The sequence below is a fragment of the Miniopterus natalensis genome, chromosome 19 (genome assembly GCF_054644295.1).
Source record: "Miniopterus natalensis isolate mMinNat1 chromosome 19, mMinNat1.hap1, whole genome shotgun sequence".
NCBI classification, from domain to species: domain Eukaryota; kingdom Metazoa; phylum Chordata; class Mammalia; order Chiroptera; family Miniopteridae; genus Miniopterus; species Miniopterus natalensis.
In genome coordinates, this window is record NC_142099.1 from 32,944,884 (window position 1) to 33,233,241 (window position 288,358).

General features: G+C 43.6%; 5 protein-coding genes and 2 pseudogenes across 6 annotated transcripts; 4 read left to right on the plus strand and 3 right to left on the minus strand.

Moving 5' to 3' along the window:
• Nucleotides 1-6,319: 6,319 nt before the first annotated feature.
• Nucleotides 6,320-18,638, minus strand: SLAMF7 (SLAM family member 7). Its single transcript, XM_016215699.2, has 7 exons — nucleotides 18,581-18,638; nucleotides 11,240-11,572; nucleotides 9,787-10,059; nucleotides 9,457-9,570; nucleotides 8,697-8,797; nucleotides 7,190-7,252; nucleotides 6,320-6,388 (listed from the first exon to the last, which is right to left on the minus strand). Exons 1-7 carry the CDS (start codon nucleotides 18,633-18,635, stop codon nucleotides 6,320-6,322), a joined length of 1,008 nt encoding a protein of 335 aa, XP_016071185.2. The 5' UTR covers nucleotides 18,636-18,638.
• Nucleotides 18,639-27,765: 9,127 nt separating this feature from the next.
• CD48 (CD48 molecule) lies at nucleotides 27,766-53,869 on the plus strand. The gene is made up of 4 exons (XM_087828097.1): nucleotides 27,766-27,847; nucleotides 39,198-39,503; nucleotides 51,150-51,416; nucleotides 53,587-53,869. Exons 1-4 carry the CDS (start codon nucleotides 27,766-27,768, stop codon nucleotides 53,664-53,666), a joined length of 735 nt encoding a protein of 244 aa, XP_087684223.1. The 3' UTR covers nucleotides 53,667-53,869.
• Nucleotides 32,330-32,761, minus strand: LOC107539262 (coiled-coil domain-containing protein 117 pseudogene; annotated as a pseudogene).
• Nucleotides 53,870-79,068: 25,199 nt separating the features above from the next.
• Nucleotides 79,069-118,117, plus strand: SLAMF1 (signaling lymphocytic activation molecule family member 1). 2 transcript variants are annotated; one of them, XM_087827675.1, is made up of 7 exons: nucleotides 79,069-79,148; nucleotides 87,932-88,257; nucleotides 90,403-90,687; nucleotides 101,236-101,331; nucleotides 105,382-105,455; nucleotides 116,551-116,643; nucleotides 118,067-118,117. In XM_087827675.1, the coding sequence occupies exons 1-7, from the start codon at nucleotides 79,069-79,071 to the stop codon at nucleotides 118,115-118,117; spliced, it is 1,005 nt and encodes a 334-aa protein (XP_087683801.1). The 2 variants fall into 2 exon arrangements, with proteins under 2 accessions (XP_087683801.1, XP_016071167.2); XM_016215681.2 differs by having other exon boundaries at nucleotides 79,069-79,144; nucleotides 87,925-88,257.
• Nucleotides 118,118-137,161: 19,044 nt separating this feature from the next.
• LOC107539023 (T-lymphocyte surface antigen Ly-9) lies at nucleotides 137,162-212,876 on the plus strand. Its single transcript, XM_087828202.1, has 12 exons — nucleotides 137,162-137,381; nucleotides 140,353-140,485; nucleotides 155,285-155,639; nucleotides 163,002-163,249; nucleotides 163,600-163,885; nucleotides 192,190-192,323; nucleotides 204,534-204,857; nucleotides 208,397-208,648; nucleotides 209,109-209,216; nucleotides 210,638-210,705; nucleotides 212,181-212,253; nucleotides 212,833-212,876. Exons 2-12 carry the CDS (start codon nucleotides 140,440-140,442, stop codon nucleotides 212,874-212,876), a joined length of 1,938 nt encoding a protein of 645 aa, XP_087684328.1. The 5' UTR covers nucleotides 137,162-137,381; nucleotides 140,353-140,439.
• A 29,344-nt stretch (nucleotides 212,877-242,220) lies between these two features.
• Nucleotides 242,221-242,710, plus strand: LOC107539016 (gem-associated protein 6 pseudogene; annotated as a pseudogene).
• A 13,056-nt stretch (nucleotides 242,711-255,766) lies between these two features.
• VANGL2 (VANGL planar cell polarity protein 2) lies at nucleotides 255,767-267,297 on the minus strand. Its single transcript, XM_016214809.2, has 7 exons — nucleotides 267,052-267,297; nucleotides 266,793-266,913; nucleotides 264,328-264,935; nucleotides 263,421-263,557; nucleotides 262,785-262,920; nucleotides 260,387-260,618; nucleotides 255,767-259,310 (listed from the first exon to the last, which is right to left on the minus strand). The coding sequence occupies exons 1-7, from the start codon at nucleotides 267,120-267,122 to the stop codon at nucleotides 259,050-259,052; spliced, it is 1,566 nt and encodes a 521-aa protein (XP_016070295.1). The 5' UTR covers nucleotides 267,123-267,297; the 3' UTR covers nucleotides 255,767-259,049.
• Between the last annotated feature and the right edge of the window lie 21,061 nt (nucleotides 267,298-288,358).

Genomic DNA, 288,358 nt, shown 5'->3' on the forward strand with positions numbered 1-288,358 from the left:
GGAGAGGCATTGGGGGAAAGGGTGAAAATGGTGAAGGGATTTAGAAGTACAAGTTAATAGTTATAGTATCATCACAGGGGTGTAAAGTACAATATAGGGAATATAGTCAATAATATTCTAATAACTATTTATGATGTCAGTTGGGTGTGAGATTTTTCAGTATGATCACTTACTAAGTTTTATAATGTCTAATCACTGAGGTTTACACCTGCAACTAATATAATATTGTATGCCAACTGTAACTGAAAAATAAAAAATGATTTTAAAAAATCCTTAATATTCAAAATTTATAAAAGACTCATATAATTTAATACAAAAAACCCTCAAAACAATTCAACTGAAAAAATGGGCAGAGGACCTGAACAGATGCTTCTCCAAAGAGGACATACAAATGGCCAATAGACATAAGAAAATATGCTTGATGTCATTAATCATCATAAAAATGCAAATTAAAACCACAATGAGATATCACCTCATACCTCTCAGAATGGCTATCATCAATAAATCAACAAACAACAAGTTTTGGTAAGGATGTGGAGATAAAGAAACGCTTTTACACTGTTGGTGAGGGTGCAGGTTGGTACAACCACTAAGAAAACAGTATGGATGTTCTTCAAAAAATAAAAAATTGAACTGTTTTATGACTCAGAATCCTCTTTCTGGGTATATATTCAAGGAAACCCAAAACACTAATTCAAAAGAATATATGCACCCCTATGTTTATTGCAGCATTATTTACAATAGCCAAGATATGGAAGCAACCCAAGTGCCCATCAGTGGATGAGTGGGTAAAAAAGTAGTGGTATATATATAAAACAGAATATTATTCAGCCAGAAAAAAAAATTAAAATCTTAACATTTGCAACAGTGTGGATGAACCTAGAGGATTCTGTGCTAAGTGAAATAAGTCAGACAGAGAAAGTCAAATACCGTATGATTTCACTTGTATGTGGAATATAAAGAGCAAAGTAAACAAATAGAAACAGACTCATAGATATAGAGAACATACTGATGTTTGCCAGAAGTAAGAAGTTTTGGGGGCTGGATGAAAAAGGTGAAAAGATTAAGAACTACAAATTGGTAGTCACAAAATAGTCCCAGGGATGTAAAGTACAGCATCGAGAATATAGTTAATAATATTGTAATAACTATGTATGGTACCAAGTGGGTACTTGCAATTATGAGTGGTCCACTTTGTAAAGTATATGTTTGTCTAACCACTATGCTATACACCTGAAACTAATACAAAATAATATTAAATAGAAACTCTAATTTTAAAAAATTTAAATAGTAAAATAAATATTTATATACTCTTAAAAAATGTTATCTATGGAACAAAAATTTGCTTTACCTAAAAGCAACTGCCCCCTAGCAGGGACTTTGGGGCAGGATTGTGAGGGGAACTAAGAGGGTCTTGGAAGCCTCACCTGTCATTGGGAGGTTCAGGCAGGTGCAAAATGCTAGTGAAATATCAATGATACATTTCCTCCAATGGAGTCAAGCAAACGTCTGAGGTTGTTACAGGCAGCCCAAAAGACCCCAGAAGAAGCGTTATCAGACAGTCTCCTGAGTCAGAGGGAGAGAGCTGTCCCTGCCTGGATTTTTGTCTTCTTATGTAAATGAATTTAAATGAGAGACCCTAATTGCTTTGTGATAAAGCCAGTTTATTAAAGCAAGCAAATTGATTAAAGGAACAAAGCAAGCAAATCTATACATCTGGCTTATGAAACATAGATGGGCTCTCAGCTAATCTGAAGAGCAAGTGGGGTGGGTATGGGGTTCTGCCTTATATACCCTCCTGTCTATAAACTGTTGTTTTTTTAAACAATTATCTGCTAGATATCCTAGTACAAGTTAACTCTAAAGAGCTCCCTTTTTCTTTTTTATGGCTTTTCCACAATTTATGAGAAGCACCTAGCCATTAAATCCCCAAACTGTTGGCTTTTCTGTTGGCTTTTCTGTTTAAACAGTGGGATGAGATAAGACTCTACTCTTCTTTCCCCCTCCTCCCTGCTGTTTTTGTTTTTTGTTTTTAAATATATGCTTTTATTGATTTCAGAGAGAGGAAGGGAGAGGGAGAGAGAGATAGAAACATCAGTGGTGAGAGAGAATCATTAATCAGCTGCCTCCTGCACGCCCCCTACTGGCACTTGCCCCATTGGCCACGTGCACAAGCCAGGCATGTGCCTTGACTGGGAATTGAACTGTGACCTTCCTGCTGTTTTAACAGTTTGGGGATGATGTAAGGAGTCTCTGGTCAGTGAGAAGTTGAAGTAGGGTTCATCTTCCTCTTCTCTCCCCCTTTCCCTTCCACTCCTACATTCTTTTGTAAGAAGAGCTTTTAACCTTTTGTTCTCAAGACAGATCCTGTTACAAGCAGCCTGTGAAGCTTTTTGGCTTTAATTTTCCTGCCTTCGTTTTCCTATTCCACTTGTCCTAGAATTTTGCTAGCTTTTAATCGTCCTGTAACAAGGCTTCAACCAGAGAAGCTGTGATCTCGGCATAGGGAATGGTGCACATTAATGAGGTTTTCCAGGTAGAAATAATGAAGGACTCGCTCTTATCTAAGGACCTGCCTGGCTTTGGGCTAAAGGAAGGAGAACTGTGCTGCTTAGAGAACAAAATATTAAAATTTCAACTAAAGATGGAATCAGTATTACTAACTTTTCCTTTTCCTCAGTCTCTAATCTGGCTTTACCTGGCACTTTTTATTTAAAATTTTTATATTTTGCTATCATGGACTTTTTGTATTAGTTTTTTTTTAAATATTACACACAAATATTATTTGTATCTATGGCTGGGTTTTTTGGTGCCCCCTTGAATTTTGCGTCATGGTGAGTGACTGCTCACTTGCCTCACCCTAGCCCTTGAAGGTGTGGCATAGTGTCACAGTTGAGGTGACATCTGATATAGAAAGCAGTTAGACAGACAAGAGCGGAGTAGGAAAGAGAGGCCAGATACAGAAGGTCACTGGGGTGGAAAGCCCTGGGTGCCCAGCAACAGGCCAAACTGGGAAAACAAGTACAGTGGTCCCTCGGTTTTCGAATGTAATCCATTTGGGAGCCCGTTCGAGCTCTGAAATGTTCAAAAACCGGGGGATCACAGCCAACAGTGAGGCCTCAGGACCTTGCCTTCAATGGGAGCCCTGCGGCGTGTTCAACTTCCGAGGCGTGTTTGAAAACCGAAGTATTGCCTCCGGGTTTACGGCCTTTGTAAACCGAAATGTTCACCAATGGAGACGTTCAAAAACCGAGACACCACTGCATTGTAGAGTGGGACCTCGCCCCCACAGTGACCCTGCCCTCCCTAGCATATTATAGTGATTTACACCCCCCGACCTTTTTATATTGCTGGTCATGTGGTTTGGATCCTCCCCTGCCCTTTCCTCCTCTGGCATGTCAATAGTCAAGTGGTAGACCCCCTTAGAGGAGAACGAGGGGGCCAGAGCTTAACCTCATATTGTTGCAGGAGGAATTAATGGGCCAGATTTCCCAGACACCAGTAGGAATGAGGTTTTGGGGGTACCACTGAAATAAGCACTTTCAGAAAGCCTCTGTGGGAGGATGAGATGTGGAAAAAGGCTTTATTTGCATAAGTTATAGTTTTTTGGGTTGCAATGCCCCATTTCCCCCAAGCCAGTCCTATAAGAGGGGCAGCTGGGAGTTTAGCAAAACCGAAAGTAAGGCCCGAGCTTTTGCTCCATGTTGCAGCCTGGTGTAGTTGAGCATCTAAGCTAATGAAGTCCATTAATCTATGGTGTGGAGTCCAACAGGGCCATGTACCATATGGGCACAGGGGAGCGCATCCTTTGTCACAGGAGAGCCAGGAACCTATGTGCCAGAGAGAGAAAAGAGAGAGGGAACTTCCTTTGTTTGAAAGCTGAAATATTCAGGTTTTGTGCACTTGCAGTGGCCACACCTCCTCTGGCCCCTGACTCAATTCCAGGTATGACTGATGGGCAGACAGGTAGGCACCTTCCCACGTCACTCAGGCTTTACTGGGCAGGCATCTCAACTGCCTTGTCCAGTCCCTTCCCTCATTGATCAGCAGGAAGCAGACTTGGAAAGTGTTAAATGCAGCTTTTGGCAAAGTTATATAAATGGCATGTCTATATTTAGTCTTCCCTTTGTTAACGTAAGAAATCATTCAAACCTGTGAAGAATTTTTGTGAGTTTACTTGAGGCAAAATGTCGACAATTTCCGGGAAGCCAAAACCTCAACGGGTTGAGATAATGCTCCAGAGGATGGCAGTTTTGCACCTTGCTTTATAGATTACAGTCAAAGGGGGAGACATAAGTGGGTTACATGAAATCCATTGGTGATGGATTAGGGAGGAGGGGAAAGCAAAGCAGGGGTGAGGGGGAAACCTCTGGGATCGGATAAAAAGTAAAATGCTAGACACTCACTTCTTTTAGGTGGGTGCAGGATAGTTAACAGTCAATAATTAATATGATAACAATGACAATGAGGGGATTTGTGAGTGCCTGTCCAGCTCTGCTCTGTGGGTGCCTGTGCTTGAAGGGATCTAGAAAAAAGGGAAATTACTTTGTTTTTGCAAAGGCATGTTTATCAGGTATTTTATTCTAGATGCAAAAAGACAACAGACAGACTTAGTTAAGGTGAACATTGACCTTTGTCAGGGGAGATTCTAGCCTAGGACGTGACTACCTGACATAAACTGCTTTCAGTTAAGAAGTTTTCATTTCAGACCATCCCATGTGGTTACGTTAGGCCTCTGAGCTTGTAAGGCCACCATGCAGGCCTCCCCACAGCTTATCAGGTTTAGTATGTGGCCCCTTTTATTCCACAGTTCTTTCAAATTAGTGTTTCAGGTTTCTTCTAATATATTCCTGGAAGCAGGATCACTGGGTCAAAAGGCAGCTCCGTTTTTAATTTTTTGAGGACACTTCACACTGCTTTCCACAGCGGCTGCACCGGTCTGCGTTCCCACCAGCAGTGCGTGAGGGTTCCCTTCTCTCCACATCCTTCAGGCACACTTCTGAGTTTCCATCCAGCTACACCCAGTCTTCAACCTGGCTTTTCTGTCCTTGTGCACTTTGACCCCCAAGTCCTGTGGACCTATGCCCAACTCCCTGGGTGTTGGGGATCCGTGGTCAGGCCTACTGTGATTACCCTCAGAAATAGCTCATGAAGGACCAATTTCACGAGAGCATAAGGTATAACTGGCCAAAACCAGTATAAGCTCAGCACAGTGCGAGGCACGTCGTTAATGAGCTGGTTAATAAATCTGTTTCTGGCTGCTATGTCTGCTTCTGCTGAGGACATCTGCTGTTCCTACGTTTTTGCCCTCTTGACAACCAGACCCTTGGAATATTCCTGATCTCCAAGCCCTGGGATGAAGCCATCATTCGTGTGACACTGTACTTACATTTCAACAGAGATACTTCTAAGCGCCTTGCTTGGGTTTGGCTGATGAATTCACAATCACATATCTAGGGAGACATAATTACACATTCCGGGTTTGAGGATATTTCTCAGCAGTGGGAAGAATTAAGAACTCTTAAATCTGAAGGAGCATAAAGTGTTATAGAGGAAATTGAGGTGTCCTCTTCCCCACTGGGTGCTGGGGATGGGGTCCTTGTGATATCTCAAAAAATAGAATTTTCTGAGGCTCGCATGGGAGGATGAGTGATTTTTTATTTGTGTGGAATTACATCCCTTGGTTTGCAAGGTCCCACTCCAGTCATAGAAGAAACGTAGCTTGGGCTTCAGTTCCATGTTGGGGCTGGGTCCGGTTCAGCATCAAGCTAGTTACAGTCCATTGGTCTTTGTGTGCGGGGTCCACATGGCTGTGGGCCCTGGGGGCAAATACAGGAAGCAGGAGCGAGAGAGCCCTGCAAGCCAGAAGTCAAGCACGACATACCAAAAGCAACCAAGAGAGCGAAGTTCTTTGTTCAGGGAATTAAATATCCCAAGGTTCATGTCCTTGCAGTGGCCACACCTATTCTGGCCACTGACCTGTTCCCAGGTGTGACCGACAGCAAGAACCTTCCGCTTGTCGTGCCCATTTATTGGGCATCCATCTATTCTCCTCCCTGTCCAGTCCCTTCCCCCAGCGATCTGCAGGGACTAACGGGTGGCTCCCCTGGGGAGCACAAAACTTTAGCTTCCTGGTGAAGCTGCCCAGATAACATGCCTATAATATTTGGCCTCCCCTTTGCTCTTTATTACAACGGTATCAAATGGATAGTTTTCCTGGAAGGAAGTCAATGTTCTTCATTTTTCCTCAATATTTCTGGTCAAGTCAGTGAATTTTTTTGACTGTTTCCTTTGGGATGAGACAGGGAGTGCACTGCTGTTAGATGATATTCTCAAAGGTAAATGGCTTTGGTGTGTCTGGCGATGTGGGCGATGTGGGTTTCTCCATCTGCTAAGCAAACACAAGAATACAGCATGCTGAAGACAGGCAGGCCTCTGTTTCCCTTTCAGGCGGCCCCTCCATCTCAGACACTATCGCTAAGGTTAACCCAAGCCTCCCACTGTGCTTGCTCCCATTGTTTAATCACTCTGACATTAAAGAAGCTGTGCCTTAAGGTCAACACCCACTCATCTTGTTGAATGCTTAATGAACTGAACTTTCCTTCCACTAACCCCTCAGAGCCAACCTTCCCTTTTACTAAGTAAACTGCTGTAACCATTCTCAGCTTTTATGATCTGGTTGGGTTGGGGGAGCGGGACAGGAGGTATCCCTGTTTCTGCCAAGTGTGATCTGTGAAGGAATGTACTTTAAAGCTTACTACCTTAGTAGTTAGACTCGGGAGTGTGTGAACCAGATGTATCATAGGAAAAGAAAAGGAAATCTCTCCTGCTTCCAGTCTACTGGTGGCTCAGAAGCAAGCTGGAGTCTCCTTCACAGTCATCCCCCCCCTCCCAGGCACAGCCTAACCATGACCTCAGTCAGGATCCTGCTGACTTTCCTGTCACTCTTACCTAGAACCGCTCTCCTACCCTGTTCCGCATTGCTCCCATTTGACTCCCAAAACACAGTTCTCTTCTATTCTCTATGGTCTATGTAATCCTAATCAAAGAAAATGGGGACATCCTGGGGAACTTCTAAATCCAGGCCAGGAAACATGACATCCCTGGGGCCCCAACATTTTTAAACTAAGCTTGAACTAGAAAAAGCGATAAAACAACTAAGATGAAACTAACCTCCAATGCTTCTTACCTGTTTGGGTACTTGCACCGTGGAATAAAGCGTGTTTACGGAATTTTCCTCTGGAATAGTTTTCTTTAAAAAGCCAAAAAACAAACGAACAAACAAAAAGAAATCATCATCCACCCCCTGGGTCACATAAACAAGGCCAAAGAGATGCCTAGAATCCGAAGAAAGGAAAGTAGAGATGAGAGGGGAAAGCAAGAGGGACAGAGGGTTCTGGAACAGGAAAGGATAGTGGGAAATGCTCTTGATGATTGTTGTTATAATTATTAATAACTTGTTTAAAGAAATAATTAAATTATTTTAAAACTGTGTTGGGTTTAAGTGAACTTAAAAATATATAAAATATATAAGTCCCATGAGCTATGAGCCTCCAAGGTAATTAAAGGATAATTTGAAGTAATATTGCTAATGTTGCAAATAAACTTTTCCATAAGTCGAAAGGGCCTTTGGGACCAGTCAGCAAGGATGACTGATGGGACCGAACAAAGCAAAACAGCAATACTAGCAATAACAAAAGCTCCTTCCAGGCTGAGGAAAAATATCCTGGGTTGATGAAGTTGATTCCTGAACGTCCAGGACATTCAGTCCCATGGTCTCCTGGGAACGTGTTTGAGTGGGGGAAGGGGAGGGGGAATGAACCATAAAGTCCTCAATTTGACAGAAGTCAGGTTGAGCAGAGCACAGAGCAGTCTCCCTAAAGGAAGAAAGGGGTTCACAGGATACTAACTCCAAAGAGGAAACGTAATATCTCCCCTTGGAAAAGTTGTAGATAAGAGTAGGAGGCTGGAGTAAAATTTGGATTTTGAGGCTTTAAAATGTTTTTTTTTTAATTTTTTAATTTTATTAAATAAGCCTATGTGGGAAAGCGCTCTATGACCTTTAAGGAGCTAGTCTTGCCTGGACTACAATGATTGTTCCTGGGGGAACTTTTAAAGTTGTCTACATAGTTCATGTCTCCAGATTGCCTGTTTATTTAGCTTTTTAAAAATTTTATCTTTATACTCTTCTTTTCAAAGGGTTTCCTTTGGATTAACCTTGTGTTCATTTACTTCAGCTTGGTGACCCACCCTTGGGCCAAAGCCTTGAGTGTGGGCCCAGAGCCACAGTGCGCCCTCTGAGTCCTTTCCTGATGGCTTCTTGAGTTGCCTCAGAGAAAATGGCATCTCTAAGTCCAGTCTGCTGGCACCACAACTCAAACATCATGACAAAACCATACTGCTCTACCTGTTGTCCTATATGGGAAAGGAACCGTGCTGTTTTGCACTGTGGAGGGCAGGTGTGATTCCACAGATCACAGTGTGAGCATTGCTAGTTGGATTAGACCAGGTGACCAGAGGTCACCAACATCTGCATAAGAAAGAATCCACAAAGACTCAGGGGAGACACAGGAGCATGGGGTTTCAAGGGCTATGTACCCTCATCTCCCATGTTGTCCAAATCCATGGGAAAATCTCAAACAAGAAGGGCCTCAGAGAGAAGGGTAAGGTCCCAGGGAAGATGGGAATGGACTCACATTAACATTAGAGACGCTATCATACACTGTCTCTCCAGAAGGGGGGTAGCAGTTAAGGACTTCCTGACGAGCATCCACTCTCTTCTTCTCCTCAATGGACTCTACAACCAAGTTGGAAGGGAATCAGAGCTGGCCCCACCTTCCACTCACCACCCACATTGGCTCACCACCCCATCTGGCAACATACTTAGGGCGAACAACTGTACTGGTTTAGAGGGTTTTCCAGGGCATGGGACTTTTAAAAAAAAATTCTTACCTGAGGATATTTTTTCCATTGCTTTTCAGAGTGGAAGGGGGAGAGAGAGAGAGAAAGAAACATCAGGATGAGAGAGACACATCGATTGGTTGCCTCCCGCATGCGCCGTGACCAGGGCCGGGGATCGAGCCTGCAACCGAGGTATGTGTCCTTGGCCGGAATCAAATGTGGGACCCTTCAGTCCATGGGCCGATGCTCTAACCACTGAGAAAAACTGGCTAGGGTGCGGCACGGGACTTTTAGTGCTAACCCCAGGAAAATCCCAGGATTTTACTTCCCAAACTCTGAAAGGGGTGGGCACTAAAGAGAGATTGGAAGGACCCTGGCCTTAGGAGAGAAATGAAGGACTCAAGCACTCTCTCTACTCCAGAACTAAGGAATGCAGGCCAATAGTGGTCTCCTTCAGGCATCCTTATGCCTAACACCAGTTAGCCTATGTTTTGTAGAATTAATGAGGGAGAAAGTGCGTGAATGAGCGTGAAGACAAAAATGGTACATGCCTACCTTTTCCTCTTTGTCTCAACCTAATCAAAGCAATTGGCACCAGCACAAGGACACTGAACAGTAAGGATGTACACAGGAGGCTCAGGACCGTGACATCTAGGTTACCCACGGCACCTTTAAGGAGAGAATGGGTGGAGGCACAGGGAAGGAAGAAGAGTCAGCTAAGGAAAATGACCCAACTTTTAGAGCAACTGTTACTTTTCTCCCAGTCTGGTGACTTCCCAGGGGCCTCCAGTTTTTACACGGGGCCCATTCCCATGGGGACCAGGAGCTGAAGAAAGTATAGCTCCTGAGACTACAGGCTCCTAGAGAAAGGGGAGAGACAGTCACCTTCACAGAGCTTCCAGGCAAAGATGAGGTCTGAAGCGTTGCTGCTAATGGGGTTTCTCGCCATGCAGATGAAGGTCCTGTCTTTTTCCCCCAGCCTCCAGGATATGGGAAGGATGGGGCCATTATGGGACTCATTGGTTGTCTGCCCCATGGACTTCCAGCTGTAAGTCACATCCTCTCCTCCCTGTTCCATGGAGCATGTCAGGTTGGTCACACAGGTGCCATTTTTATTGTTCTGCAGACCCAAGGTGATTTTGGGCTTTGATAGGTGCTCTATAAAAGAGAAATGGAGAACCAAGGGTGGAAACTATGCCTATATCCCTCCTTTTTCTGAATTATTCTTATAAACCATGGACCTGAACCTCTTCAAGGTGCTGCAGAGTAGAGCAGAGCAGCAAGTTAGTGCAGAATTCTCATTCTTATCTGGAAAAGAGAACTATCTAGGTTTACTTGCCCACAGCTGTATAGCAACAACAACTGCAATAGTAATATAAATAATAACAATTCAACAAGGATGCAGTTGCCATTTACTAAGCACAACCATATGGCAAGCACTGTGTTAAATGTATTTTAGATGTTAGCTACTTTTATCTTTCTTAGAGGCTCCCCATTTCCATGTCCTTAGGCTTCTTTGAAGAGACTTCCACTTAACTCTTCCAGACAAATAACACTTCCGGTCCCCTCCTTACTTGCTACTCAGTCCTGTCCCTCAGAGAATGAGTAATTGGTTCGTTGCTGAGATGGGGAGAGTCTGACTTCTATCACCTACATTTCTCTACTTGTGGGTTTGAGCTGCTAAAATTGTTGCAAAATGTGGTTTGCCCTTTTCCTCTCCCCCTAGCTAGTTTGCCTGCAGAATGCACACCTTCTCTTCCCTTCAACTATGTATAGATGGTGGACACACCTGGATCAAGGTGAATGGCCTACCTCCTACAAGCAAACCCAGGGGGGGTCTCCTGGTGCCCGTGATATTGCATCTCAGTGAGTGAGGCAGCTATTCTTATAGCTGGTTGAATAATTGTTTTGTAAATTTATCTTTCTTGAATGACTTCAAGGTCTAGACTTGGGGAAAAATATTTCTCCTATCTTGCTTTAAAAGAAAAAATAAAGCTTTATTTTTATTTTTATAATCCTCACCAAACGATATGTTTTTATTGATTTTTAGAGAGAGAGAGAGAGAGAGAGAGAGAGAGAGAGAGAGAGAGAGAAACATCTAGTACATGCTCCAACTGGGGATCAAACCCACAATCTAGGTATGTGCCCTGGCTGGGAATCGAACCCACAACCTTTTGGTGTATGGGTGATGCTCCAGCCAACTGAGCCACCCAGGCAGGGCAAAATAAAGCTATTTTTTATCTTCCTTCCAATTCTTGTGTCTATTTCTCCATTGATTGGAATGTGTAGGGGAAGAGGGGTGATTGATGTTTATACCTTTGGAACTGACTGTACTCACCATAGACTCTCAGCCCATACTCCTGGGTGAAGGGATCCTTGTGGGAGGAGCTGTATATGAGCACACGATAGGCACCAGAGTCATCCTTTCTCAGTTTGCTGAGCTTCAGGGAGTAGCTTCCATGTGGGAACTCTACCCTGTTCTCATTATGATTTTGAATCACTATGATATTGTTTAGTTTGCTTGCCACTTTTGGCTGTATGGTGACAAGAATAGTTTGGTTAAAGAACCAGACAATGCTGTCAATCTGATTTACTGAGTGTGCCAGAGGGAAAATCACAGATCCACCAAGGGCACCAACCAGCTCCTTCAGGGATCCAGAGGCTGCTTGCCCTGTAGAAACAGAGAATCATAAAATAAGTGTGAGTCTCTGCCTTTTCCACCAATTACTCACCCCCTTGGGGTTCTAGGAAAGTCCCAAGAAACCCTCTCAGTTCAAACAAACCAGCTCCTGGGAAACCCTTTGGAACCTCACTCACATGAAGGCACTGAGGTCAGAATTCCTTCCTGCTGCGCTCCCAGAGACACATGGGAGGTTACTGTTCGAGTCCCTGCCCCATTGCTCTTGGGAGAGCTGATTTGGATGCAGGGGAGGACGGAGCAGCCTGCCTGACATGGGGCCGTGGTTTTCAAGCACAGATGAAAACATTGCGAGGTGAGCCGTAAGTTCCTAAGGACAGTGATAGCTTAGAAATCTCCCGGGACTTCTGAATAAGAGAATCTGATGCTACCAAATGTTGACCTGTCCCCTTGATTACAGGTCTGGGTTCTTGACCAACTTTTCTGCTAAATTTACTTTCAAATGTCCTGGTTTATCTATCTGGGTGAATGCCTTTTAGATTCCCCTATAACTGATGAGTCAGTGAATATATTCTTTGAGTCCCGCAGGCCTTTATCAAACCATTCTGTTAAGGAATCTGATTTTCAAAAAAAGCTTCTCTCCCAGCTTCCTTAAAACTAAGGTAGGATGGTTTTTCAGTTGCTTGCTGATCACCTCAAGGGGTATTAAAGTAGCCCCAGTAAATGTTACAGGTGAAATCAGCTGTATTTTGAGTTATTGATGGATCAGTTAATGCATTTATTCTTTCACTTCAACCACAGAGATGGAAGGAGTTAATATTTTGCAGTTAAATAAAGGTTGGGCACCACTTGCCCTCAAATAGGTATAACTCTTGAATTTAGGGAAACTTTGAGTAATTTTGTTTTCACATGAGGTTTTAGGGAGATGCTTAAGTCAGTGTGGGGACAAAACTGCAAGAATGTGGCTTTAGCGTTTTAGCATGTGTGCCCGCATTTAAGCTCTAAACAATTATTGTTTTCGCTTCACACATGTGGTGCTATATTCTCAGGGTAAATGTCAGAAATTGTGAATTATGTGGTGATGTAAGAAAATGCCTCCAAATTTATAATAACTAGTTAGAATGAAACTGGAGGATGACAGTGGATATTGCCAGTATGAGCCTAGATGGTGTACATGGTTCTATCTTAGTTGTATCTTCAGGGTGGGGAAGAGGCGTTATGAAAGAAGAAAGCAGCTCCGTGCCACTCCCTAAATGTGAGTTCAGAAGCTTCGGGAAGTGTTGGTGGGTGCCAACAACTTTTGTTTTCTCTTCCCAGTTGACTGAAAAGGGATGTAGGAACAAAAGACTTCTCCTCTCAGTTGCGGAGACTGACTTGCATTTCCCCTTCTTAAGATGGCTTCTTGGCCTGAAGGTGAGACCCCCTAGAGTTTTACCATGGCTAGGTAGGTCATGCTTTTCTCCTTCAGCCATTCCTTTCTTCAACAAGAATTTATTTGGTTCCATATTTGTGCCAGGCACTGTTTAGGAGCTGAGGATGTAACTGGGGGGCAAGTCAGTCACGATCCTTGCACTCATGGGGTTGGGAGATGAGATTGGCATCAAACAAGTCCATGTGTTATAAAAGGGGAGTAACGGGTACTTGGGGAGCATACAATGGGGGAGACTTAACATGATCTGTGGGATCAGCTGACTCTAGAGAATACGTCAGTACTAACGCCCATCTATAAGACCGGGAAGAGTTGGCCCCAGGAGACTCATCTACCCTCCCACCTAGATCAGTGCAGTGAATGGTGTAACTTGCCTCCTTTGCATCCATTTCACCCCTTCCTCATTCTGTTGCATCCAGGTGGTTTGGGTGAGAATGGCAGGCTCCCAGCTCATGTGGTAGCCTTCCTCAGGCATGGCAATTAATCCAGGGGTATCACATGACCTGGGCTGACTGTATCTAAGAGAAGCCCAGGACTTTTGCTCTAAGGCCAGGATGAGCATATGATGCTGTGAGAAGATAGGGAGCCCAGAACTGCCACCCGCTGACTACCACCAGACAAGCAGCCAGTCCTTTTTCCCCACCTGATCCCATTTACCTCCTACCTCACAAGCTCTTGTTTGTGCTCTACCATTCTCTCTGCTTACTTAACCTTATCCAAGGCCCATAAAGCCTAGCTGGAAGCCCTTCCCTGAGGAAGTCTCACACACCCAGTAAAAATCCACCAGTAATTTATTTTTTACTTTAAATTCTTCAGAAGGAGATATTCCCCAGGATGGTGATTGGACATAGCATCTTGCTGTGAATTAGCCAATGTGTATAGGCATTTGGTTCCAGATCGCCTGGTGATAGGGTTTGGGGTCCCACCCAGGGAGGGGGGAGATGACTTCTGCCAAGCAGCATGGAGGGATGGGAAAGATTTAGAGCTCTGGCCTAACTGGAAATCAGGAGAGCTGGGTTTCAATCTGGATCCTTCAGTAACTCCAGCAACAAACTCATGGTATCACTAGTTTAATGGGCATTATCTTTCTTGATCCTCAAAGCAATTCCATGAGATAGAGGTGAAGCTCCACTTTATAGATGAGGACACGGGGGCTCCAAGATGCTAAGCGACTTTCCCAAGTTCCCAAACTGGAAAATGACAGAAGTGGGATGGGAAGCTAGTTAGTTCCTCTGTCTCAGAGCCTGCGTTCTTTCCACTGCTGCTTCGGCGCTTACCACTTTGAGATTCGGTGTTCTCAGCTTTCCCCAGGGGGAACACAACTACCTTTATTTGTCAGGATTCAGGTGAGGGTGAAGTGCGAATACGGATCTGAGAGCATTTGGAGATGTACAGAGCAGTCTGCAGCGAGGTGGGAGGGAGGAAGAAGGGTGGGAGGTCGTGTTATAAGGAACAGGCCTTGAGAACACTTCCCATTTTTTGCCTCATTTTCATAAGGATGGCTAAAACTGAAAAACAGGTTTCCCCAAACTTCTTTGGGAAGGTAGGTTTAAAGTCCACCCCCCACTTGCCAGCCCAGTCCCCAAGCACCTCTGTCAGTACTCAGTGCCCCTTGTCATGGCACCTTCCTCCTTGGCAAGGCAAGCTTCTCAGAAGGTGGTCTGGAACCTAATACCTGTAGACCAGTCACTGCCTACTTCACACCATGCAGGGAATATCAGCGAATATTCTCTGCCAACCTGCCTTTGGAGATTAAGGGAGCTGGGCAGGAGATACTCTGCCTTCTGCTCTAGCCAAGACACAGATGTTTTTGGTATCAGAAGAGTCAGCTTTAAGATGTCCTCCACAACCGAAAGGAACAACACCTCCTCCCCTTTGTTACCTCCCTTTACTTTGGCTTATCACCTCCACCCCTTAACTTGTTCTCCCAAGGCTCAGGAATTGAGTGGAGGGAGGGAGCCCAATTAGAAAGGAGCCTCATCAGTACAGCCAGAATCAAGGGATGCTGACTCAGAAAGGCCTCAGGCTGGGGGACTGTGTGAAGCCCACCTCTCGCTTGCCAGCCCAGTCCCTGAGCACCTCTGTTAGTACTCAGTGCCCCCATCAGAACTCATCACCACGTCATGGCACCCTCCTCATGGAAACCAAGGACCAGAGTATCTTGGAGCTGGGAGGAATCTTAGGGATTACTTAGTCCAGTTCCATTTTATAAGTGAGGAGACTGACGTCCCGAGGGGTATATGACTTTTCAAGTCTCTGGAAGACCAAGATTAAGAACCAGGGCTCCTAAGGCATGGTTTCCCAAGCCATGACCCCGCCACCCTTGAAATACGCAGCAGTGCCTCAATGTATTTCTGAGGGGCTTAGAGGGTGGGGGGCAGAAAGGGGATGGCTGGGCAGAGATGGGAACTGCCCATCCATTAGAGGGGTTTCAGCTCTACACATTGGAGTTCATTTTCTTGTTTGTTTCTCTGCAAGGGTTCTCTTCATAAAAAGAAACCACTGCTTAAAACAAAAAGATTTTGGAAACTACCGCTCTTTACCCAACTTCTCCTTAACAAATATAACCTGGAAAGAGCGTTTTAAATCAGTGCCATGTACAGATGCTACTTGGCTTATAGTGGAGTTGGCCTAATAAAACCATCACAAGTTAAAAATATCGTAAAGTCAAAAATGCGTTTAATATACTCACCTATCGAACATCAGTCTAGCCTACCTTAAACATGCTCAGAATACTTATATCAGCCTACAGTTGAGCAATTTTATTGAGTTTCATCTCAAGATACTTCTTCTCAAGGCTAATTGCCTTCTTTTTCTCACCGGAAGCAGGAAACAAAGATGAGCATTTTGTAGACATTGTGAGGTGTGAAAACACAAAACCCAACATCTAAAAAACATTGGCAACACAGTACACTGTAAAGAACGGTCATGGTCACGCGACTGACTGGAAGCTACAGCTAGCTGCCATGGCCCAGCATCATGACAGAGCATCGTATTGCTTATCACTAGCTTGGGAAAAGATCAAAATTCAAAATCTGAAGTGTGATTTCTACTGGTGTACACCACCATAAAGTTGAAAAATAGCAAGTTGAACCATCATAAGTCAGGGACCATCGCTTGCAAACCTCCCAATTCATCTCACATGTTTGCTTCCCCTCCAACCCTAACCCTAACAGCGTTCACACCCAAGCTCTCTACTGCTCTGCCCCTCACTCATCTCATGCCTCCTTCTTCTTGTCTGTCCTGGTCCTATCCAACACCCTCCCAATTCCCCCTTACCCACTTTTTTCTATTTCCCTTTGTTGCTTGTCTCCTCAACCTTCCTCTTTCATTTAATCATCACAAAATCTTTGAGGGGGGAAACAGGTTATTGTGCCCATTTTCCAGATGAGAATACTGAGGCCACAGAGCTGCTCATTGGTCCCTCTTAACTTGGCCATGGGGGGTCCCTATTGGTGCGTATACATTCTAGAAACAGAGTTACTTGCTCTTCTTGGGCATTTCTAGACCCTACCTTGGCCTCATAAACCTGGAGGCGGAAGGAATCACAACTAGTTCTCCTGGGAAGAGTCAAGCTGAATATGCATTTACTGAGCACTTCTCTGGTGTCAGGTACTGTGTTAGGCAGGTTGGTGTGATGAAAAGAGCACCAGCCTTGGGAACTCAGTCTCTGCTCTCCCTGTTACTAGCTGGATAATTTTGTCCAAGACATCTTGACATCGCTGAGCCTAAGTTTTTTCATCCATAAATCAGGGGTCATGATAACTTATAGACTTGTGAGGAGGTTGTATGAAAAATGTCTTAGAAGTAGGAGAGGCTTAATAAATGATAATTATTATCATTGTTTTGCCCTTGATATCTCATTAAAAACACCACAATACTTCTTTACATTGGGTTTCATTTTTTTTGTTATGTACTCATGAAGACCAAGGTTCAGAGACTGAGCAGCTCACCCACAGACTATAGCTACTAAGTCAAGCCCAAGAGCCCTCATCCAGGGCTGGTGCTGCTCCCATTGTCCTGCCCACTGGAGGCTCTAGGACAGGCGTGGATCTGCTTCAGTCACGAGAAGTGTACCACACAGGCTGCCCACAGCCTCCTGGAGCACAGCACACACTTGTGCCCTGCTGCCCACAGTTCAGGTTTAGGGTGGGTTCCTGCCACCTCCTCCCCCACTTCACCGTCTCCAAGTTTCACACTAATCACCAAACAAGGTGAGAACTTATTTTAGGACCAACAGCTTAGAACAAGCACACACTGAAAATACAAGCTGAACAGTTGGTGAGGCCAGGTGGCGGGGAAGGAAGCACTGGAGCGCCGACCGGCTGTGTGGCCTTGGGCAGACCACTTCAGGCAGGCCTGGGGCACATGTGAGCAAATCAGTCATGCCAGATCCTCAGAGGAGAGCTCCATGGAGGTACCCCGGGAGTTTCATGACCGGAGATATATTCCTAACTTATGGAGCTCCTGTTCTGTTCTGAGATCCCTGAGGAGAGCCAAATGTTCAGACTAGAGTGCTGTGACAGGTGGAAGAGGTTTCCAGTCCTTCATGGCATTAAACATAAAGTACCTACAATATGAGTTCGTTTCCTACATAGAAACTGATGAAATTGCTTGGGTTAAGCCCTGGCCGATATGGCACAGTGGTTAGAGCATCAGCCTGGGCACTGAAGAGTCACGGATTTGATTCCGGGTTGACTGTACCTGGGTTACAGGTTTGAGCGTGTGCAAGACAACCAATCAATCTCACGTTGACCTCCTCTTTCTCTCCCCTCCCTTCCTTCCACTCTCTCTAAAATCCTCCGGTGAGGGTTAACAAAACCAACCGACAAAATTGCTTGGGTTAAGAGATAGAATTCAAATGTTTTCTTTTACCAATATAATTATTTTACATAATCATTTAAAAATCTACAACTAATGTATCTCATAAATGTATTCAAAGAAAATATTTTAAATAAATGAATAAATAAATAAATATTTTTTGTTAATTCTCACCTGAGGACATTTTCCCCACTGATTTTTAGAGAGCGAAAAGGAGGGAGGGAGAGAAAGAGAGAAACATCAATTTGAGAGAGGCATATAGATTGGTTTCCTCCCGCATGGGCCAGGGATTGAACCCGCAACCCAGGTATGTACTCTTGACTGGGAATGGAACCTTCGACCCCTCCGTGCCTGGGCTAACACTCTAACCACTGAGCAACACCAACCAGGGCTAAATACCTATTTCTGAAAAAAAATAAACATACACCTAAATGATATCATTTTGTTTTTAAAGGTATCCTCAAAGGGAGGGAGGGCTAAGGTCCAGGGAAGATGACATTCTTCATCTAATTTGTCACAGAAATTGTGATTAGAATACAGGTCTTCCCGATACCCAACACCTCTGCTTTCAGCCCTTCCTTCCCTAAGACACTCAGAGGGGAATCAGCCCCCAGAGTCACTCCTCTCCCTTCAGTCTCTTTCTGCCCCCTGTGATTCAGAGATCACAGGGTATAAAAAGCAATATTAGGTAAGGGAGCAGAGCCTCCTGGGGGGACCCGGGACCTGGAGCTACCCCTCCTAACGGGGTAACAGGGCAGGCAGGCAGGGGAGCAGGGTCTGGCTGGACTCACCTGCGAGCTGGGCGAGGAGCGCGATGAGGGTGCAGCTCACGAGGGAGCCGGGCATGCTGCTCTCCTGAGGCCAGCTGTGCGAATGCACCACTTCCCCTCCGAGCACCACGCTTTCCTCCCCAGGTGGCTTCCCCAAGTGACATTTAAGAAGTAGGAGAGTCACGAGGAGGGGTCTAACTTCTTTCTTTTCCACTGGTAACACACAGTCATTAGAAAGAACCCAAGGGTGACTGAACTCCATTTCACACATAAAAAACTTACAGGCTCAGAGAGGCTAGGAAGTGGTCAAAGTCATATGGCCAGGCTTTCCTATTTTATCATATGAACTCTCAGATTCAAAACAGAAAATGGAAAGGCTGATGGGGGGACAAAAGGGTGGCACTGGGAATAATAATAATACTTACTGAGTGCCACTAAGTGCCAGGAGTACATGCGTTCTCCTATTTAATTCTCATAACAACTCTGTGAGTGAGATACTATCATAATCTCTATTTTACAGATGAAAAAATGAAGGCTTAGAATATAGTACAGCAAAATTAAAACATTTTTTAAGTCAAAAGAAACCATATGAGAGTTAAAAAGGCAAGCCACATAGTGGGTGAAGGTATTTGTAATACACTTATTCCACGAGAGTCTTATATCCACCATATATAAAGTCATACACAGCCCAGCTGGGTGTGGCTCAGCGGTTGAGCGTCGACCTAGGATCCAGGCGATCGGGGTTCGATTCCTGGTCAGGGCACATGCCCGGGTTGCGGGCTCGATCAATGACTCTCTCATCATTGATGTTTCTGTCTCTTTCTCTCCCTCTCCTTTCCTCTCTTTGAAATCAATAAAGGTTAAAAAAAAAAAAAAGTCATACACATCAATAAGAATTAGGCAGACAACCCAATAGACAAGAGACTCAAATAGGTACTTCATAAAAAAGGATATTTAAGTTGCAAATCAAAAGAAACCACTAAGAAAATAAAGCAAATAAGAATAGCTAAAAAGTTAATAGAGACATTAAAGTGAATTTTTAAAAAAATCTATTAATAATAATTAAAAAAAAATCTTTATTGATTTCAGAGAGAGGAAAGGAGAGGGAGAGAGAGAGATAGAAACATCAATGATGAGAAAGTCATTGATCGAGCCCGCAACCCAGGCATGTGCCCTGACCAGGAATCGAACCCCGATCGCCTGGATCCCAGGTCGACACTCAACCACTGAGCCACTCCCGGTCGGGCTAATAATAATTTTTAAAAAGAAAGGAAAGGTGGTGAAACCAAAAAGAGAGTGAACAAATAGAAAACATAATAAATGGTAGACCTAAATTCAACTATAGTCATGCACTGCTTAACAATATGGATAGGGCCCGGCCAGGCGTGTCTCAGCAGTTGAGCATCGACCTAGGATCCAGGAGATCGCGGTTCGGTTCCCGGTCAGGGCACGTGCCGGAGTTGCAGGCTCGGTCCCCAGTTGGGGCCGTGCAGGAGGCAGCCGATCAATGACGACTCTCTCATCACTGATGTTTCTATTTCTCTCTCTCCCTCGCCCTTCCTCTCTCTGAAATCAATTAAGATATGTTTAAAAAACAAAACCAAAAAACAATAGGAATAGGTTCTGAGAAACATGCCATTAGACAATTTTGTCATTATTCTAAGATCACAGCGTGCACTTATACAAACCTAGATAGTATGGCTCACCACGCACCTAGGCTATATGGTGTAGCCTATTGTTCTTAGGCTACAAACCTATACATCATGTTACTATATTGAATATTGTAGACAATTGTAACAGAATGGCAAGTATTTGTATATCTAAGTATATCTTAGCATTGAAAAGGTAGAATAAAAATATGGTATAAAAGATAAAAAATGGAGCTTGTAGGACTGGGAGTTGCTCCTATAGGGTGAGTCGACGAGTTAGTGGTGAGTGAATGTAAAGACCTAGGACATTACTGTACACTTTAGACCTTATAAGCACTGTGCACTTTGGCTACTCTAAATTTATAAAATAAACATGAGATTAAATCAAGCACAAGAGAAACACTATACGATCAAGACATGTGGTAAAAATGATGTATGAGGCTGCTGGCTTAACCCAGAATACAGTTTTACAGCAAACTTTATTTTTGCAAAAGTAGAAAGAGTACACTCTATAATAACAGAGTATAATAGATATTAAAATAACAATAAAAGTATAGTAAATACATCAACCAGTAACACAGTTGTTATATTATTATCAAGTATTATGTACTGTATATAATTGTATGTGTTATACTTTTATAAAACTAAGATTGCAGTAGGTTTGTTTCTACCAGCATTCCCCAAACTCATGAGTCATATATGGCACGACAACTTTACGATGGCTACAATGTCACTAAGGGATAGAATTCTTCAGCTCCATTGTAATCTTATGGGACCACTGTAGAATATGCAGTTTATTGTTGACTAAAACATCATTAAGAGGTGCATGACTGTATATCAATAATTACACTAAGTATAAATGGACTATACACTCTAACTTAAAAGCAATTATTTAAATAGATTTTAAAAACAAAACTATATGCTGTCTATGAGAGGTGCCCTTTAAGTATAAAGATATAACTTAGCTGCAAGTCAAGAATGGATGAAGATACATCATTCAGCCACTAGGTATAAGAAGGTTGGATTAGCTCTGTTAATATCAGAAAAGTAGGTTTTAAGACAAAGTGATAATGAGGGACATTTCATAATCACAAAGGGACCAACTTACTAGGCAGGCACAACAACCATCAATGTATATCACTAGTAATAACAGATCTTCAGAATACAAAAAGCAAAAAATTTCTCTGAGATAAATCGCCAGGAGTGTGATTGCTGGGTCATATGGTAAATATGTTTAGTTTATTTTGTTGTTGTTGCTGTTGTTTTCATTATTTAGGAATTTCTTTATTTTTATTAGCAAATACCTACCATAGAAACACTGAATAATAACAACAACAAAAAACATTAGGGGGAAAGATCCCTGGAGAGTGAGCATAACACAGGGGTTAAAAACAAGGGCTCTGGAGCTGGACAAGCTCAGTGCCATTCCTTGCTAGCTGCGTCCTTAGGTCGGTTTCTCAGCATCTCTGCCTTGGTTTCTCCATTTGTAAAACTGGGATAATAATGGCACCTACCTCATAGAACTAAGGGGATTGAACAGGTTAATAATTGAAAAGCATGGAAGCTCCGAGGTTCATTTTTTGACTGTGGATGGCCAACTGTTTTAGGACCATTTGTTGCAAAAGACAATTCTTCCTACTGAATTGCTTTTGCACCTTTGTCAAAAATCAGTTGGCCACACCTGTGTGGGTATATTCTGGGGTTATCTATTCTGTTTCATTTATTTATATAATGGAATTATTGATGTATTAAGGCTTAAGTTTGGTTCTGGATTTTTAAAAAAAATATGTTTTTATTGATTTTTAGAGAGAGGAAGGGTGAGGGGATAGAGAGAGAGAAACATCCATGAGAAACATCATCATATCATCAATTGGCTGCCTCCTGCACATCCCCTCTTGGGGACTGAGCCTGCAATGAACTGTGACCTCTCAGTTTGTGGGCGCAACCCCCTGAGTCACACTGGCATCACCGGTTCTGGTTTCTTTGTACCTCTGTTTTACTTCCCTGGCCATTCCGTAGGTTACCTGAATATTTTTTATAATTCCATTTAGATCTATTTATAGTGTATCTTGAATGTATCTCTGAATAGATCTTCTCCAAATTAATTTCTATGAATGAGAAATGGTGCACGAAACCCAAATACATGAAGAGAAGAGAGTACACAGTGGTGCCTCGGTTTCCGAAGGTCTCCATTGACGAACATTTCGGGTTACAAACGCCGTAAACCCGGAGCGAAATGCCTCGGTTTTCCAACAGGCCTCGGAAGTCGAACAGGCCACGCGGCTTCCGCTGAGGGCAAGGTCCTGAGGCCTCGCTGTGGGCTCTGGAGCCCTCGGCTTTCTAACGTTGCAGAACTGAACGAGCTTCTATGACGGATTACATTAGAAAACCGAGGGACCGCTGTGTATGTATCTGAAACAAACCTTGATACCAAAATCATACAAACACAGGAAAAGAAAATTATAGACCAGTATTATTTATGAATATAGTTGCAAAGATCCTAAATGAAACATTAAGAAATCAAATCTACTCATGTATTAAAAACACGTCATGACAAAATATCAGTTATCTCAGGATTGTGAGAATGGGCCCACAATCAATGGGCCCACAAGGCAAAATAACATATGATCACGTCAGAAGATGTAATAAAAACTTCGATAAAATTCAATACTCATAATTTTAAAAATTTGTATGAAGCTACAGAAAACATCACACTTAAATGCTGACTCTTTGGAAGCAATACTATCAAAGTCAGGAATAAGACAGGAGTTTCTCCAGTCACTGCTATTATTCATTAATTAACTGGTGTCTTGGCCAAAGAAATGAGACTAACTAAGTAGCTAACTAAATAAGATGTATGTAGATTAGAAAAGGAGAGACTAATTATCATTATTTTTGGATTATATCAGTGTTTACATAGGAAAATTTAAAAATCTGCAGACAGACTAAGAAGACCAATAAAAGAGTGAGCAAGGACTCCAGAAAACAACTGTAATTTTACACATATATTTTTCTAACTTGGCTCACAGGTTGACATTTGTTATTAATCTTGACCTATTTCAATTAAGAGTCAGAGAGGCATTTTCTCTAAGGTTACACAGCATTTTATTAGCATAACCAGAATAGGAACCCAAATATTGTGACTTCAAATCCAGTGACTTTTCCATTACAAGGTACTATCCATTTGTAAATCAGTACAGATGTAGAAACTGTGGTTTTGAAATGTAATTTTGATTCTTGGCAAACAGTCCCCAGTGGTGGTTTGGAACACGTTTCATTGAAATTAACTTTCACTTTCTTTCTTCATGTAATGCTTCCCTTGTCCTAGAAATGATTAAGCCATGTCTTCTGGGAAGATGAGAGAAGCTGTCTAGAGATGGTAAGGGGCCTGAATGGGGTAGAATGAGGTCAGTAAAAAGCCCTGAGGGCCCTCCACCAAGACATCTAGAGAGAGAAACCAAAAAAATAAAAGCCTATGCTGAAACAGAATTTCATTTGAAAACCAAAATTTGGCAGCGTTTGTTAAATTGTTTCTTCTCCCCTGAGACATTTTGGTCACAGGACTCCATTTTCTCTTGGTTCTCTCCTACCAAAGTCTTCTCACTCTCCCTTGTTCATCGTTGGAAATCTCTCTCCCGTCTATAAACATTGCAAAGTCTCTGGGTTCAGTCCTTAAACTTACTCATTTTTTTAATCCCTATTTTTTAGTCAGTTTCATTCAGTCCCTTGATTTGAAAGACCCAATTTCATTTCCAACCCTGACCTCTTCCGTGAAGTCCAGTCTTCTATATCCAACCGCCTACTCGGCATCTCCATTTGAATATTTTAACAAGCATCTGGAACGGCACATGTGCCAAATCAAGCTCTTGCTTCCCTGCCCTCTACTTTCTCCCTCACCTGTCTTCTTCATCACAGTAAATTGTTGCTCTCGTCATTAAGTTTTTCATGCCAGAAAATTATGATTATCTTTGACTCCACTCTTTCATGTGCCATATCCGTTCATCAGCAAATTCTATTGTTCCTTCCTTGGAAAATGCCCAGAACCCCATCACTTTGTATCACCTGTAACCAACCTTCACCACTACCATCACTTGCCTGCGCTATTACAGCAGCTATCTAACTAGTCTCCTTGCTTCCACCTTGGTCCCCTATAATCTGTTCTCCACAGGCCACCAGAATGATACTTTTAACACATAAATCAGATCAAGTTATTTCTTTGCTTGCCAGTCATTTCCCATATCACTGAGGATAAAATGCAAAGTCCTTTCCAGGGTCTCCAAGACCCTCCATGATGGCTCTTGGCTACCTTATTGATGTCACCTCCTAGTTCTTTCCTCCCAGCCTGTTGGGTATCTGTCACATTAACCTCCCCACTGCCCTTGAACACGACAGGCGCACTCCCCACTCAAGGCCTCTGCACTAGAAAAAAGCTCTTCCCCAAGATATCCGCCCAGCTGTCTTTGCCTTAACATTTGCCCTGTGTTGCCTATTAGAGATGACTTCTTGTCCTCTTGATAAAACATTACTCCCTGAAATTTACTCTCTATCGCCTTACCCTGCGTATTCTTGTCTTTCCATAGGATCTACCACACTAAAATCTAAGTAGGATGAGAAGAGGGACTTAGTCTGCTTGCTCACTACTCTATTCTCAGCAACTATGTGCCTGGTACATAGCAGATCCTTAATACATGTGTTGAATAAAGGAATGAGTGTCCTGAGCAATAGAAGTTGAGTAATTACGAACGACACCCAGCCTTCCCTTCTTTTTATTTGGAAAGGAAAATTGGGAGCAGAAAAGGAGTGGGATTTCTTCGGACCTCAGGGCTCCATCTTCTGTGAGACTGGTACAGTGGCAGAGCAGAACATGAGGAAAGATTCAGCAATTCTACAGGCGTGAGAGAGAATTTGTAAAGAATTGAGTGCTTGTCTATTTCAAGGAGAAAACCTGTCATCTCGAAGTGAGAAATGGGAAGGAAGATTACCCCTTTCTTATGCCCAAAACAGTGCCTACTGTGACTCTACCCCAACACACTGACCCAAACACCCAAAGATCTACCTCAAATACTGTGGAGCAGGGCCCAGGATCAGAACCCTGGTGCTCCTCATTTGTCATAAATACAACTTGTATCACCCACTGTATTCATGTTACATATTGAAAATACTGTTAAAAGACATTTGTCTGCTTTCAAATGAACCATGTTCTTTTGGGGAAAATACACACATAAGGCAACAATTACAATGCAGAGGGCAGGACTGCAATGGGTAAAGTCTAAGGGGCCACTCCAAGCCATCTCTTTCCTGTGATTCATACTTTCTTCACTTATAAAATTAGAATGAACTGCCTTCTCACACTTACGTCATGGATTATTGTGGGAGCAAAACCATCAATGGGTATGAAAGCAGGTTATAACTCTAAAGGGCTATTCTATTTTTTTTAAATCCTCACCTGGGGATATTTTTTTCTGTTGCTTTTCAGAGAGAGTGGAAGGGGGAGAGGGGGGAGAGAGAGAGAGAAACATCAGTGTGAGAGAGACACATCAATTGCTTGCTTCCCGCTGGAGCACCAACTGGGCCAAGGATGGAGCCTGCAACCGAGCGTTTGTCTGGGCGTCGGTCTACCCAAGCTCAGCTTCATGGTGCTCTCCATATTCCTGTGCAGAAACCTGGACCGAGTCTGCCGCAGGCTCACCTGGTACCGGCAGGCCCCGCCCTCCCCGAAGTTCCATCCCCCTTCAAACGCCTGGGCACTTGCATTCCTGCCACCTCTAAGTAAGTATTTATTTAATCCCCAGTTCTCCCCAGCCATTGAGCCCTCTGCCGCCTCATTGCAGGCCCCCCGCCCCGGGACCCAGGTTTCTGCCTCTCTTTGCGAGTGGTAGGGCTTTCTGAGTCCAACTGATACTTCCTCTGGTGGACTCATTTGTCAACCTGCCAACTCTGCCGCAGCATTTTTTACCCAAACCTTAAATTAGTCCTGGGTTTTAGTAAAAAAGAAAGCAAGTAGTTTGCACAGTTCCTCCCCAACCAGAGGGTAAAAAGCTTAAATCGCCCAGCTAGTGCCACTTCACACCCAAGGACAGAGGGATTTAAGAGAATAAACCTCATTTTGGTGCATCAGCATAAAGCTGCTGCATATTCTATTGAGATCCTCTCCCAAGACCCTAAATGCCCAGCCTTTAAAAATCCCTCAAAACAAAGGTCCAGCTTACTCTCCTCCCAGGAGCAGGACTGGGATTTCCCCTTAATTCCCCCATAGGCCTGCATCTCCTAAACCCTAAGGGACCCCACAAGGCTTGCAACGAAGATAGCAATGGGCAGTAGCAGTTCCCCCTGGGCAAACCCCCTGAACCTCTCCCTAGGGTCCCCTTTTCTTTGACTTCTTAGCCAAAGCAGACCAGCCTAAGCTCATTTCCCCAGCCCTTATTTTACCGTCCCCAGCTTTAATAACATTCTCTAAAATTCACCCAGACTTGTGTTGTGAAAATTTTTTTGCATGAAGTCAAAAACCCACACACGACGGGCTGGCCCTAGGCAGGCCTGCTCAGGGCCAGATCCCCTTTCTGTTAACGAGAGGTGAGGTAAGGCTAATTTTTTCAGATCTTGAGGTCAGCTCTGAAGGTTTTTTTCTGGCACCTGGGCTCTGTGATCATTAGTCAGGCCCAGGCTACTGTCCTCTGCTGCCTTAGGGTTGCTAATTCTGTGGGGAAAAGGTTAGGTCACTGAGGGTGGGGAATCCATTCTTTGGGGCCAAGTAATCTTGGTTTTCTAATACTGTTTAGTGGATAGGTCAATGTAAAGTTTCAAGCCGTGAGTGACGCTAAGGGAAAAAGAGCCTGAGAGTGGGGCTTAAAGGGTGGGAGATGCAGCCCCAACTTTCTGTTCTAAAGATACCTACCCACGCAGACCTACTAGCTTGATTGAGAGTTGGCTTGGGTAGGTACCTGCTAATTTTAGCCTCTGGATTAATCAGGGTAATTCCTGCCTAGGAAACCAAAAGCAGGGATTCTTTTAGAGCCCTGTAAACTTTCCGAGCACTGACCCCTCTGAGAATACAAAGCTATGGATCCTCTGCTCAGAAAACAAAAACAGTGCACATTCAAACGACATTGCTTCACTTCCTTTTTTTGTGGTATCCTCAGATAAAAAAAAAACCAGCTGGGCGTGGCTCAGCGGTTGAGCGTTGACCTAGGATCCAGGAGATCCCGGTTCGATTCCCGGTCGGCGCACATACAGGTTGCGGGCTCGGTCCCCAGTTTGGGGCCTGCAGGAGGCAGCCGATCAATGACTTTCTCATCGTTGATGTTTCTCTCTCTCTCTCCCTCCGTCTCTCTGAAATCAATAAAGGTATATTTAAGAAAAACGAAACAAAAAAAGACACAAACCCTATAGGACTTCCTGTTTCTGGTTTCTGACCTTGTTCACAAACTGCCAGAGGGGGGAGGGAGGTTTCTCCTCGCGCCACCCTGAGCGGCGAGCTCCGAGCCCAGCGGCCTCCCGCCCCTTCGCAGCCTGGGTCTTGCCTGGCTGCCGTGCCCCTGGGGCGCTCTGGAAAGCAGCATGTGCTCCAAAGGGTTGAAGTGGTGTCTGGCTCTACATCTTTTACTGCTGCCTCATTGCTTCTTGGAGACCAACATTCAAGGTATTTTCCGTAGATTGTCTGCCTGTGGCTGCGCTGAAGGCACGGGTGGGTGGGAAAGAGAATATGGGACATGGCTCAAGCCTGGAAGCGGAGTTCGGGCACCAGGCCACAGGTACTCGCATTCTGGTAGCCTGGCAGCTGGGAGTGGGGGAGCTTTCCTCAGCCTTGGAGTATCTAGCTCCATCTCTTCCCAAGGTGACGAGGCAAAAATAGGACCGTGTGGACATGAAGTAGGCCCCTCTTGGTCCCATGGTTTATGATCTGTGAAGTATTTTTCACATTTTGAATCAGAGGAAATGTTGGGAGCAGTGGGAAGGAAGGGCTCTGGGTGTTAGTCTGGTGGGAGGGGGGTACTGACTTGACCTGGGGTTCAGCAATCTAGGTACTTGAGTTCTGGCTAGGAAAGAATTCAGAGCCAAGACTCATATTTATTTGGAAAATCACAGAGGTAGGAAAAGTAATTTATAGAAGAAATGGGCTGAAGATACAAGTTATAGAGGTAAAGGAAGGGCCTTTGGAGCTTGGGAGTGAGGAAGGTCATTGGTAACGTGCCTGGAGGGAGGGGGAGGAAGGGAAAATCGGAGGCTCGCTCTGGGTCCTCCATCTTGCGGGGTTTTAAGGGTGGAGACTTTAGGGGAGGGGCCTAGGGGAAGATCTCAATAGAATATTCAGCAGCTTCCCGGGTGTGGCCTTTCAAGGTCTAGGTCTCCATTGATTGATTGATTGGTTCCAGGGCAGGGGGTCTTTATCCAGTGCAGCTGGTCCTGAGGTCAGTGGTGGTGTCGCTTGTCTGGTTTGGCTGCGTTTCTGGGCCTGAAGCTGAAATACAACTGAGGCCTAGATGTTGTTTCTAGGGAGAATGGTCAGGGAGTCCAAACTGCATGACTAGTGATATGCTAGAGAAGAAAGGTCACCCTGGGGAAGAGGTCCCACCCTACAATAGAATATTCAGCAGCTTTCCACCAAATAGAGAGAGAGGGAGAGAGGGAGAGAGAAAAGCAGAAACTCTGTCAACCAAAAATAATTTTAGCCTGTAATGAAGAGTAAACAGCATTTATTTGAATAGAAGACTGCAACCCAAGAGATGCAGATTCAGGTAGCAACCCAAAACTGTGGTCCACCAAGACAATGGAGAGTCTGTATTATGCAGAAAGTTCCCTTCCAGGTTCCCATTCAGATTACTTCATTGGTGTTGACCAGAAAATTCCAGACTGTTTGATTAAGGTTATGTTTCTGAGAGAGGCTGAAACCACAATTAGGCCATGTATTAAATCTAGGTTTTGTGCCATTTGAGGTCTACGGTTTTCTCTTTAACATTACACTCACCTAGTCTTGCTCCAACCAACTGAGCTACTTGTGTTTCCTCAAATGACGTTGCTTTTTTTTTTTTCTCTCCAGACACTTCATTTTTTAATTTTTTTTTCCTCCTCTGGTTGGAACGCTCATTATTCCCAGTTTCCATCTTTCTCTAGTGAATTTCTACTTATAATGATCCCTATTCACACCTTCCATGGAAGCCATTCCTGACCCCCAAATTCACGTATGTGCTCCCTTTTATGTGCCCCCTTGGCATGCTGTAATTCCCTTTTCCTAACCCTTTCCACCACTAGTGAAATTATCTTATTAATTGCCTAACCACTGGAATGAAAGTTCCTTGAGGGAAGGAGCTACATCTACCATGTCTCCCGGTTCACTGGCCCCTTCCCTTTACCCATCATAGCTTAGGTTTTTCTCCTGTTTAAGTAAAACTGAAAACTGAGAACCCCAAACTCTCTTTATCTTTCACGCCCCTTTGCGTGGTGGCCCACCACTCTTGTTCTTATTCTCACTAACGCGTCTGGAAAGACTAGTTTACTTTTGGTCTCCTCTACTTTGTCTTCAGTTTAGGCCTTGACCCATTGTAATCTGACTTACTGAAGCCATTAGACTTCCCATCACAGGAAATGGCACTCTGTTCGCCTTGTCACTCATGACACAGATCTTCAGTCTTGATATCTACTGCCAAATAACTTTCTTAAAAAGTTTGTAGAGGTTTGTAAATAGCTGATCTCATCAGAGAGCTCCAGGTAACTTCATATCTATCTATCATCTATCTATCATCTATCTATCTATCTATCTATCTATCTATCTATCTATCTATCTATCTATCTATCTATCATCATCTATCATCATCTATAATTTTTCCCCAAAAAACACTTATGAAGTTTTACTGAAAACAATGAAGTACAGAAACACCAGATTCTCATTTTAAAGTAAAATTGACAGCACTTTCCAGAACTTTCCTAGTACTGCACCATTCTTATCACTATTCTAAAACAAAACCAAGTTCCAAATCCAAAATAATGAATGAACTTGCTGGGAAACATTCTTCTCATGGTTCTAGTTATTTTCCTAAATTTTACATTTGCACCTTTTCAAGAATGAGGTGTTTTTTTTATTTGACTGATTAATATTTGTGAGAACTGGACTTACTTTCTTCACATTAATTTTTTTTAAAAAAAAACAACCCCACACACCCTACTCAAACTCAGAGAAGATATACCTTTGTTCATTAAAGCTCACCTGCTTTAGATAATTTTTCCTCTCCACACGTTAGCATAGAAAGCCACATGCTGCAAAAGCTGTACTAAGTGAGAAGGCCTGCACTCCCCTAGGGAAACCTTGAGGCGAAGGCAGGTCTTGTGCTCTAAAAGAAAAACTGCGCAGAAGCACGGGGACTATGGAGATGGTTCAGATGAAGCACCACAAGGATGAAGGCAATTTTTGTACAAACATATGCAGGAAGTTTAAAAAGCAGCATTAAACATGCATTTCCCTGCAGAAATAATTGTCATGCCAGATAGCTTGACTTCTGAAATAAGCTCTTTAGATTTTAATGAACAGAATCTTTTTTTTTTAATATATCTTTATTGATTTCAGAGAGAGGAAAGGAGAGGGAGAGAGAGATAGAAGCATCAATGATGAGAGAGTCATTGATCGAGCCTGCAACCCCAGGCATGTGCCCTGACCGGGAATCGAACCCCGATCGCCTGGATCCTAGGTCGATGCTCAACCGCTGAGCCACGCCGGGCCGGGCAGAATCTTAATCTTCTCCTATATTTACCCTCTCCTGTGGTATCAGAGCCTTGTTGGGGACCCTTGCTCCTCTTCATCACACAGACCTTTGCTCAGAGGCCTGCCCAACAATTCCTATAGAAGACCACCTGTGCGTCTGGGTGCTTCTGGGAAAGCTATCACCTCTTCCACCCTAACACTGGCACTAACTCCAGATTCACGGCAGTTGCTTCATGTTTTGGGGTTGTAGTAGAACAGATTTTTTTAGCATGGAGATTTCTTTAAGGCTACAAACTTTGCAAGTTGGTCCCATTAAACAATGACCCATAGGCAGGAGGTTTTCAAATGGCATGAATCAAATGCTTGCCGATTTCAACAGAATACAGTTTACATTCATCTCTAAATCTGAGATTAAGAAACTATTAACTGGTTTCCAAGTGGTTTAAATACTGGCTTGAAGTTTGAATAATTTTATTGTGTAGACATTAAATATTTTGTTTAAATATTAAACATTAAATTTTTTCCTGACTATCCAGACAGAAATAGAGAAAGCAGAAACAAAAGGCAAGAGAACAGTCCAGTAAGCAGACTTGTGGCCTCTACGCCATCTGTAACAAGGGGAAGGATTTCGGCATGTGTTTCAAAAATGCCTGGGAGCTAGTTTCTAAAACGTGACGTCTATACTTGGCATAAATCCCATTTTCCTGCACAAGGTATCTGATTCCTACAAAGCAGGAAGAAACCCAGAAAACAAGAAGGACTGGGGTGGTCTCCTGGTGTGTGAGGAAAGGGCCAGTATTACACTATTGCACTCATTTAATAAGTTACAGTGAATATTCTGCAGCATTAAAGGAATTGTCACTTCATTTTGTACTACTGAGTCCTCGCCTCACAGAAGAGTTCTTCCTGAGAAATAAAAAACTTCAATCCGGGTTATCCCCAAAGGACACCTTGAGCTGGTGTATGTCCAAAAAATGAAGACGTCCTGCTAGCAGGAAGCTATTCTCTACTAACCGTTAGGTTGCTGCACAGTAGTTGAAGCACCGGGCAAATTGGCTATTTCAGTAAATCTCAACATTGCCAGCCCATATGTTCTCAGTTAATTATTCCGTCACCGTTTTCTAAATTAACATTTAAAACTCAACTTGCTCATACAGGTACAACCTTTTTTGAACTACTGAAGTTATCGATGCTGGGCTTAGCTCACACAGCACTTCCTTGGGACTGCCTAAGACATGCTTCTCCCACAGCCAATTTGCACAGGGGTTACCTAAAAGCCTTTTAAATTATCACTCAAAGTTAACCAAATTGTAAACATTACTGAATAGGTCACCTTATCAATTATGCATCTCTATACGATATAAGTAAGCTCACCAATGAACACGTGAACCTTCTAAAATTTCACAAGTTTGGTATAGAAAGAGGTTTCTAGAGTTCCATCTCTTCTTCTGTGCAAGCAGCTGTCTCCAAACTGCTGTAAACAGGCATCCCCGCCTGCCCAGGGTCCAAGAGCGGTTCATTCTCCCCGGGAAGGCTGCGTGCTTAGCCTGGCTCTCCCCGGGGTAGTTCTTAGCGTTCCATGGTGGCTTTGGCTTATGAGAAAGGAGTTCAGGGAGGGGTTTCCATCGCACAAGTTCCATGGAAGCATGGTTCCTGGGGCTCAATCGTTTTCTTTGTAAAGACTTCATCAAATTCCCTCTTCAAACCTCTTTTCATGGTATCAGACAGAATAAGACTGGGGCGATGGCGGATACTTCTGCCAGCTTCCACTTCTTCATCTTCATCAATTATTCTGTCCCCAGTTGCCCGAAGCCGCCTCCTGGCAACTTCACGCTGTGGTTCTCCAGCTGTCTGATCCATTTCTTCACAAATGCCGTCTAAACGCCGGGGGCACGAAGGCCACTCGTGCATGGATTTGCTCCGGGCCCTCTCCTGAAGCGCACGGGGAACCCAGGCGTTGGGAGCAGCACAGGCCCTGACACACCGCTGGGGGGGGGGGGGCGCTGAAGGGCAGCCTGCCCGCCGCCCTCCCCCGGGGCGTGCCCGCCTCTCCCTCTCAAAGTTTTTAAAAGGCACCTCTTTCATCTTAAAGTTTGACTAGAAGCCATGTGACTTGTTTGAAGAGTGATCAGCGCTCCCTCTTTAGAACTTTCTTCTTGATGAATAGACTCTTTGGTATAAAATTATTGCTTCCTTTGATCTGATCCCTGATCCCCCCCACCCCCAATTTAAATTTTGCTTTTTTGCAAACAAGAAACATGGGTCAGCACAGAAAATGTCTGCTTTATTTTCTATTGTAAACGACAGGTAAACAGGGTTACTTTATCCTAAACATCCAGGCACATACCCAATTACTTCTTCCTGTTAGAATTAAATCAAAATAGTAGCTCTCCTGAAAGTTGTTTCTCCTACCTTTTAAAACAAGAAATTGATAGGAAGGCAAATTAAAGTTTTGTCAATTTACTTTAAAAATTGAAAAATATATAAATATACTCTACATAAGTAAAATATCGACCTATCTGAATTTATTAGACAATCCTCTGTTAGCTGGCTAAACTACCACCTTGATACCCCAAATTGTATTACAATGTTTCTGCGTTAATCTTGCAACCTCTATTGGTAAAATTAATCCATCTTTCTTCTTCAATTTGTGAATGGGTTATAGAATTCTTTCAGAAAATTAGAATACCTTTCTTTCTTTCTTTTATGGTCAATCAACCATTCTCTCTAGTGTTTCTATCTTTAGGTTCATGTTGCTTTTCCAGGCCCCTCATTTATTAGATATTTTACAACAAAATTCACTCTTCCTTTGCTGTTTTTAAGCATGTGTCTTGATCCATCTGAGGCTGCTGGGTTTACATGTCAATGTTTCTCTAAGCTTATTTATAGATACCTGAAAACTTGAGAGTGTATGTGACCAACACTCTTATGTTATCTCTTTTGAGAATTCTTGGGCACCTCCTCCACTGATGTTCTGCTTTCTATGTCATAATAATGATCTATTTTTCATTCACTCAGGCCCCAGCCGTAAGATAGGGCTCCAGTTCTGGTCAGTGTGCTCAATGGTTAGAGCTTCCGTCCCCGCACTGAAGGGTCGCAGGTTGCTATAGCAACATTTCTACAACCCCCTTTCCTTCCCTCTCCAGTCTTCTCAAACCGTCCCATCCATCTGTCGCTCAGAGATTCTTACTCTTTTGAGCCTTCATGCTGTAGCACCCCTATTTCCTAAAGCAACCTGAGTGGCCTTTGTTTAACTCATCCCTTCCTCTCCGCCAATTCAATCCAAACTAATCTTAAGGAGGAGGCAAGAGGGCAACACTAAGTGGGAAGTAAAATATAAGTATTTTTGACTAGTAGGAGGTCATCAAGAGAAGACTGGGAACACTTATGTACACGTTGTGTCTCTCACTCATTCATCCATTCATTCATTCCTTCTATACTAAACGCCAAATGCTAACCAAGTATTGTGGGGATCTGAAGTTGGGTAAGACCTGGTCTTTGCCTTTGAGAGACTCGCCACCTTAGCGACTTTGAGTCTGGTATAGATTTCCCTCTCACACTTCAGTCTGAAGTTCTTTTGAGCATGTTGGGGACACCCTTGCCAAACAAGATCTCATTGTTTTTATAAAGTAGACTCCATTTTGGAGAAAGGATGCAAATTATAACTGGGCCTGGTAATGACTTGAGTCTATATGCTCTGCGGTCTTCAGTTCTCATTGGGATCATTCTCATTCCTCCTCAAGAGCCTTCAGGGAAGCTCTCTGGTCTTACAGTGGTGCTGGCACCTCTTTTTCTTAAAATCACACATCCTAGGCTGGTGACCTGGTTTGGTGTCTTCTCTTGTGCATACTGATATCTTTTTAAAAAATATATGTTTTTATTGATTTGAGAGAGAGAGAAATGTTGATGTGCACCCCCCTACTGTGGATCTAACCTGAAACCCGAGCATGTGCCCTGACTGGGAATTAAACCAGAGACCTTTTGGTGCGTGGGACAATGCTCAGCCAGCTGAGCCACACTGGCCAGGGCCATACTGATATCTCCTACCTTTAGACCATTAGACTACAAGTGAAAGCTTCTTCAGGAACTGCTATTATTTTTTGAGTTTTAGGCCCCTTCTATATCCCTTACTCTTTCATATTTACATATAGGCATTCATTTCTAAAAATTATGTCATAAATCTTGTCCTTATTTTACTGCTATTTTGATACAATAAAGTAAGTTAAACAAGTAATTGTTTAACATCTCAGTAACAAGCATAGTACTTGATGTTATGACTATAAAAATAATATAGGCAATTATAATAAAACATGACTTTTATTGAATTCTTACTAACCTTCCAAGTATTAGTCTAAGTACTTTTTTTGTATTAATTTATTACTTGTATTAATTAAATTATATTCTCAACATTTTATTTGTATAACTGTCAATTAAGATTCTTCAGAGAAACAGAACCAATAGGATATATACATCAAAATGTATTTATTATGCAGGATTGGCTCATGCAATTATGGCATAACCATATTATGGTATATAAGCAGAACCCATATTATGCACTTATCTATAAAGAGAAGTCTCATGATCAGCTATCTGTAAGATGGAGGTCCAGGAAAACTAGTGGTATAGTCTTAGTCAAAATCCACAGGACTGAGAACCATGGCAGCCAGTGATGTAAGTCCCAGTCCAAGTCTGAAGGCCCAAAAACTAGAAACGCTGATGCCCAAGGGTAGAAGAAGATGGATGTTCCAGCTCCAGCAGAGAGCTAATTCACCCTTCCACTTCCTTTCTGTCCTATTTGGGCCTTCAAAGGACTGGATGATGCTCAGGGTGAGGGTGATCTTTACTCAGTCTACCCATTCATATGCTAATCGCGCCCAGAGACACCCTCACAGACACATCCAGAAATAATGTTTTACCAACTCTCTGAGCATCCCTTAGACCAGTCAAGCTGACATGTAAAATTAACCATCACAACCTCCATAAGCACTAAAACAAAAGCAGAGAGCTTGGGTAACATGCTCAAGGTTACACAGCTAGCAGGTGGTAGAGACAGGATTTGAACCAATACTTTTAACCATCACTTCTATAATGGAAAATGAAGGAGACTCATAGGACTCATTTTTTGTCCTTAAGAAGCTACAGTCTGGTGACAGAGGCAGGGAGTATACATTAAACAGATTATTTCAATATAATGAATGCTAAGATATAGGCATACACAGGATGTTATAGCTTTCTTTCCTCTTTCCTTCATCACCTATGCGTAATGATTTCAAAAAAGTCATCCTGGTGGTTGGCTATGATGTCTCACTAAGAAATAAAGACGTGGTTAACAGTGGGTTATGCTATCTTTCATAGCATATGTCTGAGACTTGTTGGAGAGTCTGCAAGGATGACCCAGGACAGTTTTCAACCAGAATGAAGGCTCAAAGGTGATTTTGCCCCCCACCCTGGGGACATTTTGAAGTGTCTGGAGTCACAACTGGAGAGGTGCTAGTGGTATTGAGTGGGCAGAGGCCAGGGATGCTGCTACACGTCCTACAATGCACATGAAAAGACCCTTACATCAAAGAATTGTCTAGATCAAAGAGTCAACAGTGCCAAGTGGAAAAACACTGATCTAGGCTTCTATTGTCACTACTTCTATTAATCCGCATGGAAACAATTAATAGAATGAGAACAAGTGTAGAATATATGTCTAATGATTTTTAAATCCTCTAGAGAATGTACTGCTAAGCTGTGTGCTCCAAGAATTCACAGACTCTGCATTGCTGATGTCCGAGCCTAGCACAGTGCCAGGAACATAGTGGTTGTTCAAATATTGTTGCTTGGGCTGAATTGATTATGCCATGGAGATTATAAAGTATAAAATGGATCAATCAGAAGCACTGTAAAATGAAAGCTTAGGTGTATCTGAATATGCCTCAGGCACAGGATACGTGCTTAATAAATGTTTGTTGAATGGATAGATGGATGGTTGGAAGGATTAATAAATAGAAACTTGAAAGCCCTGGGACACAGGCATTATTGTCTTTTAGCCACTGAGGAGAATGCTTTTGGAAATGATAGACGTGTGGAAAATGAACAGCTAGGTGGTATATATATGATGTTGAACAATATGATTCTGTTTTTGTGTGGCAGTGTATGAGATCAAAGTGACATAAGTTATATTTCCTCTTTCCTCAACCACAGCTTTTTTCTACTGCTCTTTATCAGCCCGTACAGTCCTGTGCTACATGTTGAGAAACATGGTACATGTTGAGAAATGTGTCATTAAGCAATTCATCACTGTGTGCACATCATAGAGTGCACTTATGCAGACCTAGATGGCACAGCCACTTGCTCCTAGGCTAAGCAGCTGCACAGCGTGTTACTGTACTGAAACATCTAAATGTAGGAAAGGTAGAGTAAAACTACGCTATAAAAGATAGAAAATGGTGCACCCATGCAGGGCACTCACCGTGAATGGAGCTTGCACGACCGCACGTTGCTCTGGGTGAGTCAGTGAGTGAGCGGTGAGCGAATGGGAAGCCTAGGACGTTGCTGTGCACTGCTGCAGGCTTCACAAACACTGTGCCCCGAGGCTGCACTAGCTTTATAAAACAGCATGAAATTAAGTGAAGCACAAGAGGAAATGATGCAGTCAAGAGGCGTGATATGAGGCAGCCGCAAGTGTAACACAGCATATTGTTTTACAGGAAAGGCTTGATAAGTCGAGAGAGTACATGCTAAATATAATGATGAAAATATAGTACGATAGAAATATAGTATAATAAATACATAAACTAGTAGCCGTCATTTTTTATTATCAACAATTACGCACTGTACATAATTGCATGTGCTATACTTTTATATGACTAGCAGTGCAGTAGACTTGTTTACACCAGCGTCACCACAAACACGCGAGCGATGGCGGCACTGCAACATTAAAGGCCGTGTGTCACTAGGCGATGGAAATTTTTCCCTTATAATCTGTGGGGCCACTGCTGTACGTGCGGTCCACCATTGACTGAAGCATCGTTGTGCGGTACATGAATGCATATATATTTACAGTATCTAGTTCCCCCCATCCACAAAAAACTCAACAGACCTCCTTTTACCTTGCATCTTGTAGCTATCACTTTTTCTCTCTCCAACGTAGACAAACCTGACTTTTTGGAGCTGATGCTTATGCAGTGTAGGGTACCCTCACGAAAGAAAGAACAAAACTGTACATACAAATAAGAACAAAATAAATTTAGTTACAGTAAGAAAAGAAATCTCAATGTATCACAAATTTTAAAAAGCTGGCAAATACACTAAAGCCAGGAAAATAGCATACAATTTTTGTTAATGAAATGCTTTTTATAATACTTTGCCACTGAACAGCTCTGTCTCCCATCCACTTTATTTTTGTTGTTGTAGTTAATCCTCACCTGAGGATATTTTTTTCATTGCTCTTTCAGAGAGAGCAGAAGGGAGGAAGGGAGAAGAGAAAGAGAGAGAGGAGAGAGAAACACTTATGTGCATCGACTGGTTGCCTCCCGCACGAGCCCTGACCAGGGGCAGGGAGTGAACCAGAAACTCCGTTACGTGCCCTTGACCAGAAATCAAACCTGAGACCGTTCGGTGCAGGGGTCAATGCTCTAACCACCGAGCAACACCAGCCAGGGCTGTCTCCCATCCACTTTATTTTTTTTCTTTATCTCTTGCATGTACTTTCCTGTGTGTTGGTTTTATTTATTTATTTTTAATATGTCTTTATTGATTTCAGAGAGGAAGAGAGACATAGAAACATCAATAATGAGAGAGTCATCATTGACCGGTTGCCTCTTGCACGCCCCTGACTGGGGATCGAGTCCACAACCGGGCATGTGCCCTGACTAGGAATCGAACCACGATCTCCTGGATCCTAGGTCGATGCTCCACCGCTGAGACCATCCACTTTAAACCTTGTTTCTCCTCTACTCCACACCTGCTGCTGGAAAATTCAATGAACCAGTAGGGAACACAAGCCCAGAGAGGAGATGGCTTGTCATTATTTTATTTGAAAATCTACTGGGCCAGCCTCAATGTCCTTTTTCTTTATTGCCTGAGGCACAACTGGATGGAAATGTTCCCTGTCCCCAAACCCACTTCGAAATCTCCAACTTTCATTGAATTCCGATTAGGGGTCCAGGCCCTCTGCTAAAGGCCATACTCATGGCTGCAAGCAGAAATTCCTTCCTTTTTCCCTGACCCACCAGCCCAGGCCAAAGCCTGAACCACAGGGCATCTCTGCCTTCTCTAAGATGGGCCTCACTCTGCCTCTCATTGGCAGGTCAATCAGAACGCCCGGTATTCCAGGTCTCCGGCAAAAATGCAAGTCTTCAAATCTCCAATTTGCCTGAAAACTACCAACGTCTCACCTGGTTTTACAACACCACACAGAAAATTTTACAATGGGAGTCCAACGAGCCTAATCCTCGCTTTTTCAGAACTAAATTTAAGGACAGGGTCATGCTTTGTCGTGAAAATGGTGCGCTCCACATCTCTGATGTCCGGAAAGAAGACAGCAGCAACTACATCCTGAAGGTATTGAAGTCTGGGATTGAGAGGCGCTGGAAAGTCCCCCTGCAGGTGTTTGGTGAGTTTGGGGAACCCAAGGGCAAGTCCCCATTCTGGGCCCCTTATGGACCAGAATGGGAGGCTTCCTGGTGATCATGGGGGCTCTTCTGGGAGGAGAGAAGAACCTCAGGACAGGCTTAATTCATTTCTCCTGGAGCCAATTCTTGGGAGAGATCCTGGGCCAGCAGAACCCAAATCGATAGCCTTGGGACACTTAACATCTCTTTGATGTTAGTGAGTCTAAGATTTGAAGAGAAGAAAAACAGTAAGATGTTTTCCTCTCTATTCTCTTCATGTTCTCCTGTGATCAACCCAGATCAGTTCTGAGCTCATCTTAATAATATATTTGAACAAAGACTTTATCAGACTTAAGGAAAAAGAAGAGATAAAGGATGGAGCAGAATATTAAGGAGGGATTTTAATCTTTCTGAATGTATAGGACAAAAACTTCTACTCAGAGCTCTAGCCTAAGCAATATATATGGAATAAGTACTAGGACATTATACATGGAAATCTGGGTTAAAAACTGTATTCACTTACTAGCTATGTGACCTTGGAGAAAGATTTTAACATCGCTATGCCCATTAGGTAAATTTCTTCTTTTTTTTTAATGTATCTTTATTGATTTTAGAGAGAGGAAGGGAGAAGGAAAGAGAGAGTTGAAACGTCAACGATGAAAGAGTCGTCATTGATCAGCTGCCTCCTGCACGCCCCCTACTGGGGATCGAGCCCACAACCCGGGCATGTGCCCTGACCTCAAATCCGGGCATGTGCCCTGAATCGAACCTCAATCCCCTGGATCCTGGGTCGATGCTCAACCACTGAACCATGCCCGGCTGGGCAGGTAAATTTATTCTGATGGCAAGTAACAGAAACCAATTCGATGTACCATTAGCAAAAAAGGAGAATTTATTTAATAAACTAGGATTATTTAAAACACTTAAAGGACGTTAGAAGATTCAAGAAGGGAAGAGGGGAGGAAGACTGAGAACCAGGGCCAGTCCAGAGTCCCTAGCCTCAGGTATCTGTGGACTAGGCCTAAGGGTCCCTGCCATTTTATATGACTTATCTCTCAAAGTCTAGACTTTTGTACCTTTCTATTTAAATTCTCAAGAGAGAAAAACTGGTTGTGCTGGGGAAGATGTAGCAACGTCTTCTCCAAGCCACCCCTTTGCCTTTGGACTTCTCTGGGGTCAGCAGCTGCCTGACCTGAGAGGCCCAGGGCCACGGGCATAGCCAATTGCCATGGGTTCTGTGTCAAACCAGCAGTTTGCAGGGTAAGCTGCACATGGAAGGCTTCTGGAGTCCACCAAAGCCCTGACCAGCATGATTCGGTGGTTAGAGCGTCAGTCTGCAGACTGAAGGGTCCTGGATTCGATTCCTGTCGAGTGCACATACCTTGGTTGCAGGCTTGATGCCCTGGCCCCTGCCGGGCACGTGCGGGAGGCAACCAATTGATGTTTCGCTCTCTCTCTCTTTCTCTTTCCCCCCTTCCACTCTCTCTGAAAAGCAGTGGAAAAAATATCCTAGGGTGAGGAGGCGGGTTCACATAGCCAGGGCACATAGCCAGGTTGCAGGTTTGATCCTCAGTTGGGGTGCGTATGGGAGACAACTGTTTGATGTCTGGCTCTCTTTCTTCCTTTCTCTCTCTAAAAATAGTAAATAAATAAATTTTTAAATGAAGAAGTTCACCAAAGGCCTGGAATCTATCTGAGTCACCAGCTCTAGGGGACTGTCCTATATTAAGAGTGAGAGGAGGCCAGAAGGGCAGAACATGGAGAAGTGAAGCTCAAAGGGACGGGTGGGGCAACTGTGCAGGTCCAGACCGTTATGCCGAGGACTGCAAGCTGCCACCCCACCCCTAGGTGGTGGCCTGGCATCCACTGAAGGTCCAGCAGGCCCCCAGCTCACAGGGAAGGCCAGCCAGCCTACTTACGGGAGGAAGAAAAAGAGCCCCACAGCTCTGATCTGCTCCCAGGGGCCTAGAATTGAGCCACGGCGCATGTGGGGGGCATCCTTTTGCGATCAGGAAGCGTCGAGGAGCAGGCATCAATCGGCAGAAAGGAGAAAGTGGAAACAGGATGGGTAGGGGGCAGCTGGCACTGCTGTTATCTCAGCCTGGAGTGCACAGCGTCACCCCCTCTTCCCTCTTGGAGGGTGAACAGGGAGGGGCGAGGCAAAGAACTCCAACCACGGCTCTACCCAAACGCATGGGAGGGTTTTGGGGGAAATCCCTCCCTGTATGGTTTATCTGAGTCGCCAGCCCCAGAATCTCCAGCGTTTGAAAGTGACCTGGATAGGGAGGTAGCTTTCGTTTCAAAGAAGCCTATGTAATAATAATATTTCCTGTGCGAGAGTGAAAAAAGATTAAGCCTAAGACTGCATTGATGGACCCAACCCACAAACCACTACGTTCTGTGGGAGGGCATCTCAGGTGAGGCACGGTTTTTCCACGCCCTTTCTCTTCATAACCCACTCCTCGGATAGGGGTCTGAGAATTGTCCCAAGCAGTGGGTTGTGATGACAGGCAAAAGGGGTGGTTGGGGGACCAGTTGCAGGCCTGCTACTCTTAAGCTCACTCCCACCCCATTCTGGGCCAATATAATTTTATTTATTTGGTCCCTTGGAAAACTGCTCCTTGGTCCCACTTTTTCTAGGTTACCAACTGCACTAGCTGTGTGTGAATGACCTATCCTAAGCAGTTTACCTTTTCATTTGCTTTTTTCTTTTTCCACTTTCAGGTGTTTTTTTAAATTAAATTAAATTAAATTTTTTTAGAGAGAGAGGAAAGGAGAGGGAGAGAGAGAAATATTGATGTGAGAAACATTGATTGACTCCCTCCTGCACACCCCCTACTGGGGATCAAGCCCACAACCCAGGCATGTGCTTTCACTGGAAATCCAACCAGCAACCTTTTGGTGCACGGGATGATGCTCCACCAACTGAGCCACACTGGCCAGGGCCACTTTCAGGATTAAAAATATATATATATATATTTATTTATTTACTTATGTATTCTCAACTGAGGATATTTTTTCATTGGTTTTTAGAGAGTGGAAGGGAGGGAAGGGAGAGAAAGAAACATTGATACGAGAGAGACACATTGATTGGTTCCCTCTCTCACATGCCCAGACTGGTGTTGGGGAATTGAACCTGCAACCCAGGTACATGCCCTTGACTGGGAATCTAACCCAAGACCCTTTGGTGCATGGGTCAAGGCTCTAACCACTGAGCCACACCAGCCAGGGCTTAAATTTTATTTTATTATTATTATTTTTAAAATATATCTTTATCGATTTCAGAGAGAGGAAAGGAGAGGGTGAGAGATAGAAACATCAATGATGAGAGAGTCATTGATCGAGCCCACAACCCGGGCATGTGCCCTGACAGGGAATCGAACCCCGATCGCCTGGATCCTAGGTCGACGCTCAACCACTGAGCTACGCCCGGCCGGGCTAAATTTTATTTTTTGATTACAGTTTGCATTCAACACTTTTTTGTGTTAGTTTCAGGTGTACAGCACAGCGGATAGAAATTTATGTAGGTTACTAAGTGTTCCCTCTGATAATTCAAGTGCCCACCTGGCACCATAGTTATTACAGTATTGTTAACTATATCTCCTATGCTATACCTTCCATCCGCATGCCTATATTGTAACTACCAATTAGTACTTCTTAATTCTTCACCTTTTCCCCCCATCCCCAACACCCCTCCCTTCTGGCCTCTATCAGTTTGTTCTCTGTATCTATAAGTGTGTTTCTATTTTGTTGCTCATTTATTTTGTTCTTCAGATTCCATATATAAGTGATATCATATGGCATTTGTCTTTCTCTGTCTAGCTGATTTCACTTAGCATACTACCTCTAGATCCATCCATGCTGTCACATATGGTAAGATTTCATTCTGTTTTATAGCAGAGTAATATTCCATCATATATATGTACCACAAATGTTTTATCCACTCGTCTATTGATGGACACTTGGGTTGCTTCCATATCTTGGCTACTGTAAATAATGCTGCAAAAAACATAGGAGTGAATATATTCTTTTGAATAGTGTTTTGGGTTTCTTTGGACATATACCTAGAAGCGGAATTGCTGGGTCATAGTTCCATTTTTAATTTTTTTGAGGAACCTCCATACTGTTTTCAACAGTGGTTGCACCAGCCTGCATTCCCAGCAATAGCGCACGAGGATTCCCTTTTCTCCACATCTTCACCAACACTTGTTTGTTGACTTTTGATGATAGCTTTTCTGACAGGTATGAGGTGGTTTCTCACGGTGGTTTTGATTTGCATTTCTCTGATGATTAGTGACTTTTCATATGTCTATTGCCATCTGTATGTCCACTTTGGAGAAGTGTCTATTCAGATCTTCTGCCCATGTTTTAATTGGGTTGTTTGTTTTTCTGGTGTTGAGCTCTGTGAGTTCGTTATAAATTTTGGATATTTACCCTGTATCGGATGTATCATTGATGAATATCTTCTCCTATTCAGTAAGTTGTCTTTTCATTTTGTTGATAGTTTCCTTTGCTGTGAAAAATCTTTTAGTCTGATGTAGTACCATTTTTAAATTTTTTTAACTTTGGTTCTCTTGCCTGAGGAGATACGTCAGAAAAAACACTGCTAGAGAAATGTTTGAGATTTTACTGCCTATGTTTTCTTCTAGAAGTTTTATGGTTTCAAATCTTGTATTTATGTCTTTAATCCATTTTGAGATTATTCTTGTATATGGTGTAAGAAGGTGGTCTAGTTTCTTTTTCTTTTTCATGTATCTGTCCAATTTTCTCAACATCGTCTGTTGAATAGACTGTATTTACCCTATGGTATGGTCTTGGCTCCTTTGTCATGGGTAATGGACCATTTAGGTGTTCATTTTATTTCTGGGCTCTTTATTTTGTTCCATTGAGCTATTCGTATGTTTTTATGTCAGTACCATGCTGTTTTGAATACTACATCCTTGTAGTATAGTTTGATATTGGATAATGTAATACCTCCCACTTTGTTCCCTTTTTTCCAGTTTGAGGTCTTTTGTGTTTCCATACAAATCTTTGGATTATTTGTTCTTGTTCTGTGAAAAATGCTATCGGTGTTTTGACAGGGATTGCGTTGAATCTGTAGATTGCTTTGGGCAATATATACATTTTAATGATGTTAATTCTTCCCACCCATGAATTCAGTATATGCTTCCATTTATTTGTGTCTTCTTTGGTTTCTTTCTTCAGTTCCTTATAGTTTTCCAAGTACAGGGTTTTTTACCTCCTTGGTTAAATTTATTCCTAGAGTTTTTCTGCTTTGTGTGTGTGTGTGTATGTGTGTTTCATGCAATTGTAAATGGGGTTGTTTTCTTAGTTTTCATTTCTTATAGTTCATTATTGGTATATAAAAATGCAACCAATTTCTGAATATTAATTTTGTGTCCTGATACTTTACTGAATTCATTTATCATTTCTAGTAGATTTTTGGTGGAGTCCTTAGGGTTCTCTCTCTATATATTCATGTCATCTGTAAATAATGAGAACTTTACTTCTCCCTTTCCAACTTGGATGCCTTTTCTTTCTTTCTTTTGTCTGATTACTGTGGCTAGGACATCCAATATTATGTTGAATAAGAGTGGTGAAAGCAGAAATCCCTGCCTGTTCCTGATGTTAAGAGAAACGCTTTTAGTTTTCCCAATTGAGTATGATGTTAGTTGTGGGTTTGTCATATATGACCTTTATTATGTTGAGGTATGTTCCCCCTATTCCCAAATTGTTGAGAGTTTTAATCATAAATGGGGGCTAGATTTTATCAAATGGATTTTCTGCACCTACTGATATGATCATGTGGTTTTTATCCTTCATTTTGTCTATGTGTGTACCATGTGAATTGATTTGTGGATATTGCACCAACCTTGCATCCCAGGAATAAATTTTACTTGATGATAGTGTATGATCTTCTTAATGTATTGCTGGAGCTGGTTTGCTAATATTTTGTTGAGGATTGTTGCATCTATGTTCATTAGGGATATTGGCCTAGTTTTTTCTTTCTCTGTAGTGTCTTTATCTGGTTTTGGAATTAGAATAATGCTAAATTAGTAGGATGAGCTTGGGAGTCTTTCCTCCTCTTGAATTTTTTGGAGTAGTTTGAGAAGGATAGGTGCTAGTGATTATTGATAGTTCTTTGAATGATGGTAAATCTGCAAAGCCATCCAATCCATTTGTGGCTGCCTCTGCTGGGCCTCAGTGTGTGTGGGAAGGGCCAAGCTGCATGCTAAGGCCTGCTTCTGCCAGCTTCAAGCCTGGGGGCAGGTCAGCAAGAAGCCCAAGGCACCCTGACATCCACCTCCACCTTCGGCTGCCTGTTAGGCTTAGTCACTGGAAGAGCTCTGGTGGTGTGTGAAAGGTTTTCAGGAAGTCACCAGGTAGGGGGGAGTGGTGTTCACCAGGTTGATACACATTCAAACTTGGTGCCAGTGCTGGGTCTGAGGCCACTCAGCAAAAGTCTCAGAGTACACCAAGGCCAGCTACCGCCTGCTTGGGACCCCACAGACTTTGTGGTTGGGCAGGGCCATCAGGATGAGCCCAGCAGTGTTCACCAGGCTAACGCAGACCAAGATTCGGCCATGTGGAGGGTGGGCTCCACAAAGGAATGGAGGCACCACTCAGGTGTACAATGAAAAAATGGCCCTTCTCTCCAGCCCCACAACTCAGTCTCTTCCTGTGTGATTGTATCACTGTTTGAGCTTGCCAGAACCTCACTGAGAATTCCCAGGCTGGAGTCTGCCAAAGACCTGTCTACCAGGAGCAATCCCAACAAGGAAGGGCCTTTAGGGGAGTCAGCAGGGAGTGGTCAGTGTTTCTCTACCGGTTGATACCATGGGGAGGTAGAGATAGGCCCAGTCCCAGAACTGTGGCACTGCTCAGGTGGAGAAAAGAATGGCCCTTCTCTCCAGCCCCACAACTCAGTTTCTTCCCATGTGATTAGGGCACTCCTGGAGCCTGCCTTAACCTCCTCGAGAGCCTCTTGATAAGGTCTGCAGCGTGGGCCCAGGCTGGAGTCCACCAAAGACTGGGACTGATCCCAGCAGGGTGGAGCCTCCAGGGGGGCAAGGAGGGGCTATTGCCACTCCCCAGGCTGATGTTGTATGGAGGGGAATGTTGGACCCTGCAAAGATGGTGTTCATAGGTGGTGTGGGAGAGGGACCTAGCATAGGGCATTTGCTGCTCTCACTCCGGCCTTCTTCCTGCAGCAGTGTCCTTCAATGCCTCCCTTTTTGACTCTGGTTCACTCCACTGCCGTCTCTCTGCTAGAGCCCAGGGTGAGTGCTGCCACTGAGATTCTGTGCGCTGGCCCTTCAAGAAAGCCATCCCCCTTCTCCCCAGGGCGTGTGGAATCCAGGCTGATTTTCACAGCCAGATGTCGTGTGGGCTCCTGTTCCAGGCTCTAGTGCTCCAGGCTAGGAAGACTGGCGTGGGGCTCAGGCCCTTCGCTTCGTGGGGGAAAACTCGCCAGCCAGGATATCCCTCTGGATTCCCTCCTGCTGCACGTGGGTGCTGGGCTAACCCCTTTCACGACTCTACCTTTGCTGGTCTTGATGCGGGTTTTTCTGGAAATCCTTCCTTGTAAGACTCCTGTCCAGCTGGGGTTCGCCTGCCCGGGTTGACTGCTCTGTACTTTAGCCGCCACTCTGATGTGCTCCCGGGAGGAAGTGAGTACAGCTTTCAGCTCCTGTGCCGAACTCCATCCAGTTTAACTTTTTTTTGTAATATAAATATTCCAGTTTTGTATTTTTGTGTATTTTCATCTAAGGCCCTCGTTCCTGCAGTGTGTTCTCGGGTACACGAGCAATCTCAGGGATAAGTGGGCAGCAGCTCCCGTCTGCACAGCAGGAACACATTTCGTTGTTGTTTTATCACCAGGCAGGACAGCTATTTGGGTCACAGAGCCTCCTGAATGACCTCATTTCTACCAATTAGAGCCGGTTTTTCTGTCAGTGTCCTCTTGAAACCCCTCCACCGTCAATGTTTCATGAAGACTAAATTTTAACTGCGTAGCCTCATGACTTGATGTCCTTCTACTGAAAGACTGGAAATCAGTCTGAACAGGAACGGGCGGTGCAGAGGTTAGGGGAGGCTGGGCCAGGTGAAAAGCACAGAGGGGAGCCAAGATTAGGTGAAGGTTGTCTGTGTAGAAAGAATTCCTGTTCCCAACCTGTAATTCCAGGGTTTAGGATTCCCTCTACATACCAGATCCATTCCTGGTTGGATTGCGCCAGGCCTACCATGCACACAACAAGGTGTATGTATGTGTGTTTGTAAAAAATATGAGTTGGTAAAGGTAGCTTTTAAGAACGATACCTCTGTGCCTAGCTTGAGCTGCCCAGGGATGGGTATATGAAGCAATGACTAAATTCCTTAACCTTTAAAAATTCTGGGCTGTTCTTCCTTGGCTTCCAGAGAAACTGTCAGGGATGCTTTCGTGGTACCCCGAGCCAGGGTCCTGCTGCTGCTGCAGTGATTAGTGTCACGTGGCTAACGGAGAAATGCAGGTTTCGTTTACATGCTGTGAGATCACTCAAAACCCACCTCACTGTGTTGCAAAGAGGCCAATGCAATAGAACACAGGGGTGATGTGTGTCCGATCCTGAGTTCTCGTCTCCCTCAATTGGTGGCCCCTCTAGCTTTTGTATTTGTCTGATTTAGTGATCGTTAGGTGACCTAGTTTGTGTAATATAATGTGTAAATATAACGTCTTCATGTTCTTTTGGGATAGCAAATGGATGTACCCGGCACAGGGGTTTTATTGTTTATAAATGTCTTTCTGTATTCAGAAAAATAGCCAAAGCATCTTTGACAAAAGACTCTGCACCAGGCAAAAGGATCTGAAACATAAGCTTGGGGACCCCTCTTCCTGGAGTCTTGAACCATTTTTTCTTCTGTTTCCCCTTACCCTACTTCCTATTTTGGATCAGATCTTCTGTTCTAAAAACTTGACTCCTACCCTTCTTCTATCTGCTCCCCACAAAATGCACCCCCCACACATTTAATTTGTTCAGTGTCTCCCCAACCCTTAAATGATGTATGCAGAAAACCAGACAAAGCTAAGAATATTCCATTCCTCGTTCCCAACCTCCTGGTCTTGATATGTGATTAATGCCAAACACTTAGATTGCTGTATGTGGATGGATCAAGTGTACTTTAACCTTTAACTGTAGAGTAGAGAGAAGCAATGAGGGGGACTTCCATTTTGAAAGTGGGGTTGGGAGACCAGGAAAGGGAAGGTGAATGTATATCCAAGTCACTCAGGAACTTCTATGCAGATTCAAGAAACTTATGTCAAAGTAGCCGCAAGATTGTTTAATAGGAGACAGATGAATATACCTCCATCTTCACTGCTAGAAACCAAAGCTTTGTGTGAAATCTTGAATTTATGGGGAGGGAGAGTAAGAAAGCATGTACCTGTCTGTTCTTTTCCTCATCCCATCCCCTCACTTCTGAGCTGCAGGAGACTGAGCCTCCTTGGGCTTTGGTGACCCCCATCACTGGGGACCGTTTATTTGATGGTTGGTTTTGCTGTGCCAGGTACATCCATTTGCTATCTATCATTTTGTAAGGCACATACTGACCCTTTCCCTTCTTCTCTTTCCCTTGAGAAAATAAAATCAATAAATAGAGAGAGAGAGAAACTGATTAACCCAACTTGGCTCAGGTATGTGTACCTGATCTAAACATTAATGGACAAAAGAGTTAGGTCAGAAAGCAGGAACATGCTTCCTGGCCTTCTGGGATAGGAAGTTATTAGAGAAAAGGGTCTGGGCAAACATCCAAGAGAGTTGTGCACCTCAGAGCCTTGAGTTCCTCATCATATTATGAGGATAATTATATCTACCTTTTAGGATGTTATAAGAATCAAAGTAGATAATTTTTAAATGTTAAAACAGTACAAATAAAAAGTGTTTAAATATTTAGGTCCCACTAGCTAGATGGTCCCAGTTCTAAAGGCTAGGTTCCTCTTCTTGCCCACTTCCTCCATGTCACATGGCCTAAAAAGTCAGGAGGTCCTGAGAACAAGAAACACTCAAAACCTCTGACAGTGGTGTTCAAAAAAATTTCCAGATTTGTATCACTTACCAGTCTCTGCGGTAAACATTCCCATCACAGCCAGTTCTAAATTACTAACGGTTTCACAACCGGCTTGTAAAATTTCTCAATATTTTAAAATCCACTAGCTAGTTTGGCTTCAGCACATCTGCCTGAAAGACCTTCAGGATGTTTTTAGAAGAATAATTGTCCTTTAGTCCAGCCCAGGAATTTCTGATAACTCAAAGGGGACATCTTGGAACCAGACTACCCCAGCTAATTCAATAAATCCCATCCACAAAGTGCCTGGTGCTGTGCTGCTCATCATGAGAAATGCTGAAAGTAGTACGTGAGACATGAGGCTAGACCATAGGAAATGGTAGGGGGGGAAGGTATAAAAGTTGCTCAGTTAAAGCCTGTGGGGTGAGTTGAGCAATCTGAGAGAGTTTCACAGAGAAGATGAGTCTAGAGTTCAAGGCATTAGCCTGGTAGAGCTCCCTTTGCCCCTCCACACACATACAAACCCAGAGGCGAGCTCTGACCTGTTGATTGTTTGCCACAGTTTAATCCTGTGACATCTGAGCTGCACTGATTCTGCAGATGGTTTACCCTTGACTAGAATAAAAAGATCCAAGAGGATGTCAAGTAAAGTGACCCCGGCAAAGGAAGGAGCAGATGCTGGGATTACCTTTCCTCCCATCTAGCAGCAGGACGACCACAGTGGTGATGATGTGACCTTCAGCATGCATACAACACTTACAGTCTGCAGGAGGCACCTTCCTATGGGCAATGTCATTTTACAAATAAGAAGGAAATTCAAAGCATCAATTATCTTGCCTAATGTCACTCCACCAGAGCCAAGTCCAGAATCCAGGCTGGTCTCAAGCCAAAGGCAGTGTTTTGTCCTTTCTATCTCATAACCGCTTCATCAGTCCGTCCGTCCATCCATCCATCCATCCATCCATCCATCCATCCATCCATCCATCCATCCATCCATCAGATGCTTATAGAATACCTGCCATGTGGTAGACACTGCACTAGACACTGAGGTGCCCAAGTTAACAGACGCAATGCTGTTGGTCACTGCTGACAGGTGCTGGGGATTACATGAGGCTCTTCTCTGCATCTCTTCGAGTCCAGCAAAGGGCTTTGCCATGTGCAGGGCAGTATCTCTTACCCCAGGACTCTTCCTGACTCTGAGTCCAAAAGTCCTTGATGGAAGACGGGCCAAGGTGCCAACTGAGGGCCATTGCTAGAGAAGGGGCCTCAAGTGGTTCAAACCGTTCAGATACCAACTCTGACCCTAGCAGATCTGCCAACACTCTGCTGTGCTTTCTGGCCCACAGGTGGCCATAAACCCATTTGGTTTCTGAGTGCTGAATCCAGCTCAGCTTCGCCCCGAGGAGAAGCTCTTCCAGTCGGGAGCTTCCCAGAGGGCAAAGCTGCTCACTGGTTCCCTCTATAGCAGCTTCTTGCTCTGACTCCAATTCCCACAGCACTCGTCCCTCCAAGCTTCCTTTGTACATCGTTGGCTAAACCCTCACAGCATAAATGCCTCAAATGCATAAATCCATTGTCTCATCTTATAACATCCTCCTCATCTGCAGATCCTGTACCTAGGCCTGTCATAAAAATTGAGAAGGCACAGGAAATGAACAACAGCTGTTACCTGAATCTGTCATGTGTGGTCCAGGACGAGTCTGTCAAGTACACCTGGTATGGGGACTCAGGACCCATTTTGGAAAAGCTCCAGGGCCGTGTGCTTGAAATCACTGTCAAGCCACACAACTACTCCAGGTTCTACATGTGCCAAGTCAGCAATCCCGTGAGCAACAGCAGTGACACAGTCTACTTCACTTCAGCCTGTAAACTGGGTAAGAAATATTCCCAAGGGAGCTGAGGTGGGTTCCGGGTCCCTAGTTTTCTCTTGAATGAAGAAAGGTGTGGGGATCCTATTAAGCCTCCGGGCACAGAATTTGGTGGAGAATTGAGTTCTACTCGGGAGACTCGGGTTCTACTCATGGCTCTGCTAACACCTCCCAGGGGACTCACCTCACTTTTGTGGAGATCAGTGTCCTTATCTGCAAAAGGCGATTGCACAGGATGCCCTCTCTCCTTGCCTACTCTAACACTGCATAGTCCTAGAATCCGAGGCCAGGGTAATTTTAGGACAATCTGAGATATCAGGGTGACCAGAGAGAAAAAGGGCAAGTGGGAGAGCAGGCCACACGTTGCCGAGCAGGCTCATTGAGGGGTTTCTGGTAGACTGCATAAGTCAGCAAAAGAAGGGCCAAAAGACAAGCCTGAGCGAGAGCAAGGAGTGAACAGGAGTGGGAGCCTTGCCCTAAGGCAAGAGACTCCCTGCTCTCCCCAGCTGTGTGCTCCTTGATGAACCTAGGCAGGCAAATTCTGGGTTTTACGTTTCAGATTCTCCTGTCTCCTGGGGGGATCTACTCACTCACTTGAGCATCACTTCTGGATCTCTGTCAAGCCTATACAGATCCTATGGTGGGGTAGCTAAGATTGGGTAGTAAGTCCAAAGGTTTTGGAGTCAGACACCTGGGAATTAATTCTGGGAATGTCACTAGCTAGCTTCTCTAAGTCATGTTCTTCTCAAATAACAGACAAAATAATAGTTCTTAGCTCATGTTGTTGTAAGGATTGAGTGAGACAATTTAAATAACCTGGCACAGTGCCTGATAAGTCTTCAGTGAATGGTAGCTACATTAGGCCCTGTCCCTTCAATCTGGGAGACACTAGCAGTTTGGGGGCCCCCTCAATAAATAAGGATCACTCTTACCGTCCACACCCCTGAAATCACACCCCTGAGCCTTGGTGTACATATCCTTCTAGAATAACTCCTACCTGTCATGCCCAGTCATCAGGGACCGTGGCCCCCAAAGACACTGCTCTCCCATTGTCTTCTCCGACCCAGTCTACTCTCCCCTACCTGTGCTGATTTTGTGATCTCTGCTGCTACAGGTGGACTACGGAACCTGTATGCTCTTCTTTAGTCTTCCTAACTAGCTGGTCATGTCTCTTCTAGTCTCCTCATATTTGCTGCTCTTCTGTCACCTCAGACTCAGTACGAAGTCTGGGGTCTGACCTTGAGACCACAGTTGACGGGGCAGCTCCAGCATCACCTTCCTATCAACACCAATCTTGAGATCCAGAAAAGGGAAGACACACAGTCCCTGTCCTTTATAAAATGAGGGTGACTGCTCATTGGCAGCGAGGTCGAAAACTATAATACATACATGTTTTGGAAGGGCTAAACCTATCTTGTCACTGTTAGCCTCCCAGAGTATCCTAGAAAAGCATCCCTAATCTCCCTCCCCTATTTCTTCACTCATTCTCTTGTTATTTTGTTACTCCCTCTCCTCTCCTCTCCCCTCCCCTCCCCTCCCCTCCCCTCCTCCTCTCCTCTCCCCTCCCCTCCCCTCCCCTCCCCTCCCCTCCCCTCCCCTCCCCTCCCCTCCCCTCCCCTCCCCTCCCCTCCCCTCCCCTCCCTTCCCCTCCCCTCCCCTCCCCTCTCCTCTCCTCTCCTCTCCTCTCCTCTCCTCTCCTCTCCTCTCCTCTCCTCTCCTCTCTCCTGTTTGTATTCACTTCCCTCCCTGTCTCTCCCCTTTTTTCCCCTTCTCGTTGGTACAGATGGCTAACGGGGTGGAGAAACAGGAAGACATGGTCCTTCCTTCTCTCAGTCAGCTGTGCATAGCATGTGGTCATCTGTCTACACCTGGAGCTCTGCCCTACCTCAGTGCTATCTGGTGGAGGAGTGATTCTTTCCCAGGCCCCCAAACATGCAAGGTGACCGGCAAGCACAGCACTCAGCTGAGCCGGTGGCATTTAATGGGTTTCCGCACTCTTTATACTTTACACCTGGGGAGATGGAGCCAGTCTGGGCTGAGGACGTCGCAGGCACCCTGGGACTGGATTCAGGGAGGAAACACACTTTCCTGCTCCCATGACAACGTCCATACCCCCACCCTTCCTCAACGCAGTAATCAAGACACCTACGTGTCTGGGGCTCTCTTGTCCTTCCAGCCGGATCCTCTGGAGTGGCTTGGACCACAGAATGGCTAGTGGTCATGATACTCATCATCCTTAGCCTCCTATTGACTTGAGACAAACTCTCCTAACCGAGGATGAGACCGACTGCAGGATCGTGCCTTCATCAGCGACCATGCCCTTAACCCGGGCAGCAGCTCTGGCTCTGTGGAATGGAGAAAGTGTGTTGAAGCACCTCTAAATATTTTCAAATTAACTTTTAAAAAAAGCATCGCTACAGCCCAGCCGGCGTGGCTCAGCGGTTGAGCATCGACATCTATGATCCAGGACATCATGGTTCAATTCCCGGTCAGAACACATGTCGGGGTTGCCAGCTCCATCTCCAGCAGGGGGCGTGCAGGAGGCAGCTGGTCAATTACTCTTGTCATTGTCTCTCTCTCTCCCACTCAAATAAAAACATATTTTTTAAAAAAGTCATGACTACAGTATGGCGATTACCAGAGGGAAAGTGCGGGGGAGGTATAAGGGAGATAAATGGTGATAGGAGACTTGACTTGAGGTGGTGAACAAACAATATAATACACAGATATGTATCATAGAATTGTACACTTGGAACTTTTATTAACCAATGTCACCCCAAATAAATTCAATTAAAAAATAATAATAAAAAAAGAGAGGAAAAAGATAAGTTGAATTTCACAATTCAGGTTTTCAGACCTTCTAAAATTGTAGGTTGGTGTATTTATATCTACACATTAAGAAATAAATACTTAACAATGCATGGGTAGTAACTTAGCCATAATTATGCTATCTAGACAAATGCTGGGTGGAAATAGTCTCCTTTCTCAAATATGAAGGATTTTCTTTATGACATGCCATTCTAAATCTCAATTTAGCGTAACTAATAAAAATGATTATATCACTTTGCAAAAATAAAACTGCTAGGCACGAAAAAAAAAAAATCCCTTAGCTATTTCCCAGCACACATACACAACGACACAGGCATTTTTTCCCACCACAAATGCGATCATACTATGCAACGCTGTCTTGCTTAAATCAGTATTTTATGTTATTGTCAAAGCGGATTCCTGCTATTGCCCCAAATCTGTCACTTAAAAAACACAAGCTGAGAAGTAGGTGAGGGCCCCGGCCCAAGATGCAGGACACCCAGCGAGCCGCCGAAGGACCCCGCCCCGCGCCCCGCCCCGCGCGGCCTCCTCGCACCGCCCTTTGCCCTTTCCCCGCCCCCTCCCTCCCTCCCAGCCCCGCGCGGCCTCCTCGCTCCGCCCTTTCCCCGCCCCCTCCCTCCCTCCCAGCCCCGCGCGGCCTCCTCGCACCGCCCTTTGCCCTTTCCCCGCCCCCTCCCTCCCTCCCAGCCCCGCGCGGCCCCCTCGCCCCGCCCTTTCCCCGCCCCCTCCCCCCCTCCCAGCCCCGCGCGGCCTCCTCGCTCCGCCCTTTCCCCGCCCCCTCCCTCCCTCCCGCCCCGCGCGGCCTCCTCGCCCCGCCCTTTCCCCGCCCCCCCCCGCCCCTGCCGCGCTCCGCGGCCCGCCGCGGAAGGAAGGAGCCCGCCGCGGAAGGAGCCGCCGCGGGTCTGTAAAGGGCAGCGCTGCTTAACACTGAGGCCCAGGGTTCGGAAGAGCCCGTTTCACCTCTTTGTTCGACACTCGGTAGCTTGTGCTCTGAAGCGAGATTTGGCCGCTGAGCGGATGTGCTGTGAAACATTTATGGGTTATTTTTGCGTTAACCGTGGTCTTACGTGACCTCGGTCAAAACAAAAATTACCTTTTCTTAAAAAACACACATTGAAAGATAAAATTACCAAGAAGTTCGAGATCGTGCCTGCGGAGTACTAACCCCGGTGCTGCACCCTTCTGAGCTCAGGGCGCTGTTTGGTTGCAGGTCACCTGCCGGTGAATCCGGTCGGCCTTAAGGACACGTGGTGCCCTAAGCTGGCCTGGGACTTCCAGTGCAGGGGCCCAGCCTGATCCTCGGGTGCTCCCAAGCCCCTCATTTGTTTTCCTCTGCATCAGAAGTTAATGGGGTGATTCGGTGAACTCACGCCATTGGGCTCTGTGCAGAGAAGGTGTCCCCACAGCCGCCCGAAGTTCTCCCGCGAGCTGAAGTCTGGGCGCAGGCGTTCCCAGGCTCTGTCGCCGCTCGGCTGCTCTGGTCCCGCAGCACTGCCCTCTGCTGGCTGCACTGTAGCACGTGTAAAACTGAAAGCCTTGGATTCATTAGGTCAATGCCTCTCAGACTTACACTCAAACTGCAGAAAGTCGCCTGGTGGTCTTGTTCAAGCGCAGACTTAAAGTCAGGTCTGGGGTGGGAACTGAGAGTCTGCGTTTCTAATGAGTTACCAGAAGACGCAGACAACTGCTGTCCACACACCACTGTTCGAACAGCAAGGCACAAGCTGTGTCCAGACTTTCTGCTGTTCTGACCGTTAGCTTTGTGGTTCTGGGCCTGTCCAAGGGACTTGGTTCTCTCCTCCACTTACTACCCTGCTCGGCTCCTGGCTTCCACACTCATTCTCTTCTCAAGTTAAAATTTCCAGTGGGCCTTCCTATGGGCTCCCGTGGTCCCCAGGTGCTTGGCTGTGCTGCCAGGGACCAGCTTCTCCCAACAGGCAACGCGAGGCAACACAGGGAAGACTTGCAAGGCAGGAGCCCCTGTGAACTGAGAGAATGCAGCCTTCACGTGCGGCTCTGCGCAAAGAAACAGCTTGATTGGGCCCGGAGGTGGGACCAACGAGGGCACACATAAATTAGGCCTTCAACCCAGTGAGTTCATTCATTGTCCACCCATATTTACCTAGTTCCCCAGCCACGCTGGGAGCTGAGGTCCTATGCTGGGAGCCGCTTAATGAGAGCCAGTGTCTGCTGAACCCCTCTATGTGCCCGGCTTTGTTACACCCCTTTACCCAAAAGCTCCCCCTAAGGAATGGGTCTGGGTATTGGGAGAGGAAATCCTTCCAAAATTCTTCATTGCAGGTTTTCATTTTAAGAGGTTTCCTTGACCACGTTTATTGGTTAAAGTGGCAGCCCCCACACCTGGAGAGGTCTACTCTCCCCTCCCCCCCCCCTTATGCATCACCTCCTCAGAAGGCTGCATGGTAGAAGGACGGATTTAGCCTGGAGCCACCTGCACCAGCTGCAAAGTGGTAACCACAGGCTCTTGCTCTCTTTCATCAGAGGCTCTGCCCATCCCCATGTGCTCCAGCTGGGCAAGCTATAGCCCAGTCCCTTTGCTCAGTTCCCTCCCCTTGACCTCTCTCTCCTAGTCTGTTCTCTCTCCTCCACCATCTTTGCAAATTTTTGTCACCCTCATTTTCTATTTCCATCATCTTCCTGTGTCTTATTTTTTCTTTCCTCTGTTCCACCTCATCCTGCGGATACACTTCTTTAATCACTGCTGCTTTGTTTACCAAGCTCTCGCTGTGCTCTGTTCTGTCTCTGACGTTCCATCTGCCCACGAGGGTCTACAGCCCATGAGAGTTAGTGCCTTGCTTGGTTGGTTTCCTTCCTTAGTGAAATAGAAACTATGGTTCCCTCAATAACTGCTTCCCAGCCCAGTGACCCCTGTGTCTGGGAGCCCAGCTTGGAGACAGGCTCTTCATGGAGAGGACAGCACAGCAAACACATTGGTTCATTCTCTCAACAGATACCTGTAATGGGACTCCTGATGGGACTCTTCCCAATGCCCTAAACTTAGAGCTAAGACAAAGAGACATCATGTTCCAAAAAGAGCTACAAGTAAGGCAAGAATAGCATCACCTCTAGGCTAAGTAAGAGGTGATCAAATTGATTTTGCTCCCCCAGCAATCACCCCAGCACTCTTCACCCCCATTCTGTATAAACAGAAGATTAAAGAGAGAGAAAATCATCAGGATCAAAATGGTTGGAGCTGGGAGAGACCTGTGGCCTCTCCCTCTCTCCCACATGAATGAGGTTCCCTTTGCCAAATGAAAGTGGCTCCAAAAGCACTACTTGAGAAATTCGAGAAATACAAAAAAAGTGAAGCCTCTTTCCATGGTTAGGCAGTGGATTCGTTGATCTTCCCGAAGACAGAAACTGTGGAGGTGGAGTGGGATGGAGAACAGCCTGCACACTCGCTGCTTGGCATGGAGAGGCTGTAGGAGTCTCCACAGAGGCCACTGCAGATGGTGGCCAGGCTTCAGTTGTCTTGTCACCTGGCCACCAGGTAGGCAGACACCAGCCTTGAGGTTGGATGGTACATCGTCGGTGGGAGCTGAGTGGGAGGAAGGCCCCGAGAGGCCAAGCGAGAGAACATCTCCCACATCACACTCTTCAGTGGAGAGCGCCCCACTCCCACCAACCTTACTGTGGCCCCCCAAACACTCACACCTGTGCTCCACAAATGAGCCAATAGTCATATGTCTGTCAGAGGAGGCATCCACAGTGGATCAGTATTAGTCAGAGAAACAGAGAAAACTAACAGCAGCCAGGTAACTGAGAAAGAGTTTGGCCCTAAACAAGTCAAGAAGCTGAAACTAGATGAGGTAAAATAGGAAGGGAGAAATATTAGACCATACCTCCTTCCCTATTATAGATTTTTGGACCATGAGACAAGCCTTAGCTGGAGTGACAGGAATAGGTTAAGGGGAGTTTTACAGTGAACTGTACTGTTAAATTACTAGAAGTGATAAAAACAAAACTGAGGGATTTTCCCAAAACATCCTTAAGGCAGATGGAAGGCAGACCTGACAGTCCTGATGTGAATGGGGTGAAAATGTTAGCTCCCAACCAATCAAGTTCAGACTATTTAAAAAAACAGTTTATATGTATTTATTAAGCAACTGCTATGAGTTGAACACCATTCTAGATTTAGCACTGAGAAAGACAGACAGTTCCTGCCTTCATGCAGATTATATTCTAGTCTGGAAGACAGCCCCAAGGAAAATGAGTAATTTAGTTTCAATCATGACAATGCTACAGGCGTCATCAAATATGACAACTGCTAGATAACAGAGCTAATGGGGACGGAGCGAATGCAAACTAGGAAGATCGGATCTAGTTTTGAGGATCAGAGAGAACTTTCCTTTGGAATCAGAGACTGAAAATGGAATGTCAGGAGAGTGTGTGTGGAGAAGCCTTCAGGAAAGAGGAAAGGGCCTGGCTGGTGTGGCTCAGTGGTTAGAGTGTTGGCCCTTGCACTGAAGGGGTGCAGGTTCGATTCCTAGTCAAGGACATGTACCTGGGTTGCAGGTTTGATCCCTGCTCCTGTAGGGGAGTGCAGGAGGTAAGCAATTGATGTGTCTCTTGTCACATTGATGCCTCTCTCCCTCTCTGTCTCTCTTTCTACCCCTTGCTCTCTTCCACTCTCTCTAAAAAAATCAATGGGGGGAAAAAAGAAAGCGGAAAGGCCCTGTCATCTTTTACACCATAAACGTTTCAGGTTTAATTCCTGGTCAAGGCATATACCTAGGATGCGGGTGGATTCCCTCCCCACTGGGATGCGTACAGGAGGCAAGCAATCGATGTTTCTCTCTTTCTCTCCTTCCCTCTCTCTCTAAAAAAAATTCAGTGAGAAGCATATCCTTGGGTGAGAATTAGAGAAAAAAGAAGAAGAAAGGAGGGTGAGGTGGGGTGCTCTGCAAGAAAAAACAACCACCTGGTTGCTGGAGAGTTGTGAATTAAAAAGTACGTAAAGAAAGCTATTGCTGCATTTGTAGATGGCAAATAGCCATCTGGGTGGTAGCTCTTGAAAAATAAACCAGTTCTCAAACAATCAAATAATAATTCTTAGCATAATAATTCTGGGGTTTTAATTTCACAAGAGTCAGGATCAGATCAATGAGAAAAATCTGTTTTTCTACTATAACTGAGGTCTCCTTATTTCTTAGGAAAACTGGTGAAAATTCACTTGCAAAATTTCACTAGTAGGGAGATTCAATTAGAATGAAGTGGACCCATTTCTCTCTCTCGCTCTTTAGACTAGAGTTTAGCTTTCCTGATTCCAAAATCAACTTTGAGCAAAGGAGAATTTCAATCAGCATCAGGCCAGAGCCAGGATATTTGCATTTGCAAAACATAAGAAAGGATTGAAAGAGCAGAAACTGCCTCCAGTATCATCTGGTTGTATGCAAGATCCCTAAACAAAAGATGTGGGAGAGAATTTCACTGAAGAGTTTGGGAGTAACTTGAAGAATCAAGAGAAAAACTGAACATTGGCACCGAGGTAGCAATATTTATTAGGCAAATTGTGAGGGTGCCCACCCCACCAAGATGAATCATCTCTGAAACCAGACTAGAAATGGGTCCCCTGCTTGTCACTATTTGAGCCAATATACAGAATCAACTTTTCTAGAGTTTTAGAAATTAACTAAATTAATTAAAGGTTTACAGCAATTCAAGGAGTGTTTGTTCAAGAAAAAATGTCTAAATTCCAGTAAGAACCGTTAGCTTTGCGGCATTTTATCTTGCCCTAGTCCCATCCCATTATCCATCCTCTCTCTTGCCTTTAAAACCAGCACCCCACAATCATGGCAAAACCCAACAGCCTTGCAGCCACTGGAGGAGCAGAAAGGGGTTGGAGTTCCTTCAAAACCTCATTCCCAGAGGACTGTCATCATTTGATTTATATGTTGTTCCTTTAGGACCCCGCTTTTGAGGCTATCTTTATTGGATCTGACTGGAAATCACAGTGTGAAAGCCTTTTTCCTGGGGGTGTTTGTCAAAAACTAGATCCAACTGATTAACACTGCAGCTTTCTGAGGTACTAGATAGCAGTTCTGTTTTTATTTTCCTGTCGAATCAATCAAGAACAGAAGAAAACTTCCACGAGTAACAGATGAGTAGGAGCCATACGTTGTCTCTGGTTCCGCAGGGTTCAGCCCCACAAATGTCTTTCCATTCCAGCTTCCAGGCAACAGGCGCACATCCTTTCTCTGCTGTGCCGTTCTCTGGCAGGGGGCAGAAATACAGAACAAAAGGCTCTTTTTCAAGAACAAATTTGTGATATTTCTGTGCTTAGAATCTTCCTCTGAGAGGCTCCTTAGAAGGCCAAAAGGCTACTACTGATCACTAGGTGACTTGGCTTCTATGAATTTCTCCTGCCTAATTTCTAGTCTGGCTCCTCCCTTTCAAGCAAATGCTGGAACCTTCCTGAACTACTTGCAGTTCCTCAAACACACCCAGGACCTTTGCTCAAGCTTTTGTACTTCCTGGAATCTCCCCTGCCCTTCCAGTTTGCCTTACAAATTCCTACTCATTTGTCAAGATTCAAACCAATAGTTGCTTATCCAATGCTTCAAAACCATTTCTAAGGGATGAAACTCTCTCCCTCCCCCATACACCACTTCTTCCCATCCCCTATGTAATAGAGATGATTATTACAGAAAATAGTGGGAAATCATCAGCAGGGAAGCCCACAAAATTTGCATTTCCTGGTATTTTCTTTAATCTTGGAAGACCAAGAGAGGGAAATAACATGACCAAGGCCACGTAACAAATTAGCAGCAGTGTTCAGGCTGGAAGTCAGAGATGACTTCTCCTTCCTTTGAGATCTGCAGATAATCACTGGGCTTGACCTGTTACCCTCTTATGTTCGTAAGGGTCTCTTGGATTCTCTCAAACTTCAGAACACTGAATTTTGCAACACTGAAGAGCCTGTTGACACTTAGAGAAAACACTGAAATGAACATGTTCAGTCTAAAGCCTTATACCTAACACTTGGAAGCCCAATGGAAGCCTCTGGAAGGTTTCATGGTGTAAGGCAGGGGTGGAGAATGTCTGGCCCATGGACTGTATACGGCCCATGAAATCATTTGGTCTGGCCCTGCCAAGGCAACTGCAGGCAGGACTCAAAATTAAATAAATCCAGAAGCTTTTCTTCATAGCTAATTTTTAAGTTTATAATTTTGTATAGCCCATGAATGATGTTATAAATATCCAAATGGCCCTTAGCAGAAACAAGGTTCCCCACCCCTGGTGTAAGGGGAAGAGCCTAACCTTTGGAGGCAGTCTTGGGTTTGAGACTTAAAACCCACCATTACCAGTTTTTTAGGAAAAGTAAACTTTCTAGTCTCAGTTTCTTTATGTGAAAAAAAAGTAGATGATCTTTTCATCAAGATTAAATAAGATAGCTTCAGTAAATCATCCAGCACAAAGCCTGGCATATATTAAGTGCCTGATAGTCTTAGTTGCCTTCTGTCTCGTATTACTCCCTCCTCTCTCCCAGGCTCAGGACTTTAATTTGACTGAATCAAGAGAAAAATCTCTTAGCCTAAGCTTTTCCAAGGGTAAAATAAGAGGGGACTGATTGCCCGTTCTGTGTGCCCAAAACTGTACCTTCTTTTTATTCTTCTTGCTTTTATTAATCTTCCCATTCAAGTCTATGGACTCAGCACAAAGTTTGCCCTGGGGTGTTACCTGCATAACAGAGGTTTGCTCTTAGAGGACACAGAAAGGGGTTGAAAGATACCTGGGGAAATGCAAATTTGGTGGCTGAATTGGACTTCCCTGGGTCTGATGATTTCCAAGATTCTGCTGAGATATAATTTCAGTGATGATGTAGAGAGGGAAGGCTGGCCTTACCTCAAAGAATGGTTATAATTAGTTATGTTCATTCCCCAAACATTTTTAGCACCTACTGTATGTTAGGCATTGTTAGGTGAAACGTGAATATAGAGAAAAATGAAAGTCAGTCATGGGGCAGGTACACTGATCTAGACCCAAGAGACCAGGGTTTTGGTCATAGTGTCTCAAAAACTGGTCATGTGGCCTCTGGCAAGTCCTTCAGGGTTAACACTGTTAACCTGTAAATCTCAGCTTTCTGAAGGTGAGATGAGGGAGTTAGAGAGGTGGTTTTTAAGGGGTTTTTTGTTCTTTTTTTCCCTCCAGATTATAGTTTTTGTTTGAAATTCAGCTCTCTATATTCCAATACTCCTTGGAAATCTCCACCTAGGTGTACAGTAGATATGCCAACTGAACATATCCCAAGCCAACAAACTAACCCTATACTCTTGCTCTCCCAATTTTGTCTCAACATTATCTCTATCTCCTATACTTCTTGTCTCACAGAACGGCATTGCTGTGTGCCTGGAGACTACACCATAAATCTAAAGGCCGTTGTATACAGGTCCTTCTCCTTCACACCCCACATCCAACCAGTTGCCAAACCCTAACCAGTCCACCTATGAAATAAGTCTCCATTGGGCCTCCTTCTCCTAACTGAATGCCACCTCTTTAGTGGAGACCATTTTTTCTTCTAATAATCTCCTAGCCTCCCATTTTACCTAAATCTCTCCCATACTGTGGCCAAAGTAATCTTTCTAGAGCAGAAATATGATCACTTACCAGCTTAAAACTTTTGGTAGCTCCCATCAAGAGGATGAACGACTTTCCAAGGATTGTTTAACAATTTGTATGTGAAAAATTTTTGATCAGGTGGGAAGAGGAACATTGCCTCCCGTCAGAGGCCTAGGTTCAGTAGGTCAAGTATTCTTAGGAATGAATGAAAAACAAAACAGCAAGGAAGAGAGGGGAGCTAGCAAATACTGAGTGCCCATGCTATTATCAAATACTGTACTTTATATACACTATGCTACTTTAATACTCAAAAATATATGCGATCACTTAGTTCAGGTTTCCCCCCAAATAGACTCTGAAACAGAGCTGTGTGTGCAGGAAGTTTACCGGGCAGTACTTGTGGAATTAACACCTGTGGGAGATGAAGGGTGTAGGACTGAGCAGAGGGAGAAGCTGAACTCATTCCGTTCCTATGGGCAGCTGTCAGTTGGAGCGTGCCCCGGCTGGCCACTTCAGAGCAGTGGGCCGCTGAAGCTGCACGGAGGACCCAAGCGTGCCAACATCCGGGGATGCCCTGCAGACTCCAAATGGCTCCTCGGGTATCCAGCACCTTGTCCAGCATCCAGAGGCAGGCTGAGGGCTGCGGCCTCTCTAGGCTTCCTGATGGCGGGTCATGTAGCCCCTTACTCCCACTCCTGTAGACAGAGCACTGTGGACTCTCCCCCACTGGCCTAGATGGTGCAAGTGGAGGTTCTTATACCAAGTGCACCAAAACTTAGAAAGATGAATGGGTAGGCCTGAGCAGCAAAAGCTAGAGAGATGAATGGGGAGAACCCCAGTGTGTCAAAAGCTAACAAGATGATTGGATAGAAGAAAAGCCCTCCCCTCCCTATCCCTATAAGATAGGGGGAATGGGCAGGAAGGGGGAATGGTCTTTGAGATGGGAGTCCAACATTCTCCCAGGTCAAGGCACCTGAATAAAACCTCTTTAGTTTTGCACAAGCACCTGTCTCTCAAGTTTGGCTTTAGTTGTGACAGGCAGCCAAACCTGTGTTTTCGGTTATAAATACAATTGCAACAAAGGCTTTGGCTGATTCCACAAGGAGCTCTGGAGCTGGGATACCCCTTAAAGCCTGATCCAAACCCAAGCAAGGAGACTGGACTTTTTATACCCTTTTATTGACAAGTTGATCACTCGTTAGATGTGGGTGGCTCTCAGGGAAGGAACTGGCTGAGGGCAGCTCCTGAAGAAGGACTCAGCTGAGAGCTATTAGCACCAATGCTTCCAGGACCTGGGGAGAAATTTCTTTGCTGCTCTGAGATCTGAGCAGCACGTCATAGCATCCACCACACGCGGTAACTTGTAGTGCACTATTTTATAAATAACAAAACAAAGTTTCACCAACGCTGACTTAAAAGTAGTGAGTGAAACTTCTGTAATTCTGATTCATATTTTCTGACTCTACGTACCCTAGGCTACATATACTTCTGTAACTGGAAAAATATATAGTGACAAAATCAAGCTTGAATCCTTAGGTACTCTGGGTGGCAGTCACACACATTAATCCTTAGAGGAAGAATTAGAGCTGAGCAATGGTGGGGCCAAGTATTTAAGGTCCTAGAAGATATTTCTGAGAATAGACATTGCAAGTGTCAGGGGCTTTGATATATAATTCAGAGCAAGGAGAGTGGGACTATGCTTATGGCAGGCCCAGGATGTAGAAGACTGGCAGCTGAAAAAGCCAGCAAGGCAGCAATCACAAACCTGGCTAGGAAATGGCCTGAGAGCTAGAGAGCTCAAAGGGGACACAGGGAGGGGGAGAGAGAGCCTAAGGTCAGGTCCTAAGAAGTGTACAGGAAATACCAAAGAAGTAAAGAGTCATAGATAATTAATGATAAATAATTTAAGATATGGGACAGAGAGCCCAGAAAGAATGTGATAGAATGATGTCATGGGCCACAGATACTCTCTTCCTCTGGTGTCTCTGCCTTGTCCCTGGACATGAAGCACTCTGATAATGGCTTTGCTAGGCCCATGTATCCCAGGCCAGCGTGGCAGGAAATGGTAGGGCTTATATTCAAGTGTTGTCCCTGATACTTATTTACTGTGTGACCTCAAATAAATTATTTAACTCTCTATGCCTCAGTTTCCTCATCTGTGAATTGGGGATAATGATAGTAAGGTCTAGACCTGGTTCAGAGCTCATGGGAGAGATAGCTGTTTCTGTTGTAGAATTCTCATATTCTTCCACACCCATCACCCAACACACCTGTGTGGACAAACCAAACGTAGAACCCAGGCTCTTAAAGTCCATTCTTAGACTTCAAAGAGTTTGTAAGCAACGTAGGAAGAAACAAGATTGCCTGTCTTTCTCCTGGCCTTCCATCCCAGTGCGCAAGTCTCTCCCAGGTGGGAGAGTGGGTGCTCCGCCATGCAGGGGAAGGTCTGCAGAAGCTCCTGCTGGAGGGAAAGCTGAGAACAGCTGGGTCTTGGGGTGCCATCTGACCATGCAGGATTTAATATCCCAACCACTTGGGGTCCAGATGAGACCAAGGTTTAGCATTTTAATGGCCTTTATCATGGTTCTGTCATCAGAGCTGGGAGCTGGGAGCTGGGAGCTGGGAGTTGGGAGCCTTCCTTCCTTCCTTCCTTCCTTCCTTCCTTCCTTCCTTCCTTCCTTCCTTCCTTCCTTCCTTCCTTCCTTCCTTCCTTCCCCCACCTTCCTTCCCCTTCCTTCTTCTTCTTATTATCATTATTATTATTTTAATCTTCACCCATGGACATGCTTAGAGGCAGAGAGAGAGAGAGATGTGAGAGAGAGAGATGTGAGAGACAGCTCAGGCATGTGCCCTGACTGGGAATCGAACCGGCGGCCTTCTGGTGCACTGGACTATGCTCAACCACCTGACTCTCTCTGGCCAGGAGAGTATCCTTCTTAAAAATACTACAATGGAAATAGAGGCCTCCTCTTAACTGGCATTCATTTCTAGAAAAATGTCTTAGGATGGAACTTGCTCTGTTATGTTAATTAACAAGTCAAAACTTAGAAGTAGTAAAACTGAAGACAGAAGTAAAGCCTCTGTCACCCAGCACAGTCTACACTTCCTTTACTCCACAGAATGCTTTCTAAAACTTAGCATTTTAAACTATCTCATGATCTGCATTTGCTCTCTTTTCAAAGCAAGATAATTAACACAATATTCTTTAAGAAATGTTTGCTCATAAAACTAGACAATGGCATATAATAATACATTTTTATGCATTATGTTAAACTTAAAAACAGTACAAAAGTGTGTGCACACCAGCTATTTTAGTTACAAATGTGCTTATAAAATGAGCAAGAACACACTTCTCTTAGGCTCCTGCTCAGTGAGGAGCTTTGCTTCCACAGCCTCTCCCTGGGCACCAGCATCCTGACTGCAATTATTATTGGAACTCACCCCACTATCAGGTGTGTACTTGTGATGATACCTGGAGACATTTTTTACTTAAAATTTTAATAATTCAGCAAAAGAATAAGTTGAGGTAGACCATCCCACCCTACAGAATTAGAACCTTATAAGTATTTTATATAGTTACAGTTAAAATATATAATAACTGGACTCTTTAAGACTAAATGAAGAAGGTGGCAGTGGACAGGGCCTGACTGAGGGTGAGAGTGTGGGTGTGAGCACAGGGAGCGCTGGTCAGCCTGTGCGGGAACTCAGGGCAGTGCGGGCGCTCATGGCCTAGGAGCTGCTGGCCTCCGAGGAATGCTGCCCGGGGCGCTTCTCCCCGATGGAGGTTGGAGCGCAGTCCATTTTGGAGGATCCTCAATGTCACCCTTGGGAGGAGGCTGCAAGGAGCAGCCCAGGGCCCAGCGCCCCAAGGCCACAGACGGGCACGCGAGGCCCCACCACCAAGACCCAACGCTCCCTGCAGGGGCCTGGTGCTGTGACCCAATGTACCTGAACCAGTGCCTGGGGCCGCACGACCACATTGACCCGGCGCTCTTGCCCTGCTTGCCTGCCTGCCTGGCCTCCTTGATGCCCTGCCCAACCTGCCTGCCTGCCTGCCTGCTTGGCCTGCCACCTTGACTAAGTGTGCCCAGCCCTGCCATCGTGAGCAATGCCTCCTCTTCCCGCACAGGCCTGCCAGCACGACCTGGCTGCCTCGCCTAGCACCCAGGGACTACGGGCCAGGTGACCATGTGCCAGTCCTGCAGCCTTGACCTTGCACCGTGGATGACTGGTCCACTAAAACGGGGAGACAAAGAAACAACACCCAAATGAAAGAAAAGGAGGAATTGCTAGAAAAAGAGCTAAATGAAATGGAGGCAAACAATTTATCAGACCTAGAGCTCAAAATAAAGGTTACAACTTAGTAAGAACAACTTAGTGAGAACTACAGGCAACTTAATGAGAACTATAAGAAACTTAGTGGAACTTCTTAAGCTTGAAAAAGATGTGGAGGCCATGAATAAGAATCAATTGAACCCTGGCCAGTTTGGCTCAGTGGTTAGAATGTCGACTTCATGGACTGAAGGGTCCTGGGTTCGATTCCGGTCAAAGGTGCGTACCTTAGTTGCCGGCTCAATCCCCAGCCCCAGTAGGGGCTCATGTGGAAGGCAACTGATGGATGTGTCTCTCTCACACTGATGTTTTCTCTCTCTCTTCACTCTCACTAAAGCAATGGAAAAAATATCTTGGGTGAGGATGAAAATAATAATAATTTAAATTTTTTTTTTTTTAATCAATTGGAAATGAAGAATGGCATAGCTGAAATAAAGAATATCCTGGAAGGAATCAGCAGGAGATTAGAAGACGCTGAGGATCAAATAAGTGAATTAGAAGACAAGATAGGAAAAAACACCCAATCTGAGCAGCAATTATTTAAAAATATTAAAAAGCAGGAGGATAGTTTAAGGGAGCTTTGGGACAACATGAAATGTAACAACATCAGCATCATAAGGATACCATAAGGAGAAGAACCTGAGCAAGGATTAGAGAATGTGTTTGAAGAAATGAGGACAGAAAATTTTCCCAACTTAGTGAAGAAAAAAGTCACACAAGTCCAGGAAATGTAGAGAGTCCCAATTAAGATGAACCCCAAAAGACCCACACCAACACACATTATAATTTAAAATAGCAAACATTAAAGGCAAAGAAAAAATCTTGAAGGCTGTAAGAGAGAGACAAAGTTACCTATAAAGGAGCTCATTTCTCCGCTAACTTCTCGTTAGAACCACTACAGGTCAGAAGGGAGTGGCATGAAGTATGCAAAGTAATGAAAAGCAAGGGATTGAATATAAGACTACTCTATCCAGCCAGGCTATTGTTCAAAACTGAAGGTGAAATCAAGAGCTTCACAGACCAAAAAAAGGCTAAAGGTGTTCAGTACCACCGAACCATACTGCAAGAAATGCTAAAGGGGCTGTTGTAAGAAGAAGAAATAGAGAGAGAGGGAGGCACACAGGCATAGAAAATAATAATGGCAACAGATAACTTTCTATCAATAATAACCTTAAATGTAAATGGCTTAAATGCTCCAATCAAAAGACATAGGGTAGCTGAATGGACAATAAAAGAAAACCCATATATACGCTGTCTATAAGAGACCCACCTCAGAACAAAAGACTTAGAGAGAATGAAAGTAAAGGGATGGGGGCGGGAAATTCTATGCAAATGGAAATGGAAAAAAAAGCTGGAGTAGTATTACTCATATCTGACAAAATAGACTTCAAAATGAAGGCTATAAAAAGAGACAATGAAGGCCACTTCATAATACTAATGGGATCAATACAAGAAGAAGATACAACACTGGTAAACATATGCACCCAATATAAGAGCACCCAAATATCTAAAAAAACTTCTGGAGGACTTCAAAAGAGAGGTTGGCAGCAATAGAATCATAGCAGAGGACCACTGACATCACTGGATAGATTTTCTAGATAAAAAATCAATAAGGAAACAGCAACTCTAAGTGACACACTAGGTGAAATGGATTTAATTTATATTTACAGGACATTTCATCCCAAAGCTGCAGAATATACATTCTTCTCAAGTACACATAGGACATTCTTAAACATAGACCACCTATTAGGACACAAACTGTGTCTCTACAAATTCAAGAGGATTGAAATCATATCAAGCATCTTCTCAGACCACAGTGGCATGAAACTAGAGATCAGCTATAATAAAAACACTCAAACGCATGGAGGCTAAGTAGGATGTTAATAAACAATGAATGGGTTACCAATCAAATCAAGGAAGAAATAAAAAACTTCCTGGAAACAAATAAAAATGAACACACAACCACCCCAAATCTATGGAACACAGCAAAAGCAGTCCTGAGAGGGAATTTCATAGCACTAACTACAGGCCTACCTCAAAAATCAAGAAAAATTTCTAATAAACTATCTAACCCTACAACTTAAAGAATTAGAAAGACAACAACAAGAAAAGCCCAGAATGAGCAGAAGGAAGGAAATAATAAAGATCAGAGAAGAAATAAATGACATAGAGGCTAAAATAACAATACAAAAGATCAATGAAACCAAAAGCTGGTTCTTTGAAAAGATAAACAAAATTGATGAACCTTTAGTCAGACTCACCAAGAAACAAAGAGAGAGGACACAAATAAATAAAATCAGAAATGAAAGAGGTGAAGGTAACACCACAGAAATACAAAGGATTGTAAGCAAATACTATGAGCAACTATATGCCAATAAGCTGGACAACCTGGAAGAAATGGACAAATTCCTAGAAAAAATATAACCTTCCTAAACTCAATCAGGAAGAATCAGAAAACTTGAATAGGCTGATAACTACTGATGAAGTTGAAGCAGTAATAATAATAATAATAATAATAATAATAAAAACTCCCAGCAAACAAAAACTCTGGTCTGGATAGTTTCACAGGGGAGTTTTATCAAACATCCAAAGAAGAACTAATACCTATCCTCAAACTATTCCAAAAAATCCAAGAGGAAGGAACACATCTAAGCTCTTTTTATGAGGCCAGCATTAGCCTAATTCCAAGACAGATAAAGACACTACAAAGAGAGTTACAGGCCAATATCGCTGATGAACATAGATGCTAAAATCATCAACACAATATTAGCAAATCGGATCCAGTACTAAATTAAAAAGATCATATACCATGACCAAGTGGGATTCACTCCAAGGATGCAAGGCTGGTACAATATTTGCAAATCAATGTGATACGTCACATAAACAAATTGAAAGACAAAAATCACATGATCACATCAATAGACACAGGAAAAGCATTGGACAAAATCCAACATCCAAAAACTCTCATCAGAGTAGGAATTGGGGAATCATACCTTAACATAATAAAGGCCATATATGACAAACCTATAGCCAGCATCATACTCATTGGGCAAAAAACTAAAAGCATTTTTTCTAAGAACAAGATGGCGATGTTCACTTTCACCACTCTTATTCAACATAGTACTGGAAGTCCTAGCCACAGTGATTAGACAAGAAGAAACAATAAAAGACATCCAAATTGGAAAGGAGGAAGTAAAATTGTCATTATTTACAGATGACATGATATTGTACATAGAAAACCCTAAAGACTTCACTAAAAAACTACTAAATTTAATAAATGAATTTGACAATTTAGCAGGATACAAAATTAACACCCAGAAATCAATGGCATTTTTATACACCAATAACGAACTTTCAGAAAGAGAAAGTAAAAACACAACCCCATTTACCATTGCAACAAAAAATTAAGATACTTAGGAGTAAACTTAACCAAGAAAGTAAAAGACCTGTACTTGGAAAACTATAGGACATTGAAAAAGAGAAGGAGGAAAATATAAACAACTGGAAGAATATACCACGTTGATGGATTAGTAGAATTAACATCATTAAAATGTCCACATTACCCAAAGCAATCTATAGCTTCAATGCAATCCCTATTAGAAGAGCAATGGCATATTTCACAGATCTAGAACAAACACTCCAAAAATTTATATGGAACCAAAAAAGACCCTTAATAGTGGCAGCAGTCTTGAGAAATAACAAAGTTGGAGGGATCACAATACCAGACTAGAAAGCCACTGTGATCAAAACAGCCTGGTACTGGCACAAGAACAGCCATATAGATCAATGGAACAGAACAGAGAATCCAGAAACTGACCCAAGCCATTACACTCAGTTAACATTTGACAAAGGAGGCAAGAGCACACAATGCAGTAAAGACAGACTATTCAATAAATGGTGTTGGGAAAAATGACAGGTGCATGCAAAAAATTGGAACTAAACCATCAACTTACACCATGCACCATGAAAAAATGCTCAAAGTCAGTAATCATCAGAGAGAGGCAAATTAAAATGACAATGAGATATCACCTCACACCTGTCAGAAAGGCTACCATCAATAAGTGAACAAACAAGTGCTGGCGAGGATGTGGGGAAAAGGGAACCCTAGTGCACTGCTAGTGGGAATGCAGACTGGTGCAGACACTATGGAAAGCAGTATGGAGGTTCCTCAAAAAATTAAATGTGGAACTGCCATTTGACCCAGTGATCCCACTTTTAGGAATATATCCTAAGAAACCCAAAACACCAATCAGAAAGAATATATGCAGCCCTATGTTCATAGCAGCACAATTTACATTAGCCAAGATCTGGAAACAACCCAAGTACCCATCAGTAGATGAGTGGATAAGAAAGCTGTGGGACATTTACACCATGGAGTACTATGCAACTATAAAATAAAGGATCGCTTGCCCTTTGGGACAGCATGGTGGGACGTGGAGAGTATTATGCTAAGTGAAATAAGCCAGGCAGAGAAAGACAAGTATCACATGGTCTCACTCATATGTCAAATCTAATGAACAAAATAAACTGATGAACAAAATAGATCCAGAAACATAGAAGCATGAAACAGACTGACAAATCTCAGAGGGAAGGCAGGGACAGGGCGGGGTTGGGTTGGGAGAGATTAACCCAGGGATTTATATACATATATGCATAAGCCATGGACACAGACAATAATGTGGTGAAATCCGGGGAGTGGGGTGTGTGCAGGATGGAGGGAGTCAATGGGGGGGGGGGGGGGAAGGGGACATCTGTAATACTTTCAACAGTAAAGATAAAAAAATAAATATTATACACAATAACTGCAATTGCTATACTGTGTGATTTTCATATTGACTTCAAATCCCTTCACATTTCCTATTGATTTATATTTTATTTTATTGGTTCTGTTCTGTTTTATGCACAGATACTTTTCTTTATGAAATGTGATGGTCTTTGCTGAGAATTTTCAATTCCTTTATAACAAGACTTTAAAATACTGATTGCAGAAAATCTATCTTTCTGTCTTCAGTCGCTAAAAGTTCTTAATGGCCCATAATGTGTTTTGTCTCTGATTCATGCTGCAAAGCTACCGTTGCCTCTTATGGAGAAGCCCAGGAGTAATGTTCGTATCCAAGGTTCCTGAAGCATTCTGTTTCAGCTCTCCTAGGATTGCCCTTAATCTCTACCACAAGGCAGTACTTCCTGTGCACTGCCAGATGCAGGTTTATGATTTAATCATTCATGCCCACCTGCAGGAAATCGTGATAGACACCAAATGAAAAATGACTACCACATGCCAGGCACTGTGCTGAACACCTTGCTTGCATTATTGTCATTTAGTTCTCTCAACAGTCCTATGAGATTGTTCCTCATCTTAACTATGTTACTGCTGAGAAAAGGCTTAGAGAGATTAAATAACTTGTCCAAGGTTGCACGATTTATAAATAACAGACCAGGGCCTTGACCCCAGGCCTCTCCGGCCAGAGAGCCAGAGTTCTGAACCAGTCTACTCTAGTGCCTTAAAAACAAAGATTTGCAGGAGAATTGCAAGCTTGAAAGCAGTTGTGACAAGGTTTGAAAACTATGGAATTTTTTTTTTTTTAAAGAATTTCTTCAGCGTTGTATTACATTTGCAATTTTAGAAAGAGGCAACAAAACCCTAATATTTAAAAATCCTATTTCCTAAGTATCCTCTTAACTAGAAATGATGCTGAAAAGTCATTCAAGTGTTTGATAATTGTGTTGGTCCTTGTACAGTTACGTCATTAAAGGATGTTTAGAGTCATATTTTGACCCAATGGAATGGTTTTCTCATGATGAGTACAAAGGTAGGCAACTGGATGGACGGAAGCTATTGGACTTCCTCCATGTGCTTCATTTGGAACCACCCCCACAATTCATTCCTCTCTCTAGCGATTCCAGCTAGAATTTTTCACTGAAGCTTTCTAATCTATAGCTTGGTTTTACAAGCTGCTCAATTATCTTAGCTTGTCCCTCTTTCCTGGACTGACTTCAGGTCAGCTACCTCACTGTCATGACAATTGCTATACTGTGTGATTTTCATATTGACTTCAAATCCCTTCACATTTCCTATTCTGATTTATATTTTATTTTATTGGTTCTGTTCTTGGCTCTATACATGACTCATAAGCATCTCAGAGGAGCATCGAATGATGGCATGGAGCATGCAGCTCCCACTTCCCCAGCTGTCTCTGTGTCTGAGGGAGGCAACTCTTGGTTAGGGATTACAACTATTCAGAGAGAAAGAAATGAATCTTGCTCCTTGTCAGCTTTTGCAAGAAGAGTGCTCAGTAGACTTGCCAAAGAACCTTCTAAAATTGTTGAAGAGGAGACCTTCATTTGAGTTTTGTTTGGAGGGAGAAGCAGGCTGACAGTGGTCTTCCAGGCTTTCCAGGGTACTTTGCAAATTATTGCCATATTTATCACTCTGTCTAAGAAGGTCGGCCAGTGCTATGGGAGGCAATGTTTGGTGCACAGTAAAGGTCAGAGGCTGGTGACTCAAGAGCACTGTAACTCGTTCCTTCACCCTGTTCCTTCCTAGAAAAAGTGGAATGATGTGGGCATTTCCCTTCCTCTAGCAGCTTATGCCAGTAGAAAGCAGGCTAGCAAACTTCATGGCTACCACGTAGGGTGATTTGAGGAATACTAGGAAGCACCCATAACCCTACCAAGAGTGCTTCTCAAAGAGCTGTGGAGACTGCAGGGACATGAGAAGTTCAGGGTCAGTCTAGGGAAGATCACAGAAGGGGAGAGATCCACATACACTGGCTCTGGGGTCTAGAAGGATGGCAGGAGCATCACTGGAACTGACAAGAATTTGGGGAAGGAAATCCTCAGATTACAGTTGCCATGGATATCTCTTCTCAACCTTCAGACTTCAGTGCTCTGAACTGGATCTGAATCCTGGAGGAGATCCTGAGGTGGGAAACTTGGTGAAGACCTTGGAGTGGTTACTGCCAGTGGGCATCTGTCTTCACAGGCTTCACTGAGCCATGTCCCCAGCTCGCCTCCCTGGGCCTGGGTTGCTCAGCACATCTATCTGCTCAGTAAGGTGACTGGATGGCATGAACGCTCAGGCTAAAAATACTGGATAAAACCTGGGTCTAGGTCTGAGCTAGAGCCACTTCATAGCCTAGTTTCCTCTTGTCCTCCCTCAACCCCTACAACCCCAGCTCGCAGTATGGCTCTCTGGTCGACTGGTTTGCTCAGCCTCCATATCAGACACCTGTCCCTGAGGGCTTCCTCATCTCACCCGACTGGGCTGACCCCAGGGTGTTTTTCCCAGTGCTTTCCCCAGACAAATTTTAGGCCCTGTGATCAGGTCTCCTAGGAGATGTTTCAGAGTTTGGGGAAATTTTGTATTTTCATTTTATTTTTGTGGGGTTCTTTTTTTTACTTATTCAGATAAATGTGCTCATCATAGGCTCCAAGTGGCCAAGCAGTCTGGCCTGCGCCTCAGTGACCTTACCCTGTGGGTCTGTCTCATGCTGTAAGGACCTCTGGTCAGAGGCACTGATGAGGGCGATCATTGGCTGGGAGGCCAGGACGCTCAGGGGCAGCCAAGCACCAGGCACCTTCATGCAGGTCACTTTGCCACATCTTGTCACAGTGTCAGGAGAGTGGCAAGTCTTAGGGGGATGTTATACCCTCCTATTTAAGGATGGGAGATGGTCTCATTGTGCAGCGCACCTGAGATCGTTTGGGGAGAGATGTTTTCCACAGGCATGTGGTCCTCTTCAGTCTCCGGGGGGGGGGGGGGGGGGTTCTACATAGCCACAGGGAAGGAAGTGCTGCTTGTCGAAGATGATGGAGGCGAGGGGCAGGAAACGGTGCTCACCCAGGATCCTCCCGTTGCCCTTACCTTTGCCTGTACCAGAGGCAATGTTTCAGGGCAAGCGTAATGGAATTGGTGTGAAGAGTGAATAAAGCACAGGCTCTGGAGCCAGATAATGCGGGATCTGAATCCAGTTCTTCCATTTTTGGGGGCTCAGAGCCATTAGAAAACTAATTTAGCAGCTCTGTACCTCAATCTGTCAAATAGTTATAATTATGCCCGCTGTTTAATGTTACAAAGACTTATCAAATAATGTATGTATGTGGAAGCCCCAGGCATCTAGGTAGTTCGATTCATGGGATTTCCTTTCTCCTGACCCTCTTGAGTATTCGTGGTGTTGATGAGTAAGTGGGAAAGAGTAAGTGGTCTGGACCCAGAGTCAGAGTTTCCAAGTTTGGTATAGGACGTGCCTTACGCCACCACCAGCTCTGCCTCCTTCATAGGACTGTTGTAAAAATCAAATAAGATCGTGAATGTGAAGACTTTTGAAAATGGTTTTGTAAGTACAGGGCATTATCACCTCCGTATCTTTTATCATTGGTCTGTCAAAGTCTGCAGCATGGTGTACCCTGGATTAGTCACTGTGCCCCTTTACCTCCTGTATTAGTTTCCTGGAGGAGTCATAACAGATTACCACACACTTTTTGGCTTACTTGTAGGTTTTTGTAGATATTCTTTATCAAGTTAAGGATAACTGGCCAAGAGTTTTTATCAATTGTGTCAAATGCTTTTTATGCATCTATTAATATGATCATGTGATGCTTCTTCTTTAGCCCGTTGACAGGAGAGATTACTTGATTTTCAAATGTTGAACTAAGCTTGCATACTTGAGATAAATTCCACCTGACCATAGTGTATAATTTTCTTTATACATTATTGGATTCGATTCACTAATATTTTGCTGAGAATTTTTGAATCTATGTTCATGAGAGATATTGGGGTGTAATTTTCTTTTCTTGTAATGTTTTTGTCTGGTTCTGGTATTAGAGTGAGTTAGACTATGGAATAGAATGAATAAGAAAGAATTCTCTCTACTTCTATCTTCTGAAATAAATTGTAGAGAATTGGTATACTTTCCTCCTTAAACAATCGGTAGAATTTACCCGTAAGCCCATCTAGAACTGGTGCTTTCTGAGTTGGAAGGTTATTAATGGGCATGTAATTTATTAATTCCTTTCATAAATTACATGGCTATTCAGATTGTGTATTTCATCTTGTGCAAGTTTTAGCAGATTGTGTCTTTCAAGGTATTGGTCAATTTCATCTAGGTTATCAAATTTATGGGCATAAAGTTGTTCGTAGTATTTCTTTATTATCATTTGAATGTCCATGGGCTTCGTAGTGATGTCTCTTCTTTCATTTCTGATATTAGTAATTTGTTTCCTTTGTCTTTTTCTAGATTTTAGTCTGGCTAGAGGTTTTTTCAATTTTGTTGATCTCTCAAAGTTCATTGATTTTTCTCTGTTGTTTTCAATTTCATTGCTTTCTGCTCTGATTTTTATTATTTCTTTTTTTTTCTACTTGCTTTGGATTTAATTTGCTCTTCTTTTTCTAGTTTCCTAAAGTGGAAGCTTAGATTATTGATTTTTAGGTCTTCCTTTTCTAAATCTATGCATTCAATGCTATAAATTTCTCTCTAAATACTACTTTTTCTGGATTCCACAAATTTTGATAATTTGTGTTTTCATTTTCATTGTGTCCAAATATTTAAAAATTTCTGTTGGGATTTCTTTCTTTAACCCACGTGTTTTTTAGAAGTGTGTTGTTTAATCTCCATATATTTTGGAGTCTCCAGTTATTTTTCTGTTATTGATTTCTAGTTTAATTCCACTATGGTCTGAGAGCAGACATTGTATGGCTTCTATTCTTTTAAATATATTAATGGGTTTTTTACAGGTGCTTCGTTTTGGTGAATGTTCCCTGTGAGTTTGAGAAAAAGTATGTATTTTGCTATTGTTGGATGAAGTAGTTTATAGATAGATGTTCATTATACCCAGTTGGTTGGTGGTGGCGTTGAGCTCCACTCTGTCCTCACTAATTTTCTGCCTGTTGGATCTGTCCATTTCTGATAGAGGGGTGTTGAAATCATGAGTTTTAATAGTGGATTTATCAACTTCTCCTTACAGTTCTATCAGGTTTTGCCTCACATATTTGAAGCTCTGTTGTTAGGCACATACATGTTAAGGATTATTATGTCTTCCTGGAGAACTGATTCCTTTGTTATAGTGTACGGTCCCTCTTTTTCTCTGATAACTTCCCTTGCTTTGATGTCTGCTCTGTCTGAAATTAATATAGCTACTTTGCTTTCTTTTGATTGGTGCTCGCATGTTTTTTCTTTCTCCATCCATTTACTTTTCATCTATGTGTCTTTACACTTAAAGTGGGTTTCTTGTTGATAACATATGGTTGAGTCTTGTTTTTAATCCACTCTTAACAATCTCTGTCTTTTAGTTGGTTCATTTAGACCATTGATATTCAAAGCAATTATTGATATAGTTGAATTAATATTTATCATATTTGTTACTATTTTCTGTTTGTTAACCTTGCTCTTTGTTGCTATTATTGCCCTCAACTCTTTTCCTGCCTTTAGTGATTTTAGTTGAGCACTTTATATAATTTTATTTTGTCTCCTTTCTTAGTAAATCAGTTATACATCTTTTTTTCTATTTTTAGTAGTTGACTTCGATTTTGCAATACACATTTATAACTAATTCAAGCTCACTTACTGCTTCATCGGTAGTGTGAGTAATTTACAGGGAAAAAAATTCTAATTCTTCCCTCTTGTTTTTTATACTGCCATATATTTCACTTACATACAAACACATATAAGCATATGTATATATACATAAGATATTACATAAGCACACATAATTGAATACATTATTGCTATTATTTTAAACAATGTGTTATCTGTTAGATCAATTAAGAGTAAGATAAATAAAAGTTTTTATTTTACCTTCACTTATTCCTTCTCTGATGCTTTTCTTTTGTTTATATAGATCTGAGTTTCTGACATATTATTTGCCTTCTCCCTAAAGAACTTTTAACATTTCTTGCAAGTCAGAACTACTGGCAACAAATTCTCTCAGTTTTTGTCTAAGAAAGTCTTTATTTATCTTATTACCCTGATCTCCTTAGGGAGGCCCATTGGAGAGTGAGCTTGACCTGTTAAAATGGACTTAAAAAACACTAGTCTGGTCTTTTAAAGTCTCTGTGTGAGCCCCAGCCAATTTTTCTCAGTGGTTAGAGCACCAGCCTGAGGGCTGAAGGGTCCTGGGTTCCATTCCGGCCAAGGGCACATACCACAGTAATAACATCTTTCCAGTGTTTCATTTTAATATCATAACTCGTGGAAAAGCACATGGTCCTTTTTCTGTTAATTCTAGTCCCTTCTCCTCAAAAATATTTTGGACACAAGCTCGAAAATAAAAGCGGTCCCTCCAAACACACCACAGAGCTCACCAAATCCTACCACATTGTCTCCAGCAGGAAAGCTGGGTTTCTTACAACTGACCTGCACTTGCCCACCCATCTCTCTGTGATTTTGGCACCAGGACCTGACTGCATGGAGAGGTGTTCTTTGAAATTATGGAACAAATGAGAAATAAGAGGTCCATTAATTCATTAAAGTTCAGTCATCCAAGTTCCACTTTGACCTAATTCAAATTTGTCAGCGATCTGACGAAACTTCACCCTTTCTTTGAACTCTAAGACAAGTTACCGGATAGAGCTGCCCAGATAACTTGGTGCCCCTTTCCTGGAGACAGCTAACAAGGGGAGCACATTTCTGCCCACGGAAGGGGTTTTGCCAACATGACCACACACCCAGCTCCCTTCCCGGCTCTAGTGGTCTAAGCGCCTGACTCGAACTTCTTGGGAAGCTCAAAGTGATTTAAGGCCTGAAAGGAGATGAGCAATTCTCAAGACACAAAAAGTCCCGTAAGACAGGAAGCCTGCTGGTTCCTGATGCATAAACTAGACAGCAGACGCAGGACTGCCTGATAGAGTTTGCCTCTGCTGTTTCCTTTAAGACAACCTGCCGGGCTCCTCTCCAAGCTCCCTTCCTTCTCTTCACAGCTGATGGATCCCAAGGGGCTTCTCCCGGTGAATTTCCTGCTGTTTTTCTCCCTGGCTTTTGAATGGAGCTGTGGAACAGGTGAGTGTTCGTGTGTTTGAGGGTTTGAGTCCTGTGATTACTTGCCGTGGAGTGACAGAAGACGCAGGGGCTAGGGGCTGTGGTTCAGCTACCGGTTCCTTAGGGACTGACTCTGAGTTTCGCCTGCCTCTTTCAAAGAGGAAGGAACATTGTGAGTTCCTGTGCCCCTGGGTTCCAAGGAACAGCCCCACCGATCCTCATTTCCAAGGAAACCAGGAACTGTGAGCCAAAGGCACAGGTCACCTTCTAGACCAGCCTCTCAGGGTGACAGGCTCCAGTCAGTCCTGGTTGAGTGGTTGCTTTTGTGTGGATCTCCTTCTGGCAAAGACCCAGGCTAAGAGACTGGGATGGGGAGATGGAGCTCTGGGAGAAAATGACTCCCCATACCCTTGCCTTGGAAGGGGATCAGAAACATGGTCCAACGACAAGGTCTGTAAGTGAAAGAGAGGGTAGAAGTGAAAAAGCCCAGGCATTCAGTTAAGAACAGAGAGTGGCCACAGAGTGGCTGTTCTGGTGGCTACTTTCCTGGAAGAGGAAGTTCCAAGGCAGCAAAAGGGGAAAGGCTAAGATTTCTGGAGCCCAGGGCTAGTTGCGGTAAGTGGGAAATGCAAACGGGAGCCTTCAGGGTCAGGCAGCTTGAGCATAGGGCAGAAGCACAACAGAGCATTTGGAGCTGGCCTCTGCTCCTGTCTTTCTCGTCTCCCGAAGGCAACCTGATGTTCTCTGGTAGGATCATGGCTGTGAAAAAGGTATTTGAGAAAGAAAAAGTCACGCAAGAAGTGAACTTTGGGTTTACTGGGTAATTGGGGCGAGAGTCTTATTTCAGCTTAAACGCCTTGAGACTTTGGTTAGAGTGTGGGAGGCAGCCTGGGGGGGTGTGTGTTTTGGGGACTGCAGCGGGGGGAAAAGGGGATCCTGAGGCTCCAGGTGTCTTGTGCTTGGGGTTTTCAAGACGTAAGCCCATTATGGACTTTTCCAGGAAAATCCCAGAGATACGCTAAGGATATCTGAGGGTCTGCACATGACCTGTCTTTTGCCAGACTCCCAGGTGGAAAGACCCTTCCTGGGCCCACTTTCCCTCGGAATCAGGCAGACCCATGGCTCTTCTGCCCAGTGTCTGGGAGAGGAGTCACTAAGCGCAAGGCTCAGAAAGCCAAGCTGAACCACTTGAAGCCATCACAGGGAGAGCCAGGACTTCCTGGTGCACCCTACTTTTGACTCCTCCATTTCTAGAATACTTCTCAGTGGCTGTCGGGAGTGGTGGGTTGAACAGTGTGCTGGACTCTTTCCTCTTGGCGCTTGCTTGTCTCCTGGCCTGTGGCGTCCCGGGTGCTGCTGACAGCTGCTCCCCTGAGGACTGTGGAGGCCACTAGCTAGCGGGTCCCAGCCCGGCCCCACAGGGCGTGTCTGCCCAATCGGCAGCGGCTCCCTTCCTGCCATTCTGTCTTCTCTGAAATATATGCCAAAATTTTACAGTGTTTTTCTTTTTAAATGCACATCATTTTGTGAAACCCCAATAAAACCCAGGCAGAAGTGTTTTGCAATTGGGACAGGTCAGCCATGACAGATTTACCCAACCAAGGAGCCCAATTCTTATAAAATCAGTACCCTCTGCCCTTCCCATTTCCACTCAGCTCATCTTCCAATTCCAGTCAGAATTGTAAAAATCAAAAAGTTCACGTGCCCCTGCCCTCAATAAAGTGAGTTCTCCACTTCCCCAATGGAACTTTTTAAAAATAGACTTTATTTTTAGAGTAGTTTTGGGTTCACAGAAAAATTGAGGGGAAAGAACAGATGTCCTCCTACCTACCCCCACACATGCGCAGCCTCCCTGATTATCAGCGTCCCCCACCAGAGTGGCACATTTGTTACCACTGATGAACCTACCCAAATGGTATTTTTTATTCCTTCATGTAGGTCCTCTCCACCTCCTTTGCACACATGGGGAGAAGTGAGGGACAAGTAAGTGTGTGGGTTCTAGACTTGTCCCAACCATGTGTATATAATAGACTTGGGCTTGTTTTATCTCAAGATGCAGATCTGGGCACTTTTATTTCTCAGAAGCTTTAATAATGCCACCACCATCTCTGTCTCCAGTGCTGGGCTGGAAATCAAAGCATCAGGGCTATTTCTTTTATCATAGATTGACCTTGGGCCATCCCATTCAGCAGCTATGTAATTGGGACACGCGATGTGGCAGGCACTGTGAGGGGTGTGCAGGGAACAGAATGAACACAGCCCCTGCCCAGCATCTGACACAGTGTGAGAGCTCTTCCACAAATGGCTGTTGAGTAAGTAAAGACAGAATGTACAGCATACTTACCACATGCCAGGCACTGTGCTGAGTGCTTCATGCGTATTACTCATCTAATTCTCAGGCCAACCTTAAGAGATATGTTTTAATTATTGCTACCATTATAACTTTATAAAAGGGGAAAGGAGAGAGGCTCAGAGTCGTTTAGCACAGTTTCTCTGTGGTCACACGGCCTGACTCCAGAAGCCTCAATGAATAAAAATGGACTAGCTTATGTTTAGGGAGGCAGGGGAAATGTTAAAATGTGTATCCAGGTCCCACGGTAAAAGTCATAATGTGCTATCTATAATTGAAGCTTATGAATTGATTTTAATTGAATTGAAATGAATCGAAGTATAAGAATTTTCAAAAGATGAGAGAAGTTGATAAACTCATAGAAGAAAGTAGAGAGCATATGGACGTATTTGATCTACCATTTGGAAAGTGGACAGAAACTTCTTCCATCGTGTAAGTTTTTCATTTAATATTTTTGTTAACTAGCTTGCTTATTGAAAGAGTATCATACACACCTTTATAAAGCTTCAACAATACGAAACGGTACAAAATGGGGACAAATCTCCCTTCCCTACCCCTCGCTGGAGGCAACTACTATTATCAGTTTCTTCCTGCCCTTCCAAATATATCTATCTGGTCAGTTGGATTTTTATGGCTCTTGAAAAGAGTACTCTAGATGAGGCCCAAATGTAGAAGCGAAGCGTTGTGCGTGTTCAGAGAAAATGGCAAATGGTCTGTTGTACCTGAAAACCTAAGTTTATAGCTAAGGCCCTTCTGTCTCCTCACCTGGCAAGTGGGGAGAAGGGCCCTCATCATTTCTCCCCATGTTATATCTCCTAGGGGTGTTATAAAGATGAAGCAGAAGATATTCTGATTTTGGAGAGAGGGGAACTTAGACTCTGTGCTATCATTTGGTCATTTATCCATTCATTTGTCTCCTTCAGTTGCTTCATTCTCTTGGGCTCCAAGGGTTTATTGAGTTCGTACTATGTCCCCGGCGAGTATGAGGATTACGGCAGTGAACACAACAGTCACAGTCCCTATTCTTGGAAGCTTATCACTGAGTGAAGATGACAGGCATTGAACCACAGTTGAAAGCATGATAAATGTTGTGAAGGAGAGATGTAGGGTGCACTGAAAGCATGCGGCAGGAAAACCTGGGGTCAGTGGCAGGGGCAGAGGCCTGCAGGGTGAGGGGAGCCAGCCAGGCAAGGAAAGGGCGGTAACAGGCTTTCAGGCTGGGGAATGGTGAGTACTAGTTCTCTGAGATAGAAAGACCCAGCAGCATCGAGGAATGGGAACAGGAGGATGGCTGGCCGGGCTGCAGTTTAAAAAGCAGCCTTAGGCCCAGTCGGCTGTGGCTCAGCGGTTGAGCATCGGCCTAGGATCGAGGAGATCAGGGTTCGATCCCCAGTCAGGGCACATGCCCGGGTTGCAGGCTCGATTCCCAGTCAGGGGAGTGCAGGAGGCAGCCGATCAATGACTCTCATCATTGATGTTTCTCTCTCCCTCTTCCTTCCTCTCTCTGAAATCAATAAAGATATATATAAAATAAAATAAAATAAATTCAAAGCAGCCTTAGACCAGTATCCTTTCTTTCTGGCCCTAGATTTGCCGTAAGAACTGTGAGGCCTCTTCTCTCCCTGAAGGGCTGTAGCGGGACCCTGCGGCACATGTGAACTACCTGGTGGTGGGAGGGGGAGCACCGCTGTCGGCAGGTAGAATCCCATCCTGTGGAAGGGTTGGCTACATGCTACTGATTTCAGGAAACTGTCCATGGCCCGTGTGATTCACCCTCCTTTCTAAGTGGAATTACCCCTGAAGGAAAGTGAGTTGGTGCTAACGGCTGCAAACGTTCCTTCCAGACCTTTTAGTAAACAGGAGTGACTGAATCACAGACACACCGGAACACACTCGTCAGACGCAGCACGTTTCAGGAGCAGGGACGCCACTGGAAGGGTTCACGAACCTCTTTCAAGTCCCCACTTACTTTCCACTCATGCTTAGGTGGTGATGCTTTCAATCCCCCAGCCACTCACCGCGGAGTTGCTGCCTCATGGTTCTTACGTGGCTGGGGGGTGGAGGGTCTCTCCCTGGCCGAGTTTCATTCCGTTTCCCATGACTGGGTGTGCGCAGGGCGCTCAGCCTCTTTCTCACCTGCCCCCTCTTTTCCTTTCCTCTCTCCCCTCCTACTTTCTTCCTTTGATTTTTTTTCTTTGATTTTTTTTTTTTTTACTCCATTTCTCATCCTATGTCCCCTCTTCTCCCCACTCTTCACCAATTCTGAGTTTTTAATGCAAACGTGGTGCAGGGGTGTTGGGTTAGGTGGGGGTGGGGGCACATGGGAGATGCATGGAAGCGGAGAGGGTTATGGTGTGAGAGCGGGAATTATTTCCATTTTTTTCCTCTCTATATCAAAACTGGCCTAAAAATAGAGACAATGTGATTGTGATAGTGATTTTTAATCTTGTTTTGAACCTCAGACCCCTTTGAGAGATGACATTTATGGACGTGTTCCCAAAAAAATGTCCATGTGCTTATCTGCACAACTTTTTGTGCACAATTTCAGGGGGGCTCTTGCACCACAGGGCATTTCCTCTTGCATATATGATTCTAATTTTCTGCCATCCTTTTATATGCAGAAGTTTGAGTTCAGGATGCAAGAGGCTACTCTCTTGGGTACTGTGCCTGCCATGTTATCTGGACAGTCAGGCACATTCACTAGTGTGGTTGCAACATGCTTCCCAAATTATCTTTGTAAAAACACCAACACCAGCACCAGCATTCCTCATCTGATCAGTTAAGCAACAAGGACAGCATTCTGTTTTCAGAGTTGATATATTAGCAATATTTTTTAAAAACAAATGCCTATCTGCCTTTCTCACCTTTCCTTAATAATTCTGAGTCTCAGCTACTCTAACCTGACGTAAGCCCAGGTAGATGGCTTTCTTTTCCCCCCAGTCTCTGCATCTCCTGTCTGATACTAGCTGGGCCCTTTACTGGACAGCATTAAGATTTCAAGATATTTTGGTATCAAGGACATTTTGTCCAGTTTGTCCCAATTCTCCAATAACTATCTTAATCATAAGTTAATTTTGTCTTTTCTAGGTGGCTGTATTACTTAAGCAGCTTTATTTTTCTCTTCTGACTTTCTTATCAACTAGAACAATCTATGCTCGCTCTGAGTCATGGGTTCCTTCTTTTGTGAACATTAGCTTATGGTTACATTATTAAGATCGGTTATATATTGGGCAAAGCTAAATAAGAGACATTTTAGTTAGGTAATATGGCTTTTGGCATTCATAAATTGAACAGATACTTATTAAAAGCCTACTAAGGGCCAGCCACTGTTGTAAGTCCTAGGGACAAAACAAGGAACCAAATAAAATTCTTCCTCTTGAGGAGTTTGCATTCTAGTGGGGAAGACAAAAATAAAAACAAATGTACAATATAACATCAATTAAGCAACAAGGAGAGCATTCTGTTTTCAGAGTTGATATAGAGCAATACTTAGAACAGCGATAAGTACCAGAAGGGGATGCTATTTTAGTGCTATTTTAGGGAGGACGGTCAGAGCAGGCCTCACAGAGAAGATCATTTTTTAGCAGAAACCTAAAATAAAGTGAGGGAATGAGCTATCCAGCTATAGAAAAGAAGAATTTCCAGGGGGGGGGGGGGAGAGAAGGAGAGAAGTGGTGGTGCAAAAGTCCCAAAGTGGAAATATTCTTGAGTAAAGAAACAGCCAGAGCCCGGCCGGGCGTGGCTCAGTGGTTGAGCGTCGACCTGGGATCCAGGCGATCGGGGTTCAATTCCCGGTCAGGGCACATGCCCGGGTTGCGGGCTCGATCAATGACTCTCTCATCACTGATGTTTCTGACTCTCTCTCTCCCTCTCCCTTCCTCTCTCTGAAATCAATAAAGATATATATATATAAAAGAAAAGAAATAGCCAGAGTCAGTATTTCCATAGTGCAGAGAGCAGAGAGGGAGGGATGGAGATGGAGTTGGAGCAGTGCCAAAGGCTGGGTTTTTCAGTCTTTGAAGCCAAAACAAGGACTATAGATTTTTATTCTACGGGTGCTAGAAAGCCCTGGAAGTTTAAAAGCAGTAGAAACAAAATTGGACATAGTGTTAAAAGATTACCCTGTCCGTTGTATGGATGCAGATTAGTCGGAAGACAATGGCAGTGCCCAGGCCCATGATAATGGTGTTAGAAACGGTTGAGGTCTGAATTGCTGGGGTGCCAACCATATTTTGAAGGCAGAGCCAACAGGAATTGCTGATAGACTGAATGTGGAGCATGAGAAACAAAGGAGTGAAGGATGATTCCAGCATTTTGGCCTGAGAACTTGAGGGAATTGTGAAGTTGTTTGAAGAAGGGGTTATGGAATCAAAAGTTCATTTGCTAAGTTAGAGATGCCCTTTAGACATCCAGATACTGAGGAGCACAGTGAAGGGCTTGGGTGAGAGACGCATCTCTGCAAGCATGTCAGAAATACGTTGAACTGTGCAACTGGATGAGTGTGGCTGGGAAGGAGAAGAGGTCTGAGTATGAGTCCTGGGATGCTCCAATACTTAGAGGTTTTTAAGAGCAGAAGGTCCCAGTCAAGAACACTGAGAAGGAGCAGCCAATAAAATAGAAAGAAAGTCAGGAGGGTATGGTGTTCCAGGGGCCAAATAAAGACAGTGCTTCGTCAAAGAGGGAGTGACGTACTACGTCCGGTGCTCCTGAGTCAGCAAGGTGGGGATGGAGAATCGATTTGGTATCATGGAATATACAGTCACCTTGACAAGAGTGATTCCAGCAAGCAGGAGGGAGGAATGCCTGTTTGGAGTGGGTACAAGAAAAAATGGGTTAGGAGACGGAGACAGAAAATAGAAACACATATTAAAGGACTTTGTGATCATGATAAACAGAGAAATGGGGAGGTGGCTGGGGACAGACCTGGGATCAGGGGAGGACTTTTTAAGATGAACAAGATTACATGTTAGTATGCTGTGCGTTAGTGGAAATAACCCACAACGCATCAAACCATAAGCAAGCTGATGACGTAAGGGGTGGGGCTGTTGTAGGAGCAAAGCCTTGAAGTAGGTGAGGCTCCACGAAGGGAGAAGCGAGCCTTAAATGGGAGCAGGGACGGCCCGTCCAAGTAGACAGGCTGATTCGGTGGTGATCACTAATGGAAGCTCTCTCTCTGTTTCTTCTGCTTAGTCAGTGAAATGGGAAACAGCCATCAGCTAGGTCTTGGGTTTGAGGAGAGAGGAAGTGTAAATAGTCAGTAGTAGGATCTCTTACATTGGTTTGAAAGGTTTTTCATTTTTTACAGTTGTTAATCCTTATTGAAGGATATTTTTTCCATTGATTTTTTTTTTTTTTTCAGAGAGAGTAGAAGGGAGGGAGGCAGACAGAGAGAGAGAGAGAGAGAGAGAGAGAGAGAGAGAGAAACATCGATGCGAGAGAGACACTTCGATAGGTTGCCTCTCACATGTTCCCTGACGAGGCCAGGGATCGAACCTGCAACCCGGTATGTGCCCTTGACTGGGAATGTAGCCTACGACCCTCCAGTGGGAGGAGGGTCTAACCACTGAGCAACACTGGCAAGGATGGCTCTGCTATTTTGAAAAAAGAAAAAGAAAATAATTTCTCATCCTCAACATGATTAACTATCTTACGGGTTTTTGAAAGGCTAGAATCCCACAGTTTGAACACTGGAATCAAAACCTCCCTGATTCCACATTCCTTAGACTTGTCTCTTTCCTCATTGTCTAGAATTATGTTCTTGTACCTTGATCTCCTGGGCTCACGAACTCAGAATCACTTTCAGTTGCTCTCCAACCTTCACAGCAGACGGTGAGAAGTCTGGTTGAGGAATTAGCAGGCCTGGATTCTGGCTCAGTTACTAGTTCTGTGACTTTGAGGAAGTCATTTAACTTCTCTATGTCTTAGGTGCCTTAACTATAAATCTCAATTGATAGAATTCCATACCAGGTCAAAGAAACCCAGTGCCCTAGTTAATCTATACAGCTCTATAGTAAGTAACTTTAAATTTTCCATTGGAATATTGAGAATGCAGTAGGGCCCTCATGACAGTCCTTATCGACCGCTAAGTCCTGGGATGGCCCAAGAGGAAGAGGGGGAGCCTCTGGTCTGTCATTCCTGGCCCAGGCACCTCTCTCCATGCCCCAAGCCCCGGCATAGCGCTGTATCTTCCTGGGGGAAGAGGCAACTTTTTCTCATTTAAGCAAAGGCTCTGGTTATAAAGTCCCTTAGCTGCAGAATTAAACTAGAACCTAGGTTTATCTGAACCCAAGGCCAGTGCTTTATTGAGCCTTTTTAATGCCAGCCCTTCTTGAAGGCACCGGGTTTGTATCTATTTGGGTCAGGGGTTCCCTTGAATTCCCAGGGATCCTGACCACCACGTGACAGTCAAAGGCCCCCATAATGAGGGACTGCCTTCTCCTTCCTCCCACAGGCGAGAGCTTGATAAATTGCCCAACAATCCTTGGGCAGTTGGGAAGCAACGTGCTGCTGCCCCTGACACCCGAAAGGATAAGCAAGAGCGTGAACAAGAGCATCCGCATCGTCATCACAAAGGCAAAATCACCGCGGGACTGGTCGAAAAAGAAAATTGTGTCTCATGATCTGCCAGAAGGGGGCTCTGCGCACTATTTGGAAGATGGCTACACGTTCGATCTGGAAAACCTGGGGATCTTGGAAAGCAAAAAGGAGAATGAGGGCTGGTACCATATGACCCTGGAGGGAAATGATTCAGTCCAGCACTTTTGCCTGCAGCTGAAGCTCTATGGTAATGACGGTCACTTCTCCACACCGCAGGGCCAAGGCGGTCCCTTGCCTAAGAACTAAGGCCTCTCACGGAAGCCAAGAGTATTCAGAAGTGGGAGCAGCTTGAAAGATCACCTAGTCTGGGGGTATTTAAACTGCGCTCTAGGAGGGAGTGTTAGAGGTTCACAGATCTTTTTTGTCCAAATCATACATCGGTGGTAGCTGATTAGCATTAGTCACCTTTACCTCACTTTCCCAAAGGAAATGAGCACAGCTGCCTGTGGGCTAGAGAGCCTGGAGCCCGAGAGTCTTGATTTGCAAATAAGATTTTGTTGGGGAAAAAGGTGTGTTTTTTTCTGATTTTTAAAAGCTTGAATACCACTGATCAATCCGCACCTCTCTTTCACAGAGGAGGCCTGAAATCCAGAGAAGTGGCTGTACAGACTTTCACACATCTGTGTGGGTGGTTCACTGCAGAAGGGGTCCTGGGAGGAGAACTGAAACAGCCCACGGGCCGCTCTCCAAGCCCCTCGTCCCGGGGTAGCATTGCAGCTTCCTGGGGGAAGAGACAACTTTTTCTCATTTAAGCAAAGGCTCTGGTTATAAAGTCACTTAGCTGCAGAATTAAACTAGGGCCTAGGTTCACCTGAATCCAAGGCCAGTGCTTTATTGAGCCTTTTTAACGCCAGTCCCTCTTGAAGGCACCCAGTTTGTATCTGTTAGGATCAGGGGTTCCCTTGATCTCCCAGGGATCCTGACCGCTATGTGGGCTGTCCTGCTTCTTCACAGTGGCTTCCTTATCTCTGAGGATAGGACAGGGACAGGGAGCCCCACTCACTCCTCAGCATTTCTTTGAAATTCCTCAGGCACCTACAGGGTGGACAGCAATACTCTCCCCACCCTTCCCCTGCCCCTAGAATTCCCTTTCCTCCAGCCCTCCAGCAGGTACCAGAGAGTCCTGATCACTCTCATGCTGGTCCTGGCACAGGCTGCCATGAGCATGGAGACTGCATTATGCATATTCCAGAACAGTTTACACTGCCTTTGTGACATCTTGTCACATTTTGTGATCAAATTCTGACCTTGGAAAATATGATCTCTGCAACCATGGTATTCTTCTTGTCAAAGGAAGAGGCTGGATTTTTGAGTCAGACAGACCTAGGTTCAGATCTCAGCTTGGCTGCCTATAAAATGAGTGACATTATGTAAGCTACTCCACTTCTCTGGGACTCAGCTTCCTAATCTATAAAATGGGGATAATTATAACTAGGGTTGTAATTGTTAAAGTTTTTAAGAAGATTAAAGAATGTAAAATTCCAGCATTGTGCCTGTCCTATAGTAGTTGCTAAATAAATAAAACCTATTCCTTTCCCTTGCCAATTTTATGGCATTAGAGTAAGATAAATCAGTAAGGCCTGTGGCTATCCCTGCTTCAGACATTTTAAAGCACTGGACACACATATGCACGCACGCACATGGGATAAAATTCTACCATTAAAAAGTAATTTTTGCCCTAGTGGGTTTTGCTCAGTGGTTAGAGCATCAGCCCGAAGACTGAAGGGTCTCGGGTTCAATTCCAATCAAGGGCACATACGTCGGTTGCAGGCTCAATCCCTGGCCCCAGTTGGGGTGAGTGCAGGAGGCAACCAATCGATGTGTCTCTCTCACATTGATGTTTCTCTCTCTCTCTCTCTCTCTCTCTCTCTCTCTCTCTATCTATCTATCTATCTATCTGAAAAGCAATGGAAAAAATATCCTCTAGTGAGGATTAAAAAGAATTTTTTTTAAAGTCATTCTTTTAGGTCTCGGAGGTGACACTTTAGCCAATGACAATTAAACCTATGAGGGATTTGTTGACAGCAAACTCCACAGATAGAATACAGGAGAACAGCCTAGATCAGGGACATCAGGGAAGGCAAGGGGATCCCTAACAGTGTTGGTAGGAGGGAACTAAAAGACTTTTTTCTTCTCTATTTTATCGCAAGGGAGTCTTGGAAAGGAGTAAGTGAGGAGAGAGGGATGGTACAGAGCAGTAGGTCGCTATTAGAAAGAAATCCCACTGGGAGGGAAAGTGCCACTAGGCTGCATTTTCTTCTAACAAAAAGGCCAAGTCAGAATTCCAAGGGGTTCATGTCAGTGATGGCTCCCTTTCTCCCCCTCATGACAGAGGGGGTCTCCACTCCAGAAATTAAGGTGTTGAACTCAACTCAGAAGAATGGAAGCTGCAGCTTGATGCTGGCCTGCGTGGTGGAGAAGGGGGACCACGTGGCTTACAGCTGGAGCAAGGAGGCAGGCATCCAGTCACTGAGTACAGCAAATGGCTCCCACCTCCTGTCCCTCACCCTTGGCCCTCAGCATGCTGACGACATCTACAGCTGCACAGCGACCAACCCCATCAGCAACCGTTCCCAGACCTTCATCCCGTGGTCTAGATGCAGGTCCCATTCCCCAGGTGAGTGGTGGCTTGTGTGCCACGTTAATGATATGGGCTCAGTCTCACCTGGACCAATCACTCTGCTCTTATAGCCATGGCCTTACCTCGGTAGCAGCACTGCATTTTCTCTATAGTTTAGAAAGGCCTCCCATGTGTATTCAGGGAGTGCTCTCTACTCATAATGACCAGGGTGGCATTATTACGCTCAGTTCACAGGTGATGAAACCAATAAGATGATGGAGGCAGACCCAGAGCCCAGGTCTCACCTTCTCTCCTCTTGCTTGGGCTCCAGTCAGCGGGGTGGCTGGGGGAGGGGGTGCGGGGGGCAGGCACTGACTCCCACATCCCTGTTCCGCTAATGGTGGGAGAGCTCTACGCCATCAGTAAGTATTGAGTGGTCTCCTGGGCTGTAGGAGACTAGGAATAGCTATGACATGTGATCTGTTCTCCAGCAATGTGTTGTAAAGATAAGACATCAAACATTTGCTCAATAATGAAAAGCGGGATATAATGAAGGGCCACTTTTATGGAATTGACTGTGGAGCCCACAGCAGGTGAGAGGACCCAGGGAGTCAGCTCTCTAAGACCTGGGCTGGGGAGTCTGGGAATAGAGAGAAATGGTACAGCACTTTATTATTGACAAAGCACTTTCAATTATACAATCTCTCTGATCCTCACCGTAACCTTGTCGGCATCATCCTCATTTTGCAGAGAAACTTGAAGCTCACGTTATTTAACGAACTTTCTCAAATTTCTTCAACTTATAAATGGTAGAGTCTGCCTTCTCTTTCACTAGAAGATCTTCTGACTGCCCTTTCACTAGAAAGAAATGCACCATTATCTTGTTTTCAAAAGGAATGGAGGGCTGATTAAGTAGGCCCCCCTAACCACTTGAAGCTGGAAACACTGGCTCTTTTCTCCAACATATTTTGTGTCCCTGTCTCAGGGACAGAGGACCAGGGTGCTGGCTTTGCAAGGCAGAGTACTGGCCCTAACATTCTCCTCTGTGCACCCACTGGGAGTCTCCAAGGAGACTCCTGCCCACAGCAGACTTGGTGTTTATATGGAAAAATATCCAGATGACCAGGGATGGGGGGACAGGGAAAGCCAGCCAGCTTATGCCCTTCACATAGCATCTCCAGTTAGAGGCTCCCCTGAGGATTTCCCAGATGAACTGCTGGGAAAATCCCACCTGGCCTCCATTCTGCATCTGAGAGCTCCTCGGTGAACCTCCCCAGCCATTCGTGGCAGAGTTCATCATCTGTCCACCTACTGGCTGCTTGCCCGTCCTGCACCCAAACTCCATTCAGAGGCTGTCCCCCAGTTCAGACCTCTCTCCCTGCCCACAGTCATTCAGATTGTGCCGGTGGGACCAAGGAAGTGATGTTGCATAGTGTAGAGTTTACAGAACGTGGCTCCAGAGGTCCTAGATCCAATCCTGCCCTTTTTACTTACAAAGATACTTACAAACCTAAGACTTAGATTCTTTCTCAAAAATAATAACTGACAGGTCTCCATTGTTTACGCCAGTTACGTAGCATCTCACGAGATCCTTACAGCAACCAAGGAGTGTTAGCATCCCCACTTTATGGATGGGGAAATAAAATGTAAAAAGATCACACAGGGCAAGTGACAGAGCTGAGCTGTCTGACCTTGTCTGACCCTGGGATCCTCATAGGTACTAGTGGAAGAGATCACACACTTACAATGCTTTATAAATCACAGTAAAAATGTGTTGTTGTTTTTTCCCTTGGGGCTGAGGAAGCAGTGGCTCTTAACCTTGATCACAGCAGCCCTCTCAGAGTTAAGGCAGGGCACCCAATGTCTTACCCTGGCCTGTCTCAAAAGAGAGGGAGAACTGTCTTCACGCTCTCAGTGCGGTTTAACAGGAGTTTCTTTAGTGCATCCCAAAGTCTTGGCAGGCCATGAAGCTTTTGCTTGGGCACTTGACTCAGGGCCCTCCAAAGAAACGTGAAGATGCTCTTACCCATCTAAGCTGCTTTGAGGACCAAGTATGCACTTAGCTGAACCAGAGTTATTGAGTTTGAAGCAGGCTCCCAGAAGCTATGGAGAGATAGGCGTAGCAGAAACAGGGTGCCATGAAGAAACCCTGCAGGACCCCAGCTCAGCCGTTGAGAACTACCCAGCACGGTGCAGCATTTCACTTTCTTAGGCTCTGTTTTATCATCTGTAAAATGTAAAGGGTGAGCTAGTGAAGGTGTTTCTAGAGTTGATATTCTAATCCAGCCGGTACGTACATTAATAATAAATGCTAAGAAAGGGTTACAAAGGTGAAGGTGTATTAGTTTGCTAGGGCTGCCGTAACAATGTACCACAGACTGGTGACTTACGTGTCAGAATGCGTGGTCTCACAGTTCTAGAGGCTGGAAGTCCGAGATGAAGGTGTTGGCACAGTTGGTTGCTCCCGAGGGCCTTTGGGAAGGATCCATTGCAGAGCTCTCTGCTCGGCTTGTAGCTGGCTGTCTGCTATGCCTCTGTACCCTATCTTACTTCCATGCATGTCTCTGTTCTAATTTCCCCTTCTTATAAGGACGTTAGTCATATTGGATTAGGACTCACCTGCAATTAGGTTTCTAGCGCTGCTATAGCTAAATATCACAGACTGGGGGGCCTAAATAACAGAAATTTATTTTCTCATAATTCTAGAGGCTAGAAGTCCAAGACCAAGGTGTCAGCAAGGTTGATTTTTCCTGAGGCCCCTCTTCTTGGATCCCAGATGGCCACCTTCTTGCTTTGCCTTCCCATGGCCTTTCCTCTGTGCTTGCACATCCCCGGTCTCTCTCTGCATGTCCAGATTCCTCTTATTATAAGAACACTGTAAGATTGCATTAGGGCCCACCCTAATAACCTCATCTGAACTTAATCGCCTCTTTCAAGACCCTGTCTCCAAATACAGTCACATTCTGAGGTACTGGGGGCTAGGGCTTCAACATACAAGATTTAGGGGACACAGTTCAGCACATAACACCATCTTAATGACATCATTTTAACTTGATTACTTCTGTAAAGACTATATCTCCAAATAAAGTCACATTTTAAGATTGTCACCATGTGCGCTTTTGGGGAAACACAACTCAACCCATAACAGAAGTAGAGGTCCCCTCCCCTGCCTTTAGGGATGGGAAACTACAGCACAGCATGTCAAAACCAGCTCCCACATCTGGTTTGTGGAATGCTGTTCCCAACGTACCAGGTTGACTAATACCAAAAAAAGTTTTATTAATTCATTGGTTTGCAAATTAATACTACTGATTCTTAAAATATTGTGTTTGCAAATGAATACTACTAATTCTTAAAAATACTGTGCTTAGTTTGACAAAACATTTATTGTTCCAACTACTATGTTCCAACATTGTGCTAGGTGCATTTTTTTTCCCCTTAAGGAAGGAGATAGTTCTGTAAGTAACTCATCCTAGACTGTGTAGTGTGATAGGTGCAAAACAGAGGTTTGTGCAAGGTAACAAAGAGGAGGGAATGATTGGTGCTGTCTCAGGGAAACAGAAAGAGCACCACAGGGGATGTGGTAAATTGGGTGTTGAAAAATAAATAGAAATTACCCAAGCAGATAAAAGAAAGATGTTTCAGGCAGAAGGGAAAGCAGATACAGCTGGGTCTTGTTCTGAATTACCCTGTAAGGGGTGGGAACTAGTAAAGAGTTTTAGATAGAGAGGAGCAACCTGATCAGCTTTGCCTTCCAGAGGGAAAATTCGGTGGTGTGGAGAGGAGACGGGTCAGGGAAGGGGGAAAGAAAGAGATGTTTGTTATGGGGGAGGGGCCTTGCTGCAGTAGCCCCGCAAGGCGGGACGCGGCCTGAGCCAGAGCCGGCCAGTGTACCCAAGACTTCAGGCCTGGGAAGAAGCGAGGGGGTGTGAGGGTCACTTCACCGTCTATAATGAGTACAGTAATTTTAAGGCATTTCCCACTTTTATTACTGAAAAACTGAAAGTGGTTAATAGTGTGATGAGACCAAATGTGATGTAATGTCCGCACTCAAACCAAACTGCAGAGAACATATTTGTTCCTCGGAATCTTTTTTCCCAAAGACATTTGTCCAGGCGCTCAGTCGTATATTCATCCTATTCCAGTTGCCATCTCAGTGTTTTACAGTAAGAAACTTCTTAATGTCACTCATTATGAAGTGTCTTTATTGCAAAGTCCAACCCCTGGGGTGCCGCAAAGCACTCTCGGCGCCACACAAAGCATGTGGATGTGGGTCAGCCTGGGCGGGTGTGGCCCGCTGCCGTCCTTCATGACTGTGTTCTGACACAGCTCCGTCTACGCGAACGCAAATAACAAAACCTTAACTAATTCAACTGGAAGGAAATGCCCCTGGAAGCTCATCTTGATAAGATGACCCTTTTCTGTAGGTTGGCAAAAAGCTGGCTCAGCAAGCCTAAGGTTAGTGCAGTGGAAGAAAAAGGTGACACCTGCCAGTGAGCTCCCAGGGCTCTCCCTTTCTCCCAAGGCCATTTCTTCAAACAGACAGCCCTCATGGTTACAGGGTCACCTAGGTGTCTCACGCACAGGGGCAGGTCCTTCACGTTATTCCCGATCCAGCAACCATGACAACAGCGGTGGAAGGGTGGACCCCAGAGCCTTGTCACATGGCCACACCTGCTAGAAGGGAAGCTGAGAAATGTAGTCCTCAGCTGGGCAGCCGTGTGACTAGGCAAGACTTGTCCCTGGAAGAACGGGGGAAAGGCACTTGGGGTACAACTAGTGGCCTCCACAACGCAACGCTGGGTGGGATAGGCAGGTGTAAGGGATTTTTCTGAAAGCTGTGAATTCTGTAAAAATTTCTATTTGGGAGGTGTCAGACCTTAAATTAGTATACGGTTTGTAAGCATCCTCCCCCCACCCCCAGCTCTGAGTGGAAACTGCCACCGACCAGAAGGTATCTCTTGAGGATGGCTGACTTCTTTGAGTAGACGAGCATGGTGCACGCAGCCTTGCTGACAGAACCACATGAAAGGCAGGAAAGGGATCTGGCATTCTCAGACCGTTACATTAGCCTCTCAGCATCTCCCGGGGCGAACTGCAAGCTACACTTGTGTCTCAGATTCGTTTTTGTTTTCTTTATCTCCCTGAAAGATTACAGTTTGGAGATGTGAGGAGAGAGGGGAGCTTTTGTGTTTCTGTGGCAGCGGAGCAGAGATTGACAAAAGGCCCTCCAGCGTTTTCTTGGAGGCATGGCTACAGGCCAAGCTATCATGTTTAAGTCACAGCCAGGAGAGTAGAGCAGCAAAAGGTGGGGGCTCGTGCAAAGCACCCTTCAGGCACCGGGGCTCTCAGGCGGCCTGCTCAGCTCCCTCCAAGAGGCTGGCAGGGACGGTGTGTGCAGGGAGTGCCCCGGGCCTGCTGTTTAGGAATTTTGAATAGGGTTTCTTTGTGAGTGAAGAATGAGACGTGTGGACCCTAGAACCACCTTGGTCTGATTTCTGAGCATCAACATCCTGAGAGGCCTCACTCCATTTCTAAGCAAAAAGAGGGAGAGCTGGAGCTTCTGCCACAGGAAACGGTGGTTTGAAAATGGGAACGCAGGTGGTGCTGACACCACAGACACACTTTCCTCCTGGTCCGATGTGGTTATTATCAAGCACATCCCAAGTAGGTCACTGCTTGTTCCCTCCTGTTTCTGCCCTGGGCCATTCAGGAGGTGACACTGCATCCTTCCAGGGACTTTCTTATATTCAGCACTCTGATAATTCTTAATAAAAAGGTGCATGACAGCCTTCTCCCGGCTCCTTTCTGTGGCCTCTATTGTAATGTAGCTCATCACATGTATACTGAGTGCTCCCTGCCCTACATTATATCAGGCGGAACAGAGAATGTAAACAAAGCATAAGGTACGGGGTCTATTTTCCAGTAATTGACAGTCTAGGTGGGACTTCTGTAGCTTATTAGGTAGAAAAATATTATCATATTAAAGAAACTGCTACTAGAATTCCTCTTTGGAAGAGATCAGTGTTTGCTGGGATAGTACCTTAATAAATGCTAGGTGAGGCTAACCCCACCCTCAAGAGTATGGAGGTCGGTTAGATGGTTTGGTACAAGAAAGGGGCAAGGCATTGCTGATGTAGATATAGAAAGAGAAAGGAAAGGCCTGAGCCTGTCCAGTGGGGGAAAGCTGCCTGGTCCACAATGGAGTCCGCTCCCTGTGACCCTTCAAAGCTACAGCAGAAGATTCAAACCCACAAAATTCTTAGTGTAGGGTTTTGGTTTTTGTTTTCGTTTGGGTTTTGGAGTGTGTGTGTGTGTGTGTGTGTGTGTGTGTGAACCTAATGAAGGCGCTGAGCTTAGCATCCAGAAGAGCTTAGACTAGAGCATGCGGAGCTGCAGAAGGGAAGACTTAGAAAACCACAAGGAAGTTATTGCCAGAAATAACAGATATTTAGGCAGCTTGACCACGACAAGCAATTAAAATAGCATTTTATCTATCTTCATTCAAATTGCTGAGGGCAGAGTCTGAGTCCCTGACATTTCGTTTCCGTTTAAATAGCAGAATTAGATACTAGTATCAAATAGATGGACACCAAGGGCCTGCCGGACAGGTCAGGAAATTAAGTCCTAAGCAAACAAGTGGATGGGGCTGAAGCCTCTCTGGACATCAGTAAAGGAACTCCCCTAGACTTGAAACCAAACCCTCTCCTTGTTTTTAATCAACCAGCAAGAATTTCCCGAGTACCTATATGTGCCAAGTACTAAGAGAGTTGCAGAAGAATTACAGTAAGCCCTCAATTTTGCAGACTTCAGATTTAATGGACAAAGTGTCCAGTCCATACATCATCTGTGAAAATTAACACCCTGTTAATGTTAAAATGCTTTTAACCAAGATTTGCTTATAATTAAATTAACAGGGATTTTTTTGTTTTGTTTTGTTATTCATTCACTATTATTCTTAACAAATTTTAGCAAGGAAACCATAAGTTGGAAAAAAATACTATAGTAATTTCACCAACAAAAATAAATGTTACATATCTACAGCGATAGTCTACATATTTAAATCCAAGAGTCACTGCTAGCTAGCAACGTTCGGTGAATGATTAGCCCGCGGTCACACTGCAGCTCCGGAGGTAATTGGTTCTGTTGTCACCTGGCGTGACTTCCTGCAGCAGTTTGAACCAGTGCCAGTGCCGAGTGCAGGCCGCTGTTCCAGGTGGGCTAAGCCACACCCCCGCCATGTGCATCTGTTTACTCGTGGTGACTGGTAAATGCGCCAATTTACCAGACTTATTCAGTATAAATTTAAAATTACAGAAATACATATAGAAAACTTTTCTGTCGCATTAGATTTTTCATACACACTTAATTTTAATTACACAAACATGTCTACGTAAGTGAAAACAGGTCAACGTTGATTTGTCAATTTTTTAACATACGCATTTGGAAAACCTACTTTATTATATAACGGACTTTCTGCTTTAACGGATATGCCCTTGCCCGAATTAGTCTGTTATATTGAGGTTTTACTTCTCTGGCCTCCAGGGACCTAGCAGCTCTTTGGGGAATTAAGGCTGGTAGAAGGACTTAACATTTATTCACCTCATGCTGAATGCCAGTTGTTGCTCTGGGTTTATTAGAACATTTCTGTGAACTGAATTTTGTTATGAGAGTTTTGCAGATGAGGAAACTGAGGCCCCAGAGAGTGTGAGCAGCCTATCCGAGGCTGCAGAGCTATGAAGTGGCAGACCCAGAATCTGATTCATGTTTGGCTCCAAATGCCTTTCACTGAAAATTGCCTCCACAGCAAAGATAATGTCACCACTCGGGTTCTAAGGTGCATGACATAAACCAAGGTGCTGCAGAGGCGAAGTAAGGGGAACATAGGAGCTAGAGGGGTCGGGTAAAGTGGCACAGAGAAAGTAAGATTGGCCTGGAAGTCAAGGCTGAGCAGGCCTGGTAGGCAGCTGAAGGTGCAGCAGGCGCAGAGGCCGGAGCAGGGCCCTGGGGGCCAGGAGTGGGCAGGTGTTGGTTGGAAGATGGTGAAGGGATGTTGGCACCTCAGAGAGCTTTTGACTCAGGAGTTCCCCCAGGCATCCCAGCCTGCTGCTGCTAAAACACAAACCAAAACTCTAGGTCTCATCTCACAGAGCAATGCCATCGACTTCCTCTGTGAATCTAGGTGCACTTGTCTGAGTCTCAGTTTTCTCAACACAAAATTAGTGGGTTGGGTGAGATAAGCACTGTAGCTCCTTTAAGGTTAAGAAAGTCTAGGGACCTGTAATGTCTGTATCTAAAGACTAGGAGAAAAATGCAGACTTAGGAAATCTCTTTCAGGACTAGAGCCAGGTTGCCTTTCATATCTGGCTGGACTGGCAGAGCTGGTCATTTATGTCATAGGACAAGGGCAGAGGATACCTTTCACCCCCGTGAGACCCTGAAAAAGAAAGAGCTGTTAGCAACGGCCCCAGGGGACAGGAAAAAGGCTCAGTCCACAGGTGTTAGTGATGCAGTTTTGCCACCCGCTATTTTCTGGTTTTAGAGGCACCACCTTGTTTGTTTTGTTATTTTTATCTCAAATGAAATTTGAAAGAAATATTATCTTTTTAAATGATTTTAAATGATTTAAATGGTTAGTGTTTATTCTTAAATCAACTGTTGTTTTAGAAGGTCCCCAAATACATGAGGGAAAATCAAAGAGGAAAGAGTCTAGAGATAGGAAGGGCTACTATGACCATTTGCCGGGCAGCTCCGTGGGCCGAGGGGACGTGGCGGTGCTGAGGCTGCCGCCTCCGCTTCTTACCACTGGATCGGGGAGTCTTCCCCGCAGGCCCCTGGTGTTGGCAACATAAGCCCTGAATGACCAGTCTCCCATTCATTCTCTCTCCCTCTCCCCCTCTCCCTGTGTCTCCCTCTCTCTCTCTCTCTCTCTCCCCCCCCCTCACACACACACACACACACACACACCTGCATGCACAGAGGGTTCTCAGTAACCATAAGGTCCATCAGGGTGGAGCAGCTCACAGAGAAACAGCCTCAGAAGTGATTTCACGCTTAAGTTTCATGCTTCATAGAAACTTGGGAATCTTACTGCAACTCTATTTGTCCCCTAGCTTTTTCATCAAGTCTGTGCTTAAAGTTGGTATCTGGAAGGGTTAAAACATATTTAATTTGGGGAAGAGAATCCATAATCAAGATGTTTACAAAGCCAGTTCAATGAAATTCCTCGGGATGACTCGATGTCCGAAAGGCCTAGGAAGAAAAACAGAGAATCTTTTCAAAACCAGGAGGCAACTTCTGGTTAGCGATCAGGCTGAAGGCCCACCTGATCTCAGTGGAATGCCTTTTCTCAAGTCATTGAGACCTCAGTCTGTATCTTTGGTCAACTCTGTAGACATCTGAATTGTATCCGCAAGCACTCTGCTCATTTGTTATCTAACTATTCCTTCCTTTCAACTTCTTCCCAACAAATTCACCGCAGGTTCAACAACAGGCTTATTCCATAATCATCCTGAGAGGTTCCCCTTACCCATTAATGTCAACACCTGGTAGTAGACTATTTAGAACCTTAATACTGTTGCTTTATGTAGAACCCCAGTGCTTCAAGTTGGTCCCCACTGTCCGTTACCTTGGTGTTACTTACCCCAAGCCCATAACTCTCTTTGACTCTCCAAGAAATCTATCTTCAGTATGCAGCCATGTTTCTACTCCTGGACCAACCTCTAATTCTTGAGGATCTCCACACCTGCTTTCTTATCCACAAAATGAAAGTAAAGAGAGTACCTACCTTGTAGGATTATTGTGAGGATTAAATACATCAATACATATGATGCACTAAAAAAAATGCCTAGCCTGTTGTAAATGCTCAGAATCATCTGTTATCTTATTGAGCTAAATGTCTTGTTTACTGAGGCAATACGTCTCAATCACTATTTTCCAAAATGCTGCTTCTGGTTCAGAAGGGTTTGGTAACATGGGTAAAGGAGAGAATGCAATAAAAATTGGCTCTCTGATTTTGAACCTGAGTGATTGGTACTCTAGGGCAAATATTCAACATGGGAATGATGGGGAGGAAAAGTGCTTGCTTTTCTTTAAGTTCAGGTCTAATGGGTTCAACGCAGTTATTTGCATAGAACAATAATAGCACTACTATGTTTCTTTTTTTAAAACAAAAGTAGATCTTTCTTCCGCTCAGCGTTATCATGAGAATGGTGTGGGGACAGCACATGGAGCGATCCTGTTCTCTTTCTCAAAATCTAGAGATTTAGAATAGATAAACTGGGCAGTAATGTTGACTTAAGAGAAATGAAGACAAGTTTGATTTTAGACATGTAATGTGGTAGTTGAAGTAAAAAGAGAGCATTTGAATAGAAAACTCGTTACCGAAATCTGGAGTATGAAACTGAAATATAATAAGAGAGGTGAGGATAAGAGAACAGATAGAGAAATCTTCAGTGGTCTAAAGCTGATCTCTGAAACCCAGGAAACAAACGCCTTCCTTGGGAGGGATCGTAGAACACGAGGCTCATGCTAACCCTCCCCACTGCTCTGTAGGATGTTTTGACACTCACAGTACATTTGAGATGCCCTTTGACTTTTTTTCAGAATCAAGACAATGGGTACTGTATGCTGGGCTGTGCTTACTGGGCATCGTTGGTGTCATGATTCTCCTTGTGGTAACGCTACTGTTGAGAAGAAAAGGTAGGTGTCTAACAATAAAGAGATGCTTATCAGAGTCTCTGTGGTGAGCAGGGGACCTCTCACCGCAAACACCGACTTGCTTTCTTCCCTTTAGCGTTCAGGGAGAACCTCTGCAAAAACACTGAACAAACATATCCTGGACCTTGTTCTGTTCAGTCTAATTCAAACCGTCTTGACCCCCTATACTAGACCATGGGGATAAAAAGAGAGATGAGCCATAGGTATCTAACATGAGAGACATTATGCACACTTATTTTAAATCCAATATGACAAATGCTGCTAAAGGGGCCCAGATAAGAGGTTTAACAGTATCACTAGGAGCAGAATTCAGAGGACTCTTGGATTTCATTCCAAAAAAGTTGTAATTCCTGACCAATGAAAGGACATTATAATAAGATGTTTTCGCTCAAGGGTAAATCTTTCTATAATTTCTCTTTATTCTTATGACATTCCTCTGAGAGAAGTAGGGTAGTTGTTTCTATGTGACTTAGCAATGAGCTAACAGAGGCACAGAGAGGCTAAGTGACTTGCCCAAGGTCACCCAGCTGGTCGATGAGGAAATGAGAACTGTAACGATGTCTCCCAACTACCAGGGTGCATTCCACTGGGAAGGCCCCCAGGTCATCAGAATATAGCAGAGGGAACCCTCTTTACTAAGATTTTAGCACAAATTCTCACTCACCTTGAGAAAGTGTGCAATTTGTGAAGTTGCTTAAAGCCAAACTGAAAAATAGTCACCCATGGTACACTAAAACCATTAAGGGCAATTATTCCCTTGCAGTTTACGTGCCTAGCAGTTGTTTCTCCTGTCTTGTCCTCCAAACTGTCCTATGATTCAGTGTCTCAAGGCAGTGTGCTCCCCTCCACCACACTTCCCTCACCCACGCACACCGGAGGCAGAGGCCCTGCCCCAAGACCAGGACAGATCTCTCCCCCCCCCAGCCCCTACCCCACCCCGCTGGCTTTCCCATGGTGAGGGGAGAACTTATCTTCATGCCATCCAGCTGACGGCTGATCTCATTCTCAAGTGGATCTGTGTTGTCCACACGTAACCTCGGAAAAGCCCTTACCTCAGCACTCCGGTGTTGATTTTGCTTATATAACACAATCTAGATCACAGCGCAGCCGCCTACTTTTGTCTCATTTCCTCCATCTAGGTTAGCGCAGGAGGAGGTGGGGGAGGGGTGGTTCAGGTGGAAATCTGGGGGGCAGCCCAAGGGAATGGGGCTGGGCAGCCCCCTTTGGCTTGGACAATACGGAAACAGTGAGACCCCGGCCGGCCGAGAGAACAGAGGAGCACACCCAGGCCAACCTAGTTAGTGAAGGGGCTGGGGTCTCACCCACGTCCTTTCCTTAGCTGTGTTCTGCTCACGTGCTTCCACAGCTCCCTCCACCCCCCCAACACACATCCATCCTCATACCCAGTTGCCAGAAACACAAAAACCCTGCCTCAAACCTGTGGGAAAACCTGTTCTTAATTGCTGGACCCTCCAAAAGACTCTGCCCAAGAGGTTCTGTTGGCAGTTCCTGATGCCACCCCAGAATGCAGCTGGGCTCTGGCTGTTTCATATCCAGAATACACTGATTAAGGACATGGCCTTTGACATGAAACAAACTTACATTCAAATGCAGACTTTGCCACTGACGAGACAAATGATCTAACCTCTCCTATGCAGAATAAGGACAATATTATGTACTTCATGGTACTGTTGTGGGGGTCTGTGAGTTCATACGTAGGAATCACAGGATACAGTGGCTTCCGTGGATAGATGGTAGGTAGATACATACATACACACATACATACATACACACATACATGGACAAATCTCTTTGTGAGTTAACACATCTATGTTTAAGTCTTATGGCCAGCAGAGGGCAGCACAGGGAGCATCTGGGAACAGTGCCTAGTTTTCAAGATTTAAAGCACTTGAAGTCATGGTAGCTTTTCTTCAGGTGAGATCTTAAAGGGACATTAGACAGTCTACCTCTTCACCTTCCGGCATGGTGACAGAAGAGGCCCATTTAGATAACATGTTTCGTTCAATGCCGCACAGCTAAGGAGGGCTAGGATGCAGACAGTAAGTCGGGCCTTTTTCCTTAGACCTGAAGGCTTTGTTGACTTTGAGCTGGCTCCGAAAACATGTTCTTGCACTGGGAACAAAATATGAGACGAAATGATCTTGACCCAGTGGTCTTTTTGAGAAGTAACATTCAACCTTACTTTTTCCATCTGACCATTTAGGACTGTCCCACAATTCTAAATTTCAGCCTGAGCTGACCTGTAGAACTGAAAGTCCTTAAAAACTGAGATCTGTTTTTTGTCTGTTCTCCTACAGCACCTAGGACAGTGCTGGACGGGTACTTCTAACTTTACACACACTCATGGATTTGAGCTAAAAGGATATATTTCAGAAAACTAACTTGCACCTCTTTTGTTACTTCCTCTGGTGACCTCAACACCTACGTTCTGTTCTGCACACACACACTCTTCAACCACCATCAACCCTGACCAAACAGTGAAGCTGGAACCACCAAGCGCTCCATGCCCACACTCACACGAGAAAATCATACATTGACATTCTTTGAATTCTTTGAGCTTCCCCAGTGGCTGCCCATCAGTTCCTCCCCAAGGATCACACCCACTTTCGCTTCCAGAGAAAAATATACCTCTCCTAAGTGGAATTCCATCAGAGACCTGCTCCTAGCTTTTTAAGGGAACAAATTCATTGGTGTTAAAATAAGTGTACCCTAAAGATTTTGTGTCATTTCCTCTAGGTCAGGTCTCCATCGCCTCTATCTGGACTTTGTAATAGCCCCCAAACAGACCTCCGTGTTTTAGTGTGTTACTTTCCCTTCATCCCTCTCACCACTACATGGTGCATTTAAAGAATACTATGAAACAGCAGAAAGAAAGAGGCATGTGGGAAATGTCCTTAACACATTGTAAGTGAAAAGGTCGAGTTAGAGAAGTGTGTCTGGAATGACCCCATTTGCATAAAAATATATCTGTCTAAATCCAGCGAATGTCCAGGACTGCACTGTCTCAGATGATAGTCACTAGCCAGATGTGGCTTTTTAATTTTAAATTAATTAGAATAAAGTTAAATTTATAATTCAGTCCCTCGGTTGCACTAGTCACAGTTCGAGTGCTCAGTAGCCACCTGTGGTTCGTGGCTACGGTATCAGGCTGCAGACATAGAACATTTTCAGCATCGCAGAAAGTTCTATTGCACAGAGCTGGGCTGGAGGGGTAGAAATCAAACTGCTCAAAGCGATTACTTCTGAGACTGACATTGCGTAGGCTAATGGGGGAGAAGACCATACTTTTTACGCTATGTAATTTTTAATTTTGTAACAAGAGTGAATTATTTCTATAATTTAAAAAATTATAAAATTGGTTAAAAATTAAAATGCTTTGCAACTAACTGCTTTCCAGAGACTCTAGGCTCTGAACCCAATTTCCTGTTGGTGGGCAATACAGTGACACTGTAGTTTTATTTTGCAAGTAGTCTCGGGTGGATTACCCTTCTTATGCTCCCTCATCCCTTCACATACACATCAAGTCCCAGTGAAACAGGGGCGAGAAAGCTGTGAGTGAGCAAACGGTTATGAGATGAAGAATACAAAAGGGGTATAAATAACTTGCCCTGCCCTTCAAAAACTTAGAATCCTATTAAAAGACCAGATATGCACATCAAAAAATAAAGATTAAAATAATTGATTACGCTTAACATGTATTGGGTATTTACTATGTGCCAGGCACTATTGTAAACACTTTACAAGTAATGTCTCATGTAATCATCACAACAGCCCCGTGAGGAAGGTATTTCAACCCATTTCACAGATAGGAAAATAGGCCCAGGGAGTTCAAGTAACTAACCTAATGTCATATGACAAATGTGTAGGGGGTAGGGGGGACTCAGTGCTTTGTTCCTATGGTACTCTTGGGGAAGGTCGGTACGCAAACAGGTCTAGAGAACCAAACAGGTCTGAGCAGAGAGTTCATGCTGGGGACCAGAAAGAGATAACTTTGTGGTTTCTTTTCTCCAGGTAAATCAGACCATTACCAGCCGACAGTGGAAGGAAAAAGCCTTACAATCTATGCCCAAGTCCAGAAATCAGGTGTAAGTTATATACTTTGTTTTTGGGGGTGTTTCCTATAGATTCCTGCCAGTTCACCATGCGTTTCTGACATTCACAGTCCTACGTGGGTTCTGAAGCAGGGGAAGTTAGGGGAGCAGAAGTCAAGAACAAAAGCCCTGGATATTAAGAGTCAGTGTCAGATGGGACTATTTGTTAGTGAAATAACAGAAAACACTGGGTAATCTTCTGGTCATCTGTTTATTCATAGGGGGGAAAAAAAAAGGAAGTTAGAAAAACATGATATGTGACTCCTCCCAGCTCTGGCATTCTAAGTGTCTACAGTTCCATGTTATAAAACTCTCTCCTTCTCTAGGGAAAAAGGCGCAGGTTTGAGGAGAGAGGGGAAAGGTTTATAAAAGCTATTGTGTGACATGTTGGTCTGGTCCAAGTTTAGAAGTTTGCAAAGTGCCAATAAGACAAGGAAGGAGGATCTTGAGAATTCTGGATAGAGAGCAGTTGAAGGGATGGAAGATGATAACATAGGATGAAAATGAAAGAAAGCAAAACTGTGGTGGTTGCACTGAGACAGCAGAGAGGGCTAAAGGAAACTAGAGTTATGATGAAGTCGAGCAGGTGTTAAGAGAGAGGCTAAAGGGATTATGATTAGTTATGCTGATATAGTTTTTCAGACATGAAGACAATTTTAGGCGATAGGCCAGAATCCGGCCATTCAGAGGGTATGATAAAGCGAGTTCTGGAATAAAGGATGTAAAGGTAAAGAGAGCTTTGGTTAGCACATTGGGAAATTTTATAAGACATGAACTTTTGGACAAAGCTCTTATTTCTGCTGTCCTCTAGTGGCCTGGAGGGTTATTACACAGGCAATGACAGCCACTGAGAACCAAGTTCCATTTAAATATATTAGAGTCCCAAGGGCAGCCTCCACCCTTGCATTTACACATTTAGGTAACCAGGTTCAGCTTTATCATAGCGCCTTCCCTACCCATTCCATGCAGTAAGCACCCCTCTCTTCACTGTAAAGTATGACATATATACCAAAAGTGCACAACATATGCGTCAGCTCAATGAATTACCCCATCTTAACAGCTAGTAAAGCAAATCTTCTACCTTGTTTTTCTTTAAGAGTTTTTGACAGTTCTTGACACTTTGTACTTTCATATGTATTTTAGAATCAGCTTCTCCAGTATCACACACACACAAAAATCCTAGTAGGATTGCATTGAATCTACAGACCTATTTGAGGAGAAATTACAGCTTGCAGTGTTGAGTCTCCTAATACAGTAAAACTATTACTCAGTAAAGAAACAGAAAATTGCCAGCAACCCCCAGACCTCCTTGTGCCCCTCCCAATCACTAGCCTCTCATTCCTCCCCTAAGATACCACTATCCTGACTTCTAAAAATATAATTTAGCTTTCTCTCTTTTTTCTTGACTTTATAAAAATGGAATCCTACAGTATTTTTCCTCTTGTGTCTGATTTCTTTTGCTCAGTATTACCTTTATGATATTCATACATGTCTTTGAGTTTAGATATAGTACATTCAGTTTCCTTGTTTTATAGATGTCAATGTATGACTATACTAGAGTTTATTTATCCAGTTGACTATTGATGGACAGCTGGATTATTTCCAACTTGAGGCTATTATAAAACTTGCACTATGAACATTAATTGTACATCTCTCTCTTGGTAGACGTGCACATATTTTTGTAGGGTATATACCTAGAAATAGAATTACTGAATCATAGAGTATGCATATCCTCAAATTCACTAGGCTAAACTGTTTTTCAAAGTGGGTGTAACAATTTACTTTTCTATCAGATGCATATGAGTTTTAGTAACTACAGATTCTAATCAAAACTTAGTATTATTAGTCTTTTAAATTTTAGTCATTCTGTTGATGTGGCTTTTTATAGTTTTATTTTGTATTCCCCTAATTATTAAGGAAGTTCAACAATTTTCCATATGTTTATTGACCATATTAATAATTTCTTCTTTCTTAAAGTGCCTATTAAATCTCTAGTCCATTTTCTTTTGAGTTTTGGGCTTTTCTTATAGATTAGTATAAGCTCTTAAATATTTTTACCTTTTTGGCAGTTATATATTAGCAAATACCTTCACCCATTCTGTGGCTTGCTTTTGCAATTTCTCAGAGATACCTTTTAATAAGGACAATTTCTTTCTTTCTTTCTTTCTTTCTTTCTTTCTTTCTTTCTTTCTTTCTTTCTTTCTTTCTTTCTTTCTTTCCTTCCTCCCTCCCTCCCTCCCTCCCTCCCTCCCTCCCTCCCTCCCTCCCTCCCTCCCTCCCTCCCTTCCTTCCTTCCTTCCTTCCTTCCTTCCTTCCTTCCTTCCTTCCTTCCTTCCTTCCTTCCTTCCTTCCTTCCTTCCTTCCTTCCTTCTTTCTTTCAGTGTAGAACAACTTAGTAATCTCTTTCTTTAAAGACAGCACTTTTTATGTTCTGTTTGAGAAAAATTTCTCTACTTTCAGGTAATGAAGATATTCTATCATCTTCTTAAAAGTGTATGGTTTATCTTTCTCATTTATATCTGTTATGTACCTGAAAATGATTTTTGGAGTATGATGCTTGATGAGTCAACTTTTTTCCCATATAGATAACCTATTGACCATTTATTGAATACATTGCCCTTGCCCACTGCAGTGCCACCTTCATCATACATCAAGGGCCACATATGTGTGGATCTATTCTGAGGTTCTCTGTTCTGCTCCATTGGTCTACGTGTTTATATTTGCACAAGTACTACGCCATCTTTACAAATCTGTGATTACAAATTTATTATAAGTTTGATATCTGGTAAGATTAGTTTCCCCACTTGTTCCTGTCCTTCTTCAAGAGTTCTTGGCCATTTTTGGTCTTTTGTATTTTTTTACTGTTTAATTTTTTAATTGAATTTATTGGGGTGACATTGGTTCACAAAGCCATACAGGTTTCAAGTATACAGCTCAATAAAAAACATCCGCACGCTGCATCATGCATCCGCTGCCCCAAGCAAAGCCTCTTTCCATGCCCATTGCCCCGGCCCCTTTGCCCACCTCCACCTGCTCCCAACCCCTTTCCGCGGCCATCACCATCCTGTTGTCTGTGTCTATGTGTTATGTATGTTTTTTGGTTAATTCCTTCACCTTCTTTCATACATATTTTCAATTCAGTTTGTCAAGTTCCACTTAAGAATCCAGCTGGAATTTTCATTAGAATTGCATTGATCAGTTAGAGGAGACCATACGTTATATTTATAGTGCTAAGTCTTTCCAAAGAGTGACATAGACTTTTCTTTATTTAGATCTTTAATTTCTCTAAGTGGTGTTTTATAATTTTTTTTTTGCATAAGAGGACTTGTACATTCTTCATAATGTATTACTTGGCATTTGAAAATTGGGTATTTTGGGATATTATCCACAATGTTATCTTTAAATATTTTTTTTTTTAGGTTCTGTTTATTACTGATATATAGGAGTACAATTAAATTTTATATATTAACCTTATATTTGCAACATTGCTAAACTCATTTATAAACTGCAGGCATTTATCTATAAATAATTTTGGATTTTTTCTGTACACATTTGTATCATTTGTAAAAAATTAGTTTTATTTTTTTATTTTTAATTCACATAACTTCTCTTTTCTTTCTTGCCCTATTTTTGTGGCTGAGACATTCCACACAATGGAAAATAGAAGTGGTAATAGTGGTATCCTTACATGGTTCCAAACTCAAAAGAAAACCTTTCAATATCTTACCATTAAATGTGGTTTTTGCTGAACATTTTTTGTAGCTATCTTTTAATCTGATTAAGAATATTCTCTTTGCCCTGGCTGGTGTTGCTCAGTGGTTAGAGCATCACTCATGCACCAAAGGCTCTCAGGTTTGATTTCCAGTCAAGAGCACATACCTGGGTTGCAGTTTGGACCCCTGGCCCAGTCAGGCTCAAGCGGCAGGCAACAAATTGATGTGTTTCTCTCACATCAATGTTCCGCTCTCATTCTCTCTCTCCTTCTTTCCCCTTCATTCTCTCTAAAATCAATGGGAAAAAAATATCCTCTAGTGAGGATTAATAATAAAAAAAGAATATTCTCTTCAAACTATGTAAAAAATGATAAAGTAAATCAAGCACTTATTTTTTTATAATTTATCTTTATTGTTGAAAGTATTACAAGTGTCCCATCCCCCCCCCCCCAATTGACCCCCAGCACCTCGCTCCCACCCCCTCCCCAGGCCCTCACCCTGTTACTGACTGTGTCCATGGGTTATGAATATATGCATATAACTTCTTTGGTCAATCTCTTCCCACCCTCCATCCCCCTTCCCTCTTTCCTCTGAAATATGATCATCTGTTGCATACATCAATGTCTCTGGATCTATTTCGTTCATCAGATTCTTTTATTCATTAGCTTCTTCTTTAAAAAGACCATTCAACATTTCCTGTAGTGCTGGTCTGGTGGTGATGAACTCCTTTAGCTTTTTCTTGTCTGTGAAGCTCTTTATCTGACCTTCAGTTCTAAATGATAGCTTTGCTGGGTAGAGCAATCTTGGTTGTAGTTTCATGTTTTTCATCACTTTGCATATTTCTTGCCACTCCCTTCTGGCCTGCAAAGTTTCTGTTGAGAAATCAGCTGACAGTCCTATGGGTGCTCCCTTGTAGGTAACTAATTGCTTTTCTCTTGCTGCTTTTAAGATTCTCTCTTTGTCTTTAACCTTTGGCATTTTAATTATGATGTGTCTTGGTGTGGGCCTCTTTGGGTTCCTCTTGTTTGGGACCCTCTGTGCTTCCTGGACTTGTAAGTCTATTTCTTTCCCAGGTAGGGGAAGTTTTCTGTCATTATTTTTTCAAATAGGTTTTCAGTTTCTTGGTCTCTTTCTTCCCCTTCTGGCACCCCAATAATATGAATGCAGTTGTCCCAGACTCCTTACACTATCTTCATATTTGTGGATTCTTTTTTCTTTTTGCTCTTCTGGTTGGGTGTTTTTTGTTTCCTCATGTTCCAAATTGCTGATTTGATTCTCAGCGTCCTCTACTCTACTGTTGATTCCCTGTAAATTATTCTTCATTTCAGTTCATGTAGCCTTCATTTCAAATTGCTACTTTATTATGTCATCAATGGTCTCAGTTGTTTTCATAATACTCTTACTAATATGCTTGAGCATCCTTATAACCATAATTCTGAACTCTGTATCTTGCTTGGTTCTATTCCATTTAGTTCCTTTTCTGGAGATTTCTTCTGTTCTTTCCTTTGTGACATGTTTCTTTGCCTCCACATTTTGGCTGCATCAAGGTGGTTGTTACTATGTATTAGGTAAAGCTGCTATGTCTTCTGGAATTTGTAGAGTGGCTTTGTGTAGTAGGTGTCCTGTAGGGTCCAATGGCTCAGTCTCCCCAGTCACCTGAGCTGGGCCTTCTAGGTGCTCCCTGTGTGGGTTGTGTGCACTGTCCTGTTGTAGTTGAACCTTGGTTGCTGTTGGCATCACTGGGAGGAATTGACCCCCCCAGGCCACATGGCTGTGAGGACCAGCTGCAACTACAGCCAAAGAGCTGGAGCAGGATTTACTTCAGTGGAGCTTTGGTGTTCACCAAGTGCACCCCTTGAGTGTGTCACTCATGGATGTGGTAGGGTTGTAATCCAGTGTGGTTGAGTCTGACCACCAGGTGCACTGTCTCTGAGGCCTCCTGGGGAGGTGCAAAGTCAGCCTCTGCCAGCGCCTTGCCCAGGGCCACCCAGCATGAGCTACACAGCAAACCGTAGTTGGCTGCTACTTGTGCTGGGCTTGGCGGTGCCCAGGAGAGGCCAAGCTATGAGCCAATGCAGCTGCCGCTAGTGCCAGGCCTGGGGCCGCTTATCAAGCCGTATGGGGCCCGCTGCTGCTTGTTTGAGAGATTTTAGGAAAGTCCTAAGCATGAGGCTCGAGAGGCCACTTGCATAGAAAAGCCCCTGGAAATGGCCTGGCTGAGCTGCAGGTGGGGGGGGCGGGGCCTCCGGGAATCACGGGGCGGGGCCAAAGGTGTGAGTCGGGTGCTGGCGATTCAAACGTGGCGCCCGCCTGCCGGCTTTGCGGGGAGGACTCGCCACAGGAGCCATGGCCTCCGCCAGCCCTGCTGCCTGGGAGGAAGCTGCCCCTCCAGCTCTTGCCCTGACTCCAGGCAGGTTAGTTCCTCCCCGAGTGTCCCGGGTCCTGTCAGGCTGCTGCCCGGCGCTGGGCTCAGAGGGAGCGCCCGAGTGAGTCCGCGCGCGGCCCTTTAAGAGGAGCTGCTGGGGTTCCCGCAGCCTCCGCGACCCTCAGGGACAGTCCCCGCTGGTTTCACAGCCCAGATTTGTGGGGACATCTCTTCTCGGCCCTGGAGCCCTGGGCTGGGGGCCTGCTGTGGGGCTGGGACCCCTCGCTCCTCCGGGAAACCCCCACCGCCGAGATGTCCTCCCAGGTTTAACCTGAGGCACCGGGGGTGGGCCCGAGAGTGGGTCTCCATGATTTAGCCCCGATCCGCCCGCATCTCCGCCCCTCCTACCTTCTCGGTGCTTCCTCAGCTCCCTGGTTGTGGGGCTCCTGTTCAGCCAGATTCCAGGAGGCTCTGAGTGACGGTGGTTCTGTGTTTTAGTTGTAATTTTGATGTGGCTGCGGGAGGCCGCGGGGACCAAGGTTACCTATGCCGCCAGCTTGTTTCACCCCAGCACTTATTTTTTACGACCAATCTGTGTACATTTTCTATTTTAAATATTAGAAATAATTAAAATGTATAAAAATGTTGCCTGTGAGAGAGAAATATTATTCATGTGCTTAAATCTAAAATAGGTAATTAAGAGGTTTAGGCTCATATTTACAAGTACGGCAACATGAGAGACATGAAGAACCAATCTCACTGACATTTCAAATGAAAATTCTAAGAGTTAAGTTGTTAGACAGTTGAAGTACTCTAAAGAGAATGGAGAACTGAAAATTTCTGAGTGCTGTTTAAAACCTTTGAAGAGTATAATTTCCCCAGAAATAACTGTTAAAATTTGCTTGTAGAGAATAAGATTTATAAGCCTGAACTTTATTTATTAAGAAGGCATTTGATGTAACTTGAATACATTGAATATTAATTTAAAGTTAATAAAAATTCAAAAGTTAAAAAGAATATTCTCTTCCAATCTTCGTTTCTTAAGTCATTTGTCAAGAATTAATTGAGCTTGGCCGGCATGGCTCAGTGGCTGACCACTGACCTGTGATCCAGGAGATCAAGGTTCGATTCCCTGTCAGGGCACATGCCCCAGTTCTAGGTTGGATCCCCAGTAGGGGGCATGCAGGAGGCAGCCAATCAATGAATCTCTCTCTCATCATTAATGTTTCTCTCTCTCTCTCTGTCCCTCTTCCTTCCTCTTTCCGAAATCAATAAAAATAAATTTAACAAAAGGATTAATTGATGTTGAATTTTATCAACACTCTGCATCTATTGATATAATCTTATGATTTTGAAAAATTTATCTTTTTAATTTATCTACTGAATTACACTGATTTGCAAAGATTAAACCAACTTTGTATTCCTGGAATAGAAGCAATTTAGTCTGGTCCTTTTTGCCGGATTTTATTTGCTAATATTTTAAGATTTCTTTCTGTTTATGTTTCTGAATGAAATGGCCTTTAATTTTTCTTTCTTGTAATGCCTTTGTGAGGTTTTGATATCAAGAGTATGCTAACCTCACAAAATAAGTTGGGGTGTATTAGTTTCCTAGTGATACCGTAACAAATTACTACAAGCTTGGTGACTTAAAACAACAAAAATTTCTTCTCTAACAGTTCTGAAGTCCTGAAGTCCAAAATGAAGGTGTCACTAGGGCCTTGCTCTTGCCGAGGTCCTGGGGAAGAATCTTTCTTTGCTTTTTCCAGCTTCTGGTGGTTCCAGACACTGTGTAGCATTTGTTAGCTCATAGCTACATAACTCCAATTTCTGCATCCAATTTTCCTCTCTCTATGTTTCGGTGTCTTCTCCTTTTTGTCTTTTTAAGGACACTTGTCACTGAATTTAAGACCCACCCTACTCCAGCATGACCTCATTTTGAAATTATTACTGTAATTATATCTACAAAGACCCTATTCCAAATAAGGTTACATTTTGAGGTTCTGGGTGAACTTATTTTGGAGGGCCACAGTTCAACTCATTACAGGATGTATTTCCTGGCTGTTATTCTCTGGATATGTTTGGGTAGAATATTTCTATTCTTTTTTTCCTTAAATATTTGGCAGGATTCATGGGTGAAGCTCTCTGAGCCAGGGGTTTCTTTGAGAGAAGGTTTAAATTTTTATTATTATTATTTCATTGGCCTTTTAGGTTAGTAATTAAACAAATGTTTCTATTCTTTTACTGGTTACCCTAGAAAATAAGGAAATGCATCCTTGACTTAACAAAGTCTAATATTTATTTCCTTCTTGGACAATACTTTAACTTCACCTTTATTTTATTTTATTTTATTTTTTAACTACATTTTTAATTTCACCACTTGATTTATGTGCCTTTTTGATCATTATTTTAATTTCACAAATATTTTAAACATACAAGACATAATTATTATTGTTTTCAATATGTATTTCAACTTACCCACATCCTTACAGTTTTCTTTGTTCATATTTACAGTGCCTATATGATATTACATAAAGACTGTGATGATATGGACAATTACATTTATTAATATTTCCTTTGGCTATTTAATACCTTCAAAAAGTCTATAATAATATAGAAAATTATTTACCAAATGTCCGCTGTCTGCTAGGGACTCTTATAGGTCTTATCAGGGCTAGCACCTTGCACAGTTCCAGGGGTTAGCGTTCATAAAGAACATGTCAGTATAATGCGCCTGGAGTTTCTTGCACATAGTGCTTCCTGGAGCTGTGCCCTAACTGAAGACACCAAGATACCAAAGGTACTAAGTTCTTACAACCATGTTTAAAAGAATTCTCTATGCCTAGATAGAAATCCTGAAGAGAGATCTGACGGCATATGAACCATATTGTGTTAAAATGATAAAACTATGGTGTTTCCTCTGTACTTTTGTCTTCTTTCTAAACTTTTTAATGAAATATGAAAAGCGTAAGTGATTTGCCTTCTCCCCATGCCTCCAAGTCAGGTCATAGTAACATCCTTCCAGGCAGTAAGACGGGCAGGGGTTTCTTCAGTTGATAAAGGTCTCTTAAATAGTTTTACATTCTTCTTATGCATCTCATTATTGCAAGTAATTCTTCCTTAAATTCGAAATTTCTACAAAATATAGTATCTGTGAATTGTATGGGACCTTGAAAGTCATCTATTTGAATCAGGCAATTTTACTGCTTGAATTACTTTCTACAACATTGCTTTCAAAGGGTTGGCTAGCTTCTTTTTACTAAAATATAGTCTCTGACCAAGCATTGGCATCATCACCCGGGACCTTCTTAGAAATGGAGAATCCCAGGCCCACCCTAGATATTCTGAAGTAGAACCAGCCTCCTAACAAGACCCCCAGGTAATTCATAGGCACATTAAAGTATGAGAAGCCCTGCCCGACTGGGCGTGGCTCAGCGGTTGAGAGTCGACCTAGGATCCAGGCGATCGGGGTTCGATTCCCGGTCAGGGCACATGCCCGGGTTGCGGGCTCGATCAATGACTCTCTCATCATTGATGTTTCTATCTCTGTCTCTCCCTCTCCCTTCCTCTCTCTGAAATCAATAAAGATATATTAAAAAAAAAAAAAAAGTATAAGAAGCCCTGATCTACCCCAAGCACTTCCAGTAATGAGGGATTCACTGCCTACCTACCAAGGCAGATTGTCCCACATTTGAACACCTTTTCTATTAGGAAAATCTTGAGTACATTGAACAAAACATTTCCCTGAAATTCCAACCTTGATTTAAACCTGAAGGACTTACATTACAAATCTAATTTCTCTTTTACACAGCAATTCTTCAAAATACATGAAGAGAAAGATCATGTTCCACCTGGAATCTTTTTTCCTTCAGTAAACTTTTCTAATTCCTTACCCCTTCCATAAGGTGACAAGATTCTAAGTTCTCTCCCATTAAAAACCATGTGCTTCGGTCTCAAGTCTTTCTCTACATCAGGAAAAGTGGAGAGTGGCAGTCCCTACACCAGTGTCCCCAAAGTGTGGTGAAAGGATGATTTCACTGGCATAAATTATGTCATCTCCATCTTACAGGGTTGTGTGTGGTCTCAATTTACCCCCACAATGACTTCCTCCTGGTACTGTAGATTTTCATTCATTCAAAGTGACACTAGCACTATTTGTGGGGCATGCAAAGAAATATACCCTATTTCTCAAGGAATTGATAGTCTGTTTGGAGAAACTATGTTCAAATATAAGTGTGTTAAATTCAGCACACAGTCAAGTGCCATAGTGTGTGAATTAGACTTTACATATCTGAGGAATTTGGGTAAAGGAGAGGTCATTATAAGTTTGGGGCAACCAAAGAAGAATGATATGATGGAAAGAGCCTACACTTTCAAAGTGCTTGGTGAGACTCCTGGCTTTAATACTTCTTGCATGGTGTACACTGGGGAAGTACATTGGGGCTTTGGCTTGTTCATCTGTAAAATGTGAGTGACAACAGTGTTTAGCAAATAGAGTGGTTGTGAGACAAATGAGACGACATGTGAAGAACTCTGTAAACTTTAACACATATGTGGTCAGTATTAAGTTCAGCATTTGGACAGGAAAAAGAAGTAAGGGAAAGCCGTGTTAGAGTGCGGGGATGGACTGAACCCTGCATGCAAGGGAGGAGATGAGCCAGGCTCAGGTACCATGCAGATGGCCTTCTCTTCGGGTGTTTCAGTAAGAGCCACTCCAGTTCCAGCTCCCTGTGAGGGAGACCTTGCAAGCCTCTGGGAAGCGCAAATGATGGACAAGGATGACTTGTAAGGTTGTGAGCTCCAAGAGGTCGCTTGTGGACCCCAAGCAAAGCCCAAAGAATTGAGTTCCAGGGAGTCTGGGGGAGATTTTCCACCTGGGAAGGAGGCTGGACCAAATTATTCTAAGGGGTTTTCTAACTCAAAGCTCTTTTATTCTGCGCTTCTCCATGGGGATTGTGGGACCGGGAGTGACTCTCTGTTCAGCTAACTTCCTGCTTTATTTGCTTCTCCATAGGTTGTTCAGAAGAAATCCGATCCCCTGCCAGCTCAGGACTCCTGCACCACCATTTATGTTGCTGCCACAGAGCCTGTCCCAGAGCCTGTTCAGGTGAGGCATCTCTCTGTAGAGTGAGGAAGTAGGAGGAGAGAAAGGGTGGGACCTGTGCAGAGCAGAAATAAAACAGAGGCCTGAAATGGAAAAGTCAGACCCTAGCAAGGACATAGCAAGGACCATTTGTGGCCTTGGTTGCAGGGCTTCTGGGACACCCCCCCATGGCTGCTCGCATGGTGTCACAGCTTGCTCTGCTCACTAGTGTTTCTCTGAGTGTTGTCCAAAGACCACATCAGAATCATCTGGTATATTTGTTAAAAATAAAGATTCCTGGGGTTTTCCACCTAGGATTCTGTTCAATCAGAATGTCTATGGCAAGTAACCAGGCATCTACACATTTAAAAACAACATCCCCCAGGTGATCCAGATGCACATTTAAGTTTGGGGATTGCATTTTGAGTCTAGGGGTTCTCAAGTCCAGCTGCACAAACCAGGGGTGCTTTGTTAAAATACCTGTGCCTAGGCTCCATCCAGCTTATTTAATCAGAATATTTTAGGGCCAAGTACCGCATAGGTATGAAGCCTAGAAGAGAATGTGGTGTGCAGCCCAGAATGAGCCTCACCTATTCTACCCATTGCAAAATCCGCATTGGATTAATTTTACTTGACAGAAATCTCTCTTTTTACTAAATGGACAGAAATAAATTCTGGGCTGAAATCTTGGTTCCAGTTATGCTCTATTAAAGAAAGCATTTTAGTAGACAGTTGAGGATTAAAAGACCACAGAAATGCCTATATTTACCCATCTTCTTCAAAGCTCCCACTGTATACATGCTCTGACTTCAAAATCTTTAAAAGATGATGTAAATTTATAATGACATTTTCTTGGGAAAGAAAAACAGTACGTTTCACATTTTATAGAAAAACCTCCTGAATTTTCCCATTTCTGTCTCTCTTTCTTAGACTCTTAAATCTCCTCTCCCTGTAAAGGTCTTTGCCCCAAATCGTCATTTCCTCTCCCTCCCCCTCTCTTGCCTGAACCACTTCTTCCCTCTCCCTTTGGGTCTCACTAACCCTTTTTAAAGCTCAGTAATTCGGAATTCTCTTAGCTTCTCCAAACTGTGCCCCATGAGAGCAAAATGAATGGTTTTCCTTATAAATCAAGGGAAGGGAAGAGGGCAAGGGGGAAGGAGGGCACTGAGTTCGGGTCCTCAGGTCACTGGGACAGGTCTCCCGGTCTCCTCAATGGCAGGCATACACTTGGGAGGGGGCTGCAGTCCATCTTGCGGGAGGACAGGCCGCCTGGAACCTGATTGCGATCTCCAGCCAGCGACGCCTGACTTTGACAGACCCTGAGCAAGCCTATATGCTACATGCTTTCTGAGACCCCTCCCTTTTCCTAAACAGTGCTGTTTCTATTTCCTCCTATGAAGCTAGTGTCACTTCCTCCATTCACAGACTTCTCCTATTTTGCCCCCAGGAACCAAGCTCCATCACAGTCTATGCCAGCGTGACACTTCCAGAAAGCTGACACCACAGACCCAGGGAAGGGACTTTCTGAAGGAACATGGCAGAGCCAAACTAAACACTGAACTTGGCCCCAGGTCTCAAGTTCTTATGACACTCTACACATCTGTGCTCCTCTCGGATCAACTCCCTGGTGATGTCACTTCCACTCCATCAGTGAAGTGAACAAGAAAGCGAAGTGTCCCAAGCACTTAGTGCGCTCTGCAGGGCACAGGCCCAGGACGGTTTTCCATCTCTGTGGTGTAGCAGAGCAAATGGAGAATGCAAACCCAGCGCGTCTAGACATTCCGGTGTCTCGCTCTTTGCTGGGACTGGATAATGAAAGCAAAGGCAGAGAACAGCACATGTAGCGCCTGTCTCAGACGGCTGCCATCAGCAAGCTGGAGCAGTTTACATCCTGGCTGCCTGCACTTGGTTCCAGGAGCTGATCCCGGTCACCATGCAGACCTGATACCTCGAGGCTCTGTGCCTCAGTTTCTCTCTCTGGATGGGCAATGAAGGATTAATTCCTTATTATATGTAAAACACTGTGATTTTTAAAAAAAAAAAAAAAAGAAAAGCTAAAGAGTCAATAAACTGAAAACATGACTTGGAGGTCTCTGAGCTTTGAATAATGGAATTAAAATCATCTAAGATTCTTCAAAGTATAGTTTTAAGAATATGCAAATGATGTTCAGATTTAAAGAAAGGCGGCAAGTCTTTGGTGATGCTGTTACAAAGGAAACTGCGACAGCCAGAACTTGTTTTAGGGTGACTTTTCACTTCTCAAAATTATTTTAAAATTCTAGTTTTCTTTTTACTCAGTTGAGCAACAAACCTGGAGCTTCAGACAAAACTCAGCAGGAGCTTCCTTATACCTCATGCCCGATCTATCCTGAAGTAGAAAATTAACAGACTTTAGCCCAATAGTTTCAAGGAATTGAATGCTTAATGAATTGCGGGCTGTAGACAGGTGAGCCTCTTTTCATAAAGTCCTATTTTCTTTCTAGTCTCTTGCTTTTGGACAGACCTTCCTCAATAGAAGCTCTTCTTTCTGATAGGTCCTATATGACCTTAGTGAACACTTTGAGAAAGCACCAACTATCTTACAACCCTATAATGAGGGTCACCGACTTTCTGGCTCAAAACTCTGAGGTCCTTGTTACCTGCACCTCCTCTGTCCAGTCAGTTCTGTTGATTGGTGAAACTCATTTCCTGGTACCAGTTTTGGTAATACTGTTGTTAGCTACAATCAACAGAAATTGGTCTGCATTTTTTTTAATCTAGGAAAGAAATCTATTGAAAAGATATTGGTTGGGTCAAATAACTGCTAGGAGGTTCTGTAAAACCATGCTTTGAAAATGAGCGGAAAAAAAGGGAAATTCAGGCTGTGGCTAGGACCACAGCCCGAATCACAAAACCAGCTCGGGGGTGACAATGCTGAGTGCCAGTTGCTCAGCCATTGTCCTCCCAGCACTAGCTCTGGACTCCTCCACTCCCTCCCTACCTCAGCTGGACTTGGAAACTCTTATTGCTGTTGGCACTGTGAACCAAAGTGTCTGAATCAAAGTGACTTCTCCAGGGTCCCTTCTTCATTTCTCCATCTCTAGTTTCGAATTCAAAGTCTACAGCTGAATGGCCAATCATAGGTCACACATCCGTGTTCTACTCCAAGGGAGACTGGGAATTGAATATCTGGCATTTTCTACTTTCATAGTGGTAGGTGGGATCTGCCTCTTATGAGTTAGAAAATTCCCCAAAGATAAGCAGTGGAATTCAATGCTGGTCAGGCAAAAAAAATAAAATGCCCATTATGTGACCTTTGTCTAACCGTAGGCTCGTTCGCAGTCTGTTATAAGCACTCTCTCCTTTACTAAAATTCAGCTTGTCCCAGCAACTCAGTTCCCAGCACTTGGGTTTTCCCTGTGGCTAAATTCTACCTGATGGAAGGGCAGGAATGAAAAGAAAAAGAGGAGGCTATTCCTTCGAAATTTCCTGTCCCAGGCTCAAGACCTCATTGGGGAGGGTGGCTGTATTTTGGAGCCTTTTGTGCCATCCTTAACTGGGAAAGCAGAGAACCAACCCCTCAGTTTTCCCCAAAGGCACTGTGAGGCACTGGGGTGTTCCTTTTCCTTGGACTTAAAAAATAAAACTGATACTTCAAAGCCTGATTTCCCCGTGTTTTTTCTGTAATGTTTTTTTCTGAATGAGCACATCTGAATTCTGGAGAACTCAGGGGGAACAGACTCGTTTTCGGTCTTAAGGGACTGCTCTGCAATACAGCCAGGTGTAGTCTCAAGGCTCTTGAGGACACTCTAGTGAAACAACCAGGGTGTGATTGGTAAAGGGTGCATATGCTGACTGAGGAACCACTGGTTACAGTAAGTTACTTCTCTCCCTGCAGTTTTTGTTTCTACATCCTGAAAAATACAGATAATTCATCAAGAAAATTGTACTCCTGTCTTGTGTAACCTAGAGGATTCATGACATAGTAAGACATGCTTTATAGCCTTGTGTCTCTATAGCTATAGTTATGAAATACTAAAGGTAGCTGATTTCATTTGATGAGCTGTGAGACTGTCCCTTTTCTAGGGCATGGGCAAGGGTTAGCTCTGTGCCCTCTTCACTAAAGTCAGGAGTCACCCTCCACACGGAGAAGAGAACTGTATTGAAAGGATTGTTTAATTTTTGTCACTGCCACAGTAATTGCCCTTCCCAAACTTCTCCGGATTCCCCTTGTGGAGCAAGTACACAGCAGGGTTTCTCAACTGTAGCACCATCGACATTTTGGTCCAGGTAATTGTTTGTCATGGCTGTCCCATGCACTGTATGTTTAGCAGATGCTAGTAGCCCATCCCTTGTCCCTGATCATGATAATAAAAAATGTCTCCAGACATTGCCAAATGTTCCCTGGTGGGAAAAATCTTCCCACTGATTGAGAACTACAAATCTAGAAACATATTGGCTACCTACTAATCTTTGAGTAGACTAAATATACTTCTATATACCAAGAAGTAGAGATATCAAAAATCACATTTTTAAAAATCCTTACTCAAAGATATGTTTAGAGAAAGGAAGAGGGAGAGAGAGAGAAACATCTATGTGAAAGGCAACATCGATTGGTTGCCTCCCTTACTTGCCCTGACCCGGGATCAAACACGAAACCTACACATGTGCCCTGACTGGGAATCGAATTTGAAACCTTTTGGTGTATGGGATGACATTACAACCAAATGAACCACCTGGCCAGGGCAAAAAAATCACATTTCGAAAGCGGCCACCTGGTCACTTAAGCATGGCCAACACCTTCCAATATTCCCAAAGTTCTCTAAATATTAGTTACCAGGATAGCTTTAAAAAAATACTGATGCCCGAACCCTACCTCAAACCCAAATCTGGGTTGAGATCTATATAGAACCAGCAACTTGGAGGCTATAGTTATAACCAGAAAGGACTTTGTGAAGAATTCCACCCAACAACCACAAGAGGGAGATGGAGCAATGCTTCAGTCCACCCCACCACATACACCCACAGCACCTCTTCTCTTGGCGCTAAAAGATGTGACCTTAGCCACAGACTTGCTGAAACTGGCTGGATTTTCATTAGTTCACAACACTTACAGGCTGGAGGGATGGTTGAACCCTCCCCTCAGACATAAGGAAATCCAGTGTGGATTGATGACAGACTCTAATCAAAGTTAACTGCAATAAGTTTATTTCACAGAAGACTCCTAGTTCTACTCAATGTTTCACTCATTCAACAAATCATTATTACGTTCCTACTAAGTGTTAGAGCTTGTCACCCTCTGGGAGATACAAGGAACACAAGCAATTAAAATGTTATATAATAGGCAAACCACCACATGACCTACTGGGAATTGATCTACTTGATAATAAAGGGAAGTGCTATTAATAATTACACTAGGGCAATGGCTGGGCAAACCAGAATGTGTAGTCACCCTAATAACAGGAACAAAAGGATCTTCAGTAAGCCACTGATAATGACGTACTCACATTTAAAAAGCAGAATTTAAAACACAGCCAAGGGCACAAATGAGATTCCCTTGGCGTCACAGAGGGCAAGAAAGAAGATTCCAAAGAGGTTGCTGAGGAGAAAGGGAACTTAGAGAGGGCTACTGGACTTGAACTTTGAGAATTATGTGAGATGATTTGTGAAATGAGAGAAGATTAAATAAAGGTTGTTAGATCAACTGAAGTGTGGTGCTTTTTTTAAAACTTCTTCCCATTTCTCACCCCCCTCCCCGAGATCATTGAGGGGTATGAATCAAGCATTTCTAGTCATAGGATTATGGATAGTCAGGGTTGGAAGAAACTTAAAGGCAACCAATCCAGTCCATTGCTTGGCCAAAACCGTGGCTCTCCTCTCCTATCCTGATGTTGTAGCCCACGCTTCACCACCTCCAGCAGTGAGGGGACACAGCCTCTCGGTGAGGCAGAGGGCATCCCTGGTTGTTAGACAGTTACTGAAGGGAAGCAGATACCCACCTTCCTGTAATGCCCCCCATCCCCCCCTCACCTCCACTAGCTCCGTCCTTATCCCTGCAGCTAAGTGGAATAAAATCCAATCCATCTTTTTGAAAACCCTTCAAACATTTAAAGACATTGATTCTTCTTTTCTCCTACCACCAACCCACCCTCCAATTATCCTGTTTTTTAAAATAATAAACAAATTGCCCCTTATTATCTTTACTATTTTTTATTTTTTTTTGGCCAGGTATTTGTGTGTGAGTGGGGGTGAGAGGGACTTGGCACCCGCCCCACAATAAGAACCAGAAGGGGCCTGTGGCATTGTTAAGGCCCGTTTGGTGTGCCCTTCCATGTCTGCACACTACCTACGAAGGCCTCTCTGAGAACTTTGTTTCATGCCCCCTTGTGGGCTCTCTGGGATCCCTGAGACGCAGTGGTGTGATATCACAGCAACTCTTCACTGCCAAGCTGGGGCGAGGGGGGACTCCGGGTGATTCAGTCTCAGAAAGAGGCGCTCTTAGCCCACATTGAACTTAAGTCAACCGGGAATGCGAGCCATTAACAAGACCTGAGTAAAGTGGTAAAGGGTGATGGAGAAACCAAGGAAAACAGAGGTGGACCGAAACGGAGAATATGGGGGCGTTATTTTTTTAATCCTTACCCAGGGATATTTTTTCCATTGCTTTTCCAGAGAGAGTGGAAGGGAGAGAGAGAGAAACATCGATGTGAGAGAGGCACGTCGAGTGGTTGCCTCCCGCTCGGGGGCCAAGCGTGCAACTGAGGTGCATGCTCTTGGCCAGAATTGAATCTGGGACCCTTTGGTCAGCAGGCCAACGCTCTAACCACGGAGCAAACTGGCCAGGGCCTGGAAGTGTATTTTAAGAAATATAGCTTCAGAGGAAACAAGCTGGCGGCACAGGTAGCAGCTGTCCCCGCCGCCTCCCGCAGCCACATCAAAATTACAACGAAAACACAGAACCACGTCACTCAGAGCCTCCTAAGATCTGGCTGCACAGAAGCCCCACAACCGGGGAACTGAAGAAGCATCAAGAGCGGGAGGAGGGGCGCAGACGCGGGCGGATCGGGGCTGAGTCCCAGAGACGCAGCCGCGGGCCCACACCTGGGGCAGTGAGTTAAACCCAGGAGGGAATCTCAGTGGCCCTGGGTTTCCCGGAGGAGTGAGGGGTCCCAGCCCCACAGCAGGCCCCTGGCTCAGGGCTCCAGGGCCAGGAAGAGACGTCCCCATAGCTTCGGGCTGTGAAAACCAGGGGGGCCTGTCGCTGAGGAGCCCCAGCAGCTCCTCTTAAAGGGCCCGGCACGGACTCACTGGGATGTGCTCCCTCTGAGCCCAGCACCAGGCAGCAGCTTGAAAGGACCCGGGACACTCGGGGAGGGACTAACCTGCCTGAGATCTGGGCGAGAGGTGGAGGGGCGGCTTCCTCCCAGACAGAAGGGCTGGCAGAGGCCATGGCTCCTTTGGTGAGTCCTCCCCGCACACAGCCGGCAGGCAGGCGCCATGTTTGAATCGCCAGCACCTGACTCGCACCTTTGGCCCCGCCCCGAGATTCCCAGAGGCCCCCCTCCTCCCCATCTGCAGCTCATCCAGGCCATTTCCAGGGGCTTTTCTATGCTAGTGGCCTCTCCAGCCCCATGCTTAGGACTTTCCTAAAATCTCTCAAACAAGCAGCAGCGGGCCCCATACGGCTTGATAAGCGGCCCCAGGCCTGGCACTAGCGGCAGCTGCATTGGCTCATAGCTTGGCCTCTCCTGGGCACCTCCAAGCCCAGCACAAGTAGCAGCCAACTATAGTTTGCTGTGTAGCTCATGCTGGGTGGCCCTGGGCAAGGCACTGGCAGAGGCTGACTTTGCACCTCGCGGGAGGCCCCAGAGACAGTGCACCTGGTGGTCAGACTCAACCACACTGGATTACAACCCTACCACATCCACGAGTGACACACTCAAGGGGCGCACTTGGTGAACACCAAAGCCCCACTGAAGTAAATCCTGCTCCATAGGGGTGTCTCCAGCTCTTTGGCTGTAGTTGCAGCTGGTCCTCACAGCCATGTGGCCTGGGGGTCAATTCCTCCCAGTGATGCCAACAGCAACCAAGGTTCAACTACAACAGGACAGTGCACACAGCCCACACAGGGAGCACCTAGAAGGCCCAGCTCAGGTGACTGGGGAAGCTGAGCCACTGGACCCTACTACACAAAGCCACTACAGCTACTACACAAAGCCACTCTACAAATTCCAGGAGACATAGCAACTCTACCTAATACATAGAAGCAAACACCTGGAAGCAGCCAAAATGTGGAGGCAAAGAAACATGTCACAAAGGAAAGAACAGAAGAAATCTCTAGAAAAGGAACTAAATGAAATAGAACCAAGCAAGCTACTAGATACAGAGTTCAGAATTATGGTTATAAGGATGCTCAAGCATATTAGTAAGAGTATTATGAAAACAACTGAGACCATCGATGACATAATAAAGTAGCAATTTGAAATGAAGGCTACATGAACTGAAATGAAGAATAATTTACAAGGAATCAACAGTAGAGAATGCTGAGAATCAAATCAGCAATTTGGAACATGAGGAAACAAAAAACACCCAACCAGAAGAGCAAAAAGAAAAAAGAATCCAGAAATATAAAGATAGTATAAGGAGCCTCTGGGACAACTTCAAGTGGCCCAGCATTTGTATTATTGGGTGCCAGGAGGGGAAGAAAGAGAGCAAGAATTGAAAACCTATTTGAAAAAATAATGACAGAAAACTTCCCCTACCTGGGAAAGAAATAGACTTACAAGTCCAGGAAGCACAGAGGGTCCCAAACAAGAGGAACCCAGAGAGGCTCACAGCAAGACAGATCACAATTAAAATGCCAAAGGTTAAAGACAAAGAGAGAATCTTAAAAGCAGCAAGAGAAAAACAGTTAGTTACCTACAAGGGAACACCCATAGGACTGTCAGCTGATTTCTCAACAGAAACTTTGCAGGCCAGAAAGGAGTGGCAAGAAATATGCAAAGTGATGAAAAACATGGAACTACAACCAAGATTAATCTACCCAGCAAAGCTATCATTATAGCTGAAGGTCAGATAAAGAGCTTCACAGACAAGAAAAAGCTAAAGGAGTTCATCACCACCAGACCAGCACTACAGGAAAAGTTGAAGGGTCTTCTTCAAGAAGAAGCTAATGAATAAAAGAATCTGATGAGCTAAATAGACCCAGAGACATTGACTCATGGAACAGACAATCATATTTCAGAGGCAAGAGGGAAAAGGGGTGGGGGATGGGAGGAGATTGACCAAAGAAGTTATATGCATATATGCATAACCCATGGACATAGTCAATAGCAGAGTGAAGGCCTGGGGAGGGGGTGGGAGTGAGGTGAAGGGGGTCAATTGGGGGGGGGGAATGGGACACCAGTAATACTTTCAACAATAAAGATAAGTTTAAAAAAAAGAAATTTAAAAAATTAAAAGACTAAAAAAAAAAGAAAAAGAAATATAGCTTCAAACACTTATATAAGTGGTAGGAATCTTGAGTTCTCTCTTTTTTTTAAAGTATATATCTTTATTGATTTGAGAGAGAGAGGAAGGGAGAGGGAGAGCGAGAAACATTGATGTGAGAGAGAAACATCGAGCCCAAAACCTAGGTGTGTGTCCTAACCTGAAAGTGAACAGGTGACATTTTGGTGTACGGGACAATGCTTAACCAACTGAGCTATACTGGCCAGGGCCCCAGTTCTTTTAATCTAACCCCTGACCCAATGTAGGCATCCCTTTCAAGTGAAGGCACTTCTGCTGCAGTAACATTTCTGATGGGTCTCCAAATCCCATCCCTCCCTCACTCTACCTCATGAGGAAGTGTACAGGAGCTGTTTTTTGAATTTGGGAAAATGAACCAAACAAGCTCAATTCAGTCCCTTCTGAGCTATCTTTCTTGGTACCGGTCTGTCTGTAAGATGCATACATTCTTGCCTACTCACTCCTGCTTACAAGGGCATGATGTTCTCTTATCGGGCATGTGTCTGGCATTGCCAGCTCAATGAGGGCTCCTCCTTCTCCCCCTTCTCTCCCTTCTCTTCTTTCCCCCTGCCCCTCTTCATCATCATTATAATGATACTAATAGCCAACGTTTAGTGACTGCTTGCTACATGCCAAGTATGGCCCTGAGTGCTAATCATGTATCAGCTCACCCAAAGCTGATTTGCCAATCAGTTTCAGCAGTAAAAGAGCTAATCCCTTTTTTCCACTGTTATGACTTCTATGTCAAAATTGTTTCCAAACTCAGAAGGAGAAGAGCAGGTATCATTTATTCCCCCTCCCTAAAATCCCAACACTTTCTCTAACTCCCTGGTTAAGCATCCTACAAGCCTCCCTGAGATTCTCTTCCACAGTCATTTCACAAGTTCCATTGTTAAAGAGCCTCAGGTGGAAAGTTACTGCACATTAAAATCCTCCTTCCTGAAACTTGTCTATTTTCATCCTGGTTCTTTTCTCTGAATGGCCAGACTAATTCTTCTTCCACATGACAATTTTTCAAATATATGAAAATAACTGTCATTTCTATCTGACCTTTGGTTGTGAACAAGTCAATTGAACTCCCAGAGATCATGTCTTCTTCACTAGTTTAAGTGAAATGGTGGGAAAGTGAACCAGATGATCTCTAAGGTCTCCTTTTCCTAAAATTCTATTGTTTCTAAGTCTCCTTTTCTTCAGTTATCTATTATATGACATATGCCCCTTACATGCCCCTCCCCCGTCCTGACTGCACTCCTCCAAACACAATTGGGTTTGTCAATTCTTCTTCAAACTTATTTAAGTATAGTTGGTATACAATATTATATTAGTTTCAGGTGTACAATATAGTGATTCAACATTTATATACCTTACAATGTAATCACCACACTAAGTCTAGTAATCATCTGTCACTGTGCCACGTTATCACTATATTATTGATTATATACCTCGATCTTTTTCACCCGTCCCCTCACACTTCCCCTCTGGCAACCATCCATTGAGAAAGACAAATGCAATATGATTTCACTTATATCTGGAATCTAAAAAACAAACAGACTCATAGGAACAGAGATCAAACTGTCCATGCTTTTTAAAATTTGCTGCTCAAGACTGAACTCTGCTTCAGATGTTAAATATACAAAAACAGACAAGAGTGGAATTATCTTCCATGATATGAGAAATACACAATCTTTTTTGTTTTTAAGTTGGACTTTGGGCACAAAAATGAATCGATAGTATTCCTCAGTTCATGATCATAACTGGTTCATGTTTTATTTTTTTCTTATATTTTCCCCCTTCACAACACATCTCTGTTCTCTTTCTGCTTTTCATTACCATGTCCCTGAATAGACACATGCTCGTCTTTCTCGCGTGTGCCCTTTTAGCCCATTACCTATACATTTATTCTGTGTGTGGGGTGGGTGTTTAAAGGTATGGATGGATATATAGAATTGTTTTCAAGTTACATATATAGACATTCTGCTTCTCGGTGTTGTTGTGTGTTACTCAATATTGTATTTTTTAGATCTTTCCAGGTTGATATTTGTAGCTTTAATTCAAATTTTTTGACTACTCTATACTATTACATCCTACAAGTATCCTACATTTTATTTATCAATTCCTTTGTTGATAAATATTGAAGTTTTTCTAATTCTCTGTCATTACAAACAATGCTATGATGAACAAACCTTCTATCTGTTTTTTCATATCTCTTTTGCTACCCATGTAAGTGATTTCTGAGTAGTTTTCAGGTTGGAGTTGCTGGGGCATAAATTATGCAAATATTCAACTCTGTGAATGATTTGTACTCCCACTGGCAGTACATTAGAATTTATTTTTTCCCCTTCCTCAAGAGCACTTGATATTATCTGATATTTTTGACAATTCAAGTATGTGGCATAGCACAGTTGTTATAATTTTCATTTCTCTTTTTCCTAATGAGGGATATTGCATATCTCCAGATGTTTATTTGCTATTCCAGTTTCCACTTTTTATGAATTGCATATGCATATTATTGACTCATTTCCCACTAGATAATCTGTTTGTTCTTGGTAATATGCAGGGTTTTTCTATATATTTGGGATATTAAGTCTCTTTGGAATATGTTTCAATCTTTGAAGTACTACACAGTTTTATTACTGTGTAGAATGCTGATATCTTCCATAAAGTATTTTTTTCTTCTGTTTTTTTAATCTTTTTGTTGTTGTTCAAAATATTACAGCTGTGCCCTTTTTTCCCCATTGAACCCTTTCGCCCTACACCCACTCCCCTCCCCAGTTCTTCACCACCCTATTTTCTGTGTCCTTGGGTTATACATATATGCATACATGCATATAAATCCTTTGGTTAATCTCTCCCCTCCCACCCACCCACCCTCACCTTCCCTCTCAGATTTGTCAGTCTGATCATACTTCCATGTCACTGAATCTATTTTGTTTATTAGTCTATTAAGTTCTTTAGATTCCACATACAAGTGGGGTCATAAGATATTTGTCTTTCTCTGCCTGGCTTATTTCACTTAGCATAATATTCTCCAGGTTCATCCATACTGTCCCAAAGAGTATGGGATCCTTTTTCTTTACAGCTGCATAGTATTCCATGGTGTAAATATGCCACAGCTTTTTTATCCACTCATCTACTGATGGGCACTTGGGCTGTTTCCAGATCTTAGCTATTGTAAATTGTGCTGCTATGAACATAGGAGTGCATAGATTCTTTCTGATTAGTGTTTCGGGATTCTTAGCATATATTCCTAGAAGTGGGGTCACTGGATCAAAAGGCAGTTCCGATTTTAATTTTTTGAGGAAACTCCATACTGTTTCCATAGTGGCTGCACCAGTCTGCATTCCCACCAGCAGTGTACTAGGGCTCCCCTTTCCCTACATCCTCGCCAGCACATGTCATTTGTTGATTTGTTGATGGAGCCATTCTGACAGGTGTGAGGTGATTTTAATTGTGGTTTTAATTTGTGTCTCTCTCTGATTAGTGACCTTGAGCACTTTTTCATAAGTCTCTTGGTCCTCTGTGTGTCCTCTTTGGAGAAGTGTCTATTTAGGTCCTTTGCACATTTTTTAATTGGATTGTTTGTCTTCCTCTTGTTGAGTTCTATGAGTTCTTTGTACACTTTGGAAATTAGCCCCTTATCAGATACATACTTGGAAAATATGTTCTCCTAGACAGTGGTTCTTTTTTTGTATTTTGAGACTGATTTCTTTTGCTGTGCAGAAGCTTCTTAGTCTGATGTGCTCCTATTTATTTTTTCTTTTGTTTCTCTTGCCCTAGGAGATGTATTGGTGAAAATTCCACTACATGAGATGTCTGTGACTTTACTACTTGTTTTCTTCCAGGATTTTTATGGTTTCTTGACTTACATTTAAGTCTTTTATCCATTTGGAGTTTATTCTTGTGTATGATGAAATTTGGTGGCCTAGTTTCATTTTTTGCATGTACCTGTCCAATTTTCCCAGCACCATTTATTGAAGAGACTGTCTTTCCTCCATTGTATGCTCTTGCCTCCTTTTTTCAAATATTAATTGATCATAATGGCATGGTTCTGTTTCTGGGGTTTCTGTTCTGTTCCATTGATCTATATGTCTGTTGTTGTACCAATACCAGGCTGTTTTGATTACAATGGATTTGTTGTATAGTTTTATACCCAGTAAAATGATCCCTCCCACTCTGTTCTTTCTCAAGATGGCTGCGGCTATTCAGAGTCTTTTTTGGTTCCATATAAATTTTTGGAATATGGTTCTAGATCTGTGAAATATGCTGTTGGTATTTTAATAGGAATTGCATTGAATCTGTAGATTGCTTCCGGTAGTATGGACATTTTAATGATATTAATTCTTCCAATCCATGAACATGATATATTCTTCCACTTGTTTATATCTTCCTCTATTTCTTTTTTCAGTGTCCTGTAGTTTTCCAAGTACAGGTCTTTTACATCCTTGGTTAAGTTTATTCCTAGGGCCCAGCCCGGCATGGCTCAGTGGTTAAGCGTCAACCTAGGATCCAGGCGACGACGGTTCGATTCTTGGTCAGGGCACATGCCCGGGTTGCGGGCTGCAGCCGATCAATGACTCTCTCATCATTGATGTTTCTAGCTCTCTCCCTTCCTCTCTCTGAAATCAATAAAGATATATTTAAATAAATTTTAAAAAGTTTATTCCTAGGTATATATATTTTTTTTATTTGCAATGGTAAATGGTATTTTATTTTTTAGTTTCTCTTTCTGAGACATCATTGTTGGTCATCAATTTCCAGATGTTAATTTTGTATCCAGCTACCTTGTCAAATTCATTTATCAAATCTAGTAGTACTTTGGTAGAGTCTTTAGGGCTTTCTATGTACAATATCATGTCATCTGCAAATAATGACAGTTTTACTTCTTCCTTTGCAATTTGGATACCTTTTATATTTTCTTCCAGTCTGATTTCTGTGGCAAGGACTTCCAGTACTATGTTGAATAAGAGTGGTGAAAGTGGACATCCCTGTCTTGTTCCTGTTTTTAAGGAAAATTGTTTTAGCCAGGCCGGGCTTGGCTCAGCGGTTGAGCATCGACCTAGGATCCAAGTGATCAGGGTTCGATTCCTGGTCAAGGCACATGCCCATGTTGCGGGCTGCAGCCAATCAATGACTCTCTCATCATTGATTTTTCTATATCTCTCTCTCCCTCTCCCTTCCTTTCTCTGAAATCAATAAAGATATGTTTATAAATAAATAAATAAATAAATAAATAAATAAATAAATAAATAAATAAATAAATAAATGAAATGGTCTTAGTTTTTGACCGTTGAGTATGATGGTGGCTGTAGGATTGTCATATATGGCCTTATTATGTTGAGGTATGTCCCCTCTATTCCCACTTTGCTGAGAGTTTTTATCAAAAATGGGTGAATTTTGTTGAATGCTTTTTCTGCATCTATTGATATGACATGCGATTTTTGTCTTTCATTTTGTTTCTGTGATGTGTTACATTTATTAATTTGCGAATGTTATACTAGCCTTTATTCTGCATCCCCAGAATAAACCTCACCTGGTTGTGGTGTATGATCTTTTTAATGTATTGCTGGATCCGGTTTGCTAGTATTTTAGTGAGGATTTTGGTATCTATGTTCATCAGGGATATTGGCCTGTAATTTTTTCTTTGTAGTGTCTTTATCTGGTTTTGAGATTAGGATGATGCTGGCCTCATAAAAGGAGCTTGGGAATTTTCTCTCCTCTTGAATTTTCTGGAATAGTTTGAGGAGAATAGGTGTTAATTCTTCTTTGAATGTTTGGTAAAACTTGCCTATAAATCCATCCGATCCAGGACTTTTGTTTCCTGGCAGTATTTTTATTATTGCTTCAATTTCATTTGTCGTTATCAGCCTATTCAGGTTTTATGATTTTTCCTGATTCAGCTTTGGAAGACTGTATGCTTCTAAGAATTTGTCCATTTCACCCAGGTTGTCCAGTTTGTTGGCATATATTTGCTCATAGTATTTTCTTATGATCCTTTGTATTTCTGTTGGGTTGGTTGTTATATCGCCTCTTTCACTTCTGATTTTATTTATTTGGGTCCTCTCTCTTTTTTTCTTAGTGAGTCTGGCTAAAGGTGCATCAATCTTATTTATTTTTCAAACAAAAAGCTCTTGGTTTCATTAATTTTTTTTTTTTTTGGTGCTTTTTTTTTTTTTGTCATTAATTTCTGCTCTGATCTTTATTATTTTCTTCCATCTGCTCATTCTGGGCTTTTCTTGCTGTTCTCTTTCTAATTCTTTTAGTTGTGTGAGATGGTTTAGTAGAGCTTTTTCCTGTTTCTTGAGGTATGCCTGTACTGCTATGAACTTCCCCCTCAGGAATCCTTTTCTGTGTCCAATAGATTTTAGGGTGTTGTCTGTTCATTTTGGGGTTTTTCCAAGAAGTGTTTGTTTTCCCCCCCTGATCTTATTGGTAAGCCATTCATTGTTTAATAACATGCTATTTAGCCTCCATGTGTTAGAATGTTTTTGTGTTTTTTTATAGAGGTTGATTTCTAGTTTCATGGCACTGTGATCCAAGAAGATGCTTGATATGATATCAATCTTCTTGAATTTGTAGAGGCTTGCCTTGTACCCTAACATGTGGTCTATTTTTGAGACTGTTCCATGTGCACTTGAGAAAAATGTGTATTCTGCTGCTTTGGGGTGAAATGTTCTATAAATGTCAATTAAATCCATTAGCTATAGTGTGTCACTTAAGGTCTGTGTTTCCCTATTGATTTTTTGTTTTGATGATCTGTCCAATGCTGACAGTAGGGTGTTCAAGTCCCCCACTATGATTGTGCTGCTGTCAATCTCCCCCTTAAAGTCCACCAAGAAATTTCTTATATATTTAGGTGCTCCTATATTGGGTGCATATATAAGAGTTATATCCTCCTGTTGGATTGATCCCTTTAGTATTATGTAGTGACCATCTTTGTCTCTTGGTATGGTCTTTATTTTGAAGTCTATTTTGTCAGAAATAAGTATTGCCGCTCCAGCTTTTTTCCCCTTTCCATTTGCATGGACTATTTTTTCCATCCCTTCACTTTTAGCCTGATGAATCTTTTGCTCTCCTTTGGGTCTCTTGTAGACAGCATATATTTGGGTCCTGTTTTCTTATCCATTCAGCTACACTATATCTTTTGATTGGACCATTTATTCCATTTACATTTAAGGTTACTATTGATATCAACTTATTTAATGCCATTTTCCCCCTTAATGCTGATGTACCTTTTCCTCACTATTCTTTTTCTTAGAGCAGTCCTTTTAACATTTCTTGCAATGCTGGTTTGGTGGTACTGAACTCCTTTAGCCTTTTTTTTTTTTTTTTGTCTGGGAAGCTCTTTATTTCACCTTCAATTTTAAATGCTAGCCTTGCTGAATAAAGCAATCTTGGTTGCATGTTCTTGCTTTTCATTACTTTGAGAACTTCATGCCACTCCCTTCTGGCCTGAAGAGTTTCTGTTGAGAGATCCGATGTCAGCCTTATGGGGGTTCCCTTGTAGGTCACTGCTTGTCTCTCTCTTGTAGCCCTTAATATTCTCTCTTTGTCCTCGACATTTGCCATTTTAATTATGATGTGTCTTGGAGTGGGTCTCTTTGGGTCCTTCTTGTTTGGAACCCTCTGTGCTTCCTGAACTTGTGTGGCTTTCTCCCTTGCCAGTGTGGGGAAGTTTTCTGTCATTATTTCCTACACCAAATTCTCTATCCCTTGCTCTTTTTCGTCCCCCTCAGCACTCCTATAATATGAATGTTGTTTCGCTTTATGTTGCCCCAAAGCTCCCTTAGACTGTCCTCATGCTTTTTAAGTGTTCTTTTGTTTGTTTTTTGTGGGTTGTTTTGCTGCTCTGATTGAGTGGTGTTTTCTATCTTATCTTCTAAGTCATTTATTCTATCCTATGCTTCATTAAGCCAGCTTTTAATTCCTTCCAGCATATTCTTGATATCAGATGTAGTATGGTTTATTTCTGGTGATTCTTGTTTATAATATGTATCTTTTTTAATGTTTTCACTAAGTTCCTCGACCTTACCATCAAGTGCCTTGTTTTTCTCATTAATTTCCTTGAGCATCTTTATAATCATAACTCTGAACTCTATTTCTGATAATTTGCTTAACACCATCTCATCAAGGTCTTTTTCTGGCGATTTTTCCTTTTCTTTAATTTGGGGGTTGTTTCTTTGTCTCCCCATTTTGGTGGCTCTTAGTGTTTGTATCTATATATTAGATATATTTGCTGTCTCCCAGTCTTGTGGGGTGGGATTTTGTAGTGTGAGTCCAGTGGAGCCCAGAGGTGTGTCTTCCTTATACTTCTGAGCTCTTTGCTCTAGGTGTACCCCTTTTGTGGGTGTCCTTTTTGTGGGTTCTTTGGGCTCTTCAATTGTGGTTGGGTCTAGATTGTTGTTGACCTGCCCTTCAGAGGACTCTCCTCTTAGGTTTGCTAACTGTGTGTATCAGCCTAAACCACAACATGCGAGCTATTGTATGGGTGCTGACAAGGCTGGACAATACACAATTAAACTTCCAGGAAACAAGGGGTATCTTACAAAATATCTTGACAATCACAATGAAAACAACCCAAGTGAAAATAGAACTGAGAGTGTGAAGGGAGAACACAAATGCTAAAGCAAAAAAAAAAAAAAAAAAAGGAAAGAAAAATGAAGCTAGAGAGAGAAAAGTGTATTATTGCTAATAGTAATGAAAATTGAAAATATAATAATAAACTAAAATAAAATGTAAAAAATAGAGAAGCTACTGGGAGATAAAAGGGACAGAGAAAAGATTCTGAAAGAAGGGTGAGAAAAAAATTAAGGATAGAGCATAGGAATCAGATAATAGTTGAAAATGAAAAAATAAAAATACAATAAGGAGACAAACAGAAACTAACAATCAAACAAAAAGACAGGAAGACAGAAGGGAGAAAAAGAGAAGAAATAAAGAAAGAGAAAATTTATGCCTATGGATTGAGGAGAGAGAGTGAGAGAGAGATAAAGCCAGGGCAGAGGGAGACTCCAGTAAAAGATCAGGGGGAAACTATAGAGAACAGCAGTAAACTTCTTGGTTATAATGATAATGTCCTAGCAATTAAGCAGAGAATATCAAGAAAATCTTGGTAGTAGAATAAAAGATAAAATAAAACACAGCAAAAATCCAAAACAAAACAAAAAACAAGCAAAGCAAAACAAAATTCTTTAAAAATAATAATTTTAAAATTTTTTTAAATTATAAAATTTAAAAAGAAAAAATTTTTTTCTATCTCTTTTTCCTAAGGGAAAAAAAAGGCAACCATGTGAGTTTCATCTGGACAGCTTATGTGGTCTGTGGTTCACAGTTTTGTATGCTGATTTCTGTTTTCCTGGGAGGTGCTTGTGTATCAGCCAATGTGAGGAGCCGTCTAGGTTTGGCTCTGGTGTCCTTAGGTAGATGGTTGATCTGAGGCTCTCCATGGACCACATCCTCTGGTCAGCTATTTTGCAACCTTGTAGTTGCCTGGTCTTGCTCCAGAGTCTTCTGTAGAGTCTTTAGGGTGCAGGGTGGCTAGTGTAGCCCAGGGTATCACTTCCCTTAGAGGTGTCACTGTCAGGCGCTCACTCTGCAGGAGTCTCTGCTCCACCGCCAGCTCCTCATTCCCTACCCTGTCCTCTGATTCTAGTTCCCCAGGCTCTGATCTACTGCAGCTTCAGATTGATTTCAGCCTATTGCCTCTTCTGTATGGGCTATTTCAGCAGTCTGGGCCTAGTGGTTTTGATTAAAGAACATTCCAGTGAGCCCTTTGCCTGCCCAGCCCCTAGCAGGGGTTTTCACATTTCCTCCAGTTCCCCAACAACAGTCCCTGAGAGTCTTGTTCTTGTAATGTCCTCCTGTGAGCTGCTCTCCCTTCCCCCTCAGGACTGTGCCCTGCCGGGTGTCTGGGGCCTCAGTGAGCTGGGTCCGCCCCTTCCTGTTGGGGGCGGTGCTCCCGGCTGCTGGAGAGGCCGACGGGCTCCACCCCTCCCTGCTCAGCTCTGGTTGGCTGGTTGCACCAGGCCCACCCCTCAGACCGTCCACTGTGCAGACCCCAGTCCCAGCCTCCACTGGTCTGTCCCCCAGTGCATGCTGGGAAGGTGGGGGCCAGTTCAGTGAGCCGACTCACAAACGCACAAAGCAACACACAGGCAGAGAGTCCACCCTGCGAGGTCCAGTGGCCTGTGCACCAAGCACCCAGCGGGAGGGGACCCAAAGTCAGCTCCATGCAGCTCCCCACACCGCTGGTCTCAGCAAAGCTGGAGCGGCTCCATGCACCACCACGGTGCCCCTCAGGGCTGGTCACAGATCCCAGCCTCTCCACACTGGGAGCTCAGGGTGGGAGGGCTCCCTCAGGGCTGGTCACCGATCCCAGCCCCTCCCCACCAGCAGCTCAGGGCCTGGAGGAAAATTCCCTCCCACAGTTAGCTCCAGGCCCTCTCCGGCAGTGGGAGGGCTCCTCCCCTCCCCCTCACCACACAGATCAAATGCTTTCTGGGGCTCAACCCAATGCCTTACAGGGGGGCAGAGGGTCCCTGTGTGCTCCCGCTCAGTGCAGTCCTCTGGTCCCTCAGTACGCGGGTGCCACACACCCTGGGACAGCCTTCCCTATGGTCAGCACCCTGAGCATTAGATGCTGGCCGAAGCCACCACTAGAGGCTTTGTTTCCCAGGAAGGCCCCGGCCGCCATTAGAGGCTTTGTTTCCCAGGAAGGCGCCGCCCGCCATTAGAGGCTTTGTTTCCCAGGAAGGCCCCGGCCGCCATTAGAGGCTTTGTTTCCCAGGAAGGCGCCGCCCGCCATTAGAGGCTTTGTTTCCCAGGAAGGCCCCGGCCGCCATTGGAGGTTTTGTTTCCCAGGAAGGCGCCGGCCGCCATTGGAGGCTTTGTTTCCCAGGAAAGTGCCGTCCCCTCCTGGTGGGCACCCCGCTCCGCTGGACCCCTCTGCCCTGTGCGCGGGGCGCTCCTTCCCCTCGTCGCTCCGGGTGTGGGGTCCCCGCTTTTGGAGGCCGTCCGTGCTCCTGAGGGGAGGGAGCTTTGCAGCCTCCAGGCCTCGGGGCTCGGAGCCCAGCACAGGCTTCAAGGGGGATCCCCCTTCCTGCGCCCCCTCTCTTACCGGACTCTATGGTGTTTCTTCAGTGCTCCCCACTCGCACTGCCTCCACTCTGGTTCCTCTGTTTTCTCCCAGCTGGTTACGTAGGATTTTAGGAGGAAATCGAGTCCATGGCCGGGAGCGGGGCCGCCATCTTCCCGCTCTGTCGACTTTTCTTATTTCTGAGGTAAGTTTATCACGATGAACTCCCCTTTTAGAACTGCCTTTGCTGCATCCCACAAATTTGGTATGTTATATTTCCATATTCATTTATCTCAAGGTATTTTTAAATTTCTGTTTGGGGATATTCTTTGGCCTGTTGACTGTTCAGTAGCATGTTTAATCTCCACATATTTGTGAATTTTCCAGTTTTCTTTGTGTCATTTCTAGTTTTTCATACCATTGTGGTTGGAAAAGGTGCTTGGTATGATTTAAGTCTTTTTAAATTTATTAAGACTTGTTTTGTGGCCTCACATATGATCTATCCTGTAAAATGTCCCATGTGTGCTTAAGAATATGTACTGTATTGCTTTTGAATAGAATGTGCTGTATATACCTGTTAAGTTCATCTCATTTAAGGCTAATGTTTCCTTATTGATTTTCTGTCTGCATGATCTATATCTATTGATGGGGGGGGTATTAAAGTTCCCTATTATTGTATTACTGGCTATTTCTCCCTTTAGGTCTGCTAATATTTGCTTTATATATTTGAGTGCATAAATAATTGCAGATGTTATATCCTGTTGTTGGATTGACCCCTCTGTCATGTAATTTGATGTAAAGGCACACACAGACTAAAAGTGAAGGGATGGAAAAAGATATTCCACTCAAATGGAAACCAAAAGAAAGCTGGAGCAGCTATAATTAGACAGATTTGATTCTAAAATAAAGAATAGTATATATTCACATATAATATTTTTTTTTTGTTTTGCTTTGCTTTATTTATTTCCCTGAGAATTTAATCCCTTCCCTCTGCCTAGCAGTTTGAGTGACAGCTAATCATTAACGTTTCTCTTAGAATTAAATTGAGCTGAGATACGATCATAGCTTTAATTAGATTGAGTTCACCTGTAATCAGTCAAACCCCCAACCTCCTTCATCACCACTGCCCCTTAAATCTTATCAATAGTTAAGGTGGAAAGAGGTTAGGCTGTAGTTTCAATATTTTTTGTTTACTTTTATATTAAAACTCTAGAATTCAACTATAATGAAATATGTGGTACCATACAATTTGTTTCTGCTGTCTAGTTTCTTCCTAGTGCCACTTTCTCAGCAAAATTCTGGAAAGAATGAGAATTGTTGGGCAAGCAGTTTGTCTTTTTGCTTCAGAAACTTCTAGATCCCAGCCCGTCTTGCCTGCCCATGCTATTACCTAAGTTTCACCAACTCTGTCCTTCTCAAGGTCTCTGTTTATGGCAGCCTCTCTCTTCTATTGGTGTGCACCCCAGAACAGGATCCTGCCCCAGGTCTGGAGCTATTTGGCTCCCTGCTCATCTACAAAGGACACATTTCTCTCTGGAATTTAGTTCAAGGGATTTTTTGCATATGCCATTCATTGCATATTCCATAGATAAGTATGACTTTTATTTTCTGTTTTCTTATTGTTACCACAGGAGAACTTTCACATCCTTCTACATTATATCAAAAGAAGTCTCAAAACCTAGTACCTTCTTGATGAGCAGTACATATAAGCCCAAAAGACAGAGACAAGACACTGATCTAGGCTCAACAGGAGAGAAATCCTTGAGTAAGATACCAACCTAAGATTTCTAAAGACTTAGACATGAGACCAAGAAAGAGTTTCAAATAGCAAGAGAAGAAGGAACATTATTCCTACAGAGAAAAGAGGAAGAAAGAGAAGACAAAGTTAAGTTTTCAGCAGCTCCTGGCACCTTTATAGTCTTTCTTCTTTCTTCCTTCTCTGTGAAACTAATACATGGTAAATGTGTGTGTTTTTCACATGTAGTAATTACATATTTTAGGAAGACGTGCTTGCTAAGAATGTGAAAGTAATATGGTTTAATCTTGTGAAATGAAGTAATTAATATGGGTAATTCCATTTTTATTTTCAATTCTTCTTTGGTCCCAAGTAGCTGCCTGTTCACTATACCTACATAAAGGTTCTCGACTATGCTATACTGAACAATTATATATTTGGAGAATGATGAGCGGGATTGTACAGTATATGACCCCAGAGGTTCAGGTTGCCTAGAAATGAGCTATCTGGCTGAGGACTCCTCTCAGTGGTAAAGGATGTACCTAATCTTATTCCCCCCAGGTCTCAGGAGCTGAGTCCTCAGCTTCCCCAGAACTCCTCCAAAACAGCTGGATTCCAGTTAAAATTGCTTGGCTTTGGGACCCAAATATTTATACCTATTACCACCCCTGACACCCTACACACATACAAGGCCCGTGTTATCTTCTAACAGGGAGTGGTAGGCCTCTACTAAAGAATAGTCCTGTGTTTCATCTATCTCACTCATAATATAACTATATTAACTCTATTATATATATTATATACATAACTTACATAACATAGAATTATATATAATATAAAAAATATAATAACATATAGAATATTATTATATAAAATAATTTGGGAAATTATTAAATTTATGTAAAATATATAAAATAATGTTTTATTAATTACATAGAATTGTGTTATATATTAATACATAACTGTAATTCTATAATATCAGTTGCTAACATTTATTAAGCTCCTATCATGTCAACACATCTTCCTATTCTCTACCCCGCACCACGTTTGGCCTAATCCTACTAAGTTATTCCTCAGACCTGTCCCAGCTTGGTTGTCAGTTCCTTCAGAAAGCCTTCCCCACACTCTCCTAGCCCAGGTCAGATGCCCTCTCCATTCCCCTTATTTTCTCTAATAAAACACTTATCACCCTATGTTGGAATTGCCTGTTCAATTGTCCATCTCCCTAACAAGCAGGGAGACCAATTGCTTTGTCATTCTTTATATTGCCAGTTCCCAGAACAGTGCCTGACACATAGTAGGCATTCAATAAATATTTGTTAAATAAGTAATTAATTAGTGCTAGGCACTTCAGGTTATAAAATAGGAAAAAACAGCGTCATAATATATGTACCAGTGTTTCCGAAGTCTCTTATCTCATACTTCCTTTCTTTAAACACAGCTATAAAAAGCAAGGACATTCGAGTGCAGCTGAATGCCTGTTAGAAGAGTGCCATTGCTGGCACGATAGCTTAGACTCTGAAAGAAGATGGCTCAGCAATATTTATGGATCTTGCTCCTTTGCCTGCAAACCTGTGAGTTCTGACCCTTGCTGATCCCCTCCTAGTTTTCTATTAAGTTTTAGATATTTCCCTGAAGGAAGACACTGAAACGCCCTTTTGATAGGTTTTAACACAAGTACCCTGGGTCTCAAAAGGAGACCAACTGATTGAGGAAAAGCTTAAGATTCAAACCTCTTTTTCAGCTTTAGAGTTTGAATTTCTAACTTTTGTCTGTGTCCAGTCTCCAAAAAGCTGAGACAAACCCTTCTGCTCAGAAGAGCCAGCACTGGAAGACCTGGCCAAAAAGCTCAGTAAAAGAATAAATAAATCCAAAATCTTGACTAACTTAAAAGCTATTTCTTTTTGGTATTGTAATACGTTATGTAGTTTTTGAAAGAGATATACCTTTCCCAATTTTATTTCATTGCTCTATCAGATTGAAGTGGTGCATGACCACAATTATCATTGTAAAATCAGAACTATTAGTCTGCTTCTATCTTCCAAAAACTCTCTAAAATAAATGGGAAGGGGTTATTATTCCTATTTTACAAATATGTTACTTTCAAAAAATTAAGAACTTGAACTAAAAACTTTGTTTTTCTTATGTATGCTTAACAGTAAATTATAAAAGACAGATGAATATTGTTGTTAGTACAAAGAAAACTATGTAACATTAACATAGCTCTGGGTGTATTTTGTCATTGCATATATTATTTAATTAAATCCAAACAATTGTCTTGTTTATATAAAAATTGACTGTTTGGCATTTTTAATCTATTTATATTATCTCTTACCAGCTCTAAAATGCACTATCAAATTCCCTATATGAGTTAGACTACAGAGAATCTAGTGGTTTAGAATATTCTGAAAAGGTAGGATGAATGTACCATGGTCTCTCTGGTTCCCTTGATCATTTAAAATTGTGACTCCTTCCATTTGAGCTTTGCGGGGACTGCAACATCTAGGCAGGCCAAGTTTTTGGAGCCTATGCTACTCACCCTTACATGGTAGGTATAAAATGCAAGTAGATGGGGAAAGAGTTGGATAAAACCTAAATGGAAATCTAGGGATGTCCGTAATCTTCCAGAGAAGGGTGCCATTTGATATCACTTAACTTGTAAGGCATTCTACAATTCTCCTGTAATCAATACTAAAACCATTGAAATAAGAAATGTAGATATTATTATGCAAAAAAATATAAACTAAGGTTCAGATTAAAATAATTCACCTGAAGTTTCACAACCTAAAATTAGTAAAGCTGGAAATAGACATTGGTTCTTCTAATTCCTAGGCGATAGCTCCTTCTGTTCCACACTCTTTCTGACCTCACTTATTACTTTTTTAAATCCTTGAAGCTCTTCAAAGGGCTAACACCTGAAGTTGGCAAATCAGCTAGTAGTGAATCATTCATCCATTAGCTTTGTGACAAGCTCAACTTGTTTTGACTTCGGAATGGGGAAAACATTTTTATTCCAGCAGGTGATACTATAATGGGATTTTGAGAATCAAAATAATTCATGTACAACATTTGCCATAGGACCTGAATATAGTAAGTGCTTAACAGAAAAACAACAACAAACCTGCCATTGTTTTTCATACTTGCTTTCACATGGTATTAGAAAGAGCCAAGGCTTTCTTGCACAGAGATCCTGGGCAAGACATCTCTGTGTGGGATGACCCAAGCAACACCAGCAGGAGAAAAGGTGGTGAGAGTCTGAGCTCAGGTGTGGGCTGTTGGGATTCTGGGGAAACCGGGGGTAAGATATGTAAGATATTCATTTTCTCAAGGACCCATAAAAATCAAGGGCACGGGTTTGTTTTAGAGTATTGGCACCAGAAGTACTTTCACTTACCATTTGCCTTTGCTGAATGGATCTGTTTGCTGCTTAAAAATTATTCCATGAAATTATTTTTATTTATTTGCTAAAGAGGAACACATCAAAAATAGTACTTCTGTTTATTTATAAGAGGGGTAATATTTGATAAAAAAGTACTTTTGTTTATTTATAAGAGGGGTAATATAATCTGACTATGTCCAGGGACTGTTATTAAGTAAATGTTATGGGAATATTGGCTGACTTAATTTGGCAAATAGCTAGAACTCAGGGTCCACAAAATGATTAAAAAAATTTTTTTAATTAAAAATTAAATTTAAAAATTAAAAAAAAGAAAACACAACTGAAAAAAACCCTTACAACATAAACATTTCCTGCTTGCAAAACTACACCCTAAATCCTTCCTGCTGCTGTTGCTGGCAGAGGTGGCCCTTGGATATGATCAACTGATTTCCTGCACTTCCCTAAAATTCAGATCAGCTGAAGCAGCTGAGATACAGTGGAAAAAGGAAGTTAGAAATCCCCATATTTCTCTTGAAATTACTGAAATAAATCTGAGTGTGTAAACTCATGACCCTTCCATGTTGGAAATTTTTTCTCCAAGAGCCAAGACTCACAGGCTTATGTTCTGATCTCAACTTTCTCATCATGACTTGTGAACCCTGTGACTCTGATTGTCCCTCCAAGTATCCCGCTAGCCACCCTCCCTCTGGGGTGGGAGACAGGAGAGTCTAGCACTTTTGCTCCATGTCCATTACTCTCTACATGGGATTTTGTTTGTTTGTTTGTTTGTTTTTCATGCAATTTTAGTTCTTCCTTTTCTGTGTGCCTTTCTTTTTCCCGTTTCTTAAACCCCTACTCTTGCTCCCTTCTCCTATCTCTCATCATCAATAGTAATAACTACTTAAGGAGCAATTACTATGTGTCTGGCATTGCCCTGAGTAGTCTACATTGATCATTTTATTTAATCCTCACAATACCCTATGAGATGAGTACTATTAATATTTCAAGTTTATACCTGAGACACAGAATTCTGGAGGTCATTTAGCCAAAAAGTGGAGGAAGTAGGGCTTGACTTCCAGTGTCTTTAGACTTAACCACTTAGCAATACTGCCTTCACCCACTTTGATGCTGAAGTGGAATAAAACACTACTACTAATTGTTATCACATTTTGGGATTGTCAGTGAAGAGTGGTGTTTTATGTCCAGCAAGACAGGATTATTCATGGAGAGACTGGGCCTGTTTCTACACCCACCTGCAGAGGAGGGTGGAGTTGGTGGGCAGGCCTTTGCCAATAGCCAAAGTTTAGGGAGGCCAGCAAGGCAGAATATCCAAGGAAATGACCGTATCTAGACATGGTTCAAGTACCATTCACATCGATATGGTTTGGGTTGACTTGAATTTGCTTCTTAAAAACAAGTAAGGATTAAATATAAACAAGGTCTTGATATCCTGTTGAATGTAAAGCATAGTCATTCCAGCAGCTACCTAACCTTCCTCCTTCTTTTAGGATCCTTCAAATAAGCATTTTTTTTTAAAATGTATCTTTATTGACTTCAGAGAGAAGAAGGGTGAGAGAGAGATAGAAACATCAATGATGAGAGAGTCATTGATCAGCTGCCTCCTGCACATCCCCGCTGGGGATCAAGCCCACAACCTGGGCATGTGCCCTGACCAGGAATTGAACCTCGATCTTCTGGATCATAGGTCAATGCTCAACCGCTGAGCCACGCCCGGCTGGGCTCCAATAAGCATTTTTTATTCTTTTTCAGGGGCAGGGGGTAGTAGCTAATCTTCCCTCCTCTTATCCACTGCCTCCTAAGTTAATGAATGATGATGGAACCACCATGAATACTGCAGGCCTGGAAGGACAATTTAGAGATAGCTGCACCCTGGCATTCAAGAGAGTTGGTTATAGCTGGTCATGCTGAGTGAAAAGAAGTAGAGGAAAAGAGGAAGCATGACTGACTTCTATTTTACCTACTCTACTCCAAAATGTCTGCATATTTACTTTCTCTAACATCTCCCCAACACAACTCTCTTTTGTCCCTTAACAGTTGCCTGGGAGTATTATTTTAATCTCTGTAACAATGTTTTTTTGTTTTCTGTAACAAACACAGAGTGCCTAGTATATGCGAGGCACTTTTCTAACAGGTTTACAAATATTAAGTCATTTAACCTTCATAACACTTCTATGAGGTAAGTGCTTCTGTTAGCTTGCTTGTAAAGCTGATAAAAGTGAGGCATAGAGAAGTTGTTAATTTTCACAAGGTCTTATTGCTAGTACCTGATGGTGCGGAGATTCAAACTTTGGGCAGTCTGGCTCTTTCTCACTAAGTCATGGTGCCTCGCATGGGGGTAGACAGAGGGTGCTCCTCATGACAAGACTCTTTGGGGGTGTCTAGATTCTTCTCCCTTGGTATACACACTTGAGAGCACTCATTTCATTTAACCCTCATAACTCCTCAAGTGGCAGGGCATATATTTTTTATTTCATTTACCAACTAGAATCCTGAGACTTAACATGGAAATTACTTATCCATGTCATTTAGCTAGTCTGCAACAGAGCCTTAACTAGAGCATGTTTCTTGATCCCTAGTTCAGGACACTTTTACTAGCCACTCTATGAAGCCCCATCCTGTGGATCTACACACAAAAAATTTTTATAAACATAATGAAAATATTAGAGTGAAAAGAAGTCACAGTTAGCCAACTGCCCCTTCTTATTTATCAGTTTATACCCTGAACCTTCGACACCAAGACAGAGGAGCCAGTGAAGAGTCCTTTCTTGCCTTCACTCTTTCCCTTGCTCTGAGTTTTTCTACCTTGCTTTTTATTGCTGGAAAAGGGGTAATTTGGTCAGTAGCCAAAAATTATTCATTCTCTCAAAAAAATTTAACCACCCACCAGGTGCGAGGGAAATAGCAGTGACCAAAACAGACAAAGACTCTGCATTATGGTAATTACATCCTAGTGGGAATTGGGGGCTGGGGAAGACAATAGATAGGTGCCCACGATGCTTTCGATGCTTTCGTAGTGATGACTGCTATGAAGGAAAGTAAAGGCAAGGCAACAGAGAGCGGCGGGAAGGAACCGCTGCTTTACACATGGTGGTCGGGAAAGCTCTCTCTGGTGGGATGGCCTTGGAGCAGAGTTTCACAGTGACGGAAGGCTGCAAAGAGTGTCGTTGTAGAAAAGGAAATCGGCAAGCAACAGCAAGTGTGTCTGGCCCATTTGAAGAAGGAAGAAGCCAGCCAGTGTGGTTAGAGGGAGGGAGAGGGGAAGGGGAGGGATGAGCAGGCAGAAGGGGGGCCGGAACAAGTAGAGCTTAGGAGATAATGGCAGAGTGTAACAGACCAGAGAGCCCCCACCACCCCCGCCCCCACATGCATATCATCTTTGTTTTTAATAGAATCTAAGAACTATAAACTTGTAGGTCTAAATGGCCTACATTGTCATAAATATTTTATGTTTTGAAATCTCTTTGGATTCCATCCCATACTTTAGTGAGTTTCTCTTGCTCACCTCTGAAGAATTTCCCTCTGGCCAATGAAAATCCTCCTACCCCATCAATATTTCTAACCATAAAAAGTTTCTGACTTTGTTTTTCAAATACCTTTCTTTTTCTCATAATCTCTATTGCCTTCTTCCAGTCAGTGGGTTTTGGCAGCTACTTTTGTATAGTCCACCCATATACATGGGCTCATCCAGGGAAACAGGAGTTATCACCTAAAACACAAAAAGATATATTAGGATGGGAAAGGTACTTTCCTTCCAGGAGGGGAAGGCCACTTCCAGTAAACAGCCTGTCTAGAGTGCTCTCTGTCCAAGCTGGTGTCATCTTTCCCCTTGGGTTCCCTCTTACTACCTAGGGGGAACAATGAATGTATTTTTCCATTTAGGCCCACACTCCAGGGTTCCAGTCTTTTCCTGCCTTTGCTTCTCCTTGAGAAGTACTGCCTTTCTCCCACCCTTCCCTTCCGTGGTCTGGCATACAACAGTCAGGAAACCACACTCACTGGGAGATGTAAATGTGGGTCACCTCTCCACCAGGCTCCCAAGGCTGCTCAGCAATCTTTTCATCCCCTTAATCAATCTTGGGTAGACTCCTAGGGTGTTCCCTATAGTGGCATTTTCTCAAAATTTTTACATTCATCAACATAATAGCAACTACCATTTATATGTGCCCGGCATTGTATTAAGTGCTTTATCATCATAATTGCATTTAACAGTTATCTACATTTTAGAGGTAAGGAACCTCTAAAATCACATAATTCCAATAATTTTCTCATGATAACACTGCTAGTTTCAAATATACCAATATTCAAAATCTGTGCCCCTAATCTTTTTACTTTCTGGCGAGTCCTATCCTTGCCTCTACACTCTGACCAGATATTCTCTCACCTCTTACATTACTGAAGAGATGAAGGTCATCAAGCATGACTGTCTTCTATTTTACCTACTCTACTCCAAAATGTCTACTATGTATCAAGTACTCTCTGTCTGCACTCACAACAATCTGTGAGGCAGGCATTATTATATTCCATCTTCTAGTAAAGTAAGATAGGGCCTCAGGAAATGTCAGAGACTGAACCTGCCTCAAACCTGTGTTCCCTTCACCTCACCAAGAGGCCTTTCTTCTATCCTCACTCTCAACAATACCTCAAAATACCCTTACCCTTTCACTCATCTTTTGCTTTTCCCTTCCACTTAAGACGAAGGCATGACCCTCCTCTGATTGAAAACCATATCCCTTCCATTTTTAGCTTCATGACAAGCATTAGTGGCCTTTGCATCCTGCATTAGGCTTGGTCAGGTGATTTGAAGGCAAGGTCCCTGGACTCAAGTCACTCACAGTGCCTAGAAACAGATGCGGGTTCATGACTACCACACAATTTGGCAAGTGCTATAAGAGAGAAACAGAGCTGCAGAAAGCCAATGAGTTGGAGCACCTAACCTAGATCAAGGCCAACCAGGGAAATCTCTATACACTCTCCCTCCTTACCAATCCTTCCCCACCAATCTCTTCTATTTTAAAACAAAATTAATGAGTTTTACTTGACCTCTCGCTTCTATTCTATTTATCACCTTTTCTTCACAGTCAGTCTTCTTCACTTCCTTACCACCTACTCTTCCCTCAATCCTTTATACTCTGGCCTTCATTTGAAACATCTTACTTCCACTTTATTCTTGAAGGCCATCAGTAACCTCCTGAGGAACAAATCTACGGTTCATTTTCAGTCTTTATCCCAATTGAACACTCTGAATTACTAGAAATCAGTGACAACCCCCTTTTTGAGACTCTTCCTCCTCTTGGGTTCCATGCTACTGTCCACTATTGATGCCTCTCCTGCCACTTGGACTACTCAGTTTTTGGTGTTTTGTGACAGTGCCTCTTCCATAACTGTGAGCACCGCTCGCAAAGCTCAGCCTTGATCTTCAGGCATACCTTTCCTGAATGACCCTCCTCTCCTTCAGTCACCTCCTCTCTGTGGATGATTCCTAAGCCACTTGGATTTCAGTTTGTGACAGAGACTCAAAAATAAAAAGAGCTTAAAGAAGAAAGAAGTTTCTTTCTTGTTCATAAAAAAAAAAAAAAAAAAAAATACGGATTCGACAGCTCCATTGGTAGAATAGTTCACAAGGTCATCAGGGACCCACACTTTTTTAATCCTCCTACTCCACCATTCTTAGTACTTGGCTTCCTCTTCTTGATCCAAAATGTCTGTCTGAGATGCAGCTGTCCTGGCATTCAGCCTTCAAGAAGCAAGAAAGAGAAAAAGAAAGCCAAGTGCCCTCTTCTTAAAGACATAGAAATCATATACAGCACTACCATTTTCATCCTAAGGACCTGAGCTTAGTCATATGACCAAACTTACCAGAAAGTGGGGCAATACAGTCACCGAGTGATTCTATGCCCTGCTACAAATTAGGGATTCTGTTACTATGAATGAAGCTCTGAAAGAACAAATATAGGAAAACAACTAGAAGATTCTACTACAGCCCCACCCCTAAACAATGCTTTAAGGCCATTCTCTCTCATTTTCCATTCTTCCAACTTCTTACTGAGATGGTCCACTATCATCTCAAATTTAATATTTCTAACACCGAATTTGCGTCTACTTTTTACTTCCTTCCAAAATAAACTGAACTGGTTTTCCATTGACATAAAGTAGACACTCATAATATATTGTTGCCCTGACCAGCGTGGCTCAGTTAGTTGGAACACCATTCCATGCACCAGGAGGTTGCGGGTTTGATTCCCAGTCAGAGCACATGCCTTGGTTGTGGGTTTGATTCCCAGTTGGGGCTCCATGTGGGAAGCAACTGATCAAGGTATCTCTCCCACATTGATGTTTCTCTCTCTCTCTCTCTCTCCCCCCCGCACTTTCCCCTCTCTAAGATCAGCAAAGTATATATACATATACATACACACACACACACACACACACACAGGTGGACAAGAGTAGGTTTATATAATACTAATAAATAATACAATAATTAATAAATAGTAATATAAGAATAAACTCTGTGTTTTGCATACTCTATATAGTTGAACAATTGAATTCTATTAGATGTTCTTATTCCTTGACTTTCTTTGTGCCCTCTCTCAAAGTGAGCCCTTCTTTTCTATTCCCTTATCCTCTGGTTAATGCCCAGAAGGCTACAATAGTCTCTGAAGTGGTCTCTTAAACCCAGCTTCTCCTCTTATTTTTTATTTTAAATTTATCTTTATTGTTGAAAGTAATATAAATGTCCCCTTTTTCCCTATTGATCCCCTCCACCCTGCACCCCTTCCCCCGGGCCTTCACCACACTATTGTCTGTGTCCATGGGTTATGCATATATGCATATAAATTATTTGATTAATCTCCCCACCCACGCACCCACCCCTGCCTTCCCTCTGATATTCATCTGTCTGTTACATGCTTCTATGCCTCTGGATCTATTTTGTTTGTGGGTTTATTTTGTTCATTAGATTCCACATATGAGTAAGATCATGTGATACTTGTCTTTCTCTGACTGGCTTATTTTGCTTAGCATAATATTCTCCACCATGCTGTCTCAAAGGGTAAGGGATCCTTTGTTTTAACAGCTGAATAGTATTCCATGGCATAAATGTCCATGAATATGCTTGATATGATTTCAATCTTCTTGAACTTGTAGATACTTGTTTTATGTCCTAACATGTGGTCTATCTTTGAGAATGTTCTATGTGCACTTGAGGAGAATGCGTATTCTGCAGCTTTGGGACAAAATTTCTGTAAATGTCAATTAAATCCGTCTGATCTAGTGTGTCATTTAGAATCACTGTTTCCTTGTTGATTTTTTTGTCTGGAAGATCTATCCAGTGAAGTCAGTGGCATGTTAAAGTCCCCTGCTGTGACTGTATTGCTATCAATCTCTCCTTTAAAGTCCTCCAGAAGTTGTTTGTTTTTGTTTTTTCAGTTTGTGTGAGTCTGGTTCTGAGGTGGGTCTCTTGTAGACAGCATATATTTGGGTCTTATTTTCTTATCCATTCAGCTACTCTATGTCCTTTAATTGGAGCATTTAATCCATTTATACTTAAGGTTATTGTTGACAGTTACTTATCTATCGCAATTTTATTTCTTTATGCCTATGTTTCTCGTTCTCTGTTTCAACTTCTTATTACACTAGTCCCTTTAACATTTCCTGCAATGCTGGTTTGATGGTGATGAACTCCTTTAGCCTTTCTTTGTCTGGGAAGCTCTTTATTTCATCATCTGTTATGAATAATAGACTTGCTGGATAGAGTATTCTTGGTTTCAGATCGTTTTTTTTGCATTACTTTGAAAACTTCATGCCCATTCCCTTCTGGCCTGTAGAGTTTCTGATGAGAAATCAGCTGACAGCCTTATAGGAACTCCTTTTTAGGAAGCAGATTGCTTTTCTCTTACTGCCTTTATGATTCTCTCTTTGTCTTGAATTTTTGGCATTTTAATTATGATGTTCTTGGGCATTGGCCTCTTTGGGTTCTTCTTGCTTGAGACTCTCTGTGCCTCCTGAACTTGGGTAACTTTGTCCTTCACCAGGTTAGGGAAATTTTCTGCCCTTAATTCTCAAACAGGTTCTCTAACCCTTGCTTACTTTCTACATCTTCTGGCACTCTTATGGTGTGAATATTGTTATGTTTCATGCTGTCTCATGGCTCCCTTAAACTGTCCTCCTATTTTTAAATTGTTTTTTCTTTTTGGCTCTCTGATTGAGTAATTTTTTTTTCTACCCTGTCTTCTAATTTCCTGATTCGATCCCCAGCTTCCTGTAATCTGCTGTTTATTCCTTCCAATATTTTTTTTTTTATTTCTACTATGTCATGCTTAATTTCCTTCATAGTTTCCATTTCTTTTCTCATGTTGTTGAGCATCCATATGCTCAGTATTCTGAACTCTATATCTGATAGATTGCTTATCTCCATTTCATTTAGCTCTTCTTCTGGAGAATTTTTTTGTTCTTTCATTTGGGGCTTGTTTTTTGTCTCTCCAGTTTGGCTGCACACAAAACTTTGTGCTTTGGCCCTTTAAGAGGGTGCCTGAATTTCCAGCCATTTCTCCCTGGCAGACAGAAACCCCACTGCTTTTCACAGACATTGTGTGGGCACCTTCCTCAGTTCTGGTGCTCTGGGCTGGGAAGCCCAGCCTGGGGTTTAGGCCCCAGAGTCCTCAGTGGGAACCCCCCACAGCTGAAATCTCCCTCCAGAACTTCAGCTGCTGCCTGTGGCAGCCCAGCCAGCCCTCTCGAGCCTCTGCACTTCCTACCAGTCTCTATGGGGTCTCCACTTTTCCTCCTTGGTTATGAGGGTGCTCTCCAGCTTGTCTTCAGTTGCAGTTGATTATTCAGGATCTCTTATTTTTTCTATACATCATCACTATATTACTATGACTTTAAAATATCATTTTAATCTTCATCCTCAAAAACTTTAATAGCTTCCCTCTGTGGTGTAGACATTAAACTCAAGGTTGTCCAAAATCGAATCTATCTCTCTTTATATCCAGCCTTATCTCTCCTACTCATTTAAACTACATTACATGTTCTCTTGCTTCTAAGCTTTTATTCAGGACCCAAGGACCTGAGAGACCCATTTTTTCCCTTTCTACCCAGTAAAATTATACTTGTTCTTTAAGGTCCCCCTCAAATTCTTTCTTCAATAAGTTTTCTCTGACCTCTATATCTCAAAGTGATCTCTACCTTCTTTGAATTCCTACTACAATTACTGTCTCTACCATTCACTTGAATTTATCATTTACTACCTCATATTGCAAAGTAGAGTTGTGTTAATGCATGTGTGTGTGTGTGTGTGTGTGTGTGTGTGTGTGTGTGTGTGTTACCTTTCTAAGCAGATATGAAATTCCAGAAAAAGGCAGGGAAACTATCTTGGTTACAGACTAGATAGTGTATTTCATGGTAAGTCCTCAAGACATTTTTGTGCCACAAGTTCTCTCTGAAACTGGGTTTTCCCAAGATCCCTTCCAACACTAATATAATATTTAAGTTCTTTCAGCATCTAGAAAAATAAATATTGGGGCTGGCTGATATGGAGATTCTTTTTTTAAAACAAACAAGTTTTCAAGAGAAAAAATAAGTCCACCAGGTAAAGTGGTACCTAAAACAACCCCAAGGCTTTACTTGAATTAGCCCTTACTAATGGCTCTTTAGACCAGCCAGCATGGCTCAGTGGTTGAGCATCAACCTAGAATCCAGGAGATCATGGTTCAATTCTCTGTCAAGGTACATGCCCAGGTTGCAGGCTCGATCCCCAGGGCGGGGGCACGCGGGAGGCAGCCGACCAATGACTCTCTCATCATTGATGTTTCTCTCTCTTTCCCTCTCCCTTCCTCTCTCTGAGATCAATAAGATACATTTTTTACAAGTAAATAAATAATGGCTGTTTACACATTCTCCAGTATGGTCCTGGTGTCACCAAGGCCATCAGAGGGATAGACTAAGGAAGGTTTCAAGGGCATGTGCCAATTATTAAGATGATAATAAAGAAGATCATGAGGATGATTCTCATCCTCATTACCATCACGGACCTCAGAAATAACTCACATGTATTTTGCCTTGATGTTTAATGAAGCATTTCTGCTTATATCATATAATTTGCTGCTCACTAAGTAAGCAGGGTAATTTTATAGCTATTATTTCTATTCTCTGAGTGAAGAAACTGAGACTCAGAAGGGCTTTGTGATTTTATTAAGGTTGCCCAGCTCAAGGTATAAGTACTTGCACCTACATCTTCAGCCTCCCTATGTTTCCACTGCGTGCTATGGTTTTGCAGCTGCCTCTCTCACATCACACTTGGAACATCTGAAGGTGGCAGAATCTTCACCTAATGCCTGTGCAGACCCTATGCCGTTTCTCAGCATGCTCAGAATTCTCATCAATACCAGTAGCACAAAAAGCAGCAGGACTTCCCCCAGTGGCTTCTGTCTGCCACCTACTCTGCCTCACTGTCCTGACTCACAGCATCACTTCCTGAATGACTTGCTACAGAAGATAAGACATAATTTCAGAAGCAGCATCACGCACCAACTGCTCTAATACTAAGAAGGTCTCCGCCTTAGCAAACTGCCTACACACTTCCTGGGGTTTGATGAAAGAGCCCTGAAATTGTGAGCCACCCCTCATCTCTCTTCTCACACAGGGCCTGAATCCAAAGAGCTGAATGGCAGTTAGGTACTAGGAGCCTGACTTTTTTAAAAAAAAAAAAAAAAAGCCTTAAGACAGACATGAGAGATTTGGTGCCAGGACCAGCTGTATAATTTGCAGAATCTAGTACGTGGAAACATGGTGCTCCTTGTTCAACTAATATGAAGAATTTCAAGGTGGCACATCATCATTAAACCAAGTTCAGTGTCCTTCTGAGCTCAAGGCTGTGTGACCGCGTGAGTCACATACCCATATCTGAGACTTCCAGAGTTTCAGGCTTGGACACTCCACGTGCCCCTCTACCAGATGTCATCAGCTTACTGGAACAGTTTACCTGGAGAGAATTAATGTTCAAGAGAATTGATTTGGGTAAACTATGGCTCTTGCCACTTAGTTTCTCCTCGGTCCCGCAGTGGTGTGTTCCTTGAGCTCTTACCACACGTCACACTGCATTATTATTTTCACTTGTATACGCGTCTGTCTGTCCCAGGACTGCAGCCACGTCCCATTCATCCGTGAGTCCCTAACACACCATCTGGCACGTAGTTAGCACTTAATAAGTGTTTACAGATAAGTATTCTTATCCTGCCCCCCCAGCCCTGTTACACATCTTACCCCAACTAAGTCATCGGGCCTTACCTGGGATAATCTTCCTAAGGGAAAATGTTGGTTGGTCTGAAAGAAAAGAGCTTTATATTTGCAGCCCCTGGGCTCACTCAGGAACTACCAGCTGGAGGACAGAAGTGGCCTTAGTAAGACAGCACCATCAGCTAAAAAATCCCTTTGATTTTATGACACTTCAAAGTGACACATATTCTCAGTGACCCTTTTTCTTGCTCTCTTTATGCCAAGCCCTGGATACATTTTAGGGTCAGCCTGAACTCACTTATGTGGAAAACTTATGTCCTGCTCTTTGGGGCTTACAGGCAGAATAGCCCTGTTATTGTTTATGGCTGATACCCTTACTGATGGGTCAGTGCCTGTGTCTGTTGGTTTTTAAATATTTTTAATATAATCAAAACACTATTTCTCACTAAATAGAGCTCAGTGAGAATAACAAAATTACCAAAGAAGAGGAAGAAGATGAGAAAAATAAGATCTTATCATTATATTGCTTTTCATTTTACAAATTATGTATTGAATTGGTTTATCTTTATTAGGTGATGGAGGGGAAGAAAATAAACCTTTCATTTTTTTCTCATGTTGGATTTTAAAAACACTCATCCTTCTGCTTTTACTAGAAAGTGTTCCTGGATTCCCAAAACAGATCAAGTCCCTCTTGCTATTCTCTCTCAATCACCATAATAGTTCCATACTTCGTATCTAACCATTTGTGGTTGTCCATCCACATTGGTCTCTTTATTTAACTGTTACACTCTGGAGAGCAGGAACTATATCTATTTCTATTCACCATTGTATCCCCAACTCCTTACATAATGCTCAGAAGATTATATTAGTTACTAATCTTCCATCAACAGTTTGCCTCCTGGCCTTGGTGGGTTTTTTCTAAGAAGAGTTTTTGCTGAGAAGAGTAGTTTGTTCAGCAAACATTCGTATTATAGGTTAACTTAATAATGAATGCCTGTCATAGTATCCGAACCAAATCTGACTTTGACTTATTCAAGGTCAGCTTCATTGATAAATGAAGGTTATGCATTCATTGAGAAATGCATGAATGAATAAATGAACTTGACTTCAGAGTTGTTACAAGAGATTCTAGGCAACACATAAGTGAAATCTATTTATTAATTTATCCCAGAAATATTTACTAACCACCCACTGTGTGTCAGGTACTCTTCCAGGGATTGGAGCTATAGCAGTTAACAAAAAAGTTCCCCAAAATCATCAACTTGGGGAGTATTTACTCCAGAGCTTCTAAAGCACTGTATCCTCCAGGAGTACAGGCACAAATCTAGCTTTCTTTTTGCAAAGACCATCCCAGGCTCTTGCCCCAGCTCTTCTGCCACTTGGAAATATGATGCTGGGAAAGAAAGACATTCAATATCTCAGACTTCGTGGAGGCGTATGGTCCTCATCTCTCAAATCCCTTCTAGCTCTCAAGAGTCTCTAAGTCTAGATAAACATGTTTTTAATGAAATGGATCCCTGAAAATTCACTAGGAAACTTAGTTTTTGAATGAGAATCCTTTAGAAAATTTAGCCATCCTAACATATTAAATATATCTAGAGTAGAATGCCAAAACAAAAGGGCATCCTCAAGAAACTGGATGATCTGCATCCATGGGAGCTCCTAATTGAGACTCAAGCCTAGGAAGATGGGGAACAAGGTGAACAGCCAAATGGCTACAATTTTCTATTTATATCCTCAGGTCTGGAAGCAGCTGAAAGCAATGCAGACATCCTCACAGTGAATGGGGTTCTGGGGGAGCAAGCCACTTTCCCCTTAAATGTGGAAGAAGTACAGCGCATTGCCAACATTGCTTGGATGAATTCCAAAACATCTGTTGCTCTTGTAGTGCCAGGCTCAGGAACAGCACCCCAAGTTACTGTGACCCACCAAAATTATTATGAACGAATAAATGTCTCATCTCAGAACTACAATCTGGAGATCCGCAATCTGAGGATGGGAGATGCAGATATCTACAAAGCTGACATAAATGTAAAGCAATCTGAAAAGCATATATTCACCATTACCAGGAGCTACAAACTTCAAGTCTATCGTAAGTTGTGGGAAGATAGAAGGCTTGCTTTTTACTTTTACTTTGCAAATTTGCTATTAAAGAACACCTGTACTTCTGACTATTGGGTTCCCTAAATCATTTTATACTTATAAATACTTACGTAACTCTATTAATACTTTCCAACAGGGCGTGGCTTTGCTTGCTTTTAGCTATGTAATCTTCTATCAGCAGTTTGTTTTTCTTTTCTATAAATAATGTGAATAGTTATATTATTCACATCCCATAGTTATTCGTTATTGTGAGGATCAAGTGAGTTAGTGTATGCAAAGTACAGTACTTTAAAAAAAAACCTTTTTATTTTGAAATAATTACAGCTGCATAGGAAGGTGTAATGGGAGTGTACCCAGTCACTCCCAATGGTCACATCTTATATAACTATAGTATAATATCAAAACCAAGAAGTTGACAAAAGTACAATAAACAGAGCTTACTTTATATTTCACCACGTATACAGGCACTAATTTATGTGTGAGAATACATGTCACTCTGTCTCTCTGTGCAATTTATTTACATATGTAGCTTCATGTTACTACCACAATCAAAATCCTTAACTGTACCATCACCAGGAGGAGCTGTTCGTCCCTTTATAGTCGCCCGTCACTGCCCCTTTCCCCTCCCAAGCTCTGGAAGACATGCACCCATTGTTCATGTCTACAGTTATGTTATTTAACAAATGTTTACATAGATGGAATCACACAGTATGCATGCTTTTGGGAATGGCTTTTTTCATTCAGCATAATTTCTTTGAGGGTCATCCTAATTATTACAAGTACCAATAGTTTATATCTTTTATTACAGGATAGCCTTTCATGGCATAGATGTACTAGTTTGTTTAACCCTGTTGAGAAATATTTTAGTTGTTTCCAGTTTGGGATTATTGCGGTAAGCTGCTATGAATATTTGCATACAAGTTTGGGCCTGAAATAAGTTTTTGTTTCTCTGAGATAAATGCCCAAGAACGAAATCATATGGTAAAACCATTTTTTCTTTTAAAAAGTGTATTGTGATAAAATATACATGGCATAATATTTAATATTTTAACCATTTTTAATTGTACAGTTAAGTAGCATTAAGTACATTGACATTGTTGTATAATCATCACCGCTATTCATCTCCGAACTTTCCCCCACTTTTAAATAGATTCTATCTTTTAGAGCAGTTTAAGGTTCTTAGAATAATTAAGTAGAAAGTACGGGGACTTCCCGTGTGTGCCCTGTGCCCGCCCATCCATTCACAGCCTCCGCCATTAGCAGCACCCCACCAGAGCGGTGCATCCATTACAACAGAGAATGTGCATCGATGCATCAGCATCACCCACAGGCCGTAGTTTACATTAGGTTCGTTCTTGGTGCTACATGAGTTTTGACAAATATATAATGACATGTATCCAGCATTATAGTATCCTACAGTAGAGCTTCACTGCCCTAACAGCCCTCTGTGCTCTGCTTATTTACCCCTCCCTCCGCACAACACCTGGCAACCACTAACCTTTTCCTATCCCTATGGTTTAAGTTACCTCCATGTCTTTTCATTGCTTTATAGCTCTCTCCAGACCTCAGAACTTTTAAGAATCATTTTTACTTTTAAAAGACTTGTCAAATTATTTAAGCTCCCGCCAGCAATGTATGACTGATCTAGTCTCTCCACATCCTCACCAGCATTTAGTGTTATCACTGTTTTTCATTTTGGCCATTCTGATGGGTGTGTAGTAATATCTCATTTTGGTTTAAATTTGATCTCAATAGTAGCTAAGGCAAAGTGTTTTTAAAAGGTAAAATACCAGAACTATCATCATCATTAAAATTTCTACAATTCACTGGGAGATGTGTGTGGTGTGTTATACAATGCTATTCAAAGTGTGGTCTGCGCCCCAGCTGCATCAGCATCGCCTGGGGAACTTGTTGGAAATGCTAATTCTCAGGCTCTACCCCTTACTTTTGATGTGCAGCTCAAGAATCTGTGTTTTCACACCCTCTGAACTATGCCTGTGTGTGCTCAAGTTAAAGAAGCATTTATCTGGAACTGCATTGTCCAATATGGTAGCCACTAGCCATACATGGCTCTTGAGTATTTGAAATATGGTGTGTTCAAATTGAGATGTATTCTAAGTAGAAAATACACACTGATTTCAAAGTCTTAGCAGCAAAAAAAAGCCCACATAAAATACCTCATTAATAATTTTATATTGGTTACAGGTTAAGATAATAATACTTTGGATATATTCGGCTAAATAAAATGTATTATTAAAATTAATATCACCTTTACTTTTGCTATTTTTTGAATTATATAAGGACTCACACTTTATTTCTATGGGGCAGTACTAATTTCTAGTATAGAGAAATATTTGAGCCATGTCTCAAGGATTTTACTATCCGTCTGCCTCACAGCAGAAAAACTACAGAAATGTAGCTAATTAATGTTGCTACAGATAAAATTCAAGCACATAGTTAATCCACTGGAATTCAAGTCCCATAAAGGCAGGGCCTTTGTATATGAAGTTCATCACAGTATCCCCAGCACCAACACTGTCAGGCACATAGTAGGTGCCCCAGAAGTATTTGTTGAATGAAAGAATGAATGAATTATAATAGTCCCAGGTCCTACACAGTGCCTGACAATTGTAAGTGGTCTATTACTATAGCAGATTGTATCTCAATGGAAGGCCTATAGTAGAAAGAACATTAATGTTGAAATTAGACCTCTTGCCAGCTGTGTCACCTTGAGTAATTGTTTACCCTCTCTAGGCCTAAATTTCCTCATCTATTGAATGCAGATTATAATAGGTGGAGTTAAACAAGAGAGCGCTAGTTGAGCTCCTAGTACAGTGCATGCCTTAAAGTAGATGCTCAGTAACTAGTTGTCATTATTAATTTTTTTAACCCTTAGCTCCCTTTTAAATTGTATTTATGAAGGACTTCCTAGATGAAGAAGGTTCTGAGTTGGGCATGAATGACGTAGTCAAAGAACCATACCCAAGTGTGGAGACTTCAGAAAATATTTGACTTTATTCCAGAACTTTCGTTGAGAAAATAAAGAGGGCACTCAATTTTAAGATGTTTGTTTTCATCCCTTTATAACATTTAGTTTCACCCACTCAGTCTTTGGGAGGCGTTGTATTATCTGTAATTAGGGCAGACCCCTATAAAGTCCTAGAGAAAGCTGTATTGCCCATAAAACAAAATGTGTACCTTTTGAGTAGTTAGCTGAGAAGGTAAAGAGAAGGGAACTGACATTTATTAGACACTATGTGTCTGGCATTCTACCACCTAATTTTTAAAAATATATAAAGATTATACATATTTAGGCAATATATGCACAAACAAAGCAAAAGATAATACAGTGAAATGCAGCTCTCCCTTCTCAGAGGTAGTCACTTTTGCCAGTTTATTTTGTCTCTTCCATGATAATTAATGTACATACCATTGTAGATACATGATAGATGGATGGATGGATGGATGGATGGATGGATGGATGGATGGATGGATGGATGGATGGATGATAGAGATGATAGATAGATGATAGATAGATAGATAGATAGATAGATAGATAGATAGATAGATAGATAGATGATAGATAGATGGATAGATAGATGATAGATAGATAGATGATAGACAGATGATAGATAGATGATAGATAGATGATAGATAGATAGATAGATAGATAGATAGATGATAGATAGATAGATGATAGATAGATAGATAGATAGATAGATAGATAGATAGATAGATAGATAGATAGATAGATAGATGATAGATAGGTAGATGATAGATAGGTAGGTAGGTAGGTAGGTAGGTAGGTAGGTAGATAGATAGATAGATAGATAGATAGATAGATAGATAGATAGATAGATGATAGATAGGTAGATGATAGATAGATAGGTAGGTAGGTAGGTAGGTAGATAGACAGATGATAGATGATAGATAGATAGATGATAGATAGATAGATGATAGATAGATAGATAGATAGATAGATAGATAGATAGATAGATAGATAGATAGATAGATAGATAGATAGATAGATGATAGATGATAGATAGATGATAGATAGATGATAGATAGATAGATAGATAGATAGATAGATAGATAGATAGATAGATAGATAGATAGATAGATAGATAGATATAGATAGATAGATGATAGATGATTGATAGATGATAGATAGATAGATGATAGATAGATGATAGATAGATAGATAGATAGATAGATAGATAGATAGATAGATAGATAGATAGATAGATATAGATAGATAGATGATAGATGATTGATAGATGATAGATAGATAGATGATAGATAGATGATAGATAGATAGATAGATAGATAGATAGATAGATAGATAGATAGATAGATAGATAGATAGAGATAGATGATGATAGATAGATGATAGATAGATAGATGATAGATAGATAGATGATAGATAGATGATAGATGATTGATAGATGATAGATAGATGATAGATAGATAGATATAGATGATAGATAGATAGATATAGATAGATAGATATAGATGATAGATGATAGATAGATGATAGATAGATGATAGATAGATAGATAGATAGATAGATAGATAGATAGATAGATAGATAGATAGATAGATAGAGATGATAGATAGATGATAGATAGATGATAGATAGATAGATAGATAGATAGATAGATAGATAGATAGATAGATAGATAGATAGATAGATAGATGATAGATAGATGATAGATGGTAGGCAGATGGATATTAGAGTGGTCTTTATAAGTATGTAATAGCTCATTTAATCCTCACAACAGCCCTAGCAGGAGAACTTTGTTATCCTCATGTTGTAGTGGAAGGAACTAAAGCTCAGTGAAAACGCATACCTTCTCCACCATTCTACAATTAGAGTGTAGTGGAGCCTGGACCTGACCCAGGTCTCCAGTGGCTTCCACACCTTTTCTGCCAAGCAGCTTCGTGCAGGTAACATCTCTGTTCCTGCTGAGAAAAAAAGGAGATGGGATCCACTTCTTCACTTCTGTTCTTCACCTTGACACACACACACACGTCTTTCTAAAAACAAGCAAATAGCAAGCAGAGGCTTAAACATTCTTGTAAATCAAGTTTCTAAACACACACACACACAGACACACACGCAATATCGTTCATTTTGCACGGCCCATACCTGTATCTATAGCTGCTGTAGTTAATCAAGGTCTTAACTCCAAACTTGTTTAGAAATGTTTTTGCCAAGTCATCACTAATTCTAATCTGGAAGAGATCCCTCTAAGAGACTCTTAGGACCACGGTTTCTGGTTAAGATGAAATAAAAAATCTTTACAGCCTCTTACTTCTCATGGTCTCCTCCTTCCTAAGTACAGACAAGTGGTTCCTGAACATAGTTGCCCTGTTGAGTGTATTGTCTTTATAAACTCCACAATAATTAGAAAGTTAGATGCCAGTTCCTCCTGATTCTTCTATTTCCTTCTTCACACAGCTGTCGAGGAAGGAACCAACCCCAACAAAGCAGCTTTGACAGGAAAGGACTAAACACTGAATGTGGCCACTTTTTATCTCCTGGTAAAAGAAAAGATCCTCCCTTTCCTTCTGCCAGCCTCACATCTAGCTATTGCCTCAACTTAAATATTACTGCTCTTTAGTAACACTTTACCAGCCTACAACTTTTACAGTTTACCTTTTGGTTGCTTTAGTGAAAACATTTTTTGTAAATAAACTTTTAAAGAGGTTTTTTTAAACTTCTCACCATGAGCACTTTAAAACAAAACAACAAACTTAAAGAAAACACACATACACCAGAAAACAAAGCCTTTTTTTTTTTTTAAAGATCGTTTCATGTAGTAGTATGCTGATAAATGTTCAACTGGTTCCTCATGATGTGTTTGTGCATATATACTGTATGTGTGTGTGTGTGTAAAGCTTTATTCACATAAAGGATGTGTGGCACACAATTTCATAAATGATAATAAAATATATAACGGTCTTTATTGTAAACTCCATATAGCCAATTGTTCTCACAGAATGCTTTCACTGATTTTTGCTAAACGTTTATATCGCTATCCAACCTATAGTTGCAATCAATGAATGAACCAACATGAATATTGGTTGATATTTTCACTTAAGTCAACTAATAAGAAAAAGCAATCCAAAAAACATATATATCAGAACTTGACTTGTTTGTCAATGACATGAGCAACTTCTTTGCTGAATTAGATAGTGGTTTTCAAATACTGGAAGAATATTCTCTAGTTTGTTTTGATTTGTTTTTTTATTTTGTTTTGTTGCTATTTACAATGTAAAGGCTATAGACAGGGCACACTTTTAAGTTTAATCTGCTTTAGTAACCTCTCCTCCATTGCTTTCTTAAGTCTAGAGCAACTATCAACGAGGCAGTAAATCAAGTCCAAGTTTGTAGCATTTGCCAATTCCTGTGGTATAAATACTTCCACCATGGCTGACTTTTCAAGTTAAATTTATTCAGGTGACATTGGTTAATAACATTACATAAGTTTCAGGTGTATACCTTTATAATACAACATCTATATACAATATTGTGTGCTCACAACTCAAAGTCTAGTTTCCTTCTGTAATATATTTGACCCCCTTTGCCCTACTCTTCCCCTTCTTCCCCTTTGGTAACCTCCATTCTGACTTCTGTGTCTGAGTCTATTTTTGTTTTGTTTTGATAGTTTGTTACTTTCTGTTTTATATTCCACATATGAGTGAAGTCATGGTTTTTGTCTTTTTTCTGACTTAGCATTATACTTTCTGTCTGACTTATTAGCATTATACCTTCAAGATCCATCCATGTTGTCACAAATGAATAATTTTAAGACATGCAGAGTTGGAAAGACTTTGACATCATTACAAAGGACGTACATAGATAGAAATAGTGTCTAGAGCATAAATAATGGTAAATTGTAAAAAAAAAAAGTGATGAGTTTTGAGTATTAGGTTTGTTTTTAATATGACTTATTTTGGTATAAGTTTTTGTTTGTTTGTTTGTTTTTTAATATATCTTTATTGATTTCAGACAGAGGGAAGGAGAGGGAGAGAGAGAGATAGAAACATCAATGATGAGAGAGTCATAGATCGGCTGCCTCCTGCACGCCCCCAACTGGGGATTGAGCCTGCAACCCGGGCATGTGCCCTGACCGGGAATCGAAACCTGACCGCCTGGATCCTAGGTCAACGCTCAACCACTGAGCCATGCCCGGCAGGGCTGTTATAAGTTTTTATACTTTGCTTTTTCATGATGGCTGTGTTTAATAAACATTTGAAAAATTTTTGAAAATATAGTAATTGGCTCTCATAAACTGGTATAGGCCAGCTCCCGTTTACCACTGGCTAATGTGTTTTCCCCTCATAGGTAGGCTTGGGAAGCCGAAAATAACTCAGAGTTTAATGACATATGTGAATAGTACCTGTAATGTCACACTAACATGCTCTGTGGAGAAAGAAGAAAAAAATGTGACATACAGTTGGAGTCCCCTGGGGGAAGAGGGTAGTGTCCTTCAAATCTTCCAGACTCCTAACAACCAAGAGCTGACTTACACATGTACAGCCTGGAACCCTGTCAGCAACAGTTCTGACTCCATCTCTGCCCAGCAGCTCTGTGCAGGTAACCAGCTCTCTCCATCTCTCCTGCGTCCTACAAATCACTCTGAAGAGCTGTAGGGCCTGAATGCGGGCCTCATCCTCCAGGGGAATATGTCTCCCTTATGTTAGGCCAGGTCCCCAGGGCACTTCTTCCCAGGGAGCCCTGGAAACTAGTCCAAAGCCTTCTGAGAAATGTTCCCTGGTTCAGTTTCTAACCCTGACTTTCAATGGCAAAAAGTACAGTTTCCCTCAAAGCTTTGGTACTCCCCGGAGGGCCCCCAATTCTGGCACTGCACCTTGAATGTGGACAAGCTTGTCCAGCATCTTGGGCCTATTTTCTGAGAGTTGTCTCTCTGCATCTTCCATTTTCAGATATTGCAATGGGCCTCCATACTCGCCATGCTGGATTGCTGTGTGGGCTGACTGTGTTCTTTCTGTTTATAGTCATTCTATCTTCAGTGCTTTTGTTCCTTTTGTGCAAGAGAGGACAAGGTAGGATTTTCCCAATGTGGAAATGCACCTTCCTTCTTCCTAGGACTGAAGTCATTTATCCAAGGTGGTGTGGAGAGGTATTTTGCTCCAGGGAATCAACGTTTCTGCAATCCCCACCCCACCACCACACAATCTACAAGACTGATGGCCCTGACTGTGTGTTATCACCCTGAATGATCTTCAGAATCTGTTCATGGGCTCACCAGTATCTAGTGGGCCCAGAGCTTAGGTTCAAGTCTAGCACTTCCATTAATAAGCTGTGCTTCATTAAACATGTATCTTTACCTCTCTGGCTCAGTGTTCTCACATGTGAAATAAAGTTTGGACTAGAGGGTCTTCAGGGTCACTTTCAATTCCATCATATTTTTTACTGTGACCTTTGGAGAGTCATTGTGGAACATGTACTAATTTTGTCTTCCATGGTTGTCACTAGATTCTTCTAGATCCCTCTGAGTCCTTCTGTATTTGTGCTAGTCTCAATTCAGAAAGCTCGACCTTAGCACCCTAGGGGATCATTACACACCATCCTATTCCTCCTAACCCCATGTCCACCCAAAATCTTCCCTTTGCTCAAATCATAACAAGCCTGGACGTAGAGAGGCTCCCCCTCTGCTTCCATGTTCTTGACTCTCCTTTGGTCTGGCTCCTCAGGTACCTACTTGAAGATCTTCAATAAGAAACCTGGTAAGTTCTCAGCTATAAGTTTCTCTGGATTGGAGGAGATGAATTCAAGCAGAGTGGTTAAGACTAAGCTTGTGCTCTGCAAACAGTCTGGGGTGAAGGTCCCAGCTTGACCACTTATCAGCTACCAGTTATTTTATCATTGTAAGTCTCAATTTTCTCAATTATAAAATATGCATAATAATAGGATTGCTGCATATATGGGTTAAATGGAACTACACTTGGCCTGGTGCCTGGGACTTAGTAAGTACTCAGTAAATGTTAGCTACCATGCTTGTACTTGATAGGCCCTAGCTTGGCCTCATGATTAGATCACCTACTCAGGCCATAGGTGATCTTCAGGGCTCCTCAAAAAAAGACATCTGTCTCCAATCCTTTATGGCCTCTTTTTTCATCTGCAAGTGAGAAAAGAGAGCACTCAGTTTAGCTTACTCACCAAGTGTGAGGCAGGAGCTCGACAGGACTAAACTCTGAAATGTTGGATCCTTCTGATATTGCTCAGCTCAGACATGTTATGTGTGGATATGTTAGTGCCCTGAAACATGAAGACCCTAAATTCTAGGCATATCTTTTCAACCTGGCCCTAAAATGTTCCATGTTAGGAGCAAAGAAAAGTGGTACACTAGGATGAATGCTTCTACCAGCCCATAAGTTATTAAGAGTAGGGACATATCTCTCCTGCCTTTGCTTCTCTACAGCCTCACACAGAGTCTGGCACATAGAGGGAGCTTAATAAGTGTTTGATGGTGTGAGTCAATCGAGAAGCCACAAATGTTTGTGGAGCATCCGCTATGTGCTTAACCTTGAGGCTGTAAGAATAATGTATGTACCAGAAGAATCCAACACAGTGTATAACTAGAGAGAATCAATCTAGTTGAAAAACCAAGACCCTCTCATTAAAATGCAACTAGCTATGCAAGGCAGTCAATGCTAAGCGCCAGAAACACTAAGAAGACGCTGGGTAGAAGAGCCATTTTGACTGCCCATGCAGAGGCTGAGGAGAGCCTCTTTAGTCTAATGTGGACTCTAGAACAGAGTCCTCCCTTACCACATGTAACCCCTAGAAGAGGGAGAGATGGTCCCAGCACCCGAGCATCCATCTCAAGAGGATGGGAGCCATTTAACCTCTGGGATTTGATTCCTTCATTGTAAAAAGAAAACATTAGAATAGACAATCTCTAAAAAGTCGTCCACCTTCTGCATGTTGTGTTTCTATCTTTGTTTGTGACACAGACGCTGTCTCAAAGAACACAATATACGCATATGCCATGGTTTCCAAAGATACTCAGCCAGCAGAGTCCAGAATCTATGATGAAATTGGCCCATCCAAGGTGAGCTGATGCAACTCAGGGATCCTCACCAGCACCCCCAGGAGAGGGAGTCACAAGTGGCAGGCCCCTGTTTGCTACTGCCAAGACAGAAGCCACAGCCGAGAATCTGGAGATCCGACTGAGAAATGCCATATCCAGGATATGGTGCCGTGATTCTCAATATAAGGACAGGAATGTGGTCAGTTGTCACCCTATGGCAGCCTCCAGGGTTGAGGCCCTAAGCTTCCATGTGGGGGCCTGGCTCAAGGTTAGATGGGAGTCGTGATTAGGAATGAAGCACCCTCTACAGGAGACAAGCCACAAGAGAGCCCCTGGTGTGAGGTGAGGGCTGTTCCGTGGCCGCTGACTCATGAACAGGTTGCTAAGGGAGCTCCAAGGGCACAGAACTGAGAAAGGTGGCCTTGAACTCAATTACCTTATCTGGCTGTGTCTGCAGCTTACTTTTATCAGCCTCAGAGTCACTCTGTCCCACACCCTCTCCTCCCACCTGCCTTTTACCTGCCTGCCTCTCCCTCACCTCCACCCAGAATCGGTATTCTGCGTGTTATCACCTTCCTGTGTGCCTCCTCCAGCCTGCTCCCCTGAAGTCTACAAGGAGGGAAGGGGGCTACCGAGGTCTGCCTGGTGAACTAGCACTGGGTTTGACCTGATAAGGCAGCTGGGTCCATAAAGCCTACGGAAAGCTCAAACCCTGACTGAGCAAAACCCAGTCTCAGCCATGCAGATCCCTCTTCTAGAGGTTTTTGCCAAAATACTACCCACCGTCCCACCGCACCCTCGTCTGACCCTGATCTTCTCCAAAGCTGGGTGGAAGCAGAACTGAGGCCTGGAGAGAAGTCCACCTAGTGAAAATGCTACTAGGGAGGGGTGATGGGCAGGGGTAGAAGTAGGAAGGGGAATTCATTGTGCCTGAGTTCCCTTACTAAGTGAATGATGGGTGTTTTGCAGGTGCTCCCCACCAAGGAGAAGTCAGAAAACACAATTTATTCCATAGCACAGTACTCCAATAAGGTAAATCCTTCCTGATTTCTTATCCCTGTTGTCTCATCTGTTCCAACAGTTCTGCTATTATACCCTGTTCATTCAACAAGGGGCCAGCTGGTTCCCTTGGGATTCCTCTCTAGACTTCTCAGGACTAACAGCTGAGGTTAGGTGTAAGGTCCTTCCACACATGCACAGAGCACTACTCCTGAGGTCAGAGGTTATTCACAGGCTGGCCTGCTTGGGTTGCTGACCCCACCCTTTAAGCGCAGGATCCCCAAAGCCCCTGAACATAGTGTGAAAACTCCAGCCTCTACAATACCTAGGGCCACTGTTAGCCCACAGTGTGAAAATAAGAGAACAGGTGCCTCCCTGTGGGCCCACACCAGGTGAACAGACTGGCAAGTAGAACCCAGGCTGAATTTCAGTTCCAACTTGCTCCCTCAGCTGAGTTTTATAGTATACAACCTGCACAACCATTTGTAGTGGTCTAGTGACAATCTCAAGTCCTGTGCTTCAGTGTCCTTCTCTGGAATATTCAGAGGAACAGCAAACCCTGTTCTTTAACAGGACTTTCAGTTTGGGGAATCTGTTGAGGGGTTGTCACTATCTGATGGTCCTCATTTCTGCTAGTCAGGACAGCGTTGGGGTCTCTTGGTGAAGCAAATGTTTTGTGAGTGTTCCTGCTTAGTAGCTGAGCTAATACACGGGAAGCTAACCATGAAAGATAAATTTGAACCCAGGAGTCTAGAGAAGTGAGAAAATAATGATAATAAATGAATGGTGGGAAGATATATTGGGAACTTGAAACGGAATATAAATGGATCCATAAATGAGAATTAAGAGCTGATTCTATAAGGCATCTGTGAGCTGGACAAGTGGGAAGGTTGTAAAGGAACTTAATGCATAGGACAGCTTGATTGTAAAGATAAGCCAAGTGTCCTGGAGAAAGAGACAGAGGACTTTTTTTCCTCAGTGATCATGAGAGGGAGGAAGGAGAAGGCGAAGAGTGAGGAAAGAAGGGAAGAAGGAACGACAGAAGAAAAGCAAGAAGCGAGGGGCAGGGTGCGCGAATGCTTGAGCCAAGATCTGAAGGAAAGTGGGAGGAAACAGAGGAGGTACAATTGTAAAGGACTGGATTTGAGGAATTAATCAGGGAGTCCTGGATTGATAAATCTCAAAGTGAATCCTCTAGACAAGTTGAATGACAATTATTCATTGGTCGGTATGTAATTTAAAATCAAAGACTCTGCAAGCCGGTGGGAGGGTTGTCTGCAGTGTTCTGAACTAGAGCACATAAGATGCTGGCAGAGGTGACTCACCACTGTGTACAGGTGAAGGCACAGTTATTGGGGTACAGGAGGAACTAGGGCTCAACTAGGAAGGAAGGCAAGTAGCTTGCGCCTGGATGTTGCTTCAAGCTTATAATCAAAAGCAATGCAAGTACCCCCATTCCCTCCTGCTTTTTTTCTGGGTGAAGAAGTTGGGTGACCCACGTGGGAACGGGAATTCCCCAGCAGCACCTTTCTGTTAACGTGTCTTCCATGTCCCTCTTGAGCACAGATGGAGAAACCCAGCACTCAGGACAGCAAACCTCCTGGGACTTCAAGCTATGAACTTGTGATCTAAGGTGCCAGACAGCATTATCTCCATGGAAACTAAACTACAACCATAGATAATGGCAGATACCCTATGCTCAGACTTTCTCTGCCCAGATCTTACCTGAATATGGAAAATCACCACATCCCACTGTGAAAAAAAAGGAAGTACTCTGCTCCTGGACATAGCTGGTGCTTAGAAGGACAGATGGACATGTGTCCTTTCTGAAATGGCTGCCTTCTGGATGAATGATAAGGCAAGTCCCTTGGCAGGGTGCTTCCTAATCTTCCTTACAGCCATGTAGAAAATATTTTTACGGCACAGTGGGATAAACAGTCAAGATTGATCATGTCTGGAGGCTGCCTGGGGCTAGAGGCTTCTCATGATTACAGGTGATGACCCTTCTCAGCAACTCCAAACACAGAGAGGATCAGCATGTTGCACACCTGTAATAAGCCGTGGCACACCACCTAGCATGCTCTGCTTACACCCAGTATACCTGAGGAGCCCTGGTGCATGGCTTAGGCAAATTAAGCAAAGGCCCCTTTTCCCTAAGGCAGATGCAGCCCCTCGCCCAAGTGCATGGCGTGGTGAGTAGAGTGTGGGCTGCATTTCAGCCTCCACTTGCCCCCTCTGCCCAGGAACCCTTGTACATACTACAACCCAACTGGCTGGACCAGTGCAACCATCCATGACTGTATGGCATGAGAAGCTGTCAGCGTTGTGGCTCTCAGCAGTGCAGACACACTCCCCAGATGGTGTGTTGGCAAGCGCTCCTTCTGTAGGCACTAGAGTGCTGGAGCATTTTTCTTCAGTCTCTATTTCAAAAGCCTCATAAGATTTTCTTTCCAACCAAGCTTTCCTTCTGTATCACTCTGTGATGGTTAACTTTATGTGTCTACTTGACAGAGCCATGGGTTAAACATTACTCAAAGTGTGTCTGCGAGGGTGTTTTTAGATGACATTAACATTTGACATTGCAGGCGAAGTGAAGCAGATTAATCCTGTTTCTCCTGGGAGGGCATCACCAAATCCATTGAAAGCTTGACTAGGACAAAAATGTGATGTAAGGGAGATTTATTCTCTCTCTCTCTGCCTGACTTTCTTCAAGATGGGACATTCAGCCCAGCCGGGTGTGGCTCAGCGGTTGAGCGTCGACCTAGGATCCAGGAGATCAGGGTTCGATTCCCGGTTGGGGCACATGACCGGGTTGCGGGCTTCAGCCGATAAATGACTCTCTCATCTTTCTATCTCCTCTCTCTCTCTCCCTTCCTCTCCCTGAAATTAATAGAGATATATATTTTTTTTAAAAAAGATGGGACATTCATCATCTTCTGAGTTTAGACTTGGACTTGAACTGGAACATACGCCATCAGCTCTCCTGGCTCTCAGGCCTTTGGACCCAGACTAGAACTATATACTATCACCTCTCTAGCTTGCCGACTACAGATCTTGGGATTTCTCAATCTCCATACTACATGAGCCAATGCCTTACTATAACTATTTCTCATTAGTTCTGTTTCTTGCAGAACCAGACTATTACACAATCCAAGCAGCCTCAGCAACAAGAAGAAGCCATACCCAGTATCCCATTATTCAAAAGGACTTGAGAAGTTCTATTCCTGGCACTTTAGGGGAACTAAGTGTAACTCAACTGTTAAAACAAGAGACCTTGAGAGAAGCAAGATCATTCTCCAGAGGGAACTTGAGAGATAATGCAGATTATGAAATTGGAAACACCCCAGCTCCCAAGGCTCTGCCTAGAGATTCATAAAGCTCAGCTCTAGGTTAAGTGCTCTTCCCCCTCCCCTGCCATGTCTGAGTGGAACATTCAAGTGAGTACTTGAAGAATTGCCTCCCTTATTTGTTAACAGACATAACTAGCTAAATCCTAAATGCCCGTGAACAACCCCAGGCTGGACAGTAGAAATAAGCTGCATTTAGGCAGAATGAGGGTGTTAGTCCTAGTGAATGGGCCCATAGAACCATTTAGCCCAGACTATCTTTAGCACTGTGTTGGGGCTGCAAGGCCCCCAAGTATGAGTATAATGTCTGCCCTGGGCTAGCTGAGAAACCAATTCCAGCATAGACACTACAGTTAAATCCTGAACTACACACTTCCAGGAGTTGCACAAGCTAACACAGTCAGCAAAGACATTATGGGGGAGGCAGGACTGAAACTGGGCCTTGAAAGATAAATGGGATTTGGCAGACAATGAAAGAGACAGAGCACATCCACTGGAGGAAAGCATAACAGACAGACAGACACAGAGCCCTGGACCTGCATGCTGTATCTTGGGCACCTCCCTAGGTACACTATGCATGTTCTCAGTCCCTTGCCTGTGTGTGGCACAGTGCCTCAGCTAGAATGTGTGCTCCACCCCTTACCCATTCACACATCGTCTAATGCCCGGCTCCTCTATGAAGCTCTTCCTGATATTATAAGTGAAATTAATTATGGCTCTTTCTGCACTCCTTTCTTTCCCCCCTTTGGTTCTTCTGTCTCTATAACTCATTCCATCCTGCCTTACAGGATAGACAATTATTTGTTTCCCTCTGCATTATACATTACTTAAGGACAAGATCCATGACATCATGATCATGAAGAGGTGAACGTAAGAGGTGACAGATTTATTCGCCTCTGTGTCCACCCCCAGGCAACACAGTGCCTTGTACCCTGCTTGTGAGCAGTAAATACTGTTGAAAAAAGGTACTCATTGGAAGTATTGATAGATAAAAGCCAACAAGTAAAGTGGAATCAAATTATGGCAAATATTAAATATCAGGATGCAAATGGCAGAGGCTATCACCAGTGTAAGGGCATTTTGGAGGGAGAAGACTTTCAGAGTTAGACCAACCAAGAGGTCAACTGAAGCAATGAACCGGGTGTGAGGAGGTGAAAGGCAGTCACCGTGGTGACGGACACGAAGGAGGAAATAAAGAGGTTTGGTGATAAAGTACGAGAACATGAAGAGGTGACACTGAACAGGCTGTTTCTCCTAAAATAAAAGCACTCCTCATCTTTCCGTGGGGTGAGGGATCCCTCTTGAATATCCTCATTGTCTAACTGCCCCTGCCTCTCCCCAGTGTGCTCACTCACCCCAATCCCTAATGTCCTCATGCCCCAGTGGGGAGGGAGGAAAGAGATGGAGGGGCAGGAGGAGGAGGGGGAGGAGGGGGAGGAGGGAGAGGGGAAGAATCAGAGGCCAAACCTTGTTAGGTCTCCCAGGAAAACAAGCCTGAGGTGGAACCAAGGCAAAGGAATTCTGAACGTGGCCTTTGGGACGTAGGACCACCAATGTTCTGATCTCTTCCTTTTTCTTTCCTGTGAATCTTCTGATCTATTAGATTCTCCTTCTGTAAAATGAGTGTGCAAACATATGTTGATGAAAGGAGACTTGACTTTGGGTGGTGAACACACAATACAATATACAAATGATGTATTATAGAACTGTATAGTTGAAAGCTATATAATTTTATTAGCCAATATAGCCCCAATAAATTTAATAAAATTAAAATAAATAAATATAATGAGTGTGATTTTATTTTCCCTTTCACAACTTTCCAGACTAACTAGATTGTGACTAACAGGTCTATAACATAAAAATATCCTTTCAGCCCTGGCCGGTGTGGCTCAGTGGTTAGGGCATCGGCCCACACACGGAAGGGCTGGTGAGTTTGATTCCCGCTCAAGGGCATGTACCTGCGGCGCAGGAGGAACCAATAGATGTGTCTCTCGTACATGGGTGTTTCTCTCTCTCTTGTTCTCTCTCTCCCTCTCCCTCCTTCCCTCCCTCCACTCTCTAAAAATAAATGGAAAAAATATCCTTGATTGAGGATTAACAGAAAAAAGAAAAATTTTTTAAAAATTATTTCAATGGAACAGGGTTTTGTATCATACCAAAGATGTATCAGTTTTGTGAAAGGTATTTGAAGTTGAAATCTCAGGGGCAGGGCCCTCTAGTGGAAAGTGCCGATAAGCCAGGGGAGTAGAGATTGGGCTTCACACGGAACTAAGAAAATGAGGAAACGTTGCAGCTCATGCTTCTCAGAAAAAGAAAGAAGTTGATTTAAAATGTGGTTTTTACATAGACAGTAAAATCTCGGACACTTCTCGTAGCAATATTTTTTCTCATGTATCTCCTCCGGCAGCAGATGGGGCTATATCAAACTAAAGAATTTTTGCACAGCAAAGGAAACGTTTCATCAACAAAATGAAAAGGGAGCGCACTGTGTGGGAGAACATATTTGCCAATGATACATCTGATAAGGGGTTAATTTCCAAAATATATAAAGAAGTTGTACAACTCAACACCAGGAAGACAAACAATCCAATTGAAAAATAGGCAAAAGAGTAGTTCAGTTGGTTAGAGCACCATCCTGATACACCACAGTGGTGGGTTCAATCCCCAGTCAGGGCACATATAAGAATCAACCAGTGATTGTATAAATAAGTGGAACAATAAGTTGATGTTTCTCTCTCTCTCTTCCTCTCTCCCTCCCCCTCTCTTTCTAAAATCAATAAATAATAAATTTAAAAATGGGGAAAGGACTTGAATAGACGCTTCTCCAAAAGGGACGTACATATGGCCAGTAGACCTGAAAAAATGCTCAGTGTCACTAATCATGAGAGATGCAAATTGAAATCCCAAGGAGATATCACCTCGCACCCCTCAGAATGGCTGCCATCAATAAATCTACAAATAAGTGCTGGCGAGGGTGTGGAGAAAGGGGAGCCCTCGTGCGCTGTCGGTGGGAATGCAGACTGGGGCAGCCGCTGTGGAAAGCAGCATGCAGTTACCTCAGAAAGTTAAAAATGGAGCTGCCTTATGGCCCAGTGATTCCACTTCTGGGAGTTTATCTGAAGAAACCCAAAACACTAATTCAAAAGAATATATGCACCTCTGTGTTCATTGCAGCGCTATTTACAAGAGCCAGTGTCTGGAAGCAGCCCAAGCGCCCATCAGTCGACGAGTGGACGAAACAGCTGTGGGACAGTCACACCAGGGAACACTACTTGGCCATAAAAAGGGAGGAGATCTTACCCTTTGGGACAGCATGGGTGGACCTGGAGAGCATGACGCTCAGTGGAATAAGCCAGGCAGAGAAAGACAAACACCGTATGAGCTCACTCAGACGTGGGGTCTAATGAACAAACTGAACCACCAAGCAAAACAGAGACCGACTCAGAGACGGAGCAGGCTGACAGCTCCAGAGGGAGGGTGGTGGGTTTGAGCAAAAAAGAAAAGTAAATAAAATACGTGGGGGGGGGTTGTTTTGAAATTACCAAAGACAGGGGGCTTATAATTCTATGTTTGAGCCCCTTTAAATTTCCTATCCTTCCAGTAAAGAAAACAAATGGAAAAAGATGGCGTTTTGTACAAAATCTCAGAGCCATAAATAAGCTAGTTACCTCCAGACATTCCAAATCCACATACCTTATCAGCCATTCCTGTGACGATATTTTTCAGTAACAGATCTACATAGTGCCTTTCTCAGCATTCCAGTAGGAAAAGACAGTCAATGCCTCTCTGCTTTCACCTGGGAAGATCACAAGTTTACTTGGACAGTAATGCCCCGGGGATACACGAAGAGTCCGACCTATTGTCTTAGATACTAAACGCTGATGTAAACAATGTTAGCCCTGGCCGGTTTGGCTTGGTGGTTCGAGAGGCTCAATCCCTGGCCCTGGTCAGGGCACGTGCGGGGCAGCCCATCGATGTATCTCTCTCACATTGACGTTTCTCTCTCCCCCCCACCCCTCTTTCTGAAAAGCAATGAAAAAATATCCTCAGGGGACAATTTAAAACATAAATAAATAAAATAATGTTAAATGTCCTAGATATTCCACTCTAATCCTACATGTGGGCAATTTAGTTTTATGCTCTAGAAAATTATTAGACTCCCAAAAGGACACAATATACCTATTACAACAGCCAGCTATGAAGGAACATGGATATCAAAGAACAAGCTCTGATTCTGTCTACCCCAGGTGAAATACTTTGGTTCTAATACCTAAAGATGGGCTACTTTTTAACCCCGAAAGCCTCAAAGGAATCCTAGCTCTTCCTCTTCCAAAAATAAACAAACAAGCCAAGAAAGCAGCTTAGAGGATTCCTGGGTTTGACTGAATACTGTCACAGTTGGGTTCCAGATTTTTCATTAATGGCCCCGCCTGTATATGTACCTGATCCGATCCAGTGGGACCTGGAAGGAAAACTCTTAGTTTTGGACAAAAGCTTCCTGTTCCTGAGGGCTCCCCCTCCCCCCACATGAGAATGTAAACTTTAGGTAAACTCATTTCGCTAGTCACATTCTGTTCCTTATGTTTGACAACTTTCACTCCCTGTATGACAGGGTTTCTCAAGCAATGGCCTGTTCCTTACATTCCATAGCTCTCATTCCCGCTCAGAAAATCCCGGTGCGTGAGCCAGGGTTCCCTCCCGACACCCCATAGAGAGACTTCCTCCCAACCACCGGGGCTGATGCCACTAGGAGCTCAGCCCACGTGTATTCAGATGCCCCAATAAACTTGCCTTTCCCTTCTCATCTGGCCTCCTGCGTTTCTCCTCGGCAAGCCGAACAGAAACAAGCTATAAAATCTCTAAAGAATTATCTAAAGGTTCCACTCTGGGACACCTTAATTATAGAAATTGTAACTCAAAAATATAGATCATCGTAGACCTACAGGCTATTACAGTCAGCAACCAGGCTCCGAAGCCAAAGGGCTCCCTCCCTGCATGACAGTCCTTTCTGCTACAGACACGTTATGCAAACAAACAAAAGATGGGGCTCCCTTTAGCTTATATTCCTCATTCCCTTAGATCTCCACTGAATTCTCATCACATTCAACCCGCTGTCAGCCGCCTGGCTCTTGTCTTCTGCAACTAATTTCACTTAAGCTCCATGTAACAGTCTTAACCCAGCAACTTTACTACTTTCTCTGGAGGGTAAAGACATTCACGATTATGTTTTGCTTACTGACCACCTTCTCACTCCTAGGAATGGTTTATAGGAAACTCCTTAACAATACTGACTTAATTTGGTTTATAGATGGATCTTTAAAAAATAAGCAGGAATGTTACTGAGGTGAATATGCAATAACTTCCATGGTGGACATAACTGAAGGTTCTTATTTACCTGAATAATTTTCCCAACAAGCCTAATTGTTCTGACTCGGGCTTGTGAACTGGCCAAAATCAAACAGCCAATATTTACACTGACAGTAGCCATGCCCTTGGCGTAGCTCACAACTTTAGGATGTCGCGAAAGCAGCGAGGCTTCTTAATTTTCTAAGGCAGCCCAGAAAGAATGGAAAATGGGTTGTAGAATTATTAGATGTTATACAGAAGTTTACATGATTGGCAATTAGCAAAATTCCAGGACACTGTAAAGCGGCCACCATGGAAGCAAAAGGAAATTATTTAGCGGATGCTCCAGCTAGACCTGGTCACCATTCCCAAGGGAAATGGGCAGGTTCCATGTGGCCAAGCCTTTTTGGCTCTCAGAGGCAACCCTAAGCCAGTGCTGTCTGTGAACTAGAAAAAAATGTACCCAAATGGGAAGCAACAGCCCAAAAGTGGGTGAATGGATTTTATCAGTCCATCATCAGCATTTGGGTGGCAACCCAATTGTTGAGGTAAAACAACAAACGGACAAACAAAAGCTTAGCCATATCTGAGTAAATCAATTTAACTTATTTCCGCTATTCCTTTCTAAATCAGTAAACTTGGATAAAAGTTATTGAATATCTAACTATTTTGAAATAACAAAATACTAAGACACTGCTTGCTAAACAAGCCTTGGATCCGTCTGCTTCTGCCTTCTGTTGCAGAGGGGCTGTGGATAAGCCTGAGCTGTTGCTAAGTGCCTAGTGCTGTGTTGGAGGTGTGTTTCTTGAAAGTGTTTGCCAGTAGATGAAACTATGTTCCTAAAGGTTATGAAATGTGCTCATAAAAGTCAATCTAGGGAATGCTGGTTGCTAACTTTTTTTGTTATCATTAAAAATTGAGGTTTCACCTGAACCGGTTTGGTTCAGTGGTTGGAGCATCAACCCTCAGACTGAAGGGTCCCGGGTTCAATTCCGGCCAAGGTTGCGTACCTCGGTTGCAGGCTTGATCCCCTACCCCAGTCTGGGTGCGTGCAGAAGGCAACCAATCAATGTGTCTCTCACATCGATGTTTCTCTCTCTGTTTCTCTCCCTTCCACTCTCTCTGAAAAGCTATGGAAAAAATATCCCCAGTGAGGATTAAAAAAATTGAGGTTTCTGAAAATTAGAAATGCTAATTAGGTTGGAAGTTAATTATATGGTTTTAGTAATAGAAGGAATGAATATGGAGATTCATTTTTGAGGAAAAAGGGGAAAAAATGAGTTGTTCTAAGGATAGTTATTTCTGAATGGATAAGAAGTTTTGTAAAATGTTGTAAAGGCTATAAAAGTTCCTGAAAGTTTTAAGTTTATAAAAAACAAACAAACAAGAAAATAAAAAACCAGCTTGGCTCTCTCATGTTGCTCAATTCCTTAGATTGGAGCTAAGACTTTCTTTGTCTCCACAGCTCATTCACAGCCCTTGATGCTTTTATTGAGTCTCCACAGATCTTCCTGCTTGGTAATTAGGACCTTCCCTCCCCTTTTCCAGTCTTCTTAATTATTAAGGGGAAATGAAGGGGGGGGGGAATTCTTGTATTTTCTCTGCAAAAATTAGTAACTTGAATTATGTGTATGTGCCTATCATTTTACTTTTCATCCAATCCCAAAGGTTTCCCCACTTTTCTTTCTCCCGCCTCCCTAATCTATTACCAATGGATTTCATGTAACCCACTTGTGTCTCCTCTTTTGATTGTAATATATAAAATAAGGTACATAACTGCCATTCTCTGGAGCATTCTCTCAATCTGTTGAGATTTTGCTTCTCAGCAATTGTCGGCAGTTTGGCTCAAATACTCACAAAAATTCTCTATAGGTTTGAATGTTTCTTATGCTGACAGTAGTCTTCGGGTCCCTCCTAAAGGGGGTGTTGCCTGCACTTCAGCTTCATTATCCCTGTACGGGGATGGAGCAGCAAGCACCACAGGAGCAGGAGGCATTGTGGAATTTAATCGTATTCCATAAGCATTATCCTCTTCATCTGAGGGTGTTTCTGGCTGAATAGGCTTTCCCATCTTTTGTACCAGAATTTTATGTTTTCTTTGAAGAGGTCAGTTCTGATATAGTAACATGAATGCCTGGACACAGGGGATTGCATCCCATTTCTCTTCTCTTTTACTAAACAGTTCTAGCTGTAAGATAGTGTGTGGTAGTGTAATTTAGACACCCATCTTCTGGCCAGTATTCCCCTGAATTTAAGGCATACTGTGGTCATGCCACTCTGCATAAAAAATCACTTTTTCTGTTCATAGTTTCATAACTAAATGTTCCTCAGTTCTGTAAAATATAATCCCGAGGGCTACATTGGGGTACAGAGATGGAATTACCTATGTTACTAATGTTATTATCAATCAAAGTAACTACTTATTTTTAACTGGAACAAATTTAAATAAGTCTGAGGACTAGACAGTTTTGATAAAGGGAACAAATAGAGAACAGTTACAGGATTTAACAATTCAGCGACCCTTGTATCCTTAAGTTTGGCTGGCAACAAGTCAGGCACAACAGACAAGACAATAAGAGGGGTTGGGTGGCCCAAACTTCCCACTATACCCCAGACCTTGGGTTTTTCTCCCATCAAAGGGAGTAAACGCAAAGTCCGCTCAGTACAGTCAAGATGAGGTGAACAGCTACCTTGACTTAGACCAGGTCTAGCTTCCAATACCCATTCCTTCAAGGTTTGCTGAAATGTAGTCAGAGTTGGCTCCCTCCCCACAAAAGGAGACACAGACTCAACAAATAACAAATATAGTTTTAAACAAACTAACAAACAAGATTTCTCATTGAGTTTCCCCTAGTCATGAGATCAAACAAACAAACTAGCAAAGTTATTAAGGACCCATCTTAGTTCCTGCAGTTTCCCTGAGTCCAGTAGAGAAAGACCAGCAAAGCAATGTTCAAACTTACTAATATTCTCGGAAGTTGAAATAGGATCCATGATGACTGCAGATTAGGTGGACGTTATATTCACCTCCTCCCAGGACCAAACTGGAATTATAACTAAAGTATAAGAAAAATCATCCTGAATAAACAACTAAAGACTAGCTGTAGAGAAGCCTTATCACCAAGGACATACAGAGGAGGCCACACGGAGACTGGTAGGAAGTGCAGAGGAGCTAGAGAGCTGGCCAGGCACTCACAGGCAGCAGCTGAAATTCCCGAGGGATGTATCAGCTGCAGGGGGTTCCCCCTGAGAAGTGTGGGGTTTAAATCCCAAGCTGGGCTCCCCATCCCAGAGCATCAGAACCAGGAAAGGCTCCCACATAACATCTGGCCACGAAAAGCAGCAGGGTTTCTATCCACCAGGGACAGATGGCTAGAAATGCAGGCACCCACTTAAAGGGTCAGTGCACAAAATTTACTCACAGCCACTCATCCTGGGCTCTGGTGGAGGGAAAGCAGAGCAAACTAGAGCTGCATGAGGAGAGTCTGGGGTTGGTAGCTCTGGGGAGAGAGTTGAGAGATCAGCTGCCAGGATCCCTATGCTCAGTCATTCCCCCCATCTCTTCCTGGTATCAGCCGACTGTCATTCTGTCTGTGGTTGGTGGGATCATTCTGCTTTTCTGGGTCTAGAGTTGAATCATAACTGAGACCTACATGTTACCTTTAGTTTGACTGAAACTCTGTTTCTGTGGTCAAAAGGCCTGAGGCTTTAGTGGTAAGACTGTTTGATGCTGACCAGAATCTGATGTGCTGAGGACTTAATGATTAAGGAATTGGGTGTGCTGTGAAAGAGGGAGGCAGGTGAGTCATGGTGCTATCAGACTGGATGAGGCAAATTTAAATCAAAAGGAAAGAAAGGAGAAAAGGCCACATTGAAGAAATGAAGTTTCTGCAGGTTACAATGAGGAGAAGAGGCCAAACAGTGAAACAAAATATGCTTCTTTTGCTCTAATGGCTTAGGAAATTCCAAGGCTTTGGGAGCTATAAGCCAGGAACTGTGGACAAAGACCATGTATACTTGAGAAATATATTTTGGTCATCTGAATGGCCAAATATATATTTCTTATAAATCATAATATCACAGGTAATGAAAACACTTTGGAAATTGATAATGTTGGTGGTTGTACAGCACTGTGAATATAATTAATGCCACTGAATTGTATAGGTAAAACACTAAAATTTAGGTTATGTGATCACAATATGTAATTTAGGTTATTTTGTTAGAAGCAGCAATATTAATCATGCTCTCTTAACCGTGATTGTTCTGTTCCGATTAGAGCAGGGGTGTGGAATGTGTGGCCCATGGGCCCAAATCATTTGGTCTGGCCCTGCCAAGGCCTCACCAAAGAGAAGCAGTTCCAGCCATCACATTAGGGGTGAGTTAATTAAATGTTTGACCAAATATAGCAGGCTAATTTTTAAGTTGACAATTTTGTATGGCCCATAAATGATGTTATAAATATCCAAATGGCCCTTGGCAGAAAAAAAGTTTCCCCATCCCTCAATTAGAGAAAGCACATTCTAATGTGGCTGAGAGTTGTATGCCCCAGGATATAGGAGTTAACTTTGGAACTCGGTCCATACTCCTTTTATCATCATGGGAAGATTAAGAGCCTTGTTCCGGGAACAATGGAGTCCTGGAAGTGCCCACTCTTTGTGACCCCCAGCCCACATTGCCTATAACCTGTTAGCATTATACCTTGCCTACTTCCCCATGCCTGTAATTCCTACTTTCCCATGGAATCTTTGTCCTTCTACTCAATATAAGCAGCTGGCTTATGGGGTAGGGAGCAGTAGAACAGATTTTATGTGGAAGGATCCTGCTGCTCTCCCATGCTGCTGTCGTTATTGCAATAAATGCTCATATATGATTCAACCCTGTCTCTGCTTAATTTGCTCAAGTTGTGGCAGGCAGCCCAGACCCATTGTTGTATGGTTTCCATTTTTCCCAAAGTAAAAAATACAAAAATATGAAAAAAGCATATAGATGGAAAGTAAAAATTTCAATTCATAATTGCACACTTAAGATTTTTGTACTTTGCTTGCTCAGAAAAAAAGTAAGTAGAATAATAATAAAATTAGGACTGCTGGTTAGAAAAAGAACTTCTTACTGTCGTGGACTGCAGGAACAGCACCAGGTGTTAGACTGGTGGGATCAGACTAGACCTGGGTTCAGCAACCTCGGTACTTGAATTCTGGCTAGGAAAGAATTCAGAGCCAAGACTTAAAATATAAGAAAACATTTATTTATAAAATCACAGAGAAAGAAGGAAGATGGTGGCACTGAGAAGAAGCAGAGCGCCCCTGCTCTCGGCCATGCACTCAATTTACTCCTAAAATACTACGTAGCCAGCTTGAAAATAACAAAGAAACATACCCGAGTGGACATAGTGTGAATGGGCAGCACTGAAGAAACATCATAGAGTTTGGTAAGAGAGGGGGTTATAGAAAGGGGGAGCCCCCCCTGAAGCCTGTTCTGGGCTCCAAGCCCCGAGCTTGAAGGCTGCAAAGTTCCCTCACCTCAGGAGTGTGGACCAGCCTCCAAAAGCAGGGATCTCATACCCAGAGAGGAGGAGAGGGGAAGGAGCATCCCTCACAGAGGGCAAAGAGACCCAGGGGAGTGGTGAGTCCACCAGGGGATGGCACCTTCCTAGGGAAACAAAGCTTCTGATGGCAGCCACAACTGGTGTCTAATGCTCAGGGTGCTAACCATAGGAAAGGCTGTCCCACAGAGTGTGGTACCTGAGTAGTAAAGGACCAGAGGGCTGCTTGAGCAGGCACACACAGGGACCCTCTGCCTCCCTGTAAGGCATTGTGTTGAGCCCCAGAAAGCATTGAATCTGTGTGGTGCGGGTAAGGGGAGGAGAGCCCTCCTGCCCTGAGCTCCTGGTGCAGAGAGGCTGGGATTTGAGACCAGCCCTGAGGGGTGCCATGGTGGCCCATGGAGCAGCCCCAGCTTTGCTGAAATCAGTGGTGTGAGAGCTGCATGGAGCTGACTTTGGGTCCCCTTTCACTGGGTGCCTTGGTGCGCAGGCGGCGGGACATTGGGGGGCAGACTCTCTGCCTGTGAGTTGCTTTGTGTGTTTTTGAGTTTTTTATCGCTGAGCTGGCTGCCACCTTCCAGCATGCACTGGGTGGGCAGACCAGCGGAGGCTGGGATTGGGGTCTGTGCAGTAGACTGTTTGAGGGGCGCGCCTGGTGCGACCAGCCAACCAGATCCAGGAAGGGAGGGAGGAGCATGCCTGCCTCTCCTGCAGCCAGGAGCACCACCCCCAACAGGAAAGGGTCTGGTCCCACTCAGTGAGGCCCCAGACACCCCCGCAGGCCACAGTCCTAAGGTGGAAGGGAGAACAGCTCACAGGAGGACTTTATAAGAATAAGACTCGCAGGGGCTACTGGAGGAAATGCTGAAAACCCCACTGGGGGCTGGGCAGGCAAAGGGCTCACTGGGCTGTTTTTGAATTGAACCCACTGAGCCCAGGCTGCAGAAATGGCCCACACAGAAAAGGCAACAGGCTGAAATCAATCTGAAACTGCAGCAGGACAGAGCCTGGGGAACTAGAATCAGAGGGTAGGGTAGGGACTGAGGAGCTGGCCGTGGAGCAGAGACTAACCCCCTCACAGTGAGCACCTGACAGCAAAACGTCAAGTAAGGGGAGCAATACCCTGAGCTACACTCGCCACCCTGCACCCTAAAGACTCTACAGAAGACTCTGGAGTAAGACCAGGCAACCACAAGGTTGCAAAATAGCTGACAAGAGGAGGTGGCCCACGGAGAACCTCAGATCAACCATCTACCTAAGGACACCAGAGCCAAACCCAAATGGCTCCTCACACAAGCACCTCCCAGGAGACCAGAAATCAGCACACAGAACAGTGACCGCATGCAACACAAGCTGCCCAGACGAAACTCACATGATTGACTTTTTTTTTTCCAGTTTTTGGTTTTTTGCTCCTTTTTCCTTAGGAAGAAGAGAAAGATGAATAAAATTGTGTTCTTTTTAAATTTTGTAATAATTTTTTTTAATTTTTAAATTTTTTAATTAATTTCTTTTCCTTTTTTAAAAAAAAGAATTTTGTTTTGCTTAGCTTGTTTTTTGTTTTCTTTCTCTGTTTTGTTTTATTTTACCCTTGCTTCTACTATCAAGACTTTCTTGATAGTCCTGCTTAATTTCTGGGACTTTATCATTATAACCAACAAGTTTACTGCTTTTCTATATAGTTCCTCCAAATCTCTTATTGGACTCCCTCCCTGCCTGGGCTTTATCTCTCTCTCTCCTCTCGATCCATTGGCATAATTTTTTTTCTCTCTTTTTCTTTTATTTCTTTCTTTCTTTCTTTTTCCTCCCTTCTGTCTTCCTGTCTTTTTGTTAGGTTGTTAGTTTCTATTATTCTGTTTATTGTATTTTTATTTTTTCATTTTCAAATATTATCCTATTCCTATTCTATCCCTTAATTTTTTGCTGACCCTTCTTTCAGAATCTTTTCTCTGCCACTATTATCTCCCAGTAGCTTCTCTGTTTTACATTTTAGTTTATTACTATTATTTTCTAAATTTTTGTCACTATTAAGAACAATATACTTTTCTCTCTCTAAGCTTTACTTTTCTTTCTCTCTTTTTTTACTTTTTTTTTGCTTTAACATTTGTGTTCTCCTTTCACTCTCTCAGTTCTATTTTCACTTGAGTTGTTTTTATTGTGACTGTCAAGATATTTTGGAAGATACCCCTTATTTCCTGGAAGTTTAACTGTGTATTTTCCTGCCTTGCCAGCACCCATACAACAGCTCACATGATGTGGTTGAGGCTGATACACACAGTTAGCCAACCTGAGAGTAGAGTCCTCCTAAGGACAGGTCAACAACAATCTAGGCCCAACCATAACAGGAGATCCCAAACAACCTACAAAAGGGACACCCACAAAAGGGACACACCTAGAGCAAAGAGCTCAGAAGTATAAGGAAAATACACCTCTGGGCTCCAGGGAACTCACAATACAAAATCCCTCCCCATAAGATGGAGACAGCAAATATATCTAATATATAGATACAAACACTAAGAGCCACCAAAATGGGGAGACAAAGAAACAACCCCCAAATTAAAGAAAAATCACCAGAAAAAAACTTTGATAAGATGGAGTTAAGCAAGTTATCAGCAACAGAGTTCAGAGTTATGATTATAAAGATGCTCAAGGAAATTAATGAGAAAAACAAGGCACTTGATGGTAACATTGAAGAATTTAGTGAAAATATGAAAAAAGAGATACATAACATAAACAAAAATCAGACAGAAATAAAGAATGCTGTGTCTGATATCGAGAATACACTGCAAGGAATTAAAAGCAGGGTCAGTGAAGCAGAGGATAAAATAAGTGACTTAGAAGATAAGGTAGAAAAAAAATCACTCAATCAGAGCAGCAAAAAGAAAAAACACTTAAAAAGCATGAGGACAGTCTAAGGGAGCTTTGGGACAACATGAAGCAAAATAACATTTGCATTATAGGAGTGCTGAGGGGGAGGAAAGAGAGCAAGGGACAGAAAACTTGGTGTAGGAAATAATGACAGAAAACTTCCCCACACTGGCAAGGGAGAAAGCCACACAAGTTCAGGAAGCACAGAGGGTTCCAAACAAGAAGGACCCAAAGAGACCCACTCCAAGACACATCATAATTAAAATGGCAAATGTCAAGGACAAAGAGAGAATATTAAGGGCTGCGAGAGAGAGGCAACCAGTGACCTACAAGGGAACCCCCATAAGGCTGACATCGGATCTCTCAACAGAAACTCTTCAGGCCAGAAGGGAGTGGCATGGAGTTCTCAAAGTAATGAAAAGCAAGAACATGCAACCAAGATTGCTTTATTCAGCAAGGCTAGCATTTAAAATTGAAGGTGAAATAAAGAGCTTCTCAGACCAAAAAAAAAAAAAAAAAAAAGGCTAGAGGAGTTCAGTACCACCAAACCAGTATTGCAAGAAATGTTAAAAGGACTGCTCTAAGAAAAAGAATAGTGAGGAAAAGGTACATCAGCATTAAGGGGGAAAATGGCATTAAATAAGTTGATATCAATAGTAACCTTAAATGTAAATGGAATAAATGGTCCAATCAAAAGACATAGTGTAGATGAATGGATAAGAAAACAGGACCCAAATATATGCTGTCTACAAGAGACCCAAAGGAGAGCAAAAGATTCATCAGGCTAAAAGTGAAGGGATGGAAAAAATAGTCCATGCAAATGGAAAGGGGAAAAAAGCTGGAGTAGCAGTACTTATTTCTGACAAAATAGACTTCAAAATAAAGACCATACCAAGAGACAAAGATGGTCACTACATAATACTAAAGGGATCAATCCAACACACACAAAAATAACTCTTATAAACATTTATGCACCCAATATAGGAGCACCTAAATATATAAGAAATTTCTTGGGGGACTTTAAGGGGGAGATTGACAGCAGCACAATCCTAGTGGGGGACTTTAACACCCTACTGTCAGCATTGGACAGATCATCAAAACAAAAAATCAACAGGGAAACACAGACCTTAAATGATTCACTAGATCTAATGGATTTAATTGACACAACATTTCACCCCAAAGCAGCAGAATACACATTTTTCTCAAGTGCACATGGAACATTCTCAAAAATAGACCACATGTTAGGGCACAAGGCAAGCCTCTACAAATTCAAGAAGACTGGTATCATATCAAGCATCTTCTCAGATCACAATGCCATGAAACCAGAAATCAACCTCTATAAAAAAAACTCAAAAATATTCAAACACATGGAGGCTAAATAGCAGGCTATTAAACAAAGAATGGATTACCAGTGAATCAAGGAAGAAATCAAACACCTCATGGGAAAAAATGTACAGACAACAACCCAAAATCTGTGGGACACATCGAAAGCAGTCCTGAGAGGAAAATCCATAGCATTACAGAACTATCTCAAGAAATAAGAAAAAGCTCTAATGAACCATCTAACACAACAACTAAAAGAACTAGAAAGAGAACAGCAAGAAAAGCCCCGAGGAAGTAGAAGGAAGAAAATAATAAAGATCAGAGCAGAAATTAATGACGTAGAGTCTAAGAAAAAAACACTACCAAAAAAAATCAATGAAACAAGAGCTGGTTCTTTGAAAGGATAAATAAGATTGATGCACCCCCAGCCAGACTCACTGAGAAACAAAGAGAGAGGACCCAAATAAATAAAATCAGAAATAAAAGAGGCGATATAACAACCACCCCAACAGAAATACAAAGGATTATAAGAAAATACTATGAGCAACTATTTGCCAACAAACTGGACAGCATGGGTGAATTGGACAAATTCCTAGAAGCATAGAATCTTCTAAAGCTGAATCAAGAAGAGGCAGAGAACCTGAGTAGGCGGATAACAACTAATGAAATTGAAGGAGTAATCAAAAAACTCCCAGCAAACAACATTCCTGAACCAGATGGATTTACAGGTGAGTTTTACCAAACATTCAAAGAAGAATTAACACCTATTCTATTCAAACTATTCCAGAAAATTCAAGAGGAGGGAAAATTCCCAAACTCTTTTTATGACGCCAGCATCATCCTAATTCCCAAACCAGATAAAGACACTACAAAGAAAAAAATTACAGGCCAATATCCCTGATGAACATTGATGCTAAAATCCTCACTAAAATACTAGCAAACCAGATCCAGCAAGACACTTGCCTGGCTGGGCGTGGCTCAGTGGTTGAGCGTCGACCTAGGATCCAGGTTATCAGGGTTCGATTCCTGGTCAGGGCACATGCCCGGTTTCAGGCTTGATCAATGACTCTCTCATCACTGATGTTTCTATCTCTCTCTCCCCCTCTCCTTTCCTCTCTCTGAAATCAATAAAGATATATTTTAAAAAATAATAATAAAAAATAAAATAAAATAAATAAATAAATAAATAAATAAATAAATAAATAAATAATAAAAGATCATACACCACGACCAAGTGGGATTTATTCTGGGGATGCAAGGCTGGCATAACATACACAAATCAATAAATGTGATGCATCACATAAACAAAATGAACGACAAAAATTATATGATCATACCAATAGATGCAGACAAAGCATTCAGCAAAATCCAGCCCCCTTTTCCGATAAAAATTCACAGCAAAGTGGGAATAGAGGGAACATACCTCAACATAATAAAGGCCATATATGACAAACCTATAGCCAACATCATACTCAACAGTCAAAAACTAAAACCATTTCCCTTAAAAACAGGAATAAGACAAGGATTCCGCTTTCACCACTCTTATTCAACATAGTACTGGAAGTCCTTGCCACAGCCATCATACAGGAAGAAAATATAAAAAGTGTCCAAATTGGAAAAAAGGAAGTATATATCATTATTTGCAGATGACATGATATTGTACATAGAAAATCCTAATGACTCCATCAAAGTCCTACTAGATTTGATAAACGAATTTGGCAAGGTAGCTGGATACAAAATCAACATCCGGAAATCAATGGCATTCTTATACACGAACAATAAACTTTCAGAGAGAGAAACTAAAAAAAAAAAAAATACCATTTACCATTGCAACTAAAAAATTAAGATATCTAGGAATAAACTTAACCAAGGATGTAAAAGACCTATACTCAGAAAACTACAGGACACTGAAAAAAGAAATAGAGGAAGATATAAACAAGTGGAAGAATATACCATGTTCATGGATTGGAAGAATTCATATCATTAAAATGTCCATACTACCCAAAGCAATTTATAAATTCAATGCAATTCCTATTAAAATACCAACAGCATATTTCACAGATCTAGAACAAACATTTTTAAAATTTATATGGAACCCAAAAAGACCCCAAATAGCTGCAGCCATCATGAGAAAAGAACAGAGTGGGAGAGATCACATTACCGGACATCAAACTGTACTACAAAGCCATTGTAATCAAAACAGCCTGGTACTGGTACAACAACAGGCATATAGATCAATGGAGCAGAACAGAGAACCCAGAAATAGAACCATGCCATAATGGTCAATTAATATTTGACAAAGGAGGCAAGAGCATACAATGGAGGAAAGACAGTCTCTTCAATAAGTGGTGCTTGGAATATTGGACAGGTACATGCAAAAAAAATGAAACTAGACTCCAACTTACTCCATACACAAAAATAAACTTAAAGTGGATAAAAGACTTAAATGTAAGTCAAGAAACCATAAAAATCCTGGAAGAAAACATAGGCAGTAAAGTCACAGACATTCCATGAAGTGGAATTTTCACTGATACATTTCCAAGGGCAAGAGAAACAAAAGAAAAAATAAACATATGGGACTACATCATACTAAAAAGCTTCTGCACAACAAAAGAAAACAGCCTCAAAATACAAAGAAATCCCACGGTCTGGGAAAACATATTTGACAAGGATGTATCTGATAAGGGGCTAATTTCCAAAGTGTACAGAGAACATACTATTCAGCAAGAAGACAAACAACCAAATTAAAAAATGGGCAAAGGACCTGAATAGACACTTCTTCAAAGAGGGCATACAGATGGCCAAGAGACACATGAGAAAATGCTCAACATCGATAATCATGAGAGAGATGCAAACTAAAACCACAATGAGGCGGAGCAAAACAAGCTGGCAGCGTACATAGCAGCTGTACCTGCCACCTCCCACAACCACATCAAAATTACAACTAAAATACAGAAAAACCATCACTTAGAACCTCCTGAAAGATAGCTGAACAAAAGCCCTACAACCAGGGAACTGAAGGAGCAACGAGACCGGTAAGAGGGGCAGGGACGCGGGAGGGTCAGGGCTGAAACCCGGAGACATCCCCGATGCCTCGGGTTAAACCCGGAAGGGACATCTCGGCAGTGGAGGTTTCCCAGAGGAGTGAGGGGCGCAGCCCCACATCAGGCCCCCAGCCCAGGGCTCCAGGGCCGGGAAGAGGCGTTCCCACAACTTCGGGCTACGAAACCAGCGGGGACTGTTGCTGAGGGTTGAAGAGGCTGTGGGAGTTTCAGGCAGCTCCTCTTAAAGGGCCTGCACAGGGACTCACTCAGAAGGGCTCCCTCTGAGCCCAGTGCCAGGCGTCAGTTTGAAAGGAACCTAGGACACTTGGGGAGGAACTAACCTGCCTGAAATTGGGGGGAGAGGTGGAGGGGTTGCTTTCTCCCAGGCAGAGGAGCTGGCGGACGCCATTGCTCCTTTGGAGAGCCCTCCCCCCACACAGCCAGCAGGCAGGCGCCATATTTGAATTGCCTGCCCTGCCTTGGTGATTCCCAGAGGCCCTGCCCCTCCCTGGCCTGCAAGCTCATCCAAGCCATTTCCAGTGGCTTTTGTATGCAAGTGGCCTCTCCAGCCTTATGCTTAGGACTTTCCTAAAGTCTCTAAAACAAGCAGCATTGTGCCCCATATGGTTTGATAAGGGGTCCCAGGCCCAGCAGTAGTGGCTGCCTGCCTTGGTTCATAGCTTGACTTCTCTGGACACCTCTAAGCCCAGCACAAGTAGCAGCCAACTACGGTTTGCTATGTAGCTCATGCTGGGTGGCCCTGGGCAAGGCACTGGCACAGGCTGACTTCGAAACTCCCGGAAGGCCCCAGAGACAGTGCACCTGGTGGCCACACTCAACCATGCTGGATTACAACCCTACCACATCCACAAGTGACACACTCAAAGAGCACACTTGGTGAACACCAAAGATCCACTGAAGTAAATCCTGCTCCATAGGGGTGTCTCCAGCACAGCAGCTCTTTGGCTGTAGTTGCAGCTGGTCCTCACAGCTGACTGGCCTGGGGGTCAATTCCTCCCAGTGATGCCAATAGTAACCAAGGCTCAACTACAACAGTACAGTGCACATAGCCCACACAGGGGAGCACCTAGAAGGCCCAGCTCAGGTGACTGAAGAGGCTGAGCCACTGGACCCTACAGAACACCTACTACACAAAGCAACTCTATAAATTCCAGAAGACATAGCAGCTCTACCTAATACATAGAAACAAACACCTGGATGCAGCCAAAATGTGGAGGCAAAGAAACATGTCACAAAGGAAAGAACAGAAGAAATCTCCAGAAAAGGAACTAAATGAAATAGAACCAAGCAAGCTAACAGATACAGAGTTCAGAATTTTGATTATAAGGATTCTCAAGGATATTAGTAAGACTATTATGAAAACAAGTGAGACCACTGATGACCTAATAAAATACCTATCAGAAATGAGGGCTACACGAACTGAAATGAAGAATAATTTACAGGGAATCAACAGTAGAGTAGAGGGCGCTGAGAATGAAATCAGCAATTTGGAACATGAGGAAACAAAAAACACCCAACCAGAAGAGCAAAAAGAAAAAAGAATCCAGCCCAGCCAGGCGTGGCTCAGCGGTTGAGCGTCGACCTAGGATCCAGGCAATCGGGGTTCGATTCCCGGTCGGGGCACATGCCCGGGTTGTGGGCTCGATCAATGACTCTCTCATCATTGATGTTTCTATCTCTCTCTCTCCCTCTCCTTTCCTCTCTCTGAAATCAATAAAGATATATATTTTAAAAAAAAAAAAAAAAGAAAAGAAAAAGAAAAAAGAATCCAGAAATATAAAGATAATGTAAGGAGCCTCTGGGACAACTTCAAGCAGCCCAACATTCGTATTATTGGGGTGCCAGAAGGGGAAGAAAGAGACCAAGAAATTGAAAACCTATTTGAAAAAATAATGACAGAAAACTTCCCCTGCCTGGGGAAAGAAATAGACTTACAAGTCCAGAAAGTACAGAGGGTCCCAAACAAGAGGAACTCAGAGAGGCTCACAGCAAGACAGATCACAATTAAAATGCCAAAGGTTAAAGACAAAGAGAATCTTAAAAGCAGCAAGAGAAAAGAAGTTAGTTACCTACAAGGGAGCACCCATACGACTGTCAGCTGATTTCTCAACAGAAGCCTTGCAGGCCAGAAGGGAGTGGCAAGAAATATTCAAAGTGATGAAAAACAAGAGCCTACAACCAAGATTACTCTACCCAGCAAAACTATCATTTAGAATTGAAGGTCAGATAAAGAGCTTCTCAGACAAGGAAAAGCTAAAGGAGTTCATCTCCACCAGACCAGTACTACATGAATTGTTGAAAGGTCCTCTTTAAGAAGAAGCTAATGAACAGAAGAATCTCACATACTAAGTGGATCCAGAGACATTCGCGCATGCAACAGACGATCATATTTCAGAAGGAAGAGGGAAAGGGGGTGGATGGGAGGAGATTGACCAAAGAAGTTATATGCATATGTGCATAACCCACAGACATGGACAATGACGGGGGGGGAAGATCTGGGGGGGGTGGGAGCAAGGTGGAGGGGGTCAATTGGGGGGAAAAATGGGACACCTGTAGTGCTTTCAACAATAAAGATAAATTTTTTTTAATAATAAATAAATAGCATATACCCCTGGAGAAAATGAAAATAAACAAATAAATAAATAAACCAATAAATAAATAAAACCACAATGAGGTCTTACTTCACACCTGTCAGAATGGCTACCACCAACAAATCAACAAATGACATGTGCTGCGAGGATGTGGAGAAAGAGGAGCCCTAGTACACTGCTGGTGGAAATGCAGACTGGAGCAGCCACTGTGGAAAACAGTATGGAGTTTCCTCAAAAAATTAAAAACGGAGCTGCCTTTTGACCCAGTGATCCCACTTCTAGGAATATATCCTAAGAATCCTGAAACACTAATCCAAAAGAATATATGCACCCCTATGTTCACAGCAGCGCAATTTACAATAGCTAAGATCTGGAAACAGTCCAAGTGCCCATCAGCAGATGAGTGGATAAAAAAGATGTGGGACATTTACACTGGGGAATACTACACAGCTTTAAAAAAGGATCTCGTACCCTTTGGGACAGTATGGATGGACCTGAAAAATATTATGCTAAGCGAACTAAGCCAGGCAGAGAAAGACAAATATCACATGATCTCACTTACAAGTGAAATCTAAAAAACTTAATATACTGATGAACAGAATAGATTCAATGACATGGAAGCATGGATCAGACTGAGGAATGTCAGAGGGATGGAGCAGGGCAGGTCGGTGGAGGGGGAGAGAGAAACCAAAGAATTTATATGCATATATGCACAACCCAAGGACACAGATAATGGTGTGGAGAGGGACTGGGGAAGGGAGTGGGACAGGGTGGAATGGGTCATTGGGGAGAAAAAGGGACATTTGTCATATTTTAAACAAAAATAAACAAACAAACAAACAAAAAATCACAGAGATAGAAGAACTAATTCATAGAAGAAATGGGCTGAGGAACAAGTTATAGAGGCAAAGGAAGGACCCTTGGAGCTTGGGAGGAGGAAGTTGATGGTAATGTGCCGGGGGAAGTGGAAGTAAAAGTGAAAGGTCTGAGCATGCTCTGGGGAGGGAGAGGGCACTGGGTCCTGTCCTAAGAGATTTAAGGGTGGAGATTTTAGGGCAGGTTCCAGGGGAAGATCTCAAAAGAATATTCAGCAGCTTTCCAGGTGTGTCCTTTCAGGGTGAGGATCTCCACTGATTGACTGGTCAGCACTAGGGAGATCATTAATCAGTGCAGCCGATCCTGAGGTCCTGGAGGTGTTACTAGTCTGGTTTTGCTGCTTTTCTGGGTCTAAATCTGAAACATAACTGAGGCCTAGATGTTATCTCTAGGGAGGAAAGGTCACCCTGGGGGCGACTCTACAGTTGTCATCTGCTGGGCATCTGTCCCGGTAACCTGTACCTAGACCACCATTCTCGCTATGCTCATGTCTAACTGTCTACCACATTACTATATCTCTCACAGGAAGGGGAAGTTTCAAGAAGCACTTTCGAATTACCACAGAATGAACTTTGTGAAATCTCCAACACCAGTCTCCAACGCTAAGAGCATGATCTGGTTATTGCAGTTCCTCATGCTTGTCTCTTGCCTCGGCCTGGGTAAGTGCCTATACAAACCTATGTAATCACTGAGTGACTCCCTGGTTTTGTGCTGCTTGGTCATTCTAAATCACCTATATATGGGTGTCTGTCTCTCTGCCGAGGATCTGGGTGGGGCTCACAGTGCTACTTGATAAGCTGCTACCTCATCTCAATTTAGAATGTTAAATGGTTCAGTTACCAACTAAAGTTGTGTCTGCATCTAAGGGAATTGTTTCTTGGGGCATGGGAAGTGAGCTTTTCTAAGACAAGACTCTTTGGAGTTTATCACCAGCATGTTGTAGAATAAGAAGCCCTAAGACTAGAAAAATAAATCCTTTTGTCCAATCAGCTGCTGTCTTGCTGTGTAACATCAAGTACATTACTTCTTCTTCTTGTGCCTCACTATTCTCATCTAAAATGTTGAAAATCTATGAATCAGTTTAGCCAAAATTTCTAGGCCCAACAAAAAAACACTAGAGCTAGTCATCTTTGTTTCTGTTTGCTATAAAAAAATTTTTTTTTTAAAGAGAGAGAGAGAGAGTTCTCCAACTCTCTCTTCCTTTGATACAGATCAGGGGCAAGGTGGTCCTGCAGTACTTTATATGGCAGAGAGAAAGGAATTAGCCCACCCTGCCTGCTTCTTGTTTCTTACTGTTTATTACATGTAAAACATAAAGTTGTACGTCATGTTTGGGTAACCAGAAGTGGTCCTTTGGAGCCAAAATATAGGATTAAGGGACATATGGGGCAGGAGACAAGACAGGGAAGCTACTCTGGAACTAGCTCCTGGTAGGAGACAGAAATAGCTAATATTCACTGAGTATCTATTCTGTTCTCCAGGCACTGGGCCAAGTGCTGTACATGCATTGTATACGTACATAAGCCTCATGATAGTCTTATGAGCCTGAACTTAGGAACTATGATAATTTAAATAACTTGCCAAATTTCATTAGGTAGCAGATGGCATGCCCTTGTGATAGTTCTGAGAAACAATGACAGTTAAACAAACATGGCAGAAGCACAAGAGAAAAATGGACAGACGAGAGTCACCACGGATGGAGAATTAACTGGCAGTGGGAATGAAGGGAAAGGTGAATTCATTAAGTCATCCAATAAATATTCATTGGATGCCTGGCACTGTTCTAGTTTCTGGAGATACAAAGCAGGTAACAATTTCTGCCCTCATGGAGTTAACATTTTAGCAAGGGAGAAGGAATATAAACAAGATAAATAAGTGAAATGGTATATTTTATAGTGATAAGTTATAAGAAGGAAAGCGGATGGTGCAGGGTGAGAGCAGTGCAGTTTCAGACAGGATAAACAAAGGTGGAAAAGCTGGGGCGAGAGGGAGCAGGCATGGAGAGGACAGTGAATTTAATAAAATCAATCTCGAAAACAAGCATAAAGGAAGATGACTCACACCAGCCCACACTCTCTCAAATGAGTCAAACAGCATAACCTGATTCTTTTAGAAAATTCATCTGGAAAGATAAACAGTGTTGAGAAATAATCTTAATAAGTGTAATTGGAATCAGACATCATTGTGCCCTGGGGGAAAAAGTCTCATTCGTTTCTGCGTTATTCTTTCTAGATGGGAGCTTGTTAAGATGCATACAAAATACTAGGGAATCTTACTATAATACTGATCTGGGATGGAGGCTAAGATTCTGCATTTATAACAAGCTTCCAGGTAACCCTAATGCTACTTCATGACCACATTTTGATTAGCAAGGTTCTAGATTTCATGGGACTTACATCACATTGGGGCTACGGGGGGGGGGGGGGGGGGGGTGAGAACTAGCTGCCGGGCCCATGTGACTCAGTGGTTGAGCATCAGCCTAGGGTCCAGGAGATTGTGGTTCGATTCCCAGTCAGGGCACATGCCCAGGTTGCGGGCTCGATCCGCAGTTGGGGGTGAGCAGGAGGCAGCCAATCAATGACTCTCTCATCATAGATGTTTTTCTCTCTCCCTCTCCCTTCCTCTCTCTGAAACCAATGAAGGCCTATATTTATATAGGTCTTCATATATATATATATAAAATGGTAGCTAGTTCTCTGAATTTGTTTGCAAGAAGCAGATACAAGCAGGTATTCTGCTGTCCAGGAAAGAAGAGTGGTTGGACATGGAGGCAGAGCCAATACATGTGAGCTAGCCAAATGATTCTGAGGTTTTGAGTCAAAAGCGTGCAGGCTCTTCTACCAAGAGATTGTAATGCACTGCCTTTCGTTCCCCTGAGCGGCGTTACCGGCTTAACAAGCAGCCGTGCTTTCTGGTGTTTATTCTCGCTCAGCAGAGGGAGGGCTGTTTCACATTCTGTCATTATCCTCAAGGACAGCTGCTGCTTCCCACCTCCTAGGATCTGCCACCTGTGCCACGGTAACCTCAAGCCTCCCATGCCTTTCCGTTTCAATCCACATCTAGTTTCAGTTGCGTCTGTCCACATGCCGACTTTTTTTCTTTGTTTTTCACTAAGGTGGAATTCAAAAAACAAAATAATAATTTTAAAGTGTACAACTGAGTGACATTTAGTAAATTCACATTGCTGTGCCTCCACCACTTACATCACTCCAAAATATTTCAATCACTCCACGTTTCCCCCTCCCCTCAGAACCCCCCAAGATACCAGTCTGCTTTCTGTTTCTATTGGTTTACCTGTTCTGCATATTTCATATAAATGAAATCATACAATCTGTGACGTTTTCTAACTGACTTCTTTCAGTTAGTACAATGTTTTTGGGGTCTGTTCATGTTGTATCACCTATCAGTAAGTCATTCTTTTTTATTACTGAATAATATTCAGTTGTATGTATTACTGCATTTCATATATCCATTCATCTATTGATGGACATTTGTATTGTTTCCACTTTTTCACTTATGTGAATAGTGCTGCTATGAAGATTTGTGTACAAGTATTTGTTTGAGTACCTATTTTCAATTCTTCTGGGCATATACCTAGAAGTGGAATTACTGGATCATATTATGCTTAATTTTTTGAGGAATCACTAAATAGTTTTCCACAGTGGCTATACCAGTTTACATTTCCACCAGCAATGTACAGGTGTTCTAAATTCCTCCATATCCTTACCAACAATTATTTTCTGATTATTATCATTACTACCATTTTCATGGATAGAAAGGTATCTCATTGTGTTTTTGATTTGCGTTTCTCTAATGACTAATAATGTTGAGCATCTTTGCATGGGTTTATTGGAGATTTGAATTTATACCTTCTTTGGAGAAAAGTCTATTCAAGCAAGGCCTTTGCTTATGTTTAATTGGATTTTTTTGTCTTTTTGTTGTTACGTTATAAGAGTTCTTTAAATAATTTAAATATTAAAACCGTTTTAGATATATGATTTACAAGCATTTTCTCCCATTCTATAGATTGTCTTTTCATTTTCTTGAGACTGTCCTTTGATGAACAAAAGTTTTTAATTTTGGTGAAGTCCAATTTACCTATTTTTTCTTTTGTTGCTCGTGCTTTTGGTGTCATATATAAAAACCTATTGCCAAATCCAAGGACGTGAAAATTTAAACCTATGTTTTCTTCTAAGAGTTTTATAATTGTAGCTCTCATATTTAGGTCTTTGAAACATTTTGAGTTATTTTTTATATCGGTGTGAGTTAGGGGTCCAACTTTATTCTTTTGCGTGTAAATAATCTAGTTGTCCCAGCACCATTTGTTGAAGCAACTTCTTTCCCCATTGAATAATCTTGCCACTGTTGTCAAAAATTAATTGTCTGTAAACTTATGGGTTTATTTATGGACTCTTAATTCAATTCCATATAGACATCTATATACCTCTCTTTATAATCAGCATCACACTATTTTGACTACTATGGCTATGTAAATTTTGAAGTTGAAAAGTGTGAGTTCTCCAATTTTATTTTTATTTTTTAGTATTGCTTTGGCTATTTGAGACCCCTTGAAATTCCATATGAATTTGAGAACTGACGTCTCCATTTCTGAAAAAAAATAATAAAAGTCATTGGAATTTTGTTAGAGATTGTACTGTATCTGTAGATTGCTTTGAGTAGTATTGCTATCTTAATATTAAGTCTTCTAATCCATAAACATAAGATGTCTTTACATTTATTTTTTTTCTTTAATTTCTTTTAGAAATGTTTTACAGTTTTGGGTGTAAAATCTTGACTCTCCTTGGTTAAATTATTCCTAGATATTTTTTTTTTTGGATGCTACTATAAATGGAATTGTTTTAATTTCCTTTTCATATGTTCATTGCTTGTGTGTAGGACTACAGCTGATTTTTGTATATTGATCTTCTATTCTTCAACTTTGCTAAATTCATTTATTAGCTCTGATGATTTTTTGTGTGTGGATCCTTAAGGATTTTCTATCTATAAGATAAGAATAATATCACTTCTTCCTTTTTGATTAAGATATCTTTTATTTCTTTTTCTTGCCTTATTGCTCTAGCTAGAACTTCCAGTACAGTGTTGGACAGAAGTGGTGAAAGCAGGCACTGTTGCCTTGTTCCAGGTTTTTGTGGAAGGCTTTCAGCCTTTCAGCCTTAAGTAGAATATTAGGTGTGGGTTTTCAAAATGACTTTTATCAAGGTAAAGAAGTTCCCTGCTAATCCTAGATTCTGAAGTGTAAAATGTTTTGGATTTTGTTAAGTACTTTTTGTATATTGATTGAGATGATCATGTGTCTCTTTTCTTTAATTCTATTAATGTGATATATTGCATTGATTGATTGATTTTCATATATTGAACCACTCTTGCATTCCTGGGATAAATTACATTTGGTCATGATGTACAAGCCTTTTTAAATGCTCCTGGATTAATTTTGTTAGTATTTTGTTGAGGATTTTTATATCAATATTCATAAAGGATATTGGTGGGTGGTTTTCTTTTTTGGGGGGAAGGAGGATGTCTTTGGCTTTGGTAATGATGACCTCATAGGGTGAATTACAAAGTGTTTTCTCCTCTCCTATTTTTGGGAAGAGTTTGAGAAGGTTTGGTGTTAATTATTCCTTAAATAATTGGTAAAATTCACTAGTGAAGCCATTTGGTCCTGGGCTTTTCTTTGCCAGTAAATCTTTGATTATTGATTCAATCTCTTTACTTATTACAGGTCCTCTCTGATTTTCTATTTATTCTTAAGTCAGTCTTGGTAATTTGTTTGTTTCTAGGAATTTGTCTATTTCATAGTATTTTTTTATAATCCCTTTTCGTTTCTGTAAGGTCTGCAGTAATGTCCACACTTTCATTTCTTATTTAGTAATTTTAGTATTCTCTATTTTTTCCTAATTAATCTAGTTAAATGTATGTCAAATTTGTTAATCTTTTAAAAAGAACTAAATTTGGTTTTGTTGATTTTCTCTATTGGTTTTCAATCTCTATTTTGGTTTTTCTGCTCTAGTCTTTGGTATTTCCTTTCTTTTGGGCTTTGGGCTAAGGGCTTATTTTGTTCTTCTTTTACTTGGTCCTTTAGGTACAGTTAGGTTGCTGATTTGAGATGCCTTTCTTTTTTAATGTAGACACGTACAGCCATAAATCTCTCTCTAAGCACTGTTTCATTGCATTCTTTAAGTTTTGGTATATTGTACTTTCATTTTCATTTGTCATTTTCAAGATTTTGTGCTATGTTTCCCTTTCCTTTTCTATTAAATCTCTTGAAAAATCAGCCCTAACCCTCCTTCTGGACTTGTTTCATGCTGAGCTGAAACAGTCTACTATATCCCTCTTTCCTATAGACAGGCCTAAGACAGTCCCCTAGATTAGAAATCCGAAAGTTTCTCTGACTTTTCTCTCTTTTTGAAAATCAACTCAGCAGCCTCCAGTTGCAGTCCTACCTTTCTCCTCTCCCTTCTAAAACACTGTTTTCTTTAAACGTTCCCAATTCTAAAAAATACTCCATGTTTCTTCATACCTTTCAAAAAATTATTCAGTAACCATTTAAGACACGTCACATACTAATCTGTGTCTGCTTAGCATCCACTGAGTCAGGTTCTGGGACCATAAAGAACATGAACATTATTCATGTTCCCAGAAGCACATCATTCAATGAATAAAACATGTTAACAAACATACCCCAAACGTCTTCTGACTTGACATCCTCATCAGAAAATGGGCAGGACCTCTACACCACCTCCATGCTCCAAGTGGTCCCTCGGTGACTTATTAGGGTCCCCAAAAGACTGCTTCCCATGGGCCACCTAAGCAGCCTCCAGTTGCAGTCATGAAGCATCCTTCCAATTCTTAATCTCTTTTGGTTCCAGTCCGTCATACCTGCTGCCAGCAGAGCCACTTAGAGTAAACATCACTGTCCTGCCTACTCCTAGAATATTAATATCCATGACAAGGACCCTGGCCCAGGACATTCCCAAAGCATCAGCGCTGATTTCAGGCAGAGCAAAGGGCCTCCTTGTGCCCTCTGGGCCACACCACATCACCTGTGCCCCACCCCAAAGCAGCTATCCTTGTGTCCAAAGTCTCACAGAGGAGCTTTTGAGCATTTAAAGTAATTTCTGACCTTTACATTCCCTAAACATAGTGGCTCAAATCTTTTTTCCTCTTAGACGTGCAGAGAACTATTCTATCATCTTCTTCTCCCCCTCCTCTTCTCTTACTCTCCCACCACAAGCTCCTATCTCCTCCCCCTGTACCAATGCAGACCTCTCACAAATACAAGCAGAGGGAAGCAGATATTTGAGCTCATCCTTGAAGGATCAATAGGAGCTCACCTCTTGGAAAAGGTGAAGAAGAGTGTTTCAGGCAAAGAAAACAAGAGAACAAAGAAGGAACAGGGTGTTCTTGGAAGAATCACAAATAATCAAGCAGTGGAGAACCTCTTGTTTTTGTTCAAAACCCTGCTATAATGTTATCTCCTCTGTGAAGTGTTTCCTGACAACCCCCAACTCTCCCTGACATCATTCTCACCATGTGTGCTCTGATGGAGCACATACCTCTATCAGGTCAATATTTATGGAGCTAGAAAATGTGCTAAGTGCTAAGAAAACAGAAATAACAAACATAATTCCTACCCTCAAGATTGTGGAATAGAAAAGTGGCTAACAATCTCATAATTTATAAGAAAGAGAAAGAATAGTGAATGTGCAGGGTACAATCCGTGGTTTGAGGGCAATGTGGAGGGAAGCTCTGTCCCAGGCCAAGGCCTAACTCCCTGCACCATAACTGCTGTCTACCAGTCAGGCTCCTCTACCACATGCTGAGCCAGAGGGCCAGTATGTCTTACTCATGTTTGTGTTCCCAGTCTTCAGCCCAGAAACTGGTACATAAAGGAATCTAAGAAATATGGTCTGAATTCCATAATTTTTAAGGCTTTACTCACTAAATTGGCATAGAACTGAGTAAAATACTAGAATGAATGACTTGTTAAATAAACAAATAATTGCAATCTATAAAAACAAAGGAACCTTAAAGGAATTTGTTAGGTGAGGGAGGAACAGTTCCTGAGGAGTCCTTGGGCCACAGTGTATGTCGGACTCCTTACAAAGAGGTATTGGTCCTTAATATCCTAGACAGAGAAACTTCAAAAGAAGGAATGAAGATGTGTCCATTTACTCAACAAGTACACATGCATACCTACTGTGTGCCAAGCACTGTTTACAAGTGTTCACAACAATGGACAAGATAAACAAAAATTCTTGCTTTTATGGAGCTTACTTTCTAGTGGAAGGAAAAAAGAATTTCAAAAACCAAATATACAAACTATAAAGCATGCTAGATAGTAAGTATTATAGAGGGGAAAAAAATTCAAAGGTAGCTAAGTGTATGGGGTAAAGGCTGGTGATGAAAGAGTGGCTTCAGAAGGCCTCTCGGAGAGGGAATATTTGCCTTAAAGATCTATGGAGACAAAAGAGTGAGACAGAGGAGAAACAAGCTGGCAGCGTAGGTAACAGCTGCACCTGCCGCCTCCGGCAACCACATCAGAATTACAGCTAAAATACAGAACCACCATCACTCAGAACCTCCTGAAATCTGACTGAACAGAAGCCCCACAACCAGGGAACTGAAGGAGCATCGAGACTGGTAGGAGGGGCAGAGATGCAGGCGGATTAGGGCTCAATTCTGGAGAATCGGCCGCAGGCACACACCGGTGCCGCGGGTTAAACCCAGGAGGACATCTCCGAGGGGGAGGTTTCCCAGAGGAGGGAGGAGGAAGGGATCCCAGCCCCACATCAGGCCCCCAGCCCAGGGCTCCAGGGCCACGAAGAGAAGTCCCCAGAACTCCGGGCTGTGAAACCAGCGGGGACTGTGGCTGAGGTTCACGGAGGCTGCGGGAGCCCCAGGCTCTCCTCTCAAAGGGCCCAGACTCTCTCAGACACACTCCCTCTGAGGCCAGCGCCAGGCAGCAGCTTGAAAGGACCTGGGACACTTGGGGAGGAACTAACCTGCTTAGAATCGGGGCAAGAGGTTGAGGGGCACCTTCCTCCCAAGCCAAAGGGCTGGCAGAGGACATTGCTCCTTTGGCGAGTCCTCCCCACACACAGCTGGCAGGCAGATGCCATATTTGAATCGCCAGCACCTGACTCACACCTCTGGCCCCGCCCCATGATTCCCAGTGGCCCCGCCACTCCCCACCTGCAGCTCATCCAGGCCATTTCCAGGGGCTTTTCTATGCAAGTGGCCTCTCCAGCCTCATGCTTAGGATTTTCCTAAAATCTCTCAAACAAGCAGCAGCATGCCCCATATGGCTTGATAAGTGGCCTCAGGCCTGGCACTAGTGGCAGCCTTCATTGGTTCATACCTTGGCCTCTCCTGGACACCTCCAAGCCCAGCACAAGTAGCAGCCAACTACGGTTTGCTATGTAGCTCATGCTGGGTGGCCCTGAGCAAGGCACTGGCAGAGGCTGACTTTGCATCTCCCAGGAGGCCCCAGAGACAGTGCACCTGGTGGTCAGACTCGACCATGCTGGATTACAACCCTACCACATCCACAAGTAATACATTCAAGGGGTGCACTTGGTGAACCGAAGCTCCACTGAAGTAAATCCTGCTCCATAGGGGTGTCTCCAGCACAGCAGCTCTTTGGCTGTAGTTGCAGCTGATTGGCCGGGAGGTCAATTCCTCCCAGTGACACCAACAGCAGCCAAGGCTCAACTACAGCAGGACAGTGCACACAGCCCACACAGGGGAGCACCTAGAAGGCCCAGCTCAGGTGACTGGGGAGGCTGAGCCACTGGGCCCTACAGGACACCTACTACACAAAGCCACTCTACAAATTCCAGGAGACACAGCAGCTCTACCTAATACATAGAAACAAACACCAGGAAGCAGCCAAAATGCGGAGGCAAAGAAACATGTCACAAAGGAAAGAACAGAAGAAATCTCTAGAACAGGAACTAAATGAAATAGATCCAAGCAAGATAACAGATACAGAGTTCAGAATTTTGTTTATAAGGATGTTTAAGCTGACTATTAGGGAAATAACTGAGAAAATCGATAACATAATAAAGTACCAATTTGAAATGAAGGCTATATGAACTGAAATGAAGAATAATTTACAGGGAATCAACAGTAGAGTAGAGGACGCTGAGAATCAAATCAGCAATTTGAAACATGAGGAAACAAAAAACACCCAACCAGAAGAGCAAAAAGAAAAAAGAATCCACAAATATGAAGATAGTGTAAGGAGCCTCTGGGACAACTTCAAGAGGCCCAACATTTATATTATTGGGGTGCCAGAAGGGGAAGAAAGAGAGCAAGAAATTGAAAACCTATTTGAAAAAATAATGACAGAAAACTTCCCCTGCCTGGGGAAAGAAATCGACTTACAAGTCTAGGAAGCACAGAGGGTCCCAAACAAGAGGAACCCAAAGAGGCCCACACCAAGACACATCATAATTAAAATGCCAAAGGTTAAAGACAAAGAGAGAATCTTAAAAGCAGCAAGAGAAAAGCAATTAGTTACCTACAAGGGAGCCCCCATACAACTGTCAGCTGATTTCTCAACAGAAACCTTGCAGGCCAGAAGGGAGTGGCAAGAAATATGCAAAGTGATGAAAAACATGGAACTACAACCAAGATTGCCCTCACCAGCAAAGTTATCATTTAGAATAGAAGGTCAAATAAAGAGCTTCACAGATAAGAAAGAGCTAAAGGAATTCATCACCACCAGACCAGCACTACAGGAAATGTTGAAGGGTCTTCTTTAACAAGAAGCTAATGAACAAAAGAATCTGACGAACTAAATAGATCCAGAGACACTGACGCACACAACAGTCGATCATATTTCAGAGGAAAGAGGGAAGGGGGGTGGAGGGTGGGAAGAGACTAACCAAAGAAGTCATATGTATATATGCATAACCCATGGACACAGTCAATAATGGGGTGAAGGCCTGGGGAGGGGGTGGGAGAGAAGTGGAGGGGGTCAGTTGGGGGAGGGAATGGGACACCTGTAATACTCTCAACAATAAAGATAAAGAAAACAAACAAACAAACAACTAAAAAAAAAAAAAAAAAAAAAGAGTGGGACACATGGACACCTGGGAGAAGCACATTCCATGTAGAAAGAATTGCAAGTGTACCAGCTCCAGCCATCTCAAGGAGTAGCCAAGCCTACATAGTTTGAGCAAAGTGAACACAGGGAACGGTTGTGGGATATTAGGTAGAAAAGAGAAGCATTTCGGTCCGTATAGGTCATGATAATTATATTGGTTTGGTTTGGTTTTTGTTGTTGTTTTAATATATTTTACTAAAATTTAACATACAGAGAGAAAACTGTGCAAATCCTAAGTGTCAGCTCAATGTCTAAAATGAATACATCTGTGTATACAGACACAGGTCAAGAAATAGAACATTATTAGCATCCCCGAGTTCTCCCTTTATGCTCCCTCCTATTTGCCATCCCTCCTTTCTCCTCAAAGGTAACTGCTATCTGGACTTCTAACGGCATAAATTTGTTTTGCCTGTTTTATAACTCCAAATAAATGGAATCACACCATTGTATTCTGTTTGCACCTGGATTTTTTTCTTTCTCTCAAGGTTTTGCTTGTCATGTTTACTCATGTGGTTGCAAGGGGGAAGAAAGATGGAGATGACTAATAACAGAATGTTAAAGTGCTGGTGGGAAAGATGTGGTGGGGGTGGGACTGATTATGGCAATGTTCATGTGCCTGACATCCACATGACAATTTAAGAAAGAATGAGCTTACCCAGAAGCTGAATGTCAGGATTCCAAGAGACATTTCTTCCCTTTCTCAGATCCTCTCCTGAGAATTAAGAGATCTCAAGAAGGCTGAGGTCACGGTGATAGTTATTTTTTTATTGATTCACTCAAACAGATACTACTTTGTGTCAGGCACAGTGCTGACATGCAAAGACTATTAAAGCATGATTGATTAGACGAACAAGTAAACAGAGGGCTACAAAAGGGTGTAATAAGTGCTAAGTATTCGGCAAAGAATGCTCTGGAAGCATCTTTAAGAATCTTTGTGACTGTTTCACCTTTTTTGCTCAAACATTAATGGTTCTGAGATAAGCTCATGAAAATATGGCCATTATATGTTCCTTTGAAATGATATTTATTACTTTATTGTGTATCTCTTTTACTAGACTATAATCTTTTTGAGAGGAGAAAAGATAACTTCTCGTATCCTGAGAAGAGCACAAAGTAGTTGGGGTCAAAGTAGTTGAGTGTGAATCCTGACTCATTCTGTAACCCTGGGGAAATTACTAGTTAACTACTCTGTGCCTCAGTTCCTTTATCTATAAGTAGAGATAATAACATCCATCCTACCTACCTCACAGGAATTGTCAGCCTCAAATGAAGTAATGTATAAAAAGAACTGTAAATTATTAGTCCTCTAAATCTCACAAGCCCACTCTGTTGGACACATAGAAAAATCAGTAAATGCTGAGCTTTATTATACATTATCAGCAAACACTTGTGGTTTTGGAATATACAGCAGGGAGTTGATGTAGTTCCCTGTACCCCTCCACCTCATGCTTGGAGAAAGAATTCAGAGGCTGGGGTCAGAGAGCATGAATGGCCCAGGGTAACCAGCCAGTATGGGAGAGTATACTCGGCCAGGATCATCGGGGCCAACAGCCCATTAACCAAGAGTGCCAGACATTTTGTTGGGGTGGAGCCTTTCTGATAGTCCATTTAAAGTTTTTCCTAACCTTTTCCCTCTTCATCATATCTCCGGGCTTCAGTAGAGAGCTCTAACAGATTGGCAGAGTTGCAAGGAAAGAGTGCAGGGGAAGTTATATCAGTTTCCTTTCTGTGTTTACAGGGAACACAGTTTCACAAACCAGAGAAAACTCATTGCTGGTAAAAGGGGTGCTGGGGGAGTCAGTAACTCTTCCCCTGGAGCTTCCTGCAGAAGAGGAGATCCAAGCTATCACTTGGCTTCATGATGGAACATCTATCATTTTCATACCGGCAAATAAAGCACAAATCCAGGTGACTGATCCAAAACGGAAAGATCGACTGAAAGTCACCCAGTTCTACTCCTTGCAGATCAGCAACCTGACAATAGCAGACAGCGGACCTTACCGTGCCCAGATAACTACAAGCAACTCCAAAAATATTTCCAATTACAATCTGGAGATCTTCAGTGAGTCAAAGTTTGGGGTTTAATTATGTACATACTAAGAAATATTACATATTTCAATTCTATGTGACTGCAAATATGCGCTATAGCCTAGTGGTAAAGAATATGGCATTTGGAGCCAGACTGAGGTCCAGCGGTAGAGCAACTCAATAGCAACACACAGCCAGTTAGTTGACAGAACTGAGACTAGAACCTACGTCATGTGACTGCCAGCCCAAAATCACCTCACTCCCCCTCACACCATAAAATGGTCCCTTTCAACTACAAATGTAGAGGGATTAATGAAAGTGAAATATCTATGATTTTGTTGCCATGTCATTACATGTATTTGTCATGTAATCCTCACAAAAGCTCCATGAGGTAGGTACCATTTTTACCCCTGAGGCACAATGTCAGTTAGATCAACCCCCTACAATCACAGAAATAGCAAGTTGGAGAGCTTCCCATATAACTAGGTGCTATGATGCCTGCATTTACACAAAGGCTCATCTGACCCAGTGTTCAATGTACAGAACAATAGTCTATGTAGAAAATGTCCTATAAAGATGGGCTGAAAAAGAGAAATGTATTTTCTATCAAGGTTGTTTAATTAACAAAACAATAATTTCCCCAAGCAGCTCATGTCCTCAACATAAAATTATGGAAACTATAACAACACAGTTTATGAATCAATGTCAGAAAAAAAAAAAAAAAAAAAAATCCTTCTAGCAATCAGTGATGCCATGAATGACAGGAATGCTTATCTTCCTGGGAGAACCATGGTCACATTACCTCTTCCCTGTGCTTTCTCCTCTCTGTCTCAAATATCTCTCTGCTTTTCTCTCATAAGGACACTTATTGGATTTAGGGCCCATCCAGATAGATAACCCAGGATCATCTTATCTAATTTGGTTACATCTGCAAAGACCTTTTTTTCAAATAAGATTCTGGGAATTAGAATATTTGGGGGGGGCGGTCATCATTCAGCCCACTACACGCAGGATCACTCTGGGTTATCAATGATCCTCAAGGCAGTACTAGGGCCCTGGAGAGAAGAGACATATCCAGTGGAAAGTCTGAGAGCAGACCCCATGTCACACTCCATCGCGCTTGTAGAGACAACGTACTTCTTCCACCATTCAGAAGACCAACATGACTTCTGCAATAACCACACTCCTGAGGCTCAATGTCCATCCCTTCTCAGGGTCTTTTAAAGTAACTCTCCTTCAAAGGCACGTACACAAAGAGCCACACCAATATGTTTTACAATAGCACAAAGGAATTTCAAGGTATGAACTATATAGGTTTTGTAAAACATTGACCAATTACTTCATGTACCAGGCTAGGAATGGCAAGGATTTTGTCTTACAGACCAAGATCGATTAATTGGGATTAACTGCCTAGAGTTCATTGTTAAGAAAGATGTTGAAGCCATGTTAAGTTTATTCATTGAGTCAGCAATATTTGTTGACTATGGACGATGGACGAGAAACTGTTTTAGGCACCTGAAATATATCAGTGAGCAAAACAGACCAAGATCCCTGCCTTCATGGAGCTGACATTCTGGGTTGGGAATGAGAGGAGATAATAAACAATATATGAAATGTATAAACAAATGGCAGAGTACGTAAGAAAGCCATGAGTGTTGTGGAGAAAAGAGAGATTAGAACAGCATAGGAGCATCAGAAGTGCCCACAGGGAGCAGGGAGCAATTTTAATTAGGGTGCTCATGCTAAGCCTCACTGGGAAGATGACATCTGAGTCAAGACCTGTTGGAGGTGAGGAAGTAAGCCATGAAGGTATCTGGACAAAGAACACCAGTACATGCACTCTCTTGTGCCTGGCATGTTCAAGGAACATCAAGGAGCAGAGGGGGAGAGAGTAATAGGAAATGAGGGTCAGTAAGAAAATTGAGGGCCACATCACTCATGTAAGGCTCTGAGAGCCAGCATATGAACTTTGGCTTCTACATCTCAGTGAGATTTAGAACCACTGGAGAGCTTTACAAAGAAGTAATACGATTTGACTTACTTGGCTGCTCTGTTGCAAATAGGTTGTAAGGGACAAAGATGGAAACCACTGGACCAACAAGGAGGCCACTGCAACAGTCCAAGCAAGAGATGGTGCTGGCTTGGACCAGGATGGTATCAGGGGAAGTAGTGAGAAGTGGCTGAATTCTGATATTCTTGGCTGTTGGGTGAAGTCATTATTGACTAAAGTGGGGAAGGCTGCAGATGGAGCAGGTTTTGGAGAGAAAAACAGGAGTTCCTTTGAACATGTTGTTTGAAATACATGTTATATCCAAGTAGAAATGTCAAGTAGGCAGATACATATTCATCAAGTGGAAAAAGGTAATAAGGCATTTTTTTGAGGTCAGCCATGAACAAAGGCTGAGGGAGATGTGACATTCATGCCAAATATTTACCATTGCTCTGCTGGGCACTGTCTTATTTAATCATCATAATTCACCTAAGAAGCAGGTATTCATGCCCAGTTTTACAGAGGCTTGAAGCAATTAACAATGTAGCCATGGTCATATAGCCATTAAATAACAAAATAATAATTCTAATGTAGGTCTTAACTCCAAATTCAACACTTGCTGTTACATAAAAGCTCCATTCTGGCAAAATAGGTTCCACCAGCCCTATTCAGTTAACTAAACTTAAAGCATTACTTTGTCTCTTCTAATCAGACAGTTGGAGTCATTCTGTTGTTTACTGGGTCACCTTAGGCCAAGTATAGGTCAGTGACCTTTTCTGTACTGTCCCCATGTCCCCATTGATTCCTAGCTATTGACATCTCACTAGCCAATATTTTCTGGTCTCTGTTGTCAGAAATTTCTGCAGTAAATGTGTTCTAAAATGCCTGAATATATTGCACTTCTTTGCTGCCCAGAATAACTTGCTTGCTCTCTCAGTTTCTTCTCTTTTTTCTTCCCTACTTTTTTGGTTTTCAACATGTCCCTTTCTGTCTTGATGACATTTCACATCAGGGTCTCTTTGTCACCATTGGAGCCAGCATCCGATGCAATGAGGGCCAGGATTCCTGTAGACTTGTGGGAAATACAGTTCCCCAAGAAAGATAAGCTTTCATCTTCCACCCCAGCTAGGGAATTCTGATTATGGAAGAAATGGGGCTCTTGGGCCTGGTTCTGGTTTCTGACCTGGCTAAGGTAGGGCTGGCCCTTAGCTTAGTCTCCAAATTGTTTTTACACAAGGGGCAGAAAGTAAAGGCTAGAAAGGACCCCAGGAATAAACTGAAGTGCATAAAAGCAAGGTGATCAGCCCCAAATCATCCAACTAGCTGGTGGCAACCTCAGTCTTTCACTTTTCATTTCTCCCACTGGCTTCTCTGTCTCATACTGATGTCCCTCATCATTTGGTCACCCCATATCTTGATCCCATCAGTTAGGCAATGTAAAGAAAGTTATTTACAGAGTATACAGATCATAACATACAGCAGAGTGTCAGGCAGAATACAAAAACATTGAGGAGAAGAATATTTTTAACAGAGGGCTGAGCCAAGCCATTTGTCCTTAATCTAGGTCTTTTCTCTGCACACAGGACGACTGACGAACATACGAGTTGCTAACCACACTCAAGTCTTTGAGAATGGGACCTGTGAGAGCCACTTGGCCTGCTCTGTGGAGAATCCAAATGACCATGTCTCATTTAAGTGGCAGGTCACAGGAAACCCACCTCTAGAGGGAGCAAACCTCACTATCTCTATTTCCAGTGAAGAGACCTACACTTGCATAGCTAAGAATCCCGTCAGCAATTTATCTTCCTCTTTATCTGCCCAAAGTCTCTGCAAAGGTAACAGTCTGTCTCAGGTCTCTCTAAGAGCCTTGAGTGGCCATGGGGTGTGGCATGACCACATCACCTACAGGATTCCCAAAACAACAGCCCAGTAGGAGGCAGCCAAAAATCCTGGGAGAAAACAGACACTTTCTGGTGCTCTGTGCCTCTCACTACCCCCAGAGGTCACATCTTCCTCCCTCACCCCAGCCCCAACCCCAATCCCAACCCTCCTCCGACACACTCAGAGCCCAAGAGCAAAGTCCTTGGGAAGTCAGAATTGCTTCCTTCTCCTGGCTCTGCCCTGCCCTGTCTCCCACTTCCAGGAATCCTGCCCAGAGCACCAGAGCTTCTGAGTATAGAGGAACCCCACCCCCTACCCCCAAAAGTGGCCTAGAAAAAGTTAAGTGTAGGCTCTGAAAAAAACTGAACGTTACTCAATGTGTCCTAAGTGCAACTTCTTTTTTTTTCTTTTCAGGTGCTTTTAACGAAAAAAATCAATACTTGAATTTCTTATGGATTATAATAGTGATTCCTTTTATCTGTATCGCTGTGTTCTTATGTTTTAGGAGCAAGAAAGGAACAGGTAGCCTTTCTTCCTACTTGTGTCTTCTCCAAGGTTTCAGAGACTTAGAGTCTGGGGTTCCCTGTACCTGTCTTTAGGAAGACAGGTAAAGAGAGGAAGGATGCCAACACTGGTTCAGCTAGTCCACTGGGACAACACCTGGGGTATGATTACACACCTGCTAACTTCCTGAGAAAGGTGGCCTACTGGGAAAGGTAGGACCCAGCCTCAGGGCCTGCCTGCCCTTCCCCTTCTGGTTGCCTCCCACCACATTCTCTAGAGAGACATCTATGGGAGTGGGTGGGTGGAAGATTTTCTCATTACAGTCACAAGTTTCAATTTACTTGATTTTATTTTTCAGGTTCCTTACATTTTTCTTCTACTCAGCAAACTCCGAGTCCTGGTGAGTTTCTAGATTCTTAACTTCCAATCATTAAACGGATGGGAAGAGCCAGATTGAAGAAGAGGGCCAGTCAGAGGGCTGGAGAATGAGAGAAGATGGCATCAGAATGTCTTTACTCAGATGGACCAGATGGCACAAGGGGAGAACCTGTGACTGTGCAAGTTTGTCCTCTGTGTGACCTACAGGGGCCCTTACAAGCATGTGAATCTGTCACTGACACAATTTCTTGGAGTGGGATTAGGGTCATTCCCCACCATGCTGATAGAAAAACTAAGTGCCAGTGAAAAGGCTCATAGCCTGTCTATTATCACCCAGCAAGTCCAGGGCAAGGATAGGATTAGAGCATCAAAGGCCCAAAGACAAACTGCCTGACCCCATCACTCTGTTCATCCAGAGTTTGGGAATTGAGTAAAAACAATCAAAAGAGAACATGTGATAGAGACACTGCAGTGCAAACTCTGAACTCAAGTTAGTACCGAGTCTCATTTCATGGGGGAGAGATATATGATGTCATGTGTAGAGGACAGGGCATGAGATTTAGAGTGAGAAGGCATGTATTTAAGTTCTTTATTGGATCACTTTCTGTGTAATTTTGTGCCAAGTCAATTGAATTTTCTGAGCCTACAGTTGCTCATCTCTAATATAATCAAACCCACCTTAAGGACCTCTGAAAAGTTTAATAACATGTACATGAAATAATCCAGCTCCATTACCCTGGCCAGTGAGGTTCTCTAGCTCTTATGAATACAGCACTATTTGGTGCTAGGAGCTTCCTTGCTTACATGTGAATTCAGTGGGAGACTCTGAAACTTTAGGGTACCTCAAGACCATGTATCTCCAAGAGACGAGGTCAGAAACAGATCACATGGCTGAGAAGTTTCTGGTTCAATCCAGAATTACAAAGACTGTCAAAAATGAATGAACCCTAAGGAATGGCAATGCCTTGAACAACTGCATCTTTAGGGCCAGGAAGTCCCCTGGGGTAGGAGAGCAGACCCAGAGTGCTTCTGCAACTGGCTGTGCCTTCCTGTGTTTCCAGCAGATACCCAGAGGAACTCAGAGTATGATCCACTCTCTGTGTATGCTCAGGTCACTCATCCCAATACGGTGAGTCCTTTCAGCTTTATACTCCATCATTAGCATTATTTTTACATCATCATTCGCTAACTGTCACCACAATCATCTGACTAATCCAAATGATGTTCGCGATTAAGGAGAGAAGGCAGCTCCAGGAGCTACAAAGTTCTATGTGGGACCATTCCAGCCCCAACTGATCTCGCCCCAATAGAACGTTTATTCATACCCTTATTTACATTGTTCTCTAACTGCTTAATGCATCAGTAAGTCTGGTCCCTTCAGCTTAATTGTAAGTTGCCTGAAAGTAAAAATCATGTCTTCCTCTCTCTTCCCCTATGTCTTAGCATGATGCTCAGTAAATACTTGTTGAGTGGATCAAAGTTTAACTCAGTTTGAGAGTTTCCAAAGGAGACAGTTTGGTAGCAGGGGAAGTAGGGGTGCTTAGAAACAGTCTCTCAAGAGGAGAAGAGCAGCAGGAATTTGCAGCACTTCCATAGGAGAGGACAGTAAATGCAGGAGCAGCCCTCAATCCCCCCCCCCCCCACCCCTTTAGCAACATAACCAGATGGCCTTGGCCAGGCATCAACAATTCCCCACCACCTGCAAGAGGCACATTTCTAAAGGACACTGTACATCTTGGGAGGCCAGTTTCTATGTCATCTGAAAAACAGGCCCAGAGCACTCATTATTCTCCAGCCGATGAAAGCAATAGTCCAGCTAGAAATCTTTGGTCCCCTCATACATCCCTTCACAGGTATTTGCAAAGCAGGCTCCTTGAAGAGAGGGAACACGAAGGGAAACTTTTACTTGTGCAGTATTTCTATTGTCTTTCCCATTTCCTCTCGAAGACAAAATGAATCACTCTCAACAAACCAAGAAACTAATCTGCAAATTTAACTTTTTCTTTAGCATAAAATTGTACTTTGGAGAGTTTCAGAGGTCTTGATAGTACCCTAAATATTCCTCAATTAAGTTTAAATGTCAAAACCTCTGAGCACAGGGGACTTCTGCTGTTATTGTTATACTTTGTATTCCAAGCAGAGTCACTCTTAACACCAGAAGTTTCTCCTACTCTACCAATTCCCCCTGCTTGAGAAGAACCCAATGACTTGATGACCAGGCAGTTAGAACTACAGGGGCAAAATAGAGCAGGCAATACCTTCCAGTTATAGCCAGTTAAGATCTGAGACAAAAGACAGTAGAGTTGAGTTCAGGACAAGAATGTTTCCTTTTCTCCACAACACTTGCCAAGAAAGTCACCCTTCTGTCTTTGGTTCTTGATCCCACTGGTTTGCTGGGGCTTGCTTCTGTTTGGGGCTCAGAAAATGCCACTAAACTTTCACAGGTTTGAGAGCTGGTGGTGTTTGGTCTCCGGCTCCTCTTGTTAAACACTCCTTGGCCTTCCCCCTAAAGAACTTTGTCACATTGCCTTTTCCTGGGAATATATCTTTTCATGAGTATCTCTTTGTCTGTGTGAACCAAATGAGTATGGTTACTTTTTACAGAAAATGGATATCCCAAAACCTATGAAAAACAATGATCTCACCACAATTTACTCCAAAGTTTATCAATCCAAACAGGTAAGCCCATGATTTCCCCATGTTCTTACATTCTTACCTCTCTCATCAGACCTATGACTTTGCAAATAAAGTAAAAGGAGCCATTTTACAGATGAATAAATACCAGCAGAATACAGAAAGGCTCAGGACATCACCAAAACAGATCCAAAAAGTTTTCTTACCACACGTATCTGAGTTTTTAGCCTACTCGGTTTTTATTTATTTTTTAAATTTTTTTTAAGTATGTCTTTATTGATTCCAGAGAGAGGAAGGGAGAGGGAGAGAGAGACAGAAACAGCAATGATGAGAGAGTCATCATCAATTGGCTGCCTCCTGCATGCCCCTGACTGGGGATCGAGCCCACAACCTGGGCATGTGCCCTGACCGGGAATCAAACCTCTATCTCCTGGATCCTAGGTCAACGCCCAACCTCTGAGCCACGCCTGGCTGGGCAGCCTACTTGTTTTTCAGTGTAATTCTGCCCTTTGCTATCAATATCCCTATCTGCCTTCCAGTGCTCTCCAGACCTCCTCTGTAGCCATGGGAGATGGCCTGGGGCTCTGGTCCTTATTAAGCTACTTCATTTCCCATTAAAGTAAACCCATCTCTTCCAGGGCAACTGTCCTGAACAACATCATCTAAGTTGCTGAAAGGTCTCAAAGGAAGTCAGCAATGACACATCTCCTGATCCCATGGGAGACAATAGAGGTTGGTTTCTGCCTAGAAACTGAATTTGAATATCTAGGATTATCACTTCCAGTCCTTCAGACTTAAATCTGCTTACCTAGGTCAAACCTTTAAGGAATAACATCATTTGCAGCCTATGATCCCAATAACATTTTCTGATCTGCTCCAGGACAAGACATACTTCAGATAACATACCTGGATTTTGACTTTCTCTTTGGCAACTAAGCAAATGGAGTTATGGTTGCCAGAGAGACTATAATTCAGAAGACAAGCACGTCTCTCCTTTTAGAAAGCAGAATTGTGACTCACTGGGAGAGTACAGTATGTTGGTTATGTGTGTTGTCTTTGGAATTGGATGGACTCATGCTCAAATCATGTATTAGATATATCTCCTGGAACATGCTACCTAAGCTCTTGGAGCTTTGGTCTCCTAGACTGAAAAATGAGCAGGGTAATCCATCAGCCCTATTACTCAAACCTGGAACCTGAGTTTGACTTCAGCTTCTCTATCATCAGGCCCTTTGGACTCTACTTCCAACTATATATCTTAAAGCTATCCACTTCTTTGCAAATCTTCAACCACAGCCCTATATCTATGTAATCATCATCATCTCTAACCTGGAATGCTACAGTAAACTCTGAACAACTCTCCCCAACTTTTGCTCTTATCTCCCTTTATTCCATTCTCCAAAAGACAGCCAGAGTAATATTTTTAATATAAATCAGATCATTCACTTGTCTGCTTAAAACATGGCAAGATTTCCCTGTGCACTCAGAATGAAACTGCATCTCTATGGCCCTGGATGATCTGGCCCATCTCCAGCCTCAGCTCTCATCACTCTCCCACCACTATCTCTATTTACTTCCCCAATCTTCTTTCAGCTCCTCCATTCAAGGAAAGAGTTCTCTACGGTAGTTATTCACTTCTGCCGTAAGACCCTTCTGCCTGCCTGCCCCACTCCGCCTTATGCTTTAAGCCTCAGCTTACATATGTCACCTTCTAAAAGAGACCTTCTCAGACCACTCTATCAGAAGGGCCCTCCCAATTATTCTGTCACACTTTCATGTCATTTATCACATGTCAATAAATATTTATTTTTATCAGTTTAATGTGTGTTTCTCCTACTATACCGTATGATTTCCAGGAACAGGGACCATAATGATTTGATTTATCATGGTTTCCTTAGCACTTAGCACAGTGTCTAGCACACAGAAAATGTGAGACAAATATTTTAAATAAATAAATGAATATGTAATAAAATTTCATGAGAAATAAGACAATGTACCTGAAGTCTTTAGGAACTGCTTAGCCCATAAAAGAGCTCAATAAATATTAGCTATTGTTATTGTAGTTGCTGTTGTTGTTATTATTAAATTACATTCTCCTGAACTGACAGATTTTCTCCCAAACATTCAAAAAATAAGAAAGGAGAGAAGATACATTGTCTGAGTCCTGCTTTCCTATTATTTCCTACCTTTTCTCTGGTCAAATTTTGCCCCATTTGAGAAATAATGCTCTTCTTCCCCTGGGAAGAATTCCCGGATTTTTTGTTTTTTTGTGGGTTCAAGATGGTTTTTAATGGTTTTTTTAAAAATAATAAACACACTTTATTATGGTATGATTGATATACCAAATGCATACAACTTGATGAGTTTGTAGATAAGTGTACATTCATGAAACCATGACCACAATCAATACTGTAAACATATCAATCACCTCCAAAAGTTTCCTCTACACATTTTGTTTTTTTAATTTGTAACTTGTTGTGTGTGATAAGAATACTTAACATAAGAACTACCTTCTTAGCAAACTTTTAAGTATACAATACAATATTGTTAACTATAGACACTACGCTGTACAATAGATCTCTGGGACTTATTCCTCTTGCACAACTGAAATTGTATATCTTTTGACAACATCATTTTTATTCCCCCTCCACTTATCCCCTGGCAACCACCATCCACTCTCTGCTTCTATAAGTTTAAGTATTTTACTTCTCTCATAAAAATAGGATCATACAGTATTTGTGTGTGTGTGTGTGTGTGTGTGTGTGTGGCTTATTTTACTTAGTATAATGTCCTCAAGGTTCATCCATGAATTTTATTTCCTTTGGATATATATATTCAGAAGTGGGATTCCTGGATCATACAAAAATTCTATTTTTAAATTTTTTAAGGCAACTCTATACTGTTTTCCACAGCTGCTATACCAATTTACATTCCCACCATTAGTGTACAGGGGATCCCTTTCCTCCACATCCTCACCAAAACTTGCTTTTTTTAATTTATGTTTTTGTATAGCCATCCTAACAGGTGTGAGGTGAATATCTCTTTGTGGGTTTTATTTGCATTACCCTAATGAGTAGTGATGTTGAGCACCTTTTCATATACTTGTTGGCCATTTATATGTCTTCTTTTAATGAATGTCTATTCAGATCCTTTGCCCATTTTAAATTTGGGTTATTTGGTTTTTTGCTATAGAATTTTGGGGATTTCTTATATATTTTGGATATTTTTTAGAGAGAAAAGAAGAGGGAGGGAGAGAGAAACATCAATGTGAGAAAAATACATAGGTTGGTGTGCCTCCTGTACACACCCCAACTGGGGTTCAAACCCACAAGCGCGGCATGTGTCCTAAGTGGTAATCAAACCGGCAACCTTTCAGTGCACAGGACAGTGCTCAATCAACTGAGCCAGACAGCCAGGCAATACTTTGGATATTAATTCTTTATCAGGTATATGGTTTGCAAATGTTTTCTCTCATTTCCATTGGTTGACTTTTCATTTCATTGTTCCCTTTGCTATGCAGAACCTTTTTATTTGATGTAATTGCACTTGTCTTTTTCTGCTATTGTTGCTTTTGCTTTTGGTGTCAAATTCAATAAATTATTGCCAAGACCAATGTAAAGAAGATTTTCTCCTATGTTTTCTTCTAGAAGTTTTACAGTTTCAAGTTTTATGTTTAAGTTTTTTATCCATTTGAGTTGATATTTATGTATAGTATAAAACGAGAGCCAAATTTCATTCTATTCAATGTGGATATACAATTTTCCCAGTACCATATATTGAAGAGTCTATCCTTCCCCCATCTTATATTCTTGGCACCTTGTCAATGATCATTTTACCATATAGTCAAGGGTTTATTTCTAGGCTCTCTAATCTATTCCAGTTGGTCTCTAAGTCTATCTTATATCAGTACCACACCATTTTAATTACTGTAGCTTTGTATTAAGTTTTGAAATCAGGATGTGTGAGCCCTCTAACTTTGTCCTTTTTGAAGGTTGTTTTGGCCATTAGAGTTCCTTCAGATTTGGCATGAATTTTATTTTTATTTTTCAATTTATCTTTATTGTTGAAAGTATTACAGATGTCCCCTTTTTCCCCCCTTGATCCCCTCCACCCCACATCCACCTCACCCCCAGGCCTTCCCCATACCAATGTCTGTGTCCATGGGTTATGCTTATAAACATATAAATTCTTTGATTAATCTCTCCCTACCATCTCCCCCACCCTCACCTTCTGTCTGAGATGCCTCAGTCTGTTCCATGCTTCTATTTCTCTGGATCTATTTTGTTCATCAGTTTATTTTGTTCATTAGATTCCACATATGAGTGAGATCGTGTGGTACATGTCTTTCTCTGACAGGCTCATTTCACTTAGCATAATACTCTCCAGGTCCCTCCATGCTGTCCCAAAGGATAAAAGATCCTTCTTCATTACAGTTCCATAGTATTCCCTGGTGTAAATGTCCCACAGCTTTTTTATCCACTCATCTACTGATGGGCACTTGGGCTGTTTCCAGATCTTAGCTATTATAAATTGTGCTACTATGAACATAGGGGTGCATATATTCTTTCTTATGGGTGTTTCATGATTCTTAGGATATATTCCTAGAAGTGGGATCACTGGGTCAAATAGCATTTTCATTTTCTTTTTTTTAGGAAACTCCACACTGTTTTCCATTGTGGCTGCACCAGTCTGCATTCCCACCAACAGTGTACTAGGGTTCCCTTTTCTCCACAACCTTGCCAGCACTCGTCAATTGTTAATTTGTTGATAGTAGCCATTCTGGCAGGTGTGAAATAATAGTTGTTATTTTAATTTGCATCTCTCTGATAATTAGTGACTTTGAGCATGTTTTCATAAGTCTCTTGGCCATCTGTATGTCCTCTGTGGAGAAGTATCTATTTAGATCCTTTGCCCATTTTTTAATTGGATTGTTTGTCTTCTTTTTGTTAAGTTGTATGAGTTCTTTATATATTTTGGATATTAACCTCTTATCATATGTATCATTGGCAAATATGTTCTCCCACACAGTGGGCTCCCTTTTCATTTTGTTGATGGTTTCTTTCTTTTTTTAATATACCTTTATTGATTTCAGAGAGAGGAAGAGAGAGGGAGAGAAAGTGATAGACACATCAGTGATGTCCCTCCTGCATGCCCCTGACTGGGAATTGAGCCCACAACCCTGGCATGTGCCCTGACCAGGAATCAAACTGCAATCTCCTGGATCCTAGGTCAATGCTCAACTGCTGAGTTACACCGCTGGGCTGTTGATGGTTTCTTTTGCTGTGCAGAAGCTTTTTATTTTGATGTAGCCCCATTTGTTTATTTTTTCCTTTGTTTCCCTTGCCCTAGGATATATAACGGCAAACATATTGCTACAAGAGATTTCTGAGATGCTGCTGCCTAAGTTTCTTCTAGGGTTTTTATGGTTTCACAACTTACATTTAAGTCTTTTATCCATTTTGAGTTTATTCTTGCATATGGTGTAAGTTGGTGGTCTAGTTTCATTTTTTTTGCATATACCTGTCCAATTTTCCCAACACCATTTATTGAAGAGACTGTCTTTACTCCATTGTATGCTCTTGCTTCATTTGTCATATATTAGTTGAGTGTAATGGCTTCAGTCAATTTCTGGGTTCTCTGTTCTGTGCCAGTTCCTTCAGATAAAAAAACCAACAAGGAAACAATGCCCCTAAATGATAAAATAGATCAGATGGATTTAATTGACATTTATAAAACATTTCACCCCAAAGCTACAGAATATACATACTTCTCAAGTGCACATGGGACATTCTCAAGGATAGACCACAGGTTGGGACACAAAATAACTCTCAATAAGTTCAAGAAGACTGAAATCATATCAAGCATCTTCTTGGATCACAATGGCATGAAGCTAGAAATCAACTACAGTCAAAACACTCAAAAACATTCAAACTCATGGAAGCTAAATAGTATGTTATTAAACAATGACTGGATTACCAATGAAACCAAGGAAGAAATTAAAAACTTCCTGCAAACAAATGAAAATGGACACACAACAACCCAAAATCTATGGGACACAGCAAAAGCAGTCCTAAGAGGGAAGTTCATAGCACTACAGTCCTACCTCAAGAAACAAGAAAAATCTCTAATAAACTATCTAACCCTACAACTAAAAGAATTAGAAAGAGAACAACAAGAAAAGCTCAGAGTAAGTAGAAGGAGGGAAACAATAAACATCAGAGTGGAAATAAATGACATAGAGAATAAAAAAAAAAAATACTAAAGATCAATGAAACCAAGAGCTGATTCTTTGAAAAGATAAACAAGATTGATGAACCTTTAGCCAGACTCATCAAGAAACAAAGAGAGAGGGCCCAAATAAATAAAATTAGAAATGAAAGAGGTGAAGTAACAACTGACCCAACAGAAATACAAAAAAATTTTAGAAAATATTACAAACAATTATATGCCAACGAACTGGACAACCTGGGTGAAATAGACAAATTCCTAGAAAAATACAATCTTCTAAAACTCAATTAGGAAGAATCAAAAAACCTGAATTGACCAATAACAACTGATGAAATTGAAGCAGTAATAGAAAAAACTTCTTGCAAACAAAAGCCCTGGTCTGATGGCTTTACGAGGGAGTTTTACCAAACATTCAAAGAACTAACACCTATCTTCCTCAAACTATTCCAAAAAATTCAAGAGGAAGAAAGACTTCCAAGTTCTTTTTTTGAGGCCAACATTATCTTAATTCCAAAACCAGATAACAACACTACAAAGAAAGAAAATTGCAGGCCAATATCCCTGATGAACATAGATACCAAAATCCTCAACAAAATATTAGCAAATCAGATTCAGCAATATATTAAAAAGATTACCCACCAGGACCAAGTGGGATTTATCCCAGGAATTCAAGGCCGGTACGGTATTTGCAAATCAATAAACATGATACATCACATAAACAAATTGAAAGATAAAAGTCATATGATCATATCAATAGATGCAGAAAAGACATTTAACAAAATCCAGCACCCATTTTTGATAAAACCTCTCATCAAAGTGGAAACAAAGAGATCATACCTTAACATAATAAAGGCCATTTATGACAAACCTACAGCCAACATCATACTCAATGGGAAAAACTAAAACCATTTCCTCTAAGAATAGGAACAAGACAGGGATGTCAACTTTCACCACTTTTATTCAATATAGTACTGGAAGTCCTAGCTACAGTGCTCAGACAAGAAAAATAAATAAAAGGCATCCAAATTGGAAAAGAAGAGGTGAAACTGTCATTATTCACATGACATGATATTGTACATAGAAATCCCTAAAGACTCCACCAAAAAACTTCTAGATTTAAGAAATGAATTTGGCAAAGTAGCAAGATACAAAATTAAGACCCAGAAATTGATGGCATTTTTATACACCAATAATGAACTCTCAGAAAGAGAAACTAAAAAAACAATCTCATTTACCATTGCAACAAAAATAAAATAAAATACCTTGTAATAAACTTAACCAAGGAGGTAAAAGGTGTATACTTGGAAAACTACAAGACACTGATAAAAGAAATAGAGGAAGATACAAACAAATGGAAGAATATACTGTGTTCATGGATTGGAAGAATTAACATCATTAAAATGTCCATACTATCCAAAGCAATCTATAGATTCAGTGCAATCCCTGTTTAAATACCAATTGCATATTTCACAGATCTAGAACAAATACTCCAAAAATGTGTAAGAAACCAAAAAAGACCCTGGATAACCATAGCAACCTTGAGAAAGAAAAACAAAGTAAGAAGGATCACAATTACCGGATATCAAATACTACAAAGCCATTGTAATCAAAACAGTCTGGTACTGGCACAAGAACAGGAGTATGTAATTCTTTTTAATGCTATTGCAAATGAAACTGTGGGTTTTTAAATTTTTTCTCCAGATAGTTTGTTGTTCATGTATAAAAGTACAATGATTTTTGTATGTTGATATTACATCCTGAAACTTTACCAATTTTGTTTGTTAGTTCTACCAGTTTTCAGTGAGGTCTTTCAGGATTTCTAAATATATGATTATGTCATCTGCAGGCAGAGATAATTTTACTTCTTCTATTGTGTTTTGGATGCCTTTTATTTTTATTTATTTATTTATTTATTTATTTATTTATTTATTTATTATTTATTATTTATTGCCTAATTACTCTGGCTAGGACTTCCAATACTATGTTGAATAGAGTAGCAAAAACAGTCCTGTGATGTGGCTCAGTGGTTGAGCATTGACCTAGGAGCCAGGAGACCGCGGTTCGATTCCCGGTCAGGGCACATGCCCGGGTTGCGGGCTAAGCAGCCGGTCAATGACTCTCTCATCATTGATGTTTCTATCTCTCTCTCTCCCCCTCCTTTCCTCAATCTGAAATCAATAAAGATATGTTTTAAAAAACACAAAACAGTCCTTTTTGTCTTTTCCTTGCCTGTAAAGGAAAAACTTTCAGGTTTTCATTATTGAATATGACCATAGCTCACTGTAAGTTTTTCATATATGGCCTTTATTGTGTTGAGATAAGTTCCCCTGTGCCTAAGTTGTTGAGGACTTTTATCATGAAAGGCTGTTAAATTTTGTCAAGTACTTTTTCTGCATCAGTTAAGATGATCATGGAGTTCCGGTCACGATGGTAAATGTGGTAGTCGCCTCCTCCCACAACCACATCCAAATTACAACTAAACTACAGAACAATCATCATTCAATACCAGCTAAAATCTGGCTGAATGGAATTCCTACAACTAGGAAATTAAATAAGAAGCCACATCAAGACTGGTAGGAGGGGCAAAGACACTGAACAGGTGGTCCCATAGCCACACATGGCAAATGAAAATCGGGAGGGGTATCTCAGATGTGAAGGTTCCCCTTGACGAGCAAGGGTTCCAGTGATAGGAAGAGAAGTCCCCATAACTTCTGGCTGTAAAAACCAGCAAGTATTGAGGCAGAAGGAGACAGAGGCTGCTGGAGTCTCAAGCAGTTCCTCTTAAAGGGCTTGAGCACAGACTAACTCAGACTCACCCCTTCTGAGCTCCAGCACTGGGGCTTCGATGTGAAAGGCACCAGAGACATACAGGGTAGAACTGAACTATCTGGCCTCAGGGTGAGAGCTGGAGGGGCAGCTTTCTCCCAGACAGAAGTGCTGGCTCTTTGAGATTATTTCTTTTCTGAACCCTTCCCCCACAGAGCCAACAGGAGAGCTCCAAATCTGAGTCCCATCAACCTGACTCACACAGTTTACCTGCCCTGGTGATTACCTGAGGCTTCACCCCACCCAACTTGAGGGCCCACCCAAGCTGTTTCCAGTGGCTTTTCCATACAAATGACCTGTCTTGGATCATGGTTCAGATTTTCCTAAAATCTCTCAAGCAGTATCCTTCCTTAGCATGCACCATACCTCTTGCTAAGTGGCCCCAGGCCCTGCACTGGCAGCAACTGGCCTTAGTTCACAGTTTGGCCTCACCTGGGCACTTTCAAACCCAGCACAAGTAGCAGTCATCAGCAGATCACTTTGTAGTTCATGCGAGGTGGCCGTGGGCTGGCCTTGGCCTGCACTTCCCTGGTAGCCCTATAGCCAGTGCACCTAGTGGACAGCTTCAGACCATGTGAAAACACAACCACCCAGCCACCTCCACAAGAAATGCACTCAAAAAGCAACTCAGCGGGCACCAAAGCCTTGCTGAAGTAAGTCCTGTTCTGTGGGGTGGGCCCCCGCACAACAGATACTCCATGGTGGCCAGAGGTTGGTGGTTGGTGGTTACAGCCCACATGGGGGATGCACCTTGAGTGCCTCGCTTGGGTGATCTAGGAGGCTGTGCCACTGGACCCAACAGAACACCTACTATGTTAGGCCACTCTACCAAGTCTGGGAGATGGATCGCTCTATCTAATACATAAAAACAAACACAGGGAGGAAACCAAAATGAGGAGACAAAAAAAATGTCCCAAATGAAAGAACAGAATAAAACTCCAGAAAAATAGCTAAACAAAATGAAGACAAGCAATCTACTAGATGCAGACCTCAAAACACTGGTTATAAGGATGCTCAGTGAACTTAGAGAGAACCTCAACAGCATAAAAAAGGACCAGTCGGAAATTAAGAATACACTAACTGAAATAAAGAATAGTTTACAGGGAATCAACAGTAGAATAGATGAAGATGAGAGTCACATCAGCTATTTGGAATACAAGGAAGCAAATAACACCCAATCATAACAGAAAATAAAAGGAATCCAAATAAATGAAGATAATGTAAGGAGCCTCTGGGACAACTTCAAGCATTTGCATCAGGGGAGTGCGAGAAGGGGAAGAGAGAGAGCAAGAAATAGAAAACTTATTTGAAAAAATAATGACAGAAAACTCCCCTAACCTGGTGAAGGAAATACACATACAAATACAGGAAGCACAGAAAGTCCCAAACAAGATGAATTCAAAGAGGCCTGCACCAAGACACATCATAATTAAAATGACAAAGAGAGAATCTAAAAAGCAGCAAGAGAAAAGCACTTAGTTACCTACAAGAGAGCTCCCATAAGACTGTCAGCTGATTTCTCAACAGAAACTTTGCAGGCCATAAGGGAGTGGCAAGAAGTATGCAAAGTGATGAAAAGCAAGGACCTACAACCAAGATTATTCTACCCAGCAAAGCTATCATTTATAATCAAAGGACAGCTAAAGAGCTTCACAGACGAACAGCTAAAGAAGTTCATCACCACCAAACTAGTATTATATGAAATGTTAAAGGGTCTTCTTTTTTTCTTTTTAATATGTCTTGATTGATTTTAGGAAGAGAGAGAGATAGAAACATCAGTGATGAGCAAGTCATTGATCAGTTGCCTCCTGCATGCCCCCTACTGGGGATTGAGCCCAAAACCCAGGTATATGCCCTGACCGGGAATCAAACCACAATCTCCTTGATCATAGGTTGATGCTCAACTGCTGAGCCATGCCTGCCAGGCTTAAAGGGCCTTCTTTAAGAAGAAGAAACCAAAAAAAGATAAAAAATATGAACAATTAAATTGCAGTAAATACATATCTATCAAAAATTGTATCTAAAAAACAAAATAAACTAGCAGGCAGAACAGAATCAGACTCATAGATACAGAGAATATTTTGACAGTTGCCTGATAGGTGGGGGCCTGGGGGATGGGTTAAAAAGGTGAAGGGATTAAGAAGTACAAATTGGTTGCTACAGAATAGTCATGGGAATGTAAACTACAACATAGGGAATCATAGTCTAATAACTATGTATGGTGTCAGAGGGGTGCAAGATCTATTGGGATGATTACTTAATAAGTTATGTAATGCCTAATCACTGGGATGTACACCTGAAATTAATATAATAATGTATGTCAATTCTAATTTTAAAAAAATTTTAGTGATTTTTTTAAAAAAGATATTCATGGCTCAGTGCATAGCTCAGTGGTTGAGCATCGACCCCTGAACCAGGAGATCATGGTTCAATTCCTGATCAGGGCACATGCCTGGGTTGCGGGCTTAATCCCCAGTAGGGAGTGTGCAGGAGACAGCTGATCAATGACTCTCTCTCATCATCAATCTTTCTCTCTTTCCCTCCCCCTTCCTCTCTATGAAATCATTAAAAATACATTTTTTTAAAAAAAGATATTCATGTAATTTTTATCCTTAATTCAGTTAATATGGTGTATCACATTGATCGATTTGTGTATGCTGAATCACTCTTGAATTCTAGGGATAAATCCCGCTTAGTCATGGTGTATGATCCTTTTAATGTGCTACTGATTTTGGTTTGCTAGCATTTTATTGAGAAGTTTTGCATCTACATTTTTCTTTTCTTGTGGTGTCTTTGTCTGGTTTTAATATCACAGTGATGCTGGCCTCATAGGATGAGCTCAGAAATGACCCCTCCTCATATCTTTTGAAAGAGTTTAAGAAAGCTAGATATTAATTCTTCTTTAAATATTTGCTAGAATGCACCTGGTCCAGGGCTTTTCTTTGTTGGTGGGTGTTTTATTATGGATTTAATCTCCTTATTTATCGATCTGTCAAACTTTCTATTTTTTTCTTTATTTGGTCTTGGTAGAGTGTATGTTTCCAGAAATTTACCTATTTTTTTCTTGGTTGTTCAATTTGTTGGCATATAATAGTCTCTTATGATCTTTTTTATTTCTGTGGCATTGGTTGTAATGTCTTCTCATTAATTTCTGATTTTATTTACTTGTCTTTTTTCTTTCTTAATCTAGCTAAAGGTTTATTAATTTTGTCCATCGTTTCATAAAACTAACCTTTTGTCTTACTGAGATTTTCTATTTTCTATTTTATTTTATTTCTGCTCTAATCTTTATTATCTTCTTTCTTCTACTTTTTGGGTCCAGTTTGTTCTTTTCCTAGTTCCTTCAGATTTAATGTTAGGTTTTATTATTCATGATTTTTAAAGTGTAGGCATTGCCCTGGCCAGTGTGGCTCAGTGGGTTGGAGTCTCATCCCATACACAGAAAGGTCATGGGTTCGATTCCCAGTTAGGGCCCATACCTAGGCTGCAGGTTCAGTCCCTGGTTGAGGCAGGTAGGAGAGGCAACCAATTGATGTTCCTCTCTCATCTCTCTTTCTCTTTCTCTCCACCTTCCTTTCTCTAAAAAAAAATCAATAAACATATCCTCAGGTGAGGATGAAAAAAAATAATAATAAAGTGTAGGCATTTATTGCTATAAAATTTCTTCCTAGTACAGTGTTTGCTGCATCCTCTAAGTTTTGCTGTTTGTGTTTTTGTTTTCATTCATCATAAAATATTTTCTAATTTCCCTTCTGAATTATTCTTTGACCCAATTGTCATTCAGGATTCTGTAGTTTACTTCCACATGTTTATAAAATTTCCCACTTTACTTATGTTGTTGACTTCTAGGTTTATTGCACTGTGATCAGAAAAGGTACTTAGAATTATTTAAATCTTCTCAAGTTTGTTAAGAGTTGTTTTGTGCCCAGCCGACGTGGCTCAGTGATTGAGCATTGACCTAGGATCCAGGAGATCGAGGTTCGATTCCTGGTCAGGGCACAGGCCTGGGTTGTGGGCTCAATTTCCAGCAGGGGGCGTGCAGGAGGGAGCTGATCAATGACTCTCTCATCATTGATGTTTCTCTCTCTCTCCCTCCTCTCTCTGAAATCAATAAAGATATCCTTTTTTTTTAAAGAGTTGTTTTTTGACTGAGCATGCAATCTAGAGATTTATGTGTGTTGAGAATGTGCGTTCTGCTGCTGTTGGGTGAAATGTTCTGAATATGTCTGTTAGGTCCATTTAGTTATAGGGTTGTTCCAGTCTGCTCTTTCCTTATTGATTTTCAGTCTGGATATTCTATTAATTACTTCACATGGGGTATTGAAGTCTCCCACTGTTACATACTGTTATTTGTTTCTCCCATTAGATCTGTCAATATTTACTTTATATATTTAGGTACTCTGTTAGGTGCAATATTTTTTGTTATATTTTCCTGCTGAATTGACCCTTTCATCATTTATATAACTTTCTTTGTCTCCTATAACTGTCTTTGACTTAAAGTCTATTTTGTCTGATTTAAGTATAACAACCCTGCTCTCTTTTGGTTTCCATTTGCATAGGATATTTTTCTTTCACTCCTTCACATTGAGCCTATAACAGCTTAACTTGAACTGCATACAAAAACTCTACATTCTTACTTTGCTCTCCCCCACACATATATACACTATGTTATTGATGTCATAATTTACATTTTTAAAAATAGTGTAGCCACTCCAGACCTTTTATTTATAGTTATTTTAATACTTTTATCTTTTAAATTGTATACTGGGGTTAAGTGATTTGTGCACCACCATTACAATATTACATTATTCTGTATTTGTCTACATATCTACATTTACTTATGAAATTTATACTTTCCTATGGTTTGGTGTTGCTGTTTATCATCCTTCATTTCCAACATGAAAAATTCCTGTTTGCACTTCTTGTAAGAAAGATCTACAAGACCTTTCTTGTCGTGATGAACTCCTGTTTTTGTTTGGTGATGGTGATGAACTCCCTCTGTTTTTGTTTGTCTGGGAAAGTCTTTATCTCTTCTTTATTTTTAAAGAACAATTTGCCAGTTTGAATCTTCCAACTTTGTTGTTTTCTCATAGAAAAACAGAAATAATAAAAAAAAAAACTGTAAAACATGAGCTCTCATTAAAAAATTCAAAGCACACAAGGAAACAATTCATAAATAAAAGTAAACATTTTTAAAAAAACAAAAACCTAGAGTCCTCAAGCACTTAAAATAATAGACTGACAACATAAAATAGAATATAATGTTCAGCAACCCAGAAGCTCTCTAAACCTCATACTTTTGGGATTTTTATGGAGACTTCAATGTGTAGGAATGATAGGTCATCAACTCAGTCTCCAAACAGACCCTCTCACCTCCCTGGAGGATGGGAGATGGGGCTGTAAGTTCTAAACTAATCATGGCTTGGTCTTTCTGGTGACCAGCCCTCATCCTGAAGCTATCCAGGAGCCCACCAGTGGTCCTTAGAATAAAAGACACTCCTATGCCCCAGGAAATCCCAAGGGATTTAGTTGCTCTGTGTCAGGAAATGAGATCAAAGACCAAAATATTAGAACAAAAGATGCTCCCAGAGCTCTTAACACTTAGGATGTTACACGGGTTTTAAAAGCTCTGTGCAAGAAACTGGGGGCAGAGCCCTGGCTGGGTGGCTCAGTTGGTTGGAGCATCATCCCATACACCAAAAGGTTGTGGGTTCAATTCCCACTCAGGGCACATACCTAGGCTATGGGTTCAACCCCTGGTCAGTACACATAGAGGAGGCAACCAATCAATATTCCTCTCACATCAGTGTTTCTCTCTCCCTTCCTCTCTCTCTAAAAACCAATAAAAACATATCCTTGGGTGAGGATTTTTAAAAAAGGAAAGAAACTGGGGGCAGAAACCAATATACTATATATTTTCTGTTATTTCACAAGAGAAATTATGAGTTTGGTTGTAAATAAGTTGAAAATGAAATAAAAGCAAAACATTAAGTGGAAATGTGTAGCCAGAGGCATAATTTAGACTTCTTGTTAATATTCAAGCAACTCTAACAAGTTAGGAAAGTGATTACAGATGTGTTTTGTTTTTTTAACTCATGTAAAAATTAGATAGAAAATCCCCATTTAGTCATGATCCTTAAGGAACAAGGTGCTGTGCGTTAATTTATTTTTTCAGATAACTGAAGTTTACCTCTTCAAGTAACTTCTTGTTGTAAACATTTTTAATGGAAATCTGTCTAGAATATTTAATCAGCATCTTTCTTCTTAAATAGATTATAGTAACTATTATTTTACCATTTCTTTTTGTTGTTGTTAATCCTTACCCGAGGATATTTTTTCCATTGATTTTTTTAGAGAGAGTGAAAGGTAGTGGGAGAGACAGAGAGAAATATTGATGTAAGAGAGACACATAGATTGCTTGCCTCCCGCACGTGCCCCGACCTAGACCTGCCCCTGTATGTGGCAGGTACCAGCCCTTTGACCAAAATAGAACCTGTGACCCTTCAGGCCCCAGGCCAATGCTCTAACCACTGAGCCAAACTGGCTAGGGTGTTTTACCATTTCTTGATTAGTTATTTTTGTTATATCTGTAACAGTCATACACCATTTAACAGTGCTCCATTCTGAGCAATTCGTCATGAGGTGATTTCATCTTCGTGGGAACATCACAGAGCGCCCTTACACAGACCTCGATGGTATAGCCTACTACACTCCCAAGCTACACAGTACAGTTTATTGCTCCCGGGCTATAAACCCGTGCGGCAAGTTACTGTACTGAACACGGTAGGTAATTCTAATACAATAAGTATTTGTATACTTAGCCATCGAAACATAGGAAAAGAACAGTAAAAATATGACATGGAAGATAGAAAATGGTACACCTGCGGAGGGTCCTTACCACAAATGGAGCTTGGAGGACTGGAAGTTGCTCTGGGTGAATCAGTGACAAATAGTGAGTGAATGCAAAGTCCCAGGACGTTACTGTGCACTACTGTAGGCTTTATAAGCACTATACACTTGTGCTACACTAAGCTTTAAAAATAACACAATATTAAGTGGAGCACGAGAGAAAATGGTGCAATCCAGACTCACAGGAGCCCGGCCGGGCTTGGCTCAGCGGTTGAGCATCAACCTAGGATCCAGGCGATCGGGGTTTGATTCCCAGTCAGGGCACATGCCCGGGTTGCGAGCTCAATCAATGACTCTCTCATCATTGATGTTTCTGTCTCTCTCTCTCTCCCTCTCCTTCCCTCTCTCTGGAATCAATAAAGATATATTTTTTAAAAAAACAAAAAACAAAAGACTCACAGGAGCCCTGGCTGGTTTGGCTCAGTGGCGACAGTGTTGGCCCTTGACTGAAGGGTCCTGGGTTCAATTCCACCCAAGGGCGTGTACCTCGGTTGCAAGCTCGATCCCTAGTCCTGGCCGGGTGAGTGTGTGAGGCAACCAATCGATGTGTGTCTCTCACATTGATGTTTCTCTGTCTCTCTCTCCCCTCCACTCTCTCTGAAAAGCAATGGAAGAAATATCGTCAGGTGAGGGTTAAAAAAAAATGCAGGATGCAGATGATGAATTTACTACACTTTACTGTTTTATGCTCTTGAGATTTTTTTTACATCTATTGTATGTACATAATGGAAATACTATGAATGGTAACATCTTTATGCAAATCCACAGACATGGACAAGTGCTACAAATCAGGGGTTTGTGGGGTTTGTTTGTTGTTTTTAGTGGACAGGTGGTTGTTAAACACTACCAGCACACCACTGCCCCCCCAGAAGTAAACTGAAACACACCTGTTTTCCATTATCCAGACCAATTTAAACTCTTTGTGACAGTACTTCCCTTTTCAAAACAGGCTCTGGGGCCTAGATCTGAACAAAGAGGCCTGCTAGGGAGCTCTTCTAAACCCCAGCGCGTTCCACTGCTCAGATGAATCTTACCACACCCATAATATTTGCAACTGCTGCTGTGGGGTTTTTTTAAAAAAATTAATTTTTGATTTAACCTGTTTTCTTTAATAGCAACTCCTGAACACAAGTAATCAGTATTAAAATAGCTTAAGAGAAGTCAGAGTAAAAGAAAAGGGCAGGGAAGCTTGTCATGATTTTGGAAAAACTGAATCTCCCTCATAGGAGGGAGTTAGGAGAGTCTGAGTTGTTGAGGGGAAAATCCTAAAAATAAAGCTAACAGAAATGCTACTTCCTGTAAGGGTATATTAAAGTGAGGGTAGCACCCCTTTCTATGGCTTGAGTCATTTCCTATTTTAATTCTTCCTGTTTGTCCTTGGTTTTCTTACAAATTAATTGTTGAATCTCTAGCTTTCAAGCATGTATCCTCTCCCAGATCACAATTACCACAGCCCTGGTGAAGGGTTGAATGTGCTAAAAGCACCTCGATGTTGAAAGCTGATCAAAAACCAGAAAAGACTTCTAAACTTGCAAACTTTGCAGTTGCTGTGAGCTTTTCTGATTAAACAGGGAGATACAAGCTCCAGACCAGTTCTGGTCTGAATGCTCACTGGCTCGCTCTCTCCTCACTTCCATTCTTTCTGTCTGATCTGTTCCTCCTCTGTCCTCTGTCCTACTCTTTTCTGTCTTTCTTTCTTTTCTTTTTTTTTTTTTTGAGTGTTGCTCCCAGGACTTTAAATATATCTCAATTGGGAGTGCTGTCACAAGGAGAGGAAGTAAGAATCTAAGCATAAAATTTGGAGGCTCACAGCTGAACTAGTCCTAGTCCACCAGGGTGAAAAAGAGACAGACAGATGAGAGAAAAAATTAAAGCAGTGTTCCTTTGAAAAGGGAACCATAAAAATGAAATTTCTTAGTCTTTCTTACCTTTTACCAAGCAATATAAGTACTTACACCTGAGAATAGTAATAGCTCAGCTTTGTGTGGCTACTTTCATTCGAGTAGCTGAAAAAGAACATCGACTTTGTGGTGGAACAGCCCTGAGAGTAGTCCTGGGCCCTCCTCGCGGGCCTCCTGGTGTAAGCTGCTCATCCTCTGTAACCTGTTTCCTCAAGGCCCATACTCAGACAGGCCTTGAGGGCATGACCTACTGACTATTAATGGCCAGTATCATTTTGATTGGTCACCAGTTGCTAAATATTTTTAACCGATTCTAATTAGATTAAATGGGATGTGTAGAAAAACTTTCACAGAATCTATCTGGAACATAATAGTAGATGTTCAATAAATTTCAGTTTTATCAATTCTTTTCCTGCCCACCCACCCCTGAACATAATCACCAACACAGTTATTTTGGGAAGCAGTAAAAAAAAAAATTACTCTTATGTTCCACAACTTAGATAAGGGAAAACTTAGACACAGAGGTGAATGGACTAAGAACAGGATGGTGAGTCAGAGACGCCAACACTTGATCAAGGCTCCTCATGCCTGATTAGAGCATCAACCACAAGACTCTAGCCCTCCCAGTTGATCAATTAACAGTTTTAAAGTGGAAAGAACTTAAATTTTGGAGTCAGAAAGATCTGGGTTCAGATTCTATCCCTGCCCCTTGGTATCTATACGATCTTAAACTCAGTTTCCCTTGTGTAAAATGGGACCAACATACTTAAATGTTTAAGTGGGGTAATGCATGTTTCTAAGGAGCTTAAAATTGGGTTCTTTCTTTTTAGTTTGGTCTAAGTCTCCAAAAACCAAAAGTAAAACAATAGATGTTAATCTCTCCCCACATTACAAAGCTTTCTCACTTTTTTAGGAATTTAAAAACAAGATGACCAAAGCTGGGTTTGTGGTCCATGGTACATCACCTATATACTATATTAGGAGTTGAAGTTGAAGGAAAGGACAAAATTTCTTGGAAATTGTTGTCTGAGTGCTATGTTGTACAAAGCATGGAGGTGAAATGGCGACTTTTCCTTCTCCTCTGGACCTTGGCGTCTGCACATTTATAATTAGAATGTTGGTTGAATGACTCTGAAAGTGCTTCCAGTCCTAACTGCCTGTGATTCTGTGACTGTAACTGAATTTAAAGTAATCTCTTCCTGTCTGTGACTAATATGCCTTCTCAAACTGACTATCATCAGGGAAATCCTCACAATCCCCAAAATAGCCATTATTTTTATAATTGAAAAATTAAAATTGGACAACATGAATGGACCTGGAGGATATTACACTAATTAAAATAAGTCAGAGAAAAACAAATACTGTATGATCTCACATATATATAATTTTTTTAAAACTCACAGATACAGAGAACAGATTGGTAGTTGCCAGAGGTGGGAGTGGGGTGAAAAGTAAAATGAGTGAAGCTGGCCAAAAGGTATAAACTTCCAGTTATAAAATAAACAAGTCATGCAAATGTAATGTACACCATGGTGACTATGGTTAATAATACTGTATTGTATATTTGAAAGTTGCTAAGAGTATATCTTAAAAGTTCTCATCACAAGAAAAAAATTTGTAACTATGAATGGAGATGGATGTTAACTAGACTTATTGTGGTGATTGATTATTTTGCAATATATACAAATATCAAATCATTATGTTCTACACCTGAAACTAATATGTTATATGTCAATTATATCTCAATTTTTTTAAAGTTAAAGTTGATAAAAGTTTGAAAATCTTTTCAAATTTTATATAACATATAATGTCCTTGCAAAGACAAAACTATAGGGATAGAGAACAAATCAGTAGTTTGCAGCATTTGCAGGTTGACTACAAATGGGCAGAACAAGGAAATTTTTCCATATCTTGATTGTAGTGGTAGTTATGACTATATATATTTGTAAAAGCCCATAAAATGATATACCACAAAGAAAAAATTTTATGGTATGTAAATTTAAAACTAAATAATTTTGAAAGAATAACTGAAAAGTTGCAGTAGTAATTCACATTTCATGTTTTATGTTTAACATAATTTTAATATATTCTAGATAATTTTCCAAGCACTAAATTTAACTTCTTATTTGAATATTTGATCCCTTAAAAATATCCCAATTCTGGGAGGTGGGGTGGGATGGAATGGGTCATTGGGAAGAAAAAGGGACATCTATAATATTTTAAACAATAAATAAATAATAATTTTTAAAAATAGAGCCTACCAAAAAAAAAAAATCCTAACTCTTAGCATATACTTTAAACATGTGGAATGTATAATATAAAATAAGTACATTTTTTTATAAATATGACAGTGTGTCCTTAAGAGAATATTTTTTTAAAGATTTATTGAGATATAATTTACATGTCATAAATTTATCCATTTTAAGTGTACAGTTCAATGATTTTTAGTAAATTTACACTTGCACAACCATTCCCACAGTCCAAGTGTAAAACATTTCATCATGCCGAAAAAGATCCCTAATACCATTTAAGAGACTTTCAAAAAAACCAAAAAAGGAGTCTACCTGATAATAAATTTGCTAATACAGAATCACCAGACTTTCAGAGTTGTAAAGTTCTTAAGACCATTTAGCTCAAACTTCCACCCCGTGTTCAAATGCTTCTATAAGAAGTCTAATGGGGAGGGAGAAACAAGCTGGTGGCGTAGGTAACCACTGTCCCCGCCGCCTCCCGCAGCCACATCAAAATTACAACTAAAATACAGAACCATCCTCACTCAGAGCCTCCTGAGATCCAGCTGAACAGGAGCCCCACAGCCAGGGACCTGAAGCAGCACCGAGACCGGGAGGAGGGGCGGAGACGCGGGCGGATCGGGGCTGAATCGCAGAGACGCAGCCGCGGGCCCACCCCCGGGGCCATGGTTGAAACCCGGGAGGGCATCTCAGGGTGGAGGTTTCCCAGAGGAGGGAGGGGTCCCAGCCCCACAGCGGGCACCCAGCCCAGGGCTCCAGGCCGGGAAGAGACGTCCCCACAACTCTGGGCTGTGAAACCAGCAGGGTCTGTCGCTAAGGGTCCTGGAGGGTACAGGAGTCCCAGCAGCTCCTCTTAAAGGGGCGGCGCACGGGCGCAGACACGCTCCCTCTGAGCCCAGGGCCAGGCAGCAGCCCGAAAGGACCCGGGACACTCGGGGGGGAACTAACCTGCCTGAGATCTGGGTGAGAGGCGGAGGGCGGCTTCCTCCAGGCAGCAGGGCTGGCAGAGGCCATGGCTCCTTTGGCGAGTCCTCTGCGCACAGCCGGCAGGCAGGCGCCATATTTGAACCGCCAGCACCTGACTCGCACCTTTGGCCCCGCCCCGTGATTCCCAGAGGCCCCGCCCTTCCCCACCTGCAGGCTCATCCAGGCCATTTCCAGGGGCTTTTCTATGCAAGCGGCCTCTCCAGCCTCATGCTTAGGACTTTCCTAAAATCTCTCAAACAAGCAGCAGCGGGCCCCATACGGCTTGATAAGTGGCCCCAGGCCTGGCACTAGTGGCAGCCTGCACTGGCTCATAGCTGGGCCTCTCCTGGGCACCTCCAAGCCCAGCACAAGTAGCAGCCAACTGTGGTTTGCTGTGTAGCTCATGCTGGGTGGCCCTGGGCAAGGCACTGGCAGAGGCTGACTTTGCAACTCCCTGAAGACAGTGCACCTGGTGGTCAGACTCGACCATGCTGGATTACAACCCTACCACATCCATGAGTGACATACTTAAGGGGCGCACTTTGTGAACTCGAAAGCTCCACTGAAGTAAACCCTGCTCCATGGGGGTGTCTCCAGCGCAGCAGCTCTTTGGCTGTAGTTGCAGCTGGTCCTCAAAGCTGACTGATGGGGGGTCAATTCCTCCCAGTGATGCCAACAGCAACCAAGGCTAAACTACAACAGGACAGTGTGCACAGCCCACACAGGGGAGCACCTAGAAGGCCCAGCTCAGGTGACTGGGGAGGCTGAGCCACTGGACCCTACAGGACACCTACTACACAAAGCCACTCTACAAATTCCAGGAGACACAGCAGCTCTACCTAATACATAGAAACAAACACCAGGAAGCAGCCAAAATGTGGAGGCAAAGAAATATGTCACAAAGGAAAGAACAGAAGAAATCTCTAGAACAGGAACTAAATGAAATAGACCCAAGCAAGATAACAGATACAGAGTTCAGAATTTTGTTTATAAGGATGTTTAAGCTATTAGGGAAATAACTGAGAAAATCGATAACATAATAAAGTACCAATTTGAAATGAAGGCTATATGAACTGAAATGAAGAATAATTTACAGGGAATCAACAGTAGAGTAGAGGACACTGAGAATCAAATTAGCAATTTGGAACATGAGGAAACAAAAAACACCCAACCAGAAGAGCAAAAAGAAAAAAGAATCCACAAATATGAAGATAGTATAAGGAGCATCTGGGACAACTTCAAGAGGCCCAGCATCTGTATTACTGGGGTACAAGAAGGGGAAGAAAGAGACCAAGAAACTGAAAATGTATTTGAAAAAATAATTACAGAAAACTTCCCCTGCCTGGGGAAAGAAATAGACTTACAAGTCCAGGAAGTACAGAGGGTCCCAAACAAGAGGAACCCAAAGAGGCCCACACCATGACACATCACAATTAAAATGCCAAAGGTTAAAGACAGAGAATCTTAAAAGCAGCAAGAGAAAAGCAATTAGTTACCTACAAGAGAGCACCCATACGACTGTCAGCTGATTTCTCAACAGAAACTTTACAGGCCAGAAGGGAGTGGCAAGAAATATTCAAAGTGATGAAAACATGGAACTACAACTAAGATTGCTCTACCCAGCAAAGCTATTATTTAGAACTGAAGGTCAAATAAAGAGCTTCACAGATAAGAAAGAGCTAAAGGAGTTTATCACCACCAGACCAGCACTACATGAATTGTTGAAGGGTCTTCTTTAAGAAGAAGCTAATGAACAAAATAATATGATGAACTAAATAGATACAGAGACACTGACACATGCAACAGACAATCATATTTCAGAGGGAGGAGGGAAGGGGGTGGAGGGTGGGAAGAGATTAACCAAAGAAGTTATATGCGTATACAACATGGACACAGTCAATAATGGGGTGAAGGCCTGGGGAGGGGGTTGAGAGCGAAGTGGAGGGGGTCAATTGCGGGGAAAAATGGGATACCTGTAATAAAGATAAACAATAAAGATAAATAAATTTTTTAAAGTTTAAAAAAAAAGAAGTCTAATGGGTAGTTATCCAACCCAATAAGTGACTGTCTTATTTAATAATCCATTTCATCCTTGGTCAGGTCTATTTACTGCAGTTATTCCTTACTTTGAAGCACTGAAGACTTACAAAGACTAACCTCTTCCTGTCCATCCCCCACATGCCGTAAAGCTCAACTCAATAATTTCAGTAAGTGCCAACTCCAGCAGTCATAAGACTATAAAAATCCAAAGTAGCTCTGCTCTGGAAAAAGTTGGGAGTCTCTGGAACTGCGAATTACATCAGTATCCAAGAAAGATACCAGAAAAAGTTTAAAGGAACTCTTCTTAAGCACTTGAGGCTCAAGTAGAAAGCTTAGGTAAGTAAAAGCAGCCTGAAAGCTTTAAAGTAGAAGAGAAGGCCAGGGAACTGAGCACAGCATTTGAAGATGAGCTCGAGCTGAAGAATGGCTACAGAGCATGTCTGCCGTACAGGACGAGAGGTAGCAGAGTAAGTCAGCCAATACTAATGAAAAATTCCAAAGGACTGCTTAAAACCATTCAAGGAAGAAATTTGAAGTCAATCAAGTTAAGAGAGCCTGTCAGTAAAGTAGAGCCTTTGTAATTAAAAATTAAACTAAAACTAAGCTTACTTACATTTTGGTATATTACCCCATCCAATGAATTTCCTCACTTTCTACTCATTTTCCAGTGAAAACAGCCTTCAAAAACAAAGCTCAAATACTTTTTCAGACATACAAAAGATGAAAGAATTCATTACCAGCAGATTGGTACTACAAGAAATGTTATTCAGCCCTTGATGGGTGGCTCAGTTGGTTGGAGCATCATCCCATACACCAAAAAGGTTGTGGGTTTGATTCCTGGTCAGGGCACATACATAGTTTGGGAGTTCTATCCCTGGTTGGGGTGCATATGGAAGGCAGCCAATTGATGTTTCTCTCTCTCTCCTTTCCTCTCTCTCTAAAATCAATAGTATTAAAAAACAAAAACAAAAACAAAAAACAAAACAAAAAAAACGTATCCTTGGGTAAGGATTAAAAACAAAGAAATATTATTCACATAATAAAATATTATACAACAAAAAAGCTATAATTGCATGCATCAAGCTAAGTCAATCTCACGAACATAATAATTAATGAAAAAACAAGTAACAAATGAGTATGTGCTGTATGATCCACTTATATGAAGACATAAGCAAAAATAAGCTATATTCTTTAGGGATGCCAACATCCCTAAAGTTTAACACTTGTTAAACTGTAAAAGAGAAATGATTACAAAAATCAGGACAGTGTTATGCAGAAGGGGAAGAAGAGACGTGTGACAGGGAGGAGCATATAGAAAACAACATTCTATTCTTTAAACTGGGTGGTGGTTACACTAGGGTTTGCTTTAACTTTAGTATATAGTATATCAAATCATGAAATTGACATTCTCATGTGTCAAACCTGTCAACCACTTGTTGTTGGTGCCAGTTCAACACCAACAGGAAGCACCAGTTTGAGATGCAGTGAAGAAGAAACCCTTATTCAGTGCAAGAGAGCTCAACTGTGACATACTACAGTTGTGAAAACAGCCCAGCTGAGGCAGCCCTGGGGCCAGGCCCCTCTCTGGCTAGATAGCTCTGCTCTCCTCCATGCCACTCCGTTTTGCACTGTGCTGGTCTGTTCTGCTCTAGTCTGCTCCATTCTGTGCCAGTCTGCTCTGGCTTACGCTGGTCAGTTTTTCTCTGGGAAGACACTTCCAATAGTTCAGCTCCAGCTACAGGTCTTCATTGGAAAAGGAAAGGGTGCAGCGAGAGCCAGAGAGGACCTTAATTATACAGACAGAGGTTCCCACCCCTGGTCCCTGATTAGTCCATCATCATGCAAATGAAGACTCCAAATTGTCATAGTTTGATTGGTCCAAAGGGCACTGTCCTGATTGGTCAGAATAGAGTTGCTCTGATTGGTTGGTGAAGAAGTTGATTGGGATATAGCTTTGCAGTCCATTGGATGGAGAAAGCTTCAGTCCTATTGGTTGAAATAGGATTCCAAGAACTCCTTAATAAGGGCTGTTTCAGCTAGCAGAAAGGCAGTGCAGGCAAGCAGTTCAGTGTGAAGGCAAAGAGTTCAGTGCAGGCTTTGCCTTGAAGTGCAGTTTGTGTGAGCGGCCCCTGTACAGAAATGGCTACTAGAATCTGCTTTTAAAAATTTGAGCCCAGTTAGCCACCAGAAGCCCTTCTTAGTAGGTACCTTCTTTCTCAGGGTTTACAAATTTAAGCAAATATTGACAATTTCACATGGTTCAATATAAAATATATGTATGCATGTATTTATGCAATATGATCTGTGTATGATATAATTCACCATAAAAAATGAAAAAAGAAAGAAGCACTGGATAGGAATCAGGAAACCTAGGATCTAAGATAACTAATTGAGCTCCAACCTGGATTCTAAGATCACACAGGAGCCCTTTAGCCCTGCTTCTATAGAGATAGAAGCAGTGTAGACTGGTGGTTAAATGCTAGGGCTTTGAAGACAGGAAGACCTGCCTTTGAATTCTGGCTCTGCCACTTTTGAGCTGCATCCCTATGACCTGGTTAATTAATTTGTTGAGGAGTTTACTTCCTTATTTGTAAAATAGCTGTAGTAGTACCCACCTGTATATATGTATATATACACCTACATTTATATTATTTATATTTATATTTATATTTATATTTATATTTATATTTATATTTATATTTATATTTATATAAAACAGGTTAACAGTGTATATAAATTGCTTTGCACAATGTCCGGCACTTTTTAAATAACTGATTGATGTTACTCATGTTATCGGATTGAAAAAGCACAAGACTATGCAAGCACTATGTCTATTTTTATTCTCTTAGGTGTCCACGTTAGTCCATTATCATTTATCACAAAGGCATAACTGTCACCTTGACAACACTGGAGGCAGAGTAGCCAGCAGGAGCTAGAACCACCACTGCCTTACACATAGTGTCAATGTGAACACAAAGACTGAGTTTCTCAACAGCGAATTAAACCATACTCTTCCTAACCCCAACCTCCTAGTACAAAATTGAGATTCTCGAAATCAAAAAGTCACCTGGGGGTCACTAATCAAATTCCCTTGATTAGGAGACAAAGAACCAAAAACAAAAACAAAATCCAAGCCACCTTTCCAGGAGATCTAACTGTGCCCATGAGGATCAGTCAGTTAAGACTTCCAGGGTCCTAGAGGCTGCAAGGTACCAGGTCCTTTTTTAGACACAGCTGCAGGCTGCTCAGATCAGGGTGGATTTCTGCCTCATCAAGGCCAGCAGGATTAAATTTTCTACTCTAAAACTTTTTTTAAAATTTGAAGTTGTGCTATTTCTATTTAAAACATTGAAAAATAAAGAGAAAGTGGTAGATATTTGTTGCAGAAACAAGATGGACTGTGCCAATGGTCCTCACTCCACCCTCACAAGTCACATCACCTCATTCCCATTAGCAAGAGGCACCAAAAGCTATAAGCTCAGTTTAAATCTGGAACCTAAAGGAAAGTTAAAATCTTTGGCTTATTTTATTTTCAGACTTAACCAGTTTAGTTTAAAAGAAATAGGCATGTAGAGAAGGCAAATTATGTTAAAATATAAGCATAGTATAGCTCTCTTTCAAATTTTAGGTGACAAGACCAAGTTTTATGTTATAGCGTGGCTGGTGCTATTGGGTAAATTAAGGGGCAGAAACAGTCTTCCCAAAATTCAAAGCCAAGTGCCCACCTGCATCTTAAACAAAATACCTATGATGTGCTCAGTCCGTAATGTCCTACATAGCTGGGTCTAACCTCTGGACCACTGTTTTCTTGACTTAATCAATCATCAATACAAAAACTTCCCTTGGTATCTCTACCATAAATTACACCTCAGTACTATTCCAGAAACTCAAAAAGAAATTATGCACTAATTTTAAAAGTCAAAATGAAAATAAATACTAAGACTGAGCATACACATTACTTTTCCCCCATTTAGTTCACATTGTCTTTTACTCAGAGGTTGCACTTTTTAAGATGATGCTTTCATGACTATGTGTGATTCAAGCTGCAGTGGCTTGACTAATTATCTATGACTACTTACTTCATGTAGTGATGCTGATAAACCCCACAAACTGTGGCCCAGAGTGAAGTGGTTTTGTGAATGTTGAGCGACTTTGTGAAGACCATCCATAAAGGTGATCAATATGAAAGAATGTCAACTGTAACTGAAAAATTAAAAATTAATTAATTTTTTAAAGAAGAAAGTACTGTATATAGTCTTCTTAATCCAAGACCTTGTATTAAAAAGGCCCTTGTGAGCTTCCAGTCAGGGCGGTGGCACAGGAAAATGCTATATTTGGAACATCTTACAACCACATAAAAATTACAACTAAACACAGAACTACCATTCAGAATGGCCTGAAATCTAGCTGAACAGAAGTCCTACAACTAAGAATAAGCCATGTAAAGAATGGTAGGAGAAGCAGAAATCTATAACTGGTCCCACACCCAGACCACACCAGAGAACCATCCAACCACCTCCACAAATGACACACCCAAAGGGCAGTCTTGGCAGGAACCAGAGCCCCACTAAAGTGAATCCTGCCCCATAGGATCAGCCCCTCCCTGCACAACACTGTAGTCACAACCAATCAGCCTAAGGGTCAGTCCCTCCCAATGACATGCCAACAGCAACCAAGGCTCAACTACAATAGGAGAGCACGCATAACCTACATAAGAGACACACCTGAAACTGCTGGCTCAGGTGACCAAAGAGATTGTGCCACTGGGCCCCACAGATACACCTACTACATAAGGCCACTCTACCAAGACCAGGAGACAGAGCAAATCTACCTAATACACAGAAGCAAACACAAGGAGACAGCCAAAATGGGAAGACAAAAAAGTACGTTCCAAATGAAAGAACAGAACAAAACTCCAGAAAAAGAAATAAACAAAATGGAGACAAGCAATCTACCAGATGCAGAGTTCAAAACACTGGTTATAAGGATGCTCAATGATCTCAGTGAGAACTTCAAGAAAGAGATAGAACAGTAAAAAGAGAGAGAGAACATATAAAAGAAAAAACACTTAGAAATGAAGAATACATTACAGGGAATCGACAGTAGGTTAGATGAAGCAGAGGATGCAATCAGCAATTTGGAAGATAAAAAAGCAGGAAGCACCCAATCAGAGCAGTAAAAAGAAAAAAGAATCCAAAAAAATAAGAATAGTTTAAGGGGCCTCCAGGACAACATCAAACATACCAACATTTGCATCATAGGGGTACGAGAAGTAGAAGAAAGAGAGCAAGGAATTGAAAACCTATTTGAAGAAATAATGATAGAAAACTTCCCTGATCTGGCGAAGAAAATAGACTTACAAGCCCAAGAAACACAGAGTCCCAAACAAGAGGAACTCAAATAGGCCCACACATCATAATTAAAATGCCAAAGGTTAAAGACAAAGAGAGAATCTTAAAAGTGCAAGAGAAAAGCAGTTAGCTACCTACATGGAAGGTCCCATACAACTGTCAGCTGATTTCTCAACAGAAACTTTGCAGGCCAGAAGGGAGTGGCAAGAAATATGCAAAGTGATGAAGAGCAAGGGCCTACCATTGAGGTTACTCTACCCAGCAAAGCTATCATTTAGAATGGAAGAAGACATAAAGAGCTTCCCAGATTCCCCCGCCTCCTAAAAAAAGCTAAAGGAGTTCATCACCACCAGACCAGTATTACAAGAAATGTTAAAGGGTCTTCTTTAAGAAGAAGAAAATAAAAAATATGAATAATAAAATGGCAATAAATACATACCTATCAACAATTACTTTAAATGCAAATGGATTAAATGCTCCAATAAAAAGACATATAGTGACTAAGTGGATAACAAAACAAGACCCTTCTATATGCTGTGTACAAGAGAGTCGCTTCAGATCTAAAAACACACATAGACTGAAAGTAAAAGGATGGAAAAAAATACTTCATGAAAATGGAAACAAAACAAAACAAAAAGCTGGGTTAGCAATACTTACACCAGGCAAAACAGACTTTGAAACAAAAGCAATAAGAAGAGAAAAAGAAGGACCCAGCAACTCTACTTCTGGGTGTTTATCTAAAGAAATCCAAAAGACTACATCAAAAAGACATACATCCATATGTTCATTGCAGCATTATTTACAACAGTCAAGATGTGGAAGCAACCTTTGTCCATCAATAGATGAGTGAGTAAAGAAGTGCGTATACACATTGGAATGTGACTCAGCCATAAGAAAGAATGAAGCCTTGACATCTGCAACAGCATGGATAGGCCTAGAGAGTATTATACTGAGTGAAATAAGTCAGACAGAGAAAGACAAATGCCAAGTTATTTCATTTATATGTGGAATCTAAAAAACAAAATAAATGAAGCAGCACAAAAACAGACTCATAAATAAAGAGAACAGTTTGACAACTGGCAGATGGGAAGGGGGTTGGGGGACAGGGTGAAAAAGGTGATTTAGAAGTACAACAGTTACAGAGTAGTCACAGGGATGTAAAGCACAGCATAGGGAATATAGTCAATAATATTGTAATAACTATATATGGTGTCAGGTGGGTACTAGATTATTAAGATGATCACTTTGTAAGTTATATAAATGTTTAATCATGGGGTTGTATGCCTGAAACTAATATAATATTCCATGTCAACTATAATTGAAAGATAAAAACATATTAAAAATAAATAAAATTATTTTAATAGAAAAGAAAAAGGCCCTTGCTCCTCAGTTGCACTGGCCAAAACTCACCTTGGTTGTTTCATTGTTACTCGCAAAGACCAACTCCACAAGAGACTCCTTCCTCATAACATGGTTGCTGAGCTCTGGGTGCTGCTGACAGTTTTAACTGATCTAACCAGATGGCAGCCGCGAATGAATGAAGAAAGGCCCCTTAGAACAGCAAGATTACACTTACAAAGATGTCAGAGTGACAGCGAGTCAGGAGTATAAAGGATGGGTTTTAACCACAGACCCAGTCTCAGCCAGTATTGTCCTCGTGAACTTCCTTGAAGATGGCAGCATGTCTGTGACCAGAATTATGGGACATGCTGTGCAGACTGTTGAAACTGTGAATGAAGGGGACCATGGGGTGAGAGGGAAGCTCATGCATTTGTTCAGGTCAGGAGACTGCCAGGCATACAACCTTCAGGATCTGGAAAATGGAAAGAATAGCCTAAAAAAAAATGGCTTGAGAAGAACCGCAATCCTGCCACTGAACACCGAGATTCATCCAGGACTCTCTGTGTGGCTGTGGTCCTGACTAGAGGCCCATCGTATGGCCCAGGAAACTGCAGCAGTTCTGATGAGACTATCCTGTCGCGTGTTCAGGATCTTTTATTCAAGGACATCTTGCAGCCTTCCAGTGAGAGGCCAAGGACTACGGATCACTGAAGTAAGGCTTCTCTTTTTTTTTTTTCCTTTATAAAATGTCTTGAATGTTAAGGCCATCATATTATGGGACTTTAAAGGCACACAAATATGTGTGTGAGTTTTAATTTGTTGTTTTGGTAAAATCAAAGATGTGGATTATGAGTGCTAATAAACAAGTGAACTGTGGCAAGGATAACATCACATGCAACAAAATTAGCACAGGGACATCAGAATTGTTTAAGTCTTTTCTTTCGATGGGGCTCTATCTCCATTTTTGTTTCATTTGCAAGAAATGTATTTTGAACAAATGCAACATTACATTAATATAAAGTGTATTAAGTCCTTTGCACTAACTATATGTGTCTGTTTAAATATTTATTTCTTTATTTATCGGTGTAATGATGAAACTGGTTGAAACTTGAAAGTTTTGACTGCTGGTAAAAATCTTCACACGTAAGCTTTAACTCTCAAAGCCTTTTAAGTGGGAACAGGCTGATATCTCTGAGGAAAAAGGTAAATGTAACAGGTATCCTGCAGCTGAATTCAACTCAGTTCCGTTGCCTGGTCCCCATTTCTCAGGTGAGGCTTCACTGAGGGGAGAGTGCAGGAAGCGTGCCTCGCTACACCTGACCCATGGAAGCCAGTCAGGGCTGGGCCTCCATATGGAGGCTTCTGGCCTAGAAAGGCATCTCAGATAACTAGTTTGGGGATTTTTTTCATGGGCATGTCTAGAATGAACCCAAGGTCATGTTAGATTAGAACTCCGAGGTCCTGACTCCCTAGGACAGGAATCAACAAAATTTGGGCCCTTGGGAGAAATCCAGCCTGTTGCGTCCGTTTGTTAAAGTTTTATTGGAACACACTTGCTAGTTTATGTTTTATGTGCACCTGCTGCTTAGACATAATGGCAGAGTTGAGCATTGCGACAGAACCCGTATGGATTGTATTTAAGAAAAATATGGCCCTTTACAGAAAGTCCTTCCCTCACAACTTTAAAGTTCCACGATCCTATAAGTGAAATTTAGTGCACAGCCTTTCTCCTTGTGACCCTAGAATGTCTTTGCAAAGCAAATAGGGGAAGGGAAATAAAATTAAATTTAGCATGGAAAAGATTGACAAAATGCTGAGGCCTTGGGAGTAAACCATGTAGGAAATTGTTCACAGCATTATTCGGGCTTGGTCCTTGGTGCAAGGACAGGTGCATTGGTGTTGGTAGATTTTCTGTCCAACTAATGAGCTGCGGATAGAGATTCTTTCTTGGCAGTTACGTCTTCTGGTTGTTTTAAAGTTTGCCTGAGTGCTGAAGAGGTTAATGATCTGGCTCTGCCACGGAAACCTGCCTGCTTGGGGAGTTGCCCCAGGCAGTTCCTCAGCTAAGATTCTCTCCCAGGAGTTTAACTCAACTGTTTCAGATCCCTCTGCTGGTTCCAGATGCCCAGAAGGAGATTCCCCCCCCAAGTTAGCTGCACTCCCTTGCCAGCTGGAGGCAGTAGCCAGGGTAGTCTTTGAACACATAGGGTATCGAGAATGCTGTTCAAAACAAAGGTTGTTATGATTTTCACTGAGTATTTTTTGGTCCCCTTGGAACAAAGTTTCCAATCTTTGCACTGATTTCTTGCTTTCCCACTGTTCATCTGATTTCCTAATCTCTCCACCTTTTCCTAGAGAAGCTGTTGCTGAAATAGGTATTTCCATGAATTAAGTTTTTTAAAAATCAATGGAAAATTTAAAACATTCAGAGTCATGTTACTTGATGATAACTGCTGGAAATGTCATGATGCCTTAAGCAGGTTTTAGAATGCTGGAGTCAGGTAAGGATTATTAAAAATCCATGCTTACATTTTGGGAGAAATCAGAACAGTAAAGGGCTATAATTGCATATACTTAATTGCTTCTACTGCCAAATATAATTGCATTAACATACAATGATTAACATAAAAAGCTGCACAATTAAATTTATACAACTTGATAGGTTGAAGTTACATCTGTGAAACTATCACCAGAGTGTGTGCTATAAGCATATCTATCACCTCCATAAGTTTTCTCCCGCCTTCTTTATTATTATACAATTGGACTTTATTGTTTAAACAAATTAAAAGATTTTTATTTTATTAAAAAATTATTCTAGTACCCATACATGCTTTATACTTTTGTATATTACTTTCTAATCCTTTAAGAGTTTTTACATAATTGTAATCAGTGTGTATAGTTTTTAAATTTTTCTGTTTCTGTTTTCATAATTTTAATATTAAAGACTATTCTATTATGTTGATAAACCACACTTATCAAAAGACCAACTCCAGCCCTGGCTGGGTGGCTCAGCTGGTTGGGGCATCGTCCTGTACACCAAAAGGTTGTGGGAGCTGGTTGGGGCACATACTCAGGTTGCGGGTTCAATCCTCAGCCTTGATACAAACCTACCGCATGCAGAGCGTCCACCTGGGCTTCTCTGCATCATCCAACAGGACTCGGAGGCAAGGGAACCAAGGCAAATATGAAGCTCTTGCTACCTGCTGGGCGAGTAACAAAGCTCTTAGATCAAGTATCTTAGAGTTAAGTAAAGGTAGGTTTTGGCTCCTCAAACTGTCACAGGAACACAGAGCTTCTTTTAGGGACCTGTTACTCAGAGAACAGAAGCAGGAGCAGCACCTGGTGCTGTGGACTGAACATGCCCCTCCCCCCCAAAAAAATTCATATGTTGAAACCCTAACTCTCAATGTAATGGTTTTGGAATTGGGCCTTTGGGAGGTAATTAGGTTTAAATGAGGTCATGAGGGTGGAAACCTCTTATAAAAAGAGAAAGAGAGACCAGAGCTCTTTCTCCCTCTGCTACATGATGATACCGTAAGAGGGCTATCAATCTACAAGCCAGGAAGAGGGTTCTCACCAGGCTGACCTCAGACTTTCAGACTTAAGAACTGTGAGAAAATAAATTTCTGTAATTTAAGCCACCCAGTCTGTGGTATTTTTTTATGACAACCTGAGCTAAAACACCTGGGAGCTTGTTAGAAATGTTGAATCTCAGACCCTACCCCCAACCTGTTGAATCAGAATCTGCATTTTTATAAGATCTTCAAGTGATTTGCATACTTGCTATATGGCACAAAGTTTGGGAAGCTCTATTTTGGGGACTTACTTCAAAATAAAAACCATCTGGACATTCAATGCCAGGACATAGGTTGCCTGGTGTCAAATTCCTCAGTACACTGCAAACACTGCATTGCTGACCAGTCCTTAAAAACGAAACCTTCAGGCTCAGCTTTCTCTGCTTCTTCGTGACCTCGACTTCATCTTTGAGGTCAGTGGCACCATGTTAAGGTAGAAGTAAACAGGCAGAAGCCAAGCTGTCCTTTGGCAACAGGTGACAGTTGTGTGTGTTTTTTTCAGCTTTATTGAGGACAAACAAAATGTTATATATTTAAAGTATACGACATAAAGACTTGCATACTTTGTGACATGATTACCACAGTCAGGTTAACAGATCCATCACCTCACATAATTATCTTTGTGTGCATGTGGTGAGAACGCTTGAGGTCTACTCTCTTAGCAAATTCCTAGTAGACAACAGTATTATTAACCAGTCACCACGCTGTGCATGAGACCCCCAGGGGCTTATTCATCTCCTAACGGAAAGCTTACACCTACTTTGACAACAGTTCTTTATTGCTGTAAAAACTATGCCTGTCAACCTGACCCTAAAATCGCACATCCATATATTGGAAAGAACAAACTTTAACAGGGACTTGAAAGGAGTGACAATCACGACTAAGTTAAACCGTATCTTTTGACACAGTGAAGGCCACGCATGCAAATTTTCAGCTGCCAGTGTTGCTGGACCACCAGACCTTCCTCTCCCCCTTCCGTTGGCTTTATCAGATTTCCAAGCTCCCCAGGGACACACTGAAGAGATCCAGGAAAAATAGGACACACTTCCACTTTTTTTTTCTTTTTTCTGAATCACACGTGCCTATGCTATTACTTTTATTACTAGACCTGTGTCTAGAGCTAAGTAAGTTATGCTTGGTTTTACTTTATTTTTTAAATTTATCTTTATTTTTGAAAGTATTACAGATGCCTCCCTTTTTCCCCCATTGACCCCTTCTACCCCACTCCCACCCCCACGCCCACCCCCGGCCTTCCCCACACTATTGTCTGTGTCCGTGGGTTATGCATATATGCATATAAGTTCTTGGTTATCTACAGCAAGTAGTTACTGTAATGGACAAAAAAACAGACAATATATCTGGACCTAAACCTAAATGTGAAAATGGACCCACAGGCACACTCTTAACCATTTGCCAAAGAAATATGTTTCAGCGGCTTTCCCATGCAGAGCTGTGGCTTCCAGAGGGGCTGCAGGTCAGTCTCTACTCACGAGCTAGATGCCGCTGGAGCAGCTGGGTCAGGGGACACTGCGGGGAGCTGCAGCCTTCCACGGCGCAGGAGCTTTCCCCGCGGGAAGGCGGCCCATCTTCTCCGCACAGCTCCTCCGCGCCCTAGCCCCCGACCGGCACGGCCCCCGCGCCGCCCGCGCTCCCGCATCCCGGCCGGACAGCGTCGCGCACGGGAACGCGCGCGTTCTTTGCAGCGGTTGGCTGCGTTTCGGGCGGGGACCCAGAAAGCAAGCCCCGGCGGGGGACCCAGAAAGAAAGCCCCGGCGGCCGGCGCGCTCGTCTGCGAGAAGCCGGCCCGGGCGGCGGCCGAGCTCGGGACTGGGGGCCGCAGCCCCGCTGCGCGCGCTCGGGCGGCTCCGGGGCAGCTGCGCGGCCGGCGCTCGGGCGGCCCCTCGGATCTCAGGCTCGCCCCCGGGTCTCAGCCTCGCCCCTTCCTCCGTCCCCCGCCCTCCGCGGCCCCCGCGGCCCGGCCGCCCCGTCGGGCTGGGCTCCGCTCCCGGACCACCTGCGCGCCCCGCCCCGCCCCGCGGCCCCGCGCCGCCCAGGACGACCCCCACCCGGGGCCTCCCCACCCCTGCGCCCCGCAGAAGGTCGCCCCGGCCGGAGGACCGCAGGACCCCTCGCTTGTAAGGTCCAAGCTGGTCTGCAGCCCCCGAGGCGCCGCCCCCCGCCCCAGGGCCCCCGCGAGCCCTCCCTGCGGCGGTGCCGCCGCCACCGACCCCACACCAAGACTCACGCTTGGTCTTAGTTTAGTTTTGCTTTAGTTGACTTCTTTCTCTCCGTTTTATTGAGATACAATTGACATACAGCAGTGTGTAACTTTACGTGTACAGCATTAATGATTTGGTCTGCATGTATTGGGAAATGTTGCCGCAGTAAGTTAAGAGGAACCATCTCACATAGATGCAAGAAAAAAGTGTTTTTTCCTGTGATAAGAATTTTTGGGGTCTACTCTCTTACTTTTTTTTTAAGTCTATTGATTTCAGACAGCCGGAGGGAGAGCCAGAAACATCAATGATGAGAAAGTCATCGTTGGACGCCGCCAGCTGGGGATGGAGCCCGCAACCCGGGCCTGTGCCCTGACCGGAATCCAACTGCATCTCCTGGATCCTGGATCCTAGGTCGGTGCTCAACCGCTGAGCCACGCCCGCCGGGCTTAGTAGCTTTCAAATATCCCATACAGCAGTGTTAACTGTGGGCATCGGGTTGTACATTGCCTTGCATCCCCAGCACTTACCTAACTGAAAGTTTGTACCTTTTGAACAGACTTTATTTTTAAGAGCAGTTGTAGGTTCACAGCAAGACAGAGCAGAAGGTAGAGTTTCAAATGCATGCTGCTCCCCTCACACAGGCACCGCCTCCTATTATCAGCACCCCCCACCAGAGTGGTACATTTCTAGCAACTGATGAACCTACATTGACATGTCATTATCACCAAAAGTCCATACTTTACATTAGGTTTTACATTAGGTACATTCTGTGGGTCTGGACAATTTAGTAACAACAGGTATGCACAATTATAGTATCCTAGAGAGTAGTTTCCCTGTCCTAAAAATCCTAAAACTTCATGCTTTCACTTTTACCCATCTATTTACCCTGGGTAAAGTAGCAACATGGGCCAACTGTGCCCGAAAGCAAACAGAAGGGACAGGACACAAAATGAGGATCTCACACTCCTAATTTTTTTCAACCAAAGTGGTCCAGACCCCTTACATGATATCAGAGAATATAGATGACTTCTTTTTTTAAAGCCGCAGATCTTTTTTTAAAATATGTTTTTATTGATTTTTAGAGGAAGAGAGAGAGAGACATCAAGCCCAAAACCTCGGCATGTGCCCTGACCTGGACTTGAACTGGCAACCTTTCGGTACATGGGACAACGTTCGACCAACTGAGCTACACTGGCCAGAGCCAGATGGCTCTTTTTGAGTGGTGACATCAAATAGTTTACCTATCAAGCTCAATGCAGTTGCCAAGTGTTGGCTTCAGCGTGTCTTTTGCCAATGGCATTTACCGCCTCTAGAAAATAGTTTACTTACTTTGGTTGCTTACAACAGGTAACAATAAAATATCCCAGTTTTACTAGTCAAAATCCCACGAAGTCCTATAAGATGGGGACAATGTTTTATGTAGCTTTGTATCCAACTACATAACACACAACGTCCTCCAAAGTTTGCTAGATTAAATGAGAGAAGCCAATGCCTTGTCCAAGTTTCACAACTCTAAACCAGTACCTTGTCCCACTTTTTCGCATACTCATGTTTAGCCTTTGTGAGCTGCTAGGCAATGTCTGCCCTGCCCTTTCTAACAAGGAAAATGGGCCCTGTTCTCAGCCGACAGAGAAGCCAGAGAGCTGGACAGGGATGGTGGCTCCACAAGATCTTTCCACTCTGTGGCTAGTCTTCTAGCATCTTCCATGACCATCTGTGCACTAATGCTGTGATGGTTTCCAAAGGCTGACTTCCTCCCCCCCCAGCCTTTCAGCAATTAGGAAAGTATTTTCACCACTTGCTTAAACTAACAAAAAGCCAGGGGCTATTTTAAGCACCTGGTTTTCAGTTCTGCAGAAGCCATTAAAACTGACAAATGACAACAACAAAATTAATAAGGATTCACAAAGAACTGGGCCTAAAGATTCGATGTCTCCTCACCCAGAGCCTCAGGCCCGGGTTCCTCCTTGGCACTATTTCAAAGGCAAAGGCTGAAAAATCACAGCAGGGCAGCAATGCCAGTAAGTCCCAGGCAGCTCCCCAAGCTGAGCACCCAGCTTCAATGCCATGTGTAGTATTTCCATGGAAAACACATCATTCAGCTAAAAGTTACAAACACCTTTGTTACATGGCAAATGGCTGGGATTATCACTTTTGCTTTCAGCAAACTGAGAGAAAATATGATCCTATAAATCAAGTATTGAGCTCTGTCCTTAAATTTGTTAATTCCTGGGCCCCACATGGGAGGAGGAGGCCTGTGAGGTTAAAAACAGACCCCTCAAGGGTCCACAAAGGTTGACTCAGTGAGGGCAAGAACATAGGCCAACCAAGGCTTTTCTATTGGAATTGCTTTCCAAGGGTCTGACAAAACCTTTTGCTGAATAGATGAGAGCCTGAACCTGTTCTGCTCCAAAGATAAGGGGTGGCTTCCCTCTCCCTACTAGGCCTCTTAAAGGATCAGGGCTCTTGGGAACATAAAAGACAAGGTAACAGGTCACTAGCCTGACTACCAGAGTTGAAGACGAGTTTTTTGTTCAAGGTGACAAAGGTACTGGGCACCCCTTATACGGACAGACCCAATAGAGGGAGCCCCAATAAGGTTGTCTAAGGCTGGAGGTCATCAAAAGAGGGATGCCTCGCTTCAATGGGCCATATTTGTTGGGGCACCAGGTGCCTGCAGGATGGCCCAAAACAGCCCAGACTAGCAGGGACACCTCTCACTCTCGGCTGGGTGTTTATCTGTCTCTCCATAGATGGGGAACCAGCCCACGGTGCCTCAACACACCCCTTTTGGATGCATACTTGTCAACTGGGAGAAATTTGACCCTGAGTCCCTCAAGCTTCTTTTGCAACATAGCCTGGCCTCCTTATAAAATGGGCAATGGAGAGGTTTGGCCACTTAATGGCACCACTAAGTTTAATACTATCCTGCAACTGGACCTGTTTTGCTGTTCCAAGGGGAAGTGGATAGAAGATGAGGCTCCTTAGATCAATGTCTTTTCCATACAGCCAAGTCTTTATGGCTCTCAGAAATGACCCTCAGTATGTACTACCAGTAAATTAGATCCCTCTGTAATTGCTACAGAGCCTGAAAGAAAATATGCACAGAAGGGGGGGGGGGATTCCAAAAATGGGTGAATAAATTAGTCAGTTTTTTGCCAATATTTGGATGGCAACCCAGTTCCTGAGATGTTAAAAACAACTATCTTTGTTTTACAAATAAAGTCTTTACAGGGCCAGAGGTGTAGCTCCAGAAGCAATTCAAAGTCCACCAAATCTTATCTGAGCCATCTTTTAAAATGGAAGTTTCTGGGAGGTAATCCTCACTAAAAGGAATAAAACCTTAGCCATCTAAGGAGATTTAATTAACTTATTTCAGCTGTTAACAATGATTGCTAGACAAGTCTTAAGTTCACCTACTTTTGGGTTTTTACAGAAAACCTAGAAAATACAATTAAAGCTGTTAGTGAATGTCTTATACTTTATTAGAAGTCTCTTAGAAGTGTGAATGTTGGCCAATGGAAGAGCTATTTTTAGAAGTTATGAAATGTACTTGCCAATTTAAAGGATGCTAATTACTTACTTTTTAGTTGTCACTAAAAAGTCAAGATTTCTAAGAGCTAAGAATTCTAATTAATTGGAAAGAAACTGTATGGTTTTGGTGATTAAAAGTATAAGGTATGGAGATATTTTTTGAAGACAGGAAGAAAGTTCTAAAGCTGATTATCTGTGAATGGGTAAGAAGGTTTGTGAAGGTTGTAGAAAGTTTTGTGAAAGTTATAGGTCTGTGAAGAGAAATCTTGAAAGGAAATTATAGGTTAGCTGAATAATGAATTTAATTAAATAAACTTAAAGATCAAAAGTAAGCTAATGCAAAGTTGGAGTTTGGTTTTTTCCACTTTGTTAAAAAGACAAAGCCTTTCCTCTTGCTTTACAGATTTAAGGAAACATTTTTTAAAGCAATTTGGTAAATTATATCATTTTCTCCCTACCTGATCCCTCCAGAATTTGGCAATTTCTTAATGAGTGAGTCATGGCAAAATGTTTTTTTGCATGAATTCAATAAGACCAGTTTCCAATTATGGTTTTATTAACCAAGACTTGGACTGGAATGTCATGTCTGAGAGAGACATGCCTGGCTCTGGATGTCACCAAAAAGCCTTAAGAAATAAAGACTGACTTTGAAGCCAATAAGAGCCCCTTGGATAAATGGTATGATACCTTGTTTATTCATACGGTTCATATCAGTCTTTCCAGGTAAGGAACAAAGGTTGCTTTCCTGAGAGATGGCAAGGAAGGAACCTCAAGATATTTTGGAAACTTCAAGAATTTGAGGAATTCACCCAAGTCTAAAGGTATTACAGGCAAATCAGATGGCAACCAGGTGGCTGGCTTCTTTGCCCTGAGGGGCTAATTAAAGCTGAGATTCCAACAAAGCAGATTTAAAAGAGCCCATATTAATCAATTGCTATTCTTGTGTTTATACAAATAATCAGGCCAATTTGAAACCGGACTTAATACAGTAAATAAGTTGGTCTTAATTTGGCTCTTTAATAAAAATGAGGGTGCCTGGCCAAGCGTAGCTCAACGGCTGAGCATCGAACTAGGATCCAGGAGATCGCGGTTCAGTTCGCAGTCAGGGCACATGCCCAGGTTGCGGGCTCAATCCCCAGCAGGGGCTTGCAGGAGGCAGCCGATCAATGACTCTCTCATCACTGATGTTTCTATCTCTTTCTCTCTCTGAAATCAATCAATATATATATTTTTTTTAATTAGGGTAATTTTAGGGGGAAAATTGTTTCAGTAGACTCTGTAATACACAGTTACAAATATTAAACTCTAGTTCAATTAAAAACTTCATTTTTTACCTATAAACAAAACTGAATCCTGAATTTTTCTAATTTTCTTAAGTATTTGACTACAACACTCCAAACTGTTTCATTTTTCTTCCATTCTTTGACTAGAAATTAACTTTTTTCCTTTTATCAGATCATTTGTCATAATTCTGGTCATTCTAGCTTTTTCCCCAATAATACAGAAATTTGTAACACAGTTTGTCTCAAACAGGTTATAAGCCCTCCTCAGGAAATACTGTAGCTAAGATCAAAAGGAAATCAAAAACTTCCTGGAAACAAATGAAAATAAACACACAACAACCCACAAAATCTATGGGACACAGAGAAAGCAGTCCTAAGAGGGAAGTTCATAGCACTGCAGGCCTCCCTCAAAAAGCAAGAAAAATTTTAGTAAACTATCTAACCCTACAACTTAAAGAATTAGGTCTCCTGTGAGGCCGTCTGGACCAGGGCTTTTGTTTCCTGGGAGGTCTTTTTTTATTTCTGCTTTGATTTCATCAGTTGTTACTGGCCTATTCAGGTTTTCTGATTCTTCCTGATTCACTTTCATGATCTCACTCATATGTGTAATCTAATAAACAAAATAAACTGAGGAACAAAATAGATCCAGAGACATAAAAGCATGGAACAGACTGACAAATCTCGAAAGGAAGATGGGGGTGGGGGAGTAGGTGGGGAGAGATTAACCGAAGAATTTATATGCATATATGCATAACCCATGGGCACAGACAATAGTGAGGTGAAAGCCTGGCAGGGGGGTGCAGATGCAGGGTGGAGGAGGTCAATGGGGGAAAAAGGGGGAGATATCTGTAATACTTTCAACAATAAAGATAAATTTTAAAAAAAAAGCAAATACTGCCCCTACACAATATCACAATGTCCTTCTGTGCCCAGGCCTTACCATCCCTCTGACAGAGAGCAAGGATCTCTTGGCTCCGAAAGAACGCTTTGTCCCTCTTCAGCAGGAAGTGGCTATAGAAGAGACCTTGTACCCCTTTCATCTAAAAGGATTCAGAGCCAAGATTCTTGAGGGGGGAATATAGTAGGCAGTTAAACAGACATGAACAGAGCCAGGACAATGGGCCAGGTATGGAAGGTCACCAGGATGGAAAGCCCTGAGTGCCTAGCAAAGGACAATTATAAGGTAGGACCTCCTCCCCTGAGTGAGCTTTCCTCCCCTAGCATATTGCTGGTCATGCCGTTTGGACTCCCTGGCCTTTTCCTCTCTAGAGATAGCATCTCGGCCTCAGCTGTATTTCAGCTCCAGGCCCAGATAAGCAACAAAACCAACCGTGGCTGATCTCAGGACACACTGTATTGAATAAAGACCCCCTGCCCTGGTGCCAACCAATCAATCAGTGGAGACCCTAACCCTGATAGGACACACATGGAAAGCTGCTGAACATTCTATTGAGATCTTCCCCTGAGACCTCCCTTCAAATCTCCACCCTTAAAACCCCCCAGGATGGAGGACCCAGCACACCCTCCCAGGAGCACGCCCGTTCATGCCTTTCCCCTACTCCCTCCCCCTCCAAGTCCCTCTCCCCACAGGCACATTGCCATTATCTTCCTCACTCCCAAGCTCCAAGGGCCCTTCCTTTGCCTCTATAACTTGTTTCCTCAGCCCATTTCTTCTATGAATTACTTCTTCTACCTCTGTGACTTTATAAATAAATGTTCTCTTATAGTTTGAGTCTAGGCTCTGATCATTTCCAAGCCAGAACCCAAGTACCAAGGTTGCTGAACCCAGGTCCTGTCTGACTCCACCGGTCTAACACCTGGTGGTGTTCCTGCTGCCACCAACAGTGCCAGGTTGGGAACACCCTAGGCACTGAATAAAGACCCACTAAACAAAAAGGAATTATTATCTGCTCATTAAAACAAAGAATAATTTGAGAGGCACCCGAGAAATTTGGTCACAACAACTCAAAAATTGGATTTGAGGTAAACTGAAAACAGCAAGTAAAACTATAGGCCTAGTCACAAAAAGCAAAGAGCCATGAGAATGGGGGTTGTAGTTTCAAGGGAAGTTTTTTTATTTGTTTTCATGTGAGAAAGACTTGAGTACAATTTTAAAGGAAGTAAACATACGATCCCTTTTACATGTCCCTATTGAACTGTTAGTTTTTAAAATTCATTATTCATTCAACAATTTTTTTTATTGAGCACCAACTATATGTGAGGGCCTGGTAAGATGCTAGGAATATGTGGTAAACAAAACAAATAAATCCCCTCCCCTCAAGGAAATTGTGTCATCCCCTCTTAAGTCTTAAACTCCTTAAATTTCTTGAAGAAAGGCTCCCTGAGCTCCTTGTAATCCAGCCTGAGCTGCTCTGTGCTCTGCCTGTGAACATGCCACACAGCCTTACCTTAGGTCATTTGGTCTGTCACTTCCTGGAGGCTGGATCTTCCTCCAGGACAAGGACCTTGTCTCTTGTCCTTGCACCCTCAGAGCCTGGCAAAGCATGGGGTGGGAAGAGGAAGACTCAATCTAGTTAACAGGTCAACTCCACACAGGAAAGCTTACATTTGCTTGTTTGTTTTAACCTAAGAAGGCTGTTTATGTGTTAAGCACTTTGCTCAAAGTCACAGGGAAGCTTGGGTCTCGGCAAAGCCGAGAGAAAGGCCCTGACTTCTTGGTGATTCTGATGCTTGATTACAAGCACAAGGTCAACTGAACATTTTCATTTTAAATAAATGATTATTGCTAGACTTTCTTTTGTGCAGTGCCTGTTGGAGAGATAATGATAGAAGTAAGATATTTAGAAAAAACAGATATACTTCAGGAATTTTTGTCACTATTGACTAAAATCAATTATTCTCTGAAATTCTTATGGCTCTTTCCTTCCTCCTTATGCTGACAACCACCCACCCACCCCCAAGGCTAAGTGAGTCTTCAGTTCCCTCCCAGTCTCGTCTCTTCTCAGAACAGGCAATTTCCGGTTCCTTCCTCCGAGGCACAGGGAGCAATAATGGGCTCACACTGCCCCCTCCTGGCCCCCCCACTCCCTAACAAGGAGCACATGTATCCACTCCTGCCTGACCCTTTGCTCCCACTCCTGAAAAAAAAGAAAAACAACAAAATGCCCCCACAAAAGTCAAATGTCTTTATTTTATATAAAAAAAAAAAAGTTTGTACAATTTTAGTTCCTATGTTAAGAAAAAAAAACAACCTAAAACTGCCATAATGTTTAGATTCACTGCAAACTGTAAAAACAAGCTTTTTATATATTAAAAAAAATTTACATTTTACAATTTTCTACATGCATGCACAAAGTCTCAGTTCTGTAACTGCCCCACCCCCCCCAAAAAAAAGAAAAGAAAAAAAATCTAGGTCCAACAGTAGAAAATTCTACATTTACAATCTCACTAGGAAGGGACTCAAAAAGCCCCCTTCCTTTCACGCACAGAACAAAACAACAATCACACACCAGGACCAAGTCCATCAGCAGATGCTGCCCGTGGGGAGAGCAGAGGAATGAGAAGACAGACTAACAGACACCACGGAGGGTCAGGGAGCTCATCTGGGCCCGACAGCGAAGAAGCACAAACTGGGAAATGGATGTTGAGATGAGAAGGTCAGGGACCCCCATGTCTCAGGGCAGGGTCTGCAAAAGGAACACTGAAGTGGGGGTGGGGACGCGAGAAATTAAGGGCTGAAATGGTGGGGGGATGGGAAGCGACATGAAAGTCTAAGGGGAAATAAACAAGAGTAAACAGATCCTGAAGAGCAGTTTAGAGAAAGGGACCAATGGGGACAGCCGCAGAGTGGCGAGGTAGGTGAAGGACTGAGGCACAGTGTCCTGGTATGGAGGGACCGAGGACGTGTGTTCCAAAGCGACGAAAAGGAAAGCCTGGCGGGAATCATGAGGCTGCACTAGGGTGCCACGCAGCCGGTCACAGAAAGAAAGAGCGCTGGGAAAACCCAGACACAATCTCCGCCCCCCCCCCCAAAGGGGGTGGCCAGAGGTGGGCACACCCCGCAGGGAAGCACGAGAGAACCCAGGGAGTGAAGACAGGGACAGCGAAGGACACTGCCAGGAGGAACTTGGTCAGCTGCACGCCCCACAGCAATTCACAGCATGAAGACAACCTCCCATACAGGAGAAGCAAAGGACAAACAGCCACGCACTTGACAATTCATCCTGATGTTTTTTAAAAATAATAATAATAAAGAAGACAAAGATACCACAGTTCCGACGCAAAGGACCAAAACACTATCATTCTCAGTCACGGCCCTTAGTGCTTATATAGAGAGTTGGGGGGAAATTTTCTTTTTGTTTTAGGAAAAAGGAATGAAAAAATCACAGTGATTAAAAACATGGCAGGTTCTTAAAAGAAACACTCCCCGCCCCTAACCTAGGGCAGCAACTAAGATCCCAAATAGTTTTCCTCTCCAACTCGGTCCTCATTCCACTCCTGCCCACAAAGGCAATGACCCCAGTCACCATCCAGGCCCCATTTTCCAGGATAGTGAGGTATTTAGAAATGTGACCCAGAGGGGCTCCTCCAAAACCAGGTCTTTGAAGAAAAGATACTTTCCCAATACCCCCAGGAGAGGATGCACTTCACTCAGGTCTATCCAAAAACCTACAGCCCCAGCTGGAGGTAGACTTCCAGGCCCTGCCTGAGTCAGCCCCAAAAACCACCCCTGTGGGAACAAGGTAAGTGCTGGCTGAAGAGCCCTTCTCTAGTAAGTAGTGGGTGGGCAGATGTGCTTTTTCAGAAAGGACAGCAGGAGAAACACCAATCACTAGGCTCCACTAAGCCCAGGACTGCCACAACACAGAGAGGAAGCCTCCCTGTGGAAACATCAATGGGGATCTTACCCCAAGTTGCTCTCTGCAAGGCAACAACCAATGAGTTTTCCAGGGAAAAGAAGGGTCTATAAGGGACACTGTGATTTATTCAGAGGATAGACCCAGGGGCACACTCCAGCCCAGCCACCAGAAAGGTCTGCCACATGGATCCTGGCTGGAGGTATCTGGATGCTTCCTAGTTCTGCTCCCCTTGGCTAAAACTACATGATTTAAAGGCTCAGATTTACACTGAATATATGTATTAGAGGGCCAGTGAATTTTGCTCAAAATGAGATGGAAATTCTCAAGAATTCAGATTGGGTGCAAAGACTATGAAAGCTAAATGGAGTAAGGGGCTAAGTACCCACAAAAGGCAGCAATCCTGGTCCTTCACCCCAATACAGAGGGAGACCAGAGCCCAGAGAACCAGGCAGAGGGAGAAGAGGAGGGGACCCTGGCCAGCCAAGGAAAAGAGACCCCTGAGACAAAGAGGTGGACTTAAGGCAGGGGATGAAGAGGAGCTGCTGGCTCCCCCCAAAAAAGAGATGAGACAACAGGTCTCTGGAGCTAAAGGAAGAGACAGCAAGACTGAGGGTGGCTGGTCAAAGAAAGAAAAATGTTTGCCTAAGACCACCGGGATGGGGTTGGGATCCACAGGCAATTAATTCTGTATAGGAGTCTACATGTCCTTTACCGGGAAGGGGAGCCTGGCCCACTAAGATGTTCACAGAGGGTAAGGGGGGATGGAGATCTCTCCTGCCCTTCCTTCAGGGGCTGCCTAGAAGAGAGCCATAGGAAGAAAGGACCCAGGAAAGGAGGTCACAGGCCGTTTCTGTCTCAATTTGCCCGCGGTCACACGTGACCATACAAGTCAGAAACAGAAGGTGGAGATTTCAGGGTAAAGAAGGGATCTTCCCTTGCTCTGAATATGTGTGGCTAGGTGTGGGAGGCTCTAACAGCTGGAAGCAAATAAGTCTGGCAGGGGGCCCCTAAATTTGGGGCAGTGTGGGAGGACACAGGCATACCCTTGCCTCAAGAACTCAGGATCTATTACAGGTGGAGTGAGCAGCAGGAGGGGCGAATCACCTGCCATCTGGAGGTCTCAGGAAGCTGCTGCCCTGGAGGAGTTTTGGCACCGTGGTTCTCTGGAGTCATGTCTGTGTCCCCCAGAGACACCTTGTCAGGAGCCACTGGAAAGAACAGCCACAAGAACCTGGGTTCGAGAGTGGGGGCTCAGGAGAGCCCTGTGCACTTTCAGAAAAGAGTCATCTGGGGAGAGGAGAGGAAGAGAGGCACTGATTCCTGCAGGGCCTGGAAAGATACAAAAGTGAGGGGGACAGAGAAGAGGGAACTTCCCAGGGACTGTTGACAGCAGGATGGTCTCTCCGGGTTCATATGGGTTGAATGAGAAAGAGGGGAAGAGACAGGGTAGGGGTAAATTCATTCAAGTAAAAAAAAAAAAAAAAAACTAGGGTAAGAGGGAGAAGGGCTGCAGGAAAGGGTCTGGGCCTGAGCACCAAACCCTTCCCACCGCCCCAGGAGCCCCCCATGTCCCACTCCCGCTGCTGTTACACAGTCACACCGAGGTCTCAGACTGCAGCCGCATAACAAACTTGTGCGACTTGGGGTCCACAAATTCCTCGGAGAGTTTGAAGAATGGAACTTTCTTGGTGCTGACCACCAGGCTGAAGTCCTGGCGTTTTAAGAGGAAAACAATACCATCCTTAAGCCCGTTGGTCACCGGCTCCTCGCTCACCAGTGTCCACTGTTTGGCCAGCCAGCGTTCCTTGTGGTACTGGATGGTCGGACCGGCTGCCAGGTACCGCTCCAGGAAGGCCTGAGAAGGGGAGAAGGAGCTGTGTAGGAAGCTCTCCCACCCACCAGGCATCCTGCAGGCCCTGGGGGCACAGCTTCCAAAGACAACCAACATGCCTCGGCTCATTCTGCACATAATCTTAGAATGTCATAGCTGGAAGAAGCCTGAGATCATCTGCTTCAGACCCTTGCTTTATAAATGAGGAAGTGGAGCCCTGGCCAGTTGGCTCAGTGGTTAGAGCATCAGCCTGCAGACTGGAGGGTCCCAGGTTCGATTCCAGCCATGGAAACAAACCTCGGTTGCAGGCTTGATCCCTGGCCCTAGTCAGGGTGAGTGCAGGAGGCAACCAATTGATGTGTCTCTCTCACATTGATGTTTCTCTCTCTCTCCCCCCCCCTTCCACTCTCTGAAAAGCAATGGGAAAAACATCCTCGGGTGAGGGTTAAATAAATAAATATAAATGAGAAAGTGGGAGCCCACAGAGGTGATGTGGGCCCAACAGGATCAGAACTGCAACTCGGCTCTCCTGAACTTCGCTCTCTGCTCTTCTCCCTTACACCATGCAATGACCCGGGCAAGCCCACCCGCATTCCTCTCCATCCAGCTGGCAGTTAGTGACAAGCAGGTATGCACCAGCAGAAAGCTAGAGGTGCAACATCTTCAGTCACCCCTTCACCAAGGGTGGCTCAGGGGATGCAAGTCTAGGAAGTAGACAGTAGAGCTGAGGGGTGGGTAATGGCTCAACATGGCTCAAAGAGAACAAAAAAGACATGGTGGAGGTGAAGGGGTGAATGTGGGATTTTAGATCTGGAAACTCCAGAGCTCTTCTAGAGATGAAAAATAGGTCTCAGTCATTCCCAAAATGGTCCCCAAGCTCCCCCTTCTCCTCACCCCTATGAACTTGACCCCAAGCAGAGATGGGATGGATGGGGTAGAAATGAGAGAAGAGACTACAAGGAGGTGGAGATGAGAGAGAGACAGAGAGAGGGAGAGATGGAGAGTAAGGAAAGAAGTGAGAGAATATGGGAAAAGGGAGCTGGAAAAGAAGGGGCCAGAACTAGAGAAAGCAGAAGGATGCTGGGGCGGAGCAGGCCTACCTTGGGCGTCATGTCGTGCGTGATGCAGAACTCCAGGTGCTGCAGGATGCTCTCCATGGTGTGGTAAGGCTGCTGCTTGGTGGTCCGGAGGTACTTCTGCATGGCACGGGCCATGGATGCGAAGATGGCCTGAGCTGCCTCCCGGGGGTCCATCACCTCCCTGGGGTTCTTCTGCTCCTCTTCCTGCAGCCGCTTAATGTGAGTGAAGGCCTCCTCCACCGCCACCACAAGCCTGGGGGACAGGGAGGGTCTGGACCAAGCGCCCACCTCTCATCTTCCCCCCAGCTCTGGCCCCCCAGTAGCTAGAACAAGGTCAGGCCTTTGTATTCTTGAGGAAGCAATAGGAACCCATCTGCAGCCTAGGGCTGGGCTTTGGGGACATGTCTATTCCCATAAACATATGCTGTTGGGAGAGGGGGAGGGCTTTTCCCCCACTGGGGACAGGAAACAGCTGTAGAACTCAGTGAGCGCAGCCCAGGGGCTCAAAGAGGGCACTCTAATGTCAAACCCAGAGAGACAACTAGGAACTGTGCTAGGAGAGAGACCAGCATTGCAGCAAAGCCTTCTTAAATAAGATGCTCAAATCACACTTCTTCAGGGGGAAAATTAATAGATACCAACTACATCAAAGTGACAAATTTCTATCCAGCCACCACAGCATGGACATTAGTGAACATCTCTGGGGCGAGGGGGGGGGGGGGCGGAATACAAAGAATTTGCTACAAATCAAGAAGACGAAACACTACAGAAAAATGGGCAAAGGAAATGAACAAACAATTCATAAGAGGCCTAAAAAGCTAAAAAATATATGAATTAGTTACTTGCTAGTAATTAGAGATATTTAAAATGTTAATAAGATATTACTTATCCAACAAAATGAAAACTATTAGGAAGATGACTATAACCCAAGTATTGGTTAGGATGTTGTAAGGATTCAACGAACTCCTCTGCGGAGATGGGCTGCAACAAGCTGGATATTGCAGGCAATGTAAGTGTCTCAGAAACACAGTGTTAAGAAGGATACAGGAAAAATAAGCCAAGTTACATTAAAAGCAGAGAGACACAAACCAACAACAGCATCCGGAAGCCATTCAAGGAGCTTAGAATGGGATTCTGGGCTAAGTAAACATGTGCATCTGGGTACATCGACAGTCCCTCTGTTTATTTTTTTGCTTCTCCTAAGTGTCTCAGTTAAGTTCCTTTTGAAATGATCCTTTTGTCTCGGGTGAACCAAGGGAAAAAGTCTTCTTCTGCTTACAACCCAGGTAATGGGCAAGGAAAGGGTCCCTATAGGCCAAGAATGGTGGTGGCATGCAGAAGACCCAAAGACCTTAGGCAGAGCAGAAGGTAAGGGAGCAGGGGGTATCTCTGGTTTCCTTCCCACGAGGGCAACTTCTACAACAACTGGAAACATGCTGGAATATTGCAGAAATGGGATTGATGATCTTTGATCTCCTGCAGGGCACACCAGGCTAAGGGCAACCTTCCTCCCTTGAGACCTGGAGATCCACGTGGGAGAAGCGGCCTGAAGCGTTCTGCTCCTCCCCGTGGAAATCCCAACAGACCCAGGCGGGACCTGGCAACGTAGGCACCAAGAAAGAGTCTTCAGATGTGACTTAAATTCACATAATAATGTGACTGGGAAAAGGGAAGGAGTGAGGACGGCCTTTAAGAATTTACCAAGATATAGCACTAGATCATTTTTGCAGGTAAAAATGTACCATCTGCTGAGCAAGCCTTCAAGATCTGCTGGTAGGAGATCTCGTCAGCCTCAGTCCCTGCTGTCACAGGGGAGGTTCACATCCTTTCATCGGGTCCCTGGCCCACTGTGGTAGACGGAATTCAAAGATGCCCCCATCCACCTCTGCCAGGCTCCCACTCCCTGGTGATTCAACAACTTCGCTACATTTTGAGGATAAAATTAAAGTGCCTAATCAGTTGACTTTAAAATACGAGATCATTATGGTGGGTCTGATCTTATTACGGGAGCGCTTTCAAAGCAGTTTTTTCAGGCTGGTGGCAGAAGTCAGAGAGACCTGTTCCTGCTGGCCTCAAGAAAAACACAAACTGTGTGTTGTGAGTTGCCTACAAGGCCAGGTGACAAGGTTCTACCAGCAACCAATGAGCCTGGGAGACAACCCAGGCTCAATTTCAGCCTGTGAGACCTGAGTGGAGGTCCAGTGAACCCCGCCTAACACAGGGGACTGCTAGGTAATAGATGTGTGTTGTTTTACAGAGCCGCCTTCATGATGATTTCTTTTGGCAACAAGAGCACGTGAATACAGTGCGCCCCCCCACCACCACCCTTATTGCTCACTCATCTATTTCCAGTAGCTACAGAAACCTGATGGCCTTCCTCTCCTAAGCCTATCCACACGTACCGCCCCCAAGGACCTACCTGGCCCTCCGCTTGCGCACCCTCCGCTCGTGCTCTGCCTCCTCGTAGTAGTACTCATTGTGGCTGTTGTCCCGCCTCCGGGCGGCCGCAGCGATCACAGCCCGGGACTGGCCCGTGGAATTGTTGGTGCTGTTTTCTGCACAGGAGCAGGAGAGAGAGGGGTGGTCACATTGGCGCATGGCCTTGCTTCTCACTCCAGGAAGTCTGGAGACAGCAACCTGACACATCCTGAGGAAGCTGTGCCCACCCCCAGCAATACCTCCTGTTCCCAACCCTCCTGGCCACTCCTGGGAGAGACCCACAGGAAACAAGGTGGCACTGGAGGCAGAAGCTCTGCACATGTTCCTCGCCAGTACAGGAGGTTCTGGAGCTCAGAGGGCTTAGGACCAGGGCAGATGAGCAGACGCAGAGGAGCCAGACTGGGGGGATACACCATGGCATAAAGGGACAGCAAGGAGGATCAGCTGCTAAGACCAGCCACCTGGAGTCGAGGGAAAGGACAGAACAGAAGAGGCTGGGACAAGGGCTGAGGAAAGGAGAAAGCAAGGGAGGGAGGGTACAAGAGAAACAGGGAGGAGGTCATTTGGAGTCCTGCTTGGGAGGAGACCAGGAGGGCCGAGGAGCAGGGCCGCTCACCCTCTCCGAGGGAATACACCTTGAAGCCAGACACTTTCTTGGCCAGGACGGACTTGGGCAGGTTGAGGAGGGCAGGGTTGTAGACGGGAAAGTCATGGTAATACTTCTCCAGGATCCACACTGCCACGCGTTGGATGCTGTGGGGGAGACACAGGAGGGGAAGGGAGAAGGGACAGACAAGGGGCGTAGGGGAAGGGATACATCAGGGCAGGTTGGTAGGGCAGGAAAGGACACAGGACAGGGACAAGCTGCTTCCAAGAAGCCTGGCTCAGGGCCTGAGGTCTACTTACCAGGTTCCCACGCCTTCCCCAGGGCTGGGCCTCCTAGTCCTTCCCTGCTGTACTGAAGCCCAGGGGAGAAAGGGCATTGGGCCTGGGTCCCCAGCCAAGGGTCACTCATCCCTTTCAGGATTCCCCCTAAGATTCCCTATAGGACCAGGAAGCGCTACTCATACTCCGTATGGTCCGGGAGCATCCTGCCCACAAGCATGGGTAGGGGGGGCTGAAGAGCTCTCCTCACTATCTTTTCCTCTGGGGGGTCCCCCCCCTGCCCGGGCCAGCTTATCTCAGTGACAACTCACCCTGTGCTGACAAGAGGCTGTGCCTCCAAGAAAGAAATGGAAAAATGATTCCCAGAAGCCTGTTTGGGCCACAACTTTCACCCCTTTGCCCCATCCATCTCTGAGATCTCTCACGGTCTGTTTATCTGTTCACTCCCACCCCAACTTGCCTCAGGACCCTGCACATCCAGCAGCAAACACTGTGAAAAACACACTATGTGCAAAGTACTGAACTCCTCCCCACACAGCCCTCCCAGCCCATCACCTCCAGCCCCACTGGCACAACCCCTGCCCTGCATCCCCCCATCCTCCACCCCATGCCCATCCGCCTGCCCCGGGCGCTCATACCTGAGATGGCCCACGTTGTAGAAGCGGCTGGCCCCGTCGGTGGATCGCACCACCTTGAGCGTGAACTGAGGCTGCAGCTGGCGCAGCTCCAGCAGCACCACCGCCAGGTAGTGCACGAAGAGCAGGGCGTCCACCAGCGACACGGCAAACTGCACCACGCCCTGGTAGCTGCGCTCCCGCGCGTCCAGGATGCGCACGCCGTAGAAGAGCCAGTAGGAGACAACGAGCAGGAAGACAAGCACCATGAGCAGGGCCCGCAGCACGAAGACCCGGGGCAGCGAGGCCTTGGGGCGGCGGAAGAACAGGGCCCAGCTGCCCAGCAGCAGGATGAGCAGCTTGAAGGCCACGGAGATGAACAGGCCCTCGCAGGCCGTCCCGCAGGGCTCCAGCTCCTCCCGCCACAGCAGAGGGGGCAGCAGCAGGAAGGCCAGCGGTGTGAGGAAGGAGAGAAGCGCCAGCGTGGTGCCAGCGGCCACCCCCAGGTGACGGGAGCAGTCCAGTGGGACACTGTCCTCCATGTCCTTGGCAATTCGCGTGAGGTCATCGTGGGAGATGCTGTGCTCTGAAGTACCTGTTACTACTGTGGTCGTTTCCCCCCAGTTGTCATCCTACAGCAATGGGGGTGAGGAGAACAGGAGAAAGGACAAGGGGAGGAAGACAGAGAGGGAAGCGGGGGAGCGGAGAGGAGAAAGAAGAGGGCGATCAGCCAGTGGGAGCCATCAAGGTACAGGCTGAGCTCCGCTGTGTCCAAGCCTGGCCTCCGCAAGGACAGCTGAGACCTGAGCCTGGGAATCTTCACGCTGGTCAGTGTGACAGAAAAAGGTGCACATGCACTGATGACCCTCAGAGCAGGGGCACAAGACAGACAGCTGCTCAGACAGTGACTGGGGCCTGAGGTCACATTCACCAGGCAAAGCAGACAGGAGACCTGCAATGCCAGCCTAAGCAAACACCTATTCTTGGGGCACTGAGAACCACTCGAGGTTTCTGGCTAAGGGAACAACATAACAAAAGCAGAGCAAAGAAGAAAAGGGGACACCAGGGAGAAGGGAGGGGGGAAGGTGAATGACTAGTGCAGGGTGTGGGGATATGGTGCAGACTAGGGCCACTCTGGCTCTGTGGTCCGCCCAGCCAGCTCTGCTGGGCCATCTACACGCCCACAGCACAGGGGCTGCCTATTCCTGGAGGCAAGGGGGGGACAGGCTGAGGTCCCCGGATGCTTTCTGAGTGTGGTCCACTCAAGCTGTTTCTCTGAAGAGGCTAGATGCCATCACACAGAGGAGCCCCAAGACTCCAAGTGGACATCCGTGTCTATGCTCTCCAGTCCTGGACAGCCTGGGGATCCTACACCCCAGGGGCTTAGGTTACAGGACTGAGACATGGGACGGGCATGTAGGAGACTGCCTGGCAGAGTCTATGATTAGGAGATTGAGGAAGCTCCTCTCCCAAGGACAAGGGAAGAATCTGGCTTAAAGGTAGAAAGTGGAGGCACTGATCACTTAGCTCAAGGAACAGGGTCTACTCCTCACCCTAGTGTGACCCCAGACACATCGCCTACCCTTTCTAAGGAGCAAGGCTTGAGGACTCCTCCCAACAGCAGGTGAGCCCATCACCTCTCAGGGCAATTCAAGAACACAGGAGGCCAAGTCTTGGGGAGAAGAGAGGATTGCGAAAGAGGGGGAAAAATCATTTCCCTCTAGTACTGATCTGTCCCCACACCCTGGGAATTCCCAGTGTCAGTCACAAAGAGTTCTTGTGAGGAAAAAAGGACCGGGAGTCTCCTGCCCCATACGATGCTCCCAAGAAGAAAGAAGAGGAATGAGACAGGGGCAACCTAGAGTCACCGAGCATCCCAGCTCCACCCTATCCTAGCAGCATGCTCTGCCTACTGACCTCCCTACCAGGTGAGCACAGAGAACCAGAGTTAAAGCAGGAGCATCCCTGCCCTGGAGAATTCTCTTCCAGCCCCAGCTCCAGCCCCCCTCACTTCTCCTCCCTTCCCTTTCTCCAGCCGCCCCTCCCACCCCACACCCCATTTATCCAGTACCCAGGCGATGCTACTTTACAGGCCAACACCAGAGGGTGCGAGAGTGGCCTCGCATTAAGGCTTCAAAGAAAACAGGGTTGCCCAAAATCCCAGGCCACATCCAGCACCCACCCTCCTACTCTAGAGGAGCCTGACTGACCAGCACTGGCCAGAGGAACCAGGGAACTCCCACTACACAGCCTAGGTCACCCCTCCTCTCTGGAGATGAGGGAGAAAGAGGCTGCTGCTTCCAAGGGATTTCTACTGAAATTCCCTCAGTTCTACGAAGCAGTGTCTGACCTGGGACAGACACACATGCCTTTCCAGATCGGGATCAGCCTTCCAGGCCCTTCCCCTCTGTGGGGAAGGTGGACCTCCAGCTTCCCCAATGGTCAGTCTGGAAAACACCTGACCTGCACCTCATTCCCCTGACGCTCACCCGCTCATCCCCTCGAGTGGACTCATTGTCCAGCAGGGGCTCCCCTGGAGCCTGGATTGTCACCGACTTATCCCCTCGGCTCCCATCTCGGCTCTTAGAGCGGTGTCGGTCCCGTCGGTCCCTGCAGCAGGAGGCCAGGGGAACAGGCACAGAAGGTCAAGGGGAGGACCTGGGTCTTCTCAGCAGCCACCCCACCCAACCACCCCCACATGTACCCACCTCTGGAGCACTCCCAACCTCCCTCTGCCACCTGTGTCACCTGTGCTTGCGGGAGCTGCGGGAGTGGCCCGACTTGTAGGAATAGCCCGAGTACTGGGACTCGGTGTCCATGGCGTCTGAACGCCGCGCCTTGTAGCGCTCCAGGGCCACAGGCTGGGGCCTTTGGGGGGGCCCCACAGCCACCTCCTTCAGCACTGGCTTCTTCAGGCCGAAGGGCACCTTCAGGAAATCAACCGTCACCCTGAGGGACTCTATTTTGCTGGACGGGTGGGCTCGTCTCAGAGAAAATCAAGCGACGCTTCTGGAGAGAGAAAGCAGCTGGTTAAGGGTAGCTGAGCTCCTGTGGGGGGCAGGGGGTAAGTAGAAAGGAAGACTATCCCTGAATGGCAGCCGCAGTAAGCTGAGGTGAGCCCAGCCACTGCCTGAAACTATAACACACAGGTCCCTGCTCTATCCAAGGGGCCCAGTTCCTCCTGCCCTGCATCCTGGAAAGACACCCCCCCCCCCAGATTGTGCCAAGGGCTCAGGGTGGAGGGAAGATGCCAGCAAAGGCCTCCCAGAGTGAGCCAACCCTGGAGGGGAGAACCAGGGCAATGCTTTCCTATTCTCAGCCAAGGAAACTGAGACTCAGAGAGAGTAGTGCAGGCCAGGCCGACAGGCTGGACCAATGGAGGCCCCAGAATGCTGGAAGCAGCTGGCTTCTGTCCAGAAGCTATCCCAGGCCTCTCCTTCACCTTGCAGTCATATCCCCCACCTCACAGCTTCTGAGTATGCCCACAGGGGGCTGTCTATGACTATTCTCTTGACACCATCTCCCCAGCATTTATGTCAAACGCATCCATAGTTACTGGCCAGGTCAGGCTGGCTACTCCCCTGGAGGCTGAGTGTCCCTGTGTTTGTGCATGTATGTCCTAGAGGGCAGGGTGAGGGATGGAAGTAGTGAGAGGCTGCGAGAGAAGGCAAGTAGAAGCCATTGTCCAAAAGCCAAACATCCTGAAATGCGCAAGATGGTGAGTTTATCTGGCTATCTGTGGGCTAAGGGGCAGCATCTTTCATCAGTACTTCCACATTCTAATTTTACAGAGGACAGTGACCTCTCCCTCCCACCTCTTCCCCAACTCTCACCCAAATCCTGCTCATTCCTCAGCGCTGGCCTCCAAGCCTTCCTCAGAAGCCCACCCACCCCCACCTACTCTAGCACCCAATATTCTATCTTCCCCTCTGACCCTGACCCCACCAATCTTCACCATGCACTGAGTACTTATGTCTGATCTTCACTTGCTGAGTCATCAACTCTTTCTTGGGCACCTACTAACCTACTATGAACTATGTACAGTAGGTATCTGGTGATGAAACAGGCTCTGAGCTTACAGTCTAGAGGGGCTTACAGTCTAGACCAGGAAACTAAAAGAAACAACTCTGGGGAGTAGGGGCTACTTTAAATTGGGTGGCTCTGGAAAGTCTTTCTGAGAAAATGACACCTAAGCCTAGAGGAGGGCAGGAGTTAACCAAGCAGAGTGGAAGGGAGGCCCGTGAAGCAGAGAATCACATGTGGGAAGGCCAGAGGCAGTGAAGAGCTCGGTGTATTTTAAGGACCTTAAAAGACCCGTGCAGCTGAGAAAGGGAGAGGGCAGTGGAAGTGGGAGCTGAAAAGGCAACCAGGGGCCAGGTTATCACAGGATCCATGGCCCAGTGAAAAGCTTGGGTTTTATTTTAAGCAATGGGAAGGCTGCGAAGAACTTCAGCTATCAGACATGGACTGGAAAGAGGGAAAAGTAGAAACAAGGAGATTAGGAAGGGAGCTCCTGCAGCTGTGCAGACCTGAATGGGCAGAGCAGCAAAGGGGTTAAGAAACAGTCATGCTTGAGACAAATGTTGGTGGCAGGATCCACAGGACCTAATGAGGACTGGCTGAGGGGGAGCAGGGGGTCCAACTGGCATGAGCCAAAGAGTTGATGGCAGTGCCATTATAAGGTAGGGAAGACTGTGGAGGAAGCAAGTTTGGCAGGGAAGGCGATGAGTTCCATCTCCAGGTGCTGAGTTCACGGCCTTAGAGGCAGTCGAGTAGGCAGCTGGTGTCAGAGAGGCTGGACTCAGAAGCTGGACCTTCAAGGTCATGGGAATGAATGGAATCACCTAGGGTATTAAATAAGAGGTCCCTGAGAACCCAGTATGTAAATGTGTCCAGGGGAAAAGCAGCAGGCAAAGGGCTGAGAGGGCGAGGCCAGAAGAGTGGGCTTTGGCACGGAGAAGATGTGGACAACACCAGCCAGGTCAAGTGCTGCTGAGAGGCTGGTGATGTTAAGAACTAAAATGAGTTTGCTTTGTTTAGCTGTGAACTTTCCCCCTGTGAAACTAAACCATCGGCAACTTGCAAATAAGGACAACGGTATCCACCGCCCTCCCGTGGGCACAGAGCAAGTAACAAGTAACTGACACCCACCTAGTAAACGAATATGCCTCTGAGCCTCAGGAAAACGGCAAAGAACGCCGGAAGATGAAATCAATGCGAGTTCCGTCCACTTCTCCTCCTAACCGAGTTATCCGGAGGCACTCCACGGTCTAGGGATGTTTGTCATGTCCCATGTCAAGGCAAGTGTGTGACAGAGACACACCCAGGAGACAGAGACATAAGACCTTAACCCAACCCCAGATCTTTCTAAAAACCTTTACCATAAGCAGGGCCTTGTTCATCACTCTGTGTGCAGTTTCCACCTTGGGCTCTTCCACCTGCCTCCTCAATATACAGGTTTAGTCCTCAACGTACGGGGTGGAGCAAAAATAGGTTTACAGTTTTGAGTATGCGAAACAGTTTATTCTTGAATTATTTTTTATTATTCTATTATTTTCCATGCAAATAACTGTAAATCTACTTTTGCCCCACCCTGTAGTTTAGATGTCTCCCTTGTAACTTTCTTGCTATGGTTCAGCCTATTCTTTTTTCAAAAAATATTTTTATTGATTTTTGGAGAGAGAGGAAAGGAGAGGGAGAGAGAAACAGCAATGTGAGAGTGAAACAGCTAAACATCAATGGGCTGCCTCCTGCAAGACCCTTACCAGGGATTGAGCCCACAACCCGGGCAGGTGCCTTTGACCGGGAATTGAACTGGCAATCTTTTGGTGCACAGGACAACACCCAACAAACTGAGCCACACTGGCCAAGGCTGGTTTAGCCTATTCTTTCTTGTCCTCCTAAAAACTGAATTATACCAGGAGATTAAAAGAGAGCAAGCAGGGCCCAGCTGGCATGGCTCAGTGGTTGAGCATTGACCTAGGATCCAGGAGATTGAGGTTCAATTCCCTGTCAGGGCACATGCCTGGGTTTCCAGCTTGATCCCCAGCAGGGGACATGCAGGAGGCAGCAGATCAATGACACTCTCATCATTGATGTTTCTATCTCTCTCCCTCTCCTTTCCTATCTCTCTGAAACCAATAAAAATATTCTAAAAAAAAAAGAGCAAGTGGGTTACAGACCACTGGGATGGAGACATTAAGGGGGAAAGGACTGCCATAAGGGTACAGAGACACCAGAACCCAGACTCTCCATCTCCTCATTCATATCCAAATACTCACATCTGCCAGAGCCATCAGCAAAAAAAGCCTGGAATTTGTACCCAAGGATCTGCATTCAAAACCTAGCTCTGTGACTATGGGCAAGTTACTTCTCTGTGCTTTGTAGTCTGGTAGGCTCATCAAGACAGGGAAAATAATGATATATACTTGCTGGGGTTGCTGTAAGGATCCTGAGGGTGAAAGAAGTCCTTTTATAAACTGCTCAGCTAGTAATTAAGTAAGCAATTAATATGCTCTGGCTCCAGGATCACTCATACTCCAATCCCCAGACACTTCCTCTGAGACTTGGAAAAGAGGTGGTATAAATAAATCCTGGTGTTAGTATGATTAAATAAAGAAGTTTCACACACACACAAACACACACACACCCCTCTGACCAAAACCACCACTTCAAACACACCCAGGAGGGAAGCTAATGCCATTGTGTTTCCCCAACAGATAAATTTCAAACCAGACAAGGGTGCCGGTAGCCTCCCAGCCCTTTGTTTTGAGCTGCTCAGCCTAGAGCCCTACCATTCTCTGAGCTACTTATTAAAGACCCAACATAAACCCTCCTCCCCTGACCTGTTTCTCTCACCCCTACCAACTCAACTGGAGGTGCCCAAAAAGCACCAAAGCATGTTCCTCCCTCCCCCGCCAATCAGAAGGGCCAAAAATGAACCCAATTTCAGAGAACAATTTCTGTCCCCTAAAGTACCCCAGGGAACTAATCCCAGTACTGGAGAGGCTGAGAGGAGGGATGGTGGGTGAGCAAAGAGGAGGGCAGAAGTTTCCCTGGTATAATCAGTCTCAGGAATCAGAGGTTTGGAGGGTCTCCAGGGTGGGCAGTGTTCCCAGGAAAGAGAGTGGGGGCAGGGATCACTGGATGAGATCAACAAGTGGAAATGAAGGGAAGCCAGACTTGGTGTGGGACAGGGAGGGTCTTGGTTGGGGGAAGGGGAGTGGCAGGCTGTAAAAGGGAATGTGTCCCATGCTTTCCACCTTGTCCCCACCCCCAAGACACACAGACATACTCAACTGAGTCCTCTGCTCAAACCAATCATGGATTATCTGGGGTTAAAAGGAGACCACGGAGGAGAGAGGGAGGGAGGGAGAGCCTGTCACAAAAAAGAGACCCTTCTCCCCTCCAAAGGCCTTTCAGAAATAAAATTAATGGAATGTGTCTCAGTATCATCTCAAGGGGATTGGGGGAAGGCTGGGGGGGCATGTGGGGGCTTTTGTCCCAGCTGCCCAGCTTCTCCCACATGGATCACCATGGCAACCAAAGCCCCCTGTTGCCTAGGTGATGGCAGCCGGTCCAGGAACCCATACCCAGTATCCAAAGAGAGGGAGGTTATGGAGGTGGGGAGGGGGGGGCGGTTTAGGGACAAAGGGGGAGAGAATGGGGTTTCTTCTCTGGCAGCCCCAGCTTTTGTCTCAGCTCTGGGATCAGGTTTCTTCAGGAAACAATTGGAGGCCTCTGGAAAAAATACACTCAGAACCTGGCAACAGGCAGAAGCAAGGCCGTAGGGGGAGGGGAGAGGAGGAGGTTGGTGTTGGCCAAAATGCAGACCAAGACTAGACCCTGCCCCACTGGGAGGAGCAGTTCAGGTGGAAGAGGGATTCGACACAGATGCTGGCACCCCCATGTGGGGCACATGCTGAGGACCGATGACCAGGGGACAGGCGGCTGTGGTCACCACCTCCTTCTTCGGCTGCTCGAGTCCGGGGCCACCCCACCGCCTCATCCCAGCTCCTCCAGGCCTGGGATGGGGAAAGGGGGCAGGACAGAGATGAGGATGGGCCTGGGGAAGGTGTGTGGGAGTCAAAGAGGGGACAGGGCACAAAGATGCACCTAAAAGGGCTGCTGACTGTTCCTCATCTGCACCAAGGACAAGGCTGCAGTGCCGCGGAGGTGAGTGGGTGGGTTTTAGAATGGACTTCTAGCTGGAGAGGGCAAGAGGGCAAGGAGCCAAAAGTATTCCCCCGAAAGGGCAGAGCTCTGATATGACCACTTTAAACAGGTGGCCTTCCTCTCCCCAGTCCGGGACAAGGGAAGGGTGGTCCTGCCTGGATGCAGGAGGATGGCCGTGACTACCTCTTCAGATCCCACTTGCAGGGGAGTCTAGGGACCCTTGCCCATTAAAGATCTCTGATTCCCGCACAAGAACCTGGGTCTTTGCATGTGCCCTGCACCCCCTTCCGCACTGCAACCCACAGGTGGTGTGGACATGTTGGCGCCCCCAGCCCCAGAGCTCCCTAATCGTCCCCCACCACAGCCCCAACATCCAAGGATATCAATGTGAGTTCCACCCCAAGTGTTGGATGCCCACCCTCCTGGGTGGTACCAGGAGCCCGACCTCCCAGCCCAGTGTCCCAGGAGCTAGATGTCTGTTCAGAGACAAAGCACCTTGCCACGTCATCAGGCCAGAGTGAGGCACAGCAGAGACTCAAAGTCACACCTGTCCCTCTTCAGACCACTTGCTTTTCCTCTTTGCCATGCTTTTCCCCCTGAGTCTCATAGCTTCTCCCTGAGTCTCATAGCTTCTCCCTGAGTCTCACAGCTTCTCCCTGAGTCTCACAGCTTCTCCCTGAGTCTCATAGCTTCTCCCTGAGTCTCACAGCTTCTCCCTGAGTTTCACGGCTTCTCCAAGTTTCATCGATGTGCTCAATCCAGGCCACCCTATCAGACACCAGTGGGGAGCGGAAGGTGTCCAATGTGGGGGGAAAGCAGCCCCTAACATGGCTCCCATGGAGGACAGAGAGGCGCCAAAACCTCTGACTGTACCCAATCATTCGCCGGCTCCTCTCAATCCCCTCCCTCAGGACACACTGGACTGACCCATTTTCAGCAGGTTCCAGCACTAAGCTGGAAGAGGCCTTCAAGGTACAACCCTGAGTTCTACAGAGAAAAAAGGGGGCCCAGAGAAAGAAGGTAGCTAGCCCATGCTCATGACATCTGAGCAGCCCTCTTTTGGCTTTCATTGTTTAGAAAGACCTCACGCACACTGTGACTCTAAGGTGTGCTCTTCTTAGAGTGAGAGCGAGACCCAGTCCCTTCATGAGACTCCTTCTGGTTCTGGAATAGCCAAGATTGTAAGGCCAGGATAGGGGAGAATTCAGACTCCTGCCCTACCTCTTCTTCTCACCAGTGACAAAGGGACAGATCATAGGCCAAAGCCAAGACAACCAAGACCAAAGAGCCCCTTCCTCTCAAAGGGGTGGTCCCTGCCCCTACAATTCACCACTCCCAGCTGAGGGTTCAGATGTTCCCTCCGTCATTCCCATCCAGCCTCAGGCCATGAACAAGCCAGCCACCCATCCCAGGAGGCCCATGCTGGGTTTTCCATGCCACAAAAAAGACAAAGGTTCAGAGTGGGCCACGGCCAGCCCCAACTCCGGTCCTGTACCCTGAAAAAGGTGTCAGTGTCCCTGGGTGACAGTGCAGTCCAGGAGGCCAGAGAGAACAGCTGGGTCTCAGTGGGCTGAGTGGGAGGAAAGAGCTGGACCAGGGAGCCCAGGAGCTGGCACCAAGCACCCTGCTCCAGCCTGCTCCAGCCCTGCTCACCAGGCACTCTCCCAGGACAGCCCCAGACATGAGCTCACCATCCTTACAGCCCCAGGGCGAGGGGCAGAAACCTGCTCCTCAGAGGGCTGAGGAGCGAGGGAGAGGCTGTGCCTGGGTCACCCAGGCGTCTCTGCTTCCAGAGCAGCTGCTCACCACCAGACCCCAGTGCACAGAGCAGGGAGGCCCACAGACTGGGCTCCCGGCCAGGATACCTGAGCTTGCACTCTAACTGAAAAGGAGGCAGGGAAGCCAGAGCCAAGCCCTCTCTACCTACTTCCTTAATCTCCCTCCATCTAAGGCAGGGTTAAGGCTGGGGACCCTCCAAATCCACAGTCACACTTAAACATAGACACACACTTACACCCACAAGCATATTCCCCCTCTGAAACCTGGAAGGGCTCCTGCCTGCCCCACCCAACTCCACCTACCCTGGCCAGGCAGGTTCTGTAGAGACCTGCTCTGCTTTCTCTGGCACCCTTACCCCCACACCAGCTCTCAGAAAGTTTCTGCCCCCCAGAACACCACACACAGGCACACACAAGAGCATGTACACACACACACACACACACACACACCCTGAGCCCTCCATTCCCTAGCCTCCCCTAGACCCATTCTCAGTCTGGAAGGGGACATGGGCAGGGGGAAGAGTGTGCAGTAGCAAAGGTGAGTAATCCCTTTGGCACATGTCCCAGGTGGAGTCTAAGCTGGTGAGAAGGTAACCAGGGCTTCTAGATGCCTGGATGCTCTGTTTAATTTTCACCAACAGGCAGTTCTCACAACTCCCACCCACCAGGCTCCAAGATGCTTCCTCCCTCAGCTGGGGCAAAGGACTGGCCCCTACCTGCCCACCAGGTAAGCTACAGAAGAGTCAAGAAGGAAAATAGTTACGTCCAAGTTGTCTGCAGGGACAAGAGAAGGTGGGCAAGGGAAGGTGAGCAAGCTGCAATGGCTCACGGGGGGCACCACTCCCACCTTCAGGGGAAACAAAAATGCCTCCCTCTCTTCATAAGACACTTGGTAGGTCCCAACTGTCCCTGACCCCAAGAGCCCTTCCCTCGCAGAAGAAGGTGAAAAGAAGCTACTTGTGAGGGAAGCCAGCCACCGTTAGGCTTGTATATGGATGGAGACAACTGTGATGTGGGGCCACTGGCAACGAAGGCTGGTCTGTACGGGAAAAGCAGGAGGGTGGGCCTGTGGGTGTGAGACACAGTGTGACTGCGGGTGCAGGCGGCACGCCTGAGTTCCCCATTCTGAAGCCTCTTCCTCACACCTTAGCCAGTTCTCATCTAGCAAAATCAAGCCAGCTGAAAGGCCCACGGACCAAGCAACCTCCATCATCCTGACAAACCTGAGGTTTTCACTCTTTCTGAGTCGAACACCCCCACCCCTTATATATGCCACCTCCATTCTTAGAGAAAGCAGGTGATGAAAAACAAAGTTGTTTTTTAAGTTTCTGCATTCACACCTCAGGCTCGGCATCTGTTCCTGTCTAATCCCCGCTTACCATAAAAAGCCAGAGCCTCCCTCCCCAGACTCATGCACAAATACATCCTTTCTCTTCCCACAGGCTGGAGGAACAAGGAGCTCTCTAGTGAAAGCAAGGGTCTGAAGGTTACTATTAGGAGGTTCCTGGAAAACGCTATAGGCAATGAGCGCCAGGCCCCTCCCAATCACAAATAAGGCCCCATGAGCTATGGTGGCTGGAGCCCCCATATGTGCAGTGGCCCAGCAGAGAGCAAGAGGCCAGCCCCAGGAGGTGTTCTGCCCAGGTGGCAGCCGTGCCCCAGGCTTATGACAACAACCAGGTGTTCCTATTAGGAGAGAGACCCTGTTCTTCGAAGAGACTCCGGTCATCCCCCCCTCCAGGATAGACTTCTCTACTCCTCAGGCTGGTAACTGGACTCAAGTCTGCTTTTTGGAAGACAGGGGAATTATTCAAGTTCAAGATTAAAGGCAATCATGAGCAAAATCAGACCTAACTGGAATGAAAGTGAGGGGAGATGGAAAGAGCACTTTGGGAAACAGAAGAGCAGTGAAGTTAGAGAGACCTGAAAGAGCCGCTTAGGAACTATGTAATCTTAGATGAGTTGCTCGCCTTCTCTAAACTTTGTGTTTTTTATCTGTAAAATGGGGATAATAGTGCTTACTTCAGAAGGTTAAGACTTTTCAAAGAAATGCTGTATACAGAATGTCACAGAATCAGACACATAACAGATGTTCAATAAAATGTTGTTTCCCTCCTCTTTGTCCTTTCGAGGGTGAACAGCCAATCCCCTCCACTTCTTGTTCCCAGAGCCTCATTATGAGAAGTAAAACCCCACTCAGAATTCGAGGAATCACCTTTGGCTATAGTGTTGGCCCCAGGGCCCAAATGGCAGCCCCTCTCTGAGACCACACCCAAGCACCACCTAAGAGAGCAGCCAAAACCCCTCTTCCTCTCTTTGCCTCTTTCCTCAGGGTCTTCTGGATCCCCAGCCTCTCCCTTCCCCTCCCTCCTTGCACTTACAGTGAAGCAGGGCCTGTGCTTTGATCACCTCCCATTCTCCTACAGGCTCTAAGCCCAGCTGAGTTTGGAGTGGCCCCAGAAGGGGCCCCAAGCTTCCTGCCCCACCCCAGCCCTCAGCTTCTTCCCACTCTCCCCTCTCACTGCTCCTCCCTGATTACCAGGATATCCTCAGCTCTGCTGATTCTAAGCCCGTTTCTCCCAAACCCATTCCCAGCTGCCACATCTGTAATTACCAACCTTGCCAGGGGCATTGGACAAGCACAGCAGAACCTCATTTCCAAAGGACCACCCCCACCCACCGCCCCCCATGCAGGCCTCTGCCTACTACTGTGTACTACGAAGCATGGAGGGCAGGGATGGAAAGATTCTCCACAAGCCGCCTCATTTCTCTCCAGATCACAAAAAGAAGGTGACAGAGACTACCCAAGTCAGGTCACCAAGTCAGATCTTTAGAAGGGGAGTGCTGCTAGGGAGCAGGGGTGGGTAGGATTTACTCCCAGGCCTCACACCTGCCCCCCAGCAGCATGAGGTTACCCACCTGGAGAGGGTAAGAGGAGGTATTTCACATCAATTCAGAAAGAAGGGAAGTTGACATTCAGTAGAACAGGAAGATGGGAAGCCAAGGGGGTGAGGGTAGATGCATACAGGAGGGAGCTGCCCAGGAAAGAGGAAAGAGCAAGTTAAAAAGTCCCATCCCACCCAGACTCTGAGAAGAGGCAGTAATATCCCAGCCTTTCCTCTTCCTATTTCCTTCATCCTCACCAACCACATAGGTCTTGGGCTTTATAGGCAGGAAAACTGAGGCCAAGTTCCCACCGCATACTTCAGGATCCAACAATACCAAGCTACGTGTGGTTCACCAACATCCCTGGCCTGGCTCAGCCTCTCCCTGCAATACCCTCCTTTAAATCCAGCTAAGGGCAACCCACACCGTGGATTGGTTCAGCCATGAGAAGGAATGAAATCTGATGCCTGCTACAACGTGGATGAACCTTGAAAAGATTACACGAAATAAGGGAAGCCAGACACAAAAGGTCACACACTGGATTGTTCCATTTATGTGAAATATCCCGAATAGGTAAATCCATAGAGACAGAATGCAGATTGGTGGTGGGAAACAAGAAAGAACTGCTTAATGGGCACTGGTTTCCTTTGGGGTGGTGAAAATGATTTCAGATAGAGGCCATAGTTGCACAACACTGACAATGTACTAAATGCCACTGTTCACCTTTAACTGGTTAATTTTACGTTATGTGAATTTCAACTCAATTTAAAAAAACAAACAAAAAACAGCCAGCTAAGGGCACATCTCCTCCTTGGACCTTCCCAGGGCCAGCACTCTTGCTCTATGCTCTGGTGGCCTCTGGAACACACCTCCACAGAGCACTCACTGGGCTAACTGAGTCAACATGTTTATGCCTGTCTCCCCTGTGAAAACCTGTCTCATTGCCCTCCATCCCGTGCTTCACCCAGTGCCTGGCAAATAGGAAGTGCCCAACATGGTCTGTCAGAAGAGCAGAACCAAAGTCTTGCTGTCCTCCCCAGCCCAGAACTCTGCCCCACGGCAAGAACGCCAACCAAGCCGCTGCATTTACTACCGAGTGCTTCCCATGTGCCAGGCACTGTCTGCACTCTCTACATATGACTTCATTTAACATTCATAAACTTAAGAGGCAGGGCCTCTTTTTAACTCCATTATACAGGTGAGGCTTCAAAAAGTGATCTATTTTTCTGAGGCCACAGAATTAGGAATGACAAAAACAGGATATAAGAACAGCTGAAACCCAGGGAAGGAGACCATGGAGGGGGGGGGGCGCTGGGATTCCTTGAGAAAGGGCCTATCTGGGGTTGGAGGATGGTGTCCTAAGACACCTAAGAGGCTGAGAAATGGGGCTCTTAAACCCCAACATCACATCACTATTAAGTACCAATTCCAACCAACTAGGTTAGACTCTTCCCTTTGGCCTCAGAGTGTGGAGAGCTGTTGAAGGAGGAATGAGCTAAGGAGACAAGTGGAGTCCCTAAAACTCAGAGGAAATGAGGGGAGTCCCAGAACTCTTCCCTCCAAAACTTCTGTTAACCGAGTTCACATCCCTTCTAACTAGAAGGACCTCTTGGAAACCAGATGAGCAGATAAAAGTTTGTCTTGCTCTAGATCCAGGGAAGGGGGCCCTTCCTCAGACCTCCAAGGAACAGAAGGAGCAGACGGGGCACAACAGAGTCCTGCCCCTGAAAAATTAGAGGAAATAGAAGCAGGAGCAAGACAGTGGGGGGGGGGGGAGCCCATGTGGCCACTGGGTCCAGTCTGGAAGTACCTGCAGAGATGGCACTTCCTATTGTCTGGCCACAACACCTCCTCCTTGAAAGAGCACCCACCACTATACATGCCTGCAGTGAGTGCACAGAGCAAGCAAGGCGCCCAAAGTCCAGAGCACGCTGGCCACAGGAGCCCTACCCATCAGACAGGTGTCAGATTTGAGGGAATAATGTGTTTTTTTTAGTCCATTCTTTTCCTACTCTTCCTCTATCCCCAGTCCCAACATTTTCTAACACCTACTACTCTTATCCGGGGGTTAGGAAAGGTGGGGAGCCTGAGGACTAAAAAGGAAACATTCTAATTGCCTGTGCCCATTAGGGACTGGAACATTCCAATCCAATTTCCCAGAGACCCTAATGGCCAATCACAGTCTCAGCTCCTAAAACTGGGTGTCTTGATCTGACCTCTGGCAGCAAGGGAAAAATGGCTGAGAGTGAAGGGCAAACAAGGAGTGCATGCGAAGAAGGAAATGCCACCCCCTTCCCTTCTCTCCAAAAGAGAAAGACAAGAGAAAGGAGGGAAAGCAGGTAGCTGCTTCTTCTTGGGGAAGAGACACATCCACTTCCCCGCCAATATGACTTCCCATCTCATGATGATGGGACATGGGTACCTACCCCTTCCCCAACTCGGGCATCTGCCCTCTTGCAAAGTCGGCCCCTATTCCTCACCCTCAGACCTGGCCCCAGACCACAGCCCCATCTAGTCATGCTTCTTGCCAGTGAAACAAGAAACTATTTGACAAACCACACACACATTTTCAGAAACTCCCAAAGATCACCCGCCCCTGGCCTCCCTAGAGCCTCCCATGACACGTTCTCAACCCCATAGAGGGAAACCCAAGTTGTTTGGCACCAGGTCTCATCCCTCTTGCCTCCACCCATTCCAAACCCCAAGACTCCTCAGGAACTGTAAGATCCTGGAAGCAAGGTAGTTAGTGGGCTCTGAAGCAGAAACTCCAAGACAGCTTTCCAAAAGAACTGTGGCCTGGGACGGGAGGAGGGGGCGCTAAATTTGGGCTGAAAAAACAATGTAACCTCTCCAAGCACCAGAACCCAACTTATGATGAGGGGTCGGGGGTCCTTCTCACTCTTCTCCCTGACTCTTCCAATCCCTGATTCCTGTAGGACTACATCCAGAACCCCTTTTCCCTATTCCTCACAGCACACACCCTTTTCTAGAAAAATCCACTTCCAAAGCGGGCCCCTCATAAGATGGCCCACTCACTCTCACCCACAGGTCTCAGTACTTAAGGCAGTACCCTAGAACCCAGTCAGGGACACCCAAGAAGCCTCAGAATCCTCCAGAGAGCCCTCCCTTTGGGTTTTCTGCCAGCAAAGTCTGCCTGCAGAGGCACGAGGTAGTGCCCCTGCCCCCAACACACACTCAGAAACACACACCACCTAAGGTGGGAACACACACTGGTACTTATCCATCCACAAAGGTTACACACAAGAGAACAGATTCATTCGCATCGCTTCCCAGGACACAGGTGCACTCACACCTATTCAAGGATGCCCCACTCTGCTCTTACACACCCGCCTTCCTCCATACCTATACACCTCTTTCCCATTAATCCCCTCCCTCATTCACACACAGACACACATCCCTTCCCCAGAGTGTACACAGAAATCCATATCGAAACACACAGCAGATCCATGGTGGGCCGCTCCCTGGGTGCACACACACTTAGGCACAGAAAAACACCTACACCTCCAAGCCCAGGGGCCCACCTGCAGGACACAGAAAACAAAGAATAGTGCACACTGATCCTCACCAGTCCTTTAAAACTCACCAGTGCAGAGCCCACAGCTCCCCAAATGGGTAAATCGGAGTGGAGAGAGGGAGGCCAGCGCCTGTCCCCTGGGCCCGCACACCCAGTGCCCGAGTCTCCAGCCCTCTAGCCCCATCCTCGAGCTGCACGCGCGCGCGCACACACACACACACACACACACACACACACACACCCTCTACTCTACTGGGCAGGCCCCCACTCTCCACTTTACACCCTGGACCATCCCTGCCCTGTCCCTCCCCACACTCCAGAGGTGGGAATGCACCACCCCACGCTCCTCGCTCCCGATACCCGCAGCCCCCATCCTTACGCTGCCTCTCCCCGCACCTCCAGCACACATTCCCAGTCTGATTTTAGTCGGCTCCCCCGAGATCATTAAGGCCTCCGCCCGGACCCCGGGCCCAGGAAAGTCCCCGGCTCTCCAGGCCCGGCTCCGCCCCCTCCCCACACGCCCCTTCCCCTCCCCAAAGTTGGGGGGGTTACTCGGAGGTGCAGCGGGGAGCCTACCGGAAGGGGGTTGACCCACCTCCCCTTCCCCCATACGCCGCCCCGCTCGCTCGGGGGCCGGGCACCCCCGGCCCTTTGCACGATTGTCCTCCTTTTCTGTTTCTTTCTTTCTTTCCTTTTTTTTTTTTTTGCAAACTTCGCGCGCCCCCGCGCCCCGGCACTCACCCGCCGCTGCGACCTGCCCGGTGGGCTCGGCGGGCGCCCCGGCCGCCCGGCGCCTTTGTATCCGCAGCGCCCCGGGTCGCTCCGAACTCCGCACTCCCAGCCCGGCAGTGTAGACGGCGGGGGTGTGGAGGGGGCTCCGGAGCCTGGTCACCCCCTCTTCGTCCCAGACCGCTGCCTCTGCCCCCTCAAGGCCCCGGGGCAGGGGGCCGGGGGCAATGGGGGCGCTCAGGCGCCCATGGCGGAACCTGGTATCTAGGAATCGGGGATCAGGAATCAGGAATCAGATCTGGAGCCGGCGGCGGAGGGGGAGGGGACGAGGCGTGGGGTGTAGGGGGCGGGGAGCGCGCTCCCAGGGCCGCCTCCCGGCTGTTCCCGCCGCCGCCGCCCTCCCGCCGCCGCGTCCATTGTCTGCGGCCCCGCTCTTCCCGGAGCCGTCACTCCTCCACCCTGCGCCCAGGTGCCTGCGGCCTCGGCGCTCGGGCGGCGGGACCGCGACCCGGCCCGGCGGCGGCCCGGGGGTTCCTCCGCTCGCGGCCCGGGCTGCTTCCTCCGCCCGGCGCCCGAGCCCGACCCCGAGCCCCCCGGGGATGGCGGCGCTCAGTACTTTAGGGCCGCAGCCCCGGCTGCACGGAATCCGGTGCAATCTGGGACGTGGAAAGGTTGATCCTAGACACACACGCGCCACCGCCTGCGCCCGCAGAGCCGAGAAGGGGGAGTCACCCCTGACGTTAATTCGTGCAGAGAGACGCGCCCCCTGCCCCGTGCATGCGGGGATTTCCCCGACACCGCCGCCGCCACGTTCCCCCGCTTCCAGAAATAACTGGGCAGCGGGGCTCCAGCTGCAGCCGCGGCCGCCCCCAGCGTCACCGCCCGTCCCTCCCCTCGGGCTTCAGCTTTGGGGTTAATTGCAAAGGGAACCCTGCCTTGGGCGGGGCGGGGGGGGGGGTAGGCCAGTGTGGATGGAGGAGGAGAGGGGCCCTTCTTCCAGGAAACCCCAGGAATAAAAATGCTTTGGACTGCTGGGTCGCTAACCCAGGAGGCGGGGCTCCCGGCCCCAGGGCTTTCAGATACCTTGTAGTTAGTTGTAGGTACTGCACAGGGATTACGGGGTATCTAAAAATATCCGCCACAATTGGGGCATTTCTGCGTCCAAGAAACCTGTTGGGGTTCATGATGTGGAGCAATAGGCTGAACCCACCAAGAGTGACCCCCACCATAAAAGTCTAGGCTGTGGGAAATCCACGTTTCCCTTGGAGGACATTAAAGCAAAAGTATGATTATATTATCATTAGTATTCTTGCTGTGCAGCCCAGCACTTACCTAGAAGAGTAATACTTCAGCAGGACCTCCGCACACTTCTCCCTGGGCAGGGCAAGGCCCGCTCAGCACCTCAGCATCCTCCAGCTCCCAGTCCTGGTATCTTCTCTCCCAGCCCTGTGATTAGGAAGTCCCAGGCAAGGAGATGCCCAGCCTCTGTTCCTCACTCATTTGGGGATTTTTTTTTCCTCTCCTCCCTGATGATTTTTTTTCCCCTGAGACCCAATATCTCCTCCCTTTCGGTCATCCATTCTGACCTGACTAAAGGTGAGCACAGAGCCATGGTCACCTGCATCACGACCCTTCAAAGATGGAGAACCTTTAGAAAAACGTCCCTTCTCTATCGTCTGAACCCTTGCCTCTCCTCACCTCCCCTTCCCACATTCTGGGTCAGCAACTGCAGGCTGCATGGAATATGCAGAGTCATTATTTCGGGTGCCCAGAGTCCTGCATGCATCCAGACCTATTTGCTTGGTGTCTATCACATAGCGAGAGCTGGGCCTGCACTGGGGGTCCTGGCAATGACCACAACCTGGAGTATGAGAGACAATGGTCAGGAGAGCTGGGGCAAGGTAAAGGGAGATAGGGAGGCCTTAGGGTGTTCCCACCCTGCCCCAGTGCTGGGCAGCAAGTGTGTAATTTGACACAGTGTGGGACTCTGCAGCAGGGTAGAGTGAACAGTGTTCTCGCACCGTGCGAGCCTGCATCACCGACCTCATGGGGGCCCAAAGAACGGCAAACAGAGCTTAGATCATTCTGTAGACTGCCCCCCCACCATAAAGCCCAAAACCTAAGTCAAGATGTCAACCGATATCAGGCATCAAGCTGGAATAAGTTTGGTCCCTCTTTTTTCTTCTCTGATGGTGAGATTGGGGGCTTTCAATTATACCTCTGTAACAAAAACACTGGATTACAGAGGAGAGGTCCAAAATGAAATCTCATTGGTGAAATGTGTCCCATGCAGCAATTCTCTGGACTGCCTTCCACCCTCACCACCAGGATGCAAACCCACCTGGATCTTACACATTCTTAATTCACAGAGTGGAAAAACAGAGAACCAAAGGAGAAGCTTGTGTGCGCCAGGGCTCAAGGGAGCTAGCCTAATATTTCAGGAAGCAGGTAGGCACTGAGGTGACATCTAACCAAGGTTTTCTCAAGGAGGCCCACCTACAGTTGACAGAGGGCAGTCAGGAGCCTGAAGGGCAACATCATGGGACAGATTGAACTTTGAATGTGCAGCTCCTAGCTTTGAGGACATGGGCAAGTGTCTTAATTTCTTCAAGCCTCAATTCCTGTATATAAAATGAAACTAATAAGGTAACAGAAAGAACTCCCTCCACAATTCCCAATCAAACTTTCCCTCTCCGTTCCACGCCAAGGGGATTCCTAGTACTTTCTGGAATCTTAGTCAAGGAAGGGAGCTCCTAGTCAAGTCAAGGCCTCAATAAAAGCTTTTTCAACTCCTCACCAGCTCATGGGCCTGAGGCAGCAGTGATGGAACAGGCAGACCAGAGGCTGCCCTGGAAGGTTGAGTCTCCTGCGAAAGGTGCAAAGGACTCAAGGAGTGGCAAGGGACACTCTCCAGAGGTTTCCTGTGCAGGTGAAGCTGTTCCCAGGAATCAAGCCCAAACCATGGTGGCAAAGGTTAGGTCTTCTACTCTGGTGAGAAGTAGGACCCTTTCCCCTCACCGCTGCTGAGAAAGAGGAATCCTTAGTGCCTTACTCAAGCACAGACGTTTCATACCCTATAGGATGGCCATCAAAGTTTTTCAATGTGAGCGATTAGCCATTTCAGCCACTCTCAGGTACAGGTGACCTCAGTAATATACCCACCTCCACCATCTTCTTGCAGCCTGCAGATAAAACCGGGGACAGTTCCATCTCCCATGACAATCAGAGCTCTTTCCCCAGCACTCACTTTTTCTAGAAAAACTACTTTCAATGCTTACATAATAGCCCATAAAATTCACTAAGTATTAGCTCACTTCCCTTCTAACTGCCTTGTCTTTCTCCGTTCCTCACCTACCCCAAACCTTTACCACTCCCTGTTCACCCAAACTTTGTCAAGTGTGAGCTTCCTCAAATCCCATCGCATTATCACCAATCTAGAAAGTTACCTACAATTAAACCCGTGGTTCTCAACCTTGACTGCAGATTTTAATCACCTGGGAAGCTCTGAAAATATACACATATGCAGGACACATCCCAGGCTAATTAAACCAGAAACAGTTTTTAAAAAGTTACCTTCGTGACTCTAATGTGAGAAGCATTAAATCGAACTCCTTCTGATTCCCTTCCTCCTTCCTTTGCAAAGTGTCCCCCACATCCCACGCTGTCCCCAGTCTCTCCTGTGTCTAACCCCGACCTCTGCACTCACCCTCATTGAGCATCCTCACTGTGGCTTCATTCAGGGCTAAACCTCGATGGCTCTTCTGAGTGTCAGCCTCATGTTCCGACTTCCTACCAGATACCTGAACTTCCCTGGGTGCCCAGATGCAACAGGCTTAAAGGGAAAACAGCTGCTCCCCTTCACCCCCGCCCCATCCCCTTGGCTTATGCAGACACTTTCCACTCCCAAAGGCGCATCATCTCCTTCCAATCTATCTTTCTTTTCTGCAGGACTAATCAGACTGTCACTCCCTTGCCTCAAACAATTCAATGGCTCCCCTCTGTCTACAAGATGAAGCCAAAATTCCTTGATGCTGGATGAAAGGACTCCAGCACCTGACTCACTTTCCCCCTCCAGCCTCATCTTCTGGTGTTCCCTGTGCAATCAAGCTCCAAGCATTCAACACGGATGCAAACTATGCTCATCTGCTGGTGGTTCTGCCAACTTGGGGCTCTGTTACTGCCTCTGCCTTCACGTGGTGTTTTCTTTGCCTGAAATGTCATCCCCTCCTTCTCTGCTTAGAAAGTTCTGTTCATTCTTTAAGACTCAGCTGTGGTTTTCTCTTTGACTCCCTGTCTTTTTTAAGGCAAGTTAGATGCCCTCCCCCCAGGGAGCCTTCTTTGTGCTTCCAGAGCTCTGCAACTTTAATGACATTGTATGGTAATTTCTTGTTTACATTTGTCTGCCCAGCTGGTCTGTGAGCTTCTGAAATGGAAAGAACAGAGCTTTCTTTATTTTTCTACATCCAGAACTTAGCTCAGCGCATGACATACAATAGTAAATGTTTGTCTATTGAACCAGAAGAGAGAAGAGACTGTAGAATATCTGATGTTAAAGGAATCTGCTTGTAAATAATAAAATAATAACATTTCGAGTCTGGAAGAGAACTTTATTTTACAGATGAGAAAACAGGTGCCAAGCAGGTAGCTCACTGCCCAAAAATCATGCAGCTAATTAGTGGCAACACCCAAACTAGAACCTAGGTCTCCTGACTTCATGTTCAGTAGTCTGTCAACTGCACCGTGTTAACTGAACACTCATTGTTTCCCTTGAAAGAAAGGTATAGGCCCTGGCTGGGTAGTTCGGTTTGTTAGAGCATCGTCCTCATACACCAAGATTTTGGGTTTGATCCCCCGGTCAGGGCACAAGAATCAACCAATGAATGTGTAAAGAAATGGAACAACAAATCAGTCTCTCTCTTTCTCTCTCTCTCTCCTTCCTCTTTCTCTCTAAAATCAATCAATAAAAATATTTTTTTTTAAAAAAGGACAGAGCCCAGCTGGGCGTGGCTCAGCGGTTGAGCGTCAACCTAGGATCCAGGAGATCGGGATCAATTCCCTGTCAGGGCACATGCCCAGATTGTGGGCTCGATCAATGACTCTCTCATCATTGATGTTTCTATCTCTCTCTCTCCCTCTCCTGTCCTCTCTCTGAAATCAGTAAAGATATATTTAAAAAATAAAAATAAAAGAAAGAAGGAAGGGAGGAGGGAGGGAGGGAGGGAGGGAGGGAGGGAGGGAGGGAGGGAGGGAGGGAGGGAGGGAGGGAAAGAAGAAAGAAAGAAAGAGAAAGAAAGAAAGAAAGAAAGAAAGAGAAAGAAAGAAAGAAAGGAAGGAAGGAAGGAAGGAAGGAAGGAAGGAAGGAAGGAAGGAAGGAAGGAAGGAAGGAAGGAAGGAAGGCAGGCACAGAGTAGTGGCTCTTAGCTTTTTGTGGACTGTTGCTCTCTTTGAGACTTTGATGAAAGCTCAAGGCTCCCTCCAGAAAAATGCATATAGAATTTCACATCCATTTTCACGGGACACAGGGAGCTGGTGACTGAGTGACGGGTGGTTTAAAGGTAGAAGAGTCTAGAAATGGAGAGACCAGTGAGAAGGCTAATGCATAAGTTGAGAGAGCAAGTGAGCAGGATCCAAAATGAGAGGCATAGAAAAGAAAGTGCAAATATGAGAGGTGACCTGCAGATGAGAGAGAGCATTGAGAAAGAAGGAGGCCTATAAAATGACTCAAAGTCTTCTGGCACAGATCTTAAGGAAGATGGTGATGCCACACATCAAATTAGGGCTACGGGGGAAGGGGGGTGAGAGAGTAGGTTTGAAGGTAAATCCTGTGTTTGGTTTAACAGGTATCTTAGATGCCTACAGGCCATTAGGGTTGAGGATGTTTACAGAAAGCTGGCAATAGCACAACTACCTTCCACATCTTCTCCTGACACTCCACCTTAGACCATTTGGATGATCTTTTAGTTCATGAACCAAAGGCCTATTCCTGCCTTCATCCCCTTTGTTCATCCTACTCCTATGTGGTGTGCCTTCCGTTCACCAGCACCCATATCCGATATATTTCAAGGTCCAAGTCAAATGATATTTTCTCTATTAAGCCATTCCTAACACCACCCATTTGACCTAATCTCTACCTTCTCTGAAATCCCAATTCTTTCTCTGAACCTCTCTTACCATTTTTCATTATTTTTTATTTTTTAAATTTATTTTTGTTGTACAGAGTGTTACAACTATCTCCCATTTTACCCCCTTCACCTGGCCCCTGCCCCACCTTAGGCCTTTACCGCACTATTGTCTGTGTCCATGGTCTATGCATATAAGTATATAAGCTCTTTGGTTAAGCGCTTCCTGCCCTCCCCTCCTCTCTGAGATCTGTCAGTCTTTTTCCCCCCAATGGCCCCCTTCACCCAGACCCTGCCCTGTCCCAGGCCATCCCCACACTATGTGTCCATGGCTTATGCATATATGCATGTAAGTCCTTTGGTTATTCTCTTCCCTCTTCCTCCCTTCCCTCTGAGATTCTTCAGTTGGTTCCATGTTTCCATGAATCTGGTTCTATTTTATTCATCAGTTGATTTTGTTCCTTAGACTCCTTGTTGGTTTATTTTGATTGTTAGATTTAATTGTTAATATTGCCATTTTATTGTTCATATTTTTGTTTTTTTGGAGTTTTTAAAAAATATATCTTTATTGATTTCACAGAGAGGAAGGGAGAGGGAGAGAGAGAGAAACATCAATTATGAGAGAGTTATTGATTGGCTGCCTCCTGCACGCCCCCGACTGGGCATGTACCCTGACCGGGAATCAAACCAAGATCTCCTGGATCATAGGTCGGTGCTCAACTGTGCTGAGCCATGCCCATTCAGGTTTATTTTTTGTATTTTTGATCACTTCTTCTTAAAGAAGACCCTTCAACATTTCATGTAGTACTGGGCTGGGGGTGATGAAGTCCTTT

Bases quoted from the DNA above. Each gene is read 5' to 3' on its own strand.
- VANGL2 (XM_016214809.2), bottom strand. From the start codon at position 267,122: ATGGACACCGAGTCCCAGTACTCGGGCTATTCCTACAAGTCGGGCCAC. The intron at 263,558-264,327 runs GTATGAGCGCCC...TCTCCCCCACAG, and splicing joins TACAACGTGGGCCATCTCAG to CATCCAACGCGTGGCAGTGT. The intron at 262,921-263,420 runs GTGAGCGGCCCT...GCTCCTGTGCAG, and splicing joins GGTGTATTCCCTCGGAGAGG to AAAACAGCACCAACAATTCC.
- LOC107539023 (XM_087828202.1), top strand. From the start codon at position 140,440: ATGGCTCAGCAATATTTATGGATCTTGCTCCTTTGCCTGCAAACCT. The intron at 163,886-192,189 runs ACCCTGAATGAT...TATCTCTCACAG, and splicing joins GGCCCTGACTGTGTGTTATC to GAAGGGGAAGTTTCAAGAAG. The intron at 209,217-210,637 runs GTAGCCTTTCTT...CTGTGTTTCCAG, and splicing joins TAGGAGCAAGAAAGGAACAG to CAGATACCCAGAGGAACTCA.
- SLAMF7 (XM_016215699.2), bottom strand. From the start codon at position 18,635: ATGCCCGGCTCCCTCGTGAGCTGCACCCTCATCGCGCTCCTCGCCCAG. The intron at 10,060-11,239 runs GTGAGTACAGTC...TCTCTTTTATAG, and splicing joins GTATGGGCTGAGAGTCTATG to AGCACCTATCAAAGCCCAAA. The intron at 9,571-9,786 runs GTGACTGTCTCT...CTCTCCTTAAAG, and splicing joins TGCCTGGAAGCTCTGTGAAG to GTGCCGTGGGTAACCTAGAT.
- CD48 (XM_087828097.1), top strand. From the start codon at position 27,766: ATGTGCTCCAAAGGGTTGAAGTGGTGTCTGGCTCTACATCTTTTACTG. The intron at 27,848-39,197 runs GTATTTTCCGTA...TCTCATTGGCAG, and splicing joins CTTGGAGACCAACATTCAAG to GTCAATCAGAACGCCCGGTA. The intron at 39,504-51,149 runs GTGAGTTTGGGG...CCTCATCTGCAG, and splicing joins AGTCCCCCTGCAGGTGTTTG to ATCCTGTACCTAGGCCTGTC.
- SLAMF1 (XM_016215681.2), top strand. From the start codon at position 79,069: ATGGATCCCAAGGGGCTTCTCCCGGTGAATTTCCTGCTGTTTTTCTCC. The intron at 88,258-90,402 runs GTAATGACGGTC...CCCTCATGACAG, and splicing joins CCTGCAGCTGAAGCTCTATG to AGGGGGTCTCCACTCCAGAA. The intron at 101,332-105,381 runs GTAGGTGTCTAA...TCTTTTCTCCAG, and splicing joins GCTACTGTTGAGAAGAAAAG to GTAAATCAGACCATTACCAG.